Here is a 288358-nt window from a genome sequence, read left to right on the forward strand (position 1 = left end):
GGTGCAGTACTGGGCCACAACCTCCTATATGAATACAACAATCAAACCCCGGCGCTCAGTCCCCAGCAGCCGCGAAGCAACTGACCACGGCGGCGGTCAGATCTGTGACGCTGCAGAGGGTGCTAAGAATACCTGGCTCCGGACAGGCCGCCATTGGAATCTGAACCTCGCAACGTTTAACGTTAGAACGCTATCTAGCGAGGCGAGTCTAGCAGTGTTATTGGAGGAATTAGAGGGTAGTAAATGGGATATAATAGGGCTCAGTGAGGTTAGGAGGACAAAAGAAGCATATACAGTACTGGCATGTACTGTGTTACCGGGGCTTAGCAGAGAGACGAGAACTAGGAGTCGGATTCCTGATTGATAAGGAAATAGCTGGTAACATACAGGAATTCTTTAGCATTAACGAGAGGGTGGCAGGTCTTGTTGTGAAACTTAATAAGAGGTACAAATTGAAGGTGGTACAAGTCTATGCCCCTACATGCAGTCATGAGGACCAGGAAGTCGAAAGCTTTTATGAAGACGTGGAATCGGCGATGGGTAAAGTCAATACAAAATACACTATACTGATGGGCGACTTCAATGCCAGGGTAGGCAAGAAGCAGGCTGGAGACAAGTCAGTGGGGGAATATGGCATAGGCTCTAGGAATAGCAGAGGAGAATTATTAGTAGAGTTTGCAGAACAGAATAATATGCGGATAATGAACACCTTTTTCCGCAAGCGGGTTAGTCGAAAGTGGACGTGGAGGAGCCCGAATGGTGAGACTAGAAATGAAATCGACTTCATACTCTGCGCGAACCCTGGCATCATACAAGATGTAGACGTGCTCGGCAAGGTACGCTACAGTGACCATAGAATGGTAAGAACTCGAATTAGCCTAGACTTCAGGAGGGAACGGAAGAAACTGGTACATAAGAAGCCAATCAATGAGTTAGCGGTAAGAGGGAAACTAGAGGAATTCCGGATCAAGCTACAGAACAGGTACTCGGCTTTAACTCAGGAAAAGGACCTTAGTGTTGCAGCAATGAGCGACAATCTCATGGGCATCATTAAGGAGTGCGCAATAGAAGTCGGTGGTAACGCCGTTATACAGGAAACCAGTAAGCTATCGCAGGAGACGAAAGATCTGATCAAGAAACGCCAATGTATGAAAGCCTCTAACCCTACAGCTAGAATAGAACTGGCAGAACTTTCTAAGTTAATCAACAAGCGTAAGACAGCGGACATCAGAAACTATAATATGGATAGAATTAAACAGGCTCTCAGGAACGGAGGAAGCCTAAAAACAGTGAAGAAGAAACTAGGAATTGGCAAGAATCAGACGTGTGCGTTAAGAGACAAAGCCGGCAATATCGTTACTAATATGGATGAGATAGTTCAAGTGGCTGAGGAGTTCTATAGAGATTTATACAGTACCAGTGGTACCCACGACGATAGTGGAAGAGAGAATAGCCTAGAGGAATTCGAAATCGCACAGGTAACGCCAGAAGAACTAAAGAAAGCCTTAGGAGCTATGCAAAGGGGGAAGGCAGCTGGGGAGGATCAGGTAACAGCAGATTTGTTGAAGGATGGTGGTCAGATTGTTCTAGAGAAACTGGCCACCCTGTATACGCAATGCCTCATAACCTCGAGCGTACCGGAATCTTGGAAGAACGCTAACATAATCCTAATCCATAAGAAAGGGGACGCCAAAGACTTGAAAAATTATAGACCGATCAGCTTACTGTCCGTTGCCTACAATGTATTTACTAAGGTAATCGCAAATAGAATCAGGAACACCTTAGACTTCTGTCAACCAAAGGACCAGGCAGGATTCCGTAAAGGCTACTCAACGATAGACCATATTGACACTGTCAATCAAGTGATAGAGAAATGGGCAGAATATAACCAACCCTTATATATAGCTTTCATTGATTACGAGAAAGCGTTTGATTCAGTCGAAACCTCAGCAGTCATGGAGGCATTACGGAATCAGGGTGTAGATGAGCCATATGTAAAAATACTGGAAGATATCTATAGCGGCTCCACAGCCACCGTAGTCCTCCACAAAGAAAGTAACAAAATCCCTATAAAGAAAGGCGTCAGACAGGGAGATACGATATCTCCAATGCTATTCACAGCATGTTTACAGGAGGTATTCAGAGGCCTGGAGTGGGAAGAATTGGGGATAAAAGTTGATGGAGAATACCTTAGCAACTTGCGATTCGCTGATGATATTGCCTTGCTTAGTAACTCAGGAGACCAATTGCAATGCATGCTCACTGACCTGGAGAGGCAAAGCAGAAGGGTGGGTCTGAAAATTAATTTGCAGAAAACTAAAGTATTGTTTAACAGTCTCGGAAGAGAACAGCAGTTTACGATAGGTAGCGAAGCACGGGAAGTGTTAAGGGAATACATCTACTTAGGGCAGGTAGTGACCACGGATCCGGATCATGAGACTGAAATAACCAGAAGAATAAGAATGGGCTGGGGTGCGTTTGGCAGGCATTCTCAAATCATGAACAGCAGGTTGCCACTATCCCTCAAAAGGAAAGTGTATAACAGCTGTGTGTTACCAGTACTCACATATGGGGCAGAAACCTGGAGGCTTACGAAAAGGGTTCTGCTGAAATTGAGGACGACGCAACGAGCTATGGAAAGAAGAATGATGGGTGTAACGTTAAGGGATAAGAAAAGAGCAGATTGGGTGAGGCAACAAACGCGGGTAAACGACATCTTAGTTCAAATCAAGAAAAAGAAACGGGCATGGGCAGGACATGTAATGAGGAGGGAAGATAACCGATGGTCATTAAGGGTTACGGACTGGATTCCAAGGGAAGGGAAGCGTAGCAGGGGGCGGCAGAAAGTTAGGTGGGCGGATGAAATTAAGACGTTTGCAGGGACAACATGGCCACAATTAGTACATGACCGGGGTAGTTGGAGAAGTATGGGAGAGGCCTTTGCCCTGCAGTGGGCGTAACTAGGCTGATGATGATGATGATGATGACTGTCACCAAGTCTAGCAAGCGTCTCAGGAGCTGGCAACCTCGGCGCGTAGCAATATGGCGGCGCTCTTGCGCTTCCCAATTTCAATGCATGGGCCCTATGGGTAGCTTGTCCTCTAGAGTCAGTATATTAACTCTATGCCTAGAGGTTCCCACTTTTCCGGCCCAGCTTTTCCTCTAGAGTTGTTCTACTAACTCTAAGGTTCCGTCTGTCACAATGATTCATTTTCTGCAAGAACAGTACGTGAAAAGCTGTTTTAGCTTTATTATTACGCAAAAACATGTTTTGTTTAACTATGAGAACTTGTTATTGCGTGTACGACTATATGTTACGTAAAAAGTGTCAGCGGGCCGCTAAAGTTGGAGGACAGAAGACAAGGTTCGCGCTCGCTTTGAAACAGTCGTCTGTTCTTGCTTTTCTTCGCTTGGTCATGCATTGTAGGTGAGTAAAGATGTAATGTGCGTGAATGGAAACATTTCATGAAGATTTTACTTTGAGAACGCGTTATTTGTGTAGCCATATCCACGTTTTAGACGAAGCCTCTTACAACACCAGCCAACACGAGCCTCGCAGACACATATAGAACGTTTCATCGGGCGAGGAGGATAGGGCGTGCGGAGAGCCTTTCCTCCTCTCTGGCTTGGGCGATCCGGCGCGGCGCTGCTTGAAAGTATTGCTGTCGCGTGCTGCGGAACGATATTGAGATGTTTCAGATCTCGCTTTGTGAAATTTACGCCATGTTCGTTCATATAAGGTCGTTAGGGAAGACTTTCGTTGCATCGGTAACTACTGTAGGCAGAAATATGTCTTGGGGGCGCAAAAATGTGACGCGCATAATCAGTCGCGGCGCGTGTATGCGTTGTTTACTATTTTGCTAATATCGATTTTAATTAAACAAAGAAAACCGGCGTCTCTGTATTACCAGCATTAAATGGTAAATCAGCTCACTCTCTGATCGAATGGCGTAGGGAGTGAAACAAAACATAAGAGCGCATGCTCGTGCACGGCCAACCTAAGATAACCACGAAACATCTGAGCAGGAGGCGCTATCAAATATTTGTGATACACTGGCATCGTTCTCACGCATTTCAAGTCTAGTATGCTTGAAATTACCATATGTCTACGCCAGCCTTGCTGCATGAGGCCCATGGCGCTGCTCAACACAGCCGTCACTGCGGTTGGTGAGCCAGCACGATACATATAAGCTGTGTGCTTCGGCATTGCCTTTTTGGCCTGTATACAGCCATAATAGATGAGAGTGTTCGCATAAAAAGAATGCGATGGCTCTTTTTGAGCGCAACGTTTCCGTAATACGTGTGAGTGCGTCGTAGAGAACTGAACGAACACAAGCGAAAAAAAATTCGGTTATCATCCTCTTTCTCTAAATAGCAAGAGAAAACGGGGTAACGCCGCACAACGTTTATAAATATATAACCGCTGATGCCGTACTTGGACAATGCGCTAATAGAACAAATATATCTAATCCAGCACCTACTACTACTTGGAACGCTCGCGCAGTTCGTAAACGGTCGCTTTGCTGGACAAGCTTAATTCAGACTGTAAGGTATGCTGCTATTACTAGCCAAAACTATTTTATTCATGGGTGGAAACCTCATCCATCCAACCAAGTAGTCACGCAATGTAACCTGCAGCGAACAGCTTGAACGCTTGTCAAAGTATAACAGCACAGCTCATATCGTAGTAGAACGGCACCCACGCTGTTACGATCGTCGCGTATGTTTCATTGCTCCTAAACCGCAGCTTAGAAATAGAGGATAATATTGCAATAAGGTCACATTAGTGATTGGAACATTCGGAAATACACAATTGATCTCCGAGTCTGATTGTTGGCTCAAATATTCCCATGACGGCACGGTGCCACCTTAAGAAACTCCCATAGACGGTGGCGCCAGATTTCCCTTTAGGTGTTATAGTGAGAAACTCTATGGATACAACCACGACCTACTGGAACTCCAGACCTGCACAGATATCCGGCTTCTATGGGAGCAGCTTGCGCCCACTTTCGTTCAACCGACGGCCGTAGGTGGCGCTTTTATAACCTGTTCGTCTGCTACGCGGTGGGCGGCTGTGCGGCGTTGTAATTAGTACGGCAGCTGTTGTGTTGTGACGACATGCTTCTCTAGTTGATGATTTTTGCTAACACAGTGACAGTGATGTCACAAGGCTTTGATCGGTTACTTGGCTCCAAAAGTTGACTGCCCGAACCTAAAAAATGTCGGAGCATGTAGTCCGCTGTTCTCTAAAATAGCGTTAAATAGCCGCTCCTATTGCCTTTTTCAAGCAGATTATTATAAATCACATTGTGTATAGAGTTCGCAACGTACACAACAGTTTCATTGTACACATTGTAAAATTCGCTTCTGTGCTCTTTAGAAACTTGAAGCCACCGTAATGTTCGACGACAGAACGATTACCACTCATTTTAACTCTTAAAAGTTGTCCGTGAATGCGTCGCAAGTTCAAAATGTGAATTATGCACACAGCTTCACTGCGTACGTATCTTAAGCACCACCGTTATGCTGCCGCCGTACCACGCAGAAAAGCTAGCTTTACAGTTTGAAAAGAGTTCCGTGACACGGTTTTTAAGGCCTGCAGTGCAGCACGTTTTAAAGCACTGGGATCGCTTAATTTTTTGCAAGCTTTCCACTGAGCTAGACATCCAACGACATTAAAAACAAGATGTGCTCACCTTCCCTTGAAACAGAATCGATCAGCCTATTGCACATATCGGGCGGAGGACTTACTCGTGAATACTTTTACTATACTTTTACCAGATCATCTGCCTTTCACTACGGCACACAGCAGCAAATCCTAATGTCATCTACGACATTAGGCTGTCTGTAATCAACTAAAAAAGGCTAGATTATCCTATGAATTTTTTAAAACAATTTTTCCAGTCTCTTAAGGAGGCTAATAAAGGGAAATTTATGCTGTCGATCTAGCATTGCAGCGGCCACCTATGCTCGTTGTTTACATTTCTTGCACCGCTCCTCCTCTTCTAGTTTCACTATTAAAACGCAAAGCATTCGTAAATATGTCTTCTTTTGTATATTTGTGAATTTATTCATTTACCGCCAATAGAAGCGCTTTGTGCCTGCCGAAATGGCAAGACAAGCGCTGAACAGAACGCAGAAGCAGACGACAGCGAACATATTATAACTAGCGCCACTTTGCTCGTACGTTCTTTTCCTAGCGGCAAAAGGGGCGAACTAGACCAGGCGTGCTGGAGGAGGGAGATCTGTGCAGGTCTGGAGTTCAGTAGGTCGTGGATACAACACATTCTCAAGTTCAACAAATGGCCACAGAGGGCGAAAAAATCGATCGCGCGCTGCTGCTAACACAACCAACATAGTAGAATCACTTCGGGATGCTTACGTTAGTTTGAACATTTTCCGCTAGAGGCGCCGTAATTAGCGCAATTTTATTAGAATGTGAAGACGTCTATCCAGCGGTCGATTTAGGCACCACTGCAGGCCTCCTTGAAGCCCTTGGGTTCAGCGGGAGCAGTGGTAAAGCAAACAGGTCCGCAATAGACATCAGTAAGAGGCGATTGGAGGATTGGTGGAAGAAAAGTAGGGAAACGACAAAAGACGGAGACGTACAAAAGCACAGTTCGCAATAGGGTATCAGAAAATTTGGACGTGGTAGTTCATAGTGGTTTTTTTTTCATTGGTGAATCTAGGTAGGATATTAGGCAGCATAGTAGAAAGAGCTTGGTGGCGCAAGCCACCGCCCCGTTCCAAAGGGGACGCTCATAACATCCATCCATCCATCCATCCATCCATGTATCGTACAAACTTTCTCTTACAATTACCGAAGCATTATTATTACATAAAGAAGAGGGCGGAATTATCCTTGCTAATTAGATATTGTACTCTTTGTAAGTAAGTTTATTGTTTCTTCGTCATTATAAACGCAAACAGCGTTCAGCCACAGAACACCCATACAAACTTAGAGAAGGGAAACTGTACCTTCCACAGTGCTACGGAAATAAGCGTAGCGGTGGCGTCGTGAACTAAAGTATGCGACCACAGGTGGCGCTGTACAACAGGAAATGGGCATGGGCAGGACATGTAATGAGGAGGGAAGATAACCGATGGTCATTAAGGGTTACGGACTGGATCCCAAGGGAAGGGAAGCGTAGCAGGGGGCGGCAGAAAGTTAGGTGGGCGGATGAGATTAAGAAGTTTGCAGGGACGGCATGGCCACAATTAGTACATGACCGGGGTTGTTGGAGAAGCATGGGAGAGGCCTTTGCCCTGCAGTGGGCGTAACCAGGCTGATGATGATGATGATGATGATGACCTTCCACAGTGCTACGGAGATAAGCGTAGCGGTGGCGTCGTGAACTAAAGTATGCGACCACAGGTGGCGCTGTACAACAGGAAACGGAAACGGGGTTTTGCACAGTATGGCCGTTGGCTTTACCAGGTGTTCTGTGGCATTACTGGGTTTCTGGCTGCTGCGCCTCGATCGTGCACCCGCCAGTTTAGTTGCTGTGTGGCAGACGTAGCGCCTACAAATATATGTAGGCGCTACGTTTGCCACACAGCAACCAAACTGGCGGTAGCACGATCGAGGCGCAGCAGAATACATGTAGCGCTGAGTCATATCGAGTTGAGGCACACTCTGAACTGACTTTTAAGGGCATCCCGAGCGGGTTTTCGTTTATTACGCCGCCGTTACCCCGAGTTGTGCCGCCGCGCTCCAGCTGTTGCATTTCGTGTAGGGCTACTGACAGAATGCGGTTTCCAGGTGGCACGATGGCCTCGACTGGAATAAACGCACACGACACCAAAGATTCAGTAAGCCTGAAAATATTTTATTTGCATTTTACAAGTACAACAAAGAGCACATGTCTACGCATCCACACAAACGCGGTTACATAGTCAAGAACATAGTCAAGAAATGGCTCATTAATAAGGGTAGCACAAGCGCACAAGAAAGAAGACCTAAGCTACAAAACGTACGGTCGGCTGCTAAGTTACATAATAATTCCCCTGTCACCGTGTGTCACTTTTCTACAGCATCTTTACAGCACTACCAGGCCGGGTAGTTTGGCTGAAAGAACGCAACAGCTTACGGCCGTCAGCTGCCTCTTCCTTGCGGGTGTCATAATTATCCTAATCTCCGCATCAACGTCGTGCAAGTCCGCAAACAGGCATCTGTAGCTGAACCATATGTGCCAGCTTAATACATGTGTAGTAAGATTATGATAACCACTGCGTCTTATCAAACGTATTGGTTTTGCAAATGCGCATTACAGCTGACGGAACGACATACTGTAAGTGAAGCACAAGAGAACAAGGACAAAAGTAGGGTACAACACTTAAGAAGAAGCTTTAGCTCGGGCCCAACTCCGACGCGGCCTATTCAAATACATGTAAAACGCAAAAACGTTTTTATGAGATAACCCCTGGACCGATTTTGATGAAATTTGTTGCATTTGAAAGAGAAAGTTAAATTCTAGTGACTGTTGGAAGCGGAATTTCGATTTAGGGCTTCAATTTTCCTAAAACGATTTTCAAATATTTGACCGTTTGAAAAAAATAGAAGCACGAAGTTTACAAATTGATAGCTATGCATCAAGAACTGATATCGCGGTTCTGTAAACGGCATCCATTAGATCATTCAAAGCGGACAAATTCAATGTGTCATTTTACATCTTACATGAATTTGTTACGTTGGTTACAACGGTTTTACAAAAGTTGTATTTCCCTATGATTAAATTTTTTTATATTCATGTGTAACATATCAATTTTGTCCGCTATGGTTGTACTTTTAGATGCAATTCACAGAATTGTATTATAATCTTTAGTGGTTCAGTTACAGAGTTGTAAACTTGATAGTTTCGTTTTCTGAAAATTTTTGATTTTCGCCAATTTTTAATAAAAGATTGACGACCTAACTCAAAAATTCGAAACAAACAGTCACTAGATTTTAAGTTTTTCTTTTAAATGCAACAAACCTCGTCAAATTTGGTGCAGTGGTTGCCGAGAAAAACGAATTCTTCTTTTATTTGTATTTAGATAGGAGCACTCGAGCTAAAGCTTCCTCTTAAAGAAGAAATGAAGAATTAGTAGGCGTACAGCAAACAAGCAATGACGGAGAACACACAATGATGCATCGGGTGTTCTGCGACATCGGTTTGCGTACTTACGGTGTTATGGAGATCAACGGCATAAAAACGTACCTTCAAGCGTACTCCCTCAACCTCCGCCGCATTCGTTATGATAATCAACGCCCAAAACAATATGAGGCACTATTTTTTGCCAAGAGTAGACCTCTTTACAGCAAGTCTATGTAATGATTCGCAGACGAAACCAGCATGCTTTCGAAAATGTTTTACCGCCGTCCAGGAAACACATCGATACCAATAGGCTGTCGGCTGTCGGTGGTTAATCAAGTACAAAAACCTTGACGCTATGACTAAAAAGCAGCTTTAACAATCGAATTTAAAAAAAATCAACTGCCTATTTGTCTGAGGTAACAAAACATCCTTAGACACCTCGATTGTTTATGTCAATGGTTTGGGTAAAGTAAAAAATCCGGCATGTTCAGCGCCCCTAGCAGAGAAAGCACAAATTAAAGTATTCGACCAAATTACAGTAGCTAAACTTGCGCGCTTACGCTGAAACGCGCCTGGATTGACTTTTCGCCCTCTGTGGCCATTTGTTGAACTTGAGAGTGTACGGGGCCTGGTTCAGCATCATCGATCTTTCACGTGACCTCTGGCCTGGATTTAAAATTTTTACCGGTATTTTCGAGTGCATAGCGGCACGGATTCATTCGTTCGTGCACTGAGACTGGTTGCTTTTTTTGCTAAAGCTAGTTTATTGCGCTTCGATGTCTCGCGTTATTTAACCTGTGGTGAAGTGACGTGTTTGCAAGCGGACACGTAAGCCCAAAAGTTGGGTATCGGTCGTGAGCCATTCGGAACATGTCTGCATCGCAACGGGAGCTGGATTCTCGTGCGGCTGACAACGGCAATAACGGTGAGTCGTTTAACACCGCTGCTTGCATCGTTATATAATATCCGTCTCATTACCTTCCAGGCGGGCACAAGTTAACGAACTAAATCCTGCACAACATATGGCAGTCGGGATCCTCCGTTGCTGTTTCCTAAATAAACCGTTACTTGCGGGGCTGTCGTTATACACACACCATCGGGAAAGAAAGAGCGATATCGGAACGCGCGTCTCATTTTTCATCTTATTGTAGCCGTGGCCATAGGTGACTGGGTGGTAGCCTTAACAATATACTTATAAAACTTTTTTTCGAGTCCGCCGGCAACTACTTTCGTCCACAAAACCGAATAATCCTTTGGTAAAATGATGTGAAAGTACAGAATTTAATGTATTTAACAGTTGTAAGCGTGATAATTTACTCATATTTCGTGTTTGTTGGTTCCAAGTGTCCTTGCTGTTCAGTTTGGTTTGCCGTAGGGAATTTATTTTTGCAGTAGTGAAGCAGTGCATCACGTTCGTGCATAAAAATAATGCATCAGTTCTAATAGCTTCATGACTTTCATGAATTTGCTTGTGGAACCAGCAGTGTGATCTCTTCCAGTGTATAAATGAACACACAAATGTTCTCATTTGTGATCTTAATAATACTTAAGCTGTTTACATGCATTGTATAGTTAGGCAGACATAAATTTATGGACAATAGCAATATTTATTTAACGTGCTGCTTAAGCATCCTAGAACAGACAGGGTACATTTGCATGTGTTGTGTAGTCGTAAACGATTACAATATATATGTCACACCTTTTTGCATTTCATATTGCAAAATTGTGCTTTTTCAATTTCTGATTCAGTGAAAATTCTGTTTCAGACATGCAGTAATGAAGATAGCACCAGTATAAAGGAACACACTCCACACACTAAACAGAAGCTGCTGCCTGCTACAACAAGGCCATTGTGTGGGCATTGGCTGCTACTACAAGGTAAACATGTGGTTCAGAAATAAATATGTTTGATATATGCTGTATTGGCTAGCGAGTCTTGAGGCACATGACATTTGTTTGCAGCAGAAATGAATGTTTGTTCATGTTTATGGTTCAGTATAATTGGCTCGAACATAAAAGAAAACACACATGAGTTTGGCTAATCTGTGCTGTATCTCATGTGTCACCGTTCTGCCCCAACAGAGTCATTGCCAAGCATATCTTGGTCATCACAGGAGCTCCTATCCACACCAACAGAAAGGGACTGGAGCCGAATTTGCAAGGCTTTTACAGCACGAACAAAGAAGCGCATGCAGAAGAATTTGCATGAGATATCAAGTCTGCAGAGGACTGTGCCAAGACTGAAAAGAGCTTCAGCCACCGTTCCACCAGCATGGACAAATTGGCTGAGTCGTCCAGGTAACTCAAAAAGGACATTACAGAAATTCTTCGTCTTTAGATGCACCTGAAACTTCTGATCAAGCAGGGACGTCGCTGGCCAAAAGAGTTCCGTCAGTTTGCCCTTAATCAGCTTCCTGGCCATGTCAATTCCATTTGTGCCAAGTGTAATTTTTCTTCTAAAAATGCAACTTTTTCATTGCCCCTTCTCGTTAGAGATCATTCATCCTCATCCAAACCTAAAGGTCAACCGATTCTTCGCTGATACTTGATACCAGTCACTGTCTAGTAGCATAACATATCTGTAGCAGTGCCTTTTAGTGTATGTTGTCATGCACAATTCCTCTCCTGAAATAGCTGATGCAACATCGACATGTGTCTTGCATTAACCTACGCACCGTTTGCTATGCACCATTTTACTTGATGTTTTTGGCCTTCAATGCTTCCAGAGCAGAGTGGCTTCTCTCTTGAATGCAAGCTTTCTCATTTTCCATATTCCTAGTCTCGTTGATGATTGTTCTTCTTCCTCGATAGCCTGGGTCTTTGCGCAAGCTACACTGAATGATTCATTGTAGAATGTGGTTTTTCTGCCCCACTTGGTTGTGGTCGCCGTGTTACCTTTCTCGGATGTGGGGGCCTGTTCAGTTGCATTGGTAAGCAGTCTCTCAAGGTAAGCATTTGCTCCTGCGGTCCGCACAGCGACATAGACTCCCAGTATACACGCACCGTAACTGGTGCTCCCGTTCGTTCTTTTCTGCTGTAGCCATGGGCAAATTGTGCCTGCGGCCTTTCTCGGTCGCAATTAAGCATGAACGGAGACCAGCATACGTGCTTACATGGTCCGACGTGTTTGAAGTTGATAGCCACATGGGTGGAAAGGCCCGCAAGGATGGCTGCCGACGGTGATGCCCACGAAAGCGACTTGTTCATATCGAGACAAAGTGGGACACCAAATGTGAGCCACACATTAGCGGCCCTCGACAGAAAAGAAACATGCAGATTGGAAAGGAGTTACCGCTAAAATGCCGGATATTCCATTTCACTGTGTTGGTTGCGGCAGCAGATGCCTGTGTCACCTGATTGCTTCGCAATGGAAGGTCCTCATCTTCAACGGCAACTGTCGGTTCAAACAGGTGCGACGCTCTGTCCAATCTGTTAGTACTGCTGGTTGTCGCTCGTTACCAGACCACCATATGCGATGAAGGCAAGCATTATGCCTGCAAGTAGGCGGCTGAATGTATCCTAAGAGACCCGTGTATGTGAATGCTGACTGTTGCCATATGGTTCGTAGCCAATGTATAACATATTCTCTGAACCTCATGCATTGATTGATTGCTGTTTAATATCGCTGTTATCTTACTTGGTTACGGTCGCCGTGTTATATTTTTCGAATATGGCGGCCAGGTCAGTTGCATTGGGAAGCAGTCTCTCGAAGTAAGCATTTGCTCCTCCAGTCCACACAGCGACAGTGGCTCCCAATTTACACACACCGCGATTCGTGCTCCCCGTTCAGCCTTTCCTGCTGCAGCCATGGACAAATTGTGCCTGTGGCCTTTCCCGGCTGCAATTAAGCACGAATGGAGACCAGCACACGTGCTTACATGGTCCGACGTGTGTGAAGTTGGGTGGAAAGGCCCGCAAAAGTGGCTGATGAAGGGGATGCCCGCGAAAGCGACTTGTCCATATTGAGACAATGTGGGACACCAAGTGCGAGCCACACATTAGCGGCCCCCGAAACAAAAGTAACGTGCAGGTTGGAAAGGAGTCAACACTAAAATGCCGGGTGGTCCTTGTCGCTGTGTAGGCTGCAGCAGATGCCTGCGTCACCTGATTGCTTCGCAATGCAAGTTCATCTTCAATGGCGAATGTCGCTGCAAACAGGTGGGACACTCTGTCCAATCTGTTTCTGCTGCTGGTTGTCGCTCGTTACCAGACCACCACATGCGACGAAGGCAAGCATTATGCCTGTAAGTAGGCAGCTGAATGTATCTTAAGAGACCCGTGTATGTGAATGCTCACTGTTGCAAATGGTTTGTAGCCAATGTATAATGTATTGTCTGAACACTATGTGGTGAATGATTGCCGTTTATTTTTGCTGTTATCTCACTTGATTACGGTCGCCGTGTTATGCTTCTCTGATGTGGCGGCCTGATCAGTTGCTTCGGAAAGCAGTCTCTCGAAGCAAGCATTTGCTCCTTCAGTCTGCACAGCGACACAGACTCGTAATTTACACACCATGATTCGTGCCCCCCGTTCACCCCTTCCTGCTGCAGCCATGGTAAAATTGCGCATGTGGCCTTTCTCGGCTGCGATTAAGCACGAACGGAGACCGGCATACCTGCTTACATGGTCCGACATGTATGAAGTTGGGTGGAAAGGCCCGCAAAAGTGGCTGATGAAGGTGATGCCCGCGAAAGCGACTTGTCCATTTTGAGACAATGTGGAACACCAAGTGCGAGCCACACATTAGCGGCCCCCGAAAGAAAAGTAACGTGCAGGTTGGAAAGGAGTTAACGTTAAAATACCGGGTAGCTCATGTCGCTGTGTTGGCTGCGGCAGCAGATGCCTGGTTCACCCGATTGCTTCGCAATGCAAGTTGCTCATCTTTAACGGCGACTGCCGCTGCAAACAGGCGGGACACTCTGTCCAATCTGCTTGCGCCGCTGGTTGTCGCTCGTTACTAGATCGCCATGTGCCACGACGACGGCAAGCTGTTTACGAGCTCGCGTCAAAGATTCCAGCGTATCTCGACATACAAATTTTATTTCTGCTATTCTACGAGAATGTACACTGCTTGTCTTCTGCCAATAAAGTCGCACGTTCTGTTCACTCACTTGTGGCTTGTTTGTATGGGCGTCAGTAGCTCTTTGGTCTTCTGGCAATTAGAACGCACCGGCTACGCGGCAGCCGAGGCATCGAGGCATGCCGCAAAGCCGGCGGGGCGAGTACGGCGCGTATGAGCGGATATAAGCGTACACGACCGGCGAAAAGCGGCCATATTGGATCACGCTTTAAAAAAAAAAAAAGCGTATTTCCGCTGGATGGATGGATGATTGTGGCTCAACCCTTTGAATCGGGCGGCGGCGGCGCGCGCCACCTAGCCTTTAATGGTTCTATATGCATGCATACCTATGTATTCTCCTTTACTTTTGCGTTGATATTGTCCACCAATCAGATAGCCTCCGTTTAGTTATTTCTACCTGTTCAAAGTCTATTCTACTTTCACTGTCTTTAAAACCCAAGGCTTTGAATAGTTCCCCGTTAGATTCAACTGCAGGGTGAAGTTGTTTACAAGCGAGTATCAGGTGTTCCGCCGTTTCCTCCTCCTCTCTACACGCCTCGCACACCAAATCTATCTCCTGGTATCTGGCTCGGTACGTTTTAGTCCTCAGTACACCTGTCCTGGCTTCGAACAACAATGAGCTTCCCTTAGAGTTATCGTAAATATTTTCTTTGGCTATTTCTTGCTTAAACGTCCTGTATGTCTCCAATGCCGATTTGGTTTGCATCTCTGTACTCCACATACCCCTCTCTGCCTCCTTAACCTTTTTCTTGACAGATGATTCCTTACTTGTCCATAACATAACCGCTACTGCCCAAGTATTTGCTTGTCAATTTTCTAGTTCGCTTCCTCCACCTCGTGTCAACATTCCTCGTGTATAAGTAACTGAAAACCTTCATAGCCCACCGAATTTCCCCCATTTTTCTCAATCGCTCCTCAAATGCCGCTTTCTGTTTTAGCAGCGCCATCTGGCGTCCACCTAGGTAAGTTCCATGCGCTGCCGCTGCTTATTTTCGAACCACTGCGGAAGGTACAGTTTCCCTTCTCTAATGTTGTTCTTTATTCTATGGCATTATTCTATGGGCATACGCTGCTGCGGCCGCTTGTGTCATCCACCAATGCATTTCACCCACTCGACCGTATTCTAGAATAATCCTAGTGCACTCTAGTTGGGCTGTACAGGATCTGGAGATCTACTCTATTGAAACGCCTGTAGACCGTGGTGCCGACAGCATAGTGTGTGGACCGGCAGTGCTGCTCAACAAGGAAGGATTACTGAAGGTGAGTCGTGGTAAAATGGCGAATATAACCTGCCGGAACGAGCGAGCTTAAGTGGTGCTGCATCTGTGGGCGCTGGTGATGCTAAGCTCACCTTTTCTAGCATGATGCCACCAGTCAACCCGCGTCAGTCCAACCGCTGCCCCCTTTATCTGCTTTTAAGTGCATCCTTAATAATGTTTGTGGGTTTTTAAGCGTGCTGTGCGTGTTCGAGATGGTCACGCCGTCCACGTGAATGTCGATAGCAGCAACACGTGCTGTAGCCCGTGTAGTGCTCCCGCAAAAGAAAGGTTCGGTGCCCCCTCGATAAAGTCCCATTCGCAGTGCGATGCTTTCCCGCAGAGGTCGCCGTGCTGAAGCAGCGAGAACGTTGTGGGGAACGCCTTAGTGAGCGGCCTCGGGAATGGTGCGCACACGCAGCCGGCATTTCTGTCTAGTGCTGCCAGCACGTGCAAGCTAGGCCAGATATAAACGCCATTAGTGTCCGTAGCACTGTGCCGATATTCCAATGGAATGTATACAAGCTGAATTCGTTGTGACGCGCGCTTGCAGATTAACTTTATTGAGCATGTTTTCGGTACAGCCATTGTGGCATCCTTGCTTTGCACAGAAGCCATGTTATGTCAGTGTGTCTAGAATGCGCCTGAATAATAACCTGCCCTGCCAGTCACCGATTACTACCTCGAAGGTAACTTGCAGGAGATTGTCGAAGGTGGACGGCACATATTTATGTTAAAATTGACAGTAGTCAAGCGGTCGACGAACGTTCGTCTGGTCGGGTAACATGAAGAAATTGCGGTCACTGACCAAGTCAAGGTGAAAAACAGACTTGTCGGGACCCGTGAGGGTACCTTGATCTGATCAAGGAACCTGCACGGATCCTGATCAAGCAATCTCTAAGGGCCCGAGACGGCTGCGTGTTTTTCACCTTGACTTGGTCAGTGACTACAATTTCCTCTTCATAAAATTGACTAATTTGTGACACCCATCAGATTTCGTGTCTGTACTTTTGAAGGCCCTCAACTGCACTCATGACTTTGTAGGTGGCAGCAGAAATCAAGTTGGTTATCTCTTCCTGACAGGTGCAGCTGCTGAACAATGGCTGCACAAATATTCAACACTCTTGGCAAGCTTGGCATTGGCCTAGCAGTTGTGGGAGGCGTGGCCAACAGTGCTTTGTACAATGGTAAGGGTTTTTCCTGTCACACATGTTGCCAGCTTAGCAGGATGCATTGTGGGGCAAGTTGGTTCATTGTATTTGGAAAGATTGGATGCGCTTTGTAGATGATCACAAGAAAGACTACAAAGTGCATCCAATCTTTCCAAATATTGGCAGCTGTTTGGTTCTGGTTTAAGTGCATTTAGACTGTAGGCGTTTAATACCTCTGTCACATGAGCATGCGTAAACTCTTTACGTAAGTGGTCTTTTACCAAGTTGAAATACTTTTCATTGAAGAGGTGTTGCACGGCAGACACACGGCATCAGAAATCTCTTTTTAGTGTTTCCTTTGGACACGCTTTACGGAAAGTGTGGCACTAGTGTTTGAAACAAAATCGGCCAAAATAGACGGATGTATCTCTAAATATAAAGGGAAAACTTCTTTTATTACACAGTTTTCAAATAAACGTAATGACACCAGCTTAAGAGACGTTAATGTAGATTTATTGTAGTATTATAGAGAGCGTTCGACCTGGTTTCGAGACCCGTTCGACTTGCTTACCAGGGTGAAGAAAATGAGCATTACTGGATTTACTGTACCTTCTGCGAGACACAAAATTATTTCTTACGTTGAGCCTAGGCAACAGAAAAATACGCAATTGCTTAGTTTTTTAGTATATCATAATTGCTGGCACCCGCTGGTGTCGAGGCTACTCGTTTTCAACTGAAAAGAGATAGACGAACTTGACTTCCAGAAAAGACTGCTTCTGACAAGAAGAGTCAGTGAGTGAGTGAATAAACTTTATTGCAGGTCCGGCAAGGACGCGAACTCGTCGCGCACCCTCGTGCTATGCCATGTAAATTGTGTTATTTCACTGTGGATTTAGTGAACGCTGCAAGAATTGCCCTTGCATGGCGGTGTATAAACGGTTCAAGTCACTGACGGAGTGTAAGGTTGTCCTGATAAACAAGGTCAAGGAACGAGTCTGCTGTTTTTAAGGGTTTCGAAGGATTTCCAAGGATGCTTCCAGAGAGGGGGCGAGGGGGGGGGGGGGCGCCAGGGCCCGAGCCCTCTTTGAAGTTTTCCAGAGGGGGGGGGGCATCATAGCAAAGGGGGGGCAGAGCCTTGCGATGCCGAAGTCTATTCCCCCTCACCAAGTGTCACTACCAGAGTTCTGTTGCCCACATCATTTGAGGTTTCTTTTGAGTTGACCCCTTTTCACTTAGAATATTATTGTGGTTAAAAGCTTACTGCATCATTGTCAGTGGGTACGATCACAGTGTTTAACTCATACTTTCGCTTTATTTCTGCAAATCTTGACAATAAGAGGACAAGCGCATTAAAAGCACCAGCGGGGGCTACATCATCCATATTTTCTCACTTCATTGTTTCTTTTTTTTATTTCCACCGGTAACACTGCACAAATAAAATATATTTGCATATATACGCAGGACAGAGTTTATTATGTTTTCAAGAGAAGAGGTAGTCAACTAACAATTATTTCTGATGGTATGAACAGCCTATGTCTAGAGCATGAATATGTTGTTGTGCGTTCACCTTGCTTCAAATTGCTGTGCGTGCTTTTTTAATCCTGAAAAAGACCTGCAGACTTCAGTGACCCTTTCGGTAGAGTATTTTATCTACGGCATGCGAAATGCACTTGAGTGATGCGTGTCTCAGTATTGCTTCTCATTCCAGTAGGCAATGCTAACGACTCATAAAAAAAGCTCTTTTAATAACTTACAACATTTATTAGGGATCTTGCATGCAGAGGTCATAAATATATATGCAATTCACTCAGTAACCAAAATGAGGCCAAGCTGGATTCACCTGAAATCAGGTTCAGTCATGCGCAGCAGTGCTTATTTATTTATTTATTTATTTATTTAAAAATACCTTACAGGCCTCAAAGTGAGGCATTGAGTAAGGGGGCAGTACATAGAAAATACATAGAATACAAGACATCTATAAACCGTATCTGTTTGCAACCAACGACCGCAAGTGCAACGGAGATGAAAAAAGAATTATTTAGTTCACAATTCACTAGGGAAAAGATGAAAACGTAATATAATAAGGAATAAATCCCACAGATTGTTTTCAGCGAAGTCGTGTAATTAACATGAGTGTTAAACAGTAATAATGAAAAAAATAACAAAAGTTACGGACGCAACATTACAACGGAACGGTAAACATAGCGACATAACGGTAATAATGCGACAATAAGCTGTAAAAGATAGTGCAAGTATAGAAAGCATTGTGCGACAAACGTAAAACTTCACATTTCTTTAGTCATGCATTCAGTCAAGGCATCAAGGAATGAATCGTAGTTGGACTGGCATGCAATGCTGTCAGGGAGCGAATTCCATGTTCTGATAGCATGAGGAAGGGCAGAATAATGGAATGCTTTTGTAGAACCGTAAAGGCAGGCATAGCTGAAATGATTATGAAGCCTATGTGACGTGGAGTAGGGTCGTTTCAAGCATGTGGGTGTTCGAGTGGAGTGAAGGAATTTGTGGAACAGTGATAAAAGGGCAATGTCTCGACGAGGGTTCCAGGATTGAAATGAAAGCTTAAGTTTTATTTGTGTTACACTAGACTGGTAGCTGTAATCGTTTATGATGAAGCGGCTTGCTCTGTTCTGGATCCGTTCTAGTGTTTCAATGAGGTATTTCTGGTGAGGGGACCAAATGGGAGATGCATACTCGAGCTTGGGACGAACGAGAGTTAGGTAAGCTAGCTTGCGAATATTTGAAGGAACATTACTTAAGTTGCGTCGTAAGTACCCCAACGATTGGGAGGCATTAGCTGAAATGGACGTGATATGCTCTGTCCAGGAAAGATTCAATGTGAATAGAACTCCTAGATACTTATATTGTGTAGCTGTTGTAACAGTGTAATTGTTAACATGGTAGAGATAAGGTGAGGTTGCCGACTTGCGGCTAAACGACATTACTTTGCATTTTGTGGTATTTAAAGTCATTAGCCATTTATTGCACCAGCTAATGATTTGTTGAAGGTCTTGCTGAAGAACGAGATGATCATCTGAGTTTTTCATTGGGCGATAAATTATGCAGTCATCGGCGAATATTCTGATGGTGGAGGACAAATTTTGAGGTAGGTCGTTAATAAATATTAGAAAAAGCGAGGGACCGAGGACGCTACTCTGTGGTACGCCAGAAGAAACGTCTGTTATGGAGGAAGAGTAGTTATTTGCAATTGTAAACTGCTGACGATTAGACAGCAGATTTCGGAGCCATGACAAGGTAAGACAGTCCAATTGAAGTGCTGAGAGTTTTGATATTAGGCGACAATGTGCGACACGGTCGAATGCCTTCGAAAATCAAGGAAGAAACAATCAATTTGTAAGTTATAATTTAAGTTAGTGTGTAGGTCTGTTTTAAATTCAAATAACTGTGTCTCGCACGAGAGGCCCTTCCTAAAGTCATGCTGATCATGAAAAAGGAATTTGTTAGTCTCAAGATGTCTGTAAATCTGCGAAGCGATAATGTGTTCAAGCAACTTCCAGGGAATGCATGTCAATGAAATGGGGCGATAATTCTCTCAGGAGTTCCTGTTGCCATATTTAAATACAGGTATAACTTTCCCCATCCTCCGATCTTCGGGAAGGTGGCCAGTCGCAAGTGACTGTCTGAATATGTGAAAAAGAATTTTGCTTGATATTTCTACCGTATTCTTTAAAACCTTTGAGTTTCTACCATCTATGCCACATGAAGAAGACATCTTAAGGTTATTTATGAGAGAAGAGAGGCCCTCCAAAGTGACTTCAATAGGTTCCATGTATTGGTAGCCTAATTCTGAAACAAAAGGTGTATTTGAAGTGTTCTGTGTAAATACAGAGCTGAAGAATGAATTAAAGACCTCCGAACATTTGCTGTCTGGAATAGGAATATTGCTGCTGTTTTGTAATGACAATTCATCTGATTCGTTGTTAGGGTTTATTATTTTTCAGAACTTGGCAGGATTGTTCTTAAGCAGCTCAGGAAGATCATTAGAGAAATATTTATCTTTAGCTTCACCTAAAGCTGAGCAGTATGATTTAAGGTACGTTTTGTAATTCTGCCACGCTGCTGATGTGGGATCTCGCTTAGCGATATTATACAAGCGTTTTTTTTTCTTGTTCCTCATGCGCTGAAGCATTTTAGTAAACCAAGGGTGCAACTTATCGTTAGTTATATTAACGAGTGGAACATACTTGTCTACTAATGCGCACAGTGTATTTTTAAACATGAGCCAGTTTTCTTCAACGGATCTATCGTTAAATGATGGCCACATTGTGTTTTCGAAAAAAGTTTCAAATTTTGAGATTATTGTTTTATAATTGCCTTTATTGTAATCAAGAATTTGTTTTCTTGTTTTACCCGTAACCGGTGGCGTTGTTTATCATTATTTGGAGCAAATGGTGGTCGCTGAAACCATCCAAATATTCTATGTGAGCTATTGTTTCAGGTGCTGTACTAAGAATGAGATCTAGAACATTGGCACCACATGTGGGTTTTGCGACAGCTTGAAAGAGATTAAATTCTAAGGGCAAGTTGATGAATTCAGACGATATATGACAAAGAGATGATAAATTCGTCCAATCGATTAGTGGATAATTGAAATCCCCAAGATGATAAATTAAATCAGCCGGGAAGCGTTCAATGGCTTTGTTGATTGTGTCGCGGAGAGCATTGATGAAAGAATTGTTAGAATCTGGTGCACGGTAACAATGACCTGTTAGTATCCTAGAAGATGAGATCGTGAAGGCCACCCAAACAATCTCGAGATCAGAATTAGTGTTGACCAAAAATGACGTAATGGTTTTCTTTACACCAATCAAGACACCGCCTCCTCTTTTAATAGAGCGGTCACACCTATATATGTCGTACATGTTTGAAGATGAAAAGATTTCATCATTCGTTATTGCAGAATGCAGCCATGTCTGTGTGAAAGCGATAATGTCAGATTTACTGTCTTCCAAGAAGGAAGAGATGAGATCGCGCTTTAATAATATGCTTCGTATGATGGCATACGATAATGATAGTGAGGGTGAAGTTGGGGTTAGCTTTAGTACTTGGTGACTCTCTGCGCATGCTCCCAACCGTAGCTATCTGTTCAGCGGGACAACTGCACTTGCAGAACCATCGTAGATATAAGTTCTTGATTCAGTACGCAGCTTGTCCACTGAAAGCTTTATTCTGGGTTTTTGCAAATTCAATTAGCTTTTGTGTAGCACGTCGAGTTTCCGGTGAAAAATCTTCGCGAATGGAATATGACATTCCCTTCAGTTTGTGTGTTGAAGAGAGAATGCGATCTTTGTACTTAAAGATGGTCAGCTTGGCTATGATTGGTCTCCGTTTGTCCTCGCTCTATCTTCCCGACCGATTCACCCGCTCAAATTGTTGTTCACTTATTTTGATGCCAAGCTTATCCGCACTCGGACTCGCAGAAAAAAAAAAAGGCTGCGCTTTCGCCAGACAGGTGAAGCAGTATTAGTGATAGCGAAGTATAAAGCAATTACACAAAGAAAAATTCTTAGCGTATAAATCCGTGTGAGGGCCACACCCCGAACTTACAAGCCAGTATTAAAAAAAAAAGAAAATGAGAAGAATTGCGTTCGGTATGCCAATTCCGATCGTGGTCAACGAATTTTCATGCGTTGCTACTAGAGGGCGAGAGGAGGCAATCATGATGGCGTACGGCGGATTTCATACACGTAGTTGGAAAAATTAGGCCAAATGGCACGGTCCCATGCAAGACTCGTTACAATCGCGACAAAAAAGTGCTACCCTTAGACAAGTCTATATACATTAGTTATATCGGCCATATGAACTGTAGTAAACATTCACTTACTAATTAAAATAACAAGCAAAATTTAATGCAGTCTTTGTAAACCTGCAAATATCTCGCTGGATGACTACAAACGAGCACTCGCTGTCCCAATGCTGGCATTATAAAGAATGCCGGCAGCGGGGGCGAAGGGTTCGTACAACCGCAACTCTGCAAATGGCTTATTTTAAAATTTAAAAAAAAATGCTTAACTAAATTTTCTTTGTGTGCTTTCGTTGAAACATTATACCTACTCCAATGTCTGCTCCAAAATGCTCAAGGGCATTCCCATCACTGCAATTGGAATTTAACCTTCTGGGTAATTCATTATAGTAGCTGCATTGCAGTACTGTTTACCCAACATCTTTGTACTTGTACACTAGGGTGCAATATTTATGGAAAAGCTTCGCCCAAATGTACCTTGCCACAGCTAAACAAGATTGTTTATATACATACTGCCTGAAATACATTTGACAGGCATGTAATGGGAAAGTAGGGGGCTTTAATTGAAACGTAACCTTTCATATCTAGCACCAGTATGTTTTGATTCAGAAGCTGTCCATGTGTGTACAAAATTTGTGCTGTGTATTACCCTGTTATGCCACTTTTGCTCAATGCCTTTCCGTTATGAAATTAATGCAGACTGACGCAATGACTGTAGATAGCCTGCTTGTTCCAACTAGTCCACTTGACATCTGAAAATTAAACCCGTAACATGTTCAGCCAATTCAGTTTTACGCACGTGAATGAATTACATTTTCAGCAATGCTGTAAAGGTGAAATATATGGAACTGTCACAAAAAGCTTGTTAATTCAAAATTTCATCTTTCGGATTCAAAGCAGTCTTCCAATTGGTTGCAAGCATAGTGCTCCGGCTCAAAGTCAACTTTTAATGCAGTGAAAGCTAAGAGCAGCCAGTGTCCACCAGATGACGTTAAGCTTATGGAAGAATAGCGCAGATCCCCCATGTAGTGAAAGGGACCTCTTTCGCTTGTTTACCTCACTGCTCTGCACACAATCCAACCATGCACCGTGAGCAACGTAGCATTAAATACCTCAGACGGGACACCACAAAAAAATATTCACTTTAACAAACACGTTCATGGCACATTTCTTGAGCATTATTGGGCCTTTCAGAATGTTTGATGCATAGCAGCGCAAGCAGTAGCAGCAATGGCAAGTCGTCACAGGTAGGTGCTTGCTTGCTGCCACAAATGAGCACTGAAGCCTTTTCATAAATTGTATTGGTGCCCTCTCGAAGCTCCTTCCTCAATCCATAAAGCACATTCTGCCTTGCTATGCTCGGATAGGAATAAAGGTTAGCATAAAAATGCAGAGAGCCGGCAAGCGCATCAGGAGTGGCAAAACAGCTGCACTGACTTTGCCCATCTGAAAAGGTGCATGATGAAGCACCAGTTGGGAACGTAGAAGATGAATACGTCTGTTGAGCCTTTTCATACAGCTTCATTTTTCTGTCTGGTTTTTGATCTAGAATGCTTGCGGAAAAACAAAAGGTAACTTTTTCGTTTCTCTGTGTGACATTTCTGTTCAGTTGCTGCTTGGTCGAGGTGCCACGAGTCCAAATGCAGATGACAGAATATACAAACATCGTCCTGCCAGCTTCATGAGACACTCTTTAATTTTGTTTTAGATGATCGCATTGCAGTGAAGTGTCGTGACTACAGCAGCACAGCACCAACCCAGTACTCCCGTGTTGCAGCAAAGAAGTCTGTGAACTTGCTTCTTTCTTATGCTAACTGCAACTTATTAACGAAGCCCTTCATGAATGATTACACTGCTCATTCAGAAAAATATTACTCTGGACATTATAAACATGGTAGGCAATCAGCAGGCAAGGTTTGTAAGGGACTATATTGGTGGCTGGCACCAATGCCATTGTCACTTTTCTGCAAGTTATTTGGACGTCCAACATTACACAAACATTTAGTAGTGCTTAATATTACTAAAGTTACATCTCTTCATTAAAACCGAAGCATGGAACTAGCTCTATTTCATGTGAACACGCCTTGTAGATGCCCCTGCACTGAAAGTTGCTTGTGAGCCGTAGTATCGTTGTCTAGGGTCAACAACTGGTAAGTTATCCCAAATTTTTGTTGCATACATAACTATGCAAATCGCTCCTTATCTGCAGGCTAGCAATCCGGTCTCTCAAATGATAAACGTGCAGCTAAACCTCGATATAACAAAGTATGTAAAGTCAGCAACTTGCTTCGTTGTATCGAAATTTCGTTGTATTGAAGTTTGACCTTTTATGCAAACAAGTAAAATCGCCAATAGATTTTTCCTACATGGAAAGGGGTTGCAGAATTTTCCAAATTATCGCGCAATCCAAAAAAAGCACATTTGAATGAGAAAACAATTTATTTTGATGAATTTGGGAGTCGGCGACGAACGATATGTTTTCATGCCACGTCGACGATGTATTCACGTTGGCAGTGTGAATTAAGCGAAGCCAGCCACTCTTTCCCATGCACTCCGCCCCTGCGGCTGATAGCATTGCCCACATTGAGACGACACTACGCTATCCTGAAAAGCTCTGGCAGCGGGGAGTGAATGCCTCGTCTGCCTCTCGCTTCAACTGGTCGCGGAAATACTGGACGCAACTTCCAGTACTAAATGCGCTCTGCAAGACAGCTTACATGATGCCACGCCGTCTCGGCACGCCCACTCTTTGCACTCGTGGCAGGTTGCCTTTAAAGCAGGGTGCACGGGTGCGCTCAGCCACACTTAGAGCCGCCCCTCTTTCCCTTTGCTCGAGAAACCACCATCTTTCTTGTCTCACACGCTTTCTCTCCTACTTAGAGTGCATGAGGTGCGATAGGATCTTGTCGCTCTTGGACTTTATACGGAACATGATGCGACTCCACTTCAGAAGTCGCTCATGACACGCAATTTGAGAGGTGCGTTGGCAAGCAGCCGCTTGTAATTCAATCATTTGACCATCTGCGTCCATCGTCCGTGGAAGTTTCCATTTATTGTCTCTGCATTCCTTACGGTGGTAGTGAAATTTCGTTCTATGAAGTCGCATACAAACACACTGTTATATTAAAGAGACACTAAAGTTTACTATGAAGTCAAGTTAAAGTGATAAAGCAATGCTCAAGAACGTCTAAGGCGTCATTATAATCGCGGACAGAGCTTTAGTAACAGAGAAATTGAGGTAAATGCATTGCACAATTTGAGACCCCCCAGCGACATTCCGGTACTAGCCCGATGACGAAGGCACTCCTCATCATAATTTATGTCACTAGTACTCAACTACTCGTATTAAAAAGATCATTTCATTAGGTTATAAGACGGAAGAAAATGCTGCTTGTCTACTTCTGTTCGATTCTAAGAAAAAATAACCTTTTGACGTTACCCTTCAGTAGTATGAGTGGTCGAAAGGTTTTGTTTTCGCTCGACTCTGCATCGCGCGCGCTTTGGAGTTTCAGTTGTTTCGTTATCGCGTTGTGCTACGCTGGTTCTGCTGGCTCGCGAAACTTGCATTTGAAACAAGCAGCGAGAATGCCACGTCCATATGATGTCGTAAAATGCGCGAACAGTCCACGAAACTTGGCCAAGGGCATTGCAGCGGCGAATCCAATGTTACTGATCACTGTGTGCCAACGAGTGAACCTCTCCGTTCGAAGTTAAGTGCCGTACCCCTGCCACAGCGCTTTGGCAAAGAGCCGAAAAATCGCATAGTGTGCTCATTGCACTTTTGTCCAGAGGATTACGACTTCAACGCCGACTTACTGAAGTCGTGTGGAGTGCCTTTCAAAGCAATGCTTTCCCATAGCGCTGTTCCGTTGGTCTTGCCTGCATTTTTCGAAGCGCAAGAACAACTGCAGGTCGAAGACGGGGTGGTGAGTGCGGCATTTGGTTTTCACGAAGGAAAAGCTACAAATGTGCGAATATGTACAGCCATGATATGCAGTTGCCGTTGTAGTACTAACGACGCCGGCAGCGCGAGCCCTCAGCAGCAGGTCACGTTCATCAGTGCTTAAATCGCTGAAGTCGAGCCCAGCATAGAGAGCCAATGTGTTGTTGTCAGGGTCATCCATTTCAACGAGCGTCAAAGTTGGCTTCATAAAATAAACAACCAGCTTATCGTCGCACGCTTTCCCTTCTGTTAGCCACCATAGTTCCGCTTTCACGCTGATGTCGGCTCTGTCTTGACTCTGTTTCTAGCTGCGTGTTTGCGTTTTGTGCAGAAAAGCCGTAGCGCTGTCTGCAGGCACCATTTTACTCACCGACGGCGCAATGTCACTATGAGACCATGACGTCACTTCTCCTAGATAAGAGGGCGGGCAATTTGAACTGTGCTAGAGGTACGCAGATGCTTCAGAATGCATTTTCTCTTAAAATAAGTCTCTTTTTCGCATGAAACAAGCGTTTTGAGGTTTCTGGGATGGTATTTCAACCGTCCACGCCGACTTAATATGAACTTTTAGTGACCCTTTAAGGTTCTACATATATGGTGTTCTATGGACAAGAGGTTATGAAAAGTTAAATACTTCGTTATATCGAGGTCTAACTGTATTGTCACCATGATTTACAGTAAAGCCTTCTTATAACAAAGGGTGAACTGAAATTGTATATGTCCACTACTTCATTATATCTACGGAATGCTTGTATTGATGTTGTATCTAAGTTTATGCCAAAATTTTCTTGTTTTCTTTTTCCTTTTTTTCATTGTGTTTTGCACTATACTCCTTTTTATGTTGTACGCCTACCTGCTTGGTCTTTTACTGCGGTATATCTTAAATGTATATATTGTAAGCACAACATTTGCATCTCATCTTCCTCATATGTACAGGTGCATCTGTACATATCGTCGCATAATCCTACCGTTTGTTGCAATGTCAAGACCTGCCCTGTACAACTAAGACCGCCGTCTCTGCTCAGTCTTCTTCCGTTTGGACAATCAACAGCCATTAGTGTGAACCCAAAGTATTCGCTGGCTTACGCAGTGAAGACGTCGCATACTGGCTCGAGAACTGCGATATAGTTGGTGACTACAATAGGTAGGACAATTCTCATGATCTCTGCAATGTCCCTTTCTACCCCTTCGGGATCGCTAAAACTTAGTTCTTGAACAATGAGCCTGACTTCCATGACCAGACCACCTTCACGCTGAAGTTTCATGCTACTTTCAGCGTTGCTGCTATTTGAACTGAAATTGCAAAAAAGAAGCTCAACCAGCATGTTGAATTTTCAGGGGAGTCGTACACACCTTACATTGAAAATGTACTCGCCCTATGCAGGCGTGTAAACTCCGCTATGTCCGAAAGCAACCGCATCCGTTACATCATCAAGGGAATCGACACTATTGGCTTCAACGCCCGGTCTACACAGAACCCTACCACCATGCCAGATGTCATCACCATGTGCCAGTGCCTTGAGGAACTGCAGTCCCTTCGCATTTACACAGATGCGTATAATGGTCATCTCCCTTAGGCTATCGACCTGCGCACTTTGATCTGTACCATCATACGTGAGGAACCCTGCCTGCAATGCTCTTCCTTTGCTTCTGGCACCGTCACCTCCCCTCCTGCAAACGGGCTTGCATGCAATCAGAGCTCACATCTACTCACCGTGCCATGTGTTGTGATGCTACAGGCGCTCCTACAGTAACAACATATGCCAAGATCACTCCGATGTCTCCACTTACGACCATGCCTGGGGCCACACCATCTGCACACACACCCGTGGCTTCATGCTCAACTTTCCTACCCTGCATGGCATCCTACCCATCCTCTTTGTTATTACTGCGGATGCTGAGGGCTCATTTCCTGGTTCTGCCGACGGCACCAACAGGACAAGAGGCATGGCTATGCTCAAGAATGCTCCGATACCTATCTACCTATGACTTACCAGCGGATGACATACCCACCTTCGCACCGTTGACCGTCTCCACCATACACAGTCGATATGCCTCCCACCTACTGCTCATCTCTGTGCCGCTCACCTTCCCCACGCCGTTGCTCAATGTCCCCACTTCGGCCCACCTCACAGACCCCTGACCCCGGCTCGGAAAACTCCATGCTGCAGTTTTATGAGGGGAAACTGCATTTATTGGACTGCCTATAATACTTCCAGAGCGCCTGTCGAATCTATTATTAGTGTTTGTGGAAGGTGTTTGTGATGCTCTTATTGAGCCTGGTTCCTCCATATCTATCATTCATGCTGATTTCTGCTCTCGTCTACGAAAAGTGGCCATGCCGTACTGTAGCACTTCTTTGCATGGAGCAAACAATGCCAGAATTCACCCGATCGCGCAATGTACTGTACATGTTTCTATCGATGGCATCTGTGATCACAGAGTATTTGCGGTGCTATGCGAGTGTACTCGCAAACTTATTTTGGGTTGGGGTTTTAGTCGTCTACCTCAGTGTTTATCAATTGTTGCCAACGCCTCCTATCCCTGACCGACACCAGTCAGCAATGCCATTCTACAGATGTACATAGCCGTTTTGTAACAGCCACAGGTTATGTGCTTTGGACATCGAGAGAACAAATCATCGCCGTTCGTTCCACCGAGATAGTACATGGCGATGTGTTCATTCAACCTTTTGGTCACATTTCATTACGAGCACAGCCACTAGATAAAAAAGACAGGTGCGGCCTGCTGTTTCAGGCGGGCTGCAATGGGAGCGAATGTGACAGCCATAGTTGCATTCTTGGCAGCTTAGCTGGGCCGAACGGTGCTAGCTGCCGGGGATGGGACGTATCGGGTGAAGCCGTTCCAAGTGCCTTCCTGGTGCATTTTAACGCGATAGCGTTAAGGAGCTCGTGTCGCAGAAAAGTCGGCGTCGGTGTCGGGTGTCGGCGTCGGCGTCCGCGGCGTTGGCCGTGAGCGATAAATCATGGCAGGCACTTAATAAATAAAAAGCAACTTCCAAGATGGGCTGGGTGGGAATCGAACCAGGGTCTCCGGAGTGTGAGACGGAGACGCTACCACTCAGCCACGAGTTCGATGCTTGAAAGCGGTACAAAAGCGCGTCTAGTGAATGCGGTGTTGCCTTAGAAACGAGCCGTAGAAAGTTATACTGCGGTGTATATCGGTAATTATGAGCATGTAACTTACAGAAGTCGCATTTACACGAATAGCGAAGTACGTTTCCGCTACATTTCTTCTGCGCTTACCACACACGCAGAGCCATCTTGCGGCAAACAATAGACCCCCTCCTCTCAATGTACGGCGCTGCCCCGACAGGTGGCGCGCCGCGCGCACATTGGGGCTGTGCGCGGACCGGTGCCAGGCGCCTCGCGTCCCCGACTCCCTCTCCCCTGACGACGCTTCGCCGTGCTCCCACACGGGTTGCAGAATCAAGCGCGGTTCCTTTCTTTAGATTACTATCTATCTATCTCTCTGCCCGTGCCGATCACGACGTTTGGCTGGCGTAGATCGTTTCCCCCTCCGAGACACCGAGTTCTTTGCTTCGTTCCGTTTGTTCAGGCGCGCGTTTCGTTGCCGCGCCGAACGCTGCGTTGCTGGACGCTCACCGCGTGATAGGTGGGCGCAGAGTCCGATGCGGGGCGCCTCGTAAGTGATCACTGTCTGAGCGCATTGTCTTACACCCCTTGGCGGGTCGACGGCAACGCTGTCGCGTTCCACTCTTGAAGGCGAAGCTTAAGCGTCCTCCAATTTTTCTTTGCCTATCCTAGACAACAGTCCCCGGCTGGTGGCACTGTGGCGGATGACACTATTTTCGATGCATGTGGCAGGCCGCACATTTTCTTCATCCAGCAGCCGTGGTACAAGCCTGACAATGAGAAATCATTTTTAACCCTGGACGGGCTCTGTGCATTCAACGTGATAGCTTTTGGACTCTGCAACGTGCCTGCCACATTCAAGCACATGATAGACAGTGTCTTGGACGACCTGCCTGTGCTATCTTGACGATATATAGTTGTCTTTTCTTCAACATTCTCACACACATCTTGAGTGCCTTGATGAAGTTTTAACCTGTCTTGCCAAGGCTGGATTGCAACTGAGCACAAAAAAATTCCACTTCGCAAGCAAGACCATCAAGGTTCTGGTACACTTAGTAAAGAAGGGATTTGGCCGGACCCAGAGAAGATTGCTACAGTCCTCAACTTTCCCAGGCTGGAACATCGAAAAAAACTTGTGCAGTTTTATCGGCCTCACCTCCTACTTTCGCCAATTTATATGCAACTTCACAATGCTTGCATCTCCATTCCACCAACTTTTTGGAGCTGCCATACCCATCATTTGGACAGAGGACTGCGAAGCAGGTTTTCGGACCCTAAAGCGAGCCTTCATGTCCGAGCTGTTGCTATGTCATTTTGATGCGACTGCACCTGCCATAGTCCACACGGATGCTAGCATTCATGGTGTAAGCGCTGTTCTATTGCAGTGTGACCATACCTCACGTGAGTGAGTTAATATGCCAGTCAGTGCTTGTACACAGCAGAGAAAAATTATCATTACTGAGCAGGAATGCCTTGCTGTTGTTTGTAGGCAAAATTCTGCCCATATTTACATGGCTGATGCTTCAGTTATTAAACACCATCACTCGTGTTGGCTCTCCTCAGTGAAGAACTTATCTGGTTACTTTGGGCGCGATGGATGATTTGCTTGCAGAAGTGCGGCTTCAACATACTGTACAGGTCTGGAAAGAAGCACGAAGACTCCAACGCTCTCTCCTGTTGCCTGCTTCCGATCTTGCATCGTCCAGCTACACCTCCCCAAAATAGCTCGTCTCGCAAGCCATCTTCATCCCCTTTAGAAATGGCAACACTGGACTGGCCAGCCGCTGACTGCCATCACGTCCTCATTGCGCACCAACATGCAGACCCATACTATCGGGCTATTCTTGACTGCCTTAGCGGTTCCTCCTCTCCCCAAACGCCCATCTGCTTAAACAACTGACGAATTCAAGTTACACAACGGGGCCCTATGCTGCTACATTTATCACCCCGATTGTAACAAATGGGTCTGCACCACGATGGTGATCATGATATGTACAGATGGGGAAGATGACATACAAATATTGTGCTTACAATAAATATATATAAATATAAATATATAAATATAAAAATATAAATATAAGAATATATATAAATATAAAAGAATTAACTGTTACACCAGAGGGGTGTTGTGGGAAGTTAAGCTAGAGCCAATGCAAAAGCCCACAGTGCATTGTACAACGAAAGATAGTTCTCTGCCGCATCTTCATGCGTGGAGTTGTCTGTAATAGAGTTATCAATGCTAAGCCATCTTGTCCATCATTGGGAACACAAAAGCGCAGTGGATGTCATCAGGCTTTGAGCAGTGTACTGGCACATTCGCAAAATGCTGTTTTAAGTCGAGAGATCACCAAGAACATGACAGAGATTCCATTTCATTTCCCATTTGTCACATAGTGGTTGACCAGGGGAATAACAGCTTCCTCTGAGCCAATGACAAGAACAATGGAAAATGAAACGGGGATGTTTCAAATTATGGTCCCAGGACAAGAAAAAGCCCTAGGTGGTTAGAGCTCCACTGTTTGATTGTGGGGGAATATGTAGTACATTGTGCAGCAGCTTGTGTGCATGGAGCGCAGGCGAGTCACAGTAGGGGGCTGAACGGCGCCGTCACCATCTTGCCAGTCCGGCCAGTTTTGTGTATCAGCAGCTTATGTCGGTTTAGCAGTGTCTTGCACTGCCAGATTTTAGCAGCAAAACTGGTGAGTGAGCAGTCATTATGAACTAGAAAAAGAAAAACTTCCTTATATATAAATTTCTTTGTTATAATTGCTTTGTTAAAAAGAGGTATTATATGCATGGGTTTCTACGGGAACTTGGATAGCCTGTTTTGTCATAATCAGCTGTACATTGCTAGAATTTTAACCTTTAGTGTAGCTTGTCTTATGCTCAAGGATGTGTGGGAGAGCAGTTGTGATTGTAGCCATGATTTCTGTGCAGTGGATGGTGGCCACCGGGCAGTGATCTTCGATCGCTTCACAGGCGTCAAAAACTATGTGGTTGGTGAAGGCACACATTTCCTCATCCCCTGGGTCCAGCGGCCGATCATTTACGATGTGCGTTCACGGCCACGCAATGTACCTGTTGTAACTGGCAGCAAAGGTGAGACATATCTTCTAACGATTTATTCCATGACTGATGAGTAATAAATAAATCCAAGTACTCATTCGAAAGCAAGCGAGGGAGACCATGTTATTTGCCATGTGTGGCTTTGCGTAAATGCATACTCTGTGTGCAGTTGCATTACAAGTTGTCTCACCTGTGCCTGCAGGGGTCTCTGCATCAGTAGGCTTTTGGTGTGTTGCGATACCATGAACCCGAGCACCTGCAATCTTGCATCTAGCCATGCGCTGCTTAGCTGTGTCCGGGGAAAAGAGGACCCCGGGAATTAAGCCGATGCGTGGCCTCAGGACCTTCAAGGCCCCTTGCTAGAAGCCCATTTGGCCTTGGCTTCACGTAGACGGCACTGACCCAAATCCACTTGCCCTTCTCCCTGGCCTTTCTCCATCACTTTCCCTGATTCCTGTCTTCCCTTCTCACTTTCCAGGTGGCAAGTGTGTGGGGCAGTCAACCTTTTTTGTACATATTTGGTTATGGCAATTAGTACAGGATGGTGTTTCTGACAAGTCTTGTGCCGTCCCCATGTTAGGTTCCATGGTGGGTGGCTTGTGTTACTGCCGTAGCAAAAAATTTTATGGCTAGTTTATTTCTCGCCCTTCCTGTGACTGCGCCTCAGAAAAGGGGGTACACCAAAAAAGTATTCAAATTTTTTGGCCAGCAAACTAAAAACTTTCCTCACCACCACGTGATCCACTATGAAAAACCGGAAATGATTTTCTCATTGCAAGATATATGAAGCATAATATATAAATCTATAAAGCATCCAAGATGGCTAACGTGATCTTCTGGAACTCCACAATAAAATGCAACATGACAGGCTTCATAATCTAGTGTCTTTTGGGGATGTTCGTGTGACCGTGACACTGCATTGAACCATTCACACCATACATTGTGTTGTTTCAGAAGATGATTTAACGGAATTGACTGAGATTGAACTTTTTAAGGGTTGGAGTGACCAGAATGTAATCAGTGTGAAATGAATTAAGATGAGGTGTGACTGCAAAGAGATAGACAGAACACCTTATTCTCACCTTTGGCTCCAGTATGCTGCGCAAGACAATCGATGCAGGGTGTGTAAATATCTGGGTCCGGCCATATGTCCCAAGTCCTCTTGGGTATTTTCAATGCCAGCAATTCGGCCATAGTTGACAGAACTGCCGAGGATGACAAACATGTGCTAAATGTAGTGCCAGTGCACATTCATGCAAAACATGCAAGAACGCTCAGCACTGTGTGAACTGTGATGGCCAGCATGTCACTTACTTGCATCCTGCCCGTCATGAAAGGAATAAAAAGAAATCGTAATGATTAAAGTCAAGGAAAACATCTCGTTTAAGGAGGCATGAAGGCGAGTGTCATACCTGCTGAAGAACAGCTTTGCCAAAGTGGTGCGTCAAGGGGCTGCGCCACAATGACTTCCAGCAGCTGTTTGGCCCATGCGCAGTGAGCCGGCAGCAGTGCTGTTTGCCCCCTTGGCGACTGCAGCCAGTGCTGCACTGCCATCCCAAAAGGGGCCATCGATTTAAGGCTGGTCGTCTTGAGGCAAAGCCTTCAAGATAAATGCACTGCTCACAAGAGGAGGTGTGCAGCGCCCTGCAAGAGCCAGTGGGCATGACTCCCACTCAAACGGCGCCTAAGCAGCAGTGAGAATCTCTTGACCATTCATAAAAGGATAAGCCCCTCATCACAGAACCTGAAAAGAGCTCTGTGAGTGAACTAAAAAAGTGCACAACCAGACGAGGGCGGTGGAAGAAGACGCAAGACACACTTTCACAGTCTCCGTCTGGTTGTGCGCTTTTAAGTTTTTAGTTTTGTCTTACCAACATGTCCGGACAGCCACATTACTGCAAGTTAGCTTTCCTATATATAGACCTTCTCATCAGGCGAGGAGGAAAGGATGCACGACGAGCCTTTCCTCCTTTCTGGCTTGTGCAATCCAACATGGCGCTGCATGAAAGTATTGCTGTTGCTTGCTGTGGAACAATTTGGAGATGTTTTAGCTCATACTTTGTGAAATTTACACTTTCCGTTCATACAAGGTCGTCGGGGAACCAGTGTAGCCTTTCTGTGCATCGGTAACTACAGTATGCGGAAATATCTCTTGGGGGCGCAAACATGTGACGAACATCAGCCGCAGTGTGTGTATGTGTTGTGAACTATGTTGGGTGTATCGGTTTTAACTCAACGAAAAGAACCGGCATCTGTGTATTGCCAGGAAATCGAAAACCTGCTCACTATCTGATCGCATGGTGCAGGAACTAAAACGTAAAGAGCTCATGCTCGTGTACGGCCAACCTAAGGCAACCTCGAAACATCTAAGTGCCAGGCGCTATTGTACGTTCGTGATACACCGTCATCGTTCTCACATATTTCAAGTCTAGTAGACTTTAAGTCGCTATGATCTGTCTACGCTTACCTCTTGTATCAGGCCGATGGCACTGCTCAACACAGTGATCACTGCGGTTGGTGAACCAGCATGATATGTATATAAGCTACGTGCTTCGGCATTGCCTTTTTTTCCCTGTAAAGCCATATATCCGAGAGGGATGGCATAAAAAGAATGCAACGGCTATTTGTGAGGACAAAATTTCCATAATACAGCTGAGTGCGTCGAAAAGACCGGGATGAACAAAACTGAAAAAAAAATTGATTATCCTGTTGTACACAATGTAATCTACAGCGAACAGTGTGACTACTTCTACCATAGCCGAACGGTACCCACGCTGTTATGATCGTCGCATATCTTTGATGGCTCCTAAACCACAGCTTAGAACCAAAGGACAATACTGCTATAAAGTCACATTAGTGAATGGAATTTTCAGAAATACACAATTGACCTCAGAAAATGGTTGTAGGCTCAAAAACGTGCACACACATCGCACTGCATGTTCTGTCCGCCTCAACGCCAGCAGAAAGTCCGGCCGTGCTGACTTAAACTTCAGTATGTCTCGTAGAACCGTTTTTCACTTAGAAGACGCCACGTCACACTACAGTCGACGACTGAATTTTCGGACATGCCTGATATTTCGGACGTCTTCGCGGCACCGCCACGAGCCCCATAGAATCAATGTATGAGGACATCTGAAGTTTCGGACGCTCGAGCCCCCTGCCGTCCAATTTTCCTGACTTTTTGACGCAACGGAAAGTCCTTTGGCTCCTCGCGCAGCGCCCTTGCGCAGGAAATCGACTTGCAGCTGAAGCATATCACCGCTTTGAACCACAACTAGCCAAATCTAGCCATCATACACCGATTTGGTCTGGCCACGCTGGCTCTATTCATCGCTGCACTTCCACCTCCGGCGGAGTTTCCAGAGCAGCGCCATTTCATTTGTTTGCATAGGCCACGTTTGGCTAGCGTGGTGTGTAGTTGTGCTGTTGTGTCAAGTGTGCTCTGCGACGCTAGGCCTAGGTGCTTCGACGCTCGTCTGCGAACTCCACTGTTCGCAACTTGAGGATTTCACTTGCCTTCGATGGCCCCCACTCCGTCTTCGTTGTCCTCGCCGATGGCATCGAAGCGCGGAAAGCAGTACCGTCGGTTAACGATGGAGAAGAAAGCCGTCATTATTAAGCAAGTTGTGAGCAGCCCATCGCAGGCTGATGTGAGCAAGGAGTTCGGCATGGAGCAAGGAGTCAGGTTGTGGGGGATTCAGAAGACTCCGATGTTGAAAATGAGGAGCCAATGCCTGCGCCGCCTACAAGCGCCGAGTTGATGCGAGCACTGTTGCCTTTCATCGGTGTACAGTGCTGACATGACCCTTGCTCAGATCGAGGTGAATATGATTGCATGCAACCATAACGCCATCCAAACAGCAATCAACAAGTTCTTCAAGCCACTGCAGCAATAAAACCGGCAGTCCGCTGCATACAGAGTTTTTGAATGCGTTTTTTTATAGCCACTTCACTGACGCTTTGGCAGGGTTTCGGAAACCTGGTACTTCACCCTTTACCTCTAGATTCGAGAAAAAAAGAAGAAAAAGTGCGTTTTTTCCATGCATTCATTTTTTCGGAATGCCTGAATTTTCGGACGTTTTTACGTTCCCTAGAGGGTCCGAAAAATCGGTCGTTGACTGTACATAGAATGCGTGAGCGCGAAAACAAACACCAGAAACTAGCACCGACCGTAAGGCTGCCACACAAGATGGAGCGCTCGCCCAAGCCAGCATGCCGACTGCCCATAGATGCGTAGTAATGCGTAGACTACCCACTGCGTAGCAATATGGTGGCGCCCATGAAAAAAACTGTCTATAAGACACGTAGCACAAACCTCTTCTGCAATATGGACACAGAAATATTGCACACTAGGGGGCTTGTACACAATCTACACGTTAACTATCTTCATAAACTTGCCCAAAGGTGCTGTGTGTTCAGGAAACGCACCTAAAATCTATGCAGAGACTTTGTTAGACAATATACCACTTTTCGAATAGACTGCGACAATGCTCTTGCCTTATCAGGTGGTGTGGCCATAAAATAGTAGATAAAGGTGTTGCCCCCAGTGAATTCTTGAGGCAGTTGCTGTCCTAGCACTGCTGTTTGATAAGCTAGTCAGTCACTTCCATCTACATCCCTTCCAGCTATCAACTTCACAGAGCAGAATTTGAGCCTTAATGAACTTCCCGCACCCACCAGAGACGTAAATGCATGCAACACCCTGTGAGTAGACTCTTAATGTGAGGGACTGCCTAATAGTAAATTTTATTTTCTTCAGGTTCATGCCTCCTCAGTAAGAAAAAGCTAATGTTCTATAGTGTTGTGCATAAAACATTCTCGTTGATAGACATTAGCAAAGCATCAGGTACTATCAGCGTCGAATGAAAGTTGAACAGCGGAGCGCGTGGCCCAAGCATAAGTGAAGATATAGTGCACGCCGTCCAGTCATCACCATTGACAGGCGCGCACATCCGGCTTGGCCGCACTGCGCGATCCCCCTCTAGTGAGATAATTTCATTTCTTTTCTGGTTTTTACACTTGAAAGGGAGAAAATGAAAAAATAAAAATGAAGTAAAATATTGCAGTTTACGGCGAGTCTTGTCGCACAGATCGCCGAAAGAACAAGTGCTGTCGGCGCAAACAGCGGTGCGCGTGGTGCAGTTTGCACCGTCATCGAAAGGTAGATTCGCCCGCGCGGGACCGCGGGACCGTGCGATGACGGTGCAAACTGCACCACGCGCACCGCTGTTCGCACCGACATCACTTGTTGTTTCGGCGATCTGTGCGACAAGACTCGCCGTAAACTGTAATAGCTTCATTTTTATTAGATGAATTGTGACTCAAGATGCGACTGTATGGTGCGACCGTGGCTGATGCATGGTTCGTCTTCACGGCCGGCAGACGCACGCGCTTGGACCGCACTTTCGTCGTTCATCTCAGTGACGGCGGTGGCACAATCAGGGTACGTCGCGGAGCATTTACGGGACGTTGCAGGCCTGGAAGCATCGGAAAAGGCCGTTATTAGTTCGGTGTCATCACTACTGGAACTCAAGGCTGCAACAGCCTGCAAACTGCCCCGCAATGCGTCAACAGTCTCTCTTGCAAGCTCGCGCGCGGACACATCTCTGCTAGGACTACTTATCCTTCGGATGCTTGGTGGCTTGTGCTTGGGGCTGCCGAAGCGGTGCTTGGTCGCACATTTCGTCGTCCACGTCTGCCTAGTCATGCTCGAAACCACAAAATGAAATAGAAAACTCAAATCCGAATAAAGCGATGAAGCGGTGGCGTACCTCGAATATCCAACATGTAAACAAAGGGGCAGTAGCCAGCGCGCGAAGAAACGGGAGAAGCAAACGCTGCAGCAGCTCGCTTCCAGACCCAGCCAATGGGGCGGCTTATAGAACGCACGTGATGGAGCAAGCCCATCGGCGGCCGTGACAAGCAGCTTTGTGACCTTCAGACTTTTTTTTTTGCGCTTGCTCTTCTCTCTGTCAGGAAATGAAAGAGAGCCGTCAAAAGGCGAAGAGGCGCGCTTTTCAACGGTACCAACATGGCCGCGTCGCATACTGCCGTTCTGGAGCTAGGGACGCTCGAAAACCGCGACTTTTCCACCGATCTTCACGAAATTTTCGCTGTATTGCCTTATGTATATATTTATTTATGGTACTTAGCAGCCATTTTCAGTGGAAATACTAGGAAAACTTACAGAAAAGGGGTCAAAGATTCGAAATCTGCAACTTCCTAAAAACCCCGCAGGGGCGTCTGCGTCAGGAGGCGTTTGGTGTGTTGCAACACCACGTACCCGAGCACACGAGGGTTGGACCCTCCCGCGTGTAGCCAACACCCTCTAAAGAACTTAAGGTCTTCTGGCTGACCCTCTCCCCTTGAGCGACGTCACGCACAAGAGGCCAACATAGAAGTTCCGTGCAGCGTGCTACGAAGCTACGAGCGGCGCACCAGTTTTGAAAATGAAGCGCGGAAGATATACAATGGTTAACCCCGGCTATTCGGAGAAGACCGAGGGGAAGAAAGCGGCGACAACAATTCAATTAGTTCCAGGAGCCCCGCCGCTCCTTGAAAAGCTTCGGGGTTAAACAAGTCCCGGCATGCTCGGCCATGCTATTGCATGCTTCCGAACGCACATTTTTTTTTTTAGACGTGACCAGTGCATGTAGTCTCAACACTTGTGCTGTGCTTGCGATTGTGTGTACCGCGAGTCTTCATTGCCCCAGAATGTGGAGTGCCATGCCAAGATATGCCTAATAAGTGCTGCGTGCCCAATTGCCGGAGCAATTACATGTACAAATCAAGGCAGAAAAATAGTTTCCGCAAGATGAAGAAGCCCAGAGTGTCTGGATTAGGGCGCTACCACGTGCAGACTTCATTGTATTAGCGCACTCCAGGGTAAGATGTTCAGAACTTCTTTAAATAGTTACTTTTGAAAAATACGGAAACGTTAATTGCTCAATTACAGCAAGTGCATTTACAGAAAGTGATGATTCCTCACAGTTCGACGCCTATGCGGATAGACATAAATCTGAATTTGTGTTAAGGCACCTTTTGTGGTCTAGCACGAATATTTTATTAATGAACTACTGCTGCAAGATGAATGACAAAATATTGGATGCCAATGCTAATGTAAGGAAGAGAAAAGCTGAAATTCTGCGCAATAAGGCAGCTGTTTTCGTGTAAATAGCTGCACAAATGTTTTATATCCCATTTCTAAACTCATTTGAGTTGTTGTAAATTAGTGGACTGCGGTAATTAGTGCGTCGAAAGCGAAATTATTCGTTTGACCATAATCTAGATTGTAATAAATACATGTGTCCCCAATAAAATTGTTCATACGCAATTGTGAAGCTAATCGAGTGCATTACATTCGTCATTGCCGTGCCGTAAAAACCACAAGTACAAAATACGGAAGGAGAGGTTTTTATGGATTCAATTTACTTGAAGTAATAGGCATGAAGTATGGGGTATAATAAATAATAATAATAATAATTCACAAAAAACGTACATTACAAAGACGACAAAGCGCGATGCTATAAAAGCTTCTGGCATCAATACATGCACAAGCTTTACAAAGCTGTTTTGTATCTGTGCCTCTAAATAAATGCTTTGTAAGGTGCCTGCTGCTCATTCTGCAGTTTCGACTGAAGAAAACGTGTGGAGTGGTCAATAAAAGCATACGGCTGCTAGGTGAACCAAGCCGCGATCCCTTCACTGAACCCGTATCCCCGAGCGTGCCGATGGCCTCTTGCCCGTGACGTCACTCGCCGAGCACTCCGGCCTTGTAGTCTAGGAGGTGTTGGTGTAGCCGTGCGCGGCTTAGCCGTGTCTGGGGAAAGGGGGATCCTGGGGGTTGAGCTGATGCTGGCTGTTTAGACCTTTAAGGCCCCCCGGCGGAGGCAACACACCCCTTTGGCCTCTGCTTCACATAGACGGCACCCCCGGACTGACCCACCCGGGGGAAATCAGTAGTTGCCTTTTCCTGTCTCTCTCTCCCTCTAGCCTTCGTCTTTCTCTCACTTTTCATCTTTCCTATCTTCTCCTAGCTTCCATTTACTTCCAATTTTTCCTGGCAGCAAGGGTTAACCTTGTGTGAATAGCCAACCTAGCTACGTTATTTCATATTTGTTTATAGTGATAACGTACAGCTGGTGCTTCCAGGACCTGGCTTTAAGGTCCCTGTAGCGTCCCCTTGTAGGGCTCCATGGTGGGCGGCTGGCGTTATTGCCGAAAATTACATTTGTCTATGGCTAGTTCCTTCCCTCCCCTTCCTGATCGCCCTCAGAAAAGAAGGCGCACTGAAGATGTGTTCCAGTTCTTTGGCCGTCAAAGGCCGAACTTCCCACTATTTCATGTCATTGATTCGGAAAAATCAGATAAACAAGTACGAACAATCTCCCCTTTTCTAGTTTCCAAGTCTTTAACTGATGTCCTTGGTCCAGGCTACAAGGCATCAAGGATGGCAAGTGGTGATCTCCTCTTAGAGCTGCATGATAGAAAAACAATACGAAAAGTTGCCCACATTGGTCTCATTTGGGGATTGTCAAGTTACAGTAACACCGCACCGCACTATTAACACCACCCGCGGCGTTGTCTTGAACGATGATTTGCTCCAGCTGACAGAGGCTGAGCTCTTGGAGGGCTTCAGTGAGCAGAATGTTGTCAATGTCAAGAGAATTAAGATGAGGCGGGATGGCAAAGAAATTGAAACCAAGTACCTAATACTCACCTTTGGTTCAAGTGCTCTGCCCGAGTCCATCTAGGGCGGGTACATTAAGCTCCTTGTTAGGTCACACGTGCCAAATCCCCTCAGATGTTTCAAATGACAGCGTTTTGGCCACAGTTCGCAGAGCTGCCGCGGCCGCCAAACATGTGCGAAATGCAGTGCCCACGAACACACCACTGAAGCTTGTGCGAACGCTCTCCACTGTGTAAACTGTGATGGGGAGCACGCCGCGTACTCGCAGTCGTGCCCTTCCTGGAAAAAAGAAAAGAAAATTGTTACAATCAAAGTCAAGGAAAACATAACTTTCAAGGAGGCACGCAGGCGGGTATCATACCTGCCCAAGAAAACCTTTGCCGATGTGGCGCATCAGGGGGCAGCGTCACAACGGCCTCCGGCGGCTGTCCGACCCACAAGCAGTGAGTCGGCAGTACGCCATCTGCCCCTGCGGCAGTTGCAGCTAGCGCTGCTCCGTCAACCAAGGAGAAGGGACCATCGACCCCGAAGGTGGGCGCAGCCGAGGCTGCCTCAACCTCCCAGGTCCCTTCCAGCGCTGGCAACGGCCGGCGCAGCCAAATCCCCCAGGGAGCCCCATCGACCTCCGGGCTGGTGGGCGCAGGGGTCTTGCCCTCGAAGGCAGGACTCTCCCTGGTAACTTCTCGCTCGCAAGAGCACGTGTCCGACGCCTCACAAGAGGCAATGGACACTACACCCATCCTCATGGGGCGCCAAGCACCTAAGGAGCGGCGAGGCTCCCTCGAACGCTCCAAAAAGGGCAGAACTCCCGTTACAGGGCCTCGAAAGAGCTCTGTAGCCTAAGGCATCACCTCCGTTTCCATACACACAGCACTTATTTACTTTCAATATGGATATACAAATTATTCAATGGAACATTAGAGGTCTTCTTAGGAACCTTGATGACGTGCAAGAGCTTATCCAAAAACACAATCCAAAAGTGCTGTGTCTACAGGAAACACACTTAAAACCACAACACATAAACTTTCTCCGACCATATGTCAAGTTCCGCAAAGTTCGCGATGATGCTGTCATATCATCAGGCGGTGTTGCCATTTTTATTCATAAAAGTATTTCCTGTCAGCGTTTACAGCTACAAACGCCCCTTGAAGCATTGGCGGTTCGTGCTGTTCTCCTAAACAAACCTATCACCGTGTGCTCGCTCTACATACCCCCACATTACAAATTAGCTAAACATGAATTTCAGTCCTTCATAAATGCATTGCCAGAACCTTATATTGTTCTTGGCGATTTCAATGCACACAACTACCTGTGGGGCGACCCTCGTATAGATGCGCGAGGACGACTTGTTGAACAATTCCTTTTCTCTTCTGGTGCGTGCATTCTGAATAAGAAAGAACCCACATATTACTGTGTTGCCAACAAAACCTTTTCTTCAATAGTTCTCAGTATAGTTTCCCCGTCTATACTGGCCGAACTCGAACGGGAAGTTGCGAGCAATCCTTACGGGAGCGACCACTTCCCCATACTGATAAGAACACCTAAAGAAAACGAATATCTACCACAGGCTCCTAAGTGGAAGCTTGATACAGCTGACTGGGAGAAATTCCGAACTCTCAGTAGTATTTCATGGGATGACATGTCCTCGTTAGGAATTGATGCGGCTGTGGAATATATTACAGCCTTAATAATAGATGCCGCAACTAAATGTATATCACAAGTTAATGGATTGGCATGCAAACGGCGTGTCCCGTGGTGGAACGACGATTGTAGGATCGCTCGTAAGGGACAAAGCAAAGCGTGGGGGTTGCTACGCGCCTCCCCCACTGCGGAGAATCTTATCAATTTTAAAAAAGTAAAATCCCAAGGCAGGCGAACCCGCCGACAGGCCAGAAGAGAGAGTTGGCAGAAATTTTTATCCGGTATCAACTCCTATACAGATGAGGCCAAAGCCTGGAACAGGGTTAATAGGATTAGAGGGCGGCAAACATATTCACTCCCTCTGGTAAACACACAGGGTGATACACTGCAAGACCAGGCAGACTCACTTGGGGAGTATTTTAAGAACGTGTCAAGTTGAACAAATTATTCGCAATCCTTCCTAAAATATAAACAAATAGAAGAATGCAAGCCACTCATCAAAAAATGTCGACAGAATGAGCCTTACAACCGTCCTTTTAGTGTTGCCGAATTGAGAGCTGCCTTGAGCGCATGCAAGAGCTCCGCACCAGGATCTGATCGAATCATGTATGAAATGCTTAAAAACTTGCACAAGTTGCACAAAAACTTGATACGCAAGTTACACTACTCACACTTTTCAACACCATCTGGGATGCAGGGTCCCTTCCAACCGCATGGAAGGAAGCCATTGTGGTCCCTGTTTTGAAACAAGGCAAAGACCCTTCCTCAGTGGCAAGTTACCGCCCGATAGCCCTCACAAGTTGCATTTGTAAGGTGTTCGAAAAAATGATAAATCAGCGACTCATTCACTTCCTTGAACAGAGCAAAATGCTTGATCCTTATCAGTGCGGCTTCCGAGAAGGGCACTCCACAACCGATCATCTCGTACGTGTTGAAGGAAATATCCGGGATGCATTTATACATAAACAGTTCTTCCTATCGATATTTCTCAATATGGAAAAGGCGTACGATACAACGTGGCGTTGCGGTATCTTAAGCGACTTGTTAGAAATGGGCATCCATGGTAATATGCTTAACCTAATAGAAACCTATCTGTCCACTTGTACCTTCCGGGTAAAAGTCGGCAATGTACTTTCACGTCCTTTTACGCAAGAAACGGGTGTACCCGAAGGAGGCGTGCTCAGCTGCACGCTCTTTATCGTGAAGATGAACACGCTTCGTGCTTCATTACCACCAACCATCTTTTACTCTGTCTACGTGGACGACATTCAAATAGCTTTCAGATCTTGTAATCTCGCAGTATGCGAGAGACAGGTATAGCATGGCCTGAACAAAGTGTCAATGTGGGCAGACAAAAATGGATTTAAGATCAATCCTAACAAAAGTTCTTGTGTTCTTTTTACAAGAAAGAGAGGCCTGATCCCAGATCCTTGCTTAGAACTATGTGGACAACAGATACCTGTAAACAAAAAACACACATTTCTAGGTGTCATACTTGACTATAGACTCACTTTCGTCCCCCACATTAAACACCTTAAAGAAAAATGTCTGAAAACAATGACGCTAATAAAACTTCTATCCCAGACTACGTGGGGTAGTGACAGGAAGTGTCTAATGAATATCTATAAGAGCCTCATTCGATCACTAGACTATGGTGCCGTGATCTATCATTCTGCAGCCCCGAGCGCACTAAAGATGCTAGATCCGGTCCACCATCTAGGAATCCGACTGGCCACTGGCGCTTTCAGAACGAGTCCCATACAAAGTTTATAGGTAGAATCAAATGAGTGGTCACTTCATCTGCAGAGAACATACATCAGCCAAACATATTTTCTGAAAGTCCACTCTAATCCTCAACATCTGTGTTTTAATACGGTTAACGAGAATACATATGCTACACTCTTTCGTAATCGTCCCTCCGTAAGACAGCCTTTTTCGCTGCGTGTGAGGGAGCTTAGTCATGAAATGCATGTCCCACTCCTCGAGCTTCGCCTAACGCATCCAGCCAAGCTGCTACCTCCTGATACAATGCGGTATATCTTTCATGCAAGTTACAAAACAGGCTTCAGACATTGAAATCCAAATGCATTTCTGGGAACTCCAGCACAAACACTCCTGCACGGAGTTCTACACAGACGCATCGAAGTCACACGACGGGGTGTCCTATGCAGCCGTCAATCCATCCTTCTCGGAATCCGACGTACTGCATCCGGAAACTAGTATCTTTACGGCTGAGGCCTACGCAATATTGTCGACCGTGAAGCATATAAGGAAATCAAAACTCAAAAAATCAGTTATATATACGGACTCCCTAAGTGTTGTGAAGGCTTTGATATCATTCTGTAAGCACAAAAATCCTGTTATAATTGAACTCTATTCCGTCTTATGTAAAGCATAAGTATCTAACCAGCATGTGATTATATGCTGGGTGCCTGGCAATAGGGGCATCCAGGGTAACGTTCTAGTGGACCAGATGGACACATCAATTTAATTGCATGCAGTTAACCCTACTGCTTTGGTCCCTGTCAGAGACCTGAAGCCTTTCTTAAGAAGGAAACTGCGAAACCACTGGCAACGTACAGTCGAACCCGGCTATATCGAACTCGCAAAAAAACGCCTATCAGTTCGATATAGAGCATAATTCGATATAAGCCTGCTAAATAATTGGATGTCATAAAAGCACATACCATTTATAAAATCACTTTATTGATTAAACTAGCTTAATTTCGCACGAAATAGTCCTGCATTTTCTTCTGCTTGGGCAATTTCGCTGCCTGCGACGCACGCACTTTTCCACATTAAGGAGTCGGAGCAGCTGAGGCCGCAACTTTCCACATTCGCGCAGAAGCACCGGACTATTGCGAGCGCACCAATCATTTCGGAGGATGTGGGACAGTCGTTGCTTTCCTCATTGTGCCCACTTTCACTTGTGCTCGGTACGATGTTGGCAATGTAGTCTTCGTTTTCTGGCTCTCCCGTGGTCGCGACACATCATTTGCGCTCACAAACTCATCCACCGTTGATTCGTCAACAGCTTCCGGAAATTCTGACAGTTTGCTCCAAACTTCGGCAACACTGGCAACGGCTTCGTCGCATTCATCAAAATTTACGGTCATCACCGAGCACGCGGAAGTCGGCACGGCTGAAGCAATTTCAGATTAACCACTCGTACGCGGCCATGCGTACGGGTCGGGCGCCACGGGCACCGGGTCGCGAGTTTGGACGCTTTAGCCCTAATCTCCCCCTTATTCTTCCAGATCGTGCCGAGAGTGCTCCTCGGAATCTTGTGCTCTGCGGGGACATCCGACTTCTCACCGCGTTCGACACGATTTATGATTGCGAGCTTCACGACGAAAGGCAAATTCTGCCGCTTCATCACGGCAACACTGTGGGAGGCCTACAAGGCGCACACAAAAACAACGAGACAACTCGCACTTTCGCCATCTTGCACGACGAGGGCACAAGAGCATCTGATTGGCTGTCTGAGCAAGCGCTGTGGGCGGGCCAGGATCATTTTTTGCAGAGGGGGGGGGGGGGGGGTGCCGACGGCTGAGACAGTGCGGTCGGGCGCGGTCACGGTAGGGAGAGCGGTTGGATGGAGCCGCGCAGCCGGGTTTTCTTCGCCACCGCGAGGGAAAGCCAACTTTCGGGGGCACTTTCCGCCGCTTGACGTTCGATATATCGGGTGTCGCTGCTATTTTTGTTCGATGTAAGCGTAATTTTTGCGATATATACTCATTGTAACTATATCGTGTCCAGAAATTGTTCGATATATAGAATAATTCGATGTAAACGGGTTCGATATAGTCGGGTTCGACTGTATATGGGACGCAGAAATAAATAACAAACTGCACGCGATAAAGCCACAGTTAGGTTCTTGGCCCCCCGTAACAAAATCACGGCGAACAGATGTCCTATTCTGTCGCCTCAGAATAGGACACACATTTGGCTCACATAACTATTTACTCACTGAAAATGATCCTCCAACCTGCGGTAGATGCGGGGAGAGGCTGACCGTCCTTCACGTCCTCCTGGAGTGTCGGGAAGCCGAATAGGAAAGAAAGAAACATTTTCCCTTAGCATACCGGCAGCACATCCCCCTTCATCCTGTTATGTTACTCGGCCCAGAACCTTTATTTGACACCAACGCAGTCCTAAGTTTTATGAAAGATGTTGTCTTGCATGTTGTTAGCCCCACATGTTCGTAGCGGGTCCTCTCTTCAGAGGATGCCGCTGTGATAGCTTTTTCGTATAGCACATGCCTCTAGGCCCTTGTGTTTCAAGGGCTCAGGCGAGGCAGCAGTGCTCCAAGTAATTTTACCACCCTATATTTTTCTATTTTGCATCATTCCTCTACGATGGATTTTAATGTTCATAGTATTCGTCATTAGTCATCTCCATAATTTTATAGCACGTAGATTTTACGCACTTTACAGCGACAATTTGTAGGCCAGTTTACAGCCAAGTCACATCTCCATAATACATCGTCAACATCACCACTTGTCATGGCGTTCTTTGACCAAACCTGGCCCTTGCGCCATAAAACACCACACATCATCAACTTTCTAAAAAGTGATTTTTGGGTCGTTTTTCCAGAGTTGATCCCCGCGTCCCCCCTTAAACCATCTCACAACAACCGGCTCAGAAGAGTCGATCCTGGCAACACAATACCGCTCAGCGTGCAAACACCTAGAATCGGCTGTTAACCCACCAGGCTTCCTGTCAAAATTTCAATGCAAGCAGCTCACCTGGGAACCCCAAATTTGGCCCCAAAATTTTGCGCCGCCAAAGCGAGCGTTCACGTTCCCCCTGAGTTCGACTAAACCTGACCGTCGCACTGCACAAGAGTAAAGGTTTACATAGAACTAAACCAAAGGCTCTCAATCACCAATACCCATACATAACTTAAGCAGCCTAACTTCACGAACAGCCTGTTCTTACCCTATCGCAGTGGCGTACTTATCACACGTACTGGTGCCCCTGAACAGTCTGGTCAACCCCACAGGTACGTGGGGTTGATCACAATCACAATCGCGCTAGCTTTGTGGTCCCTATTCAGCATGCGTACTTGCATCGTACGCAAACGTTTCGTCACGCTTACGTTTCTTCCTTTAGTCCATACAGGATACGTACCTTAAACGAACAACTAAACTTGCATAACTTACGCACTCCGCAGAACCCTTAAACAAATGCGTCTTCTAATGACTAGTTCCACGCACGCATACTAGAGAAGTCAGAACGCGGCCGCCCTCAACACACACGAGCAACCCAGTCATAAACCTTCTGCTTCCTTCCGTCTGCACAGGACATGCGCTAATGGAACTAAGAACGCTTCTCCATGCAAATTATGCACTTATTTAAAACCTACGCGCTTAACCTTAGAAAATTCGAAAACACTAATATAAAAAGGAAGGTTAACTAATACACATGCACGTTACCATAGGCGTCTCACCAACAACCTTGACCTTCAGGTTACGCACAAAAAGAAATAAAGCCTATCTACTCATCAATTAACACCTCCCGAAACTAAATGTGCACATAAAACGCATCTTTCAAATCTCAGAGCTTCTCAAAAAAAACAAAACAAAGCTCATGCCTTACATACTGAAAAGAACTTTAATCTTAAATCGGATAATTTTCAAATGCTCAAAAATAAAACAAAACAACACATTTTACTTCTATGGAAGCTCTCTTGGCCTCCTGTTCCAAATGCTTTCGACTGACTCATACTTTTGAGCCGTACTCGAGGTGGTCTTGGTTCAAAAGCTATTCTGGCTATCCAGGAACAAGGAAAGGGCTTACAAACTATCAGTTCCTTCAAGATGTTACAGTCCCTGGCCAATTTGCGTCCTGGCGCCAGCATTTCATCACGAACTTGATTGACTGCGTCGCGACTCCTTATCACCTCGTCTCGTCTTGCCACCTTGTGCTCCTTCGCCCTACATGCTGCACTCAGGAAAGAACGACGAGGAACATAACTGCCCCATGCCCTTTGTCCGCATTCGCGCAGAACATTTTTCTCTGTCTCTTTTTGACCGGTTGCTCGAACATGTTTGATGCGCCAACGTTGTCAACGACGACCGCACCTTTCTTTTCGTCGTGTCCTGGCTTTTTGCGTCTGTCGCTGTCTTTGGCTGCGCTACATTATTCACCGTCTTTCGGTCTTTACCGCACTTCTTTCTACGGTGCTTTCTCTTTAAAGTCCCTTTCATGCCGCCTTCTCGCGCCTCGTGCTGGCCGGTACACATCTTGTCGGCCCGGATCGCTCTCCTACCCGCACAGTCCGAATGATTTTCATGTAAGTCTACTCTCCCTCTGCCTCGATTGGCAGACAGCTCAACCGATTCCAGAACAATACAGCATTCTTTACTCGAGCTGTGCAACTCGCACTCTTGCGAAGTGATCTCTACTGCATTGCCCAGCTCACGCTGTGCATCGGCACACAGCTCGTCGGTGTCTATCGCTGTCTCACTCGCACAGTCTGAATGATTCTTAACTAAATCATCCCTCTCTTGGCTACCTAGACGCGGAGAGCTGCACCGATCCCTGAACAATGCAGTTGTTTTGAGCTACGGAGCTCGCAATCCTGCGAACTCCCCTCAACTGCATCGTCCAGCTGGTACTTCCCTTCGGCACGCAGATCTGACTCGATATCGGTGCTCGCATCTGTCGAGTCAGTAGTACTTTCTACTTCGTTAACGACCTCATTAGCATTACATGTGACGCACACGCGCAGTGACTGCCAATTCATTCACAGCTGACCTAGCTATCTCTACAGTGCTCTGTTGGCACAGCACCTCGTCGCTCTCACTACGGCCTTTAACGGCCTCTGCTGCCACTAAGGCATCGTTAGCTGCTAGCACTTCGAGTTCACTTATAAACGTGCTGCTAATCTCGCAGGTGCTACTCCTCTGGGCTTTCGACCAAAATCTGCTATCTACTTCCTCCCACTTTCGCTGCGTCCAGCCTACAGATTTCTCAAGCCGCTGTTGACTTAGTTCAATTGACTGTTCAAGACCTTGGATCTCATTGTTCAATGCAGCAGCGTACTGCCTCGTTACTTCTCTTAGGCCTTCCTGTGAAATCCCTTTCGGTTTCTGCCTAGCCTCTTCCTGTTACTGCTTCATTTCTTCCTGTTCTTGCCTAATTGCTTCCTTTTCACGTTTTTTGCTTAGAATTCGTTTACCCATTTGTTCAATGAATTTCAAATCATTGTCACTTTAGAGAATGGTGTTACGAATTTCTGCTTCTGTCAAGTCCTCCTCTACGTCTACCTCGAGCTCTTCACACAACCACAACAGGTCAGCTCTCTTCAAACACAATAGGACCATGGTCGATACTTTAAGCTTTGGCTCTGCTGTCGCACAATACTTGCTGTGATCCCCACGCAAATCAGAATACAAGTAAAAGTTCCTAGCAAATGAAGTCTAAACACACAGAGAAATTGAAGCCTAGTAAATCTTACAGCCAAAACTGAACGCTTACCCACTGAAGCAGCACCTTATCACCAGTCCTTTTCCGCCATATTCAGTCATTTGCAAGAGGTGGTCAATCCCAAGTCTCCTCCTACTTGATCGGGATGCCGGTAGTCATCATGTCCCAAACTCCGTGAGCTGCCATTGCTGTCTACAAGTCGTAGGCCGATCTCACCGCTGCCAACCGGTTGTCTGATTGTAGGAAGAGGTTGTAGGGAGGACCTTGGCTCTTCGTCAGGAGCTAGGCGTACAGGGTTTATTTACATATTTTTACATTAAAGGGAGAGATACATTTCGACAGTCTAGCGTGACTACCAAATGGAGCACGCAAGACGAAGCATACAGCACACGAGCACAAAGCTCCAAGCACACTGCTTCTTGAGCATGAGCACACTCTAGCAGCTGACAAACTGCTGCTTAAAAAGCCTCTGTCCTCCCTAGCTATCTAGGGGAGGGAAAACTGCTGTCCAGTCGGACCATCCACAGTCGTTGGGGCGTAGTCAACCCGCCTTTGAGGGGAAGGGCTCACACACACACAAACGCACTTTGGATTCCCAGAACCCGAGTTGAGTGGGTCCTCGTAGCCAGGTGGTCACGCCTGACCCTAGCCGGCGCCTCTTAAGGTGGGATGGGGTCTTGAAACGGCAAAAAAATCGCAAAAAAGTCGATTTTCAGAAAAGTGCATTTTCACTACATTTATACATTCAAGAATCCCTCCGCGAAATCTAGAAGCTAAATTTAATTGGAAAATAAAAAATTTCGCTTAAAGGGGCCAGGGTGAACGCGAAATCAGCAAAATTTGGTTAAAAATGTTCAAACTTCACGCCGTCACCATTTGCGAACGTGGTGGCCGATGGCCACCATCTTGCACTTGTTTTGAAGCTGTTTTTTTTGTGCGCATTTTGCACCATTACAAAATGGCGTCGGTGAAGGGAAATCGATGCTATTGCGTCATTTCTGGAGGATGCGTCCGCGCCGCCGATTGGCCAAAGCGCGCACACCCCCCGCGCGCCTCGCTCCTATAAGTCCGGTGCTCTTTGGCGCGCTCGACCACTCTCGCGTTTTGCTACGTTTGTTTATCTCTGGTTTCATCGCGCCGCTGTCTACGTTTGTTCAGCGGCTTGCTTCGCAACGTTTGATAAGGTGCTCATTTCGCTGCCCGGATGGCTGGAAAAGATCATCGTCTCAAGGCTACTACGCGGCAAGCGGCTGTAAAATGCACGATGAAAGGCGGCTAGGCCTGTCATACTCGCAGAGTTGCCGGTTGCTGGTCTGCCTGGACATTCTACTGGATCGAGTTCTGAGCTGCAAACCGGCACGTCTAGTGTCAACACTTCGTCCGCCCACGCCACGCGTGTTGGCACAGATCGTGCAGGCACCGTTTCCTTCACGACTGAAGAAAGTAGCAAGCGCGCAGCGAGCGCCGGAAAACGTGCCGAGCGTCGCAATCTGCAATGGAACGAAAGTTCAAGCTACTGGGTGTCGACAAGAGAGGACGTCAATAACAGTGAAACTAAATTTGCAATCGTGGATTTATCCGTCGTACAAGAGTTCCTTGGACTCGTGCTATGTCCGGGTGCGGCTAGAAAGTGGCGATGCTTTCAAGGACCCCGCCAAGGAGTATGGGCTCTCAGCAATGTTCTGACAATGTTCTGTCGTCACAATGCTGCGAGAGCAAAGGGAGATGATGATGATGATGATGTATAGGGTTTTGTGGCGCAAGGGCCAGTCATGGCCAAAGAGCGCCAAGCAATGAGCAAAGGGAGAGCCTGAACCTAGGCACCACTACAACTTGCCAGAACATGTGGCAGAAGCAATGTTGCCTGTATATACATGGCTATCTGAAAAAACCCTGCTCCAGAGATACCAGCGAGGCAAGACATAATTCGAATGAGAGCCTTCACTCAGTGATTTGGAGTGTCTCAAAGGAACAGCATGCATCTCTCTTTGCCGTGCAAGCTGCTGTTGGGGAAGCTGTCCTACGCTTCAACACTGGGAATCTGCTTGCGTCCACTGCAATTCTACAGCAGCTACACAGGAATATTCCTGGCACTGCATCTCAGCGAGCAAAGGAGAAAGATGACCATCGAAGTGCTAACTCCAGCAAAAAGCGAGAAGCCTTTGAGCGCAAGGAAGCTGGCCAAAAAGCAGCATAAAGATAGGATGCATCCAGATTATGCCCCTGGTGAATTTCCTTGAGATTTTATTGGTATGTTCTCAATAAAGATGTTGCAGAATGTTTTTCCTTGATTTCTCAAACAACAATTCTGACAGACTTCCAATTTTGGAGGTAAAATAGCTTCTGTCCTATTTCAGCTATCAACTTAATTCTTTTTTTTTTTGCCAGAAAGAGAAATGTATGCAGTAAGCAATATGCACCTTTTCAAGCAGTACTCTTCTCAAAAAGTTTTTGAAATGGGTCACATGCTTGACATGTCAAGATGGCATTTTTTTCTCACAACTTTGATGAGCTCTAACTCTTGCTCAGATTAGCCTAGAACATTGATTAATACCTTATGGCACTCCTTGAACACTCTAGATAGTCTTTATACTCAAATTACTGTGTTAGGGTTTTCTGTTTAGATGCTAATTTTCCTCCAAACAAAGGACCTAGCTTATACAATGCTTTAAGAGTATATCAGAAACTGCTTATCCTATGGCAAAATTAATTATATTTTTAGAATCTGCATATTAAAATACACAAAGTGTGAAAGTTTCATTCAGATCTGTCCACAAATAAAAAGGTATTTCAAGTGTAGCCTCCCCCCTTAATTCCAGAGCTAACTTTCTAGGGTAGTCGCCACGAGTGTCAGCAGACTGTGACGAATCCTGGGGCCCAAGTAAAAACGTACTGCAAAGCACCCTTTTGTTAGAGAAGCTCTTCTTGCTGCAGAGACCATGAAGCCACGGCAAATCAGCCAACAATACACGGGCCACCAAACGTGGTCAGCCCTACTGCCGTCACCGATTCTCCGAAAGAGGCACATGGTGGATTAACACTGCCATGGTCTCCAATTCTCCGAAGGAAGTTCATGGTCGGTGAGCGCTGTCGTCTTCGCCGGTTCTCTGAAGGGCGCCACCACCGCGGGTCGATCAAAGCACCTGCAGCGGGCTGAGATAGCTTTGCAGAGCAGTACCCCTGCAGGCCAATCCTAACAGTGGTCTCCCCTTCACAACAGCCCCAGCGCAATAGGTGGCTTGGGGTGAAGCCCACTTCGTCTTCTGCTTTGCGTTTTCCTCCTCTCGATGAAAAATTTTTCGCAAAATATTTTTTCCTTGTTAATTATGCTTATTCTTAATGTGTGTTGCTAAATAGGAAATAATTTTTTCCGGTTATTTATGTGTACTGCCATTAAAAGGTTAAGACCAAGGTTGCAACATCTCTTACAAATTGAAGTCTCTATGGGTTTTGTGGGTTGGTGTCGAGTAGGACTCACATAAAAGGAAAAAAAAAAAACATAATTTTCATGCATGTTTAAGATATGTGTTGCGCTCTATGATCAATGAAATCTAGAAAGGTGTGCATTGTTCACTGATAGCATATTGTAACGACGTGGGATCGATGAGTATGCGTAGCAGCACCGCCAAGAAACGCACTTTATCAGTCGTCCAAGGGAACAACAACAACGTCTTCTTCGTTTCCCCTGCTTCACCTAAAAACCCGCGCTACTTCAGCGTCGTCCCCACTGGCGCATACCCGCTGAATTATGGTTCTGCCAAATATAGTTATGTCATTTGCTCCCCCTTTAGAAAAGATCATCGTCCCGATGATAGAGGCTTGGAAAGCAGCGGTAAAGAACTGCGCAGTCTTGGCAGTCCTCATAGTACGGCTTCAAACGCAGCACGTGAACGACCTCGGGTAAATGCCGTCGGCGCTTTGAACAGTGCGAGCTGTCTGGAACGACTTCGTAGTTGACGTCACTGATGCGTCGGAGAACTATGTAGGGCCCGAAGTATTTACGTAGGAGCTTTTCAGAGAGCCCACGCTGTCGAATGGGTGTCCAGACCCACACTTTGTCGCCGATGTTGTATGTTACGGCTTTGTGCCGAAGATTGTAGCGTCTGGCGTCAATGTCCTGCTGTTCGTGGATTCGCGGACGCGCAAGCTGCCTAGCTGCCTCTGCTCGGTGTGTTATCTCTTCAGCACCCGTCTCGTTGTCGTCAAATTCATGAGGGAGCATTGCGTCTAATGTTGTTGTAACCTCACGGCCGTATACGAGACTGAAGGGCGTCTTGCGAGTGGTCTCTTGACGAGCCGTATTGTACACGAAGGTGACATAAGGTAAAACCTTGTCCCAGTTCCTATGCTCTACATCTACGTACATGCTTATATCAGCCAATGTCCTATTGAGTCGTTCTGTCAGTCCGTTCGTTTGAGGGTGATACGCTGTTGTCTTCCGGTGGGCGGTACCACTTAGACGTAGAACGATATCTAAAAACTGGGCCATGAACGCAGTACCTCTGTCCGTGACGACTACTGCGGGAGCGCCATGCCTTAAAACGATGGATTCCAGAAAAAATCGTGCCGCTTCATCTGCTGTTGCCCGTTGCAGGGCACTTGTCTCGGCATATCTAGTGAGGTAATCCGTGGCAACGATTATCCACCTATTACCAGTAGTAGACGTTGGGAAGGGGCCCAGAAAGTCCATGCCTACTTGTGCAAATGGTGTGGCCGGTACGTCAACAGGGTGCAGTAAGCCGGCTGGTTTGACGGAGGGCGGTTTACGACGTTGGCAATCCAGACATGTCTGAACGTAACATTTAACGACCGCAGTAAGTCTCGGCCAGTAGTAATTCTGCCAAATCCGTGCCAATGTGCGAGTGTAGCCCAAGTGCCCAGCAGTCGGCTCGTTGTGGCAGGCGTGTAAGATTTCACGTCGAAGCGGTGATGGAACAACAAGGAAGTAGTTGCTGCCGCTAGGCGCGAAGTTCTTCTTGTAGAGGACGTTGCGACGCAAGCAGTATAATGACACCCCTCTTGCAAAGAGCCTCGGCACGCGGTTGGTTCGTCCTTTGAGGTAATCAATAAGCGGCAGCAATTCAATGTCATCCCATTGCTGGCGTGAAAGATCGGCAGTATCCACGAGTCCCAGAAAAACCGTGTCGTCATCGTCTTGTGCTGCCGGCTCAACAGGAGACCGAGAAAGGCAGTCGGCGTCTGCGTGCCGTTTTCCCGACTTGTATGTAACAACAAAGTCGAACTCTTGGAGTCGAAGACTCCAGCGTGCGAGCCGGCCGGAAGGATCTTTCAAATTAATGAGCCAGCAGAGGGAATGGTGGTCACTAACGACAGTGCAAGACCGACCATACAAATACGGACGAAATTTCAGAACTGCCCATACCATTGCGAGGCATTCTTTTTCAGTGGTGGAGTAGTTAGCTTCGGCGCGGGATAGTGTCCTACTGGCGTAAGCAATCACCTTTTCACTGTCGCCCTGCCATTGTACTAGCACCGCCCCTAGACCGACATTACTAGCGTCTGTATGCAATATCGTCGGGTCTTCCTCATCGAAGTGTGCTAATACGGGAGGCGATTGCATGCGTTGCCGGAGCTCGTGGAATGCCCGCTGCTGGTCTTCGCCCCAAGTAAAAGGCATATCTTCTCGGGTGAGCTGTGTTAACGGCCATGCGATACGCGAGAAATTCGCAATAAATCGCCGGTAATATGCACAGAGTCCCAGAAAACGTCGCACGGCTTTTTTGTCTGATGGAATCGGGAAATTAGCGACGGCAGCAATTTTATCCGGATCAGGTCGGACTCCTTGGCTACTGACGACGTGACCGAGGAACTGGAGCTCATGAAAACCAAAATGGCACTTCTCAGGCTTCAAAGTAAGACCGGCAGAGCGTATCGCTTCAAAAACAGTTTTCAGCCTTCGTAAGTGTTCGTCGAACGTTGCGGAAAAGACAATCACGTCATCCAAGTACACCAGGCATGTTTGCCATTTGAGTCCGGAGAGCACAGTGTCCATTAGACGCTGAAATGTTGCTGGCGCTGAACACAAACCGAAAGGAAGTACCTGAAATTCATAAAGTCCGTCAGGCGTCACAAAGGCTGTTTTCTCACGGTCTCTCTCATCCACTTCAATCTGCCAATAACCGCTTTTCAAGTCCATTGAGGAAAAGTAGCACGAGTTTCGCAACCTATCCAAGGAATCATCAATACGCGGCAGTGGATAAACTTCCTTCTTTGTGACCTGATTGAGCTTCCGATAGTCGACGCAGAAGCGCAGGCTACCGTCCTTCTTCTTCACTAAAACTACAGGTGATGCCCACAGACTATTATATGGTCGAATAACGCCATCTTCTAGCATCGTCGTCACTTGTTTTTGTATTGCTTCGCGTTCCTTTGGGGCCACACGATAAGGGTTTTGTCGGATGGGTCTGGCATCGACATCAGTAATGATGCGGTGTTTCGTAAGTGGCGTTTGACCAACTCTTGACGCAGAGGAGAAACGGCCCTGGTACTGCTTGATGAGCTCAAGCAGACGGTTCCGCTCAACGGCCGTTAACGTCGGATTAACGTCTACAATAGGTGAAGCTGTGTGGATTGTAGAGGCCGACTCCTGCACTAAGTGGCAGTCTTGTATTTCTGTCACTTCGTCGAAATAGGCGACAGCAGTGCCTCTAACGATGTGTCGGCGCTCCCTACTAAAATTTGTCAGCAAGAGTTTGGCGCTTCTGTCGATTACATTGATAAGTGCTCTGGCAATGGACACACCGCAATTCAGTGCTAGCCCACTGATGTGTTCAGCTACTCCAGTCCCACTTTGCAGGCTGTCACAGCGCACCTGTACGAGGGCGCAACTCCGCGGCAAAAGTATGACGTCGTCCGCGGCAATACGTAAGCGAGGTTGTTGTGGCTTCTCATGGGTGACATTATCCGAACTCGTGGCAAATGTGACGCTTCTGTCACGGATGTTAATCACGGCGCCGTACTCCCGTAGGAAATCCATGCCCAGTATAAGTTTTTTACAACACTCAGTAAGGATGACGAGGGTGACGACGAAGGTTGAACCGGCGATTAAAAGTCGGGCCGTGCATTTCCCGACAGGTGTCATCAACTGACCTCCGGCGGTTCTTATGTTGGGCCCGTGCCATGGTGTCTTCACCTTCCGCAGTTTGTCAGCGACCTGTAAGCTAAGGATTGAAAAATGGGAGCCAGTGTCAACCAGAGCGGCTATTTCGTGGCCGTCAATGCAAACGATGAGCAGGGTTCGCACAGCCCCTTGAAACCCTTAAATATCCTTGATATTGACAGTATAAGTTCAAGGGCCCTTGAAACTACTTGAATACCCGTGAGCTCCTTGTAATCCTTGAAAATCCCGTGGGATTTGTTCCGATAGAGAAAATTAACGACGTACCTCCGCAAGTCATGCTGATTTTAAAGGCCCTTTCGCTTACGAATGCCCATGAAAACAAGCTGTGTTGACTAAAGGGCAACATCAAGAAGTTTCGGTTTTAAATCCCGCATCCCCTACGTCGTCTGGCAACTAATATGCATAGGGAATCGAATCCAATCCAATGCGAGGCATATCGCGCGATCGGTTATAGTGCCTAGAATAAATTCTAGTGTACCGTCCACCGAGCGTCTGCAACGCGCGACGTTGGCACGGGCAGTTATGCCTGCCGCCGCGGGCCACCAGACGGCGATGCCTGTCGGCACCATGCTAAACCGTGGGGAGTTCGACTCGCGTTCGTTTGTGATGCGTTGATTGCAATGCATAGTTCAGTTCGCGCCTTGCTGCCGCTTTCGTCGCAGTCTTTTCTTCTTGTGAGTGGGTGTTTTGCGTCTATGTATGCGCTCGTCTGTCTAAAGAAACTTTAAACAGGTCGCGAAACTGCGATTTCCCTCACAAAGACGTGGAAAGAAACGGCTCCTCTCATTACCCAGCGCGTCCGCAGACCCCGAATGTATCGCGGATTGAGACAAGAACATAACAGAGGCAGATCGCCGGGCAAATGGGGAGGCTCGCGTCGTGTCTCGCCTGAAGTCCGCCCATGCCTCAGCATGGTCCGGCACAGTCTCGTAGTGCAGCGCACCAAGCGGCCGGCGGCGGCAGGCATCACTCTCGGTGCTACCGCGACAACCGCGCTCGGTGCACTAATGAGTACTCTTTTAGGCACTATAGTTGAACCGTCTCTCGGCCTCGTGCGCGCCATTTCAGTGAAGTTCGCGTTTGCGTTGTGTGTTTGGTTTGACAAGATGCCAGGCGGGAAGTGTAAGTTTCAGCCTGCGTGGCTGCAACATACGGACTATCGTCACTGGGTGAGACCGGAACCAAGCGATCCTTATCGAGCAAAGTGCGCAATATGTCAGAAGACGGTCGACATTGCAACGATGGGGGAATCTGCCTTGAAGAGCCACCAGAAAGGCGCGAAGCACCGATCCAAAACTGCAGCAGGTGAGGGCTGCTCATCCGTCGCAAGTTTCGTGCAAGCGGGAAATCTGACGTCCGCGGCTCCTTGTAAGCGTGAAACCACGGCAACTTCCTCTCGGGCTGCGACACTTGACGAAGACTGCAGAAAGCATGATTCCGTGATCGAAGCCGAGATTTTGTGGACGATGAAAGTTGTGTCGTCACACTACTCCTACAGCTCCAGTGGATCCATTTCCCAGCTATTCCAAAAGATGTTTCCGGATAGCGAGGTCGCGAGAAGCTTCACTTGCTCTGAGAAAAAATGCGCGTACGTCACGTGCCACGGTCTGCGCCCATTTTTCACTTCGCAGGTACAACAAATGATGGAGAAGTCTGACAAATTTGTTATGCTTTTTGACGAAACCTTGAATGAATACCTGCAAAGAAAACAACTTGATGTACACGTCAGATTGTGGAACAACTGTGAGGTGACAACCAGATACCTGACTTCGACATTCATGGGTCACAGCACAGCGGACGACCTTATGCAGAAGTTGACGGAAACACTCGCGTCCTTTCCCCTGAGCAGGATTGTGCAGCTCTCGATGGACGGCCCGAATGTCAACTGGAGTCTTTTCAACAAGTTGCAGCAGCACATGAAGAATGACTTTCAAGTTCAGTGCTTGGATATTGGCTCATGTGGCTTGCACACAGTGCATAATGCTTACAAAGCAGGAATGCATGCGACGAGCTGGCCAGTTGACACCTTTCTGTCGAGCTTATTCTCACTCTTCCATGATGCACCGGCCCGCCGTGAAGATTTTGTTGAAGAAACAAGGAGCAAGCTGTTTCCACTTCCTTTCGTACCCCACCGTTGGGTCGAGAATGTGCCAGTACTGGAGAGAGCCCTGGCTATGTGGGAGCATTTGAGGAACTACACCGAAGCAGTGAGCGACCACAGGCTACCCTTGCCGAAATGTAGAGCGTATGAGAACGTCAGTGATTTTCTAAAGGACCAGCTTGCACTTGCGAAACTGAACTTTTCCCTGAACGTTGCAATGGTTGTGCAGCCTTTCTTGACTATTTTTCAGGGTGATTCTCCGAAGACAATTTTTTTAGCGAAAGAGCTTGAAACTGTCTTGAGGAGCCTCCTTGCAAGGTTCATGAAGCGCTCGGTGTTGACAGAAGCCACGAGCATCACGAAACTGCTGCGAATTGATGTTCATGATACTGCCAATTACACGTCACTTGAGAAGGTGGAAGTTGGACGAGTGGCTGAGAAGATCTTAAAGAGTGGAAAAGCGAGTACCAAGTGTGTTTTTGAATTTAGGGGTGAGTGTCGGAAGTTCATTGTGAACATGATCCTGAAAATCATGGAGAGAAGTCCTATTAGGTACCCTCTGGTTCGAGGGTTGTCATGTTTCGACCCCAGAGAGATGTCAAAGACAGAAATGTGCCTTGGGAAGCTGAAAGTTGTTCTTAACTGTTTAATTGACAGCAAGCTTCTTTCTGAGCACAAGAGCGATATTGTGTGTGCACAGTACATTCAGTTCTGCCAAGAAAAACTGCATGAACTGCAAAACTATGAAAGAGACCAGGAACGCCTTGACGTTCTCTTCGTGCGTCTTTTGAAGCATGACCCGGCGTTCTCGATGTTATGGGAAGTACTGAAGGTCCTTCTCTTGCTTAGCCATGGGCAGGCGTCAGTAGAAAGAGGTTTCAGTGTAAACAAGCAGATCGCGGTCGAAAATATGGCAGAGCTCTCATATATCTCACAACGAGTCATCTGCGAGGCCGTGAAAACCCACGGTGGGCTGCTTAACGTTCCGCTGTCGAAAGAACTGAAGTCATCAGTGCGCCAAGCCAGGCATAGGTATGCGTTATACATGGACGAACAGAAGAAGCAAGCTGTAGCACAGCAGGTAACCTTGAAGAGAAAAGAACTCGAGCTAGAGCTCCAGAGCATGCAAGAGAAGAAGACAAAGCTCCAAAAAACTCTTAAGTGCTTGCAGGAGTCAGCGGATCGCTTTTCGGAAGACGCCGAAGCAAAAAATGACCTGACATGTCTTGTCAAGGCCAACAGTTTCCGTCGAACAGCCAAAGAAAAAGAAGCGGAGATAACAGCTCTTGAAAGAGAAATTAATGCGAAAATTGGGCTCCTTTCCTAAGTCATGTGAGGAAATAAAATTACGCTTACACTCCTTGAATTCTGCCTTTTTGCATCCTTGAAATCCTTGAAATGTCCTTGAATTTTCAGCCAAATATTGTGTACGAACCCTGGATGAGCTCGGCGCTGACGATGTCAGTTAAGTCTTTCGTACTTCTATTCGTCGTTGTGCTGGGCGTCTTTTTCGTCAATGTAGTCTTCACGTCGTCGTTCGTCGATAACGGGGGATGTGGAGCAGTTAGAGTATTGGCAACCTCACCCCCGGAGGTCGCTGCGGCTGGTTTCCCCGTCGAGGGCTAGGCGATCTGCCCCTAGTGACGTCGGCAAAGCTGCGACGAGTCTGCGAATTGTAGCGCGCCGGAGATGGAGAAGGAGAACGTGGTCGGGGCGTCGTCGTATTTGGTGGCTGACTGTTCACAGCAGCGTCGTTGTAAGCGCGTCGACCGTCGTACGGAGAATAAGCATAGTTGGCAGGAAAGCTTGGTTGTTGAGCGGCGCGATAGTTGTTCCATTTGCGGCAAACTCTATAGACGTGTCCAGCTTCACCACAATGGTAGCACACTGGTCGACGGTCGATGGTGCGCCACAAATCGGTTTTCCGACTCTGGTAGTTCGGCGGTAACTCTCCATGGAGCCAAGGGGTGGCGTGCGCATGTCGAAAATATGGCGTTGTTTGTGCTGGCATGATCGGCGGGGTCGGTAGAGTCGACGAGGGTGACGATGTCGGCTCTATTTGTGGCGTAGGTGGTGTTGTAGTTATGGGTGTCAACGGCGTTGAAGTTGCGTTGAGTGGACGGCGAACAGCTTCCGCATAAGTGAGGCGCCGCGGAACGTTGCCACAGTCTGGCGCTGAAAAAGCTTGCCGGACTTCCTCCCTGACTACATCAGCAACAAAAGATAACGCTGGCGTCGGTTCCGTAGGCGCAACCACAAAGCCGAGCTGCCGAAGCTCTTCTCGCACCACTTCTCGGGCAACTTCACGCAGAGACATGTCGTTACTCGCAGCCAGTACGGAAGTGTTCGCCGTCGAGTTGCCCATGTCATGCTGGCGGTATCGTGGATGCAGGGCCCGTTCAATGGCTGTAGCCTCTTTTGTGAACTGTGCCACTGTTGTCGGTGGATTTCTCACAAGGCCGGCAAACAGTTGCTCCTTCACTCCTCGCAGGAGATATCGCAGCTTTCTTTCCTCTGGCATGTCTGGATCTGCCCTACGGAAAAGACGGGCCATGTCTTCCGAGAACATAGCAACACTCTCATTGGGCTTTTGAACGCGGATTTCAAGGAGACGCTGCAGGGGACTGGACTCGGGCGCTAAGCCTAGCAGGCGACGACTGAAGCGGTGGACCGGTGTTTCGATGCGCGATGGTGATTCCGGGCTCGATCGTCGGCTCCGCGAAGGGGTGCCAAGCATGAAGAATACCCAGCACCTCCACCAGTGTAACGACGTGGGATCGACGAGTATGCGTAGCAGCACCGCCAAGAAACGCACTTTATCAGTCGTCCAAGGGAACAACAACAACGTCTTCTTCGTTTCCCCCGCTTCACCTAAAAACCCGCGCTACTTCAGCGTCGTCCCCACTGGCGCATACCCGCTGAATTATGGTTCTGCCAAATATAGTTGTGTCAATATGTATAGCTATAGAAGTTGTGGGTGGAGAAAAACCAGATGTACGCTGTTGTCTAGTGTCCACAAATTATATATTTAGCCGAGCCCGCTCAATCAAGTAGAGCCTGATTCTGCCGATTCCACTGCTTGCGCATCAGAGTGCTGAGCATGTCGTCGTATTTTGTGACTGGACCATTGTGGCACGTAGTAGTGCGCTACAGGACTTCACCTTTATTTCCTTAAAGACCCCTCAATGGGGGTATTACATAAGGGGTGGGGTTTAGAAATGTTTATTCTAATTAGTGGCCACATAAGTTCAATGAAGAATATTAGTATTAAGCTTATCAGCAAACTTCGATGAACAGGTAATTTTGGATATGGCATGGGGCAGGCCGTTCCAATCGGTTGATAATCGGCAAAAGAAGGATGCAGAGAAGGTTGTAGTATGGCTGCGTGGACGGGTTACGTGCAAGGAATGCCCTGTACGCAGGGAATGGCGAGGGGGTGGAGCCAACACATATAGTGCATGATGGAGCGAACTGTAATAAAACTTATGAAAGAGGATTAATGAACCAATGCGACGCTGTGATGATAGTGTGTTTAAGGCGGACTGTGCTTTTAGTAGCGATACGCTAGTGTTGTAAGAATACGTAGAATGAATTAATCTTGCCGCACGATTCTGAATTCTTTCAAGTGCATTGATAAGGTATGTTTGATGTGGTGACCAGATGGGGGATGCATACCGTATTTACTCGCATAATGATCACACTTTATTGTCAGAAAAATTGACGCAAATCCAGGGGTGCGATCATTACGCAGGTTAAGTTTCCCGTGAAAAGAAATATAAATTTTTTTCATCCCACGTTTGCTGCGGGATGCGGGTGTCCCGTGTTGGTGTGGGACACCAAAACAAAAATGGCGGCTGGCGGAGCAAGCCGAACGGGATTTTTTTTTCTTCTCGTGAGTACATTGCATGCATTAAAACAGTTTTTTTCCGTATCAGTAATGAATGATATTGTTAATATTGGCAAGTTTGTGGCAATAACGTAGCCATATCCACTTTGAAGGGACAGAAAGAGATGGGCGCGCTTAGCTGCCAGTGACAAAGAAACACACGGCTGGCATGCTGCGGAAACTGCAACATCTGTCTTCACTACTATCCTAATAAAGCACGTTTCCGCTAAGGGTGGGCGAATATCTTAGCTGTGTTACAAGCGTCTGCGTATGAATAGGGTACACTTCTAACATATCAGTGTAAATGTGGCTACTATCGTTGCAGCTCGCGATTTGTTGCATGCCCACGAGTGCAGACGAGAAGAATCGAAAGGCGCTCTTTATGTTGTTGTTGTTGAACAAAACCATTATGAAGCCTACAAATAATAAAGCCAATGCAAGTTTGGTTGCCGCTTTTTTTTTTTTTTCATGGAAGTGCGGAAAGTGATGAAAGGAATGAAATGGGGCATCTGCTTAAGAACGTAGGGTGCGTACAGACCGCTTGGTTTGTCTTGAAGAGTCGTTCACGTAGCATTCGACAGATGGTAAGCGTGGTCATTATTAGCTTGACTTGGCACACGACCTATCGCTGCGGCAAGTTCGGAGTGCGATCATTACGCGGGAAATAAAAAGATCGAATTTTGACGACAAAATTCAGGGGTGCTATAATTACGCGAGTGTGATTATTATGCGAGTAAGTATGGGGGGTATTCAAGTTTCGGACGTACGAGCATCTTGAATGCTAGTAGTTTGACGTGTTGCGGTGCATGATGCAGATGGCATTTTAGGAATCCCAATGTTTGGTTAGCGGAGGCAGTAATGCGTATTACATGACGTAACAGTTCTGCAGAAACCCGCAAGGTGGAGAGAAGGAATGAATAAAGGGAAAATCAGACATCCACCCGTTCGTACCAATTGCTACAAAGGAAACCCATACGGGTTCCTCGAAAGAAAAGCCTCATAGTTGAAGAAAAATTTGCCCTGGTCCGGGACTCGAACCCGGGACCGCCGCCTTTCCAGGGCAGCCGCTCTACCATCTGAGCTAACCAGGCTGCCGCGGAAAGACTGTGGTCCCGGGTTCGAGTCCCGGACCAGGAGGAATTTTTCTTCAACTATGAGGCTTTTCTTTCGAGGAACCCATATGGGTTTCCTTTGTAGCAATTGCTACGAACCGGTGGATGTCTGATTTTCCATTTATTCGTATTACATGAGCAGACCAGTCTAAGTCGTATGAAAGGGTGACGCCGAGGTATTTAAATGTCTCCACTTTTTCTAAGGTAGTATTAGTAATATTGTTACTTAGGAAGACACAGACGAAAAGCTATATACAAGTATATTTACAAGAAAATACGCCGCACTTGGCCAAGAGGCAACAGCCTGCACTAGCCTCTAATCATCGTCGTCTTCACACTGCTCGCCTCTTCATGATCACAAATACTGTTCCGTAGCAATATTATACGGTGACTATAAGGGCTGATGGCAGCGAGTGAAGCACATTACATTTATTGAGGTTAAGGTTCACTAAACAGTCGTTGCACCAGTCTTGCACTTTGTTAAGGTCATTTTGTAAAATACTGTGGTCAGAGTCAGTAATTATGCGTTAGATGACACAATCGTCAGCGAACATACGGATTTGAGAGGAAACATTAAGAGGGAGGTCATTAATATAAATAAGAAAAAGTAGGGGGCCTAGAACGCTACCTTGTGAAACGCCAGATGTTACAGGGAGGGGCGCGGAGGTGTGATTATTGACATGCACTGACTGTGATCAGTTAGTGAGAAATTCAATAACCCAGTTTAAGATGTCAGGGTGCAGGTTCAGCTGGGAGAGCTTGAGTATTAGGCATTAGTGAGGTAACTTATCAAATGCTTTAGCATAATCCAGAAAAATGGCATCGATTTGGGTGTTAGCATCGAGATTAACATGTAAGTCATGGACAAACATAGCAAGTTGCGTTTCACACGAGATACCCTTACGGAAACCATGTTGGGATGAGTGAAAGAAGTTGTTAGTGTCAAGGAAGTGCATAATTTGGGAGAAAATGATGTGCTCCATTATCTTCAGATATGCTGGTTAGGGAAATCGGTCTGTAGTTAAGAGGTGAGTTTTTATTACCTGATTTGTAGATTGGAATGACCTGCCCTTTCTTCCAGGCGATGGAGATGCTACAGGAGGATAAAGACTGTGAGAACGTTAATCTAAAGTATGCTGCACAGTTGAGTTCAGTATTTTTTAACAGTTTAGAGTTGGTGCCATCCGCCCCTGATGACGGTGAGAGTTCTAGCTTTTCGATTATTGCCGTTATGCCATGTTCAGTCAATTGGATGGGTGACCTAACAGATGGCACAGGTGAAGATGGCACAGGTGAACATCAGGTTCAGTGGTGAATACTGATAAAAACGTGTGGTTAAATACATCGGCACACTCTTGTTCGGGATTACTATATCGTTATGGTTGGCGATAGTGATAGCATCCGGTGCCTTGGGATTTAGAAATTGCCTGAATTTCTGGGGTTAGTGCTTAGTACACGAGGCAACGTGCCATGGAAAAAAGTGTTTTTCGCGGTGTATAGCTGAGAGATAAACTTTCTCTGCCTCGTAATATTTGTCCCAGGCCACAGCACAATTGGTTTGCTTTGCCAACCGAAAGAATAGTTTTTTCCTGTTTTCTAAAGTTAATTTTTTTTGTGTACCAAGGTTTATTGCTGTTAGTCCATACTGGAATAACTGGAATGTGGTTAGTTTCGGTGATTTTTTGTTGGAAGATCGACCAATTTGCTTGGAAGTGTGCAGTTGTGGAATTCAGCACTGTAAGTGGGGTAGAAGGACATCAGTTCATTGTTAATGGCTTCGTAGTTGCCTTTGTCGTATAAGCGTATTATTTTATTCCATGATTCTCGCTTTGGAAAGGTAAAGTTAAAGACAGTGTGGATTACTTTATGGTCGCTCATTGCCCGGAGATAAGATATCGAAGATAGGCTAGACGGATTGTTAGTCAATATCAGATCTAAAATGTTAGCCGAGTCATTCATTACGTGTGTTGGTTCTAAGACTAGCTGGGTTAAGTTCAAATTAAAGCAGACTTCGAGGAAATCATTTTCGGTTGTACTATGTGACGAAGGTGGATAACTATCCCAATCGACATTAGGGAAATTGAAGTCTCCAAAGAGCAAAATAAGGTAGTATAGTAAGGTAGTACCCCCCTTCTAACGAGGAAGCCGTGAGATGGACGAATGGTGAAGAGCAGATGGCAGTGGTGCAAAACATGCGGTGAGTAGGATTAGCCTGGTCGGGAGGGAATGTGACAGCAGGGGGGGGGGGGGGGGGGGGGTATTCTGTAAGAGTCCACCTAGTGGACTGTCCATTTCGGCCACTGCTGATTGGATGCAGCTGTACGAGCGAGGAGGAGACAAGCGGCCCTAGCCAATCAGGAATGGCTGAAATGGACAGCCCACTAGGTGGGACTCTTACAGAATACCTCCCCAGAAGTGGCTAAAGCATCAGTCCAAGTAGGCAGGTTTCAGACAATCAGTGGAGACCATATCTTCCTGGCCGTTGATGAGCAATAGGAAGTTTTTAGGTGCACCCTTCAGTACTTTGAACGGACCATCATACGGAGGCCATAAGGGAGGACGCGCAGCATCATGGCGCACAAAGATGTGCGTGCAGTTCTCAAGGCCAGGGTTGACGTATACACACCGGGAAGAATGTCGTTGTAGGGGGGGAGGGGGAACAACAGTACGCATAGCGCTGCGTAGTCGGAAACGTCAGCAGGTATGGCGGGTGAGTCGTCAAAGAATTCGCCAGGGACTCGTAGAGAGGTGCCAAACGTAAGCTCGGCGGCACTGGTGGAAGGGTCACTACAAAGAGTGGTGTGGATGCCAAGCATAATGAAAGGAAGGCGCTCAATCCATGATGAAGGAAAAGTCGAAGCCATAAGTGAAGTCTTCAGTTGGCAGTGAAAATGTTCAATGATCCCATTGGAATCTATCTCGGCTGAGTAGCCGAGATAGATTGGCGAACAGTGTTGAGTCGAATTGACAACCACGGTCAGTCATAATGGTGGAAGGGACACTGTAGCGGCTAATCCAGAGTGTGATGAGTGCTCGAGCTATTGACTCTGCCATTACGCCCAGGAGGGGCATCGCTTCAGGCCATGTGGTGAACCTGTCAGTGCAGGTTAACAGGTAGTGACGATTCCCGCGGGAGGAAAGGGGCCAACAATATCGACGTGCATATGTCTGAAGCAGGTGTCTGGAGACGGGAATGCGGCTAGAGGAGTCTCAGTGTGGCGATGCACTTTAGACTGTTGGCAGTTGAGGCACACCTGAGACCAGCGACAAACGTCTGCGTTGATGCTGGGCCCCGTATAATGAGAAGGGACGAGTCGTTGTGTTGCGCATATGCCAGGATGAGCCAAAGAATGGAGGACATCAAAGACGGTCTGACAGTATGGGCGAGGCACGTAAGGACGAGGACGTCCAGTCGACGTATCATAAACAATTGGCACGTCGCAGCAAGGAAGCAAGATATCTTCAAACACCAGTGAGGTACTGCTCATGCGAAGCAGCTGGAGCTCGGTGTTGACACTCTGGGCTGTAGCCATGGCCATGAAGTCGATGACTGGTCGGCAGGGCTCCATTGCATGGATGGCGGTGCAAGAAAGTGCGTCGGCAACGGCGTTGGATTTTCTGCGGACGTGACGAATGTTACTGGTGAATTTAGAAATGTAGGCGAGCTGTCTGATTTCGTGGGGGAGCGTAGGAGGTGCTGCTGGATGCTAGGGCTGAAGTCTGTGCTTTATGGTCTGTAAGGACATGGAAGGAGCGTCCCTCGAGAATATGTCGGAAGTACTTCACAGCCAAATAGATGGTGAGCAGCTCTCGGCCGAACGTGCGGCACCAATCATTGTTAACCAACATATCTCAGCTACTCAGCGTCAATCACATCGAGATTACCTACAACTTGTGGGTGAAGAAAAACCAGACAGATGCTGGTGTCTGGTGTCCACAAATGATATTTTTAGTCGAGCCCACTTAATCAAGCGGAAGCCTGATTCCGCCGATACCACTGCTTGCGCACCATCAGTGTGCTGGGCGTGCTGTCATCGTCTTTTGTGACCGTACCATTGTGGCACGTAGTAGTGCTCTACAAAGTGTTTGCTCAGCTTTCTGCTGTTGCCTTCATTGGTCAGACCATAATGTGCTTCTTCATTTGTCGGTAGTATACTGGTTTACATTGCAGTAAGCCATTTGGTAGTTTGGGCTTAGTTTAGCACCATTGTCAATTGCCACATAGCTCAAGAATAGCAAGAACAGAATGGAATTGGGCAACAATGCCTCTCTCAATGCAGACTTGCAGAATGTGAACATCACACTACGGATCCTGTTCCGTCCCGTGCAAGAGCAGCTGCCTCGCATGTACACAACCTTGGGTGTGGACTATGACGAGCGTGTGCTCCCCTCCATTACCAATGAGGTGCTCAAGGCAGTCGTGGTGAGTTTTTGCTTTCATCGCTGCATAACCTCATTCAGTGAATGCTGCCTAGTTTTCACAAGGATGTATATTGGGCTCGAATTATTGCACCAACGCCTCTGGTACACTATTGAAATTATGGCCCAACATGCCAAGTGATCATAAACAATCGTGGAATAGGGCCTTACTCATGAATATTGTATTGCTTACATGATAAATGCACCACCAACATTGCTCTTGAAAATTGGGATTTTTATTTTCCCTGTCATGATATTTGCACCCTTAGCTTTGGACCTGTGGCAATCCCACGATTCAATGGCTACCTTGTAGTTTATGGGGAGACTAGAATGTTTTACTATCACACATTTAGAACAAATGCACTTAAGGGGGGATGTGGCCTTCAAAAAAACTTCCTTATTTCTTCATGGATTTTGGTGAAAATTGGCACAAATGTTTACACTGTCTCCTTGATGCTTCCATACATGTTTTAGAGTGATATCATGAGAACATTTTATTCAGCAGACTGTTTCTCCTTTGAACTTTCTGGAGGGCCTGGGGAGTTTAAAAAACGCAATGGAAGGCTTGTGGAGTGTTGACTGCATGGCTAAATGTGTGCTGAAGGTCGTAACATTCTTGCTTTTCCTTTTTCACAACACAAAATTTTTGGATTGTTATTTTTTATGTTCGCATCAAGCACACTTTTGGGTGAACGAATAGCCACATCATAAATTTATAAAAAGTCAAGATAAATAAAGGTAATGTCATGACTTGCACTGTAGCCCAAGGAACATGGGAAAAAAGAAAGTCAAAATAGGTTAAACAATAACAAAGAAATCAGCTCTGGAGATTGAGCAGAAAGGCAAAACAACTGGTTTGAGAAAATGGCTCTAAAAGTTTCACTTTTTCTCCAGTTCTCTAAAAGGCACCAAATTTGTAGTCTTTGGTGTGTTTTGTGATGTGGGGCTTCTCGGTCATGTGGTCTCTGGTCAGGAGTGCCTTCCTTCCCTCTTTTTTTTATTGTATGGAATTCTTTACTGCTGCTCTACAAAGAGCATAGGTGGTGCCTGGGTTTCAAAACAAACGAGGTGCAGGATTCTGTGTGGGCACAAATATAGTGCCAGTGTTGTACTGCAGACTACCTCTCCAGTGCACTCAGTGAGGCATTGTTTCCTTTGGAAGAATCGACCATGTTACTGAATGAAGGCTCTCGTCAGCCTTCCGAGTCATCTTTCGTTGACAATGGCTGTGGAGTTCAGGATCAGAGAGCCACTGATAGATAGGCTGGGTGCTTTCCAGCTTGTACTTTTGTACGATGCCCCACGTCTGCAGCCAGGTGTGTGTGCCAGCCCAAGGGTACTGGTGAACAGAGCTCATGATGAGGTCAGGGTATCTACCAACCAGGAAAACCGGGAATTCTCAGGGATTTTGGATAGTCTGGAAAAACTCAGGGGAGAACTCAGAGAATTTGGGCTTCTATCAGAGAAAATTAGCTGTAACTTTATTGGAAGGGAACGAAACTTGCGGTAATGCTGGCTCGAGTAACAGCAGGGTGTCTACCGACTGGGAAAACCGGGAAATCTCGGGCAATTTGAATAGTCTGAAAATACTTGGGAAAAACTCTGGGAATTTATGCTTCTATCAGGGAAAATTAGCTGAAATTTTATTAAAGGGAACAAAAGTCGCAGTAATGCTGACTGGAGTAACAGAGAGGGATCGTAACACATAGTCTTTGATGCCGTGTCGTCTGATGGAGGAGTTGCCAGTGTACATACAGTCGACGACTGACTTTCCGACGCCCGATTATTCGCACGGCTTTGCGGCACCATCACGTGCCCCATACAGTCAATGTATAAGAATGTCTGAAATTTCGGAGGCAAGAACCCTTTGCCGTCCAATTTGCCATACTTTCTGTCGTGAACGCAGGTTCGAAACGGCATTAATCAAAGCCACCACCACCGCCGCCGTTTTGATTACCTCGCCGCTTCAAAACGGCACTCTCGCACGCAGATCCGCTGGCAGCCGTAGCCACCACCGCGACAAACGCTAGGCCTAGCTGCTTTGACGTTCGCTATTGAGTCTCTTGTAATTCGGCGCCATGTTTTCATTGAAAGAATTCGCCGCTGTCAGCATGGCACCGACTCTGCCTCTGTGGTCCTTGTGATTGGCTTCGAAGCTCGGAAAGCACGGCGCGTTGCATAATACCGGTTTCCGAGTGTCTGCTTTGCCTCAGTACGGAAATGTTACGTGGTGAAGCATAAGCAAAAGTGTTGCGGTGAGGCATAACACGCGTAGAAAGGGGCATTTGTCACGGGACACAGTACGTATGCCTTAATCATGCACGCGTGCACCCGCCATCTCCTATCACTGTACGAGCACCGATATGCCTAATAAGTGTGCTGGCAGCCCTTCAAAACTTTCTTTAGATGTGCCTTTGGTGATTTGAGCCTTCAAGGGCAGGAAAAAGCATGCATTCATTTTTTCGAACTGCCCGATTTTTCAACCTGTACGTAGCAGCCAAAGCGCACAGCAAAGAAAGCTATTTGAGAGTTCTGTGATGTGTCACAAAACGTGTGCAGAGAATACCCTAACATATACCTGGTACCAAGCAAAGCAACTGCTTCATCCCGTTGCAGCCATCGCGCCCCGAGTATTGTGCGACGCGTCTGAATTTCAGATTTAGCGAAAAAAGCCATCCAAGAGTTGTGCGATGTGTCACAAATGTGTGTAGTGATAGCCCCAGGAGATTCCCAATACGATGCAATATAAAGCAACCGCTTTGTCCGGTAGCAACCATCGCGTACTGCGAAAGAAAGTGCCCTGAGTGCGGTACGACGTGTCTCAGTTTTACAAAAGCCTGTAATGCAAGTTTTAGAAAAGCCTGTAATGCAAGCAATGTAATCCCTAGAAGGTTCCCACGTGAAGCAAGGCAAAGCAACTGCTTCATTCTATTGCAGCCATCGTGCGCTGCGAAAGAAAGCACCCAAAGTGTGCAACGCCTCTCAGTTTCAGACCTAGCGGAAGCTTCAATCTTTGCCTAGCATCCAGAAGCATGCAGCTGAAAAAAGTTGCAGTTTTGCCCAAAAAACGAAGCACCGATTGCGGTGCTTGCTGCGGTGGTGATCGCTTGCTAACTAAATTAACAAGGCTGGTGTCAGTGCGCACAGCTAGCATGAACACATCACACTTGATGACCGCGTACACTCGCTGCCGAAATGCTGGCATGAGGAAACGCAGCAGCCGCAGCGAGTGAAGTGACCTTCGTGCTGTCTATCGCTTCAACGCAAACTGAGTGCCGAGAGTACACAGCAGGGCCAAAACTAAGAGCTGCCGCTGCACCTAGACTCTTCCCCCCAACGTAGATCGCTCTCGAGAGATACGGTCGCAGCCAGAGTAGACCCCCCCGTGCGGCGGCTTTTGCGTGGGCGAGATTGAGCTGGCTCGTCAGCTCCCCTCACACGCTTTCGTTTGCACATAAAGCATAGGGCATGCGGTGACAATGTTATCACCTTATCACCCTTGGACTTTATATGTAATCACGATAACGGCAGAAATGTGCCTGGAGTGTCCATATAATTGCTATCACAATAAAAGCTATCTTAGAGTTGTGCGACATGTCACAAACGCGTGCAGCGAATACTCGAATATATACCTGACATGAAGCAAAGAAAAGCAGCCGCTTCATCCTGTCGCAGCCATCATGCCTCGAGTGTAGTGCGACGTGTCACAAACGCACGCAGTGAAAGCCCCGAGAGATTTCCTGTGCGAAGCAATATGTAAAGCAACTGCTTCGTCCCGTTGCGAAAGACAATGTTCCGGCGGTTTTCACACTCAATGCCAGGCAAAGCAATTGCTTTTGTCCAGGTGGAGCTATCGTGCTCAATAATGTTGTACAATGCATTTCAAAAGCTTCATACCATGCGTACCAGCCACAGCGCGTGCAGCAATGAAAGCGCTTTGTATTTCAGTGATGTTAAAGAATGCAGGTTGTTGCACATGGGTCGCAAGCCCCAAGGGTAGCGTTGGCCTGGCGGCCTGGGGCACAACTGGAAGCATCCGAAGGTCCTGGCAAAGCATGAGTCGACTGCTAACAGAACAACTTGTTTATTCTAGCATCGCAAAAGAGCGGCCGATCAGGTCGACCGAAGTGGAGAGACGGGAGAGCACGCTGCTCGACGGAAGAATTCGGAGCCTCTCTCTTGGCGTCCGGGGGCAGCTGCTTTTATACTCTCGCAGTTGAGGGCAAGAAGGAACGCCTCGATAGAGGCGCACGTGACGGCGCCGCTCGGGCACGTTGAGACGAGTAGGTGACGCATCCGCCGGGCCGGCGCCGGTCAGACCTCCTCGCTTCACAGTTGGGGGAGCTCCTCTCCCCGGCTGCCGCGCTTTGACAAGCGTGGGCACCAACATGCACACACACGCACACTTGAAGACACGTGGCATTGAAACATGCGTGGACGCGCTTAGCGGGGAGGCGTATCGGCGGCGCTGAACGCGCCAAAATGTCCGCCGCTTTGAACGAAGCCCCGGCGTCCGTTGCATCCGCGCCGGCTATACCGCGCGTTGTAGGCGAAACGTAACAACGTTAATAAAACAATATTTATTAAGGGGGAACCTGTGCCCAGAACTCGGTCACCACTGTCGGGAAAACTCGTGTCAGTCACGTTCCAAAACTGGCCTTGGACTGTCTTCTACTTTCTCCTCGCGTGATCCCTCATGCGTGGTGCATGCAAGCCGGGTCCAGCCAGCTACTCATGCCACGATGATCTCTGCCTGCTGTCACTGAACTACACCACAATACGGCGCGCACAGTGTCCAGTACAAAGGGCAATGGGCGCACTACCTCAATGTGGCCAAGTTCTCGTGGCATTATCCCCCTTCTTAATGCATCAGCCCGATGTGTGAGAGAAAGTAGGGGGTTCCTGCGTTTTTTTTTTTTTTTTTTATGACCTCACATGGTAAGGTTTCATACCAACAACATGTACAATTCCGTGGAGTTGCAGAATCTTAAGCTCTCGTGTCCAGTGGATTTCACTTCGTAAGTGACATCGCTTATATGATGGAGTATTTCTTAAGGGCCGAAGTATCGGCAGAGAAGCTTTTCGGACAGTCTACGGCATTGCACTAGGGTCCATATCCACACCTTGTCACGGGGCTGATAATGAACTTAACTACATCGCTGGTTATACCAGCTGGAGTTGTTGGTAGCATACAGTCGAAACCCGCAATAACGAAATCGCCGGGGAAAGCAAAACATTTCGCTTTTGCGGGAATTTCGTTAGCGGGAGAATGAGGCAGAAAAGACAGGGAAGGGAATTGGCTTGCAAAAAAAAAAAAAAAAACTATTTATTGCCAAAAGTCAGCTTACTTTGTCGAGCCTTGCCTTGCAGCAATTTTACTGCTCTCGACTCGCACTGCAAAAAGTCCATTGCCACGTCGTCATCATGCTCATCGAAAAATGAACGAATTACGTCGAAGGCATTCAACACATCCCGTGGGTTCGCAGTCCTCTCATGATTAGGTGTCTAGTGGTCATCGGCAACTTGGCAAACGCTACTTATGATGACCTCATCAGTAATCTCTTCATGCACGACAACACCTTCATACACACGAACGAACTCATCGATGCTGAGGCCATCCGGAACACCATCTGTCACAGCAGAAAGTTCATCCCATGCGTGGGCCAGCGATGGCGGCACTGCGCCGTCAGCACTGTCAACTAGTGCACCTTCAGGCGAATCTTCTTGCGATGTCACTAAATCAGCGCATGATGCTTGCCGAATGGCAATGAAGTTGGCATGTTTAAAACAATTAGCTGTCACGGCCGGCGACGTCGCAACCCATGCGGTGGCCACCATCTCAAGCGCCATGAACATGTCCACTACGGTGGGACGCTTCAATTGGAGGTTCAGCAGCAGACGCTGAATCAGCCTCTCCCTGTAGGTGCACTTGACGCTACGAATGACGCCTTGATCAAGCGGCTGCAGCACGGAAGTGGAGTTTGGTGGAAAAAAAACCAAGCGCACGTTTCCCAGTTCCATGTCATCGACATGATGGGCACTGCAATTGTCCAAGAAGAGGCAGACCGATCTGCCTGCCTTCCGCATGTCCGTATCGAAGGCCTCGAGCCAGCTGCCAAATATGGCCTGGGTCATCCATGCCTTCAGGTTCGTGGTATATTGTACGGGCGACGATTTCCCTTGAAGCAGCGGGGCTTCTTACTTCTGCCGATTACAAGCAGTGGCCGTTTATCTGTGCCGTCCATGTTAGTGCACAACAAAATTGTTACACGCCGATTGCTGTGTTTCCCACTGTGGCATTTCTGGCCTTTTAAGTCCAGGGTCTTCGTTGGCAGTTTCTCGTAGAATAAGGCTGTCTCATCTCAGTTATATATGTCCGAGGGCTTGTACTGGTCCAATACTTCTTTGTTGGTCAGCAGCCACGATGACGTCACAGGGTCGACGGCTGCTGCCTCCCCAGAAATGACTTTGGGCACTATGTCATAGCGGGCTTTGAAACGGCTCAACCAGCCAGGGCTAGCCTTAAAATTAGTGTGCCCGAGAATGCACGCGAAGTCCAGCGCTTCCTGCTGAAGAACTCTGCCAGACAGTGGCACTTTGTTGGCACGCTGTTCACAAAACCATGCAAACACTGCCTTGTCTACGTCTGGAAACGCCGCAGCATTCACTGTTTTGTTCTTCGCACTCACACCATTTCCGAGCGCGTCGAGATTGGTGTGAGTACTCCTTTTTCAGAATCTTAGATATCGAACTGCACGCAATTCCAAATCCTTTGGCGATATCCATTTTCTTCCTGCCCTTTTCAGCTTGGGCAATAATTGTAGCCTTATCCTGCGGGGTCATAAATTTCCTCTTTTTTGGCTGGAGGCGGCATCTTAGTAGGCTGTCAAAGCAAATGGCCCAATTGGCACACACACACACAATTGACGCACTCTACCCCCAACGACACTGAGCACACGACCATGTGTGGCGGTACACAAAGCCCACTCATAGAATAAAGAACCAAATTAGAGAAGGGAAACTACCTTTAGCGGTGGTTCGAAAATAAGCAGCGGCAGCGCATAGAACTTACTTAGGTGGACGCCAGATGACGTTGCTCAATCCAGAAGCGAAAGTACACTTTTTTTTTTTTTTTTAGGACAAAATCCAATATGGCCGTTTTTCGCCGGTCGCGTACACTGGTACGCGCCGTGCTTGTCCTGCTGGCTATGCGGCATGCCTCAATGCCTTCGCTGCCGCGTAGCTGGTGCATTCTAATTGCCAAGAGCCTCTACTGACGCCTATACAAACAAGCCACAAGTGAGTGAACAGAACATGCAACTTTATTGGCAGAAGACAAGCAGTGTACATTCTCGTGCAATAGCAGAAATAAAATTTGCATGTCGAGATACGCTGTAATCATTGACGCGAGCTCGTAAACGGCTCACCGTCGTCGTCACACGTGGTGGTCAGGTTAACGAGCGACAACCAGCAGCGGAAACAGATTGGACAGTGTGCCACCTGTTTGCAGCGACAGTCGCCGTTAAAAATGCCCAAATTGCATTGCGAAGCAATCGGGTCACACAGGCATCTGCTCCCGCAGCCTACACAGAGACATGGACTACCCACCATTTTAGCATTGACTGCTTTCTAACCTGCATGTTTTTTTTCTTTCGGAGGCCGCTAATGTGTGGCTCTCACTTGGTGTCCCACATTGTCTCAATATGGACAAGTAGTTTTCGTGGGCATCACCTTCATCAGCCACTTTTGCGGGCCTTTCCACCCAATTTCATGCACGTCTGACCATGTAAGCACATATTCCGGTCTCCGTTCGTGCTTAATCGCAGCCGAGAAAGGCCAGAGGCACAATTTCTCCATGGCTGCAGCAGGGAAGGGTGAACGGGGAGTACAAATCACGGTGTGTGTAAATTGGGAGTCTATGTCGCTGTGCAGACTGCAGGAGCAAATGCTTACTTTGAGAGACTGCTTCCCAGTGCAACCGACCAGGCCGCAATATTCGAAAAAGATAACACTGAAACCGTAACCAAGTGACATAACAGCAAAATTAAACAGCAATCAGTCACCACATGAGGTTCAGACAATACATTATACATTGGCTACGAACCATCTTACAGGCATAATTCTTGCCTTTGTCGCATGTGGTGGTCTGGTAACGTGCGACAACCAGCGGTACAAACAGATTGGACAGAGCCTCGCACCTATTTGAACCAACAGTTGCTGTTGAAGATCAGCAACTTCCATTGCGAAGCAGTCAGGTGACGCAGGCATCTGCTGCCGCAACCAACACAGCGACATGGACTACCTGGCATTTTAGCATTAACTCCTTTACAACCTGCACGTTTATTTTATTTCGAGGGCCGCTAATGTGTGGCTCACACTTGGTGTCCCACTTTGTCTCAATATGGACAAGTCGCTTTCGTGGGCTTCACCTTCCGCAGCCATTTTTGCGGGCCTTTCCACCCACACGGCTATCAACTTCATGCACTTCGAACCATGTAAGCACATATGCTGGTCTCCGTTTTGAGCAAATCATGGCCGAGGTAGGCCACAAGCACAATTTGCCCATGGCTGCAGCAGGCAAGAACGAACGGGGAGCACCAGTTACGGTGTGTGTATACTGGGAGTCTATGTCGCTTTGCGGACTGCAGGAGCAAATGCTTACCTCGAAAGACTGCTTACCAATGCAACTGACCAGGCACCCACATCCAAGAAACGTAATACAGTTACCGCAACCAAGTGGGGCAGCAAAACCAGGTTCTGCAATCAATCACTTCAGTGTAGCTTGCGCAAAGACCCAGGCTATCGAGGAAGAAGAGCAATCATCAACGAGACTAGGAATATGGAAAATGAGAAAGCTTGCATTCAAGAGAGAAGCCACTCTGCTCTGCAGGCATTGAAGGCTAAAAACCTCAAGAAAAGTAAAATGGTGCATAGGTTAATGCAAGACACATGCCGATGCTACATCAGCTATTTCAGGACAGGAATTGTGCATGACAACATACACTAGAAGATACTGCTACAGATATGTTAGGCTGCTAGACAGTGACTGGTATTAAGTATCAGTGAAGAATCGGTTGACCTTTATGTTTGGATGAGGATGAATGATCTCTAACAAAAATGGGAAATGAAAAAGCTTGCATTTATAGAAGAAAAATTACACTTGGCACAAACGGAATTGACATGGCTAGGAAGCTGATTAAGGGCAAGCTGACGGAATTCGATCTTTTGGCCAGCGTCGTCCATGCTTGGTCGGATGTTGCAGGTGCATCTGAATACGAAGAATTTCTAGAAAGTCCTTTTTGAGTTACCTGGATGGCTCAGCCAAATGTCTGTGCTGGTGGAATGGTGGCTGAAGCTCTTTTCAGTCTTAACACAGTCCTCTGCAGACTTGATATCTCATTCATATTCTTCTGCATGTGCTTCTTTGTTCGTGGTGTAAAAGCCTTGCAAATTCGGCTCCAGCCCCTTCCTCTTGGCGCAGATAGGAGCTCCTGTGATGACCAAGATGTGCTTGGCATAGACTCTGTTGGGGCAGAACGGTAACACATGAGATACAGCACAGATTAGCCAAAGTCATGTGTGTTTTCTTTTATGTTCGAACCAATTATACTGAACCATAAATATGAACAAACATTCATATCTGCTGCAAACAGCAAGCCAATACAGCATATATCAAACATATTTATTTCTGAACCATGTGTTGTTTACCTTGTAGTAGTAGCCAACATCCACACAACGACCTTGTTTAGCAGGCAGCAGCTTCTGTTTAATGCGTGGAGTGTGTTGCTTTATACTGGTGCCGTCCTCATAACTGCATGTCTGGAACAGAAATTTTGACTGAATCAGAAATTGAAAAAGCAAAATTTTGCAATATGAAATGCGAAAAGGTGTGAAATATTTATTGTAATGGTTTGCAACTACAAAACACATGCAAATGTACACTGTCTGTTCTAGGGTGCTTAAGCAGCATGTTAAATATTGCTATTGTCCATAAAATTTATGTCTGCCTAACTACAATGCATGTCAACAGCTTAAGTATTATTAAGATCACAAATGAGAACATTTGTGTGTTCATTTATACACTAGAAGAGATCACACTGCTGGTTCCAAAGCAAATACATGAAAGTCATGAAGCTATCAGAACTGATGCATTATTTTCCTGCACGAACGTGATGCACCGCTTCACTACTGCAAAAATAAATGCCCTACGGTAAACCAAACTGAACAGCAAGAACATTTGGAACCAACAAGTACGAAATATGGGTGAATTATCATGCTTGCAACTGTTTAATACATTAAATTCTGTACTTTCACTTCATTTTACCAAAGGATTATTTGGTTTTGTGGATGAAAGAAGTTACCGGCGGCGGACTCAAAAAAAAAGTTTAATATGTATATTGATAAGGCTACTCAGTCACCTACGACCACAGCTACAATAAGATGAAAAATGAGACGCGCGTTCCGATATCGCCCCTTCTTTCCTGGTTGTGTGTGTATAACGACAGCCTCGCAAGTAAAGGTTTATTTAGGAAATAGCAACTGAGATCCTGACTGCCCATATGTAATGCAGGATCTAGTTCGTTAACTTGTGCCCGCCTGGAAGGTAATGAGACGGATGTTATATAACAATTCAAGCAGCGGTGTTAAACGACTCACCTTTATTGCCGTTGCCAGCCGCAGCAAAATCCAGCTCCCGTTTCGATGCAGACAGGTTCCGAATGGCTCACGACCGAAACCCAACTTCTGGGCTTACATGTCCGCTTGAAAACACGTAACTTCACCCCAAGTTAAATAACGCGAGACATCGAAGCGCAAGAAACTAGTTTTATAAACAAAGAAGCAATGAGTCTGAGTGTACGAACGAATGAATCCGTGCCGCCATGCACTCGAAAATACCGGTAAAAATTTTAAATTCAGGCCAGAGGTCACGTGAAAGATCGATGATGCTGAACGCTGTTTGCGTTTATAATGACGAAGAAACAATAAACTTACTGACAAAGAGTACAATATCTAATTAGCAATGATAATTTTGCCCTGTTTTTTATGTAACAAAAATGCTTCGGTAATTGTAAGAGAAAGTTTGTAAGATAAAATTGCACTTATTACGACGCCTCTACCGGGAAATGTTGGAACTAATGTAAGCATCCCGAAGTGATGCTACTACGCTGGCTTTGTTAGCAATGGCGCGCGGTCGATTTTTTCGCCCTCTGTGGCCATTTGTTGAACTTGAGAGTGGGCTGCCCCTGGCCCACTGATAAAGCGTCATCTGGGTTATTGGAGCCTTCACGTGTAGTAGATGTCGATTTGGCTGCCATGCACGCAGGCGTTTCGTTCCGCATTTAGCACATGCTGTGATGGCACACAGGATTAAATAAAATGTGGTCACTGCGAGATCGCCTGTGGTTCTTGTCTTTTTTTTTATTTGTATCATTTAAATACTAATAATTGCATTTTTGGCCCGGACACTGCGCAGTCACCCGTTGCGACGGGCAAACGACTACCATCATCATCATCGCTGTCGCCTGTCACGAGGTGGTGCGAGGCTTTTTTTTATTGCGAACAGTTATGGCGGCGGCCACGTAAGTGTGCTGTGGCCATGGAGGAAGGAAACTCAGGAGAGGCCCTGACGTCACTCTTTGTGAAGCTAAAGTGAAGCCGGAAGTTGGCGTTGCTCATGGCGTTGCTCCGCCTATCGGGCCAGCTCTCCTCTCCTGTTTACATTTCTCCCGAAACCACGCCACGCTACGCGCAACCGTGCTGCTCGGACCCGGAATGCGTTTGAGCAGTTTTAGGACACAATTAGAGTTACATGAGTAGATTATTTGCGGACTGTCGTTTCAGAAAATATCGTTAATGAGGGATTGCTATAGAAAAAAGTTTCGTTGTCGTGAGATAGGAAATGCATTGACTCCTATCGCTGTTCGCCGGGGATCTGAAAATATTTCGTTGCGGCGAGAATTTCGTTCCCTGAGGATATCGTTGCCACGGGTTTCGGCTGCATTCGGTACCTTGCCATCTGTTGTGCTTCCTCAGCTCTTTGCAAGAAATTGTCTAGGTGAGATGGATTGTTCTTTTCTTCATCTAACGGCAACATAGCATCGAAAGCTGTGGTTACTGTTCAGCCAAATCCAAGTTCAAACGGGGCGATTGGTGTTGTTTCTTGAATGGCCATATTATACGAAAAGGTGATATATGGCAAAATTTAATCCCGCAGCCCATGTTGAACATCGACATACATTGAAAACATGCCAGCCAGTGTTCTGTTGAGGCGTTCAGCCAAATAGTTTGTCTGAGGGTGGTACGCCCTAGTTCTTCTATGATCAGTATGAGTCATTTGCATCAAGCATTGCATTAGGTCCGCAGTAAAAGCTGTTCCACAATCGGTAATAACAACTGTGCGCCATGCCTGCGCACGATATTGTTGACAAAGAATTTTGCAACTTTGACAGCCGTTGCACTGTACAGGGAATCAGTTTCTGCGTAACGGGTTACATAGTTCGGGGCTACAACTGTCCACTTTTTGCCTAAAAATGATCTTGGGAAGGGTCCAAGGAGGTCCATACTGACTTGACGGAATGGGGCTTTTGGTGGATCTATTGGCTGGAGAAGGCGTGCTGGTATTATAGATGGAGTCTTGCGCCTTTGACATTTGCGACAAGTTTCGACATGTAATACATGCAAACTACATGTACAACATGTAAGTTTCAACATGGCTGATGTACGGCTCACGCCCATGTGTCCAGGGGTCGGTTGATCATGACATGCATGCAAAATTCTTGCATAGCTGTGGATACTACGGGTAAAAAATTTTTCAGACAAAGAGGAGAGCCCTCTGGAGAAAATGCACGGAAGTTGAATGTCAAGTCCCTCCAGTCGCTGTATAAGTGGCAACAATTCCGGGTCATCTTGTTGTTGCAGCTGCAGTCGCTCTAGATGTTGGTAAAATGTCGCGGAAATGCGACCACATCATCCAAATACACTAAGCACGACTGCCATTTCAATCCTGTGAAGCACAGTGTCCATCATCCGCTGGAACGTCGCAAACATGGAACAGAGGCTGAATGAAAGCATTTTAAATTCATAGAGGCCATCTGGGGTTACGAATGCCGTCTTTTCACGGTGCCGCTCATCCACCTCTTATCTGCCAATACAATGCAGTCCACTTATAACGATATCGAGAAAGATGAAAAAAATGATCGTTATAACCGATGATCGCTATATCTGGACTGCAGTTATTAAAAAAAATTTAAATAAAAAGCATGAAACACGCCTTTGCAGCTCCGAACTCGAATTCACTACTTGCTCTAAAGAATAGATGATGTAGAAAGTAGGCTGTGAAAAACAAACTTTATTTCTAGCGCGGGTTAGGCGCGCTGAAATAGTCCGAAATCTGCACTTGCTTTTGCGGCAGCTTCAGCTTCACAACCGTGGTGTGCATGGATTCTAGCGGCTGCGCGAACACTGGCGGCAATCCTTTAGCATGCACAAAATCAATTAAGGAGTCGATCGACGACAGTGCACTTTGCGTGGACATCGAGGTCGGGGTCAAGGAGCCACTGTCAATCTCGTTGTCGCTGGTGCTGTCGGCACTGTCGCACAACTTTGCTGTCTGTCGAGACAGCAGATCTTCGGCGATCGCCTCGTCGGTGACCTCATCGCAGAATGAGGCAGCACTGTCTGCAGTCAAAAACTCCTCCTTCAACGCACCACCTGTGTCACCAGTAGGAACGAGCTCCCAGAGCTCGGTTATGTCAGCGGCTTCCACCGTGTTGGTCTCAGTGGGCTGGGGAAGTTCGTCCTTACGCACAAAGCACGCCTTTTTGAAGCAATTGGTGATGAACCACTGGTAAAGCGCCTCTTCAACATCGGCGTACAAAGGGTCTCTAACCCTTTTCCGCTGATCGGCATGGCTGCTGATAGCTCCTGCCTTCACAATCGCGGTGCTCCCGGTTTCCAAGATGGCTGATATCGTTAACTGGGCGAGCTCATACTTCTTCACAAGGGCGCTCGCCTTGAAGCCGCATCGAGAGTCCTGCAAAATATTCATCTTCGTGTCAAGCGACACAGCTTCGCGCTTTGTCGGCGCCATCTTCGAACTGGGTTGAACTGTTGGTTGCACGCTGCTTTGGTGGCGTCAGCCTGCTATCGCGAGCGAGAGAGACGCGGGACGGGCGCTACTCCGCCGCTTTGCTTGTCGCTTTTTTTTTTCTTTCTCTCTTATTCGGAGCGACTGAAGCCTACGCGCTTCAAGCAGCTAGCGCCATCTTGTGGCGCGCTGCGCCTACCCAGGTACTCTCCGGTGCACGGTTGGGGCGGGACGTGCTGCGCGGTAATGGCGGCAGATACGAACTTAAGGAGGTAAACATCGCCTCGTCTCGACATCGTTTGTTTCAGGGAACTAAGCAATGCAAATGTTATACGCTTATTTGGCACGGAAAACGCCGTCCAGACGGAAAAATTTTGATCATTATATCCGATACGCGGTGAATAACCTGTCATTATAAATGGTTTTTTCCCCATAGACCTAATGCATAAAATGACACTCTCATGTCGACCCGTCGTTATAACCGATATATCGTTATATGTGGTATCGTTATCAGTGGACTGCACTGTATCCACTTTTGAGGTCAAGGGAGGAGCAAAACTTTGCGCATCGAAGCTGATCATATGTATCATCGATATGCGGAAGGGGTTATCATCTCGTTTAGCTACGCTGTTCAATTTTGCGGTAGTCGACAAAGAATTAAAGTGTGTTATCTTTTTTTCTTGACAAGCACAATGGGAGAGGCCCATGGACTGTTGAATGGCTGAATAACATCATCTCAAATCATCTCCTCTACTTGCTTCTTGATAATCTCCCTTTCTTTTGGTGAAACTCGATATGGGTGCTGACATACCGGTCTTGTGGTATCCTCTGTTGCAATTCTGTGCATTGTAACAAACTTGCACCATACTTTCTTAGAAGTGGAGAAGCAGTAAGAAAAATCTTTTATCAGGGAATATCTGTTTCTTTTGGGCTTCTGGGGTTCTCAGGTTGACGATAATTGATCTGTCGACACTGCGGGTTCCTAGCAGAGCAGCGACGTTGTTAGACTGCATAATTCGGTTGCACACAGAACTCGTGGAAATAGGCAATAGCTGTTTCTGTTGTGATGTGTTAGAATTCATTTCCGAAATTCGTAAGTACGACATTTGCATGGCCATTGCTTAAGTGAACAAGACCCTGAGCCACGCTAATACCTTTCTTCAAAAAGAGCCCTATGTTTCCATCCGCTATACCTTCGTGGTCATAGAATGTTTCATTCTCCACAAGAACAGTTACACTGCAGCAAGGAAGCGCAGTTACATCATCGATGCGCAGTGCAGCAAGATGGCGCTTCTTCGATTCCTCCACTGGTATAGCTTTTTCTGTTGAGAATGACACACTGGAGCTATGTAGGTTAATTATGGTGCCGTTAGCTTGTAGAAAATGTATTCCTAGTACAAGTTCCCTTGAACAATCTGGTAGTACAATGAAGTCAGAAGCGTAAGTGAATCCTCTTAAGTCTTGCAGGGCATCTGCCAAGGGGCGTAATAAGATGACCGCCTGCCGTGCATATCTGCGGTCCAGTCCACTATGTCACAACTTTTTTCAATTTTGTCGTCATTTTATAGCTTATTACCGAATGATCAGCGCCAGTGTGGACTAAGGCATTCAGCTCGCATTTGTCTATTGTCAGCTGCAAATCTGACGTAATCTTTTCGTTATTGCACCTGTTTACTGGAATTATCTCTTCATCGCACTGGAACCGTGTTGGAGGATCTTCATAACTGTGGTTATCAGCGGCCTCACCTCCACAGGTCACTTGATTCAGTTTTCCTCGTGTGGGCTTGGTGAACGATGCCCAGGCAAGCTTGAAGATGCGTGTTGGCTGGGCAATTTGTAGCGCATGGGCGATGGCGACCGTGATTGATGTTCGCAAGGAGTAATGGAGCTTTGATGCATGGACAAGTATTGTTCAGTCTCTGCTGGTGTATCACCTTTTCGGGGCCATGGTGCACATAAGGGAAAACCCCTTAATCCAGCTTGTGGGATTGCACGCGCATCCCAATATCTCCAGAGTGGCCACGTGGTTATCACGTGACAATCACGTGCTTGCTTGCAGAGGGCAGCGGGGAGAAAGCACGTCTGCCGCACACACTGCTCTTCGCGCCTGGCCGCGACGCCGCAGCCCAAGGCACCCCGTTCCCTCTTTTCCCTTTCTTGGAGCCGGGTAGACTCCCTCTCTGCTGCTTGGGGGTAAGCTCTATTCCCCCAATGCATCTTTGTCTTTCGGTTGAGGAGCTTGCGACTGACCGCATCTCAATTCAGCCGCTGAGACTGCCGCAAGCTGTCCCCCTGCTGCGCTAGGCCTTCGTGAGCGACTGACCGCCCCCGGGCCCGAGCGCAGATCCACTCTTGGTGAGCTGAACTCTTATCAGCCTCTTTTGTGGTTCCAACATTGTGCGGTTTCTTTTGCCGCTGTGGATTTGTTTTGTATTTGTGTTCGCTGCTGTTGCTCTGTTGGTATTGTACTCTAAGGTGAACAAACACCTTAAGTCCGAGACTCACCTTGTCCCCCTGGCCTGAACCCGCCGTGGCTGCAACTCACTGCGAACCGCGGGTTATGGGTTACAGTTCTGACTGTTAGGGCTGCTGCGAAAGTGCTAGCGAGTGACTGCCGCTCTGCCGGCGCTGTGCGATCCAGAGAAGGGTCAGGTGCGCACGCGCGAGCTTGAGTAATACCCCTGTAAGCTTGACGGTATGGGCAGAGCCTAACAGGAGACCCGCTTCTTCGTAGTGAAAACACAGAGGCCTGTGCTTGTGGTCATGGCAGACGTCACTTTTCTGGGGCCTTTGCTCCACAAAACGAGGTGCACTGCATGCTGGAGGCGGATAGGCAGCCGTTGGTTCGAGCAGCAGGCTGCATGCTGTTAGCGGGTAGAGAACGGTCGTCTCAACTGCACTTCTGTGTACAGCGGGTTGCCGGAGCACGTCTGTGTACGTTGGGGTGTGCAGCATTGGCTGTGGCTCACGCTCTGGATCCCATATGACCTGCCTCGGTTCATCCCGGACAATGTCGATGATAGATAGTGCAGTTGGAGTCAGAGGTGCCTGCAACTTGCTGAGCACTTCCCTGATCCCTGACCGGATGAGCTCCCGCAGGGCTTCAAGGTTGTTTGGCATGCCTCTAGAGAAGACATTGGCAGGTGCGCAACTTGCCTCACGATTGTATTGCTGAGCCCACTGTACCACTGTCTTTTTGATGGTCATTGCTTTAGATCTGATCTTGGCGACCGTGCACGGTGGGTTATGGACGAGAACTGTGAAGAGCTCTTGCTTTACTCCACGCATGAGATGGCGCAGGTTCTTATCTTCACTCATGTTAGGATCAGCAGACTTGGACAGATGGGACATGTCCTCGATGTACATCGCCACGTTCTCATTTATGAGTTGGTTCCTTGCCTGAAGTGCAACTTCCACTTTTTCTATATGATCTATACTGGCGTATGTAGCGAGCAGTTGTCATCAAAATTCCTTCCAAGAGGACAAAGAGGGTTTGTGGTTTTCATACCATGTTTTTGCAAAGTCCTCCAAAGCGAAATGTACGTTGCGGAGCTTCTGTCTCTCATGCCATTGAAGCACGCCACCCTCTCGAACAGTTCCAACCAGTCTTCGACATCTTCGAGCGAGTCGTCATGGAATGTTGGCAGGCTTGCAAGGTTGGCTTACGACCAGTTGTACCGGGGTTACCTGGCTGGTCATAGTGGTGGATCCGTTGTCTGGGTTTCTCTTGGCGTGAAAAGGAGAGGGCTGAATTTAGGTGAGTCACCTCGAAGACGGCGGCTGGTCCACTGGTGTACAGGTGTCAGTTCTGCAGGATCGACTCGCTGGTGGTTGGGACTACGCTGACTTGCGTTCGTGGGGCTTCGACTTGTACCCCGCACCTCCACCAGAAATGCAGTGATGTTGAGGAGCACAGGTTAATAAAACAATATTTATTAACACTTTCCTGTCCGTGGGAAAATAAGCACTTTTCGGGTGGTCTAGTAAACATTTTTTTGCTGCTACACCAAATGTTTGATATTAAAATGTTTAGTATCAATTTGTAGAAGAGGGAATGCGCTTTTTAATGGTGTTGTTTGAAAACAAACACTTATTACCAATTAATTGAAAAAAATCACCTAATAAAAAATTTGTAACAAAAACGAGAAAACTCCGCGATAACGTCGATGCTGCTTTGCACCAAGACAACATAAAAAAAATTCAAAATATACATTTTGAAGGGACAGGCCGTATACAACATTCATGCAAATATAAAATTCCTATCTGTACAAGACATTTTTTTACAAAGGAAAATGTCATCCCTAGTGGCTATCGTGCCACCGCACAAAGCAGTTGCGTGATGTGGTGAAGCACAAGTTTGCGGCGCACGTCTCGCAGAAAACGTTCGTTTTTTGTTCCACTTTCCGTTCTTGATAGCACAATTTGCAGTTCCTGTATCTTTGTAGCTTCTGGGGCTTGTGCTGTTGATCCTTAGGGGCACATGTAGCGGGAACAGCAGGAGGAGCCTTGGGGTCTGGATGTTGTTGCTCATCAAGTCCTATGAGCTGCTCCACCAGCTCTAGCCTGAACGCGAACTGATCAAAACGCGAACCTCTTGACAATTCAGGCACTTCGGGATGCTGCCGACGGTGCTCATCAAATAGAATAAAGCTGTTGACAACAGCAATATCTATACTGTGGAAAAACAGCGTTTTCCACCAGCGCACGCACTTCATCAGAACATTGTATGTCCCAATCAGCTGGTCCGATTTATCGACGCCGAGCATGCCCACATTGTACTTTTCAATCAGCATTGGCTTTTTCACCGATATTTCTTCCCACTTATTGTTGACTTTCCTTCTGCGCTTGGCAATTACGAATTTGTTGGCTGTGTGGGCTGTCGACATCATGTGAACAACACGCTTGTCCTTCCATTGTAAATATAGAACGTCCTGGTCCCGTAGCCAGCGAACATCTCCTCTCTTAGCTTTTTTTTCCCATTGGGTGTCCTTGAGCTCGGCTGGAAAGCCCCGACGATCCTTGCGCGTTGTGCCACAAGCAAGCGTCTTGCGCTCCAACAAGTGTACAAACAAGGATGTCGACGTGTAAAAGTTGTCTAAATAAATGATGTAGCCTTGATCTAGGTATTCCTCTGCGAGTCGCGTCGCAACATCGAATGCCAGCCCACGTGCGCTTGGTGCTTCACGCTTTCCTGTGTATACACTGAACTGAACAGTGTAACCAGATTTGGAGTCCGCCAAAACCCACAATTTATACCCCCATTTTATAACTTTGTCCCGCATGTACTGTCTAATTCCGGATCTGCCTTTTGACTTTACCATCCTCTCGTCAACGGAGAGGCTCCGATCAGGTTGGAAGAATTGGGCAGATGAGGCGTTGATGTGCTTCAGCAGCGAAGCTACGCGATGCAGCTTGCCATGGGATGCGGCAGTTGTCTTCTCAGGGTCGGACACACTCAGGAATGCAAGCAACGCTTTGAATCGATTTCTTGGCATTACCGAAGGTGGAAGAAGACCAGAAAATAATTTCCGCGTGTTCCAGTAGCAGTGCAAGCGTGGCACTTGTACAATACCCATGTAAATGAGAAGTCCGAGAAACTTCTTCATCTCATCGGGAGTCACTTCTTTCCAAGAGCCGTCTCTCTCACTGTATGATTGCTTCTCCAAAATATGCATCCACGCATATTTATTTGTCATGTTGCATATTTCAGTGATTATTTCCGCCGTAAAGAACAGCGCGAAGAAGTCGACGGCTCTTGCAAAGCGCTGCACGGAACTACGGAGCGCAGTGCCGAGGTCAACTGCCGGCCGTCTTCTCGCGCAAAACTCCACTCTTTGTGCCGCCGCCGACAAGTGGTCGTGTCCAAACGACGTTGACACCCTGCAGATAAGAGTCTTTGCCTTTAGAACACGCCGCATGTCTTTAGATCTGATCGCGGCCGCGATAAAATGGCTCGGAGTGGAAAACGGAACTTACCGGCGGATACCTGTCGACGTTCCGGGGCTACTTGACGCACTTTCACCGTCCGTGCTGAAGTCGGATGAGTCAAAATCATCTCCCGAGTCTCCGCTGCTACCATCATCACAAAATTCTGATGCAGACTCATCGGAATCGGTCGAAACTCGCCGTTTCCGAGGGGCAGCTGCGCGAGACGTCGACGCCATATCCGAAACTACGCGTGCTCGTCAAGCGCGATTAAAAGGCGTTTTAAAAATCCCTCCCGCGGCCAAAAAAGGAAACACAGAAGCGAAACTTGAAAAATAGTTATCCTTTCATGCGCTGGATGGCGCTAGCTGTCCATAAGCGATCCGAACGGGAGAAAATCGACGTTGAAACCATCGACAACATACTGTCGATGGGCATAGGCGCGGACAGGAAAGTGTTAAGGGCGAACTTGTGCCGACAACTCAGTCATTACTGTCACGAAAACACCCGTCAGTCGCGTTCCAAAACTGACCTCGAACTTTCTTCTACTTTGTCCTCGTGTGATCCCTCATGTGCGTGGCGCATGCGAGCCGGGCCGAACCGGCTACTCAAGCCATGATGATCGCTGCCTGTTGTCACTGAACTACACCACGGTACGATGCGTACAGTGTCCAATACGAAGGGCGATGTGTGCGCTACCTGAATGTACCCAAGTTGTCGTGACAGTATCATAGCAGAACAGCGCCCGCAACTAGCAATCAATTCCAAAGCGTGCAGGTTATGCAGCAACCTGTGTTATGTTCCTGGTCTGGTAATTCTGTGCGCCTTGAAAATGGTGTTGTTGCGTTCGCTCAATCTTTCCGGCCATTTCTCGCAATGCGAAAGCCGCTTCCCCCCTCAGTCTTGATGCCTGTTGCTATATGTTGGCACAGCTGTGGGTTTGATGATGGAGCAGCTGACAAAGCCATCACTGCTAAACCAGAATCTGCAGTACTTCTTGGCAGCAGCCATCCTTCTAACTGGTTTTGTGTTTTTCTTGCTAAAAATTAGGTACATGTTTGATTTCTTCTTTGTTTTGGAGCTCTGTCATTTCTGCGTGAATTTTCTACTTTGAAACCATAAAAAGTGGGTGCGCGTACAATTCGGAGATGTGTTAAAATCATGCAAATACTACCAAATAAATCAGTGGTGTGTTTCTACATTTTTCCTGCCTCTTGTTTAATTGACCAATTTCATTGCTACTGCCAGGGTCGAATTAACTGAAGTCAACTTATCTGCGCAGACAGGGCATACTGAAGGACAAATGCTGCAGTTCATCGTAAAAGAGGGCTGACAAGCCATTGACCACGGCCCCAAGGGATACTAAACCACTGATGTATAAGTAACTAATCTGACCTTTACTAGAATATGCTCCTCCTTTCTGGAATCCGCACAAGCAATGCAACATTAATCAAATCGAGGCCATCCAAGAGAAAGTGATTCGCTTCATATGCTGCAGGTTCGAGAGAGATTTTCACCTTCCGCAGCGCTTCCATCCCTAGGCTTGCAACTGTTCTCAGATCACCTACGGATGCAATTGCTCAAGTTTCTTCATTGCATTATTAACTCCACTTGCCGGATTTTCTCAGGTAATTATCTAACTCCTGCTAAACCATGCAATACTGGAAGTTCGTCATTATCATCAGCCTGTTTTATGTCCACTGCAGGACGAAGGCCTCTCCCTGCGATCTCCAATCACCCCTGTCCTGTGCCAACCGATTCCAACTAGCGCCCGTCAATTTCCTAATTTCATCGCTCCACCTAGTCTTCAGCCGTCCTCGACTGTGTTTCCCTTCTCTTGCTACCTATTCTTTAACCCTAATGGTCCAACGGTTATCTAACCCGCGCATTACATGACCATCACCTGAACATCGTGCCTTATTTTCCACATACAGACACTTTTAAATACAGTTTCTTTCCCCGCATTATTGAATATTGGAATTCTTTGCCTGGTAATACTCGTTTTCTGCCTTTAAACTTATTTTTAGTGACCATTGAATAGGTAGTTATTTTCATTGAGTCTGTATTGTTCATATTGCCTTTGTTATTTGTCATTGTTCTGCATTTTATACCCACTCCTGCAATAGCCCAATAGGGCTGCAGTATGTACAAATAAATAAATAAGTAAGAAGTGCACCATAACCACTGAACAGTCTTGACAAGAAACCCACTGCGTACATGCAAGTGTACACATTGATGGCTTGCAGATGGCACCAAAAATGATCCGTACTATATGCTACTTCACAACATCTTGGCAGTGAAGAGGAGACCAGAGCAGTTGTCAGCCAACCATTAGTGCGATTATACTAAACCACTGTGTTCCTTGATACCCGTTAAATGCATAATGGAAGGCAGCACCAAAGTTATACTGAACTTGCCCAGCTTTCGGAGCAAGACTGCTCGCCTGCCAAACGGATAGCAGGTGACAAAACTGTAGCATAACTGCACGTCTATATGACTGTGTACATTAGGCTATTACAAGATGTAAAAGTGTCGCGATCTGCCCGGGTTCGTGAACAAGGGAGAGCTTGATGCCATTAGACGGATGCTCCGCAGCGTGGTGGTGATGAACGATGACTGACCGCCGAGCAGCTGTGCTCGCCGCTGTTTATTGTATGGGATCAATGTTGCCTAACTGAGCCTGGCGGGCCAACGTAGATTATACCCGAGGGGGCGTCACATGCTTCCTACACCCCCTTACCCCCAGTTTGTTTGTCGCAAACAAAAAAAAAACAAAAGTTCAATGTATGAGGCTCTGCCTCCGTCCTAGCCGGATCGACGGTGCCTGCTACCCAGGCGAGTGACGGTCTGGTGGCCTCCACCGTCGAGTACTTTGCCCAGGCATTGATGTTGACGGGCCGGGTGTGGCAACGCCGGGTGCTGCCTGAGCCAGCTTCACTCCATCCGGAGGGTCCGCAGTGGTCAGCCTTGTGAGTGGTGCCGGGCTCGACACCGGCCCAATGGGCGCCGCACCACTGGCAAAGCTTGCTGCCTCCGAGGTGGGCGGCGCTCCTCTGGAAGCGACTGGTGCTGCCGCTAGTCCTCCTGCAGGCTGGAACTCGGAAGTGGCACTCGAGGGTGCTGGCCAGGTCCTGAAACGAGGCCTAACGTGGTCGGCGTGTATGTGCCACGTGGCCCCGTCTGGCATGCGGACGAGCAGCGACGAGGCGCTGGCAGGAGACACCACCTGTCCGGTGGACCAGGGTGGGCCAGGACGGAAGTTCCTGGTGAAAACTGGAGCTCCCGACTCTGGCAAGGGCCCAGGACGGCATCCTCGGTCAGCAGCCAGCTTCTGTTTCAGCTGCTTCAGGAGCACTGTGGATCAGAGGTCCGGATGCAAGACGTCTAAGGGCGTCTTGGCCATCATACCCAGCAGGAGCTCGCAGGGGCCACGGCCAGTGACATAGTGGGGTGTGGTCCGGTACTGAGACACTGTCCGGGCAATCTGCGTCCGGAAATCCCCAGTCTGGCTCTTCTGGAGCTTGTCCTTGATGGTCTGCACCACCCGCTCAGCTGCACCATTTGAAGCAGGGTGGTAGGGCGGAACCATCATCCGGCAGATTCCGTTCTTCGTCAGCCAGGCCATGTACTCTGTGCTGGCAAAAGCAGAACCATTATCGGACACGGTGACGTCCGACAACCCCTGGGCGGCGAAGACCTGTCGTAGCGCTACAGTGGTCTCGCCTGCTGATGGAGTGGTGACAGGCAGAACCTTCACCCACTTTGAAAAGGCGTCCACTACCACCAGGAAGTAATGGCGCTTGAAGGGTCCCCCAAAATCCACATTTAGGCGGGACTAGGGTCTTTGTGGGAACGGCCAAGGGGGGATTTCCACATGACGTGAGGCCCTGTTATGCTCCTGGCAGATTTCGCAGCTCTGCACCATGTGAGCAATGTGCTGGTCCAAGCCAGGCCACCAAACATGGGACCGGGCCACCATCTTGGTCTTTTCCACGCCAGGATAGCCCACGTGCAGCAACTGCAGGACCCTGGACCAAAGACTTTGTGGGATCACCACCCTGGAACCCCACAGTAGGCAGCCCTGCTGCAAGCTCAGCTCAGCGGCCTTGTGGCTATAGGCCTGCTGAACCAATTCCTCCCCGCGGGACACCGCCTTGACCACCTGAGACAGGACTGGGTCCCTGCTGGTCGCTTGCGATACTGCAGATCTGGAGAGCACCTACGGGTACGCGTACTCCAGCATCAACACTTCTGCAGGTTCTGGAACAGTATCAGGCACATTTGGCGGGGGCAGGAGGCTCAGGGCATCAGCAGGTCCCAGGTCCTTTCCCGGACGGTAAACCACCTGGTAACTGTAAGCTGCCAGCCTCAAGGCCCAGCGTACCATTCGAGGTGATGCCTGCACAGGAACTGCCTTGTCAGGCCCCAGCAGCCCCAATAGTGGCTTGTGGTCAGTGACCGCCTCGAACTTCCGGCCCCACAGATACTGGTGGAAGCGTTCGACACCAAACATGAGGGCCAAGCCTTCCTTGTCCAGCTGGCTGTAGCATTGCTCTGCAGCATGAAGCCGACTAGAAGCAAACGACACAGGACGTTCCTGGCCCTCTTTGTCCCGGTGTGCCAGGACGGCTCCCATGCCATACGGCTATGCATCTATGGTCAGGACGACAAGCTTAGCGGGATCGAAGTGTACTAGCGCTGGAGCCTTGGTGATTAGCTCCTTGCTACGCTGGAAGGCCCGGTCCTGCTCCTTCTTCCAGACCCATTGCTGACCATCTCGAAGCAGAAGATGAAGCGGCTGTAGATGCTCCGACAGGTTTAGCAGGAAACTCCTGTAGAAGTTAATGAGGCCTAGGTAGCTCTGAAGCTCCTTGTTCTGACGTTTAGGCGCCTTGAGCACAGCATCAACTTTGCGGGCAGCCAGGGCTAGGCCGGCCTGGGAAATGACATGTCCCAAGTACTCATCACTGGGTCAAAAGCGCGGCAGTTTGGGCGAGTTGGTTGGAGTTTTTTGCTCTTTCTGAGCTGTGCCACAAGCCTAAAACAGTCAACACTGGGGGCCAGGAAAATGCACTTTTCCAGCTTGAGCCTAAGGCTGCCGTCCTGCAGCCATGCCAGGACATTGTGCAGGTTTGCAGTTGCACGTGGTCCCCGTTGTCGCTGCCACTAACTAGGATGTCATCCAAGTACACCGTCACATGCCTCATGCCCCTGAAGAGGTTGTCCATCTCCCTCGGAAATATGGCTGGGGCTGAGGCCATGCCAAATGGTAAGCGCGTGTACTGGAAGAGCCCCAAAGTTGTCTATATTGTGGCATACTTCCGGGAAGCATCCTGGAGCACCAGCTCCTGGTAAGCATCTCTGAGGTCGAGCTTGGTGAACTTCTGTCCACCGGACAACGCTGACCAGAGATCTTCAATCCAGGGCAACGGGTACTTCTCGACGGCAGCGACGGGGTTGATGGTAACCTTGAAATCCCCACAGATCCTGACACTGCCATCTCGCTTGAGGACTGGTACAATGGGAGCGGCCCATTCAGATGTCTTGATGGGCACCAGGATGCCCTCTCGCTGTAACCATTGCAGCTCCTGGGTGACCTCATCCTTCAGGGCAAATGGCAGAGGGCAAGGCTTAAATAAACGTGGCCGGGCTCCTTCGGGTACATAGATACCAGCCATCGTGCCGGCGAATGTGCCCACCACTGGCTGGAACAGGGACTTGAACTCGGTCAGGAGGCTGGGGATATCTTTCACCACATGCAGGCTGGCTTCCTGGTACTCTGGCAGACAAACGCCCAGTGCATGGATCCAGTTTTAGCCCAGCAGCGTCGGCGACGAACCCTTGGTTAAATAAAGGGGAAGGGTTGCCTCCCTGTCGCCAAAGCGAACGCTGACCTGTGCCTGACCCTAGACCTGGGAGAGCTGTCCGGAGTAGCTGCACAGCATCACGCCCGAAGCCTCGACAGACACACGGGAAAGTACGCTTGGAGAGTTTCCCAGCCATTACTGACACGCTGACCCCTGTGTCCATCTCCATGGAAATGGGGTTCCCGCAGATTTCGACGGTCAGCATGTACGGCAGCACAGACAACGGTACAAAGCTTGTCTGCCACATGTCGAAAATCAGCGGGTCCTTGGCCACGACGTGGAGCCTTGCCGCGAAAGAACTCGAGCCTGCTGCCGCACGACCCCGCCGCGTACCCTTGCGACGGCTAGCCTGGCCGCGGGCTTGTCTGGTGCCTGGGCTTGAACCAGGCTGCTGCTTGCTGTTTGTCCTCCCCCTTCGGCATACCCGTGCCAGGTGCCCAGTTTTCCCACACGTGAAGCATTGTGCTTGAGAAAACTGGTACTGTGAGGGGGAGTGGGCACCACCACAGCGACCGCAGGTACTGCCCTTTGTCGGCAACTTGTTGACCGCCGCTTCCGCTGACAGTGAGCCAGTCGCACGGGCAATCTTGCCGGCGTCCTTGGCGGCAGCTTCCATTGCCAGTGCTACCTTCACGGCGTCGTCCAGTGAGGGGTCAGGAAGCTCCAGGAGTTGCGTCTGCATGGCGGGGTTGATGCCACAGATGAAACGGTCCTGGAGCAGCGAGTCCAGCTTGTCCCCGAAAACGCAGGCACTGGCTAACCCTCGTAGCCCAGCAACGAACTGCCCGAAGGTCTCTCCTTCCCGGCGGCTCCGGTTGTTGAAGCGGAAACGCTCCATTAGTCTGGACGGTGCTGGGCTGAAGTGCGAGCGCAGTATGGTGAGCAGCTCACCCAGCGTCTTAACATGCGGCGTGGCTGGCTTGAGGAGGTCGAGCAGGAGACTGAAGACGTGGGTCCCGGAGCTGGCCAGGAAAATGTCCTGCTGTTTGGCCTCGGGTGTGTCGTTAGCCCGGAAGAACACGTGGACTAGGTCTCTCCTTCCCGGCGGCTCCGGTTGTTCAAGCGGAAACGCTCCATTAGTCTGGACAGTGCTGGGTTGAAATGCGAGCGCAGTATGGCGAGCAGCTCACCCAGCGTCTTAACATGTGGCGTGGCTGGCTTGAGGAGGTCGAGCAGGAGACTGAAGACGTGGGTCTCGGAGCTGGCCAGGAAAATGTCCTGCTGTTTGGCCTCGAGTGTGTCGTTAGCCCGGAAGTACACATGGACTTGTTCCTCGTAAATTGGCCAGGTGGACCCATCTCCCTCAAACGGCTCGAGCCTTCTATGAAGCAGCATGGCGGCAGCAATGGGGGGCGGTGTTGCGCCGCTCGCGGCGGTGTGGGACGATCCGTGGGTACTCGTCGCCAGTGTCAGAATCCGCCCGGGTTTATAAACAAAGGAGGGCTCGAGGCACCTCCGTTAAACGGAAGCTCCGCAGCGTGGTGGTGATGAACGATGACTGACCGCCGAGCAGCTGTGCTCGCCGGTGTTTATTGGTGCGGTGACCAATGTTGCCTAACTGAGCCTGGCAGGCCACCAAGCCTGGCGGGCCAATGAAGATTATGCCCGAGGGGGAGTCACATGCTTGCTACAAAAAAAAGTTTTCATAACAGACCAACTGCAAATTTTCCAACAAAGGCAATGGTGGCATTTGTCTGGGGAAAGCTGGGGTAGCGGGGCGTGTTCGTATGGCTGTCATCTGCTACAGTTCAGCTTGGTCATCGGTAGCATTGACACTTAGTCCCTGCATGCACTTGCAGGACAGTGCGACTTTCTCGCGAAGCACCGGAGAGACTGAATCATCTCTTGGGCCTCCCATAACGCTGCCTGCCCAGCGTGTCATCACTTCTACCGTCGCCATCGCTATCTGATGCAAGCACGTTCGCAATGATCGCTTCATCGGTTAGAATCACTTAGTTTCCAAATCTATAGCCGTGTGCTTTCTTTTCACCAGCAATGTTGTGCATTGCCAGTGATCAGCGGGCGGATCGGCTATCTTCCGTTTCGGTGGCGAGTCAAACGAGGCTGGGAAACCACGTGGCCAGGAATGATTTCGACGCAACCAACAAAGGCAAATGCAAGCGATTATGCTGTTTGCATAACTGCGCTGAATGAGGAGCCAGCGAGCAATCTGGGAGTAGCGCAGTTGGCGCGGTCCGTTCGTGTTTCAGAGGGTGGCGCGGCATAGAGCTATAGGCGCAACCATTCGTGTTTGGAAGGGTGGAGGGCAACGGGAAAGAGGCATATGGAGAAGGATGGAAAGCAAGTGCGCGGCGGCTGTGAGGGCCATCATTCAGCAGCTCGAATTCCTTATTTTCTTTTCAAGGATTTCGCATTTCTCTACCTTTCGGCCATCCAGCAGCCAGACTTCGTTATAACTAATTATTAAGATTAAGGAGTTACAGAATTGATTGTTAGTGTTGTATTTGTTAGTTAACAGTAATTCGCATTTCTTATGGTGATTTATATTTACTGTGTGGTATGAGTTTCTTTGTATTTTTGATGTGTGATAAAATCCTGTGTGCTGTGCCGCTGTGTTTCTTGTTAACAATGGCATCCCCGAGATCTGTGACAGAAGCAGTGGGGATTTTTCAATTTCCCGATAACAAATACGAAGCACCTGTCACATCCGTCCACGTTAGCGAAAAAAAAACAGTGAGGTGCAGCTTGCTGTCCTTACATGTGTTGCCTTTGAGTGCATGTGTCTTGCACGGCAACATCTGGAAGAACAGTCCTGTTTCGCCACCATTATATATGTCGTCAACATAGTTGTCGAGGATGCGGAGCAGCATTCCTCCACCCACTTCTGCTTCGCTTTCACGTGCCTCTCTTTGAAGAGCTGTACCCAGCTGCCACCTGACTGGAAGTCCACATTGTTGAAAAGTAGGGAAAACTGCTTCGCCTTCATGGTCAGAATTGGCCCAGTGATGGGCAAGTTCATGGCACGAGCATAGAGAAACTATTCATAGACAGCCTCTTCCACCTCGTTATAGGCACCTTGTCGAACACGTTTGCACCTGTTGTCTACCGATCAGCTTTCTTTGTTGAACTTCTCTGCCGAGCAGATGATTGTTGACACTGTCGGTTGCAACAGTCTGTACTTTTTCACCCAGTTGCACACTTTTTTTTACCATCTGTGTAGTCCTTCATAATGCTGCACTTTGTTTCCAAATTTATAGCAGTGCACTTTCTTTTCACTGGCATCGTCATGCATTGCTGTTTAATCAGAGGGTGGATCAGCCACCTTTCGTTACCGCGACAAGTCAAACGAGGCGGAGAAACCACGTGGCCAGGAAGGACTTCAACGCAACCAACAAAGATAAGCACGAGTGACTTAATCCGTTCGCAGAACTGCGCAGAATGAGAGGCAAGTGGGCCATCGAGCACTCTGGGAGCAGGGCTGTCAGCGCAGTTGGCATGATCCATTCGTGTTTCGGAGGGTGGCGCGGCTTAGAGCTATGCGTGCAGTCCATTTGTGAGCAGATTGGTGTAAAGGTGACAGGATAGAGGTGCTTGAGGCTAGCGAGGCGGAGAAGGCTGGAAGACAGGTTCAATTGTATAAGCGCGCGGTAGCCATTCGGGCGGCGGGTGATCGCTCAGCAGCTTGAATTTTTTTCTTTTCAAGAATTTCGCATTCCATTGCCTTTCAGCATGGACACCTAGCAGCCAGATTTATCATTATAACCAATAATGTGGCAGGGGGGCATTGTAGTAAGCAGGTTATTTCACCATAAACATACAAAAGTTGACAGTACAGCAGCTTCTCATTGTTATAACTTGTGGCGACGAGTGACCACATAGACCGGTAAAGTCTCAGGCACTCGCAGGAGAGGAAGAACCGACACTCGATCGCTTAGCGTAGCATTCTTCTTAATCTCTTTCGGAACGCTAGCCCGTGCCGGAGCGTGCCAGCCGCTCGTGCCTCGTGTAGACGCGAGCGTCTACGCCATCTCTCGTGCGACGCCGATGCTGCTGCCGCTACAGGGGGCTCCCCCCCTAGAGAGGAGGAAAGTTCGACGAACGATGAAAAGTCCACGTGACGCTGCGTGTCTTGGCATTGGTCTTGGGTGTCACGGGTGCAGGCGGCGGCGAAGGATGCAGCAGGGTGGCGTCGCTTATTGGTGGAGCTGATGGCGCAGGTGCTTCGATGTAAGCGAGTTTGAGATGTTCCAAGGCAATTGTGTCTGATCGGCCGTTGACATTCACAACAAACGTCGTCGGACGACGCTCTAGAACACAATATGGCCCGGAGTAGTGTGGTTGCTAGGGCTTCCGCATGGCACAGTTACGCACGAAAACGTGGGTAACAGAGGTGAGTGCGGGAGAAACGTACAGAGACCTTGCTTCTTGTGAACGTGTAGGCACGGGGCGTATCTGGCTGAAGAAAGCTTGCAGTTCGGCAACGTAGTCGGCAGCTGATGGCATAGGCGTTTTGGGGGTGGCGACAAAGAAATCGCACGGAAGGCGTAGGTGAGTGCCGTAAACTAGCTGAGCACAGGAGCAACCTATGTCGCTCTTGAGTGCGGCTCTGATGCCAAGTAAAACGAGAGGCAAATACTTCTCCGGCGATTCATGTGCCATAAGAGAGGCCTTGAGATGCCGGTGAAAACGTTCCAACTAGTCCATTGGACTGCGGGTGGTAAGCAGTTGTGCGAAAACGTGTCATTCCGAGTAGTTTGAGTAGCTCGTTGAAAAGTGCCGAGTCAAACTGCCGACCGCGATCTGTGATTATTGTGGATGGGCAGCCGAACCTTGCGATCCACGTAGACACGAAAGCTGCTGCAGCAGTGGGCACTGAGATGTCAGATATAGGTGTAGCTTCTGGCCACCGTGTATAACGGTCGATGCATGTCAGTATGTAGCAGTAACCTTTCGAAGGTGGGAGAGGGCCGACGAGGTCCAGGTGTACGGTGTCAAAACGAGCATCCGGTGGAAGAAAAGACTTGGCAGGCGGAATGGGGTGACACTGGATCTTCGAACGTTGACATGGCAAACAGCAGCGAACCCAATCGTGAACTTGCGCGTTTAGCTGAGGCCAAACGAAACGACTGGAAAGAAGCTTCTGTGTCGCGCGTATGCCATGGTGCGACAGGTTGTGCACGATTTCGAATAGACGTCTGCGAAGCGATGCCGGAATGTATGGTCTAGGTGTGTCGTTAGAAGTGTCGTAGACAACGGACGTACCATCTGGGGTCACAATGACATCTTCCAGTTTCAGGGACGTTGACGAATTCCGGAGTGTACGAAGTTCAGCGTCGTCACGCTGTTGACTGGCAAGTAAGTCGGCCTCGATGATGAAAGGTTCCAATGTCAACGTGGAAATGACATTGACACGACTCAGAACGTCGGCTGGAACGTTGTTGGTGCCCTTGATGTGGCGGAACGTTGTTGTAAATTCGGAGATGTAGGAAAGGTGTCGAAACTCGCGGGTCGAGTAACAGGACGCCGAGCGATTCGTTGCGTGCACAGGGGGCTTGTGGTCAGTGAAGACAGTGAATGCTTGGCCTTCGAGGAAATGGCGGAAATGCTTGATAGCCAGGTAAACAGCGAGTAATTCACGGCCGAACACGCTGTAGCGGGACTGCGCAGGCTTCAGTTTCTTGGAGAAAAAAGCGAGTGGATGCCACGCATTGTCGATGAATTGCTGCAGAACGGCACCAACGGCGGTGTTTGAAGCGTCGGTCATGATGGCAGTGGGTGCGTCTGGCTTTGGGTGTCTAAGCAGCGTGGCGTCGGTGAGGGCAGACTTGACTCTTGTGAAAGCGTCGGTGGCCTCTTCAGTCCACTGAAGCACTTGTTTGCGTTTGTTTACCAGGAGAGCGTCTAACGGAGCCATAAGTCGTGCGCACTCGGGAATGAATCGGCGGTAGAAATTGACGAATCCGAGAAATTGGCGAAGCTTGGTGAGTGTGGTCGGTCGGGGAAGGTTTTTGATGACGCGAATCTTGGGACGGCAGTGGTCGAAGGCCGTTAGCGTCGACAATATGACCGAGGAACTCGAGTTCGGGTTGACCAAATTCACTCTTGGCGGCGTTGATAATTCCTTTACTGGAAAAGCGTGAAAACAACAACCGCAAGTGGTGAAGATGTTCTTCTGCCGAAGAGCTTGCGACGAGAAGGTCGTCAATGTATGCAAAAAGGAAAGGCAAACCTCGGGTGACGGAATCGATGAAACGCTGAAAGGATTGGCCCGCGTTCCGTAAACCGAAAGGCATGCGGAGAAATTCGAAAAGACCGAAGGGTGTGGTGATAGCGGTCTTGGGAATCTCTTCTTCAGCGACCGGTAGTTGATGGTAGGCGTGAACGAGATCGATCTTAGAAAAGATCGTCGCACCGTGCAATGCTACCGTGAAGTCCTGAATGTTCGGTAGAGGGTAGCGGTCAGGAACTGTGACGTTGTTTAGTGCCCGGTAATCGCCGCATGGGCGCCAGTCTCCCGTCTTCTTAGCCACCATGTGAAGTGGTGATGCCCAGTTACTGCAGGAAGGGCGGATGATGCCAAGTTGCAGCATGTGTTCAAACTCCGTGCAAGCGATCTTGAGTTTCTCCGGGGACAAACGCCGGGGTCGGAAATAGACCGGTGGGCCGGAGGTGACGATGTGATGACACATGTCATGTTGCACCGATTGCGTCCAGTCTGGCAGGCGCGTCAAAGTGGGAAACTCGCGTAGGAGCGCGGCGAAAGGTTCGTCCAACATGGCAGAAATAGGCGCTATGGGCGATGTGCCTGATGATGGGACGCCGGGAACGGATAGCTGAGTCACGGAGTCGATTAGACGGCGTCGTTGGATGTCCACAAGGAGTCCGTAGTTATGCGAGAAGTCTGCTCCAATGACTGCATGACGGACGTCTGCAACCAGGAAAATCCAGCGGAATGCTCGTCGAAGGCCAAGGTTTAGCATGACGGAGCTTGACGAGAAAACTGGAATCCTGGTGCCGTTGACGGCTTGCAAAAACGAGACAGGTGTCGCTTTTCGGTCGGAGTGCTTTGCGGGAAGAATGCTGACATCAGCACTTGTGTCAACTAAGAATCGTCCCGTAACTCTGTCCGTCACGTAGAAAAGGCGACTTGTGTGTTGGGCCAGACCACTCGTCGTCGTTAGAGGTCGGCCGGCCTGTTTCCCTGCCAAGCGCAAGGACGCCGACAGTGACGAGCGTCGTTTCCAAAACGGCGGTGGTAGTACCAAACGCCAGGCGTTGTTGTTGAGGTTTCATTGCGGGTGCCCATGCGTCTTGATCTGCTGGAACTACAGCTGCGTGGGCGACGAGATGTGAGGCAATGTTCCGCTCCACAGATGATGCGTTCCAGGCGCTCACACATGGAGTCGAGCGGAGATTGCACTGCGGAAGAGCAGGGAAGAGTTTGCGGAGCGGTTGTATTGTCACCCGGAGACGGTGCCGTGGCTGCGATGGTTGGGGTGGCTACTTCCATGACTTTGTCGGCCAAAGCGGCAAGTCCGGTAAGGTCCATGGTAGAGGCTGTCGCCAGGACCATCTGCACGTTAACCGGGAGTCGTTGCAAAAACAATTCGCGCAACAGCGTGTCGTCGATGGATCTCGCTTTATTTCCAAGCAGCTGGCTCATTCGGCGAAGAAGTTGACTAGGGCGTCGGTCGCCAAGTTCTTCAGCGGACAGAAGCTGCTGGATGCGAGAACGCTGTGAAGCTACTGTGCGCTGTAGCAGTGCTGCCTTGAGATCGTCATAGGCGGCGGCAGACAATGGGGAGTTCAACAAATCTGCTACCTCGTCAATGGCGGCGGGCGAGAGCGCTGCGACAGCGTAATGGAACTTCGAGGCTTGAGAGCGGATACCAGCGACTTGAAATTAAGCTTCTGCCTGAAGAAACCACGCCGAAGGATGCTGGTCCCAGTACTGTGGGAGGCGGACAGCGATGGCGGAACAGGAGGGCTCACCGCGTTCCTCGGAAGCGTTCTGGCCTTGAGCTCTCGTAGCGTTGGTCTGGTCCATGGTCGTCTCTACCACAGGAGCGTATGGCAGTATCACGTCCGGAGTCACCAAACTGTGGCGACGAGCGACCACGTAGACCGGTAAAGTCTCGGGCTCTCGCAGGAGAGGAAGAACCAACACTCGATTGCTTAGCGTAGCATTCTTCTTAATCTCTTTCGGAACGCTAGCCCGTGCCGGAGCGTGCCAGCCGCTCGTGCCTCGTGTAGATGCGAGCGTCTACGTCATCTCTCGTGCGACGCCGATGCTGCTGCCGCTACAAACTAATATATTGTTAAAACTGGTATCGTTATAAGTGGATTCGACTGTATTTCTAAGCTGGCATTGCATAAATGGGCTGGCTACACCAAGCACACTCTGGTGACTGCCATGCTGGTAGCCTGTTGACATTTATTCCATGTGCCAGCATTCAATTTTATAACCTTCGGGCAGCTTTGGGTCGTCTTGGGATCAAAGCTCACGTAACTTCCTATCAGGACCGGAACTTGCCAGCTTTTGTCTGGCTGCGAGAACTCCGAAAATCGAAGAGGCCCACTATGAGTTGCTGTATCACGTTAGGGCTGTGTCAAAGCCGGCTTGCCACTTTCATGTGTGCATTATCAAGGAGAACAGCTCACATGCACAGTAATGGCATGCCCAAGGTCAATGTGATGCACGTTGTGCACTTGGCACCTTCTGGCTGGGGGTGCAGCATTTAATTTAGGTGGCACTTGGCAGCAGCACGGCAGTGGGCAACACAGGCCCTCGCATCCCACCCTGCTTATGGCTAATAATTATACTAATTTTTGAGGATATTGAGGGTGGTACATCCCCAATTGCACCATTTTGATACAAACCCAAATTCCTGTGCCATGCTGCACTAGAATGGCTTCAGCATATGTGCCCTGGCAGTGGCCTCAAACAGCGAGCAGATGTGTTCATCAAAAAAGAGTGCAGCTGTTCACATTCTGCGCGCGATGGCGCCTCCCACACAGTTTCTTGTCATTTTCGCGCTGATAACACTGGTCTTTTCGGTGCTTCTGGCAAGTGGCCGGTGCATGTGCGGCCACTCCCAACTGTCTTCGCTGCTGTCGGAACAGCCAGGGCAGCCATATTTAGAGTGTACTAGAGTACGGTTTAGTGGGCTGAGTGGCGCGGCGCTCTCTAGCTGAGGTGCAAAACATCAAAAAGTTGGCTGAGGGCGAGTGAAATAGATACTGGGGAGGCCCGCGCTGCAGCAGGTTCAGCGGATGGGCGTCTGTGTCCCCAGGGCCAGTATAACGTAAAACTATTCCAATCTGTTCTTATGGTCTTGGCTGAGCCCATTAGGCCCGAGCCATTTTGATCTATCAAGAAGGGCAGTGGCGTAGCCAGAAGTTTCGTTTAGAAGGGGGGGGTGGGGTACTCGTGACAGCTCGGCCTCCTCCTTATAGAGGGATCAGATATTGGCGGCGAGCTCCACCACTGGAAAAGCTGGCGCCACCGGTGGCGTGATGTGGCATGAGGGATCACGGGGACACAGCGGCCGCGTCGGCTGCTTCGGAAGCACCGAAGCGAGCTGAAAACGAAAGTTTTAAAGTCCCACCTGCGCCGCGGTTCTGATTAAGGGGTGAGGCTTTACCGCCTTGGGTGTCAGCTTGACATCTGAAACTACTATAATAGGTAGTGGCTGCCTTTGGAGGCATGCAGCGTGGTAGGCTACTGCTCGGTGCCGCAGTGCCGGACGTACGCAACGGAGCCCGGTGTCAGCCTTATTCACACATAGCCGCAGGGTAAGGATCTGCATGAAGCTTTGCTGGCGAAACATAGAACCGGCAGACAGCCATCGGCTACAACTCGGGTATGCAGCAAGCACACACGTGAGGAAGATTTCTGCTATGGCGTCGGACTGCTATGTTTGGTGAGTAGCGGAAAACGCGCACTGAGACGCTCGTCCGGGCTCGCTGTTTGGCTATATAATGCCTGGACGGTTTGGTCTGTGAACTTGTTGATGCTAGATACTGGCAAGTTCACTGGAATGCAAAGAGAGCGTTAAGAAGCACATTAAAAAAAGGCATGGTATATGGTTATGTTTGTGTTATGAATGAACACACTGGATTACGAAAGAGAAGCAGCGGTAGATTGCCCGCTGAGAATACCGAAAAACATACAGTGCGACGCAACTTAATATTGGAACGTCCAAGAACTTAGAGAAAAAAAAAGATTAAATCGTCGCGACGGCGCATAACAGTCACCGTAGGCGTTGAAGTCTCTATAAAGAAATTATTTTTTAACAGATCTGATAGCGTCCACGCAACAAAGGTTGCTTGTGTACTGTCAAATGCTCATATTATGTGGCCTAAAGCTCACGGCACGGTGCAACAACACGCTCGCAGCGACAGCGAAACATTGTGCGCGGACATGCATGCAGACGCGCACTCGGTCACCGCGAACCCATGCGATCGCTGCATTGAGTCTTCATTCTGTTATGCTCCATTTGATTATACAGGCAGCCCATTATAAGAACATATTTCACATATTTTACTGTCAACGCTTGCCTACCTTTCATGCAAGAAGCCAATTCGGGAGACTTCATCGCGGCGACCGCGCGTAGTGGCGTTCGCTGCACGTATTCGGTAAAGATATAACGCCTGTAAACGATTCTGTGCTTTGTTTGCCCAAGATTATTATATCGACAGTCAAAAACTTCCCTTATTTTGAGAGTACTTACATGAATGTCCAGGAGGGCTGCCGCGTGGTGTTTTTATTGAGTGCCTTAAGCGAAACCTATAAGGAACGCGCCGCGTGATCCCCCATACTATGCAAGGCACATGCTTCCGACAGATGGCGACTCCGTAACTCCTCGCCCCCATTATGAATAACTGCACTACCATTGCCAAAGACGCTGCAAATGAAATCTTGAACCCTACAGTACGAAACCAGCAAAGCAGTGCGTGCCAATGATATGAAAATTGTACCCACCGTGGTTGCTTAGTGGTTATGGTGTTGTGCTGCTAAGCATGAGGTAGCGGGATCTAATCCTGGCTACGGCGGCCGCATTTCGATGGGGGTGAAATATGAACACACCCGTGTACTTAGTTTTAGGTACAGTGCAGTCCACTTATAACGATACCACATATAACGATATATCAGTTATAACGATGGGTCGACATGAGAGTGTCATTTTATGCATTAGGTCTATGGGAAAAAAAACATTTATAACATTAGGTTATTCACTGCATATCGGATATAACGATAAAAATTTTGCCGTCTGGACGGCGTTTTCCATGCCAAATAATCGTAACATTTGCGTTGCTTAGTTCCCTGAAACGAACGATGACGAGGCTATGTTTACCTCCGTAAGTTCGTATCTGCTGCCATTACCGCGCAGCACGTCCCGCCCCGCCCGCGCACCGGAGAGTACCTGAGTAGGCGCAGTGCGTCACAAGATGGCGCTAGCTGCTTCAAGCACGTTGGCCTCAGTCGTTCCCAAAGAGAGAGAAAGAAGAAAAAAGCGACAAGCAAAGCGGCGTGGTAGCGCCCGTCCCGCGTCTCTCTCTCTCGCGATAGCAGGCTGACGCCATAGAAGCAGCGTGCAACCAACAGTTCAACCCAGTTCGAAGATGGCGCCGACAAAGCGCGAAGCTGTGTCGCTTGACACGAAGATGGATATTTTGCAGGACTCTCGATGCCGCTTCAAGGTGAGCGCCCTTGTGAAGAAGTATGAGCTCGCCCAGTTAACGATATCAGCCATCTTGAAAACCGGGAGCACCGCGATTGTGAAGGCAGGAGCTATCAGCGGCCATGCCGATCAGCGGAAAAGGGTTAGAGACCCTTTGTATGCCGATGTTGAAGAGGCGCTTTACCAGTGGTTCATCACCAATTGCTTCAAAAAGGCGTGCTTTGTGCGTAAGGACGAACTTCCCCAGCCCACTGAGACCAACACGGTGGAAGCCGCTGACATAACCGAGCTCTGGGAGCTCATTCCTACTGGTGACACAGGTGGTGCGTTGAAGGAGGAGTTTTTGACTGCAGACAGTGCTGCCTTGTTCTGCGATGAGGTCACCGACGAGGCGATCGCCAAAGATGTGCTGTCTCGACAGACGGCATAGTTGTGCGACGGTGGCGACGGCAGCAGCGACAGTGACAACGAAATTGACAGTGGCTCCTTGACCCCGACCTAGATGTACACGCAGAGTGCACTGTCGTCGATAGACTCCTTAATTGATTTTATGCATGCTAAAGGATTGCCGCCAGTGTTCGCGCAGCAGCTGGAATCCATGCACACCGCGGTTGTGAAGCTGAAGCTGCCACAAAAGCAAGTGCAGATTTCGGACTATTTCAGCGCGCCTAACCCTTGACACGGCCTATTTTCTACATCATCTATTCTTTAGAGCAAGTAGCAAATTCAAAGCTGCAAAAATATGTTCCGCGTTTTTAAAATTTTTTAATAACTGCAGTCCAGATATAGCGATCATCGGTTATAACGATCATATTTATTGTCTTTTTTGATAACGTTATAAGTGGACTGCACTGTACACGTTAAAGAACCCCAGGTGGTCCAAATTTCCAGAGACCCCTACTACAGTGTGCCTTATCAAAGCGGTTTTGGCACGTTAAAAGAAAAAAAAATTAAGAACGTAAAGGCCATGAAATGAACAAGTTAAGGACGCATATTTTAATGAAATGTTATTCAAGAACCTTGTTTACATTTTTATACATATACAACGGCCAGGGAAAGATCTCAATGACGCTGTCTTTTGTTCTAATGTATTGTGCAGAAGCAGCTCTCACCGGTTATGTATTGTGAGTAATCGCACTGAAATTATAGTCACAACAGAGAGGCCATATAGAAAGTAGTTCTGTAAAATAGAGCTAGTCAAATGAAAGTGAGCCAATGCGAATATACGACAAACGACGGGCTTTATTTAAGAGCAGTGTCCATTAGCATTTAGACATTTGTCCCAATAACTAACGAGTTGCCCGATTCCAGTCTCGTAACTGCTTTAAAAAATTCGGTAACTGACTCTTTCATGTCATCGTCCGACACGAACCTGGTTCTCTTGAGCTGGTTATTTAATTGTCCCAAAATGTGGAAGTCGCGAGGCGACAGGTCTGGGCCGCATGGCAGATGTTGCAGCATTTCCCTCTTGAAGTTTGCCAGTTTAGTGTTAACTGCATCAGCGACGTGGGTACGGGCATTGTTGTGGAGCACGATGACTCCATTCGTCTATTTTCGTTGTTTATTCTTGATTGCTGCATGCAGCCAATCCAGTGTTTCACAATATCGTAAACGATTGATAGTTTTTCCAGGTTTAGCAAATTCTATCTGTAGTGGCCCCTGATGATCGAAAAAAAAAAAAGTCAACTACACCTTTCCGGCAGGAATGATGGCCTTTGCTTTCTTCGAGGGTGGTGAATTCGAATGTTTCCACTGTAAGCTTTGCCGTCGTGTTTCAGGCTTGTAGTGGGGCACCATGATTCGTCCCCAGTCACAATTGCAGACAAGAAGTCGTCACCCTCATAGTGATACCGGATCAGATGAGTCTAGGCAGCACCGAACTTCTCCCGACTTTTGGCGGCGATTTCTATAATCTTGGCATCCATTGCGCACACAAGAGCAGATAACCGAGATGTGCATGAATTATGGTGTGAACCGAACTTCACACGCTTTGCTAGTTCATCGATGCTTATCCTCCGTTCTTGTCTAATCAGCTCATCAACCTTTGCAATAGTGTTGGGGGTGATTGTACAGTGACTTTGGCCCAGTGTTGGATTGTCTTTGCAACTTTCATGTCCTTCTTTGAACCGTTTGCTCCAACGCTTCACAGTGGCCAATGAAATGCAATGTTCAACGTACACGGCAGCCATACAGCAACTAATTTCTTTTTGGGAAGCTGTCGAAAACCTCACAACACCATGCTGTTCAACTTTTGGAGTGTCCATTATATCATGCAACCATGTTCAACTCTGTGTATGAGAGCATTAAAGAACATTTATCCTCACACCTGCATGTTACTTTTGTAAATGAGAGATGCCTCTGCTACGCGCATGCCTCGCAGATAATGAACCGAACCATTATTGCATGGAGTGGGTTGGCTCACTTTCATTTGACTCGCCCTCGTACATTAGAAATGCGAAGATACAATGGAATATACAAATACAAAGATACAGCTTGATAAAGGGCAAAAAAAAGTGTCACTGGAAACAAAGTTCACTGCATATATACACAAAACCTCGCAACAAAATATGTAAATATATGTATAAGTCTCCAATAAATCTAAGTATCTAAGAAAAAGTCACTGTATATAATGCGTCAAACAAGGCAAATAAACATGTTGCATAATCCAAGATTCACAGATCACAGAATCCCAAGGCCTGCCTCCCCCCCCCTCCATCAACTCCCCCTAATGTATCGCGCGCGACAGAAGGTGGCATGCTTCCTCCCTACTTTTCGCCCTTGCGCACACAAGACTGAGCCATCATCGTCAGCTCGCCCATGCCACCCCCCACCCCCAACGGTTTCACTCGCACATACAGCATGCTGTGCGCGGTCACGATTTTATCGGCATTGGACTTTATACAGAACATGAGGGTGATGACAGCAATGCGCCTGCATGGAGTGTCCATATAATTGCTACCGGAATAATATAATAAGAGTATCAGGTAACTGAAGCGTTTTGTGGCCCATTACTTTCCACAAAAGAAGTAACAAAATCGAACTTTCCCCATGCGACGCGACAATGTCTTCTTATTTTATTTTGTGGGGCGGGGGCACCGAAATGAAAAAAAATAACTCTTAAGGAAAACATGTTTGCCACAATGAAATGCCTACTTTGCACACCTAATGTGGCTACCAAAAGAATAGCGAAGAAAATGTGAGACGCTTGGTCCACAGATAACTATACGCATACTGCTTGGTATCCTACACCAGCAAGACGAGACTTTCCAGGGAGATTGCGCTCAAACACGTTGAAATCCATCAAGTTCCCACTGTGATGGCAGTGAGCGACCATCGTTTCTTTTTCTCGTCTGCTAGCCAGAAAACGTCCAAAACTCTGCCTGGCAAAAATCCTCTCGGCCAGAGAAAAACGAATGCCCACCCAAGTGCACCGCGCAGTGGTCGGGGCAACAAGACAAAAACGCAAGCTGGCTCTGGCAGCCCACGAGTAGCGAGAACAAGAAAATTGAAGAGGCTCAATGTGTCCTCACGAATAAAAGCCAAAGTAGGAAAATAAATAGTCACCCTTGCTGACTATAGTGTCTGACATAGATGCTTTGGCGCAGGTGAAAAAAGGTTGATATTCTTTTCTGTGACATCCCCGCAGGGGCGTCTGCATTAGCAGGCGTTTGGTGTGTTGCGACACCACATACCCGAGCACACAAGGGTTGGACCCTCCCGCGTGTAGCCGTGCGCGGCTTAGCCGTGTCTGGGGAAAAGGGGATCCTGGGGGTTGAGCCGATGCTGGGTGTTTGGACCTTTAAGGCCCCCCGGCAGAGACAACACACCTCTTCGGCCTCGGCTTCACATAGACGGCACCTCCAGACTGACCCACCTGGAGGACATCAGCAGTCGCCTTTTCCCGTCTCTCCCTCCTCGAATCTTCGTCTTTATCTCCCACCTTTTGACCTTTCCTGTCTCCTTCTCTCTTCTTTTTACTTCCTTTCTCCTGGCGGCAAGGGTTAACCCTGTGTGGCTATCCAACCTTGGGTACACCATATTTGGTTATAGTGACGGCGTACGACTGGCGTCGTGCAGACTTCTATGCAAGCTCTGCCGCGTCCCCTCGTTGGGCTCCGTGGTGGGCAGTCGGCGCTGTTGCCGAATCTATACATTTTTTCATGGAAACTTCTTTCTCCTCCCTTGCTGATCGCCCTCAGAAACGAGGGCGCACCGAAGATGTCTTCACGTTTTTTGGACGCGAAACCCAGAATTTTCCCCGCTTCCACATTATTCATTCCGAAAAGCCAAACAAAGCAGTGCGAAACATTTCGCCATTCCTTGTTTCAAGTCCCTGACTGATGTGTTTGGTCCAGGATACAAGGTGTCGAGGATGGTAAGCGGCGACCTCCTCTTGGAGCACCGCGATGTAAAACAATATGAGAAACTACCGCAACTAGTGTCATTTGGAGAGACCCCCATAACAGTAACCCCGCACCGTACAATGAACACCACCTGTGGAGTTGTGTCAGATGATGATTTGCTTGAGCTGACTGAAGCGGAACTCCTGGAGGGCTTCAGCGAACAAAATGTAATCAATGTCAGAAGAATTGAGATGAGGCGGTATGGTAAAGAGATTCAGACGAAGCACCTAATAATTACTTTTGGATCAAGTATCTTGCCCGAATCAATCGAGGCCGGATACATCAAGCTCCGTGTTAGGCCGTACGTGCCAAACCCACTCCGATGTTTCAAATGCCAGCGCTTCGGTCACAGCTCGCAGAGCTGCCGAGGCTGCCAAACTTGTGCAAAATGCAGTGCTCAAGAACACACCTCTGAAGCTTGTGAGAACGCTCTCCACTGTGTAAACTGTGACGGGGAGCACGCCTCATACTCGAGGTCGTGCCCCTCCTGGAAGAAAGAAAAAGAAATTGTAACGATCAAAGTAAAAGAGAATATCTCATTCAAGGAGGCACGCAGGCGGGTATCGTACCTGCCCAAGAAAACCTTTGCCGATGTGGTGCGTCAGGGGGCAGCGTCACAAAGGCCTCCAGCGGCTGTCCGACCCACAGGCAGTGAGTCGGCAGTTACGCCATCTGCCCCCGCGGCGGTTGCAGGTAGCGCTGCTCCGTCAACCCACCAGGCAGGGCCACCCACAACGAAGGTGGGCACAGTTGAGGCTGCCCCAACCTCCCCGACCCCTTCCAGCGCTGGCAACAGCCGGCGCAGCCAAATCCCCCAGGGAGCCCCCATCGACCTCCGGGCTGGTGGGTGCAGGGGTCTTGCCCCCCAAGGCAGGACCCTCGCTGGTAAATTCTCGCTCGCAAGAGCACGTGTCCGGCGCCTCACAAGAGGCAATGGACACTACACCTATCCCCAAGGCGCACCAAGCGTCTAAGGAGCAGCGAGGCTCACCCGAACGCTCCAGAAAGGGCAGAACCCCCGTTACAGGGCCTCGAAAGAGCTCTGTAACCTAAGGCATCACCTCCGTTTCCATACACACAGCACTTATTGACTTTCAATATGGATACACAAATTATTCAATGGAACGTTAGAGGTCTTCTTAGGAACCTTGATGACGTGCAAGAGCTTATCCAAAAACACAATCCAAAAGTGCTGTGTCTACAGGAAACACACTTAAAACCACAACACACAAGCTTTCTCCGACCTTATGTCAAGTTCCGCAAAGATCGCGATGATGCTGTCGTATCATCAAGCGGTGTTGCCATTTTTATTCATAAAAGTATTTCCTGTCAGCATTTACAGCTACAAACGCCCCTTGAAGCAGTGGTGGTTCGAGCTGTTCTTCTAAATAAACTCGTCACCATTTCCTCGCTTTACGTACCCCCACACTACAAATTAACGAAACATGAATTCCAATCCTTTATAGATCAATTGCCAGAACCTTATGTTGTTCTTGGCGATTTCAATGCGCACAGCTCCCTGTGGGGCGACTCTCGTACAGACGCGCGAGGTCGTCTTGTTGAACAGTTCCTTTTTTCTTCAGGTGCGTGCTTGCTGAATAAGAAGGAACCCACGTAATACTCCCTAGCAAACAGAACCTTTTCTTCAATAGATCTTAGCAAAGTTTCCCCGTCCATTCTGCCCGAACTCGAATGGGAAGTTACGACCAATCCTTATGGGAGCGACCACTTCCCTATATTGATAAGAACATCTAAAGAAAACGAATATCCTCCACAAGCTCCTAGGTGGAAGATAGACACAGCCGACTGGGAGAAATTTCGAACTCTCACTAACATCTCATGGGCCAACATGTCTTCTTTAGAAATTAGTGCTGCTGTGGAGTATCTTACATCTTTCATAATAGATACCGCATCAAAATGCATATTCGAAGTGAGTGGTCTGGCATGCAAACGACGTGTACCGTGGTGGAACAGCGAATGTAGCATCGCCCGTAGGAATCAGAACAAGGCGTGGGGGTTGCTACGCGCTTCTCCCACTGCAGAGAATCTTATGAACCTTAAAAAAGTAAAGTCCCAAGGCAGGCGAATCCGGCGACAGGCCAAAAGAGAAAGTTGGCACAAGTTTTTTCGAGTATTAACTCGTTCAGAGATGAGGCCAAAGCCTGGGACAGGGTTAATAAGATTAGAGGGCGGCAAACATATTCACTCCCTCTGGTAAACACACAGGGCGATACACTGCAAGACCAGGCAGACTCACTTGGGGAGTATTTTGAGAGCGTGTCAAGTTCAACAAATTATTCACAATCCTTCCTCAAATACAAACAAATAGAAGAATGTAAGCCTTTAATCAGAAAATGTCGTCAGAATCAACCATACAACCGTCCTTTTAGTATTGCGGAGTTTAGAGCTGCCTTGAGCGCATGTAGGAGCTCTGCACCTGGATCTGACAGAATAATGTATGAAATGATCAAAAACCTACACAATGACACGCAAGTTACACTACTCGCACTTTTTAACACTATTTGGGCTGTGGGATACCTTCCAACCGCATGGAAACAAGCCATTGTGGTCCCTGTTTTGAAACAAGGCAAAGACCCTTCCTCAGTGGCAAGTTACCGCCCGATAGCCCTTACAAGTTGCCTTTGTAAGGTATTCGAAAAAATGATTCATCGCAGACTCGTACATTACCTTGAACTGAACAACATGCTTGATCCCTATCAGTGTGGTTTCAGAGAAGGGCGCTCCACAACTGACCATCTTTTACGCATCGAAGGAAACATCCGTGACGCGTTTGTACACAAGCAGTTTTTCCTATCCATATTCCTCGATATGGAGAAAGCATACGACACAACGTGGCGCTACGGAATCTTAAGAGACTTAGCAGGAATGGGCATTCATGGTAATATGCTAAACCTCATAGAAAGCTATTTGTCCAATCGCACATTCCGTTTAAAAGTCGGCAATGTACTGTCACGTCCTTCTACACAAGAAACTGGTGTACCCCAGGGAGGCGTGCTTAGCTGCATGCTCTTTATAGTGAAGATGAACACGCTTCGTGCTTCATTATCACCGGCCATTTTTTACTCTCTCTATGTGGACGACATTCAAATAGCTTTTAAATCCTGTAACCTTGCAGTGTGCGAGAGACAGGTACAGCATGGTTTGAACAAAGTATCAAAATGGGCAGAGAAAAACGGATTTAAAATCAATCCTCACAAAAGTTCTTGTGTTCTTTTTAAAAAAAGAGAGGCCTGGTCCCGGATCCTTGCTTAGAACTGTGTGGACAACAAATTCCTATCAACAAAGAGCACAAATTCCTAGGTATTATACTTGACGATAGACTCACTTTCATTCCACACATCAAATATCTCAAAGAAAAATGGCTAAAAACAATGAACTTAATGAAACTTCTATCCAAGACTATGTGGGGTAGTGACAGAAAGTGTCTAATGAATCTCTACAAGAGCCTAATACGGTCACGATTGGATTATGGGGCCGTAGTGTACAACTCTGCCGCCCCGAGCGCGCTAAGGATGCTGGATCCTGTCCATCATCTAGGTACCCGCCTAGCCACTGGTGCTTTCAGAACAAGCCCGATTGAAAGCCTATATGCCGAATCGAATGAGTGGCCGCTCCACTTACAGAGATCATACTTATTTCCTTAAAGTGCATTCCATTCCTGAACACCCATGTTTTAATACCATTACCGATATGACGTATGCTACACTTTTCCGCAACCGTCCGTCTATAAGACAGCCTTTCTCGCTGCGTGTGAAGGAGCTTAGCGATGAAATGCATGTCCCACCCCTGGAGCACCGCTTAATGCGCCCAACCAAGCTATTACCTCCTTGGGACTGGCAGGTCACAGAATGTGACATATCCTTTCTAAAAGTTTCAAAGCATGCTCCAGAGGTAGAAATTCGAATGCATTTCCTAGAACTTCAGTACAAACACTCATGCACAGAGTTCTACACAGACGCTTCCAGGTCACATACCGGAGTATCCTATGCAGCTGTCGGGCCTTCTTTTTCGGAATCCGATGTACTACATCCAGAAACAAGTATCTACGGCAGAGGCCTACGCTATATGGTCGGCTGTAAAGCATATAAAGAAAGCAAAACTCCAAAAAGCCGTTATATATACAGACTCCCTAAGTGTGGTGAAGGCCTTAATGTCACCCTACAAACATAAAAATCCTGTACTTACTGAGGTCTATTCCGACATGTGCAAAGCTTATCTATCTAACCAGCAAATCATCATATGCTGGGTACCTGGCCACAGGGGAATCGAGGGTAACGTTTTGGCGGACCAGATGGCTACGTCAATTGCTCTCCCTGCTGTTAATAACACTGCTTTGGTGCCTCTCACAGACCTGAAACCTTACATACGAAAGAAACTGCGAGGCCACTGGCACCGCATGTGGGACGCAGAGATAAATAATAAACTGCACGTTATAAAGCCACAGTTGGGTTTTTGGCCCTCCCCAACAAAATCTCAGCGAACAGATGTCCTATTCTGTCGCCTCAGAATAGGGCACACATTTGGCACCCATAATTATCTGCTTACTGGAAGTGAACCTCCAATCTGTGGTAGATGCGGTGAGAGGCTTACCGTCCTCCACGTGCTCCTGGAGTGTCGGGAAGCCGAAACGGAGAGAAAGAAACATTTTCCGCTTGCTTACAAACATCACATCCCTCTACACCCGGCTATGTTTCTTGGTAAGGAACCGCTTTTTGACACCAAGACAGTCCTCAGCTTCTTAAATGATGTCGTACTACACGCAGGGTGTCTACCAACCGGGAAAACCGGGAATTCTCAGGGATTTTGAGTAGTCTGGAAAAAGTCAGGGAAAACTCAGGGAATTTGGGCCTTTATCAGGGAAAATTAGCGGCAATTTTATTGAAAGGGTCGAAAGTCGCGGTAATGCTGGCTCGAGTAACAGACAGGAATCGTAATGAATTGTCTTTGACGCCCTGTCGTCGGCTGGATGAGTTGCCAGTGTGCAGTCAACGACCGACTTTCCGGATTCCCGATAATTTGGACGGCTTCGCGGCATCTCCACGTACCCCATAGAGTCAACGTATCAGAACGTGTGAAATTTCGGACGCAGGAACTGTTCGCCGTCCGATTTTCCGGACGTTTTGCCGTGACCGCAGGTCCGAAACGGCAATAATTGAAGTCACCATCGCTGCCGTTTTGATTACTTCGCCACCTCGAACCGGCACTCTCGCACGCAGATCCGCTGGCAGCCGTTGCCACCACTGCGGCAACGCTAGGCCTAGCTGCTTCGGCGTTCGCTATGAAGCTTCTTGCCGTTGGGTGCCGAGTTTTTTATTGAAAGAATTAGCTGCTGTCAGCAATGGCACGGGTTCCGCGTTTGTGGTCCTCGCGATTGTCTGAGAAACTTAGTTAGAAAAAACGGTGCGTTGCATAATGCCAGTTCCCGAAGGTCAGCTTCGCCTCTGTACAGAAATGTTACATGGTGAAGCATACGCAAAAGTATTGCAGTGAAGCATAACAAGCGTGGGAAGGGGCTATTGCCACGGAACACAGTATGTATTCCTTAATTATACACCCGTGCACCCGGTATTTCCTGTCACAGCACGAGCGCCAATATGCCTAATATGTGTACCGACAGGCCTTCAGAGCGTTTTCGAACGTGCCTGTGGCGGTTTGAGCCCCTAAGGGCAGTAAATGACACGCATTTATTTTTTTTCCAACTGGCCGATTTTTTTAACGTTTTCGCGACCCCTAGGGAGTTCTAAAAGTCAGTCGTGGACTGTGCAACTGACCAAGATGCTTCAAATGGTCCTTGGTGCGAACGAGTGGCAGAAGGAGGACAAGAACAGAAATGATGTACGCATTGAGGAATAAACGGGAAAGGAAGCTTGCTGCCGCCGTTTTAAAGGAACTTGAGCTCAAAAAACGAAGTTTTGGCTGATGCCGAGATGCAGGTGTCCCTCATCCAAACCAAAATAAAATCTTTAAAGCAGTGAAACCCAACACTGAGATGTTGTGTACGGGCTGAGAGTATGTCAGGACAGTTGAGGTTGACTTACGAGCGGTTGAGAGAGAATCACAATTGTGACAGAGTTCAGGCCTCATACCACTGAGCTTGCTATCAGTTCATAGAAATAGCTCGTATTCGAATATATTTGCTTTATGTGCAGCTCCTTTTTATTCGTATTTGTGAATGTCCGACTTCATTTGCAATTTTTTTCGAAGACACTTTATTTTCTGTGCATTTTACTAACCCCTGCCTTCTATTCTCTTTTTGAATAACATAAACACTACTCCTTAGTATTGAAACTGGATTAAGTCGCTTTTTTATTTTTTTCATGTGCTTACTAGAGAGTGACAGCATCAGGCGATATGGTTTCAGCCCGTCTTGACATAAAACATAGTTCTGCATCACTCAGGGAAATGTGCAAAAGCACTCGGGGAAAACCTGGAAAACTCAGGGAATTTGGAAATGTCAACTTGGTAGACACCCTGTACACGTTATATGCCCAATAAACTCGTAGAGCATCCTCGCTCAAGAGGATGCCGCTGCGATAACAGTTTTACATAGCACATGCCTCCAGGCCCTTGTTTTTCAAGGGCTCTAAGGAGGCAGTAGTGCTCTAGCCAATCTTATAACCTTATATATTTTTACGCATCGTATCATTCTATTAAATGCATCGTAATGTTCATAGTACACGCCATAAGTCATCGCCATAATCTTATTATACAGATTTTGCGCACTTTAGCGCGACCATTTTTAAGGCCCCTCTACAGCCACATCACACCAACTTCATTGAACTCATGATTTCACTGCGAACTCATTAACACGGACATGGCGGGCGCTCTTTGGCCATATTTGGCCCTTGCGCCATAAAACATCAAACATTCATTCATTTTCTGTGACATGACGGCACAAATGAACCAGCACAGCGCTTCGTCTCATTGGACCTCGCTGCGTGCTTTGTCAACTTGTCTGATAGCTTTTGATTTGGCTTGTCTCTTTTTATGGTGCGATGTACGACTGTAGAAAAGTCAATGCACTTTGGTGTCAAATGCTTATAAGAACATTAAACCCACAAAGTTCTGGAATTGAAAATCTAAAGCATGGAAATGTCAATGCACCTTTCACATCAAAAGTTTATAAGAACTTTATGCCCATAAAGATTTGGAATTGAAATCCATGCACTCCATAGATTCCGCGGCCTCCACAATGTGCCACAACGTGCTCGCTCACGATGAAAATACTCTTGAAACTTTGCGCTCAGATGAAGCTCCTTGCGTAATCTGACTCCCAGTGTATGGGCGGCGGCGCGAAATACAGCCCGAGCTCACAATGTTCGTGCCGAAATGTCTGTTCAAGTGCAAAAAAAGCATTCTAAACAAAATCCAGAATGATTTCCGGCACCAGTGGTTGTTTGGGTCAGTGGTGCATGACAGCATGAAAATATTTCGGGGAGGCCCCATAAGATTTGAAAGAAAAACAGATTGGAATAGTTTTACGTTACGCCAGAGTCGATTGTGGCTCTTGCATTGTGCTTGCGTTGTCTTCTCTTGTTGCTTTGGGCTCGCCACCTGTGCCTGGGCAGCGAAGATAAGCTAACGTAAGTATTTTCTTCAATTCAAGGATACAAATTAGTGCTTGGGGGTGATGTTATATTTTCGTACATTATATTTTTGTGAGTTTTTGTGCTCATTCTGTTCACTGGAACTGAAATGAACAGTTCCACTGTTATGAGCTACGAAAGTAAAAGGGCAAGGGACGGTAAGCAGTTTCTGCCAATACCACCTCCAGATGGCATCGGCCATCACCGCTTGTTTATGCCAGACTGGTTCGCCATACCTTTGCGAGGACACTGGCAGTGATGGAAGCGCTACGCCAAACTTGTGGACTTGTCGACCTTCTGCTAGGGAACATCAAAATGGAGACATTGGACAAAGGCTCAAAGCCTACCATAGTCCACAAACGATTTCCATGCTAAAGGCAAGACTCCTTGAAATACTTGAGAAACTTGAATTTGGAAAAAGAGACTGAAGGGCCCTTAGAACTCCTTGAATATAAGTGTAGTCCTTGAATTGTTGTTTTGCTACTTAGTTCGCACTGCTGGCATCGGGGCTCCATTATCAAGTGCTAGGCTCTAGAAATGCCTGGTCGAAAGCAAGTTTCAGCCATTTGGCTTCAATATTATTACGTAGGAAGATGCAGACGAAAAGCTATATACAAGTATATTTACAAGAAAATACGCTGCACTTGGCCAAAAGGCAACAGCCCGCGTTAGCCTCTAATCGTCGTCGTCATCATCTTCACTCTGCTCGCCTCTTCGTGATCGCAAATACTGTTCCGTAGCGCTACCCCCGGCTGCAAAAGCGCCATCCCGGAGCGACTAAAGGCCACGCTCGGAAGCAGTGTAGTAGGCCTTGAGCCTACTGACATGCATGACATCGCTAGATGCCAGAGGAGAGGACGAGGTTGAACCCACAGGAGCAATTTCGTACGTCACAGGCGTCACCTGGCGCAGCACGCGATAGGGCCTTGTGTATTGCGAAAGGAGCTTTTCTGAAAGTCCGACGTGATGATAGGACGGCACAGGAGCACGAGCGCACCAGGCGAAAACTGTACGTCACGGTGGCTGGTGTTGTACTGACGCTGGTGAGTGGTTTGTGAGTCCGTCAGTCGAGCACGGGCAAGCTGGCGTGCATGGTCGGCGAGGGCGATGGCGTCGTGCGCATACTCGCTTGTTGAGATCGCAGCAGGAGGAAGTGCCGTGTCAAGGGGCAAGGTCGGTTCGCGACCGTAGAGTAGATAAAATGGAGAAAATCTGGCGGTGTCGTGCCGGGAAGAATTATACGCAAACGTGACGTAAGGAAGGGCAATGTCCCAGTCGTGGTGGTTCTTGGAAACGTATTTGGACAGCATATCGGTAAGAGTACGGTTTAACCGCTCTGTCAGGCCATTGGTTTGAGGATGGTATGAGGTAGTCGGCTTGCGTTGATTGGAGCAGGAACACACAATGTCGGCTATAACTTTCGAGAGGAAGTTACGACCTGGGTCAGTAAGCAACTGTCGTGGGGTGCCATGAAGCAAGATAATGTCACACAAAAGAAAGTCCGCGACGTCAGTGGTGCAACAGGTAGGGAGAGCCCGCGGGATAGCGTGTCGGGTGGCGTAATCAGTTGCAACAGCTACCCATTTGTTCCCAGAGGATGACGTAGGGAAGGGACCGAGGAGGTCTAATCCAACATGAAAGAACGGTTCCACAGGGACGGTGATTGGCTGGAGATGACAGGCAGGTGGCACCTGAGGTGTTTTCCGACGCTGGCAGGGATTACAGGCAGCAACATAGCGTCGGACGGAGCGAGCGAGACAAGGCCAATAGAAGCAGCGGTGGACGCGGTCGTACGTGCAAGTTACCCCAAGATGTCCTGCAGTGGGTGCGTCATGCATCTCAAAGAGCACAGTCTGTCCTAGATGTTTCGGCATGACAAGATCAGGTCCGTTAGGGAGGAAGTTCCTTCGGCACAGAATGCCGCCCTGGAGGACATATCGGCGAACAGATGCGTCGGTAGGTGTAGAGCGCACACACTCGATGAATGCTCGTAGCGATAGGTCTTGGTACTGCTCATCGGCGGTGTTGGCGAAGGCAGACACAGAGGAAATACCGTTGGCGGTACCACTGTCGGCATCATCAGGCTCGTCTACTGGGTAGCGAGACAGGCAGTCAGCGTCCTTGTGTAGTCGGCCAGATTTATAGCTGACAATATATGAATAGTCTTGGAGGCGTAAGGCCCTGCGACCAAGTCTTCCTGTAGGATTTTTCAGTGAGCATAACCAGCAAAGTGTGTGATGGTCTGTGACAACGGAAAAGGGTCGGCCATATAAGTATGGGCGGAATTTCCTAACCGCCCAAACTAGTGCCAGACACTCGCGCTCAGTGATGGAATAGTTGTACTCTGTGGGTGAGAAGAGCCTGCTGGTGTAAGCGATAACATGGTCGTTGCCGCGCTGGCATTGTGCTAGTACTACGCCAATTCCGTGACCGCTGGCATCAGTACGGACTTTGCATGGCGCAGAAGGGTCGAAATGGGCCAGAACGGGCGGTCTATTGAGAAGGTCGATTAGATGCGAGAATGCAGAGGCCTCGTTATCACCCCACTGGTAAGGGGCGTCTTTTTACAAAAGCTCTGTTAGTGGTCGTGCTATGACGGCGAAATTTTTCCCAAAACGGGGGAGGTACGAACAAAGGCCAATGAAGCTGCGCACATCCTTGACACACTTCAGAACAGGGAAGTGCGTAACAGCATGGATCTTGCCTGGGTTCGGTTGCACTCCGTTCGCATCAACGAGATGTCCAAGGACGGTAATCTGGCGACGGCCGAATAGGCACTTTGATGCGTTAAGTTGCAGACCGGCTCGACAAAAAACGTCCAGGACTGCTGAGAGGCGCTCGAGGTGCGTAGCGAACATTGGGGAGAATACTATAACGTCATCCAGTAGCACAGGCATGTGGACCATTTGAAACCGTGAAGAAGGGAGTCCATCATGCGTTCAAAAGTGGCAGGAGCGTTACATAGACCGAAGGGCATCACTTTCAATTGATTAAAACCGTCGGGTGTTACAAAAGCAGTCTTCTCGCGTTTGAAATCGTCCACAGCAATCTGCCAGTAGCCGGAGCGAAGGTCAATAGCGAAGAAATAGCGAGCACCGTGGAGGCAGTCAAGGGCGTCGTCAATCCGAGGTAGGGGATACACGTCCTTTTTGGTAACCCTGTTAAAGTGCCGATAATCCACTCAAAAGCGCCATGAGCCATCCTTCTTTTTTACCAGTGCAACAGGTGACGCCCATGGACTACATGACAGTTCAATAATGTTCTTGGCAAGCATTTTGCGAACTTCTGCGTGAATAACTTGATGCTCAGCCGGTGACACTCTATACGGGCGGCGATGAATAGGAGTGTCATTGCCGGTATTAATGCGATGTTTAACAGCTGTAGTTTGGGCCAAAGGACAAAAGTAAAAAATATTGTAGTAGGAAAACAGAATGCGGTAGAGCCCACGAGCGTGCTCGGATGACAAGTCGGGCGCAATCATTTTCTGTAAGTTGACGATGGTACAAGTTGCCAGTTGCGATGGTAGAGGAGGATCGGATGAATTGTCGTCTCCTGCAATAGATGCTACTAGTGATCCTTGAATGAGCAAAGCTGGGCCAGAGACATCCCGCGTGGCAGCACTTGTCGTCAAACCAAAATTGACCACTGGCAGGCAGACGCAATTTGCCGTAATAGATAAAACTGTATGAGGTACTGTGATCCCGTGTGTAAGCAGGATGTCTTGCATAGGAGCCGCGATGTAGTGACCGTCGGGGATTTGTGGGGATGACACCAAGTCAATGCAAGTCAGTGCTGAAGGTGGCAAGCGAACGAAGTCGACGGAACTGAGGCGACTGGGGTGTGGTTCAGCGGGGTCCAGAACAGGCAGGTTAAGGCAGAGAGTACTGGCAGAACAATCGGTGAGAGCAGAATGTGCGGAGAGGAAGTCTAAGCCGAGGATGATGTCGTGGGGACAGAGGACGATAACTGTGTATAGCACGACAGTGGAGCGATGGGCGAAGGAGGCGCGAGCGGTACACATACCAATTACGGCGGCTGTTCCGCCATCGGCGACACGGACAACAGGCGTCATGGTGGGCGTGATTATTTTCTTGAGCCGGTTACGAAGGTCAGCGCTCATTACCTACAAATGTGCCCCAGTGTCAATAAGAGCAGACACAGAAACACCGTCGACTTGCACGTCAAGAAGGTTCAAATGAGTGGGCAACGTCAGAAGATTTGGCGGCGTAGGGAGAAATGGGGGGGGGGGCAGCGTCACCTTGAGGCGCTGCATCATATAGTTTTCCGGCTGGGAGCGGCGTCCGAAGGGAGTCGGCGAATAGGAGCGACGGGGCTGGGGAGAGTGAGATTGTCGTAGTTGGGGTGAAGGCGAACGAGAATAGGGGCGGTTCGGTGCAGGAGAATCGGTGACCAGTGGCGTAGCCAGAAATTTCGTTTGAGGGAAGTGGGGGGGGGGGGGGGGGGGGGGGGCTCGTGTTGCAGCTCGGCCTCCTGCTTAAGAGGAAGCTTTAGCTCGGGTGCTCCTATCTAAATACATGTAGAAGGAGAATTCGTTGTTCTCGGCAACCACTGCACCAAATTTGACTAGGTTTGTTGCATTTAAAAGAAAAACTTAAATGCTGGCGACTGTTGGTTTTGAATTTTTCATTTAGGCTGTTAATTCTTCATTAAAATTGGCCAAAATCGCAAATTTTCAGAAAACGATACTATCATGTTTAAAACTCTGTCACTCAACAATGAAAGACTGATTTCATAATTCTGTAAATTGCATCTAATAGTACATCTACAGTGGAAAAAGCTACTATGTTACACATGAATCTAAATATAATTTAGTATTATGGAAATACAGCTTTGAAGAACCCTTGTACACAACGTAATCAATTCACGTAATATACGAATTGACAAACCAAATTTGTCCGCTTTGACTGTTATAATAGATGCCGTTGACAGAACCGCGATATTTGCTCTTAATGTAGAGCTGTTAGTTTGTAAATGTCGGGCTCCTATTTCTTTTGAACTTTCAAATTTTTCAAGATATCCTAAACAAAGTTCAGGCCCTAAATCGAAATTCTGCTTCCAACAGACACTACAAGTTAACTTTGGCTCTCAAATGCAACAAATTTCATTAAGAGTGATCCAGGGGTTATCCCAGAAAAGCATTTCTGCGTTTTACATGTATTTCAGTAGGCCGCGTCGGAGTTGGGCCCGAGCTAAAGCTTCCTCTTACACAATTTGTCTAGGGATCAAATACATGAATAATAACTGCATTGCCATTACCAAAGATGCTGCAAACAAATTCTTGAACGCTGCGCACTGTCATAACAAGTAAAATATCTATTTTTTCATAAAAGGAGATACTTGTATGTGCCAAAAATTGTGCCCAATATAACTGATATCAATGCTTCCATATATTTTGTCAATATATAAGTAAAGAAAATATCACACGAGCTCTAGAACTATAGCAGTTCGAAACCAGCAAAGCTGTGTATGCCACTGATATGAAAAATATCAAGGCCATGAAAGGAACAAGTTGAGGATAAATATGTTACTGAAAGTTTGTCATTCAAGAACCTTGTTGACATTCTTTTACATATGCGACGGCCAGTGAAAAATCTCAATGGCGCTGTCATTTGTTCCGAAGTATTACGCAGGAGCAGCTGTCACCGGTCGTATATTGTGAGTAATTGCACCGAAATTATAGTCGCAACAGTGAGCATGTATAAAAAGCACGAGTTCTGGAAAAATTTACAAGGGCGAGTCAAATGAAAGTGAGCCAATGCGAATACATGACAAACGGGGGTACTTTATTTAAAAGTAGTCTCCATGATCATTTAGACATTTGTCCCATTGACTAAGAAGTCGAGTGATTCCCGTCTCATTAAAGGGCCCCTGAAACGGTTCGGACAAATTTTGTAGACGCGTAGGGTTCAGCTTAGGTAGAACATTCGCACCACAATTTAAGTGAAGCGTTACGTATTAACGGAGCTACAAGCGATTATAAGTTACCCTCCTCCCTAGCCATGCTTTTCCTCCTCAACTCGTTCGCCGAGCGAGCGGGGCTAAGCTCCGCCTTCACTGGTCCAGCGTCACGATGCGACGTCACATCGTCCACTTCCGGTTGTTTTAGAGCCCGCCCCCGCCCGCGCGAGACCTCTCCGCTAGCCGCTTGGCCGTCGACCCCAAGCGAGAGCTATCGAAGCAGCGTGCGTTGCGAGCAATCTGTCGTAGCGCCGAACATGTCTGGTATTCCGTTAACCACACACTAGTGGTAACCACAAGCAAGCTGGTCATTTCGGCAAATGACTGGAGGCATAAACTCAAGCTGATGAAGGAACTTTAGCGTAGACGTACGTGAGCGGCCTTATCGGTCTGCACGGTCCATACACTTGTTGGCGCAGCGCTTAACCAGCCAAACACAGCGCTAATATTGCTCTAACCAAGTGTAAAACATTTTAAACATTTATAAAAACAACGTGTTGATGATTACACTCCTGCGAAAAATACACACCAGCAACAAAGAAGAATACACTTCTTGCTGCTACTGTGTATGGTTGAGCTCTGTGCCACCAGGTGGCTGCACCGTGCAGACCATTCACATTTGACCAGCAACAAAGAATACACTTCTTGCTGCTACTGTGTATGGTTGAGCTCTGTGCCACCAGGTGGCTGCACCGTGCAGACCATTCACATTTGCCCTTCTGCTCATCTCGTGGGTCATCCCGTTACGGCACAGTCAAGCGGCAAAACCATGGCCAAACTCTGTCCCCTTGCGCTTGCGTTTGCCCTAATACCGGACTCGCGAAACGCTATTGCGTTAGTAATCTTCCGGTGTAAAGTGACGGCCACAAACGCGCAAATCCTGGCGCCGATCGGATAGCGGCAGTCCGATGCCCAGCAGCCAGTTCGCTCGTACGCTGCCTTGCAGAGGGACACGATGTCGCAGCTTAACACATTGCCACTCGCTACGTTTGCAGTCCACAAGGCAACAAAGTCGAATCATAGTGCTCGCGAAAAGACTGAGACCGATTCTGACCGCGGAGCTATCGACAAAATGGAGTACGTTGTAACACAAGCAGACGACACTTGCTGTGTGCCGGAAGTGCTCAAGTGTACTGAAAAATTATTCTTGTGCATTCTCTTTATGTTACTTTCTTTTCATAAAAACAAATGAGCTAACATTCCAACTATTATGAAGATCATTTGTTTACCATAAAGTTGGAAAAATTATCGATCACGCGCCCTTGTCAGCCAATCGGATAGCTCGCCCCACTGACGTTGTATGGGTGATTTCGGTCATATGGGTAGGGGCGGCTTAAAATTCCGCCGAGCACTGTGTTGCGATCGGCAGCGATGTGCATTTTTAAAACCTTATAATAAATTACACGCTTTACGTGGGGCACTTAGATGTGTCAATTAATGATCAGAAGGACCTACTCTAACGACTCAGTACGTTTGTAGAAAATCGTCAAAAGCGTTTCAGGGTCCCTTTAAACTCCTTGGTTTCCTGCTTCAAAAAGTTTGCAACTGACTCTTTCACGTCATCGTCTGACACTAATCTGGTTCCCTTGAGCTGTTTTTTCCGTTGCCCTAAAATTTGGATGTCGCAAGGCGACAGGTCTTAGCTGTATAGCGGATGTTGCAGCGTTTCCCACTTGGACATTGCAAGTTTTGTATTAACCACATCAGCGACGTGGGGACGGGCATTGTCGTGGAACAAGATGACCCATGGGTCAATCTTCCACGTAGTTTGTTCTTGATTGCGACACGCAGCCTATGTGGCGTGTCACAGTATCGGAAACAATTGATAGTCTCTCCAAGATTTAGCAAATTCTATCAGTAATGGCCCCTGATGATAGCAAAAAAAAAAAGTCTCAACCATCTTTCCGGCGGAAATGACGGCCTTTCCTTTCTTTGGGGGTAGTCAATTGGAATGTTTCCACTGTAAGCTTTGCCGTCGTGTTTCAGGCTCGTAGTAGTGGCACCACGGTTCGCCCCCGATCACAATTGCAGACAAGAAGTCGTCACCCTCATTGTGATACCAGATCAGATGAGTTAAGGCAGCGCTAAACTTCTCAGTCTTCTGGCGGTGGTTCAAAATCTTCAGCATATCCATTGCGCACACAAGAGCGGATAACCAAGATGCTCATGAATTATGCCGTAAAACGAAACACGACTGATGTTCACACGCTCTGCCAGTTCACCTATGCTTATCCTCCGTTCTTGTCTCATCAGCTCATAAACCTTTTCAATTTTGTTAGAGGATATTGCACGATGAATTTGGGCCCGGGCTTGGATCGTCTTTGCAACTTTCACGTCCTTCTTTGAGCCGTTTGCTCGAACGCTTCACATTGGCCAATGAAATGCAATGTTCAACGTACACAGTAGCTATATGGCGACTAACTTATTTTTGGGAACAACCTTCAGCTGTTAAAAACCTCACGGCACCATGTTGCTGAACTTCTGGAGCGTCCATAACGTCGCACAACCACGTTCAACCCAGTGTATGAAAGCATCGAAAAACACTTATCCTCACACCTGCTTGTTACTTTTGTAAATGAGAGATGCCTCGGGGCTACGCGCATGCCTCGCAGATAATGAACCGAACCATTATTGCGTGGGGTGGGTTGGCTCACATTCAATTGAAACGCCCTCGTACATTAGAAATGCGAAGATACAGTGAATTATACAAACACGAAGATACAGCTTCAAAAAGGGCAAAAAAGTGTCACTGGAAACAAAGTTCATGGCCACGTATACACAATACCTTGGAACAAGATGTTTAAATATACGTATAATTCTCCAATAAATCTGCGTATCTAATAAAAGTCACTGTATATAATACATCAAACAAGGCAAACAAACATGTTGCGCAATCACAGATTCTAGATCCCGCCCCCATTCCGTTCACTGCCCCCGATGTATCGCGCGTGACAGAAGGCGGCGCGCTTGCTCCCCGCTTTTCTCCTTTGTGCACAAAATACTGAGCCACCATTGTCGGCTCACCCATTCCAGCCTCCCCCCCCCCCCCTCCTCCCTACGCTTTCATTCGCACATACAGCATGCGGCGCGCGGTCTTGATGTTATCATCCCTGGACTTTATACGAAACATGAGGGCTACAGCGACGGTAGGAGTGGGCCTGGAGTGTCCGTAAAATTGCCATCGCAATAATATAAGAGTATCCGGCAACTGATGCGTCCCGTGGCCCATTACTTCCCGCAAAAGAAGTAACAAAATCGAACTTTCACCATGCGTCAATTCGCTACGCTGCAACAATGTCTGTTTGTTTTTTTGTATGGCCGGGGCACCGAAATAAAAAAAACGCAATGGAAAGTATGTTGGCCACAATCGAATGCCTACTTTGGGCACCTGATGTGGCTCCCAACGGAATATGGGAGAAAATGTGAGATGCTTGGTCCAACAAGAACCATATGGATATTATTCGGTATCCTATACTGGCGAGACAAGGGTTTCCGGAGAGATTGCGCTTAAGCGAACGCGGTGCAATCCGTCGAGTCCCCGCAGTGATGGCGGTGAGTGACCATTGTTTCTTTTTCTCGTCTGCTAGCCAGAAAGCGTCCAAAACTCTGCCAGGCGAAAATCCACTCTGCCAGAGAAAGCCGAACTCACACCGAAGTGCGCCGCGCGGTGGTCTGGGCAACAAGAGAAAAACGCATGTGCTCTGGCTGGCTCTGGTAGCCCGCGGGTAGGGTAGCGCGAACAAAAAAATCCAAGTGGCTCAATTTGTCCCCGTGAATAAAAGTCAAAGTAGAAAAAATAAATAAGAACATAGTTACCTTGGCTGGCTTTAGTGTCTTGACATAGATGCTTTGGTGTAGGTGAAAAAAAAATCTTGATATTTTTTTATGTGACATGACGGCACAACTGAACGACCACAACGCTTCGTCTCATCAGACCTCGCTGCGTGCTTTGTCAACTTGTCTGATAGTGTGTTAATTTGGCTTGTCTCGTTGCATCTTCCGATGTAAGACTTTAGAAAAGTCAATGCACTTTTGGCGTCAAATATTTATAGGAACATTAAAGCCACAAAGTTCCGCAATTGAAAATCTAAGGCCCAAATTTGGAACTTTCAATGCACCTTTCACAAGAAAGGTTTGAGAACTTTATACCCATAAAGTTTTGGAATGGACATTCATGCGCTCCGTAGATACCGCGGCCTCCGCGAGACGCTGCGGCGAGCCCGTTCGCCATCAAAACGCCCGTGAAACTTAGAAGTTGAAGTTGAAGTTGAAGTTTATTTTGACCACTAACAGTACAGTGTGTTTTACACAGAACAGTTGTGGCGTGGAAAGTGGGAAAAAAGCTGCGCTGATGCAGCTTGACTAGCCCCACCTCCCATCCGTACAAAGCAGCAGAACGACAGCACAGCAAACTTGATACAGTCTTAACGTATGATAGAAAAATAAAAATAAGTATAAACGTGTACAATAATTCTCAAGTATACATAAATATATGCGCCCTTGGGTGCCTACAAGTACATCAATCATTCACGCACAAAAAAACAAAAACCAACGACATGTAAATTATTGCAAGGTAACATAACATTAAGACATACTGTGAACAGAAAGGAGGGCTTTAGTTAGACAGAATTTTTCTAGGCTTGTAGCAGATTATGTAAACATGTTGAATAGCTCCCTGCCTGAAAGGACACGCAAGTGATCTTCTGTAAGCTTGAATGTATTGAGTACGTGTGGAATGGTGAATTTTAACATTTGGAGACCGTAGTTCGTTCGTGTTCGGGGAATGTGCCAGTGTTCAGAATTTCTGATGGGACGCAATGAAATGTTCGGCTGTAATTGCGCTAAACATCTTAGGTTTAGGCTATTTCTACGAATTTCTGATCTTAACGACAACAACAATTGATGTTCATAAGCAACACTGAATTTTAAAACCTTAAATTTCATAAATAAATGTGATGTATGATCTCTATAGCCTAAATTGGCAACAGCCCGCAAAGCACACTTCTGAAGTGTATATATCTTTTTCTTTAATGTTTGAGTTCCAGATGCCCATACCAACTGGCAGTAGCGTAGGTGGGAACTAAAAAGCGCATTAAAAATATGAAGTTTCTGGGGAACCGGCAGAAACGACTGACACCTCCTTAGAATACCTAAGGCTTTTCTTAGTTTAATACATAATTTTTCAACGTGAGAATCCCACAGCATGTGTTGATGAAAGATAATACCTAATGTTTTGACAGTCTCTGAAAGTTCAAGTTCAAAATTATTTAGTAGCAGTTTATGTGAGTACTTGCAAGCCGTTCCTTTCGCGCGGAAAAGAACGGCCTTGGTTTTAGAGATGTTGATTTGTAATGAATTACGACAAGACCATTCGGATAATTTATGTAAAGTTTCATTAGTTGCTCGAACCAACTCATCTAGGTTTGCTCCTGTAAAAAATAAGCTCGTGTCATCTGCATAGATAATGTATGTTATTGATCGATCTATGTTTACAATATCATTAATATAAAGGTTAAATAAGAGAGGGCCTAATATACTTCCCTGCGGTACACCACGTTTGATTTTTTTGGGCATAGATATTTCCCTATTTATTGACACACACTGGTACCGGTCGCTAAGATAGCTCCTTATTAAGTCGAGTGTAACGCCTCTGATGCCATAATAGGGCAATTTTTCTAACAATGTTTGGTGATCAATCGTATCAAACGCTTTTGTAAAATCTACGAATACGCCTAGTGTGAGCTTTCTTGCTTCAATGTTGCCTAGTATGACCTCTTTCTGATGTAGAAGTGCTGTCTCTGTCGATACACCTGACCTGAAACCGTATTGTGCCGCTGTAATCACAGAATGCATGTCTAAAAATTTTGAAAGTCTAGTGAAAATAATTTTTTCCAGAGCCTTTGAAAATACTGGCAATACCGATATTGGTCTGTAATTACTCATTTCGTTTTTGTCGCCACTTTTGTAAAGTACCGCGACCTTGGCTTTTTTCATACGCTGAGGGAACAGACCTGTGTTTAAAACAAGATTATATATATGGGTCAAACAAGGTACTAATAAATCGAGGACAAAAATAACTGGTTCCATTTTTATGCCATCAATGTCTTCGCTTTTACTTTTCTTAAGTTTCATAAAAACATTAGTTACCTCAGATTGTTCTGTGGGGCAAATGAATATTGAGGGTGTTATTGGCGTGGGTAAATAACTTAACGCATTCCCATCGTGAGTACTGTCCGATAAAGAACTAAAGTGGTCGTTAAATTTATTGGCCAACGCTTTTCCCTTAAATACATGTTTGTCAATTTTAAGTTCGTGGACGCGGGGTGCTTGTTTACGTGAAAATATAATTGTATTCAGTGTTTTCCACATTTGTTTGGTGTCTATGATGCCGTCGAAGATAGTAAAGTAATAATTACGTTTGGCTTGCCTTAATATTTTGGCAAGACTGTTTCTGTAAGTTTTAAACATGTTTAGTGCATCTAAATCGCGATTTTTTAGGAACACCTGGTACAGCTTGTTTTTTGTACGTATCATTTTTAAGTGACTTATTGTTATCCAAGGTTTACGTGCGCGTTTTGGCTTCCTTATTTCTTTGTAAGGGAAGCATCGTTTATAGAAAGAGGAAAAAATTTCAATGAAACGCTCATATGCGGCATCAGCCGAAGAGCACGCAAGAACCTCGTTCCAATCAGTCATGACGAGTTCATCTCGGAACTGAGACAGTGCAACCGTGCTGATGTCCTGATATATTATTTTCGCAGTGATGTCTTCTGCCGAATGAGATGTGTCAGTGACTAAGTAAATGGGCAAATGGTCACTAAGGGTCACATTAATGGTACCAGAAAATAGGGCATCAAGTGATAGGTTGGTAATGAAAAGGTCTATAAGTGTTGCGCTGTTTGCAGTAATACGTGTAGGGGCGGTTATTGTATTCGACAAGAAATGAGAATCAAGGATTGCAGACAATTCACTTTGCTTGGTGGATTTAACCAACATATCGATGTTTAAGTCACCTCCTAAAATTAGTGTATTGATTTGCATTAACATACGAAAAAACAGCATCTATATACTTGAAAAACTCGCTCAAATTACCATCAGGCGGTCTGTACACCACAGCAAACAGAAATTTGTCGCATTTTAAACAAATAATTTCAATATCAGCTGTGGACCATGACAGATCATCGAGGTAGTCGCAGGTAATACACAAGTTTACAAACATGCAAACACCGCCACCCCTTTTTGATTTCCTATTCAAATAAACAGCCCTGTATCCGTCCAAATGTATAGTGTCATGGTCATTATACCATGTCTCAGTTAGCATTATAACTGAGAAAGAAAACCCAAATTCGTGTAAAAACATACAAAAGTCGTCATATTTTCGACGTGCTGACTGCATATTCAAATGCATAAAAGTTAGGCGATTTACATATTTTCACAATATCGGACATCAGAGTGGTCGGACTGATACAGGATACACTCATTGATGGTTTGTATGGGTCAGCATATAAGTACATACAGTTTGATTTACACGCAATATTATGTATACATGACACTGCAATAAAGACCTGTATTTGTAAGTAACATACTGCGAAGTTGGGAACAGACAAGTGAAGGATATGGCTTTTACAACTAGTTTCATCAGTAGTGACAGACAATGAAACCATGATCTATCCTGACGTATGTCACGGTACAAGTAGACACACAAAGCATCCAGACAAAAGAAAACGGGCCAACTAAAGAATAGTAGTTCAAAAGTTAGAACATAGAACATAAAGAAATTTAAAAAGTAGACAGCAACTTCTGCGAAGAGATCAAATGTATGACAGGCAACGCATGCGCAAATCGCCTTTACTCCCGTTATACGATCGGAAAATGAACAGCTATGTGTCCCCTTGACACATTTGACCGGCCTGATAAGATGTGGCGTAGCACCACCCCTAACAGTTATCTCAGTGCGCAAAACAGTGGTCTGATCTTGCAGTCTTCATAATGGGTTGCGCATTTTATCAACGTCCTCACTGCACGAAATTCTTATTTTTGGTGCGTTGTCCATCCGTCGGGCGAAAATCTTGCCATTTTGTACCCAAACGTATTTCCAACCGGCCTCGCGCTTACATGCAGTAGCCTGGCCTAGCAGACGTTTTAGCTCTGGGCACAAATGTTCGTTAACAAAGAATGGTGCCTGCGAGTCCAAACCTAGGTCAGAACACTTCAGCCGAGCAGCACGCGCTTTCTCGAGAAAGCAATCCCGTTTGTGCCTCCGCACAAACTGGACTACTACATTCTTTTTTCTTGGATCGTTGGCAGTCGGGACTCTGTGCACAGACTCGATATCAGCCGCAACAAGCGCAACACCTATTTTTTCTCCAATTTTGATTACTGTTTCAGCGAGGTGTTCGCTGTCGTTGTACGGGATGCCTTTGAGCTCTACATTTGCATTGCGGGAGTATTGCTCAAGGTGTAGCATTCTGCTCTCGTGATTTTTCACCTGTTGAACAAGATCAGCGCACTGTGCCTCTAGTTTAGCATTCGTCGCCTTAAGTTCCTTGTTGGCAGCCTTCATTTCTTCACAATCAGCATTTATGGAAACCAAAGCGGCCTTAATTTCCCTGAGTTCTTTTCGAATATCCCGCTCGATTGTGTCCCTGAAGTCTTTGAATTCAGCCCGGATTTCACGCCTCAGTTCATCGAAAAGGGCTCTGATCTCTTTCGCCATGCTTCAACAACAGAAATAGGCAGTAACACACTTGTGGCAGCAACAGCAGCAGCAAAAATAGCAAAAAATCTAGAAAAAAAATCCAGAAAACACGCAGGAATTGGGCACAAACCTGCGTGAAGAGGTGTGCAGCGTTTGAGTCCCGTGAACTTCGCTGCCGCTACCGCTGCCAAGTGAAGAACGGAGACGTTGTTCGGTCAATTTGTAGACTCAGGTTGCGGGGTTGGACCAATGCGAGGCGATGATCCAGGCAGCGTCACAATCGTACGAGGGCTGACGTATGGTGGCCTTGCTCGATGCAGTTGAAGATTGCTTGACCGATATCAGGGCATCGGATCCGCCACACCAAGCCGGACACGAAAGATTTCAGTAGCCCTGCGTGAAGAGGTGTGCAGCGTTTGAGTCCCGTGAACTTCGCTGCCGCTACCGCTGCCAAGTGAAGAACGGAGACGTTGTTCGGTCAATTTGTAGACTCAGGTTGCGGGGTTGGACCAATGCGAGGCGATGATCCAGGCAGCGTCACAATCGTACGAGGGCTGACGTATGGTGGCCTTGCTCGATGCAGTTGAAGATTGCTTGACCGATATCAGGGCATCGTATCCGCCACACCAAGCTGGACACGAAAGATTTCAGTAGCCCTGCGTGAAGAGGTGTGCAGCGTTTGAGTCCCGTGAACTTCGCTGCCGCTACCGCTGCCAAGTCACTTGGTGCTCGGATGGGGCTGCTTGGCGTTATGCGACTCCCGGTGCACGGGCGTTGACGCGAAATCCAGCCCGAGCTTGCAATGTTCGCGGTGGAATGTGTTTTCGAGCGTGAAAAATTCAGAATGAGTTCCGGCACCGGGGGTTGCTGTGGTCGACAGTGCATGGACAGCACGAAAAAATTTCAGGGGGGGGGGGGGGGGCTGAAGCCCTATAAGCCCCTCCCCCCCGGCTACGCCCCTGTCAGCGACGGCATTATCGCAGCGTGCGGCATAGGGACGAGAAGGGCCACCTGGAGGGCGAGAGTAGGAAGTATAAGTAGACCGGGTCGGGGAACTCCAGCGACTGGGACAGTGCCAAGAAATGGGCCCGATTCGATGGCATTGAAAACAAGTGGGCTTGTCGTCAGCAGTGCGCCATTTAGCTGGCTTGCGGAAACATGGTGGGCAAGAAGATGCGGGACGGGGCGGAATCGAAGAAGCCGGGTGGGTATCGGGGCGATGGGCCGAGCAGATGGTGTGAAGACCCATGTTTTCGAACTGTTGGAGGACAACTGCCTGGATCTGGGAAACCGTGACTGCAGATGCATTGGTGGGGCTGGAGTCGAAGGCAGCCAGATAGTAGGCCTCGATCTCACGCCAGACGATCCTGGTAACATCTCCAGTGTTGTTGGGACGAGGAGTGTTGGCACAGGAAGATGTCGCTGGGGTGTTGGGCAGACGGGCAAGCTGCTGGTCAATACGTCAGCTTTTAGCGAGTTCCAGGCGGCGGCACTCTTTTATAACCGCATCCACCGTCACCACGTTCTTACAAACAAGCAAGTTGAAGGCGTCATCAGCAATGCCTTTGAGGATGTGGGAAACCTTGTCTGACTCGGTCATGTGTGCGTCAGCTTTGTGGCACAGAGCCAAGACGTCCTGAATGTACGTGACATAGGGCTCTGTTGACGTTTGCACACGGCCGGAAAGCGCCTTCTGTGCGACAAGTCGGTGACCGTAGGGGTTGCCGAACAAGTCTCGACGCTTTTGCTTAAGTGAATACCAACTGGTGAGCTCATCTTCGTGCGTCCGAAACCAAACTCGAGGTGGGCCACCTAGCTAAAAGGCTACGTTGGCGAGCATGATAGTAGGGTCCCACCGATTATTGCGGCTGACGTGTTGGTACAGGCTGATCCAGTGATTGACGTCTTCCCCATCTTTACCCGAGAATACGCCAGGATCACGGGGAGCGGGGAGAGTGATGTAGGTCGTCAAAGTGGCAGCAGGTGTTGGAGTCGAGCTGTCGTTGCCGGGAGCCATGAAGGAGGGCTCGACATACCGTCCACTGCGAAGCTCCGCGACGAGGTACAGGGAACGTCCACCTCCACCAGATATGTTACGTAGGAAGACGCAGATGAAAACCTATATACAAGTATATTTACAAGAAAATACGCCGCACTTGGCCAAGAGGCAACAACCCGCGCTAGCCTCTAATCGTTGTCGTCATCTTCACTCTGCTCGCCTCTTCGTGATCGCAAATACTGTTCCGTAGTAATATGACGAGTATCTTTGGCTGAAGTCAGACGCTACTAACCATAAGGCCATCAGGTGATTGACTTCGTTAGAATGGGAAAGTAGACTTCAGAAAGCGACCTCAAGTGCTTGAAGCGTGCGTCCAACTCGGCAGCTGCCTAGCTGCAGTGAATTGCAGCCAAGGAGGAGATTTCACTATTTTTCAGTGTATGTGTATGAATAAAATTTATTTCCCCCTCTTGGAATTTTGGCCTCGTGCATCCTTGAAATCCTTTAGCTATCCTTAGAAGCCAACAAACACTGACACCATGGACTACATAGGGTAAATTACTTGTGCTTAATAAATGAAAACAGAAATGATAAATTCATGGAAATGAAAGTGGATGAAAAAAAACTTGCCACTGGTCTTCAGATGGCATGCGTGGGTTTATTGACCGGTTGCCTTCACCCAAAAAGATAACATTCTCATGACGCCTGCGGCAGAAAGGATGTTCCACGTCCGCCGCCAAGGTCTGTGAGTGGTGGCGCTGGCTAACACTCCCAGGGTTCTACAAGAAAACATAAATACCCAAGAAAGTGGACGGGGAAACGGCGCGCCCTGGTAGCTCAATTGGTAGAACATTGCACGCGAAATGCGAAGGTTGTGGGTTCGGTTCACACCTGCGGCAAGGTGTTTTTTCATCCACTTTAATTTCCATTAATTTATCGTTTCTTTATTTCATTTATTAAGAGGAAGCTTTAGCTCGGGCCCAACTCCGACGCGGCCTATTCAAATACATGTAAAACGCAAAAACGTTTTTATGAAATAACCCCTGGACCGATTTTAATGAAATTTGTTGCATTTGAAAGAGAAAGTTGAATTCTAGTGACTGTTAGAAGCGGAATTTCTATTTAGGGCTTGAATTTTCTTAAAACGATTTTCAAATATTTGACCGTTTGAAAAAAATAGAAGCACAATTTTTTAAAATTTATAGCTCTGTATCAAAAACAGATATCGCGGTTCTGTGAACGGCATCCATTAGATCATTGAAAGCGGACAAATTCGATATGTCATTTTACATCTTATGTGAATTTGTTACGTTGTTTACAAGGGTTCTGCAGAAGCTGTATTTCCATGTTACTAAATTTTTTGAGATTCATGTGTAATATATCAATTTTGTCCGCTTTGGATGTACTATTAGATGCATTTCACAGAATTGTATTATCGTTTTTCCTTTAGGCATTACGGAGTTGTAAACTTGGCAGTTTTGTTTTTTGGAAATTTCGGATTTTCGCCAGTTTTTAATAAAAGATTGACGCCCTAACTGAAAAATTCGAAACCAACAGTCACTAGACTTTAAGTTTTTCTTTTAAATGCAACAAACCTCGTCAAAATTGGTGCAGTGGTTGCCGAGAAAAATGAATTCTCTTTTTACATGTATTTAGATAGGAGCACCCGAGCTAAAGCTTCCTCTTAAGCACAAGTAATTTCCCCTATGTTGTCCTTGGTGTCAGTGTCTGTTGGCTTCTTATGATATGACTAATAAAAATCGGACCCTTCGGTTAACTCCCTTTCTTCTCGTTTAACTATCCTTGAATTTTAAGTCAAATGTTAGGAACCCTGCTCACAGCATACAGCTGCCTCACAACTACACCCTAACAAAGATAGTGGATGCAGCCAGTGTTGATAATGTACTATTGGGCATAATATTTTGGTCATACATTGTGTGAAGCCATCAAGGGTGACAATGTGGGCTTCTTATTGTTGTCATTGAATTGGGATCAAGTGTAACACAAGATCAGGGCACCAAATAAATGACACACAGTGCTTACCTTGAACACAGAAGACTTTATTCATACTCTAGCCATGTGCACTATAAGCAATGTTTTAATACACAGTGAAGGTGCCAAATACAGAAATAAGTCCTAACATCTGCAGAAACCACAAACAACCATGAGCCGTCATGATAAATTTCGTGACAAATCATGAAATTTGTGTGAAATGTATTGCACCATTGAAATTCTTATGAAATGTGTAATTTTAAATTTCCTCCACCTTGCTGGCTTTTGTAGATTGGATTTGTATAATGCATGCCCCTGCGCATTCAATTGATGAATTCAAACACCTCCTGATTACCTGCAGAAGCTTTTCTTCTGCTGAGTTTCCTTTATGTGCTACTCTTGGGTCCATGAACTTTCTACTACTACTACTACTACTGTGTGCTACTGTCCATGAAATGGACAGCAGCACACGATTATTAGGCAATTAACTGAAGTCTCTTTCCTTCAGGCCCAGTTTGATGCCAGTGAAATGATCACCCAGCGAGAGGTGGTCTCCCAGAAGGTGTGTGATGAGCTGACAGAGCGGGCCTCTCAGTTTGGAGTCATCCTGGACGACATCTCAATTGTGAGTGCTACAGGCAGTTCCAATTGTACTACAGGGCAGTCCACTTATAATGATACCAAGAATGAAAAATCTTGTTGTTATAATCGCTATATCTGAACTGCTGCAAAAAAAAAAGATAAATAAAAGAGCTACTGAACATACCTTTGTAGTCCTGAAACCAAATTTGCCACATAATAGACGTAGAAAGTAGGCTGTGAAAAATAAAACATTTATTTACACCTCTAAGCAGCTTGTCAAACGGTGAGCGTACTGAAATAATCAGAAATGTGCCCTTGCTTTCGTAGGAACTTAGGTTCTTAACCACAGTGTGCATTGTGTCAAGGTGCTGCACGAACACAGGTGGCAATAATTTAACATGCGCGAAATCAGAGTGACTGGATTGACGACAGTGTACTTTGCATGAACATTGGGCTCGGTGTCAAGACAGGCAATTGTCAATCTTGGTGTCACTGCTGTGGCTGTCATCACCTCCATTGCACAACTCGACTGTCTGTCGTCGTGACCACAATCGCCCCGTCGGAGATCTCTTAGCAGAACGAGGCACCACTATGTGCACTCAGAACTCCTGAACCACCACTTGTTTCATCGTCCACAGCGGCATGCTCCCCGAGCTCGGTAATGTCAGTGGCTTTCACCGTGTTGGTTTCACCCATGGAGGATTTTGCTGTGGCGCACAAAGCCTGCTTTTTTTATTGATCAACATGGCCACTGGTTCCAGCCTTCTTCATCGATGCGCTCCAAGTTTTTAGAAACATTGATATAACCGACGACGCAACATAGTACTTAGTCTTGCATAATTTGCATCTTTTTCTCAAGCCACACAGCCTTGCGCATTCTTGGCACCATCTTCTACTAACAGGGCTGTGTGCTGTTACCACTATGGAACCATACTACTGCTTCTTCGAGCTGCTTCCCTGCTACTGTGGCGCATTTCCGTGCTCGCTGAGAGAGGGAGAGATTGTAGAAATGCCGGGCGCTGCTTCACTTTTCTTTCTTTTGCCCCTTTTTTTCCCTCTTTGGGTTTGTGGAGCACGACTATGGGCGATGCAGACGCCCACGATGCAGCTGGCGTCATCTTGTGGCACGCTGTGCCGACTCGTGATGCTCTCCGTGGCTTTGTGAATCTGTGTCAAACAAGATGCACTGCACGGTAGTGCAGGTACAGGTACAAACTCGTGCAGGCATTGTTCGTTTAAGGGGAACTAAGCAACGCAAATGTCACGATTATTCTGCTAAAAAACGCCATCCAGAAGGCAAAATTTTTATTGTTATATCCGATATGCTGTGAATAACGTATTAGTATATATGGGTATTTTTCTAGTAGCCCTAATGCAAAAGTTGATACTCTTAACCCTTTGAGGGTCGAATTATTTTGAAAAAAACTTTCCCAGGTGGTCAAATTACTTTATTGCGGATCTTGAATGTACAAAGTGTATAAAGTCGGGAATAAATAGTAAAAAAAAAAAATTAGGAACAGTATTTTGGTGTCGGCATCACCCAGAACTGCAAAATGTTCAGTAGTATTTCAGAGTGTGGTACTCCTTGAAACACAGGTCTACGCACAGCGCCTTATCGCAGTCTGCACACCTAAAATGCATGTCTGTTCTCCTCTTGGATCGACGAGTTGTATTCGTGCACACATGACATCTTCCCTGCGTGCGGCTGCCTTGGGCAGAGGTCTGAGGCACCCTCTCGCGTAAGCGCGTTGCCGCAGGGAGCGAGAATACTTCGTGAGGGGTGGTGATAAATAAGCTAAGAGCAGCGCCAATCAAGATAGAAATCAACTTCCACAGCCCTGCAAGAGAGTGCCAACAAAGAGAAAAATGACGTTTCGCGCGCCTCCGTTGCGATCACGCGGCGAAACTGAAACCGCAAAAGGGGTGTTGCCACAGTCTGCGTGACGCGCTGAAGCTAGAAATCAGTTCTCTTTATCTCCCCAAGAAGGTAGCACAAATTTCAAACGCTTCTTGTAAGTCTTAAGAGATGGCAGCACCTCCCAGTGAGCCCGCATCATCATTATGGCGCGAAATTTCAAACGAAGGGTCGAAACCGTACCCGTACAGCAAAGACCTTGCGGGACAGAAAACCACCGCCGTACATGTACGACAAAAACTCTCAAAGGGTTAAGTTGACTCATTGTTGTAAGCGATACAGGGTATTTCAGCGAACACTTTTAAAATTTTTTAAAGGTTGCCTGTAGAAGATAGCTCAATTCTAGTTTATGAGCCGGTCTACTTGAAGAGGCGGACACTATCGCACAAAAAATTAAAATGCGAAATCGACTAACAAGAATTCACTAATTAACTTTTTAGCTACTTATCTTATGACCCATATTGCAATTTACGAATTATAACAGTGTACTTCACAAGGCGGATTCACTTCAAACGAATTCGCAGGACGACACCAGTTTCGAGATATAAATTCCCTAACTTTGTGGAGAGAGGCATTTGCATTCCAGTTGTGTGCTTCAGTGCATGAAACGACGTTTTGTTGACAAATAAACTGGAATGCCAATGCACATCTCCGCAAAGTTTAGGAATTTATATCTCGAAACTGGTGTCTTCTTGAAAATTCGTTTCAAGTGGATCCGCCTTGCGAACTCCATGGCTAGAATTGGTAAATTACAATATGGGCCATAATGTTATTAGTTAAAAACTTAATTAGTGAATTTTTATTAATTAGTCGATTTTGGATCTAAATTTTTTGTGCAAGTATTGTCCGCCGCTTCAGTAGACCAGCTCATGAACTAGAAATGTGATATCTACCACAGGCAACTTTTAAAGATTTTTGAAAGTGTTCGCTGAAACACCCTGTATATTGTTATATGTGGCATCATTATAAGTGGACTGCACTGTACTTCTTTTGAATGTAGAAGAGCAATGTGTTGTCTTTTTGTTGAGAACCTACCCTTAAGGCCCAACCATTGGCATGCGTTGGCACACGCCGATGCATCAAATCTGTCAAGAAGTATCTGTTGCGAACAGGCTGACGCGTCCTAACATGCAGAGATTTGGTAGACTGCCGATGCTAAAATATTGAGCACCAATTGCGGCCTTCGGCTGCTATGCCTGTGATGGCCGCTGATGTGAAGACGCCAACACCAACGGTCGTCCAGTTCTTTGGACGCACAATGTGCGCGAGACTTCCTAAAAGACAGTGTTGTCATACTAGGCCGACAACGACAGGACCGACGACCATGGGTTGTGGCAGTATGATGTGAATCCGTGCCGAGTTTGAACGACAACAAATCCAACCTGCCCACTCGGTTCCGCCGGCCCCAGTGCGATAGTCTGCTAAAAAACCTAACTTAATCACAATTTCTCTGACACCTGAGCTTGGTGTATGTATATTTTGTTGTCCTCGGAACGAATGGAAACATGCTTCCGAACTCCTAAGTCTAAGTCATCAGTACTCACCGACCGCCAATTTTATGAACGAGGCCAGCTGAGAAACTCTGTTGAAGGAAATGAGTTTTTCAGTTAAGTTTGCATTGCAGCGATTTAAAATATAGCACTCCTGACTTCGTGTCGTGTGGTGAATGAACTGTGTGGAACTTCAGGTGGTAAACCACAGCTTGTTTTGTGTGGGAATTATGTGGTCTTTGGCGAATCAAGTTTGATGGGCGAGTTTTGCGCTGTTTCCAGCAGCAAAGATAACTTTTGAAAGCGAAAGATCCTAGTAGCCGAACAATGGGAAGTACATCGTCAGCCATGCTGTTCATTTCAGCTGACAGTGCACTCTTCGATTCGGCATGTGGAATTCAGTTCAGTACAAGTTCACAGTATTCCTTAACTCTTCTTTTAAGTGCAGGCGTCTTATGAGCTATTTGGGGTTAAATGGCTCGTGCAGCACTCAAGAACGCTGATGCACTGAAGGAAACATGACACAGTGCTGTCGTGTTTATGTTTCAGTCTATGTGTCCTTGTACTTGAGCGGTGCAAAAAGAAAGGATCTGTTTGCAATATGTGCACTGTGTGCAATGCATAGGAGGATCTGCATCATGCAAGACCTATGCATGCAGCCACGTGTACCAGGATTGCTGCTTGAGAAGTTGCACGTACTGAGTCAATGAAACTGTAATTGGCCTTTGACCTCTTTTTGTTTATTGGAAGAGCAGATAGTGCGAGTGCGTTGCAAGGTGTCATCAGTGCTTTGTTCAGTCCATGCTTAAACTGCCAAAATCTCTTCAGCTTCCACGAAGATCTTTCTCCCTGTGATACTAGTATAAACTATAGTCAGGAAAAAGATTTAACTCAAAACCAAGTTCCTCATGCATCTACACAGAGTGTGTTTAATTAACAAGTTAACACTTCTACTGCAACATCATGCTTATACGAAGCATATGCGCTTGAAATAAATGCATTCTGTAAAGATGAATGACTGAGCCCGCAATAACAAATCTATTAGCACTGAGAAAAGTGCTGCCATGCTATCAGCCGCAGCAAAGCTGCTCAAAATATTTCTGGACCTTCGTGTGCTTTCTCTTCTAAAGAGCGCACAAGATGTATGTCTTCTTGATGAAAATGGTGATGTTGTCTTAAAACACTGCTAATGCCTTTGCAGAACATTTATCTCCTGTAAATAGTGTAAAAGATGCTTCAAGTAACCTTCCTTCTCAGTCTGGCTTTGTGTATATGCTATCAGTCAATGATGACCTTGTTTTTAAGTGTATGAAGCGGCTCAGACCTTCCCTTTCTTGTGGTGCTGGTGGTATTTCTCCTGCATCGCTTAATACTTATGGAAGTGTACTGTCCCTGTTCTCAGAACATCTTCAATAGCGGCCTGAAGTGGCATACTTGCCTCTGCTACCTCGATGACGTTGTCGTCTTTTCTCCTGATTTTCCGACCCATCTTCGGCGTTTACATCATGTTTTGACCTGTCTCCGGAATGCTGGTCTCCAGCTTAACTCAAAGAAGTGCCAATTTGCAGCTCGAAAACTGACTATATTAGGCTATGTTGTCTCCAAAGAAGGCATTCTTCCTGATCCTGCTAAACTTCGCGCCGTATCCAAATTTCCAAAGTCCACTAACTTGAAAGCACTACGCAGCTTCATTGGCCTATGCTCTTATTTTCGATGTTTCGTTCGCAATTTCGCTACTGTGATCGCACCACTAAACCAACTTTTCCAAGGCGACAATGAACTTTCTGCTTCGTCGGAAGCCTCTGATGATGCCTTTACGACTCTTCGTCACCTACTCACGTCTCCACCAATCTTGCGCCATTTTGATCCAAGCGCACCTACAGAACTTCACACTGACGCCAGTGGTGTCGGCCTTGGTGCCGTGCTTGCACAACGCAAAAACACTAATGCCGAATACGTAGTCGCCTATGCCAGTCGTGCCCTCACGAAACCTGAGGCCAATTACTCAGTAACAGAAAAAGAGTGCCTGGCTATCGTATGGGCTCTTCAAAAATTTCGTCCATATCTCTACGGTCGACGCTTTGACGTGGTGACGGATCATCACGCTCTTTGCTGGTTGTCCAACCTAGAAGACCCGTCCGGCCACCTTGCTCGGTAGGCCCTTCGAATCCAGGAATACGATATCCGCGTCGTCTATCGCTCTGGACGCAAACACGCTGACGCCTATGCCCTCTCGCGCTTCCCAGTTACTTCAGACAGCAGCACTACTACCGACAGACATGACATCTCACCACTTGACATCCTGGACATGGCATCGGAGCAACGAAAAGACCCATGGATCATCATGATGTTCGACTTTTTGTCAAATCCTCCGGCAACTTTGGCACCTCGAACGTTACACCGACAGGCGCAGCATTTCGCAATCTGGGACGGACTTTTATACCGCCGCAACTACCACAATGATGGCCGCAAATGGCTCTTAGTAGTGCCTCGCCACCTACGACAAGAGTTCTGCTCTGCTTTTCATTCTGACCCGCAGTGTGGTCACGGCGGAGTGTCAAAAACTTACACACGGCTTCGCCTACAATATTATTGGCAAGGGATGTACACCTTCGTCCACAAATACGTACGCTCCTGCATTGCCTGCCAGCGACGCAAATGTGTCCCGCATCTCTCCACCGCACCTCTCCAACCACTTCCCTGCGGAGCTCAGCCATTTGACCTTGTCGGCATTGATATATACGGGCCTCTTCCATCTACTGGCGCTGGCAACCGATGGATTGTTGTCGCTGTAGATCATTTGACACGGTATGCTGAAACCGCCGCCTTGCCTGCCGCATCAGCAAAAGACATCGCCTCGTTCATTCTAAACAACTTCGTTCTCCGCCATGGCGCACCTCGTGAACTGTTGAGCGATCAGGGCCGCGTATTCCTCTCGAATGTCCTGCAGTCACTCCTATCTGAATGCTAAATTATTCACCGCACTACTACTGCTTATCATCATCATCAGCCTGGTTACGCCCACTGCAGGGCAAAGGCCTCTCCCATACTTCTCCAACAACCCCGGTCATGTACTAATTGTGGCCATGCCATGCCTGCAAACTTCCTAATCTCATCCGCCCACCTAACTTTCTGCCGCCCCCTGCTACGCTTCCCTTCCCTTGGGATCCAGTCCGTAACCCTTAATGACCATCGGTTATCTTCCCTCCTCATTACATGTCCTGCCCATGCCCATTTCTTTTTCTTGATTTCAACTAAAATGTCATTAACTCGCGTTTGTTCCCTCACCCAATCTGCTCTTTTCTTATCCCTTAACGTTACACCTATCATTCTTCTTTCCATAGCTCGTTGCGTCGTCCTCAATTTGAGTAGAACCCGTTTCGTAAGCCTCCAGGTTTCTGTCCCGTAGGTGAGTACTGGTAAGACACAGCTATTATATACTTTTCTCTTGAGGGATAATGGCAACCTGCTGTTCATGATCTGAGAATGCCTGCCAAACGCACCCCAGCCCATTCTTATTCTTCTGATTATTTCCGTCTCATGATCCGGATCCGCCGTCACTACCTGCCCTAAGTAGGTGTGTTCCTTTACGACTTCCAGTGCCTCGCTGCCTGCTTATCATCTACAGACAAATGGCTTAACAGAACGATTCAACAGAACTCTTGGTGACATGCTATCAATGTATGTTGCATCTGACCACTCCAACTGGGACCTTGTACTTCCGTTCATCACTTACGCATATAACACTGCCTCACAAGGATTCTCACCATTCTTTCTGCTATACGGCCGCCATCCCTCCAGCACCATTGATACGATTCTCCCGTACCGGCCAGACCCTGCTGAATGCTCACCTGTTTCTACGGTTGCTCAGCACACTGAGAAATGCCGACAACTGGCCCTTTCATTGACGTCTGCTCAACAGTGCCGCCAAAAATAACGCCATGACCTCAATCCTCCCCCGTCGACTCACTCGTGTGGCTTTGGGTCCCGCCTGTTGCTGTTCCTGGCCTTTCGTCCAAGCTCCTCCCGAAGTACCACGGGCCCTACTGCGTGGTTGCACAAACATCACCAGTGAACTACGTGGTCGAACCCGTATCGCCATCTTCCAATCTGCGTCGTCGGGGGCGAGAGCTGTGCACATTGACCGGCTGAAGCAGTACTACGATCTGCCAACTTCTTCCTAGGTCGCCAGGATGGCTACTCTTCAATTCCGGGGGTGATTGTGACGAAGAAGATCGGCAGGCCGAAAAGCCCTGTTGCCATCGCGTGGCTCCTACCCAGTTCGTTCGCTGGCTGCGCCCTGCCTGCTGTTGCCGCATTGGTCGCTGCTTCTCTACGAACCATATAAACCCCCTTTACAATTGCATGATTTCCAGTCACCTGTTCTGTTTCTGAAATTGTATTTTGCCGTGTGCCTTTCACTACTAGAGTATGCCTCTGTAGATTGGGATGCCATGTGCAAATGTAATTCTGACCTCATTGAACGCGTCCAGAATAGATATCTTCAAGCAACACTTTTACCATTCTGGCGACCGTAGTTCAGCCTTCTCAAATATACCTCAACTTGCACCTCTAGACTCAAGACTTAATTAATCAGACCTTTTGTTCCTGTATAAGGTGGTCCATGGCATTATACATTCCCCAAAGCTGCTTGATCACACACAATTTTTCCTGCTGCAACAGTATACCAGGCAAGATTGCGCATTCTCTGCTTGGCCTTGTTGCATTAAGGGGGAGGAGGGGATCAGAATTAACTTTTTTGTTTCTTGACAGAAAGGGCTGAAATTTGGCACACACACACTGCACATTGCAATAAAGAGACAAATATAAAATTTCATTAGGATATCTTAATTAGTTTTTGTTTTATAAGAATTTGTAAGTTCCTTGCTTGTGGAAAGCCTGGCACAGTAACGAAACATGATAGGGAGCTGGGAATACTTTGCATGTTTGCCCAGATGTCTAATCTACATCAAGACAGTGTTCGATTTTTTTTTTTTTTTTTTTTTGTGCGCTAATAATTTTTTGCTCAACATAACATGCACGACTGTGCTTCACTGCATGGAGCCATGTAGTAATTGTGAAATAATTAATAATGGAAAGATAACGAAACATTTCAAGACTGTCTTTGAGTACAGCACAGCTTGTGGATCACAGTAAAACAAACTGGACCAAAATCGGTCCAGCCATTGTTGTGCTACGCTTTCTACGAGCGAGGTGATCGACAAAAAAATGCAATTGAGAAAACTGGCTGCAAAGTTTTAAAAGCACTGCAAATTTATTAAAAAGCACCAGGGCTGTAATATTTTGAATCATTGCTGTGAGGCATCTTCTTACACCTTTGCCTCTTTGTTTGGTGGGCTTTGGATGCCTTCTTCAGGCGTTCTTTATCCTTTTCTTGCGCCGTTGGAGTAGTGCATGACCACCATTTTCACTGCCAGGCCGAGCCTGGTATCGCAGTGTACACCCACAGAACGCTGTTGGCATCTTGGGCACAGAGTTTTAGCGATCAAAGAGTTCATCGCGGAAACAGACATATAATGAACTCACAGTCACAAGGGGCCGAAATTTGTTCTTGGCATGGCTGCTTCCGCTCAGTCGCAGACACTGCGCGAAGGGAGTCGCGAACGCTGCATGCCTGCGCTTCTGCAGTCACCGCTGACACAAAACGCGGCTCGAGGCGCGCCTGAATCGTGCGACGGTTCGTTTGGTGAGCCTTGAGTCACCATACAGTATGTAGCTCGTCGACGGTTGGGGCTCACTCGCAGGCTGCGTGTCCCTGTCGCACGATGCATCGGAAACGCACACCGTCTCTGCCGGCGATGGAGACCTTCGACCCGCGTCGCTTCCAACAACGCGATCTCGGTTGCTGACTAGCGCGGCCGTACGCACAGGTGCGAGAGCCTCCGTTGGCACGTCTTCCGGTGGCTTGGTTATCAGTGCTGATGTCACAGGGCGATTGTCGGCTTCGCTGCTGGAATCGCACGGTGCAAGATAACGCGGCACGTTATCCGCGTGTTCAGTCGGGTTCTCCGCTTCTCCCGCTGGCCGCCGTCTTTTTCTCGCCGTAGGAGGCTTGCGCTTCCGTTTTCCGAAGGCATGCTTCATTTAAAAGTTCTTTTCGAACGAGCGACGATCCATTACTGACCTGGGAGCTTCCAGACGCCGGCGTGGTTTTCAAAGCAGACAGCTGCGCTTCGTCCGTCCACGTCCTGTCCTTCCTTAGTATCGTGTTTGTAAAACTGAGCGCAATATAACCATGAGCGGTCCGCTGTGGTTGCCAGCTTGCCCGCTGCTGCAGCAGCAACCAATGGCGAGACGCCTTTCAGTACGGCAACCAATCGGAGGCCCGCTATCATCGCAGGGCCCGTGTGACCGCCTTTAGCAGACCTGCGCTTCTTTTGTGTTTGTGTGTTTGTTACAAGATGGCGACGACCGAAGAACTCAGAAACGGAATGGCGAAACTTCGAGCTTTCGAACGATACCAAGATGGCGGCGCTCGGTGGCGGGAAAGACGAGCTAGGGCTCCGCAAACTGCGGTGATTTTACGCGATTTAAAGCTGTTTTCTCGCCCTACGCACTGATAAATTAATTTTTTTCGGGCACTTTTTGTGCGGTTTCAGTCAAACCATTTTGATACAATGTAGATTAGGCATTGCAGATACCGAAACGCGTCGTTGTCAAAAATCGCTCTTTTTTGCGATTTTCGCGATCTGATCCCCGCGTACCCCTTAAAGACTGTCCTATAGTATATGACCTGACTCCAAAAAAGCATGGAATAAGTATTGTGCCTGTATTGACATATCTTATAGTTCATTTCCTATGCTTTCTATATATGTAGATAATAACGTGTTGCGATTAACTCCCTTTTACGGTTCCGCACTTTCTTTTTCCCAATTTGTTTCTCTACCTCGCATTGTTTTGTCTACCACATTTGTGTTCTGTGTAAATTTTTTCTCGCATATTGCTTTTTAAGTGCACCAGTACAAAGGCTCTCTAGCTGTTTGTTCCTGGGCACTATAATAAACATTTGATTTATTTATTAATTAATTTATTATTATTGTAGTATGAAGTCGTGCTTTTTGAGTATGTACTAGTATAGTATTTCAGTGCAGTACCTTTGTGCAATATCGTTATAGTGTGACAATTTAAAAAAAAAACACAAATTAAGAAAATGCAATAAGAGGCTATGTGCCTGATCATATGCATTGTGCTGTGAATTTCTTCTGAGGTTTAATAATGGTTGTCTACTGTGTCCTGTGTTGTGCAATATAATAATATGGCACAGCAATTATTTCATGCCTCACAAAACAAATTAAATGGCTTTCGCAATCAAAACGTCGTAGTAGGCAGAAAACAAACTGGTAGTTTTTATTTTTTGTGTGGTAACTTGAAGTGTACAAATTGTGAAAATTCCCCGTTTATATATCTAATAAACGAGATTTATTGAGGTTAGTAACGACAGCCGCTTCTAGGATGCGTCGAGTACAGTCCCCTAGCTTGAGCTTCTGCTGTGTGCTTGATGCTGCAGATGCTGCTGACTCTGCGCTCACATTCGTTATCTTCCTTACAATGGCCCCGCGGAAATAAATGAGCCATCCTGGTGACTTAGTTTTCTAGAAGGATGGTAGAATGGTGATATTGCTTGAGACTGAGCATGAGCAACTTCGCGGTTACGATGTCGCATGTTGGACGGCAGCATTAGTGGCTCAACCAAGTAATTAACAGGTGATCTTCTCTCAAGAATACGCTATGGCCAGTCGTACTTCGGAAGGATTTTTGAAGCGAGCCCAGGCGTGCGGTGTGGCACTAACAACCAGACATAGGCGCCCGGCAGAAAAGTGGGAGTCGAGTTCTGAGCATCGTGAACGGCTTTTTGACGGTTCTGGTCGTCCGAGGTGAATCCGCGGGCCAGCTGGCGACATTCTTCGGCGTGTCTGGCAGTTTCCGAGATCGGCAGGCATTCGGATGGGTCTAGCCAGTAGGGCAAAATGGTGTCACTTGTGTGCAAAGGATGACAGCCGTAAAGAAGGCGCTGAAGCGTACAGGACGCTGGAACTTTCGACATATCTGAGAGAAGGTCGAGCAGAGATGCAGTCCAGGGATCATTACGCTCTGCAGTAGCGATAGCGTCAAAGACCAGAGAGCACAATGTGCACTCACAGGAGGAGTCGTGACTGGCCTTCGGGGGAAGCGGTGATCAGGATAGAACATCAGCGTTGGAGTGCTTTCGCACGGTAAACCACGCGGATGTCATATTCTTGAATTCGTAATGCCCAACGGGCAAGGCGGCCCGATGGGTCTTTGAGCATTGATAGCCAACATAGTGCGTGGTGGTCGGTCACTACGTCAAACGATCAGCCATATAAATATGGGCGAAACTTGCCAAATGCCCACACAATGGCCCAACACTCCTTTTCTGTAACGCTCAAATTGGTCTCTGCCTTGGTTAACGTGCGACTCGCATATGCGACGACGTATTCTGTGTGGCCAGGTCGACGCTGTGCCAACACAGCGCCAAGGCCTACACCGCTTGCATCGGTATGCATTTTGGTTGGCGCTTGAGGCTGAAAATGGCAAAGAATGGGTGGCATCATGAGAACACGGTGCAAGGTTGTGAAGGCGTTGTCACACTCTGTAGACCATGCTGAAAGATCTCTAGTGCCACCAAGGAGCTGCGTGGGAGGCAATATAATTGACACAAAGTTTCAAACAAATCGCCGGAAGTAAGAGCAGAGGCCGATAAAACTGCATAGCTCTTTCATAGTGGTAGGTTTTGGGAACGCAGTAACAGCACATAGCTTCTCGGGATCCAGGCGAATGCCCTCCTTTGACACGACATGGCCTAAAATTGTGAGCTGACGAACAGCAAATCTACACTTCTTCAGGTTAAGTTGCGACCTGGCGTTGGTCAAGCAAGTGAGTACATACTGGAGGCAGAGCAGGTGCATTGCAAAATCAGGGGCGAATGCCACAATGTCGTCAAGATAGCGAAGACAGATTTTCTATTTGAGGCCACACAGAACATTATCCATCATTCTTTCCAACATAGCAGGTGTGTTGCAAAGTCCGAAAGGCATGATGGTGAATTCATGCAAGCCGTCTGGTGTAACAAAGGCAGTTTTCGGGTGATCGGCCTCTGCTATCGAAACCTGTCAGTAGCCTGACCACAAATTCAGCGAAGAAAAGAACTCTGCTCCCTGCAAACAGTCCAGAGCATCATCAATGCGTCGTAATGGGTAGACATTCTTCAGCGTGATATTGTTAAACCGTCGAAAATCAACACAGAAGCAGATGGAACCGTCTTTCTATGTGATGAGGACCGCGGGAGAGGTCCATGGGCTCTGTGAAGGTTGAATGACGCCTCGACGGAGTATTTCATCGACCTGGTCTGCAATGACGTGACGTTCCGTAGCAGGCACGCGATATGGTCTTTGTCGCATCGGTGAGTGAGAGCCAGTGTCGATGTAATGCTAGACCATCGATGCACGGCCAAGCGATGCACGGCCAAGAGAGGTTTGTGCAATGTTGAAAGAATGGTGGAAGTGCTGAAGGATTGTGAGAGATCTCTGCGAATGCGTCAGATCTTCGGCGATGAATAGGCTGAACACACCAGTCCGTGTTGAGTCGGGTACGGAGAGGGCACTCAGTTCATGGATGGCAGTAGAAGGCACTTCGTCGAGGATGGAGACAATTTGTGTTGAATCGACCGACTCGACGTAACCAAGGCATTCGTGGCAGAGCAGTGATAACGGTGATGAAAGATTATTGTAAATGGGAATCCTGCTGACACCGGCGGCATGGTCAAGAGCTGCAAAGTGCAAAGGAAGCGCTTTTCGGTTAACAAAGTGATGAGAGGGCATGAAGAAAACCGTTCCTTTCGATATGGTACTACAGAAGACGGAAGAAATAAAACGAAGGACACCGACCAACAGAAGTGCTAATAAATGAATAAATCTAAAAGACGTTTCGGCTTTGCTACGGAAGCCTTGTTCACAATGGGATGACGGAAGGTTCATGGAAGCTTATGTATGCTACAGAACGTGACGTAAGCAGCGCGTGTATGACGGGGGGAGGGTTCCCTCATTTCGATTGAGCGTGTGACGTGTTTTTTGTATCTCCAGTGATTCCAGATACAGCCGCAATTTTAGGTTTCTTTCTTGGCCGATAATTCTTGAGCGATCCCAGTCGATCTTGTGGCCCGTTGCATCCGTGTGCTCGCAAGGGCATTCGACACTGTACGTTTCTTTTCAACATCTTTCTGATGCTGCCTCAGTCTGTGTTTGAAGTTGCCCGATTCACCGAAGTATGCGTAGTCGCAATCTGCGCAGGGTATCTTATAGACCACGCCGGGAAACGATTCTCTCGGAAGCCTGTCCTTGCCGCCGACAAGCGCTTGCCTCAGCTTACACATGGGCACATGCGCCACCTCAACGTCATAACTGCGTAGAACGCGAGACAAGGTTTCGCTGATCCCTGAAACGTAAGGTATGGCAGCATGCTTTCTTTGTCGGGGATTGGCCGGACGAGCTGGATTGGACAGACTGCGTTACACAGCACTCAAAAAGGATGTGGGATAGCCGCTTGCCGAGAGATCACCTCGCACGTGGTCCAAGTCAGTGGAACAACTTTCTGCTGTGGCGCAAATGCAGTTCGTACGGTTGAGCAGTGAGGCAGCAACCAACCTTTTGTGAGCGTCTGGATGAACGGATTGAAAGTTCAGGTAGCAGCCAGTGTGTCCTTATGGTATACGCTGAACGAGAGCCGTCCATCGCGTCTGGTGACAAGTACATCTAAAAAAGGTAGTCTGCTGTTGACCTCTGTCTCAACTGTGAATTGGATGGCCTTTTCCCGACTGTTTTAGGTGCGCAGTGAACGAATCCAAAGCGCTGCGCCGAATCAGACAGAAACAGTCGTCCACATAGCGCAGAAAAACTTTTGGTCTAGGACTGAAGGACGCGGGAGCACGCCTTTCCAAACATTCCATCGTAAGATTGGCAGCAGTAGCAGAGACAGATGCACCCATTGCCGTACCGTGGACTTGCCTGTAGAAGACCTTGTCGAAACAGAAGTATGTGTTTCCAAGGCAAAAACAGAGGAGCCTCTTGAGGTCGGGAACGTCAATGGGCGACCTGTCTGGCAAGGTCCTGTCAGATTCCAGAGCAGAAGTGCATGCTTCCACAGCCAAGTCAGTCGGAATTGAGGCAAACAGCGACACCACGTCGAACGAAACCAGCACCTCGTCGTCGTCTACAGACATGTCACTTTTTCAATAAAGTCACAGGAGTTTCTCACGTGCGTGGAGCTCTTCCCGATGAGTGGAGCCAGAAGCTGGTGCAGGTATGCGGACAATTTGTAGAGAGGGGAGCGAGTGTAGTCGACGATTGGACGTAGGGGGACGTTAGGCTTATGAACCTTTGGCAGGCCATAAAGTGCAGGTGCAGCACCGTTATGACAGAGAAGCTTGAAATACAGACTTGTGCTCGGGAGCTACGAAGCGGAACACGTCAGCCAGGAGAGTCTGGAAGTCCCTCTGAACCTTCAAGGTCGGGTCCCGAGTGAGCCGGACGTAAGTGTCCTGGTCATTAAGCAGAGCCAACATCTTGTTTTTGTAGACAGCCGAGTCAATTGGCACTGTTGCATTCCCCTTGTCGGGGGGAAGGATCACGATTGCAGTGTTCGCCTGAAGTCGCTTGACAGCTTTTCGTTCCTCAGCGGAAAGAGGGGAAACAAACTTCCTCCGGTGCAGACCAGAAAGGACACCAATGGTGCGGATGCGAGCCTCGTCACGGCGGGACGGGTCAACTTGGTTAACCACGCACTCCACCGCACACACAACCTTTCGGACGTCAGGTGCAGGAGCAACATTGAAATTCAGACCTAGCTCCAGGACCGAGGCCTCGGCTGGGCCGACGCTGTGCAAAGAAAGGTTGTATACCATAGTTCGTCGGTTGTACGGCCGGTATGGTCTGGTAGATTCCGAAAGTCTGTCAAGCTTGCCACTGTGCACCAACCCCGCATGACGGGCACATATGTAGGCTTCAAAGTTGGCGTGTAGCTGGATGCTTGCAAAATGATCTGGACAGTGGTCCTCCAGGCGGCGACATGCAAAAAATGCCTCGTTTTCAAGTTTCCTAATACTGTCACGACAGTCCTGTATCCTTGCTTGAAGCAACAGCCTCTCAGTCTTTGCAACGACGCTGTAGCCAAACTTGGAAGGTACTGGCCTGTTAAGGTGCAATGAGCACGGGATGAGGCCCCGTGCTTTGCAGGCAAGGTTGAACTCCAGGTGTCCATGAAACACAGCTATGCGGGTTGTGAGGGAAACATATCGGCGAATTCCGGTGATTACAGATTGGCCATACGCCCGGCGAAGGTAAATGAAATCAAGGGTTCGACGGAAGCCCATCTGGTCGGGATGAAGCATTGAAGAAATAAAACGGTGAATCGGTGAATCGGGCAACTTCAAACAGACTGAGGCGGCATCAGAAAGATATCGAAAAGAAACGTACAGTGTCGAATGCCCTTGCCGAGCACACGGATGCAACGGGCCACAAGATCAACTGGGATCGCTCGAGAATTATCGGCCAAGAAAGAAACCTAAAATCACGGCTGTATCTGGAATCACTGGAGATACAAAAAACACGTCACACGCTCAATCGAAATGAGGGAACCCTCCCCCCGTCACACACGCTCTGCTTACGTCACATTCTGTAGCATACATAAGCTTCCATGAACCTTCCGTCATCCCATTGTGAACAAGGCTTCCATAGCAAAGCCGAAACGTCTTTTAGATTTATTCATTTATTAGCACTTCTGTTGGTCGGTGTCCTTCATTTTATTTCTGCAATGCTTCATCTCGACCAGACGGGCTTCTGTCGAACCCTCGATTTCAACTACAAAAGACTGGTACGAATGCTGAAGAGCATGGGGGAATACAGGTGTCTTTTTTTTCACAACAATTTTAGCGGCAGGATGAGCATCGGCCGAGGTCAGGTCACCAGGTTGGAAAAGTTCAATCTCAGCCCGAGCGCAATTGATGATGGCATTGTGGCATGAGAGAAAATCCCATCCTAGAATAAGGGCGTGGGAGTATGATGAAAGAACTATGAACTCAATCGTGTATAAAACGTCCTGTATGGTCACACGGGCAGTACAAGCAGCGGTAGGGCGAATGGGTTGAGCACTCGCCGTTCGAAGGGACAATCCAGACAGACGTGTCACTTTACGAAGCGAGCGGCAAAACCTCGCATCCATAACTGAAATAGCGGCACTGATATCGACAAGAGCGACTTTAGCAAGATCTTCGATAAACACATCAATGACATTGGCAGGTAAAGGAGGAGGACTTCAGCATGTCGACACTTGCGCAGTTCTTGCCTCAGGAACCGCGTCGTCTAGTTTCCCTCTTAGTTAGAGACGGGTCGTCATGCATAGGGAAAAGCGATCGGCGACGTGGGGAGGGTGACCGGAGGCGTTCGAAGCGAGGATGGCGATCAGTCTGGGAGCGAGCTGGTGATGGGTCTGTAAGGCGCATTAGGATCAGGTGGCACATAAGGCGCTCGCCAATCGTGATCAGACGCCTGCGATCGGCGGCAGAACCTTGCGACATGACCGGGATACTTACATGCGAAGCAGATAGGGTGATTGTCCGGCGCACGCCACGGGTTAGCGACGGCAGTATTGGTCCAGGGGACGGGAAGGGGAGGGTGGTGCACAGGCTGCTGGATTTGAATAAGTGCTTCAGTAGTACACTTCCAAAGGGCAACGAGCTATACCTATTAAAACCCTCCAATTCTCAAGTTTGTAGTATCTGACGGTATGTCATTTCATTAATGTCGAGAAAGACTGACTTGACATGTTGAAACCAGTGACGATACAACATGGCCCTGTTATGAACGGCCTGCAAGGGTACCAACCTACAAAATTTTCCCAGCCAGCCGCAGCTGCGAGTGTGGCGAGCTTCCCAGAAGCGACCATGGAAGCCTTCCCCACCTGCCGCAGCGACTCGTGTTGTAGGGACGAACGGTAGGGACGACATCAACACCCCCTCGGCGCCGCTATGACTAAACGCGGTCGACGGACCAAGTGTTGTTCGTGGATTCGCCGTGGCCGCCACAGCTTGTTAGAAGCGGTGGAACTCCTGGGAGAAGATGGCTGGTGGCCGTCTCACGGGGCTTAGAAGTCCCGTGACGAACGCGGCGGCCATTGTCTGCGCATTTAACACTGGGATGAAGAGACGCCTGCTCGGGGCAAAACCCATGTCTGCGAGAACCCACTCACCTCATCGTGGTCAGTGAAACCTGTGCGGAAGTCTGTGTAAACCCTCCCCCTCAAAGGCGGGTCGGCTACGATGACTTTGAACGCTCCGAATTGGTAGCAGGTTGAATGGCCGTTTTCCCTCACCTAGGGATTTAGGGAGGACATAGTGTAGTTACAGAGCCGTTGGCAGCTCCTCAGGGGTGCATTCATCTTTCAGTCATGTTAGACTGATTAACTGTAACGTTCTCATGTAAATACTGTAAATAAATCCCATATTCCTCGTTCTCAATTAGAACAAGTCTCTCCCTTCAACAACGTTCTCAGCGTGGATAAGTTGGACGACGGCATGGGCCAGCTACCATCTATTTCATGCCCGACTCCAACCATCACAACTGGCTGACAGCGGTGAGACGGACTTCGCAATGTGGTGCTGTGTCTGCGGTGAGCGCTTGGTTCTTGCTTTGACTCTCTAGGCTTCATTTTGTGGTTGTTCTGTTTAGAACAGTAGTGAAGCTAGATTGTTGATTGTTAGCTAGGTTGTGTTTCCCTATGTACGTTTAGCGAACAGGACCAAGGCAGTAAAGCAGAAATCATGGAGTTAAGGACACTGCTGAGAGACAAATTGTTGATTGTTGATGAGGAACTGGGCCTAGAGGTATGCAAGAAAATGCTAAAATTTGAATTATTGCAGCTAATTTCCGAACAGGCCAGTGAGGAAGACATTGAAATGGGGTTGGAACTTATGAAAAGAGAGAAACAGGACAGAGAGAGAGAACGGGAGAGAGAGAGGGGATCGCGAGTTAAGAAAAATGCAACTTGAAAGCAAACATTTGGAGTTGTCTCAATTAAGTGAAGGGGCTCTGGGACAATCAAGTGAGGCAGAATCATACTGCATGGACAGGCTGTTAAAGCCATTTGAGGTTGGGAACGACAGTCTTGTTCCTAGGAAATTCTGAAAGGACTTGCGAGAAGAACTTCGGTCCGACTACATGGCCACAGCGGTTGTTGTCTGTGTTGCTGTGTGAGGCTGCGGAAGTAATCGCCAGACTCAATGTGCAGGATGCATATGATTACGCAAAAGTTAAGGCTAGTCTTGTGAAGAGATACCGCCTTTCAGCCAAAGCTTTTCGGCAAAGGTTTAGAGGCACAGGGAAGAAGAATAGTGAGGGGCATCTGGAGTTTGCGTATGACTTAAAGGCCAACCTAGTTGAGTGGTTGAAAAGCGCTGAAGCATACGGGAGCAGAGACATGATTCTTAAATGCATGTGTCTAGAGCAGTTTTACAGAAGCATCCCACAATCTGTGAAGCTGCAGGTGCAAGACAGAGGAAATGTAAACACTGTGGAAAGGGTGGCTGAATTAGCAGAAGAGTACGCAACGCGTAGAAAGCTGAACGCTGAATACAGAAATTGGGATGGTCGAAATGGACCGCGGAAACCATTTCCGTTCAAAAAGGGTTCACAGGCTAGATGACCAGAACCTGTAGACGTGGAGGAAGGACCCTCAGAAAAGAGCGAGGAGAAACTTAACGGGGAAACCGTACAAAAAGAACAGAAAAGAAAATTCGAATCTTTTAGACTGATCCGCTGCTATAAGTGCCACAAACTGGGACATATCGCTGTGAACTGCAGAAAGCCTAGCATAGTTTTCTCCTACGTGGAATGAAAAAGACGAGAATATGGAACTTTTAAGCTCATATCTTCACAACCTGCAAGTTAATGGCAAACCATGCAGGGTGCTGCGAGACAGTGCTGCCACAATAGACATTGTCCATCCGTCTTACGTGATGGTAGATGACTTCACTGGAGAAGTAGCATAGATTAAACAGGTTGTAGAAGAACATAGCGTGTGTCTGCCCATGACCAAAGTCAAAATCAGTGGACCATTCGGGGAGCTAGTGACTGATGCTGCAGTTTCCAAATATTTGTCGTTGCAGTAACCTTACATTTTTTTCGAATCGGTTGGATCAGTCACTGCATGACAAAGGGCTTAAACTGGGAAAGGGCGTATTACAGGCATTGACGCAAGGCCAAGCTCATAAAATCGCTTTGCTTTCGGCTGAAAATGCAAAGGCTGCTCCAGCGGAAGTAGCCAGAGAGGTAACTTCAGTAACCGAATCCGAGCTAGGCGTGACGGACGAAAAAACGGTTGAGGAAAGCCTGCAAGCTGGTAAGGACATTACTATCACAGGCCTCAAAGAACTTTGATGAGCTCTTACGTGTGGACAGAGGGTCACTGGCAGCCGAGCAAAAGATTGACAGCTAAATTGCATCACACATCTAAAGAAGGCATTGCTAGGTGCAATGTGACAATACGAGAGAGAGGAGGATTGTTGTATCAGCACTAGAGGGACCGAAAGCGCAGGATTCTAGATCAGTTAGTCGTACCTACTAAGTACAGGGAGGACCTTTTGAGTCTGTCATGGAAATGGGTGGTCTGGTCACCTAGGCATAAACAAATCAAAGGAAAGATTGCTTATGGAATACTACTGGTGTGGCTATTTCAAACATGTAGAAAACTTGTAAAAATCATGTGATGCCTGACAGCGCTCGGGTAAACCAGGAGAAACATGGAGAGTTCCACTAAAGGCAGTGCCCTTAATAACAGAACCTTTCAGACGACTTGTGATAGACACGGTAGGGCCTCTACCAAAGACAGTCGGGTTACAGGTACTTGTTTACCATGCTGTGTCCGGCTACAGCGTTTCCCGAAGCAATCCCTCTGAAAGAGCTCAGCTCCACCGAAGTAGTAGGCGTGGTTCCGACAGCATTCGCACGAGTTGGGTTTCCAGCTGAAGTTCAGGCGGATCACCAGCGCACTGACTTCAACATTCTTGCAAAAGTGCAGGGTAAAGTTGATACAGTTTTGTCTATCACCTTCAGTCAAATAGTGTAGAGAGGTGGCATTCAGTGCCTAAGCGAGTTCTGTGGGCGCTCTGTTATGAGCACAAGGTGGACTGGGAGAATTGTCTTCCGGCGACTTTGTTTGCATTGCGAACGGTTCCTGTTGAGGCTACAGGGCTCTCGCCGGCAGAACTAGTGTATGGGAGGACACTCCGTTCTCCACTAAGAATGTTGAGAGATGTGGGAGGAAAGAGAGAGTCTAACAGGGGTAGAATACGTGCTAAATCTACTGGAACGGCTAAGTGCAACCCAAGAACTAGTCGAAAAGAACATGGTAGTAGCTCAAAAGAACGCCAAATTTTATTACGACAAGAATGCGAGGCTTCATACGTTTAACGCCGGAGACCAGGTAATGATCCTAAAACCTTCAAGAAAGAACAAGTTAGAAGTTCACTGTGACGGGCCTGTTAAAGTGTTGCACAAACTTTCAGCTACTAACTATGCTCTGAATATGCCCAGTCACAGGAAGAAGGTGAGGATGTACCACTGCAATTCGATGAAGCCATATGTAGAGCGGAGTCGTTAACTGTACCATCAAAGAGCAGGATGACACTAGTACCGAGTTTAATGAGTGTAAGGCGACCTCCAACTCTGAAATCAGCCTAGAAGCAGTAAAACATTCGGTAAGCTCGCGCACTCTTAGACCCGAGCAGCTAGATGAGCTAAAAGTGACGTTAGGGGAATATCTCGACAGATTCAGCGATCGGCCAGGTAGAACCAAACTAATAACGCATGAAGTAGAGCTGACATCAACTGAACCCGTAAGATCAAAGCCTTACATGGTGTCTCCACAACAGAGAGAAATTATGGAGGCAGGGATACAGCGCATGCTAGAGTTGGGAAGTTATTGAGCCTGCTGAGTGTGACTACACGTCACCACTAATACTTGTAGAAACCCCTAATAAAGACCCTCGTCTATGTGTTGATTACGGCAAGTTAACTGCCATCACTAGGGATGAGCTGTACCCGATACCCAACATTGAGGAACGAATTGAAAGAGTTAGCGCTGCCAAATACATTTCAACTATAGATCTCGTGCAGGGATACTGGCAAGTTCCCCTTTCAGAAAGTGCCAGCCGCTATGCCACATTTATCTCACCTCTAGGCACTTTTCGCCCTCTCGCCCTCAGCTTCGGGCTGAAGAACGCGCCATTTAGCTTCTCTAAGTTAATAAATATTATCCTAAAAGACTTGCAGGAGTTCGCCTTGCCATATCCTGATGACGTAGGAATTGTTTCAGACAGCTGGGAACAGCATGTATCGCACCTCAAACAAGTGTTCTCATGGTTGAGGGAAGCCGGCTTAACGATGAAGGCGGAAAAGTGTAGGTTTGGCTTTTCGCAGGTTACTTATCTGGGCCATGTTGTCGGTCAGGGCTCGAGACGGCCGGCCGAGCTGAAAATAGCATAGCTGCAATTGGAGCATTTTCACAGCCACGCACGAAAACACGAAAACAGACATTCATTCATTTTTGGGACTTGTGGAGTACTATCAGCGGTACATTCCGAATTACTCGGAAATGGCAAGTCCTTCAACAGACGCCCTCCGAAAGGGAGCAACGAATAGCGTGCACTGGGGTAAGGACAAAGAGAACGCCTTCCAAAATTTGAAAACGCTATTGGTTTCTCATCCTGTGCTTTGCGCGCCAGACTCGGAAAGGAATTCATAGTTCAGTGTGACGCAAGCAACAGGGGTATGGGTGTGATACTTAGTCAGCTCGGCGACGATAACGAGGAACATCCTATCCTCTATGCCAGCTGTAAACTAACTGTAAGAGAGGAAGCCTACAGCTCTTCAAAGAAGGAATGTGCTTGTTTGGTTTGGGCAGCCCAGAAGTTGTCGTGTTACTTATACGGAGCGAGATTCATCTTCGAGACCGACCACTGCCCGCTGATATGGCTCAATCAAATATCACACAAAAAATGGCCGCTTGCTCCGATGGAGCCTCACTCTCCGAGAGTACAACTTCTCCATTCGATATAAGAAGGGAAAGTTGCATAGCAATGCATATGGTTTGAGCAGGCTAATTTGAATTCTGCGTTTAGGGATACCGCCTAAATTTTGAAATTGTTATTGTTAATTTTGTTAAGCCAAGCAGATCGCCTCTCATTTAGCAGGATTCCCTCCATGATTGCCCAATTTCTCAGCACTAAATTCCTTCCAAATTGTAGTAGTAAAATGCAGCATTTTTAGTTTCTGCACTTCTGTTTTCTTTGAAGCCTAGCGGGTCCAAATTGAGATCCAGGATACATCATCGTGGCGCAGAGCTGTGTTTTCGGGTTCCTTTTGCAGTTGCCTGTCCTTGTTGGATGTTTTGGGGTGATGCAAGCTGATGCAAGTTCAGCTACAGTGCATGGTGGTTGGTGCTCTTCATCGGAACCTTCGCCGCTGCTCGAGTCTGCGTCCTCGTCACCCATGATGTCAGCCACAATCTCTGCATCAGCGCGATCCGCTACAGCTTGCACGCCGTCGTCAGCACTGACGAAATCGCATGCTGTAATGCCGCCTGGGATGGCGCCTGGGAATGCCGAGAGCTCGCGAAATTCACTGTCCAGGCATCCAGCATCATCGTCTTCACTGTCAAGACATCCGTCGTCTGGAGCTACAGGCTTTGTGGAAGCAGTTCACAATTGTGCTTTTCTTCACGTCGTTCCAAGCACCAGCCGTCCAGCATTGAGCCGTCAACAGGTATGTTCTTGGCATGTGTCTCCAAAAACCAGGCGTACCAATGCCTTCTCGACCTTGTCAAAGGTTGGGACGCGCACATGACATGCTCCTGGGCGACTGGACTGCACTGCCTTCTGCTTAACATCGGCTTTCTTCTTGAGGATCGTACTCAGGGTGTTGCGAGGAATTCCGAACGCTGCGGCGACCAACGACTTTTTCTCGCCAGCCTCCACCCGTCGAATGATCTCCGCCTTCGTTGAAAAATCCAAATGCTTGCGTTTTTTTTTTTTCAGCCATGGCTCCGGAACACGTGCCAAAAGCGGAAAGAAAAACGCACTGCACCACACGAGTCTCAAGCCTTCGTGTTGGCCTCCTGAATAAAAGGAACAAAGCGAATCGAAAGATGCACCGCTCCACGTCTCCGCACTACTACAAGCCCAAGCTGCACTGTCCTTGTTCGTCTCGCTGCGCCAGCGGTGTCAGCCAACCAAAACAGGAAACGGGCGCCTGCGGTCAGCGTGGTTTCTCCCTCTCACTTCCCTTTCACACCCAATTGCACTCAAAGTGCTCCTCGTCACGTGCCTTTTACCCACACGCCCCTTTCTCAGAGTGCAGGGCGATGCGCGTGAGATAGCGGGCACACCACGAGAGCTTCGTGAGGAGAAGCGCACTTGCGGGGGGTGGGATGCAATGGGAGAAGCGCACTTGCATGGGTGGGGTATGGTGGGAGAAGTGCACTTGCCGGGACGCAGCTCAGCACGGAGTTTGATACATCAATATGCCGGTGCACGGGAGTTCTATATACGCGAACAATAGCGCTATACACCAGAACACCGTGAATTCAAAGCGCACCGCCATATTGATGAGCGCTGGTCGCGCCATCTATCCCAAGCGCCGCGAAGTAGCAGGTCTGGGCTGCCACGTCGGGAGATGCGACCCGGCGCAAAAGAGAAACTTGGGCTTTTTAGCTGGGCAGAAGGCATGTTTCGCGTTTTGTCTAAACTGTCATTTTTGCTGTCTCGATCTAATCAAACTTCAAGACCTCATGCAAGTCCGCAATGGCCACATTGAGTGCTGTGCAGACTGCAGAAGCGAATACATCGGGCAAGTACGTTATGACGTTTGTACAAACCGTGCGCTATATGCTAGAACACGTGTGAGCTGTAATATCTCCGCATTTTTGGCACGTAACCTGTGAAGCAATATAGAGCACTGTGTTGGTGCCTTATATTATTAAAGCACGCAGAACATTGTCCTCTGCACTTTCAGTTTGGTCTTGTTTGTCATGGTCACTACTGGGTTGGCCGCGTTTGGCAACCAACTGGCGAGGTCGTTTGACTGGGCTTATAGCCTGCCTGATTAGCAGACGCCTGCTCTTCACCACCTGCACATTGAAAACAAAATATATGTTATAGTAAGAAAGGCTGTAGTTCTTTCCCATGCCATCACTGTTGCGAAGATATAAGGTCCTCTCAAAATGAAATAGAAAATACACCAGGCCAATTGTTTCATGCAATTTATCGTACAACATTCAGAACACAAGCCTACAGCACTCGAACAAGCAGCATATGATGCTAAACCTGCACTCATTGGAAAATGAGGAACTACAGTAGTTATAATGTGGAACTACGTGGTGCAGTCAAAGCCCGTATAACAGGGTGAGCATGACAGGTGCAGGTGTTGTACAAATGTTGCACAAACCATGACAGGGCACATAAAATTACCATCCCTACTTAAGGCTGCATCATCAGGGACCCCTTTGGTACAAAACAACAACCGCACCTGCATTCCAAGAAATTAGCCCCACCAACTGCAGCTACCTGGCATCAGACCTGTTTCGCTTGTGCAAGGCCATATCGGATTGTTGGCGCTCCCTTAGAACAGAAAACACACAAAAAAACAGGCGAGAACGAGCAAAATTTTGTTGCAAAATACAACAATTAACCACCTTATTTTCCTCGCTATAAGAACGAAAAAATCTTGCGCTTTGCCCCGCATAACAGCCCGCACGCAGTTTAGAGCTCAGGAAGCTCAAATGAACTCGTTACGAATGACACCTGCAACACCAGCTCATAAAGACAGGCGCGCTGCAAGAACACCTTCGGCGACGAGCAGTTGTCGTTTACGTTTTTGTGGACGCATGCTGCGTGACGAGCAGACTTCGGTTTACTTTGATAGCAATAGCGCTCACCAGCAGGGCAACATTCTATTGCCTACAACTTGTCGTTCACGCTTAATGGTCATGCCGTGCACCAGCTGCAAGTATCGCTAACCGCAAACTCAACTGTTCCGCTTAACTGTCGGGAGCTCTGCATGACTGAAAACACGAAAAGGCTTGCCTTTTTGTTATAGCCAAGGCGAAGCACCGGCACGAAATTCGTCTCTGTAAGCTTGTTGTTCAGAAAGTGTTCGGAGCAAACCTACATGTTACACATATTACGTTCGTAGGGCGCAAAGTTGAACGTGGCACCTAAATATACACAGATCGAATACTCACTCGTGCATTTTCACTGGGTTGGTAGTTCTTCCTATTCACTGCAGCTATCCACCGGTGGCGCAGCTTGGCATTCTTCGTTGCGGATAGAAATCGGTGCAGGATGAAAACACCGCACCGGCACGATTCCCTACGTGTGTTCTGCTCTTCGCAAACAGCGCTAAGCAACCTGCTCCTTTTGCGCTGGTTGTTTTGGCATCCAAACACGACGCAATGATGCCCAGATGACTTCTTGTACTTTGGATCCGCGTGAACGGGCACATTTACGCACTTTGGAGTTCTAGAGCTGACGCTTGCCATGTGTAGCGGTCGCCGGCGAACACACTTTGGGAGCCCAATACAAAATGGCGCCGGTCGACCGGGTAACCCGGGTGCGAGAGTATGCGTTCGGTTAGTCTGGGTGCGAGGCTATCGTGTTCTGGTCTATACTTTTGCATGGGATTCCCAAGGGGATTTTTCAACTGTTCAATATAGGCGATATAGGCAATAATTCGATATATCCGGGTTTTATATATCCGGGATCGACTGTAGGTCAATTACCCCAACCGTAGTTTGTTCTAGGAGATTTAAATGCACGCAGCAACCTATGGGGTGACTCTCAATGTGGTGACTCTGCAATGTGTGAGGTCCACTGATTGAACAGTTTCTCTTTTCTTCTGGTGCATATCTTTTGAATAGCAAGGCAGCTACATATTATAATATTGCACATAAAACATATTCCTCTATAGACCTCAGTATTGTATCTCTGACCCTTTCACCTGATCTTAAATGGAACGTTATTAGGAATCCATACGGGAGCGATCATTTCCCGATAGTTCTGTGTACACCAAAGATGAACGAATGTTCTCCACAGTTTCCTCCGTGGAAAGCTGATTCAGCTGACTGGGAACAGTTCCAAAATATTACTCATATCGTGGGCTGACATTTCTGCTCTAAGCCTGGATGCTGCAGTTGAATACTTCACCTTTTTTCTGATTGATGCCGCGACCAAATGTATCCCAGAAACAAACGGATCATCTAACAAGCGCCGTGCTCGGTGGTGGAATGAGGAGTGTCGTAACGCACCTAAGAAGCAGAACAAAGCATGGGGGTTTCTCCACGATTCTCCGACAGCAGAAAACCTGGTTAATTTCAAACATGTCAAATTTCAGGGAAGGAGAACGCACCGACAAGCTGGAAGAGAGAGTTGGCAAAAATATATATCAGGAGTTAACTTTTACACAGATGAGACGAAGGTCTGGAATAGAGTGAACAGAATAATAGGTTGACAGCCTTACTCGCTACCCTTAAAGGGAAGCTGAAGAGTCTGTCGGATTCAATAAGACGCTCATATATGGATGCGGGAACCTTATAAACCATGCAGGTAAATATTTGTTGGGGATGTTTCACTTAGGAGCGACGCAATCGTCAGTTAAAATTGCGCTGTAGCTCCGCCCCCCGTCAAGCGCCGCATGCTGCTGCTGTCGCTGACGATGCGAGCGGAGACCGGAAACCGCAACGTAGTGACGTCAGCACTGGTGTTCCGTTCCTTCGCAGTCTCTGCGACTGTGCCTGACCGGGCTTATTTCTGCTTGCGTGCCATCCTAATCTGCTTCGCTCAACTCTACATTCCTTTGTTTGTGTGTATATAGGAGTGGTAATTGACGCGCGCAGCATCAATTAACTTGTAGGCCGATCATGCCGGCGTTCTGTGCAGCCTACGCTTGCATGAACACCAGCGGCCGCGACGATGTTCCGATGTTTCATTAGTTCCTGCAAGACAAGAAGCTTTCAGCTAAGTGGGAGGCTGCTGTGAAGCGAAACAACTTCAAGCGCTCAAGAACAACAGTGTTGTGCTCTAACCACTTCCGTGACGATTACTACCGGAGTTTATCAATAGTGGGCGCTTTGGGTTCTCCTTCGTGTTAGCACACTGAACGGAAGGTGCATGTTTGTCTCCCACGCTTGACGCAGTTTTCATCGCCAAGCGCCGCAAATTTTCTATTCGCACGTGTGTTGTGAAACAGCCTGCATGCAGCTACCATAACGAAGTGCAAGCGTAAAGTTTGCATCTGTTGGAAAGCCTGCTCACACCAGGACGCTGCGCTCCCCCTTCTTTCGCAGGCATAGAGAAACCGACCATCTCACGTAGCCGACGGAATTCGCCGGTTGCGAGTAGCGTGTGGATGGCGCGCTGATGAAGGTTCTATACTACACGTGCTACAACAGCCGGTAAACTTTTCCCGCGTTTAAACCGTCTGTGTAGATTGCCGACTGCTTTGGGGCAGCGCACAAATGCCGAAGATCACATCACCGCTTACATTCTACGAGGAGGCATGCAGGAACATAACACTACAGTTGTTTGTCCGGAAACGTACTCACTGGAACGCTGAATGCAGCTTAGCACAAAACATACTCGCCAAAGAACATTTCTAACACAAGGAGATGCTAACACTTCGCCTTCGTTCGCGTGGAAAGCAGTGCTCGCACCAGCATTTTTTGCTTCTTGGAGAGGCCGGCTCTTCGCAATCGGCTCGTACATGTAGGGAGTAAAGTATAAACCCCTTACAAGTGATCTTGCACGCGACAGCGACAGGGCGGCAAGGGAGGCGATGGCTGTCGTGTTCACTCGTCACCTGCAAGCTGAACTCCACGCGAGTGACGGCTTTGAGCAACGACTTCCCGGTATGAGGGCAGCAATATACACGCCGAAACTAGCGTGACGCATGCTTTAGCAATTTAAGTTGATGTATTTTACTGAAAAAGGAGCATAAAATATTACTGAAGGTCTTGCACTAGGTTCTTGTTCTTGCACGTATAAAATTCAATAGTTTGCTCGTTCCGTGCGACAAACAGTAGTAATTGAGTTATGTACCCCCAGTTCCGGCTTCGCACTGTTGGCTAGTCGCTCATAGCACTTCCGGGCGACGAGTTCTAGATTTCTAGAAATGAGCGATCGAGCGACAACACCGAGTGATCTGTTCAAGCGACGGCCCGTTTTGTCGCTCTAAGCCATCGCCCATCACCGTCTTGCGCAAAATCGCTCTCGTGTAGTTTGGACTTAACTCCGAACTCCTCAGAGAAACGCAATCTCTAGAAATTTTCCATGACCGTCTCAGCAAAACAGCACCAAACTACCTTGCACCGTGCTTCGTGTGTAGCGGCAGCAGTCAGTCTGGACGAGCACCATTGTTGACGTCGCGAGGCGCCCGACCAATCACAGGCGGAAACGAGGCGCGCGAGCTGGGCGTGTCCACTGCTGCACTTTTCGTCGAAATAAGATATGTTTGCGCTTTCTTTCATTCAATTTCGATGCGATATTCGAATTCAGAGGGTTGAAAACCATGACTTACTGCTCTTCACTCATTTTTTCTAGAAAAGCTTTCAGCTTCCCTTTAAAAAATACTCAGGGAGATAGTATGGAAGACCAGGCGAATTTTCTAGGCGCACATTTTGAACACACATTCAGTTCGTCGCACTACTCTGACACATTCCAAAGACATAAAGCACTAATAGAACGGCAGCCATTAGAATGAAAAAGTGCAAAAGGTGAGGTATACAATGCACCATTTTGCTCAGCAGAGCTTCAAGCAGCACTAAACGGCTGCAACAAATCTGCCCCTGGTTCTGACCGCAGACTATATGAAATGTTAATGCACTTGCCATCTGAAACACAAAAAATCCTTCTTTTTCTTTACAATGGTATATGGTCTTCCGGCCAGATTCCCTCTGTCTGGAAAGAGGCCATTATAATTCCCATTCTGAAACATGGTAAGGACCCTTCGTTGGCAAACAGTTATAGGCCTATAGCGTTGACAAGCTGCCTATGCAAACTCTTTGAAAAGATTGTGAACAAACACTTGCTTCACTATCTTGAAACCAACAAAATATTAGATCCATATCAATGCAGTTTCAGGGAAGGTAGATCGATGACAGACCAGCTTGTTCACATGGAAATGTACATCCGGTAAGCCTTTATTCACAAACAGCTTGTATCTGTATTCCTTGGTACGGAAAAGGCGTACGATGCTACGTGGCACTTTGGGGCCATTTGGGATCTTTCTGGAAGGGGTATACGTGGCAATTGCTGACCATTATTCATTATTGAGAGCTACCTGTCTGACAGAACGTTTCGTGTTAGAGTTGGCAATATGCAGTCTTAGATCATTCATACAGGAGACATGTGTACCGCAGCATGGAGTGCTGAGCTGTACGCTCTTTATTGTGAAAATGAACTCCTTACATACCATCGTACCTTGCACACTTTTACTCGGTCTATATGGACGATGTACAGACAGCTTTTAGGTTGTGCAATCTGAGCATCTGCGAGAGACAGCTACAGCTTGTCCTAAACAAACTCCCAAAGTGGTCAGAAGAAAATGGTTTTAAATTTAACCCTCAAAAAAGCACATGTGTCCTCTTCTCAAACATACATACACCAGAACCCGCTGTTGACCTTTATGGAGAACAACTATCGGTCAGCCTTGAACACAAATTTTTAGGTATTATCTTGGACACAAGACTTAATTTTATTCCCCACTTGAAATATCTTGAAGCGAAGTGCCTGAAGACTATGAACCTGCTTAAGCTACTTTCTTGAACTGGGGCAGTGACAGGAGGCGTTTGCTTAGCCTGTATAAGAGCCTTGTACGATCACGCTTCGACTACGAAGCCGTGGCATACCAATCTGCATCAGATAGTGCTCTCAAAATTCTTGACCCAGTCCACAATCTAGGTATACAGCTGGCAACAGGCGCATTTAGGACAAGCCTTGTGGAAAGTCTGTATGTCCAGGCGAACGAGTGGTCCTTACACCTACGCAGAACATATATAAGCTTCTCCTACTTTTTAAAATGTAAATTGAATAAAGAACATCTATGTTACTCAACTGTACTTGCCTTGTCTTCTGCAAGACTTCACCATAACCGCCCATGTGTTCAAGCTCCTCTGTTTGTGCGCTTGGAATAGCTGGCTAATGAAACCGGTATTCAACATAGAGAAACAGTCCTAATGACTCCCACTAACCTTGCACCAACCACCATGGGAATGGCAGACTATCCAGTGTAATATGTCATTTGTTGCAATAACAAAACATGCGCCTAAAATGCACATACATTCACATTTTCTTGACCTGCAGGCAAAGTACTCCTGCGCGGAGTTTTATACAGACGCTTCAAAGTCTACTTATGGCGTAGCTTATGCAGCTCTCTGACAGTCATTTTCAACGTCCGGTGCATTAAATCCAAACACCAGCATTTTCACAGCGGAGGCATATGTGATCACCTCTGCTGTGAAACATATAAAACAAACAGGTATAATAAAGACTGTCATATTCACAGATTCATCAGTCGTTGTTAGTAGCATATCAAGTCTATGAAAACACAAAAACTCTATCCTTAATGAAGTCTACAACCTTCTATGCTCAGCATACATGTCGAACCAAATAATTGTTCTTTGTTGGGTGCCTGGCCATAGAGACCTAGAGGGCAACGTAGCTGCTAATGAAAGGACTACATCTGTAGCTTTTTGTGATGCAAACATTAATGTACTTGTACCGTACACAGACCTTAAGCCATTTTTACGATATAAACTACGGAAATATTGGCAGAGGCAATGGGACACTCAGATATAAACTGCACCTAGTCGAATCAAAAATGGGGGAACTGGATCTCTGAGAAAACAAGACACCAGGAAGTACTGCTCTGTAGATTAAGAATTGGGCACACCTACAGCACTCGCTCGTATATTCCAACTGGAACTAACCCTCCAACATGCACAAGGTGTGGCATTAGACTTAGTCCTTCATGTTCTCATTCAGTGCCCATTATTAGAAGAGGAGAGAAAAAAAAGTACTCACCTTACTTATACCGTCATAATGTATTACACCCAGTCTTCTTTTTTAAGCAATGACCCTCTATTTAATTTCAAATCAGTACTCAAGTTCTTAGAAGAAACGAATACCATAGAAATCATTTGGCCAGGCTATTTGTAGCACAGCCTCTGCTTGTAGGCTGTAACTGCAATGCAGTCACTTACAGAGCACATGCCTCGCATCCCTTGTGCTGAAAGGCTCTGCAGAGGCACTAGTGCTGCGATAAATTAACACGTTTTAGTATCTAATCTTTCACAGCATACTTTTATAACCATAGGACTAACTTTTCATTGACATTTTAATAGATACATATTTTACACCATTTACAGCGAATATTTTAGGCCAATATACAGCCACTCGATTTCGACCATATTCAGCTGTTCTCATCACCAAGTGTCATGGCGCTCTTTGGCCATTTCTGACCCTTGCGCCAAAAAACAATATCCATCAATCAGACATGTCTTGTGTACCTTGATGATGTCAATGAGAAGGGGGTTAACTGAGGGGCCCAATTTTTATTAATCATCATAAGAAACCAACAAACAAATACACCAAGGACAACATAAAGGAAATTACTTGTACTTACTAATTGAATTTAAAAAATTATAAATTAAAGGCAATCGCACGCATAATGCAAAGATGCAGGCTCGTTCCCCACCTGCAGCAAGTTGTTTTTTCATCCACTTTATTGCTATTAATTCATCATTTCTTTAATTCAATGAGTAAGTACAAGTAATTTCCCCTATGTTGTCCTTGGTGTATTTGTTAGTTGGCTTCTTGTGATATGATGATGTGGTCGTATTTTCTGAAATGTTCGAGCAGCATCTTCACCGCCTGCAGTGTGTGTTAAAGCCATCTGATTGGCAGTCCTCATACTTAAGCCGGAAGAGTACCACTTCGGTTGTGAAGAGCTCAAGTTCCTCGGGCATATAGTAAGCGCCAAAGGTGTCTGACTCGATCCAGACAAGCTTGCCACTCTGGTCGCATTTCCAGCTCCTGTCGATAAGAAGGCCGTCTGGCGCTTCCTGGGTTTGTGTGCCTACTATCACCAGTTTATTAAGGCCTTTTTTAAGATATCGGAGCCTCTGACTCGCCTTACAAGGGACGACCATTTGTCTGGCATAATGAGCAACAAGCAGCTTTTGCTGAATTACGACAGCGCCTACAGTCAGCACCCATTCTTGCATATTTTGATGATGATGCTGTACAGAGGTGCATACCTATGCCAGTAGCATTGGCCTTGGCGCAGTGCTCGTCCAGCATCAAGATGGGGTGAAAAGAGTTATAGCCTATGCCAGCCGCTCAATGTCCCGTGCCGAGGTGACTTATTCAACTACGGAGAAAGAGTGCCTCGCATTCGTATGGGCGATCATCAAGTTTCACCCCTACCTCTGTGGTCGTCCCTTCAAAGTAGTGATGGACCACCATGCCCTCTGTTGGTTGGCAAGCATGCGCGACCCTTCAGGACAATTGGCACAGTGGAGCTTGCGGCTGCAGGAATTTGACATCACCGTCGTTTATAAGCCTGGCCGAGTCTGGTCGTAAGCACAAAGATGCTGATACTTTCCCGCACACCCATTAATCCTGTCAGTCAGGAAACAGAGGATGACGACGGCTTCCTGGGCGCCATTAGTTAGGCGGACTTGATTGGATGGCAGCATGATGATGCTGAAATTCGACCGATCATCGTTCATTTAGGGGCCACGGCACAACCATACCATGCCATCTGTCCCACTCATTCTGTCTATGAGACAACTTACTGTATAAAAAGAATGCCCGTTCGAACATCCGTGCTTACCTGCTGATGGTTCCAAGAGACATGCGAGACAACATCCTCGTCGCTTGCCATGACAAACCCACATCTGGCCATTTAGACGTCTCGCGAACACTCGCTAGAGTAAGTGAGATGTACTATTGGACCAGGCTTTCGGCAAATGTCAAACAGTACGTTAAAGGCTGTCAAGAATGCCAGCACCGAAAGACACTGTCTGTTAAGCCGGCTGGCTTCCTTCAGCCAATTGAAACACGTCACACACCTTTCCACCAAGTCAGCATGGCCATTCTTGGACAGTTTCCTCTTTCGGCTGATTATTTAACATGCTATGCTGAGACGCAGGCTATCTCACGAGCCATGGCTTCAGAGGTAGCGCAATTTTTCATGCGCCACATCGTACTGTGTCACTGTCCTCTCTCCACTGTCATAACAGACAGAGGGACAGCATTCACAGCCCAGCTTATGGATGAAGTTTTTTAATTAAGCAACACCAGGCAACGAGCGACGACCGCATATCATCCACAGACCAGCGGACTTACCGAGCGACTGAATAAAACGATTGCAGACATGATCTGACGTACTAGTTCTGCGGAAACCCGCAAGGTGGAGAGAAGTAATGAATAAAGAGAAAATCAGGCATCCACCCGTTCGTAGCAATTGCTACAAAGGAAACCCATACGGGTTCCTTCAAAGACAAGCCTCATTGTTGAAGAAAAATTCGTCCTGGTCCGGGACTCGAACCCGGGACCACCACCTTTCCGGGGCAACCGCTTTACCATCTGAGCTAACCAGGCGGCTAGTAGATGTGAGCCTTGAGGGTTTCCTTTGTAGCAATTGCTACGAACGGGTGGATGCCTGATTTTCTCTTTATTCAGACATGATCTCCGTGTACATCGATGTCCAATACAAAACAGGGGATTGGATCTTGCTTTACATGACCTTCGCGTATAACAACGCCGTGCAAGAGACAGCAATTCACACCAGTTCGCCTTCTCTTCATTTGACCATGTGCGCACACAGATGGTCAAATGCGGCTTAGAGATTGGGCTCAAGTGGCTGAGGGATTGGGCTCAAGTAAGGCCCTAGGCCTGCTTGGCCTTCTCCGCCCAGTCCACCAGTTCAAGCTGTCGGTCGACGTCCCCAGAACTGAGCCAGGCTGTCCAGCCAGTCTCGCTCCTGATGGAGGGATGAGAAAATGGGAGCGAGGTGCATTCCCACATTATGTGTGTGAGTGTTCCTGTTTCTGAACAGAGCCTACATTTGTCGCTTTCCTTGCCCCCTGTGATTTTGTTAATGTACTTTGGGTGTGGGTATGTGTTTGTTTGAAGTTGCCAAAACGCGACCGCTTGCATTTGATCGAGTTACTTGGCCGGTGGTGGGAGCGCGCGATGCCTCAAGCAATACCTATGGGCTATTTCATGATAAGTCTCGCAGGGTTCCTCGTGTCTCTCCTCCTCATTCACGTCATCCGCATCCACGGACGAGGCTTGGCACGCGAGATCTCGAGCCAAACTGTGAGCCGACGCGTTGCTGGGCACAGCCGCGTGAGCGGGGGTCTACACGAGGGTTTTCAAGCCGATAAGATCTTATCGCGCACTTTGTGCTTTAGGTGCAAGTGAAAGTGTGGACGGGTGAGACAAAGATGGTGGCTTCACGAGTGCTGCCTTCCCGCGCGAGCAAGGGGGAAAAAGGGGAGAAGAGCGAGCTCGTGGTAACGCAATCAAGAGTGCTTGAGATGGGTGGGGAAGGGGTAGCGCACATTGCGATTTCTCGCTCGCGTCTCGGCCGTGGCTGTGCATGGCTGTAAGCGCACTTGAGCGCATACGCAGCCATGCACCCTGCTTTAGAGGTAATCTGCCGCATGTGCCAAGAGTGGGTGTGCCGAGATGGCGTGGCATCATGTAAGCTGTCTTACGGCGCATTTAAAATTATGGAGTTTTACGTGCCAAAACCACTCTGATTATGAGGCACGCTGTAGTGGGCAACACCGGAAATTTGGACCAGCTGGGGGTTCTTTAACATGCACCTAAACCTAAGTACACGGGTGTTCTCACATTTCGCCCCCATCGAAATGCGGCCACCATGGCCAAGATTTGATCCCGCGACATCTTGCTTAACAGCATGGCGGGTTCCTGCACATTTCGTATTAGAGGTTGCGCAATCTCGAGTTTATGTGACTCATTAGAGCGAGAGGCAGACAAAGCATTCACTCCCCGCTGCTGGGGCTTTTCATGATAGCATCGTCCCAGTGTGGGCAACGCAGGGGCCATGTGCACAGGAAAGCGGGGCTGGCTTCGGTTAATTCATACCTCCTATGTGAAGATGTTGATGCGGCACCAAACTTTATCATTCGTTGCTGACTTCAAAATTAATCAAAATGAATTGTTTTCTTATTCCAATTTGCTTTTTTCGATTGCCCGATAATTCAGGAAATTTTCCAACCCCTTCCCGTGTAAGGAAAATCGATCGGCGACTTTACTTATTTGCGTAAAAGGTCGAATTTAAATACAACAAAATTTTGATGTAGCAAAGCAAATCACTGATTTTACCTACTTCATTATATCTTTGTTTAACTGTACGTGATGTATGGACAAATGTAAGTGCACTGCTTTGATTATGAATGTGTTATGCAGTTCATTTTCTAACTGTGTACCTTAATTTCATGGCTATCGGCAGCTGCAAGTTAAAGTGGGGAAAGAAGCTGTTTTGCAAGTAATTGTCTGATTTGCAGACGCACCTGACCTTTGGCAAGGAGTTCACACAGGCTGTCGAGATGAAGCAGGTGGCCCAGCAGGAGGCTGAGCGAGCTCGCTTCCTGGTTGAGAAGGCCGAGCAGCACAAGAAGGCGGCTGTCATCACAGCAGAGGGTGACTCGCAGGCTGCAGCTCTGCTTGCCAAGGCTTTTGGCGAGGCCGGTGATGCGCTGGTGGAACTTCGTCGGCTTGAAGCAGCCGAAGACATATCATATCAGCTCTCACGCTCGCGTAATGTAGTCTATCTTCCTGCGGGACAGAGCACACTGCTGAGCCTGCCACAATAGTGCTACAAATTAAGCAAAGCTAGATTAAGAGGGTGTAGTGGAATCCAGCGGCCTACAGAGAAAACCTGTGGTAGGGTGCCAAAAATGGGGAGCATGAAGATTGACAGCGCAATCACATCAATATCATGTAGATTACTTGTGCTGTGCTTTATACAAATGATGCCTTGTGGCTAATTAAAGGGGTATAAATACTTTTCTGTGCTTCATTTATATGCTGCTGAAAATATAAATCCATATTTCCCTACACTACATTTTGTGGGCTCAGCACACATTCAAGTTGAGAAATGTGGGTTGAGCAAAGCTAAGCTGGTATTCAGAAATAAGCTCTAATGCTAGAACTTTCTGAATGTCAGACATATGATTAGCGAAGGCCAATGGAAACCAGCACTTATGAACAAAAAGCTTTCTGAAATCGATCCTTCATTTGTACTTTCTATGCTCTCGATAACATAATCATCCTGAGCAAGACGCTGGTGATTTTTGTAGCAAAACCACTGCATTGTACAATAAAACTTTTTTTAAGCTAGTTCGTTCATTTTGTAAATATTGGCAGGGCAGTGCACAGGACACGTAGGACAGGAGGGCGCAGTGCATAGCATAATGTGGCATCAACCAATGTGGAACACCATCTTTGTGTTTTGCCTCGAGGAAAGCTTTCCATTAACGGGGCACTGTTAGCCCAAGGTCCCTATATAAGTTTCAAGGTGGTGCAAATTCCTCCTTTTCTAGCCTTCCTCCCAGTGCCCCCAATAGTTCCAAATCTCTCAACATGCGTGCAAAAACAAGTAGCTTGTCATTACTGTTACACTACATTTATTATAAACACTCATTTTGAAAATGTGCCATGCAGTAAATTTTTATTCATATGATGTTGGCGTAAACTATGCTACGTGAAAAAAAACTGGAACCTTTTGAGAATGCTGGTGATTAGTGTGGGCACATGGAAATGCCACATGACTGCACTAAGTCACTCATGTAGGGGTGAGGAGGACGAGGTTGGCACTACCTTGAAACTTTAGTGTCTAGGGGCCCAATGTTAGGCCTGTGAGTGTTCACTCGACAGCCATTGCCGCATGATCTCGTCCACTGTCGCGATGGGAATGTACGTGCACAATTCAAGTTTGCCGACCTTTTTTGCGCTGTCAGGTAAAAATTTCAGTCTCGGGCATGTGCACCCCTCGAGGGGAGTCGAGAGAAAAGTCCGGCTGGAGTACATGGTCCATACACCGGCGCGCCACTTGCACCATATCGGGCACCTCGCATATGCGCTCATGCATGATGTGTTTGGCTGTTCACATACTTGAGTACCGTATTTACTCGCTTAATGATAGCACTTTTCTGTTAAAAAAATTGACGCAAGTTCAGGGGTGCGATCATTGCGCAGTTTAAATTTCCCCACAAAACCAACATTGTCTTTTTTCATCCCGTATTTGCTGTGGAATGACAAGCAGGTGGCTGCCGCTGTCATTGCGGGACACCAAAACAAAAATGGCGGCCGGCGGAGCCAGCCGAACGCGCCGAACGTGATTATTTTTCATCTTGGGAGTACATTACGCGTATTGAAACAGTTTCTCCCGTATCATTAATGAATAGTATTGTTTATATCTGCAAGCTTGCGACAATAACGTAGCCATGTCCACTTTGATGGGACAGAAACAGAGATGGGCGCGCTTAGCTGCCAGTGACAGAAACGCATGGCAGGCATGCTGTGGAAACTGCGGCATTTGTCTTCACTGCTATCTTAATGTGGCACATTTCTGCTAAGAGTGGGCAAATATCTTAGCTGCGTTACAAGTGTCAGCATATGAATACACTTCTAATGATATCAGTGTAAACGTGGCCACTTTCGTTGCCGCTCGCGATTTGTTGCGTGCCCACAAGTGCAGATGGGAAGAATCGAAAGGCGCTCTTTATGTTGTTGTTGACCAAAACCATTATGAAGCTTACAAATAATAAAGCCGAGGCAAGTTTGGTTGTAGCTTCTTTTTTTTTTTCATGGAAGTGTGGAAAGTGATGAAAGGAATGAAATAGGGCATCTTAAGAATGTTGGGTGCGTGCAGACCGCTGGGTATGTCTTTAAGAGTCGTTCGCGTAGCATTCGACAGATGGTAAGCGCGATCATCATTAGCTAGACTTGGCACACGACATATCGTTGCGACAAGTTCAGGGTGCGATCATTACACGGAAAAAAATCAAATTTTGACAAAATTCAGGGTGCGATCATTACGTGAGTGCGATCATTATGTGAGTAAATACGGTAGTCTATAGATGGGGCTCTGCCCGAATTGTTTAGTTCTCCAAATTTATGCCCAGCAAATTTTTCAGTTGGCTAAAGGATTATGGTATTGTTGCCATTGACATGCCTGTGGCTTTTTATTAATTCATGTTTTTGCCTAATTTCTGCGAATTTTGATAAGGTGCATTAGCTGGGCTAGCTTTGGCTGGCTCATCTGTATTTTTATTGCAGTAGGATTTATACAGAGACGAAGTTTATGTCCAAAGGCAATAAGCACTTCACACGCTGACTGCTGCTGGTGCGAGGGCAAGTATGCAAAGGTGTGCTTTGGGGAAAATTTTTTTCCATATTTCCTCAGGCCACAAAGCTGAAGAAAATAAGTCCAAACTTGCCCAATAAAATGTGTTACATTGATGTAAACCCTGCGAAAATTAGGTTGGTTTCATTGTGTGAGCCATACATTAATGCATCATATTAATTTGTCCACTTTATGTTAAATTTTGTTTGTTGTTGTTCTGCTGCATTTCCAGTGTTCGTTTACTGTTATAGGCAACCTTTACATGTGTCAGCGACCCGCCGTGGTTGCTCAGTGGCTATGGTGTTGGGCTGCTGAGCACGAGGTCGCGGGATCGAATCCCGGCCTCGGCGGCCGCATTTCGATGGGGGCGAAATGCGAAAACACCCGTGTACTTAGATTTAGGTGCACGTTAAAGAACCCCAGGTGGTTGAAATTTCCGGAGTCCTCCACTACGGCGTGCCTCATAATCAGAAAGTGGTTTTGGCACGTTAAACCCCATAATTTAATTTTTAACATGTGTCAGCTACAGCGAGACAAAAGATGAAACCTTTTTGGGGAGCAGGTATTTTGCAGGGCATTCCACATTCCTTATGCATGCTCTGCCTAGACAGTTGTCGCCAAGCAATGGAAGATTCCATTCCCTTTCTGAGTCTGTACACACTTGTGCTTTAACCAGCTTCCCTTCCTCTCCAGCTTTGTGTGCTCCCTAGCGAGCAGCAACTCAGTTACTTGCTGTTACATTTTACTCAAAAAAGGCTCTGGCTTTTGGTATAAAGGAGCCGAGTAACTGTACAAGTACTACGTTGTGTCATGTACTAAGGAGAAGACAATCCGTTTGCTGTCATTCTGAATCTGCCTCTAAATCAGCCCGCCCTTCTGTTGTGATACAGTGGTGGAACAGCTTCGCCAAACTGCGCCGAGAGCGAACCTTTGTGCCAGTATGCACCAAAGCGGCATTCCAGCGGAAATTGCGCCGAGCCTGCGCCAAAGCATGCATAAGAATGAAACCTCCCTTCAGTTGACGCTTCACAGTTAGCAAAAGAGAAATCAAAACCAACAGTACGCTATCATCATCATAGAAGGAAGCAGAGGCACGTCGGAGTCATCCGGATTATCATACGCACATTTTATTGCGATCGCAATTATGTAAATACTCCAGGTGCATTTTTGCTGTCATCGTTGCCGTGATGTATAAAGTTGAAGGGCGATAACACCGTAGCGGCGCGCTATATGCTATCTGTGCAAGTGTGAGCCGACGATCACTGCTCAATTTAACGTGCAAAGGAGGAAAGAGGAGAGGAGACACGCCATCTGCTGTCACGCGCAAGGAACTGGAGAGAAGGGAAGTAGAGGGGGGCTCTGTACTTTGGCAGCAACTGCGTATGGTGCTGGCTTTATCAGCGAACTGCTTTGAGGGCACAGTCAAGGTGAGCTGACGGCTTGTGGCTTTGCATGTGTTGTGTTCTCGCCGCTCAGTTTGCATTAAAGCGATAGACAGCACGAAGTTCACTTTGCGCATTGCTGCTGCCGCGCTTCCTCACGCCATTGTTTTGACAGCAAATGTCCGTGGTTCTTGAGTGTGATGTTTACCTGTACGCGTTGACACCATGCTTGTTAATTCAGTTAGTATGTGAATGTTTACAAGTTTATACGGGCAATAGAACTACTATCCTTACTTATTATGGCTGTCTACTAATTTGGTGTCTGCATCGATGCTTAACCTTTCGGGCGAAACTGTGACTTTTTTCTCTGATGGAAGTACAATTAGAGTACCTCATGCTTTGCAGTGAGGCGCTCGATGACAAAAAATACTGTGGCAGCACTGCAATCTAAGTATATTGGTCTGCATTAGAGTACTAGACAATGGTGCTCTCCCGCTGAGGCGCTGCATGTGAAAAAATTTTGCAAGGGCGCTGCGAGCGAACTGGAGTGGGGTGGAGACGCGCTTCGCGGCATAGTCAACATAATTTCGCTGCAGGCCCTGAGACTGCGCGTATACGCTCTTATTATGGTGCTTTATTTCAACTGCAAAGTTATATTGGCACCCTTTTGCTACGTATACATATATGAGGCATGGGTTATACAATATGTCTTCAATTTTGCTGTCAAGTGCATCGTCTGCTAGGGCACGCATGCGTTCGTGGCGCGGATGCTGGCAGACGCCCAGTTTTTCTCGCAGAATGTCTGTGCAGTAAAACTTTTCATGGATTTACTTGCTTTTTTGCTTTGGTGCACCTGTCACTTTTGTCGACCAGTACCAATTTAGTTTTAATCAGGTGAACTGCTATTTTTAACATTGTTTTTTAAAAGTAACTTGTAATTTTTGTCACAGAAGCTGCCTATCTGTAACATGAGCTAAGTAAGAAAATTTTATTGATATCACGTCATTCTACGTGCGCTTCTTGCTCGTGGCATGTTGATCGGGGACAATGATCAAAGAAAACTATATTGCAGTGAAATAAACCAGGTTTATTAACTGCATAGCACGAAGAGATACAGATTAATGCACTTCTTGGTAAATCTAAGGGTACATAGACATATATATATTCACAACATACATCCAAGAAAAAATTATCAAATATTCTATATGCATTGATTGCAAAAGTGACAACTCCTGACTGGAATAAGCATGTTTCTTTTAAAAGCTGCACCAGTCCCAGGTGAACAAATCGACTTTCTGAGAAAAGGAATCAAGGCAATTATCGGACGTTAATATGAACAACAGTGTCAGATAAAATATATTGCCTGTGTACTGCGAGTGAATCAGGGAGACTGGGAAGTCTTTACTAATGTACTCTCCATGGCTTGTCTGGCAACCTCTTCAATGCACCAGCTAGCGAAATAAAGTGGAAACAGTCTGATTGAACGGTACTTGCTATTCAGATCGCAATTGACTTCAGAATTCACTATTAAAAATTATTGAATAGCTGCTTCCATTCAAATGTAACATAACAGCACTTTTGAAATCTCGAAGGTGAGGGGCCGATGAAAGTGAGGACTCTTATTCCAGATGATTGTGCTGTTGGAGAGTTGTGGTTGTTGTGCAGAGTTCCCGAGATAATTAACGCATGGGTGCTAATCAGTTCTGCTGAACAAGTTCCTAGTTGTCATTCCATATAAACGCCCCATTTTGGGGCAGCCTGTAAATCTGCTAACTTAATTCACGCAAGGAAAACATTTTTTTGACAGTCTCACCATGTCTGCAACTCATTAAAACTGGTTCGCCAATGTGGTATTACACTTACCTTCAACGAATACAGCAGATCTTCAAATATGTTTACGTGTATGTGAGGCACGCCTTTCCCTTAATTGCTTCATTATTGTTTTATGATAGTGCACCGGATAACTGAAAGCAGCCATTTATATTGCAGAAGTGGCTTAGTTGAACGGTCGTACAGTTGGAAACAGTATTGCATTTAGGTATGAAATTTAAGCTAAGCATAACATGTTTTTCTTTAAAATCAGACTTGAGAATAATTTCTTTCATTTATACCCCTAGAAAAAAGCCGCAGGACGCAGCTACCTTCTTATTTTTTTTAATTAAAGAAATTTTGACTTTTTACGTTTGGCGATATAATTATGAGGCACCCTGTAGTTCTCGCCACCTGGAATTCTTTAATGTGAACCTAAACAGAAGTACACGAGTGTTTTCCGATCGAATGCCGCGACCCGCTTTGAACCCGAGCTTGAGTTTACCAGTACGCCGCCATATCCACTGTGTAGCCACTAATTAGGCTGTCACGCCGCTTTTTTTTTTCTAAGCATAGACTAGACAAAAAAATTTCACACAGCTTACAATCAAAATCCACAACTGTTTTCAGCGACCAAGGTCTGACTGCAATAAAAGAACCCGTACCAATTAGTCCGCATGCTGTTACGCGAGGTAGATGGAAACATGAATAGACTGTTGCACTGCAGTTTTTTTTTTTTCTTCTATAACAATATTTCTCGTAAATCTGAGTACAGGGCACCGGTTGGGGCAAATGTGTTTTATGTTAGAAGTGGCAAGCAGGAAGTTTACATATGTTTTTCCGTCTGAACTCCGCGAAACCTACTGATGGCAAACTATAAGCGCAAAAATACACACGAGAGATACATGCTGCTTGAAGAACAAGAAAAATAACTGTTGTCCAAAGGGAACTGTAAAATAACATACACTGCGGCCACAATGCATGTGCAATCACTGAGCATCGTTAAAGAAAATGAACTAAAGAAGAGAAAGAAAGGCGTCTATTTCTAAAGCATGAATACATGTCATATGCAATTACAAACACCGTTTGAGCAGTCTGAATGCATATACCAGCGTGCGAAATAGTCCAAATGACTCTTTTGAGAAGTATCACCAGCAGTTTCCGACGGTGCAACCTTGCTGCGGCCCAATCCACTTTGATCTTGGCGCCACCACAGTATTAACGCGATAGCCTTAAGGAGCCCGTGTTGCAGATATTCTGGTGTCTGCGTAGAACGTTGTTTCGGCAAAAGGATTTTCGAACCACACATACCCAGGCCCTGCATCTGACGCAAGGAATATACTGAACTAATTGAATTTCTCAAGCTAAAATACATGAAAAAATCATAAACTACGACTTACACACAACCTACAGATAGAATAGCTCTCGGATTGTAGTTTGACTGTGCGAGAAAACATAATTTTGTTTTGCGAAAACTAAAAAAAAAAAAACCTTTTCCAGCGTTTCCCCAATTCATAGACCGGCCACGGCGTCCGCCATTTGCGCACGCCGGGACGTGGGTGGGTGTCTTGGGGCCCACGGAGCGGTGCGCCCTGTTCTTTGCAATACCTCCAGCTGGCACTCGCCTCCGCTGCGTAGCAGCCGATGCAAGAAGACGCTTTTTTACCAAAAAGCCTGCCTTCATGCGTAGTGTTCGCAGCCAGTGTTTCCCGGTAAACATTTCGGTTACACACGCTCCAGTTGCCGGGAAACGTGAGAAGCAGTCGGGGATCTTCTAATGCTACTGCGTTCCACTCTTAAAAGCGAAGCTTAAGCGTCCTCCAAATTTTTTTCCATCCTGGAATGCCTCACTGTGAAGCACGTGCCGCCTCAGCTGTTCGTCCCACTCAACGGTATTCTAGTTCACTATAGTCCGCATGAAGGTCACGCCGTTGAAAACTGCTGGTGATTCTGCTCGGTGGGGTCGTTCGTACTGCTTCGCGCTCTGTTATTTGCGATCAAACCACTCAAATGGTGTTCCTAATTGCATGTGACTTGTAGTTATGCCTTAAGAATAAATGCTTTTTTTTTTTTTATACAGCACGGTGATTGCGCATGCATTGTGGCTGCAGCGTCGTCTTCAACTGTGTTATTGTAGTTGCCTTGTTAAACAGATATTTTGCTTGCTCTTTAAGCAGCACATGTATCTTGTATGTATTCTCGCCCATAAAGTTTTCCATCAGTAGGTTTCGCAAAACGCAGACAAAGAAAAAAGTGCGCTTGCTGCTTGCCACTTTAACAAATAAAACATTGCCCCATCCAGCCGCCCTGTTCCCCTGTTCTCAGATTTACGTCAAGTATATACTTAAAGAAAAAAAAAATCCAGCGCAGCATTCCGTTCATGTTTGTGTCTTCCTAGCGTAACAGAATGCATAGCATTTGGCATAGGGTCTTTTATTAGGTTGGACTTAAGGCACTGAAAACAGGCTTATTTAATTATTCGATATGCTAATCTTTGGCCTGTAAGCAGTGACCTTTTTTTTTTCAGTCCATTCTTTTTAAAAAAGAAGCCCATGCGGTAGCTTATTTAGTTGCTATAACATTGGGCTTCAGAACTCGAGCTCATGGGTTCAATCCCAGCCGCGGAATTCGATGGGAGCGAAATGGAAAAAAACTCCCATACTTATATTTAGGTGCATCTTAAAGAACTCTAGGTAGTCAAAACTGTAACGCCGAGAGTGCCTCATAATCATATATTGTTGTGTTGCCACGTAGAACGCAAGAATTCATTTATTTAAAAGAAAGTTAGCTGTGTACTTTGGCTCTTTTCTAGGGGTATAAATGAAATTGAATTCTCGAGTCTGATTTCCCAGAAAAACAGGTTATGCCTATCTTATATTTCAAACCTGAGTGTAATGCCATTCCGAACTGTACTTCCGCTCAACTGAGCAGCTTTTATATACTGGGTGTTCAAAGTTTAAGCTTTATGGTTTTCTTAAAATTAGGCACTTGGAGGCATGTGACGACCACCTGTGCAAATAAATTGTGGCCAGGGGGACACAAAGTGCGATAATTATAGCTGTCAGCAGCCCAATTAACTAAAATTGAATAATTAACCTTTTGTTGACTGCAGTAAGTGGGTATGTTTGTATTGAAAAGTTAGAAGCAGTCGTGTTTCTACACAGTATCAGTTGGAAGAATTCTTCTAGCATGTCTATGCTCCAATATATCAGACTCCAAATTTTAATTGTCGTTCGCATGATTATGCATGCAAGAGAGTTAGGATCGGAACATAGCTCCTCCCTGATGGGATATAATAATATAATAATAATATTTGGGGTTTTACGTGCCAAAACCACTTTCTGATTATGAGGCACGCCGTAGTGGAGGACTCCGGAAATTTTGACCACCTGGGGTTCTTTAACGTGCACCTAAATCTAAGCACACGGGTGTTTTCGCATTTCGCCCCCATCGAAATGCGGCCGCCGTGGCCGGAATTCGATCCCGCGACCTCGTGCTCAGCAGCCCAACACCATAGCCACTGAGCAACCACGGCGGGTATCTCCCTGATGGGACACAGGTGTTGAGTGCGGCGTTTGGTCTGACAACATAGCAGAGGCACAGGCAAAGATGATGACTGTGCCCCTTCGCCTCATTCACGGGAGCCCCGGACAACACCACCTAGACTTGACAAGCCCTGTTCACGTCCCCCTTTCGACATGCCCAATGTCACGCTAGTTGTCCTATTCTCCGGGGACCAGGTGTCGTGCCCATGCATTCCTTCCACTGAACGACGGGGCAAGTCAGGACAGGTTTCCCACGTGTCTCTTCCTTCTTCTTCGGATGAGGTTCGGTCAGTCTGGTGCTGCATCACACTGTGCTGACAGTCTTTGCCTTTGCCTGATCATCTTAATTTATAGTGTTTGCTTTTGTGCAAGTGTGATTATTTGTGTCTGCCAGTGCAGAAAATTGAAATGTCAGTTACGTGAACGTTGCGTGACACGAGGATTTGGCGTTGAGAAAAAAATATATAAACCCCTCACTTGGTGCAACATGGGAAGGTGCTGTGTGCCCGGCTGCCGTGGCACTTATGACAGTGGTCCCAAAGTGCGCATTTTAGCGTTCCCCAGGGATGAAATCCGGAGGAAGGACTGGATAAGAGCCATTCCAAGAAAGGATTTCACACCCAGCATACACTCCAAGGTGAGGAACTAGAATTTGTGCTTTTATGGGCTGTATCGCATGACTCGCGTTCTCACTTAGTAACTGTTGAAGCGATCGTCTATGGTTCAGGGTTGGTAGTTTTATTGCGTTTCAGGCAGAGCAGTGTGGTAAAATTAAGCAGAAGTATTCAGGACCGCGTACAACTGCACATATAACACGTTTTATGGAATTGTGTGTGCATATACCGAATATAATTCACTCGTCTTATGCTTGGCGCTGATTTTCCCAAGTGGTATGGTAGACTAACTGGACGCTTGGCGCAGTATCAACATGGACAGTGGCTGCATGACAACGGTAACCGATTCTGCTTTGAGACTAACTTGCTACACTCTTGAGTTGTCACTGTACTGCTTAGAAGAGCTCAAGTTCAAGTATTTTCTCCTGGGCAAATTTCGAACAGATACTTTTGGAAGATCCTTTCGGTCACTACCATCAGCTTGTATTAGCGCTTTAGCTTGTCAGTACAGTATCGTGTTACTGTGTGGCAGCTTCTCAAATCTGAAAAGAAAATTCGGCTACAAAAGCTCCTGATGCATCCACAGGCAGACAGTGACACAGAAGAAATTCCACAGCACAACTTCTCTGTGATCATATCCAACGAAGATATTTCCAGCCCAAAGCATGATATAGAAGTCGTTGCCTACATCACTGGATACTATGCCCACTTGGCTCTCAAAAAACTGTCCTGCGCATTTTACAGCAGCACACTCATTCTCGAAAACAGGAATATAGAAGTTTAATCCGAAATAATGATTGCCAACCTGTCAAGAGGAGCATTAAAGTTTCCGCAGCCATGTACTGTGCACATGGTGCTAGTTACCATGCTTGTTGTAGAAAAACTCGCCACAGGAGAAAATTCCAAGTAGTTCTTCGCATCCAATAACAAACTCGGCATTGCAAACTCTGTTGCCGCATCCTTCCATGAGATATTGATTTAGAAACTTGCGAGAATGGTCACACATCAGAGACTCATGTGCGGCATGTAGTGCACGCTGCAACGAAGATCGCTTTAATAACTTATGTAGATTGCAAAATGATGTGATTCAAAGCACTGCACAAAAGAAGGCTGCAGTCAGAAAGATGTAAACACTAAGCAAGCAATGAAATCGGATCGGTTTTAGTCCTGTCTCCCAATAAAACCATTTGTACAACTGCATTTCGGACTCCGTTCCATATCATGTCTTAAAGTCTAAAAGCAGCCTCAGATATTCGCGCTGCATGCCTTGAAGCTGCAGAAAACTATTTTGTACTTATCGTACTCAAGTGTGCTGATACGGGTCATCCAATAATTTCCTAATGCAGGGCCTGCAAAAAAAAAAAACGCACAACAGTTTTTTTATGGACAAGTGCCGATTACACGAACGGCGAACTAAAGGAGCGGCCGGGCTGCTGGCGGGCAACTAGCATGACATCACGCACTCCGTGGAGGGGCCTTGTCAAATAGTCCAGGTGGTGTTGCGCCGGAGCCCCCCCGTAGTCGGCGCCTATGGCAACAGTAGCGTATTCTGTCAGTCGTAGGGGGATTTGTTTGGAAATGGGGTGTTTTCTAGGATGACTTTAACGGCAAGGCATTTCCTCGTGCCGATGCATTGTTCATTAATGTTGTTGAGCATACCGCGCACTTCAGGAGATTCACGGGAATGAAAACAGTTCTTGAATAAAACTGTTTTTACGTTGAATGTGAAAGTAAGAAAACTGAACGTCGCTAAGCACTTTATTAGCCGTCAATTATTGCGACAGCTGTATAGCAATACTGGCAAAGCATTACGCCGCGCTGATGTTTACGAAAACGTTTCTATGAATTGAAGTGTTGAAGCACATTTCGTATCCATGTAAAAGTAAGAAAAATGAACGTCGTCGTGCAATATTTCATAGATGTATATAGACCTGTGTGAAAGTTGCACAGCAACACTGATCGACTACATTGTGACAAACTTCTGGCGCGTCGCTGGTTTTAGGCATGAGCGCAGTGGGGTGCAGCTTAATACAGAAGAGGAGGAGCTAGAAACTATCAAGTAGATCAAGTGAAGGGACGTACAAATATAGGAGAGGATAGGAGAAGAGCTCTCACAGATGCCAAGGTTTGAGGGTCCCCAACTGGAAGAAGCCCAATGGTTCTCTGACCACCGACCACCTGATCACCATTGTTCTTCATCGGGCGCCCATTCCTGTGTCGACGTCAACCTAGCCTTCGAAGGATCCATGCCTTGCGACTCTGCGAACCGTTTCACTGGAGAGGCCCCTTCCTGGTGTCTTGGTGTACCGTCTCGGAAAGCGGCTGGATATGAGGCGGTGATTGATTTAGGCAAACCAGACTGATGTCTGTTTCTTTTCCCAGCCAGGCAAGCACTGCCCGGCCGGCTTCTCTTAGACCTCATGCTTGTCTGATTGAACTTCTCTTGCGCAACGCACTGACCAACTTTCCTGTGGCCCTGGTACCATCTAATTGGGAGTCGATTCAAATGAAAAACCCCAAATTAATTCAGGAAGAACTTCGGAAGGTGATACCCCACTGCAGTACCAACTGCTCACCAAGTACGGCAGTTTGGTCATGGGGGCGTTCCCTGATGTTCGCCAGACCAGGCTTGTGTCGCTGACCTTCTCAAATGTACAGTGTTTGCTTCACATCCGGTGAACTCCTTCATTCCTGCTCACTTAGTCTGTGTTAAAGGACCAGTTCGTGGGATCGACTCGAGCCTTTCCCCTTCAGAAATTAAACATGTTTTCGGTCACCGGAGTCGTGTCTGTATTTTGTTGCTCTCGCTTATTTGAGAACAAGAAGATACCCGCAGAATCAATCATTGTTACCTTCGCTGGAACAACTCGTCCGACAGAGATCAAGGCGTGGCCACTCGTTTACTGGGTTGAATCGCTATCTCCTCGCCCCCTTCAGTGTATTAGATGTTGGTGCTACGGATGTAGCATTAAGGGATGCTAATCAGTTCCTCGGTGTCGTAAATGTGGAGAAAATCACGAAATAAAAGATTGTTCATCACAGGAAGAACAGTGTTGTCTCAGCAGTGGTTCTCACTCAGCTGACCATACTAACCGCTCTGGGAGAACACAGGAATTACAAATTTTAGAAATATTGAACAAAAGATGCTCAAGACGGGAAGCCCGTTCTATCATTGCAGAGAGATCTTGCCCCATTTCAAGAACGCGTGTACATTTGTGAGCAAACACGACCTTAAGCACTATATTACTTGAGTAACATAAGTCGTGGCGAGGAACACGTACAATACCTCCGCCAAGATGCCTGTCAAGTAAAGGTGCATGTGCGATGTGATCACGCTGCTGAAAAAGGCAAACACGGCGACGCTGCTGCACAGCGCCGGTTTGCAAACTGCGTTGCTGAGGCATTACGCCACCTGAATATTCCGATCGTCGGCACCACCGCATTCTTCAGAAATACGGGTCTCACCCTACCATAGTTCACCGCGACCAAACGCTGACGTGCCACACCACTACTACTGCATGACTTTTCGCCAAACAAACACAGAACCCACAGCGGAGACATCACACAGCTGGCGGTCGGAATGGGCCAGAGAGTCGATGCGCCACGGCGTCACTTGGCGCAACCATCGTGCCTTCTCAAAAGTCCCTAAAGCTGTTCTTAGGCACCTAGGATCAGGTCACGTGAGGGATTTTTGTACATTTAGACACACGCCTGGAGTGCAGGGTGCACCGCAGCACCTCTGGAAATCAAAGGCATCGTGAATACGTGCAGAATTGAATAGACCTGAAATCAGTTCCACCTCGTTAGGAATGACTTCGATGCACGAGACAGGTACTTTTTTTTTTCCTCACTACATTTAAGTATTGTTAAAGTTGGCCGAAAATGTATCGTATATGTAGCCACGTTCATGGCCGCATGCGTACAGGTGACTCCGAAACCACAATGTTAGAACCATTAAGGTATTTTATATGCCGTGTCACCTGCTGCGATCAGCAAAGCCCCTAATGCGCGGAAAATTTCAAGCATGTTTTTAAGCATTTGAGATATACAAAATTGACTTTGACTGACTCGAAGTGAGCGCATCGTGCACAATATTATTTTTAACGGGAGTCGAAGTCGGTTTTATAGTTTTTGCGTAGCCGAATTCACGACCGCCTGAGTATGTGTGGTATAAAAATCATTCCATGTCATTCTATATCAAGTTACCCATCGCGATCAGGAAAACACATCTGTCGCGGATAAATCAAAAAGGTTTTTAGGCACGTAGAGCCCTCTTGGCTTTACTTGTCTGCACTAAGGTATCCTCGCCGCCTGTGGGATTATCTGGCTGAGCTATGTAGAATGTTCGGTTGCCATAGTCGGGAAGTTCGAATCGCGCTAGAAGATTTTTTTTTTCTTTCACAATGGTGAGCTTGAGACTCACCTCCTCCATTGCACAACTTCTGCAGGCTGGGAGTGACGCCCGTCACTGGCAAAAGATGCCGACGGTGAGTGGGGCTATACTAATCCACGTACAACCAAATTAGGAAGGCCCACAAAGCTTCAACATGACATTCCCTCACCAGAACAGGAATTGGCCTCCCTGGTGCAGTATTTGGCCACCCCCTCCCACATGACTCAATTACCTAATGGCCCTTAGTCCCCAGCAGCTGCGGAGCACCTGACCAAGGCAGCGGTCAAACCTGTAATGCAGCAGAGGGTGCTAAGAATCTCTGGGTCCGGACAGGCCGCCAATGGAAACTGACCCTTGCAACGTTTTAACACCCGAACCCTCTCGAGTTAGGGTAGCTTAGCAGGACTCTTTGAGAAACTATCACGCGTTGTTTGGGTTATCATCAGCCTCTCAGAAGCGCCCTTAGGAACAATCTGCACCAGATTCGTCGTCGGCCAACAGCCGCTCCCAACGTTCCTGTCTAACGACTGACCACCCAGTTGTGTCGACACCGGGCTCGGTTTGCTATAAAGCAACCATTAAAGCTCTGGCCCCCACAAGCCTCGCGGAGATTCCGAACAGGTTTATTCAGGCGAACCTAGACACTTGTCTTGGCACCACTGGCTTCTTTGGCTTCACGGCCAGGAAGAAGTCCAAGACCATCGCTGTGTGGCTTCCAATATTGGCTGCTGTCGAGCGTTTGCAAACACTTCAGCGTCTCTCTATCACAAGCGAAGTCAATGTGCCGGTCCAGGTGTACCTGGTAGAGGGCTCGGACTTACAGCGCTGTGTCATTTACGACGTTGGCGAGGACCAGTCTGCTCTCCAGCGTGAGCTCTATTGTCCAACTCACCATGTCATTCAAGCGCGTTACATGGAAAAGGAGCGCTCTTGCATCGTCACCTTGCGGGGCCCAGCAACTCCCCCAGCCCGCCTGTGCTACTATAGCTGCATTCTACGACCTCGGCCATATAAACTCAGTGTCGTCTATTGTTACAACTGTTTCCGACCTGGCCACATGCGCTGATCCTGTCCGTTTACAGCGCCAGGTGAAGCTGTACTAGCTGGCACAGTGTCTTACCGATGTGGACTCTGCAAGACCGGAGGGTGGCCACGTTTCCATGGAGGCAAAAACGCAAAAGGCGCCCGTGTGCTGTGCGATGTCAGTGCACGTTAAAGATTCCCAGGTGGTTGGAATTATTCCGGAGACCTCCACTACGGCACCTCTTTCTTCCTTTCTTCTTTCACTCTCTCCTTTATCCCTTCCCTTACGCCGCGGTTCAGATGTCCGCCGAGATGTGAGACAGATACTGCGCCATTTACTTTCCCCGAAAAAAATGTTTTTCCAAATTCTTGAGGCCTGTCTACTGTGCGATGTGAGTGCACATTAAACACCAGGTGGTCGAAATTTCTGGAGCCCTACACTACGGCGTCCCTCGTAGCCTGCCCTGAGTCGCTTTGGGACGTTAAAGGGCCCCTGAAACGGATCAGGCAAATTTTGTAGACGCGTAGGGTGCAACTTAAGCACAACATTCGCACCACAATTTAAGTAAAGCGTTACGTATTGATGGAGCAACAAGCGATTAGAAGTTGCCCTCCTCCCTAGCCGTGCTTTTCCTCCTCAACTCGTTCGCCGAGCGATCGGGGCTAAGCTCCACCTTCACTGGTTCTGCGTCACGATGCGACGTCACATCGTCCACTTCCGGTTGTTTTGGAGCCCGACCCCGCCCGCGCGAAACCTCTCCGCTAGCCGCTTGGCCGTCGACCTCAAGCGAGAGCTATCGAAGCAGCGTGCCTTGCGAGCATTCTGTCGTAGCGCCGAACGTGTCTGGTATTCCGATAACCACAGGCAAGCTGGTCATTTCGGCAAATGGCTGGAGGTATGAACGCCAAGTTTCATCCTAGACGCCAGCGCTCGTTTCTCCCCTGGCGGAACGAGTTCACCTCCAACGGGTGTAGGTTTCCGTCGCCGCTTCCCTTCATCGCGCCCGCGTCCAGTTCGCGCTGCGCGCGAAACGTCTCTTGTTTGCGACGGCGCCCCTTCGGATGACCGGAAATTATTATTGTGTTGTTAACTGTCACGACAGCAATGTAAACGTGAAAGGGTTGATGCCACCAGTGAAATTCTGCCGATTCACAAAAAAAATTACAAAAAAAGCAGACGACAGACATGGATTATTGCGGTGCGCCGAGCGAAGTAAACTGCCAAACGAAGCGAGCTCGTTCATTGATCACTTCTGAGTGTATGACGGTTTTTATATGTAACCCACATGAATTTAAGAATTACTCGGTACATAATCCTTTTATTCATATAAAAACTCAGTTCGACGAGCGCTTGACCTTTCTTCTTTCTCGTGTTTCGTTTGTGTGTGCGCTGCCCACGAATGAAAACCACTTTTGTTGTATGCGCTAGCAGTGGCCGAAGTTCACGCGTGCCGAGGAATTGAATATGTGCACGATACATTGAACATGACCGGAGTTCATTCCCGCTTCACCACTGCACCGATCGATCGAGGTACTGGACGATACAGGCCCGCGTCTTGGTCGCGCCGGCATTGCTGAAGCAGGAATGATTGCTGATACTTTCAACTTCCGCCTCTTGAGCACTGTTAAAAAATTGCCAAGCTGTCTACATTGCTGCCTCTATTCCATATTGTAGGGGACGTACAGGGTCGTCCTTTATGAAAGGGAACACGCGAGCGCGTGGCCTGTGCTCTGCAGAGGCTGCTTAGAGCGCCAGCAACAGGCAGCAAGGGGAAGCACGTCTGCTGATAGCGCCATCTCTTGGCGACCAGAATAAGCAGGCACGACTCGTAGACAAGCGGCTGTGACTGCCTTCCACACCAGGTGGATGCACAACAAGCAGGTCCTGCAACCAGACGCTGCTAGCAAACTGCACTTGGTCAACACCACCTAGACTTGGTACGGTAGCACATTGGAAGCTTGCAAGGACCAACGTATGCCTGCTAGCTAATAGGCAGTCCCAGCGTATTTCAATGCGTAAGCATTCTTTGGCTAGTACCGAAGCAAGATCTGTCCGCCAAGCGAAAAGTATGCCTTGTATCTGCACAAAAAGGCGCAATGTGCGAACTTTCGACATTTAATTATTATAATAATGTAGATGTAGATTATTCGTAGCTTTATAAGCGATGAGGAACAATTGAAAAAAAAATGATTAGAGAGAATAACCCTAGAGATACATAGGGTCCACAGAAAATGCATGGAGAAGCCAACTTAGGTAGAGGTAGGCCAACTTGAAATTTGGCGGTAAGCCAACATAAATTTGGGAGTGGGCCAATTTAAATTTTGGGATGAGCCAACTTAAGATTTGAGGATGTGCCAACTTGACATTTGGAGAAATTTGGAGGTGGGCCAACTTGAAACTTGGGTGTAGGCTAATATAAATTTGGCTGTGGGACAACCTATATTTTGGGGTGGGCCAGCCTAAAATTTGGTGGTGGACCAACTTGAATTTTTTGGGGTGGGCCACCTTAAATTTGGCAGTGGGCCAAGTTGAAATTTGGGGGTGGGCCAACTTATATTTGGGGGTATGCTTATGCACGCTTTGACAACTCCAGTAGAGTTCCTGCGTACTTTTCTTTTGCAGTACGGAGCCCTGGCTGCCCACTCCCCCCCCCCCCCATAGCATGAATAAACCTCACCAGATTTGTAGCGGTTTAGGACAGAAATGCACTAAAATAAAACTTCAGCTTAGGTAAATAAACATATTTTATTTATTATTCAGGCTTAGTTATTTCTATAATGATGGCATTTGGCTAATTAATTCATTAACCTTAGCTAAAGTTATGGCGAAGGTGTTTATATCTGTAATTATTAATATTACTTATGTAGGTCTAACTATTCTCAAGAAACCCTTAATTCTTGATAAGGCTCTGTTGATTTAGCCTTAGTAACTTTTTATTAGTCTAATAATTTTGCACAAGTTGATTTTAATTAGCCTCAATATTCCTAATTACCCTCCAATAATCGCCGTTACATTTAACTATTTATATTGTAACTAGTCTTATACGTCTTTATTAACTTTACTTACACTTATACCTTTCAGTACTCACTATATATAGTCAAAATCATGTCTCATTAGTCATAGGTATTCATAAGGCATTCTCATATACACCTTCGTAGGACATCATGTATACCTATGCATGCAGTGCATCGTGTCACGCGTTACAGACAGAGAAATGCACGGACAAAGTTCCAGGGGAAGAAGCCCTAGAATGCTTACGCATTAATATAGGTACGTCAGGAGTACCTAATAACTACCGGGCTTATGTTGCCGCTTCAACATTTCCAGTGAGCTTGCGTATCCAACGCGGTTTGCTAGCAGCATACGTTGCGCTGCAGGCCCCGCTCTTTGCGCAATAGTCATGCGAGGAGGAGGGGGGGGAGGCTCCAGCTGATTCTAGCAGGCGCTTGCCTATCGGCCATGCCTGGTTATTCTAGCCGCCAACAGATGACGCCACAAGCAGACGTGCTTCCCTTTGCTGCCTGTTGGTGGCGCTGTAAGCAGCCTCCGCAGAGCACGGGCCACGCGCTCGCGTGTTCCCTTTCATAAAGGACGACCCTGTACTAGTTAAAGTTGTGTGCGCATGTCGTACTTGTGCTATGCAGCGATATATTTTGTTTATTTCCGCACAGTGTCGATGGAAGTCCGTTGTCTCCATCAGTGACAGCACGGATTTGTAGCAAACATATTGTGAGAATCTGCAAAAATAACTAGCTCGTATGTGCCGTATGTATGTGCCGCATCGTATGTGCTGACGATTTTTCCGGCGGTACATACGATGTCGTTTCCAATTACCTGCTCAGCGTCACTTACATGGTTAAGCAGACGCAGCCCTTTCGCCGCAGTGCAGCCATTAAAATAATCAAGCGTACCAATCTTCTTAAAGGCAAATACAAGCGTGTACAGTCTGTTTCACAATTAGGGGAAAACTCGGAACGTATTGCATCGCGATGCGGCAAGCAATGGAGTCGTGCGGCGACAGCAGCTCGAGCAGGCGCAGACGCTAGAGGGGCGGAGTCGTGATCTGCGTCGTCTGCTACGGCGGCGCGTGCTGGCCGCATTGTCGGGAAGCGTGCTGCTGTCGGGGGCAGTGTACCGATTTCATCGGTACTGCGGGAACTGAGCTGATATTCTTTACTGAACGTTGTGCGGCGCCAAACTCTGAGCCTTCATTAGCGATAATGGAGTTCCACAAACTTGACAGCATGCTTCGTTTGTTCTTTCGAAAGGGTGGGGTACTGAGCGCGTGCACGTATATTTCTTCACTGTGTGTGCTACCGTAATAAGCAGCGACAAGACGCACCAAGATGTGCGCGCAACGTGCTCACTCTTTGACTCGAAAGGAAAACAAAGCACTCAACAATGACAACTATGGGGGTCGAACACGATGAAACAAACGGATACGATTAAAGGAATGTTTTAGGTTAAGACAATGAGCTGGAAGTGATTTTTCTCGACAATCATTCACTACACCAGACAGACCCTGCCCGCCGGCGGGGAATTGGACTCGTCACGCTCCGAACTTCAGTTAGTATCTCGTCATGTCCCCAGCGGCAGCGATGACAGCGCTCATCCTGGAAGGCAGTGAAGTGTAGAATGACTTGATCAGGGATGTGTTCATTCGCAGCACGTCCATCATAGAGTTTCTCACTACATTACCTAGAGGGAAATCTGGCGCTGCTGCGCTGTGGTATGCATGGGAATGCCGGTATATTGTGGCTTCGGATTGGCATCGTTCTCAGTAGAGACAGGACACCTTGAAGACGCGCTTGGCAAATACCGTTCCGTCTGTCATAATGATTCATTTTCAACTAGAACAGCACGTGAAAAGCTGTTTTAGCTTTATTATTACACGAAAACATGTTTTGTTTAACTATGAGAACTTGTTAATGCGTGTACGACTACATGTTACGTAAAAAGTATCAGCGGGCCGCTAAAGTTGGAGGACAGACGACAAGGTTCGCGCTCGCTTTGAAACAGTTGGTCGTCTGTTCTTGCTTTTCTTCGCTTGGTCATGCATCGTGGGTGAGTAAAGATGTAATATGCGTGAATGGAAACATTTTCTGAAGATTTTACTTTGAGAACGCGTTATTTGCGTAGCCATATCCACGTTTTAGACGAAGCCTCTTACAACACCAGCCAACGCGAGCCTCGCAGACACATATACCGTCATTCCCATGACGGCACGGTGCCCCCTTAAGAAACTCCCATAGACGGTGGCGCCAGATTACCCTCTAGGTGTTATAGTGAGAAACTCTATGACGTCCATAGAGTAACATAGTATACGGCAAGAGCGGACACTCCCATAGGCGCCTGCGGCCGACTTTGGCTCTCAGCGCACCTAGCGGAATCGGCGAAACGCACCAGCCTGCAAGATGGTCGCGCACGCGGCCCAATCTCGGAGGCTCGAATTTCAGTTTCGTTTCTTGTATTTTTTTTTTTGTTTTTGTTACCCATACCTTTGCTTAAATTGCGTGATTTCATGCAGGCGCTTGTGCCGCTGTTTATATGTTGTGACGACGAGCGCGCAAAGGTATTTCACTCATGTTAGTTTCACTTAAATTCATATTTGCTGTTTCAAGCTGTAACTTAGCGCAACAATCATGCCAACTATTGAGGAAGTAGAACTTGATCGCTTATGATATTGTACGTCTAGTAACACGCCAAAAGGTGTATTGAAAATAAATGTGCCTGTTCCTTAAATATAAATGAACTTGCTGCACAGTCAAGAACATGAAAATAGCAGACAACAATTTATTGCAGCAAGGTTGTAAGAGGAAGATACATGAAAACGGGAAGAAACAGCGAAATGCAAGTAATACGGGTGTCACACGGCGCACTTTTAAACGCGATCAAGCCCAATCCGATTTGAATTTCTCAGTCACGATTGGTTCTTTTGCGCAAGCTGCGCGATAGAGCCAATATAAGTCAAGAATTTCGATCCGGATCGGACTTGTTCGCGATCGCAAGTAGTCGTGTGACACCGGTATAATGGAGAATAGTTGAAAATCAATGGCGTGATGTCAATAACTTTGTACAAGCAAAACAGATAGTAGACGTGTTGCAACTATCCAGATAATGAAACAGAAAACTGTAAATACACGACAGCAATTAATTTGCTTAAAATGGGATTGTTGTAGAAGGAAAAAAAATATGACGTGTTTCTTGTACTTCTGCGAAGGAAGGTGACTTAGGGCAGCAAATTTATGTGAATGGTAGCGTGCCGAAATAAAATGGCTGCAAAAATAATTGAGCACGCACCAACATCTTCATCTCGAATGTGTAAGCCAGTGTGTCCGTCATTAAAGAGCTGCAATTAAGCACTTTGTGTTGGGGGTCTTCACCTGCTGTCTTCGAAGCCTTGCAATCGTCTTCTGATAATTAGAATTTTGCCCTTGAGTATGCGTGATGTCCTTTGGCTGTGCAGTGTATTTTTAGGAAATGGTGGAGATTCCTGCAATACGTAGAATGACAAACAGAAGGTAAGCAATACTGGAGGCTTCAAAGCTATTGAATGTAGACGCTACGTTCCTTCGTATAAGCAATATTGGAGCCTGCAAAGCTTTATAATGGGGATGCTGCGTTCGTTCATGCAATGCGTATTTTTTATTTTTGTTTGTTTGTTAAGAAAGCACTGTTACAAAGGCTAAGAAACAAGGAACTTTCTACGGTAACGACTCCATACACAATTAAAACTTGAGAACACGCATTTTCAGCCCAATGCAGAACAGCTAACAACGCTCGAGCGCACATAGCCTGCTACAGAGGTTGGGAGAGAGCGCATTATTGCCATACTGCAAATATTGCACGTGTACCGCTTAGAAATAACTACATTTTATTTTCATAAGTAGAGCACCATACTTTTTCTGCAGTCGCCGCGCGTATCATAAAGCTCTCTGCCCCGAATGGCATGTGTTCATAGGCCACATTTCTTAACGAACCATATTATTTTACTTTATAACTTCGTCATTGTATCGAACGTGCCTCGCAGCTCGGACGCTGCCGCATCGCTGTTATCGCTAGCATTACCGCTCATTGCTGCGCATAAAAAAAGAACACGAAATGAAAGTCAGCGTAGCAAATGGGCAGCAGCTGTTCATGGCTGCAAGGCCGCCGTCACTCGTTCATGTGGCTAACAGTGACATAACGAAATGTGAAGAGCATAGAGTTTCTAATAATACCCTAGAGGGAAATGTGGCGCTAGTGTCTACGGGGGCTCTCATGGGCATTGCCTCAACCTACATGGGAATGATGGGAAGTACAGGCTTCGGATTGACTTCAATCTTTAGACTAGTGAAGTTTGCTTGCGACGCATTAAACGAAGCTATACTCAAATATTATCGCGTAAAAACTAATTTTATTTCTGCAGTAGGTCATGAAGAAGAAACGAGAGAGTGCGTCAATATCTGCTTCTCCTGCTTCTCTACATGATTAAGGTCGAGAACTTGCTTCAATCTTGAAGATGTCTGTACCAATCGACGGCTAAAGTTGCAAGGATTTCGCCGATACCAAGTTTTCAACGGTGGGTGGACATTTTCCCAATCGCTCGAGGACTTTTCTGTGCGACCTCTGCCCGGCAGAGGCTCGGCGGGCTCAGCGCGGTTCCGCACGCTCAAGCCACGATGTCTATAGCTATGCAAATCACCGTTGAGGGTGAGGATATCTCTCCCGACGAAGTAAATGAAAGCGCTGGATGGACCACGGCATTACACAAGCGAAAACCCATCATCCAGGACCCGCTCGGGCAGGGCGGCCGAGTCACCGACATGCAACGTGGCGGGAATAAAAGCCAGGCTACGGCGAGTGTCAAGACACGGCTAATGACTGCTTCGAGATTGCCTCGCCTGCCGAAAGAACATGTTCGAATCATAATCCGTCCACGTGGAGGACTGGACATCAAGAAGATGGGCCACTTCAGAGTTGCCCAAGCCCTCACTACCGCTGCTAGACTTACGGAAGCGGATACGGCGGAGGATATTATATGTCCGAACATGGTTCAAAACATATTGGTGGCAAGCACGCCATCAAAACGCAACGCCATGGCCTACGCCGATGTGAAAGCTATACTCATTGGACAAGCAAGCTACGAAGTTAGTACATATATCGCAGCCCCCGAAAACTCATGCAAGGGAGTTATTCGTGACATTGATCCCACCATCGATCGAGAGGAGCTCAAACGCCTCATTATTCAACCCAAGAATCCAAGCGCCCTCGAGGTGAGACGAATCAAGAACACAAGCACGGTAGTCATCCTGTTTGATGGACTCAAAGTCCCGGACTACGTAAAATGCGGTCCCAGTTTGATCAAATGCTCACTCTATCGCAGACAAACTGACGTTTGCTATGCATGTGGAAAGCTTGGCCATAGAGCTGACGTTTGCCCAGCCCCTGAAAATGCCATCTGCCGCGGCTGTGGTGCGAGCAACCCGGACGATAAGCACGAATGTACACCGAAGTGCACCCTCTGCGGAGGCCCTCATCCCACGGCTGACAGAACCTGCAAGCAAAGGTTCCAAATTCCGTTTGTAGTTAGACAACGGAGAAGAGAACGGCGCAACCGCGACCAATCCAAACAACCAACTGGGTCGCCAATGCCTCTATAGCCGGCCCTCAGCAGCTCGCACAGATCCAGGAGCCGATCCCGAGACCCTGGGGGCGAGGATAGCGGCCACCAGGACCGTGCCCCTTCTAGGGGTCGCTCGACGGAACGCTCGTCTTCCAGAGGCCGCAAGGCCCCCGGGACCCGCTCCCGCTCCAGAGGCCACTCTCGTTCCAGGGGGCCTGCAGTTCAGATCCAGGAGCCTGCTCATCGTGGTACCACATGGGCTGACCGGGTCAAGGAATCACCGAAAAAGGTAACGGGGGGTCAATCGCCAGAGCACGACAGGATTGCACAATTAGAAAGAGAAAACGCTTCCTTAAAATACGCAATGGAGCAGCTCAAAGCAGAAATTGCAGAACTAAAAAAAGCCAGCAAGCGAGAGGCAGTTCAACCCAGTCAGGCCCCTGCAGTAGAAACGCCCATGGAGATCCCCGTAGCGGAACCGACTGCCAATGGTCTACCCAAAAAGAGGGCGCTGGTAGTTCATGCCTCAGACAAGACCGCCAGTGTTCGAAAATTGGAAAAAAAACGATAGATAAAATTGATGAATCCCTAAAAAAAGTTCAAATTGTTATTGACAAACTTGCGGAGGCGGTCAGAGCACTAGGAATCAGATGCGATAATCTGGAACGCCACGTTTCTACAATGGCTTCAGTTACACCTTTGGAAAAAGTGAATAACACCGACACTGAAAGGTCGGCATCGGCTGCGCTCCGCAGCATTTTATAATACAAGCTATCTACTACGTCCCACCATGGCGGCACATCACAGGGTAATTAACATCTGACAGTGGAACTGTAGGGGATTCCATCGTAAAAGGAACGTCCTCCAACAGTTCATTCGGACCCACTCGGAAAAGCCACATGTAATCTTATTACAAGAAACGCTCACGGATAAGATCACCCTACCAGGCTATAAATCGCATACCCAATATGTTGATGGGAAGAGGGGAATCAGCACATTAATCAGGAACAAATGTGCGTTCATAGCCCACGATCTGACTCTTGAATCCAATAAGGTTGAACACTCGCTTGTTGAAATCATCCCCAGCGGACCATTCAAGACAAGTATATTTATACTTAACATATACAGTACACCCAAAGACCTCAGGCAAAGATTCGCGGCAATTATCAACAGGGCTACAAGCAAGGCCAAGACATTTCCACTCCTGGTGGCCGGAGACTTCAACGCTCCGCATCAAGCATGGGGGTACCAACAAGCTAACCGCAAGGGCGTTGACCTATGGCAAACTACAGTCAATAATAACCTCACGCTTATAACAGATCCGGCTTTTCCGACCAGGATCGGCAACTCCTGCTCTAGGGATACCACACCCGATCTCTTTTTCATACGGAATGTGGAATCGGCATCTTGGTTCAACCTCCAAGTTGACCTTGGCAGTGATCACAACATCCTGGCCACCTCCGTCAACGTGAGAAGCGGGGACCTCAAAGAGTTCATTATTACAGATTGGGATTACTTTCGCAAGATTCGGGAACAGCGAGCACAAACGCATGACTCAGCACTTAGCCTGGAGCAGTGGGCTGAACAGTTAAAGGAGGATATCAGTGCGGCGACAAAGAAAATCCAGACTGAACTGGAGGTGGACAGGATGGATAGCCGCCTCGCTCATCTTCTAGAAGCTAAATCGTCACTGTTGAAACGATGGAAAGGGCAGAAACTCAACCGAAGGCTCCGAAAAAAGATCGCGGAGCTCAACAAAACTATAGAAGATCACTGCCAAACCTTGAGCAGACAACAGTGGGATGAGGTCTGCAATTCCGTAGATGGCCAGATGAGAGTTGGAGCTAAATGGAACCTACTCAAGCATCTGCTCGATGATACCAATACCAAGTCAAACCAAAGACAAGTGATAGCGAAGGTTCTGCACCAGGCATCGCAATCGGAGACATTGCAGACCGTACTCGACAGACTAGCTCACAAGTATCTGCCACTGGGCAACTCGAGTGACGAAGACTATCCCCCCTACAAAGGCTCATCTTGCCCCGAGCTAGATAACCCCTTCAAGGCATGCGAAGTAAGGGAAGCTCTCCAGAATCTAAATGGCAGGTCTGCCCCTGGTCCTGATGGCATCCCCAACCGTGCCCTCAGAAACCTGGACGACTGCTCTATAGAATGGTTGACAGAGGAGATTAATGGAATATGGGACCGAAGGGTTGTCCCGGAGTCCTGGAAAATGGCCTCCGTCATCCTCATTCCAAAGCCTGGAAGGCCCCCGAGTCTCTCAAACCTCAGACCCATTTCCCTCACGTTCTGCGTGGGGAAAGTAGCGGAACATGTCATACACAATCGAATTTCTAAGCACATCTAGAAACAAGGACTGTTTCCGTACAACATGATCGGCTTCCGTCCGGCCCTGTCAACGCAAGACGTCATGAAACTCATCAAATGTCAAATCATTGACAACACCACAAGAGATATAAGACGCATCCTAGGCTTAGACCTGGAGAAAGCCTTTGACAATGTATCCCATGCTCACATTCTGAACTCCATCTCAGAGCTCAATTTGGGAGACGCCTTCCACAGATAAATAAGCTCGTTCCTGCGGGATCGCAAGGCCACGCTCAAAATCGGTGACCTCAAGTCCGACAATTTCAGTTTGGGCCCCAGAGGCACACCACAAGGAGCGGTAGTCTAACCACTGCTTTTTAACATCGCCATGAAGAAATTATCGGAAAGGCTCTTCAACATAGAAGGGATCAATCATACGCTCTACGCTGATGACATCACAATCTGGTGCACCGGAGGAAGCGAAGGAACTGTTGAATTAGGCTTACAGGAGGCTGTAGATCAAACAGAGATGTACCTGGAAAATACGGGGCTTAGATGCTCCCCGAGCAAGTCTGCGCTCCTCCTCTACAGGCCAGTCAGGAGAGGTCCCAAACCTAGATGCTGGAAACCGTTGTCTGAAATAAACGTCAAACTCCACACTAAAAGCGGCTGTACCATCCCCAGAGTAGACACCATTCGGGTCCTTGGCATGTTCATCGAATCCAATGGCAGTAATAATACTACGCTCAACAAGCTCACAGCCAAGACTGAGAACATGATGAGACTCATCAACAGAGTCTCGAATAGGCGTGGAGGCTTAAAGGAAGACAATCTCCTCCGGTTGTTCCACGCCTTCCTCATGAGTCATATAGTTTATGTGGCAGCCATGCACAACTGGTATAACTCCGAGAAGAAACGATTAAACACGCTCATCAGAAAAAGTATTAAAAAAGTACTAGGCATTCCGTTACGGGCGAGCACGGACCTCCTTATGCAACTAGGAGTGCACAACACATTGGACGAGTTAATCGAGGCCCAGGAGTCAGCCCAACTGGCCCGTCTATCCTCTACCCCGGCTGGAAAGAAGATCCTGGCAGTTCTTGGGATCAACCCTATCCTCATGAAAGAGCGGAAATATGAAATTTCAGAAAATCAAAGGAACAACATACGAGTTGCACCGTTTCCCCGTAATGTTCATCCTCAACACAACGTAGGCAGACGCAGGGCTAGAGCCCTCGCCCTCCTCAAGCGTACCAAAGACGATCCCTACTCGGCATGTTTTGTCGACGCAGCCCAATATGGACAGTCGTCTAACTTCGCCATTGCCCTCGTTGATCACAACGGACAGATAGTGAATGCGGCTTCCCTGAAGTGCTCAACACCAACCAGAGCAGAGCAGGTCGCAGTTGCTATAGCACTCCTAGACAACAGCAGATCACAAATCTTCACTGATTCGAGGTCGGCGGTCAGGGCTTTCGCTTCAGGATCCATCGCCGAGGAGGCTCACAAGATTCTCAAGAACAAGATAATCTCTCCGCACACCATCACGTGGTTTCCGGCTCACCTCGACCCCCAGCTTGACTCGTTTCCCAATCTTAATGACATTGCCCACTCCCAAGCGCGCGCACTAACCCACCGCGCGGGAGCAAGATTGAGCTCAGACTCCGGTGTTCTCGAGTTTCGGGACACTCTCACTACTTTCAGCGAAATTACTACGCACTATCACCTGGGTAGGAGGACTTATCCTCCCCCTCACTGCAAACTGGCTAGACCTCTGGCGTCCACTTTACGCATGCTTCAGACGCAGTGCTATCCAAACCTGGCCCTTTTCCACACAATCACTCCAGAGGCTTTCAGCTCTACTTGCCCCGACTGTGGGGCTGTTAGCAATTTGGCACACATGCTCTGGCGATGCCCCTCGTTACAGGGATCCAATCGCATCACAGAACAAGAATGGAGCTCTGCCATCCGGAGCTCAGAGTATGCACGTCACACTTGGGCGGTCCAGAGAGCCCACGATGCGGCGGTTAGGCTCGGCCTACCCGTCCCCACGTGGGAGCGGCCCGCAGATCTGCCCTAGGGCAAAGCTTCTCAGGACCTTGTTATTAAAGTTCTTTGTCTGTCTGTTTGTCAGTATGTCATATAATGTACAACACGCTACATAAACTGTATGACTGTGAGATGGAAGCACGGTTTGCTATGGTTTATCACCAGGACACACCAGGGTATGCATTCTTGTGCGATTCTGTTCCCGACTAACGCCAGAGAATAATTATTTATTTATTTTTGCAACAGCTATAACAACCGTGCATTTACTTATATAAAAATACTCAAGTATTTATGGAAATAAAAATGTTGTATTGTGAGAAAGTTTTGCGCCCTTGAGCGGAATGCTGCAAGTGTCGTCTGCTACGACACCTGCTCGTTGCAAACGCGAGACATTTCTCGCAGACGACAGGCACTTGTGAACTCTCTCGCTCTTTCGAAAGGCTGCGTCAGCTGTCACGATTGCTGAACGGCTTCAAGTACTTTTAAGCACATCTGCAGCAGTGCTAGCTAGGACGCTAGTGGCCTCCTACGAGTATATGCTTCATCATACTTTATGTTGACGTACCGCTTCCGAAGTGTTATGGCGTGGCTTTGAAATTACCCATTTTGCGACTCTAGACTACAGCCAGGAAGCAGCAGCCTGTCCTACCACAAGTAAGTTTGTGTTTTCAAAGTCCTAAAACACGCATTTCAATGAGCACATAAACGAGCAATGCATGATGAAGCCCTCAATAAAATTTTATTGTCAAGCCACTAGAAGTACAACTGTATATGCCTTGTATCAGTAGTGCCTTCTTGTCCCTATTATGAAGTTTCATAAAGCACGTAACGCTACAGCGCCAACCTAACACACTTAACAAACCAAAGTCCAAACGCTCAAAACATGTTCTTTCAACGTTTACGATGCCGTCGCTTTCTCGTCAGGACTTCGACACCATACCGCGACACAAACATCGTCTCAGTCGCTGGCCCAGCGCGCTATCGCCACTTCGAGCAACATAACAAAGGCAGAGAGGGCTTTGCGTTGCACTGTCCCACTGCAGGTTATAGCAATTGAGCTTGAAGCGAAACCAAAACTGAAAAAGAAATACTTGCAGACTGGTTCGCCAGTCAATAGAACGCCAATCCGAAGCCTGCACTTCCCATCATTCCCATCCATAGAGTTTCTCACCACATTACCTAGAGGGAAATCTGGCGCTGCTGCGCTGTGGTATGCATGGGAATGCCGGTATGTTGTGGATTCGGATTGGCATCGTTCTCGTAGACATAGGACACCTTGAAGACGCGCTTGGCAAGTACCGTTCCTTCTGTCACAATGATTCATTTTCTACTAGAACAGCACGCGAAAAGCTGTTTTAGCTTTATTATTACGCGAAAACATGTTTTGTTTAACTATGAGAACTTGTTATTGTGTGTACGACTACATGTTACGTAAAAACTATCAGCAGGCCGCTGAAGTTGGAGGACAGGCGACAAGGTTCGCGCTCGCTTTGAAACAGTTGGTCGTCTGTTCTTGCTTTTCTTCGCTTGGTCATGCATCGTGGGTGAGTAAAGATGTAATATGCGTGAATGGAAACATTTTACGAAGATTTTACTTTGAGAACGCGTTATTTGCGTAGCCATATCCACGTTTTAGACGAAGCCTCTTGCAACACCAGCCAACACGAGCCTCGCAGACACATATACCGTCATTCCCATGACGGCACGGTGCCCCCTTAAGAAACTCCCATAGACGGTGGCGCCAGATTACCCTCTAGGTGTTATAGTGAGAAACTCTATGTTCCCATCATAGAGTTTCCTAGGAAACTCTATGATTCCCATGATGGTTGAACGATCGCAGCGCCAGATTTCCCTCTAGGTATACTAATATGAAACTCTATGGTGAAGAGAATAAGTCGTTAACAACGCGCAAAAGAACTTGCTGTGGCTTTACCATGAAACGGCGACGAAGCAGACGCTGGCAGAAGAACCCAACAACGATGATCAGGTGCATTTTATAGAAAGAGCCCAGCGGAGCCGTCTGACAAGGCTTCGCACATGTTGGGTCGTGCCCAGTGGTCATGCCGCTTGTCAAGCTGCTAGCCGCAGCCACAGCCACATTTTTCTTGATAGGCTCTGCCACCTAGCGGAATTGGCGAAGCTGCATAGCTCGGCCGCGAAATGGTTCGAGTGTCCGCTCTTGTCGTATACTATGTTACTCTATGGCACGTCTCAGTCGCTGACGATGGTGGATCGAAGCCTAGCCGCGGGCGACTGAGAGGGAATGGTGCGGCAGCGATACTTTCAACGAGCCCTAGACATTTTAAATGATGTTGGCGCCCGGGGATTGAGGCGACCACTCCAAGAGAGTGGCTGCGCGCTCTTCCAGCAATTCTTGCACAACACGAGCAGTGTGGATCGGCCACCTATCGCGTTAGAATATATAGTCGCCTTCCAGAAACGGGCCGTCAAGAATGTGTGGAATCAGTACGTCGTCTATGACTGCCCTGCAGCGATGAACCTACCTTCGAGGCGTATCAGTGGGCGTCGCACAACGCTTAGTAAAGAATACCGGCTCATTTCACGCAGTAACGATGAGAACGGCGCCCTGCAACTGACAGTAGACGGTTTCCCCAATGCGGCCAGCGCGCGCCGCCGTAGCAGACGACGCCGTTCAAGATCCCGCCCCTCGAGCACCTGCGCGCCGCCTCACTCAAGCGCTCGCCGCATCGCGATGCAATGCGCTCCGAGTTTCCCTAAACGTGAAACAGACTGTACACCGCCCTTCGAAGGAAATGTCCACGCGCGTGCACGTAGGCACACACCCAACGCCTCCTATAACTATATGCCTGGAACGTCGCTCTCTTTTCCATAGGGAGCTCTCTGCCGAGTGTTGCGACCATGCGCCGCAGGACGGCGCGCGCCACCGTACCGGTCCCCATGACAACCACAGCCGCCGCCGCCGAAAGCTCACGACGCGCCAGCCGCTTGGCTGCCGACGTCGCTCCTGGTAACCGCGCCACCGGCGTGTTTACAAGGGCTGGCCGCAAGAGGCGCTCGCCACCGTACCAAAAGGAGGAGAGTACAGGCGAGGGAAGGGCAGCGCGTTTGCGGCTCACGTTCCAGGCATAGTATATTATAGGAGGCGTTGACACACCGCGTGCGCGGCACGAAACGTGCCCAAACACGCGCAGTGCAGGAGGCAATAAAAGCGGTGCGAACGAGAGATGGGAGAGGGGTAACACCCGCTAATAGAATTTTGCTTCGCATGCGGCGCTCTCAACGCCCGCGCAGCAGCGCCGCTCTCGGTGCCGTTCTTGTCCATAAACTCAAGCTGGGGCCGAATCTTATAACGGTTCGGTTGGGGAACCGTTCCTTTGGCTTCACCTCATTGGCCAAAATTTTGATTACGTCACAGGTCGTCAGAGGCAGTCGACTGGCTGCACAGGCGAGCGAATGTAAATGCGCGAACCGGCGAAGGGGTAGTCCGCTTTGGGCATAGAGTTTCTCACTACATTACCTAGAGGGAAATCTGGCGCTGCTGCGCTGTGGTATGCATGGGAATGCCGGTATATTGTGGATTCGGATTGGCATCGTTCTCGTAGAGACAGGACACCTTGAAGACGCGCTTGGCAAATACCGTTCCGTCTGTCACAATGATTCACTTTCTACTAAAACAGCACGTGAAAAGCTGTTTTAGCTTTATTATTACGCGAAAACATGTTTTGTTTAACTATGAGAACTTGTTATTGTATGTACGACTACATGTTACGTAAAAAGTATCAGCGTGCCGCTAAAGTTGGAGGACAGACGGCAAGGTTCGCGCTCGCTTTGAAACAGTTGGCCGTCTGTTCTTGCTTTTCTTCGCTTGGTCATGCATTGTGGGTGAGTAAAGATGTAATATGTGTGAATGGAAGCATTTTATGAAGATTTTACTTTGAGAGCGCGTTATTTGCGTAGCCATAGCCACGTTTTAGACGAAGCCTCCTACAACACCAGCCAACACGCGCCTCGCAGACACATATACCGTCATTCCCATGACGGCACGGTGCCCCCTTAAGAAACTCCCATAGACGGTGGCGCCAGGTTACCCTCAAGGTGTTATAGTGAGAAACTCTATGGCTTTGGGTTCCTTTGCTGTGGCTTGGCTGTGGGCTTGCGACCCTGGCCGCGCGCGCCGGTCGCGTGACCCCGGAGACACGCGGGCGTAGCGCGCGCTTGCGTTGGTTGCTTCGGAGGCTATTACTTGCCTTCGTCGTCTGCTTGGCGTTGCAGCGTTGCTCTTTCAGTATCAACCACGGCTGGAAGTGCGATACGCGTTCGAAGAAATGAAGGATAATGAATTGCACCGCCCCTGCCGGCTTTCTAAGTAGACCTTTTGCAGGCTACGCTATCCAATGGAGGAGACTCGGGTGCAAGCGTACCAGTGGTCATTCCACGCAGAGGAAAGAATATTGCGCGCTGCGGTTCATCGCCACCGGCCTGCAGCTCCCAGAGGTCGGTCGGACGTGAAGCATTTATCGGAATGACCTAGATCTCAGCTGCCGACGCTGTCCACAAAGTTGCTCCCGCACTTACTGTGTTGGCCGGTAGAAGAGCTGAGTCAGCTTTCCCATGACCTCCGCTTCAAAGCCAGTGCCAAGGGCATATTTGCAAGGTGAAATCGGATACCCCGTGCTATCGCCAGCGTGAATAGCTCGCAGATCGCCGTTCAGCAATCAGAAGGGTTCAAACTAGGCTGGTGTAACGCTTCCTTCGTTCGGCTGATCAAACCATACAGTCAGGATGGGAAGATATATTGTGGAGATATCTTATTTGGCTGCCCTTCTTTTTCTAGTTCGGGAGTGCAACACTTTGTTCCTCCATTTCACGGCACAGCGCGCACCGTCAGCACCACACTCTTCGATTTTGCTTCGCGCAGGCAATGCAGGGCCCGTGTATCGTAATGTTCCATTACGAGTTCCATTGCTTTTATCACGCGACGCGCCGTGGGGCACAGATCGCAGGGATAGCGGCAGTGCGGCGGCGAGCGAGTCATGTCCGAGCCGATGACGAAGGGCGAAAAATGAAGGAAAATTCATATAGTCGGCAAGTAAATGTGTCCCTAAGAACCAGTTCACGGTTTTGTCGCGCTCGCTTCTTAAAGGAGCACGGACACAAAAATTTGAAGTCGAGATAACTTGTGAGATCGATTTAGTTGGTCACACACACATCGTCTATAAAATATCAGCGGCGAATATTGCTTAGAACATATTTAAAATCAATTTTAAAGTACGTGCGCCCAGCCAACCGCAAAACAGAGCACCTCGCGACATTGACATCAACCGGGATTGTAAATAGCCAAGAAAACGCTACGTCATGTGGCTACGTCACGAATTTTCGCTGGCTGCCATGCGGCTTACATGTGCTCTTCTCCTCTGTTGTTGCTTGTTCTAGCTGTTGTACTCGTAGTGGGACGCGCTCCGTGTCAGTTTTTGTCGTGTCCAACGGGATATTTCCCACACTATCAGCTTGACTGCGCTGCCACAACGTTCAACGCCGATTTGTTGTGTCTTACCATCGATCGTGGCCGATGCGAGGGTTTTGTTGAGGTTCGTCCTCGCCATCGCCGGCCGCAATATCTGAGTCGCTAAGTGATTGGCCACGTCTAAAGCGCGAGACACATAGCGCGATTTTCCGTGCGATCTGTAGTACGGCGCGTCGTGTGCGACTTGCCGCATGCGGCGATTCTGGACACATGGTACAATTGAGCGAGCGGCGGCCCAGAACCGGCGCCCCTGCGTGGAAGTTCGAAATCCTGCCTAACTTCGAACAGAAAGTGAAAGCAACCGTATTTGCACAGCTATCTTGTTTGAAACAAACGATGACAATATAAACACGTCTATGCGAGCACTGTAGACGTGTTTCCGCAAGGCCGCGTTAGCAGTATCGGATCCGTTGACAGCCGCCGATGTCGGAGCCGGCAGGCATAGCTCGCTGGGCCATCGAATCCGACACCGGTTGCGCTTGTGACACGATCGCTTGCAGCTCGTATAACGAAGCGCCTATGTTAGTCGGCAAAACGTGTACACTATTATGTCACGCTTAAATTGCAGCACATTTGATTTCTTTGGCGCCAACAGAAGCGAACGAGCATGCCAAGCGAGCTTGCAATCGCTGGGAGACGATGTAGGCCTAGCTCACCGGCCGTCTATCCGGGGCCGAGGGTACTTGCGATGCGTCCACAGCTCGTAATAAAGCGCCTAAATTCGTCAGCGCAATCAATGCCTGAACATTTATGTTTCTCTTAAGTGAAAATACGGTTACTTTTCCCGGATCCGTTAGTAGCGATGAGTAAACAGGCCAGTCAGGCGAGCCGCTTCGTATACAGACGATTGCTGGCGCGTCTGCGCTTACCGCGTCCGAGTAGAAATCACGCCAATGATTTACTATTTCGCACAACGTTTTTTAACTCGCAATCTTTCGAGGTCACTTTATTCTAGGAGTTATTTCGTGTCAGAAACAAATTGTAGCCCATTTATGCGCCGTCGTCAGCGGCGAAAGAGGCCCGCGTTTCGACCAGAAAAAAAAAACAGACATGATCGGAGCGGCGAGGCGCCCGCTCGCCGGCCCCGCCCCGCCGGGTCTATCACGTCACCATGACGTTCACGCTACCGGCACTGTCATTGGCTGCGGTCGTTAAACCGATGCGGCAGTCGCATGACAACACGTCATGGCTTTTTGCGAACACGTGACCACTTTGTTTACACTCCCGTTTGCCCCATCTCGTTGCTCTCTGGAACCGAAACTTCGACTGGTCGCTACAAAAAAGACTGCAAATAATTACCTGTCGCGCTCTGAAGTAAATGAGGTTTCGTGCCGTTATTACTGGGTCATAAACTACTTATTAAAGCAGAAAAAACCACGTGGATTTTTTTTGTGTCAATACTCCTTTAAAAGTACTGGCAGTGCGTTCCTGCTGCGTGCATCGTGCAAGCTCCTGGTAGCAGACGACATAGCGTTGCAAGCGTAATGTATTTAAGCAGGAGACACGGTACGATTCGGCGTCCGATCCGACGTGCGGCGCCGCATGCTCCGGTATGCGGCATACGACGATTCGGGGCACACGGTGCGTGCATCCGAAAGATTGAGCGGCGCGTAAGCTCCGCCCAGATCCAGCCCCCCAGCTCGACTTCATAGCCACGTCGAGAAACGCAATATAAACAACTCTGCACAACACTGCTTCGCTTTACACGAACAGTGTCAATAAAATCATGCCCCTGCAAGTGACAGAACACTTCACGACGGCGCGTTGTCCACTGACGACTCCGCTAACAGCCATCGATAGGGCTGGTAGGCCTAGCTAGGCAGACGGCGCTTACGATCCAACCCGAGCTCGTCGAAGAGCGCTTATGTTTGCCAAAACATTTAACACTGTACACTTAGGTCGCCCGTAATTAAATACAATTGGTTTACTCGACACAGTCGTTGCGAAGGGCAAACGTGCAAGCGAAGCGAGCAGCGTCGCTCAGACGGTCGGTGTGGGATGGCTGCCCGCGAAATGCTCTCGCGTCGCGGCTCCCGATCTCGCCAGTAGCTTAGTGCTAGTGTACTAGGCGCTGCTTTGCATAACAGGCACACGTTCGAGATAATTTCACTGAACTGGTAACTATTTCTTGTCGGAAACAAACTGCAGCAGGCAAGGAAAAAAGAAACACTGCGAAAAACCGGCCAGCCTGCGCCGCCTCCGTGGAGGGAACGTCGGAGAACGTCACATGCCAGCCGCGCTGTCATTTGCTGTGGCCAGACGACGGTGCGGTTGCCGGTCGCGTCGAACGATGAAAATCTGCCCGGTTTGCCGCACGCCGGACGTCCGATCCGGCGCTTCGGCACGGCAAAACACCTCGATTCCGGCTCGTCGGACGCCGGATCGGACACCGAATCGAACCGTGTGTCTCCCGCTTTACGCTTGCTATACCGCCTGTCGGCTCAGAGTGAAAAAGAATGGCATTAATAAATTACTTCTGCATTGCGTAAACGCCAGGCACCACACGTTTGTACTCAGAAGTTGGCATATAATATTTAATTTATATTTTACATTTATTTAGCAAGCAGAAACGTTCTGCAATTTCTCGATTAGCGCGTCATATAATGACGTACACTTCAGAGGTGGCACCCTCTCATCTATTGGTCGCATCCTCCCCTTCTTCCACCACCGGCTTGGGAGTGGCACATTTAGTGACGTAAGCGGCGAAGCGAACGGTTCGTATTCCGAACCGTTATAAGATACGGCCCCTGGGGTGCTATTCTCGACACGCATGGCGGCTGCACGGCCGCCATTATCCGCCATGTTTACTCTCTGATTGGCTGTGGAGAGCTCACGTGCCTTAAAATTTGTGCCGGGAAACGGAAGTTTTGCGAAATGTCATTTTGAGTTTTCATCAAGATGACGAAACGTGACGTGGAGCTGCAAATTTTGTGGACTAATACATTTTTTTGGTCCTTGGCAAATATATTGTGATGTTAGCGCTTCAAAAAGAATGTGAGCGGTAGCGTGCAGAAGCCAGTGCAATACATCTGCAATTGCGCGAATATGTGGTGGCGATCCAAGATGTGCGCCATGCCAGCTTGCTGATTGGCTGAAGGAATATCTCATGAGGAGCGCCACAGGAAGGGCTGTTTTGTAAACGTCATTTTGACGATGCGTGACGTTGCGCAGGGCCGCCATTGCTGAGATTTTCCGCCATAAATGAGCCGCGCGAATTATGGGTGCTATTCTGGACATTCCGCCATTTTCTTCGGTGCGTGACGTAGGCGCGACGCAAACAAAATGGCGCTGGTGGCCCAGTTTTGCTTACGTAACGTGACGCTAACTTGACGTTTCGCCTAAGAAACTGAAATGAAGGCACTGAATGTAGCGTTATCAGTAAAGAAAAACAGTTTTCCTCCGCAGTAAAAATAAAGCAGCTATGTCAAAGCTTATGATTATTCGGTCGAAAACGCTTCTCGCTTCCGTCGTCTGCTACGTACAAGACGTCGTCTGCTTCAATAGCTAGGATGCGTGTCCCCGGAAAATGGAATGAGTCATCGCATGTTGGCGCCAACTCGCTGCCAACTCGCTTGTTTTCTTGCTTGAGACAACATAAGCGACCTACCAGTGGTGATGCGCGCACATTCTAGGCCGCGCTATCGCTATCTTGTGAAACGCAAGTGACTCAGCCCGACTCGGCTGGCTGAGAAACGGCCGAATATCACCGATAGCGTTGCGCGCGCCAGAGATATCCACTAGCGCGACGCAAGCGCCGGCGCTGCCATCTCTTGTTCATTTCGCTGGTTCTCGCACCGCGGGAGGAAACTTCAAGGCGCCGCCTTGCGTACATTTCTTTTTATAAATTAGAAAGAGCCCGTTGTCATAACTTTTGATTGTGCAAAATGGCATTAATCTTGATTACAATACAAATGCAGCAGTGAACAGTGGACAACTCTGCCGAAAGCTTGCTATGTTCAACCAATATTATTTCGTATAAACGCGTTCTTTTAAAAAATGATGGCCCCAAACACAAATGCCAACACCACCCGAGAGTGATGTAAATACTATGAGCACGCGTTATGAACAAAAGATTTTCGTGGTGCCAAACGACGGAGAAAATGTGGCGATACGCATTCCTCTCGGCTGCCATTACATATGGCTGCCCATTAGCATAATTCGCGCGGCTCGTCGCAGCAAAAATTATGGCGGAAAATCTCAACAATGGCGGCCCAGCGCAACGTCACGCATCGTCAAAATGACGTTTACGAAACAGCACTTCATGTGACGCTCCTCATGAGATATTCCTTCAGCCAATCAGCAAACTGGCATGGCGCATATCTTGGATCGCCACCACATATTCGCGCAATTGCAGATGCATTGCACTGGCTTCTGCACGCTACCGCTCACATTCTTTTTGGAGCGCTAACATCACAATATATTTGCCAAGGACCAAAAAAATGTATTAGTCCATAAAATTTGCATCTCCACGTCACGTTTCGTCATCTTGATGAAAACGCAAAATGACATTTCGCAAAACTTCCGTTTCCCGGCACAAATTTTAAGGCACGTGAGCTCTCCACAACCAATCAGAGAGTAAACATGGCGGATAATGGCGGCCGTGCAGCCGCCAAGCGTGTCGAGAATGGGCAGCCATATGCAATGGCAGCCGAGAGGAATGCGTATCGCCACATTTTCCCCGTCGTTTGGCACCACGAAAATCTTTTTTTCATAACGCGTGCTCATAGTATTGGCATCGCTCTCGGGTGGTGTTGGCATTTGTGTTTGGGGCCATCATTTTTTAAAAGAACGCGTTTATACGAAATAATATTGGTTGAACATAGCAAACTTTCGGCAATGTTGTCCACTTTTTACTGCTGCATTTGTATTGTAATCAAGATTAATGCCTTTTTGCACAATCAAAAGTTATGACAACGGGCTCTTTCTAATTTATAAAAAGAAATGTACGCAAGGCGGCGCCTTGAAGTTTCTTCCCGCGGTGCGAGAACCAGCGAAATGAACAAGAGATGGCAGCGCCGGCGCTTGCGTCGCGCTAGTGGATATCTCTGGCGCGCGCAACGCTATCGGTGATATTCGGCCGTTTCTCAGCTAGCCGAGTCGGGCTGAGTCACTTGCGTTTCACAAGATAGCGATAACGTGGCCTAGAATGTGCGCGCATCACCACTGGTAGGTCGCTTATGTTCTCTCAAGCAAGAAAACAAGCGAGTTGGCGCCAACATGCGATGACTCATTCCATTTTCCGGGGACACGCATCTTTAGCTATTGAAGCAGACGACGAAAGCGAGAAGCGTTTTCGACCGAATAATCATATGCTTTGAGATAGCTGCTTTATTTTTACTGCGGAGGAAAACTGTTTTTCTTTACTGATAACGCTACATTCAGTGCCTTCATTTCAGTTTCTTAGGCGAAACGTCAAGTTAGCGTCACGTTACGTAAGCAAAACTGGGCCACCAGCGCCATTTTGTTTGCGTCGCGCCTACGTCTCGCACCGAAGAAAATGGCGGAATGTCCAGAATAGCGCCCCTGATGAAGGAACTTAAGCGTCATAGAGTTACTATACTGACTCTAGAGGACAAGCTACCCATAGGGCCCATGCATTGAGATCGGGAACCGCAAGAGCGCCGCCATGTTGCTACGCGCCGAGGTTGCCAGCTCCTGAGACGCTTGCTAGACTTGGTGACAGTAGTCAGTTTTAATCCGGCAACCCTAGCAGCGTAGCAGCATGGCGTCTCGCTTGTGGTGTCGTGATGTGTGCGTGCAGCCGTGTGTTTGGGCTTTATAAGTTGGTTCTTTATTCTATGTTGCGGGACTGTGTGGGTGTGGTCCATGTTGGCCGTACAGGTGGCAGTTATGCAACCGAGGGATCATCCTGTTGAAGTTTCCGGCGGTATGCGGTTTTCAGCGGTCACGCCTGTTGCAGAAGTGTCACTCGACGAGGTTACGAGCTTGAAGCTGTGGTCAGATTCCTCGTTGGCGTTCCGTAATTCTCTTCGCACGGACGCGGTATGTTGCAAAAGCCGCTTTCGCGATCTATCGTCGCGACGATAGATCGGGTTTTTTTATTATTATAAGTACTGATCCAGCTGTAGGGCACATGTAACCGACAAACGGAAGTCTCAGGAGAGCACCCGAGATTATAATAAAGCAGGCGGCGCAGGAACTCCAGGGCACCCAAGGGACAGTGGGGGTATCAAAGCTCGAAGTAGAACGGTACATAGGTTGGGGCCGCCGAGGCAAATGTGTGCCAGGGAGTGTTCGCACGGACAGCTCCCCTGGCACGCGCAGCAGTGCCTCGCAAGGTCGAGATACATTAAAGGCACCTGCGCCCATGATCTTTCTTTTGCCTCGGTGCAGTGCGCACGATTAACGAGAATAATATGGAGAGCATCCGGTGCAGTCGCGAATGCGTCATGGCAAATGTAGCTCGCGTCGCCTGGCGTGTGTAGTAACATCAGAGTTGGTTGTATGAACTTTATGCATGATACGCTTTGTTACGGTACCTTAACGGAATGGGTCTAGAGGACGGTGTTGGTACATTTTTTCGTACCGCCCTAATCCTATACCCCCCACTACAAACACACACACACATACCCCCCCCTTTTTTTATGTATACATACAATTCCTTGCCATGACGGATCATAGCCTCCTTTACTTTTGAACAATAGAGGAGGCTATGGACGGATTGAACAGTTCAAGTTGTCAACTTGTCAATAACTGTCATAGGAATTGCTGTAATAAACACAATTCCACGATCGGATTGTTTACTCTCATTTTTTGTTGTAACACTGAGGACTACATAGAACTTTATTTTGTATATGTGAGAGAAGCATGTGGATATCACGAGCTTAAGCCAATGTGCGATACACAGACAAAGCAGCTGCTACAACATGAACTGCATTGAGGGCCACACAACACATACGTAATTAAAGGTGCAAAATATAGGAGGAAGCTTCAAAATACGTTCTGTAGCACTGCAAAGTATAACATATATTGTATGTGTACAATAAATGTTCAAAAAAACAATGCATCAATGTCCTATTTGCCTTCAAGTTTATTATCAAGTTCAAGTTTACTGAAGTTTATTATGAGCATATGTACAACAGGAATCTACTGACACACCCGCAGTCAAGGTGGCTGTTCGAGGTGTGCTGGCTGCCTCGGTGTAAGAAAAAGAAATTGGGTGAATGTCGACACCAGTGCCACTGCTTCTTGCCTCTGACCTGCACGTGCCTCCACGGCATCTTTGTGCACAAGTGTGCTGGCGTGGCGAGGCGTAGGAGTCATCCGAGAGAAAGAGTATCGTTTACATGGAAAAGTGGCTGTTCACATTGCCTGTCGCTTTCCCTCAAATGTTTCCTTGGCGACTGGGGTGACACACCCGCAGTCGAAGTGGCTGTTCGAGGTGTGCTGGCCGCCTAAAAGAAAAAAATTAGATGAATGTCGATACCAGTGCTATTGCTTCTTGCCTCTTACCTGCATTTGCCTCCACGGCCTATTGGCTTGCGGAGTAAGTATGAGGGAGCTGCAGTGGCTAGGCGTAGTCATTGTCTAAGCAAAAAGAAAAGGCCATTCAAATGGGGAATTATGGAAATAAATGCAGTTGTTATGTCTGCTTCTTGCACTCTTCTTGCCTAAAAGTTTTCAAACATAGTGTCCAGTACACACCAGCACTCTGACTGCTTCTGCTTTTTACCTGCAGGTGTTGCTGCGAGATCCTTAGTATGGCTGCGTGCAGCATTGTAGCACTTGGTGGAGGCATTTGAAGTGGTAGCCAAAAATATAAAGAATCCTCCTTGTCTGCATGAATGCTTTCAATTTCTAAATGCAGTGGTAACTATCACTATTAGTTCAAGGCCACCCACATCTATGCGGCAAGTGCCATAGCTCGAAACTGAATTTTTTCTTTAGTGTTTCACAAGGCGTCTGATATGTCCACATTAGATGTGATGTGTTTGTTTTTATTAATCCCAGTGTGGAGGGAGCATCATTAAATTGTTTTTTATTTTTGCGTGTCTTGTTTTTTTGTTTATTTCTGAATTTATCAACCAGCAGTCTCATGATGCTAAAGTGACTTATGTAATGGCAATCAGCTTTTGTTTTGCAGAAAAACAACGCATTTCCTGACCCATTGTTTGACATCCTCTCACTCGTATAATTTTGCAGAGTACTCTACCTATATTGACTTGCTTGACCTCCACTAAAGAGTCTTGCATTTTCAAATACGACTCTTTCCTTAAAATCATTTGACACTTCTCGTAATTTCTGTACCTTGGGCTTCTGATACTCTGCATTCACCATTTTTGTTTGTTTCTGACTAGAAATGTCTTCTTTAATTTAGAGCTTAAACTTTACCTTTGGAACACACGGAAGGGCTTGCCATTGCATATATGCATAAAAGGGAAATATGTTTCATTAAACATTTGCAAAATCCAACTGAAGATTGATGAATGCAGCTTGAAGTGTGATATGACTGAATGAGCCATAAAAGTAACTCATTTCACTTGGTAAATTAAAACACATATTAGTGTGATGTACAAGATACGTTACACTAACGTGGTGGGTTCTCTTGCTTATACAGCAAAATAATCGGTGCGCGAGAAAAAACATTATCTTTGCATACCCCTTGTACACACTGATTTAAGGAAAATCAGCTGGAGCTGTCCACATGATCACTTATTTTACTTGCGAGTATACTCAACAAAAGTGTGTCCCAGCTGCTTAGTGGTATTTGAGATTATGTCAGTATTGCATATGGTGCCTGTTGTCTCAAATAATTAATTTTGAAAATGCTCGCAGGGATCTGATGTGCATATCTGCAGTTTATGGATACATGTAAAAGACTCAGCATCAAGTGCAAGTGAACGGTCCCACAAACCGGGAGTCGACCATGCAAATAGATTCGCTGCACAAATTTGTGACCAGAAAAATATTCCACATGAAATGGCATGCAAGGAAGTGTTGAAAATATTGCACAGTTAATAAAACGCCTACGCTATTAAGATGTGGGTTGATGCACTCGCTATGCAAAACGGAGGTGAGGCGTGCAGACAGGACACAAGAGTAGAGTATTTACAAGCAAACAACACGAGCGCTGCCCACTTCTCTACTCTTGTGTCCTGTCTGCACGCCTCACCTCTGTTTTGCATAATGAATCCTTACCAACTAGCTCAGCTTTCTGTCGTTCTAAGTCTCGATGCACTCGATTTCGTCCGCATTAGGCACTCGCCTCTTGATTACTTCGTGGCACAGAAATACTCGGCATCAGGCTGTTTTTCTGCTGTGGCCTTTGTAGAAGCATGATTGTTCAAAGTGCAACAATTAAACAGATTCTTTGAGTTGCTTGCGGCTTCGCCAGTAAAATTCCGGTGCGCCGGTCCGCCTGTCCAGCAATTTCCTACTGAAGGGAAACCTGCAAATAAAAACACCGCTCCGCATGTGGAAAAATGCTCTACTGTGACGCTTCTCAAACGATTGTGATGCACCACAAGAGCTGCCTACTCGCGTGATATTCTCAACAAGGAGATACATTCGTTTACTTACATGTGAAGTTATATGCCAGAGCACTTCGGGGCTTCGGTGGCACATAAGGCACGAGTTTGCCATTGCGTCCGATGTCGACGCGCGATCGCATGTCAAACCTAAACTGTACGAAACTACTGCGCATCCAAAAAACAGATTCGAAACCGAAATTCGCGTCATTCTTTATTGCATGAATGCGTACATCGTGATTTACATAAGTCACGGACTTAGCGATCGCTTTCTGTAAACCGAATATTAACGTACCACCTTCATAAAGCCATCAGGTATGCGTTTTTAGATGACAAAGCATAAGGTGACCTGTACTTGCTTTCAGCTCTTTCAATAGTAATTGCGCTGGCCACATTGACCAGTAGCAACAGGGCGGCGCCCTAGAGGTTCCCACTTTTCCGGCCCAGCTTTTCCTCTAGAGTTGTTCTACTAACTCTATGTTAAGCGTAGACCGATGTGAGCGGCCTGATCGGTTTGCACGGTCCAGCCACTTGTTTGCGCAGCGCTTAACCAGCCACACAAAGCGCTAATATTGCTCTAACCAAGTGTAAAACATTTTAAACATGTATAAAAACAACGTGTTGATGATTTTACTCCTGCGAAAAATACACACCAGCAGCAAAGAAGAATACACTTCGTTACTGCTGCTGTATATGGTTGAGCTCTGTGCTACCAGGTGGCTGCACCGTGCAGACCATTCACATTTGCGCTTCTGCTCATCCCGTTAGGGCACAGTCAAGCGGCCACACCCTGTCCCCTCCCAAGCAACAAAAAGACCGTGGCAAAAAGTCGGCCCGACGTCTCCGGCCGACTGCAAAACGGTTGGCCCGACCTCGGCAACCAAGGGCGGCCCAGCTTTGGGGATTGACATTGGCCTAACGTCGGCCGATCGTCGGCAATCGATGTAGGCCCGACCACTGTGGCCGACTTGGCCGACGGCGTCCCATACGAGGGCCTACCAAGGCTTTAGGTACGTAGTCAGTCGGCCAGCCGTAGGGCCATTCTATTTGGCCAACGCAGCCGAGCGCATGCCACACGCGGGCCAGCCATGGCCCTGACGACAATAATGGTCGGCATTGCACCGGCCCGGTGCTGAAAGCCGACGTTGCTTTTGACGCCCCGAATAATCGTAGCTTTTGCATCATGCATTTACGACAGCATGCGCATCATGCATCATGCTTGTGTGGTGGCCGGCATAGAAGTACCACACGAAAGCGAACGCTTTTTTGTACTTTTCATGCCACATAAATGCCAGGCAAAAGATTCTGATACAGGTCTTTATTTCTTGTAATTGTCTTAAATTGGATATGTACACCGACACATTCACAAGTTTCAAACACTAGTTCATATTTGGTGGGCTTGAAGCAGGGTCACGGCGCCTTCTTTCATTCCGGCCTCCATCTCTGTCAGCTGCTCCAACCAACCAGCGTTTTGCGACTCCAGCCACTGATGCTAGTGAAGCGTCAGGGAACGTGCTCCTCACAAATGCTGCAAAAAAGCGGCACATATAAGAAAGCTGCCCCCGCTTTATAGTTCAGTTGGTGAGTCGCATTCCATTTGAAGAAGTGAAACAATCAAAAAGATCATAAGTCAGATATTCACGAAACATTAAAGAAACGACAACAAAGCAATATTAGTGACGTGCAAATCAGTATCGAAGCTGTCAGGAAGAGTGGCTGGACGACACAAATCGTGTAAGTACCGGATAGTTGGTAATTTATATGTCGTTAGCAATAGGGGGAACTGAACACGGAACCATAGCAAAACACGCATACACAGTGGCTACTGTGTCTATAGGTAGCGCGGCTATTTACACCACGATAGGTCTTGTTGCTTCCCGTGAGCACTGTAAACAGCCGAGTTGAAACGCTGAGACAAAGAACGCGCCGGAGCCCGGAGCGCGCCAAGCGGCACAAGGAGGTGAATAGGTAAATGTGGAGAGGCAAGAGGGGAAGCTTATGGCATGATACATATACTTGCTGGCATGATGGCAACGATGATAGGTCTATGTTTTGCAGAAAACAGTTAGCATACATGGGTTAAAGCAGAAACAGCATATACAGCATATATTATATGGTGAAGCAAAACAAACTCCTCAAAAGCAGTGGCAAAATATGGACGCTGCAAGTAGAACTCACTTATTACGGCATTATTTTATTAAAGAAAATGCTAATACTGGACGCAGCAAGATGCAATAAGCAGCAGCTTGTTTGAATGAAGAAAAAAAAACTAAGCATGCAGTTGGTACCGATGTTCGCAACGTGCATTAGAAAGCTGATTGTTATGCCACATTTCTTACTTATATTCGTGATGGCCATGAGCTTCACGAAGGCGTGCTTCCTCCCCTGCGACCCTTTCCAGCTGAACTGCAGTGCAGCTTCATTTGTAAGTATGCCCTGCAGAATAGTGCTCACGGCACGACCGGTGTCCGTTCCTCCGTATCTGGAAAAAAAGTTCACCTGCACGAACCAGCGCACGTAGAGTTAAACCAGACATCCAAATACGTGGTTATCGTGGTCTGTAGAAAATAATGGCCAGGATAAGAAACGCTCTCGTTTTTAATGTTTTAACCACATAAAACAAATATATCTAGAAACAACGTTCTATGACAGAATGGCATATGGCTGCGGTATTGTATGAATGACAAAATGAAAATCAACCAAATATTAAACATGAATACATAGTTTCTCTAAAAAGAAAACACAGCATGTCATTCACCATCTGTTCCATGCGGGAATCTGAAGCTAAATATTCCTCTAAGATACGCTTTAGAGCCGCCCAAGGAAACATGAGGACAGGAAGGATAGGTTTACCGACTTCGGTCGGAATATCAGTGAAAAAAAAAAAACCATCCAGGCAGCGCGATAAATGAATACAACACATAGTTGCACAAACAAAATAGCACGCAGACTGCCACGAGACAAATGTATAGGTATACATAACGTCGAGACCGCGGTGACAAAGTATTACACGTAAACTACGAAAATGCAACAAAAGAAAAATTGAGGAAGAACTTACATATGGGCTATCCGCAGGGTTTCACATACGTGTCTTCTTGTCTGATGTTCCTAGATCTACTCTAGTCCACATGCGGTGAAGCGCGCCACACACAATCCATTCTTACCTGCAATGCACCAGACGTATATCATACAGGTATTTACAGTTATGTTTTTTCATCTGTGGGAAGGAACGAAAGCAACTTCTAATTAATTATGACTTTTCCGCAATAATAACCAGACAAGCGTCTTACCCGATTTCTTCCCGAATGGTGATAACAGTTCCGAGCGTAGCAGGTCATTCGCACACTGTGCTTCAATTTAAGCAGTGTCGTTCCAGTGTTTCCTAGAGAAAAATTGACGAGAATACAAGACGAAAAAATAATATTAGAAATATATACATGAAAGTACGTCTCACATTTCCCTGTCCCAACTCTCGAACGCTTGATCCGTTCTCATGTAAAGCCTCTTTTTTTTTCTTCCTGTCAGAAAAAATAAGCCCGAAAAACAAGGAGTTTATCATACGTTGCAAAACCATTTACACAATACAAAGCGACCTTTGTTCACTTGAAAAAGACAGTCATGCATTACACAACGTGAAATTAAAATGCCACTTACGAGTACGCATATCTTGAACGGCGAGATACGGCGGCTCCACTGCATGGAAAGGGCTTGCGCTGTTCTTGTCCATGTCACTTTTGTGTAGTTTGCGTTTATATGCGCAGTCCATGATAGCAGAAATGCACGAACTAGTCTACCAAGAGACGCGGAACGGGCTGGCATCCAGAGCTATTTGGCGGCAACTCACGCAACTGCTTGCGCCCCCGCGCCATTTGGCGGGAACTCGCCTGCGCCCCTGTGAGCAGGCGGCGTTGGCCTGACGAAGAAAAAATAGACAGCAAGGAAAGCCCCGTTTCGCTTTCTCGCCCCGTCCTCGCTGGTGGGAGCTGATGCTGACAGAGAGAATCGCCCGTCCCTGCTTTCCAAGAACCTCTTCATTCCTTCTGGGAGAGGGAGAGGCGACAGCCCAAGACGACCTCGGTTCCCCACACTTCCCCTTTTTTTTTCTTTTTTCAGGCGCTTCCTGTGAGCGCGTTGCCGTTTCCTTTTGGTGTGTGTGCTGTGCACGTGCGTGCGTGCGTGCGTGTAATGAAAATCTGCGTTCTATATTTTGCAGGGATTGGTAACTCTATACAAATATGTATATACCTTATGTGAACAATAATTTTGACCTCTTCAACGCGTCGAACAGTACTTTGGGTGCTATGTACGTTAGCATGTAGGTTCTGTTTTCTTGTTTGGGAGTATTGTACAAATATCGTATAATCTTGATTGGTTTCCTTTTGTACTTGCTCAGTATTGTATACCTGTTATTACCGGGTGCAATTGTCTTGTTTTAAAAGTGTCGCTGTAAAGGCTCTGCCAAGCGAAAGGGGGCTGCGGCTTTGTCAATCTGTATCTGACAGCTTTTTCTGCGCCTCTGCTGTCTGTACCTTTACAAGGCAGAAATAAATAATTTGAATTTTAATAAGTATTTATCGTCAAAGCATCACGTCTATATGTGCACGAAGTTCGATAGGTGCATGCATGCATACACAGTCAATACGCTTTCCAGAGAGCTTTGCACGAAAATGGTAGATATGCTTCACAGGAGACGGCGCTTGAAAAAACACTCATGATATACCATGAATTTATTAATTCTTCACATATGCTTCACAGGAGACGGCGCTTGAAAAAACACTCATGATATACCATGAATTTATTAATTCTTAACTGCTTGATTGTTGAACGTCATTAGTTAATTGAGCGAAAATTGGAAGAATTTGATCTAACTCTAGTTCTTCCCAATCAAATCCACGTCGACAGCAGAAATGCTCTATTTTATGATTTACATTGATTGGCATGCAGCCTTAATTATTCTTAGACGAATCGACAATAGCTAGAAAAATTGCAGATTTTGACATCTCTTCACAATTCGCCTTCGTATAATCGCTTCTTTCACCCTTCCCAGAGAAAACATCTAACTGAAATGTTTCCTAGAACTGTACAGTCCACGAGTCGCCTGCGCTTAGTTCGTTTGAAGATTTTTTCTGTGCTGCGACAGGGCCGTTTACAATTAACGCGCCGTTCGCGAACAATTTTGCTTGACTCTTTCTGCAGTTCAGATGACTATTACGAGAACTGTCTAATGCAATATCCACTTGATTAAATTTTGTTCCCCGTTAAATAGTTATTTTCTCGATAGTTTAACTACAAAAGAAGAAAGCAATAATGAACGACACAATAGTGTTGCAAACATATCCGTTTTTGAAGTATTGAAATCTTGTGCTTTTTGGTAAAGCAAATGTAATACTTACGCGATGTCTTCTTCTTGCGACTTGCACACTGGTCTCCACGTACTCTTGCTCTCATAATAGTGGTCGTTGCATGCGCACCCGCATATATGGCGAAAATAAATTTGATTCTGATTTCATTATTCACTCTAATTACTAGAGTTCTATCAGTCCAGAACAAAACACAGAATCATCCTTTAGCCGGAAGGTGATCTAACTGCCAGATGAACTGTCACTAACGTCTGTATGTGATGGTTGCTGTTTTTCCCCGTGTGATGAACCGCCGTCATCGCTTTTGTATAGCTGGTATATATTCCGTCATTATATATATTCGTCCTTCAACATTTGTTACGCAAAAGCAACAACAACAAAAAACTGCTGCCTCTCACTTCTTCAAAGCACTGCGCAACCTGTCGGAACGCACTGGCGCGTGTGAACGCATGGCCTGAAGGTTCAATTTCAAAGTGTTATTCAATTGCTGCCTGAACCACTCGTGAAGACCTTTCGTGCCCCGTTACTTTATTATGCTAGCTTTTCTTGTGACCGATGACAAGACATCAAATTTGGCGGCCTCTGCAAGACTAAGCTGCACCAACACAGCTTCTTAAATATACGAATTGGCTCAGCGGCTGTCGGACAGTGTGCATGGTCCCTTGTGGCACGTCACTAAAAAACCAATTAAACGCTTAGCGTATATGCACAAAATGACGCGACCACTAATATAACATGAGAGGGGACTTTCGGTCTCACAAAAAAACGATATATATATATATATATATATATATATATATATATATATATATATATATATATATATATATATATATATATATATATTACACGAAGTGCGCATGCGCACAAGCATGATGCATGCGCATCATGCATCATGCTTCGGGTATCACGCTGTTCCACCAGCTTTTTTGACTTCCTTTTTGTTTTCCAACAAACGTGTTGCTTCTCCTTCCTAATTTCTCTCGTCATTACATTTAGAAGCTCACTGTATTCCCACTTTTTGCTTGGCCATTTGCCGTGTTCTTTCTCGACTCCCGCGGCTATATTTGTTATTTGTTGAGCGTTCAAATTTGGACTGGCCTTTCTTCGCTCCGTGCTCTCCTTCACAATTACATATCCCATTTTCAAAATGGTGCGTTTATGGCCAGTCCTTGTGTTACTACAGTCATACTCGCCAATGGCTCAACTTATCTCAACTGATCTGAACTTATCATAAATATCTTCCGTCATCAGACAGTAACCAATAGTCGATTGCCTATTTCCAACTTCCCATCTGATCTGACCATCAGATTTACGGCCGGTAATTACGATAACGAGGTTACGTTGCTCACAAAGGTCCAGCAATAACTTCCTGTTGTTGTCGGTATAAACGTCTAGATCCTGTATGTGGGCATTCATGTCACCTAACAGGGTAATTTCGGCATTATTTCCGAAAACGCCTAATATCAGCACTTAGGCATTCCGCTAAGCCTTGGTTCTTCTCTCTGCAATGTTTTCTCGTTCATAAATACGTTAAGCCCAGCCAAGTTTTATTTCCACTCATTGTGCCTGAAAACCAAAGATGCCCTTGACACTTTGAATATGCTTTTTCCCATTTGAACATTCCGGCCCCCCTCCCTTTCCTTTCGATTTAGTTCTGTTGCAACCTTCCCAAACATAATTCTCAATGACTGGTGCATCTTTTAAGTCTCTAAGGTGCGTTTTTTATAATCGCATACACCCCGATTTGTTCTCTATTTAACTGTTCCTCAATTTAAAAGCGCTTTTCCTTTCTTCTGGCGCCCTGCATGTTTATGCAGCCTATTGCATGGCGAGCTCGCTTTTTTTTTGCCCGCCTTTCTCTGTGGTACTAATCTGAGGTACCGCCACCTACCGGCCGTGGCCACTCAGACAGACCTCAAATGGCAGCTAGAAAAGGGCTTTGTCTTTCAGTTTCCGCGTAACAGAATTATGTTTTCCCACAACGATTTGCAATCCGAAGTTATCATGTCTGAAGCTTGTGCTTAAGTTGTATTTTACGCATTTTCTGACAATTTACCCTCAAAGATTCATTTAGTTCCATAAGGCTCTTGCGCTTGGCGGGGGCCATGTATGCTGCACTTCCGTATACATGCGTGCCCGCGTTACGTACGTCGCTTGTGGTGTAGTGGTGGTTGGTTTCTGAGTAACGTCGTCTAACGTCGACAATCGTTTCGTTGTACATCCACTTTCACAGGGTGCAATGGAGGAGGGCTTTCTTTTTTTTTTTTTTTGCTAAGAACACTGCAGGGAACCTGCTGAGAAATATGCGCACAAAGCCACAAACGTGCGAAACCCGCGCACAGCGTAGGCAGAATGTAGCTGTGATACCTTACGTTCACACACTATCCCACAATTTGGAAAAGGTGGCTCAGCGTTAGAGTGTTCGCTGCTCCCCATAAGCTGTAAAAGCTTTATAGAATGACCGACCCGGAAGCAAGCCAGTAACGTGACTGCGGCATAAAGCACAGGCCGCCTTTTATTGAATACGCATAAGGGGTAGTCTATGAAATTCTTTTAAGGTGCGGAATAGTGTACATTGGCCATACTGGGAGATGTGTTAATGATAAGTTAAGGAAGCACGCAAACAATGTAAAAAAATCCGCGTGAAGGAAAAGATTTCGAAGGTTTTCTGGCAAGTCATTGTCCGACTTGCAGGGACTGTTCGCCCGACCTTGTAAACACTTTCGTTATTAAGAAGAGTAAAACTCGTGTTATACGGGAAATCGCAGAATCTGAACCGATTTCTAGAAGTGAACTTGAACTTTATTTCCATCATCGATGGAGGAGAGAAAAAAAAGCTGTGTAAGCATGGGGATGTGTCAACATGGCATCCATCACGCTGTCAGACAAATAGTTGGCATATTTACGAATGCGCAGATGATTACACCGGACTCGGACAGCATGTATATATTCGTGATTCATTCACAATAAATGTTTTTGGAAGTTCAGCACCCATCCTTGTCCTCTCGTCTCCGTCCGTGTCTTCTTGCGCTACCGCCTTTTCAAATTCTTAGGATATATCACGCACTTTCCACTGTGTGTTTTGCGGGGCAAGGAGTAGTATACGCGCGCCGGCGCGTTTCGGCGGCAGGGAGCCCGCTCCTCTCCCCAGCCCCGCTGTAACATGATCGCCGCCTGCACGGCATGAATGGTCCCCGCCTGCTCTCGCGCGACGTGTTGGTGGGGGGAGTGAGGGGGCTGTGTTCGTCTTTACATTCGGGGTCGCGGAAACCAGGCGGTTCGCTTGCCGCCGAACTCACAACTTTCTTTACCAGTGATCCAAGAAGAAGCTGAAAAAGAAAGAAAAAAAAGGCCAGAACAAGTTTCGTCCCCTCAGGCTCCGGAGAAAAGCATTCCGTCCGCAAGCAGCAGCGCGAGTTCGAAAAGAAAGGAGACTTCACAGTCTCGAGCAGCGCCGCGCCGTCCGTCACGAATCACCCGAAGAAGATGGCACATGCTCAGTCTGAAGGATTAGACTGAATTGCGCGCAGCCAGTGGCACATAGCGAATGATAAATCATGAATCTGAACATAAAGCACTATTACATTAAGAGGTCGGTGTGCTGTAGATATACATATGAGCCGAAATCATAAGTGTTAGATTTTTTATGAAGGAACGTATTTTTTGTTGCACCGAAGAGAAACGCGCTTACTGTGAGGATACAGTTGTCTGTTATGTATGAGTGCCTAACAGAGCGCTTGCCAGCCCAACTGGAAAACCGGCAAGCGGCGTGCCGAGTGTCAAATCGGCAGCCCGCACCATGAGGGAAAACCTTGCATTGCTATTTGAAAATCGCCCACGCGGAAACTATGCGAGAAAACCTGGGCGAGCGCGAAGTGCTGCTGCAGAAGCGTGCAACAGAGAAAGTCTTGCTGGGACGCACTCGTAAAAAGGGATCCTCGAGCCTTTGGCAAACCATTTCTTGAAAGAAGAAACAAAAATTTAGAGAATGGGTAGTGGGACTCGGTGCCGTAGCAGATGAATTGCGCCGTCGTAGCAGCCAAATCATTTCTACTAAAAGGAAGAAAAGATTGGCTGAGAAGATTTCGAGATTGTGTTGCTGTAGGTGCAACACCGAAGTTATACTATTGATGCATTTACGTTTCACAGTCCCGTAGCAAAGCAGAAACAGAAAACCCCTGGCGCTCCCCAGTCATCTGCAAAATGAAGACATCAGCACTTTTATTAGGGGAAGTTAATTCTTAGTATGTCGCATAACGTTTGCTTGGGCTATTTGGCTCATGGGAAACATCATGGCGTGAAAGACGAGGACACAGGACTCATTCTGTTTCTAGTCCTCTTTTTTTCTTGCGCCACTGTTTTTTTTGATTCCAGCGGTTTCCACATAATATGCATTTTCCTAACCGTAGTTCTATTCTTGGTTCAATACAATTCGCGTTCGCCTTTTGGCAAATGCTCAGCGTGCGTTCAGTGTTATCACCTCGTCGCGCATGTTCTTCCGAAATTTTAAATTGTGAATTCATATCGGACCAATTCATTTTGAGTAAACAATATATCTGCGCCAGCTGTAGTAAGTAGATGTTTAACTAGTTTTCTGACACTTTCTTTACGTCAAATATCCAAAAGAGGAGGATACGAATAGTCTTGCCGTGATAAATGAAACAGAAAAAATTCACTGTGGAGCAAGGCCTGCATTAGTTTTTTCTGTTTGGGAATGAAAGCATCACCGCTCGGTACTGCCTGCTGAGCGGAATTCAAGGACTCCTAGCTTCACAGTCTGTAATAATTCGCATAAGTTAACTTCAGGCTGAGCATACGTATGTTCTGGTGCACTTGTCGTTCACACGAGTGAAAGCGCTATTAGTTGATGCAAAAAGGAGCTTGAGGGAGGCAAAGAAAGATGCCAAGCATCGTAAAACGAGTCTCTTTTTAGTGGTGGCTGAATGCAGTGGGTGGGGAAGGCGCCTCTGTGTTGAAGCTCTTGGCGCGGAGGCGGAGAGTCCGCGTGGAAGAGGGGGGTGACGTTTGTGGAGAGGAGACGCTTGTGAGTGGGAGTAGGAGGAAAACTAGCAGTGCAGCGAACGTGGCAGCGCGCCGAGGGCAGCGCTAACAGAGCGATGCGATGTCTGGTCGCACTAACCGCTTCAGCGCTCCGCCCCAGAGATTCGTCGGCGCTCTATGATGGCATCTCGGAGGCCATGTTTAGGGCGGTAGGTACAAGTTTAATTTAGTGACGTTTGCTTTGTTAAACCCCAAATATTTCTAGAAGTTTAGTGTTTAAATTACAGTAAAAAAGAATTAGCGAAAATTCATAATATATACCACATCCCACGTGAAATTCCGCATGTTTACAGAATTAATCCTTGCAAGCATCCCGAGAATTTCCCTTAAAGAAGCATGGCAGGTTAATTCACATATTTACGCGTTCGACGAGTTTCATATTGCTTCAGAAAACGGTCCCACACACATATATCGCTGTTTCTGAACGCATTGCGCTATAATGCAGCTGTGTATATGTAATAGTCACGAAAAGTATAAATTCTGTAAGCATAACAATGTATTACCTTCACCTATAATAAATTTCCCTAGTGAGAATTTTATAAGTATAGACCGACAGACAGGAATTGATATAAAAATTAAATTATGCTACTCATCGGCCTCGGGCGTTGGTCCGACGCGTTGCCATCGTACCGAGCCGGCGACCAACTGGCGGGTCGGGAGTCAGTCTGACAGAGAGGTTGGCAAGACGCCCTCTGCCGACTGCCCGCCGGTAAAGGCGGCGGCCGTTGTCATACCGACCTCTCGCCAACCTTCGCTGGCCAATATAGTCGTTTGACGATCATTTCCCGACGATCGGCCAAGCAGCGGCAGTTGGCCAAGGTTGCTTGGGCTTGCGCTTGCGTTTGCCCTAATACCGGACTTGCGAAACGCTATTGCGTTAGTAATGTACCAGTGTTATGTGACGGACATAAGCGCGCAAATCCTGGCGCCGATCGGATAGCGGCAGACCGATGCGCTGCAGCCAGCCCGCTCGTCTGCTGCCTTGCAGAGAGACACGATGTCGCAGCTTGACATATTGCCACTCGCTACGTTTGCAGTCCACAACGCAACAAAGTCGAATCATAGTGCTCGCGAAAAGACTGAGACCGACTCTGACCGCGGAGCTCTCGTCAAAATGGAGTACGTTGTAACACAAGCAGACGACACCTGCTGTGTGCCGGAAGTGCTTCAGTGTACTGAAAAATTGTTCTTGCGCATTCTCTTTATGTTACTTTCTTTTTATAAAAACAAATAGACTAACATTCCAACTATTACGTACATCATTTGTTTACCATAAAGTTGGAAAAATTATTGATCACGCGCCCTGTTCAGCCAGTCGGATAGCTTGCCCCACTTACGTCATATGGATGATTTCAGTCATATGGGTAGGGGCGGGTTAAAAATTCCGCCGAGCAGTGTGCTGCGATCGGCAGCGATGTGCATTTTTAAAACATAATAAATTACACGCTTTACGCGGAGCACAGATGTGTCAATGATCAGAAGGACCTACTCTAACGACTCAGTACGTTTGTAGAAAATCGTCAGAATCGTTTCAGGGTCCCTTTAAATCCCCATAAACCACTTCATCATGCTTAGCCAGCAAAATGGTGCACATAGCTGTTTTTACCGTGATGGCCATAGGAGCGGCAGCCGCGCGGCGATTACGGCCCTACGCCGTGTCTCGGTCGTTTTCTTTTTATGCCGACTCAATCCCCCCTCCTCTTCTTTTCTCTGGCTAGCGTACTTTCTTTTTCTTGTGCTTGCGCGCGATACTAGCGACCATGTCGTCATGCGCCAGTCCTATTACAACGCAACCGATGTCTGGCCTCATTTTATTGGTGTGCTAATGATACACGCTTAGAAAATGCACAGAAGCGGATGACAAGGGCGACATTTTCACGACTTCACTAATGAGAACAAATGAAGACCAGGACGTAAAATGTGCGTTCAACTATTGTATTTAAAGACACGGAAGGCTTCATCTTAGAAGAGTGTTGTTGCACCAGCGCACGATGCACGACCGGTAAGTGTCGTGAGACATCGTTCGAACAGCGCAGGCAAAGAACGGCGCCATCCTTTACCAATTAAGGCTTCTTTATTTCTCCCTTCAGTGGCATCGGGTGTCACACTATAAAACGCGTACAAAACCAAAGATACTGCCGCGCACACCGTACACAGCGGGCGAGTACGAGTAGCGCGAGTCTGCATACGCCGACCACCACTTCAGGACAAAAAAAAAAATGCAGCGCCAGCGACAGTGCACCCTGGGAGATATCCGAAGACGCGGCTCACTGAGCGAAAGAGAACCGGCTCTCCAAAAGAACCGCCGCTCACTTTTACTGAGCCACGGCTCACTCGCTCTTTTGAAAGAGCGGCTCAAAAGACAGCTCAAGGCGAGGAGGTGGTCACTGCGCTGTGGGGAGGGGAGAGAAAGGAGGGGAAGTTAGGGTGCCTGCGGATCGAGGCACCCTAACGTCGCGGGGGAGAGGGCGTTAGAGTGAGCGAAGGAGCCAGGTCAGACAAATAAGGCGGTAGCATCATCATCAGCCTGGTTACGCCCACTGCAGGGCAAAGGCCTCTCCCACACTTCTCCAACAGCCCCGGTCATGTACTAATTGTGGCCATGTCGTCCCTGCAAACTTCTTAATCTCATCCGCCCACCTAACTTTCCGCCGCCCCCTGCTATGCTTCCCTTCCCTTGGAGTCTAATCCGTAACCCTTAATGACCATCGGTTATCTTCCCTCCTCATCAGATGTCCTGCCCATGCCCCCATTTCTTTTTCTTGATTTCAACTAAGATGTCATTAACTCGCGTTTGTTCCCTCACCCCAATCTGCTCTTTTCTTATCCCTTAACGTTACACCTATCATTCTTCTTTCCATAGTTCGTTGCGTCGTCCTCAATTTAAGTAGAACCCTTTTCGTAAGCCTCCAGGTTTCTGCCCCGTAGGTGAGGACTGGCAAGGGAGAGAAAAGAAATATAGAGACGCGCTTGAAGGAGCCGGTCCAGACGGGTGAGCCGGTAGCGTGCGGAAGGAAAAGAAAAAAAAAGTGATGGTCCCTGCGCCTTACTTGGGGAGAGAGGGAGTGGATAGGGAAGAACCCCGGCTCGCTCCTGAGCGACCCAATCACAGTTACAGATTTAAGTGAGCCGTTCTGAGCCGATCACTGAAGTCAGCCGTTTTGCCCATCTCCACCCCGAACCGGCGCCGTGCAGGTGGTCTCTCCGTTGATATGACGACCTCCTCGCCTTGCGCTCGCTCCGTGGCGCCTTCACTGGGATATATATATAGCGGTGCGCTACGCGTTGGTTGACCAGTCTCGCCATGGAAGTTACCGACGAAGAGTCTATATCTGAATCTAGTTGCTCTACTGCTTCGGAACAGTTAAATTCTAAGGCGAATGCTAGAAAGAATGAGAGAAAGAGGATGCAACGTGCCCAGGAAACTTTGCTTTCGCAATTCAACCAGGTTTAACCAGCGCTAAACCACAGCCAATTTTTGTTCTTAGTATGCGCGAAAAAAAGAATACGACAAAATTACTGCTTTGCCATGAATTGAGGTTCCTTGCTTCCGTCAAATGATGCCGTCTGTCCGATGTTTACGCGCGCAGACCTATCTTTAGTTTGTCTCGTAGATCACCGACCTGGCAGAGTGTTCGAAGAATGAGAGGATGAGCACACCTCGGCGAAACAACTGCTGTTGTGTAGTGGGATGCAAAACCGTATACAGTAGATTGAAAGGTCAGGCCAGGCTCTCGCTCTTCGGAGTCCCTAAAGATGAAGAAAGGCGACGCGTGCGGGAGCTCAATCTTCACCGCACCGATCGGCCCTTTGGGAGTCACCGACTTCATTTGTGAGCTGCCTTTTGGTGCAAAGTACATACTGAAGCATTATGTGCGTATCGTCGAAGGCCAGGAAGTATCTACACAGCGTGGAAAGCCTGCGCTTCGGTCTGATGCGGTATATCCACAATCTTTTGCCGTATTTTCTGGAGTATCTCTACGAGCAGCCCACGCAAAAGAGAACGGCCTCGTATACAACAGATGAAGGCTGGTCATCAAAGGGAACACTCCCGCTCAGTTGAACCGTCATTCAGATTGGAGGCATGTGACAATGGAAACGTGCGCGAGCTCGAAGGCATAGACAACCGATAACATGCTTCCTAATCCAAGCAAATACAGTGTGTTTTACGTTATTCATCCAGGGGATCTGGAAAACCAACTACGCTTCAGGCGTATGACGCATAAAAATAGGGAAGAAACGGCTATTCCGTAAATATTTTCAAAGCACACAAATAACCTACAAAAAAAGAAAATATGCTGCACACAACGAATAATGTGGCCCACATTCTCCCTAAATGTCAAATTGCTGCCTTATTAGGTCATCGGGTAAATTTTGTTAGCATTCAATATATCGCCTTGAGAAAGGAAGAAAAATGTTTACCAATTTTTATTTAACCCCTAATTATGCTAAACAGTTCATTTGTTACTGTACCTCATCCCATTACTGCACATGATCCCCATTTCTTCGGAATATGAGCTCTGAATTTCGTTATCTCTTGACACAGTGAAACACCCACATAAGGTTTAAAAATGAAAGCAGACTGCAAACGCGATCCATCTGACTGCGTGGCTCCGGCTAATCGAGGCACAGTCATCCTCGAACACAACTGCAACGCTGCGCTCGACCGCGGCCGTGCTTCTGTTCGGTACGCTCTGACGCTGCCGACCGGCGCCTCCACCGCGCGCGGGGTCGCGCATTTACATTCGCTCGCCTGTGCAGCCGGTCGACTGCAGCGCCGCCCCCGCGGCGCCAACGGGAACTATATATCTAGGTAACTTTTCGCCCTAGGGGAGCGTAGGTCCCTAGGTGTCGTGTAAAAAACGCACCTAGCTCCTGAAACGCCCTAGTCCCCATGCGCTCGCTCGCGCGGGGCCCATAGAAATATACCATAGCGCAGATAGTATGTGGTAGTATCAGCATGTATCAGTGGTAGTATTGTTTGTGCCAACTCGCCGGAGTAGCAGAGTAGGCGGTTCATTGTGCGTGCACGCAAGCAGCACGACCACGAACGAAGCGATATAAGGTGGAACGGCGCGTTTTACGGCAATTGAAGTTGTGTGTGTGTGACGCGCTTGGTGTGTGCAAAGAGCAATTTAGTTGCGCGTGCGACGAATGTGTATGCGCAAATAGCACGACCACGAACGAAGATGGAACATCGCGTTTTGGCGTGCGCAAACAGCAATCGAGTTGCGTGTGTGACGCGTTCGTTCGCGCAAACAGCACGACCACGAACGAAGCGATGCAACGTGGAACAGCGCGTTTTGCGCAATCTAGTTGTGTGTGTGTGTGTGCGTGGCGCGTTTGTAGTGTGCAAAGACCACGACGACGATCGTCTTCTAACTGCGCCAGAGCAAACCGATTGTTGGATTCTACATAGGTATTGAACGGGCGTTAAACCTAGAGAAACACGGGATTGCGACGCGACTAGCCGCGATGTATAGCACTGTACATGTACGTACGTAAGTTTACAGGACAGACTTAATTCGGAGTGAAGGGACACGCCAGGAGTGATTTGTATGTGGAGGTTAACTCATACGTGCATTAATTAGCGGCGGTATAGGAAAAAAAAGAGGGGGGGCGGGAGCGGAGGGAGGCGGGATTGCTGAGACAGGTGCTCGAAAGCATTTCCACGCATGTTTTGTCGGTGTACTCGATGAACTAAATGCCGCTTTAAAGAAATTGTGACGAAATGTTGGCATGTGCGTAGTGGCACAGTTTAAAATGTGTCGGAGAGTAAATCCGAAAAGAACCGAAGCATACCATGTGTAAAAAATGTGTGAAAACTACAGCTGCAAGCTTATGTTATGCAGCATTGACCGATGTCGAGATATTGTTCTCATGAACGTAGCATCCATCGCCTTTGCACGCATCTGGCTTCGGCGCACTATCATCAAGGCATTGATCAAGGTTAATAAAGCTGTACCCGCAAAGAGTGCGTCGCCCTGGTTTCGGTTTCGGTTCTCAACAGTTTGTAAATTGTGCTTTTTGTTGCCGATTCTCTAGACAAGGGATGAAAACAAAAACTGGCAATTAAAATAAGCAATACGTAGAATATTTTAAACGAAAAACTGTTTCAACATTTCTTTATGTAACTCTAATTCTAAGGCTCTAAGCGCCACCTATTTCCGGTAGTCAAAATGTGCCATGGCGGCTTCCTGTCAATTGGATGTGAGCGTAGCATGGGAGCTTCAATGGTACATCTCAGCTTTTTTGGTTATCCCCAGCTGTTCCTTATATTTCCTCGTAATAACTCTTTCTTGTACCCAATAGAATACCGAATATGAATCGTATAGAAGCTCAGAGGCTGCACCTGTCATTCACATAGACAGGTAAGGTAGCTGTTCGCGACCACTTTCAACTCATCTGGGACGTACATAATTTTTTTGTTATTTATGCATGCTTAGGCATCATTTTTCACGTCGCCTGAAGTTCTCGCTAAAAGTACGCTTTAAATGCACTGCACGCCTTAAATTGACACCCATTTGTAACGTGTTTGAGCCGTTATTTATAGCCCATATTTTGCGGACTACGATTTTAACCTCATGCGCACTACCGCCCGTTTGTTCTGTTGCGCTCGCGATATCAATGTTTTTAGATCCAGAAGGCTGCTTCCGCATGAAAAAAGAGACTCGCCGTGTTAGGGCCGATTTACGCTCAAACCGCCCATCGCCGCACGCCGCACCGCATGCATGCGGTTCGTGAAAAACGGGCGGTCGTCGCGATCGGTCACAAAATTGCATTTACGCTGAAACCGCATGATGCGGCGCGGTTCGCATGCGCCCTCTGGTTGTCCAAATAGGTAACCAGCAACTGGCAACATGCATCAGCGAGTTGGCAGCCTCGAGTGCTGGCGATCAGCAATATTTCGCACCGTGCCATGATTTTGTTATTACGTTTGTGTATTATTAGTTATTTTTTTATTAGTTAGCTCGAGCGGTTCGAATGCGCCTGCATCCGCACTTCGGTTTGGGGACGCGACGTCTGTTGAAAGCTGGCAAACATTCTGCAGTGCGCAGAGCAACACTGTTCGAAGTCGGCAACTATCGCCAACAGCAGACGACACTCTCATATTTTTGTCGATCTATAGGTTGAAGCTTCCGCGTCATGGTGAAAACGCGACTCTTGCACTGTGATATTCTGTGCTGCATGTGTGGCATTGACGTGGTGACCCGCCTTTGGAACACTGTGCAGTCGGCTTACCTGTGCCGCTTTTTTGTTATTTGTTTATGGCTACCGCATAATGTTGCGACAACATACGTCACTATGTGCTCGGTTGTGTACGGCGTGCTGGCGAACTTTCTGTAGCTGTGCTAGCGAAAGCTTGTGTTGTGGACAAGCGACGCACCATCGCTCCTCGGCTGGACGAAGCACCAGCGCGGAGAAACGGGAAGCGACCCCATCCCGAGTCGAGTTTCGAGAATCCTCCGTCGCCCTCAGCGTCTCGGCTACCGGACAGGGACCGAGAGTTTGCCCCCTTGAACACATGCAGCTCTCGCCTGCGTCTTTTGTAGAAAATAAACGCAGTCTGTTTTCTGCCACCAACCGATGCGCACTCCTTTCACGGATGGGGCCAGACCCCGTACGTAACACTGGCGATGAGGCAGGACTTGCGAAGCGGATCTGTAAGTTTTCGAAGTTAAGGCCATGGCTACAGGACGAATGCACGGCGCTGTCGAGCCTTTCTCGGGCTAGTCATGGGAATCGTGGATCCAGCGCCTGGAGTTGTACTTCATGGCGAGCGACGTCAGCGAAGAAGCGGGCACTTCTCCTCACGCTTTGTGGAGCCGACACTTTCGAACACCGTGTGCGCGCGCTGATAGCGCCGAAGATCCCGGCAGAAGTCAACTTAAATGATTTAGTGACACTTCTTAGGCGGCACTTCGACAACAGGACATCCGAGCTTTAGAGCCGGTACGTGTTTCAAGGACCCGACCAACGGCCAGACGAGTCGATCAGCGCAGCTACGCTGCGGCCCTCGGAACCTTGACAGCCGACTGCAACTTCGGAGCGCTGCCTTCGGCTACAGTATCGACGACGTCACCTGACACCCAAACGACCGCTTCAGCGGCGAACCCAACTATGCCGTCCCAAGATGTGATGCTGCGGGACAGGTTCGTCCGCGGCGTCTGGGACGAACATCTTCCGCAGAGACAGTTCGCAGAAAAAGCCTGACATTTCAATGCGCTGTGGACTTAGTCTTGTCAGTGGAAAGTGCGTCAAGGCATCGGCGAGATATCAAAGGAGTGGCAAACTCGGGGGAAATCAACAGGACGTCGCAAATCAAGCCAGGAGGCAAGCATACGTCAGCGCGACATTGCTATCGGTGCGACGGCTTGCACGACCCTGAAACATGCAAATTCAAGACAGCCGAGTGCCGTTTCTGCTCCAAGGAAGGTCACGCCGAGCATGCCTGCATCTCCGACAACTAGCACCTACGGGCGCACAGTGTCAAACCACCACCTGTCAGCAAATCCTGCTGCAAGCTGTACACGGATAGTGTACGTACACACTGCCCCAAGTTGCTCGTGGACTTGATAGTGGAAGGAAAGCCAGTCCAGTTTGAGGTGGACACAGGTACGGCATGCTCCCTGATAAGCGAGGACACGGACTACAGAAGGTGGAAGAAAAACACTCTGTGGCTTTCATGCGAGCCGCTCGATTTGTGCACATGGTCAGGTAAACAATTACACGTCCTGGGCTCTGCACAAGTTCATGTGATGTTGAGATCAAAGGACTATCTGCTGCCATTGTTGGTTATGAAGGGCGCCGGGTGCAACCTCCTAGGAAGAGATTGGTTTTTGACACTTCAAATTCAGGTGAAGGGGATCAACCACGTTGGAGAGCCAGCACTAGAAATTACAGAGGTCGTGGGATGACACCCAGATGTCTTCAAGGAAGACATTGGAAACTATACAGGTCCTTTAGTTCACCTGGAAGTCGAAGACGGTGCGACAGCAATGTTCTGCAAGGCTCGTCCAATTTCAGTGGCGCTGCAGGCACTTATGGAACATAAGCTTGACCATCTACAGCGCCAAGGCATCCTAAAACCAACGCAGCATTCCAAATGGGCAACCCCATTGGTACTTGTTCAGAAGACCGACGGTACACTCAACGTCTGTGGTGACTACAGGAGTACTGTTAATACTGTTACTGTTAATGCAGCAGCGAAGAAGGCATCTTACCCGCTACCACCTACAGATGAAGTGTTTGCAAACCTACATGGTGGAACCCTCTTCTCAATGTTGGATTTTTATCAAGCATATCAACAACTGAAAGTTGATGAAGAAACAGCAGCACTGCTCACAGTGAACACCACAAAACGACTATTCAGGGTGGAATGCCTCCCGTTCTGAATTTCCGCTGCACGAGCTATCTTCCAGTGCCTGAGGGAGACAAAGATACCTGGAATTCCAGGGGTGAGTGTTCACCTTGACGACATCATTGTCAACGGGAATAGTGCAAATGAGCACGCACAGCGTCTTAATTGGGTTCTGTTGAGACTAACTGAGAAAAGCTTACGCCTCAAGAAAGAAAAGTGCAGGTTCGGAATTACGTCAGTTTAGTTTCTGGGACATCGAATTGATGGCAGTGGTGTTTGCAACACCGACAAAAAGGTTGAGGCCATACTTCAAGCACCCAAACCATCTGACAAGACATCCCTAAGGGCTTTTCGTGGCCTTATTTCATTTGACGACTGCATTTTGGAGAACAGAGCAATGGTCGTGGTGGAACTGTATAGGCTCCTAGAGAAAAACACGCCCTGGAAGTGGAAGAGCAAGCATCAAGCCAATTTCGATCGAGGCACTTAAGGAGATGATTCGTGCATCTACAGTGCTTGCTCACTACGACGGGACGAAGCCCCTTCTTTTGTCTGTAGACGCATCGCCGTACGGCGTTGATGCCGTCCTCGCCTGGGAAAATGCTATTTGCCGAGAGGCGCCCACTGCATTCAGTTCATGAACACTGGGAAGTGCCGAAAAGAGCTACTTCCAGCTCAACAAAGAAACTGCAGCAGTAATCTACAGCATCAGTCATTTTCATAAGTACATAGCTGGCCGGCATGTGACCATAACAGATCGCCAGGCATTGATTGGAATCGTGAGTGAAACAAAGCAAGTACCCCGGGTCTTTTCATCAAGAATTACGTGATGGTGCCTTAAACTAGCAACATACAATTAGAAGTTGCTGTACAGGCCTGGCCTACTGCACCAAAATGCGGACACTCTAAGCTGACTTCCACTACCGGCAGAAGTTGAACCTTATCCCCCAAGAGACGTGCTCATGTTGGCTACCATGCTCAGCTTCGAGCTTTCACCATGTCAACTAGCACGAATGATTCGAGAGGACTCAGTTCTGTCCCAAGTGCTGGAGGCTGTTTCAAACGGTGAAGTTCATAAACTGCCAAAAGAACAGTTTTCATCGTGCCGGAAACTGGAGACAGCTTTCAGCGCAGGAAGGGTGCCTTGTTAGAGGCTCCCGGATGGTAACTCCAAAACAAAGGCGAGAAACTACCTTCTTAAACTCGCACCTGCAAACCACCATATAATTGTGGTCATGAAGGCATGTGCACGAAGGTACTTTTGTTGGGCAGGCATTGATGCAGATATCGAACGGCTCACTAGAAACTGTGCAACTTGCCAACACCAAAGGGCGCCCGCCAGGGCACCAGTGCCCTTATGGGAACGCACCAGAACGCCTTGGGACACAGTTCACGCAGACTTCATTGGTCCCATAGAAGGCAGAATGCTGGCTTATTGTTGTGGACACATACAGCAAATTGTTCGAAGTGTGCTCCATGCATAATACACAGTCTGCCACATTGATTGAGGAACTCCAGAACCTTTTCGCAGCTCTTGGGCTCCCCAAAAAGCTTGTGACTGATAACGGGCCTTCCTTCGTTTCAGTAGAAGTTGAGAGCTTCCTAAAGAAGAATGGGGTAACCCATGTAACAAGCACACCGTACCATTCTACAACAAATGGCCAAGCAGAAAGGATGGCTTTTGAAACAAAACGAGCATTAGCGAAAAACAAGGACGGAACATTCGCGTGTTGGCTGGCCCACTTTTTCTAGAGCAACACACCACTTGCACATCAACGGGTGAAATGCCAGCTGCACTTGGGTTTGGGTGTGAGCTGGATACAGCTCTCACGTGCATTCAGCCCCAAGCAAAAGCGAACATAATCCATACCAACTGCAACAGGGACACAAAGTCAAGAGTACTCGCTGTCGGACAAGCAGTTTTCTTTCGAAACTTCAGAGGGAATCCGATCTGGACAGGGGGAACGGTTTTGGAAAAGCTAGGCCACAGATCGTGGCTCATTAAAGGCCCCAACAGGTTAGTGCGATGACAATGTGACCACATCAAGCCCGTTGTTTTGAGACACCCCACAGAAGATTCGGCGACACAGGATAAGGGCTGTACGCTAACTGCGAGCAGTGTCCCGCTCCCATTTATGCTTGGGATAAGAGCAGATAACTCCACGTCGTCAGAGGCCACTCTCTCAGGAATGCTGAAGCCTTCGCAATCATCGGTGACCAAACCAGAAATTGGCACTGCCCCTGAGACCGTGCCAAACACAACTGCAGTGTCATGCCCGCTGCGGGAACGACACCCTCCGGATCACTACGGTGACTCCATCTGAGAAGGGAGGAAAATGTTGTGTACAAGCGATGCACCACCACTCCTCGGCTGGACAAGGCACCAGTGCAGACGAAACAGGAAGCGACCCTGCCCCGAGTCGAGTTCCAAGAATTCTCCATCACCCCCAGCGTCTCGGCCACTAGACAGGGACCGAGAGTTTGCCCCCTCGAACACATGCGGCTCTCATCTGCATCTCTTGTAGAAAATAAACTCGATCTGTTTTCTGCCACCAACCAGTGCGCATTCCTTTCACGGATGGGGCCAGACCCTGTACGTAACAGCTTGGAAGAACGCGCATACACGAACACACAGGTGTATCTAAGCCAATGAGCAAGGGATCTGTCACAGCAACAGCGTAGCCTGCTGAAGCGCCACAGCATTATCTATTAACATACTCCTATACAGATGGTTCTATTATCATGGAATACAGCTGTGTTGATTGACAAGTCACTTCGTCACTGAGCACGCATGTGAATCATCAACAGTGGCTTGTTGATTTAGTTGCACTTTGCTGCTGAGGTCTCTTTAGTAGTTGTCAAGTTAATAGTGAGCCTACAATTTCTTACATGATGTAATATGGCATCGCACTTCTGAACAATGATGTAACACCGAATGAACGTACAGGAGCACACCAGAGCTAGCATTTGTTCATTCTATGTTACGTCATTATTTCAAAGTGCACTGCCATGTTAAGTCATGACTAAACAACTAGCCATCAGTACGTCTTGAGCAATTGATTACAATTATGACATACATAAAAGTGATATGTACATATCACAGTTGCTTCTTCAGGCAGAGATGCTTGTCAGATATGTTTTCAAGAGAAGAATGTTTGCATGAAAACAAATATTAATTCATATTGCTGAAAAGACACCCCATATAGGCATGAATTCACCTAATGTTTCCATTTCTTGTTGGTGCTAAAAATGTCCCTGCCAATAGAAGTGTTATGTCATTCATGCCTTAAGAGATGTCGGAGGTTTACAGGGCACACAAGGCAGCAATGCCCATGCATAAAGGCCTGGGTCACCAATCTGCTGTCCCTTCACTATTTATCCATACCTCTATCAGCATTTAAACAATGTACAGCCTGTGGTCAAAGTGAATGCAGGCATGCTTGCTCTCTCAGCAATGGCGACAATCAAGGATGATTGCCTTGAGACCGTTTGCTGCTGTCAACATCATTTATGCATGCATTCTCTTTTTATTCTTTTCCCTAGACAAAAAAGAAGCGTGCACAGCTATAGGAAAGTAATGTTATTTGATAGCGTTGGGCATGGCCCTAATCTCATTCATGTAGTGACAACCTAACTAGCTAATGCACAGCCACATTAAAAATAAAGAGAAGTGCATAGGCTAACAAACAGGTGCACAGTACGTGTACTTCATCTCAAAGCAAAGCAAGATTATCAAGCAACTATTGAGATCTAGATTAAGGGGATGCAAGCACTGAGGCCCCCTAGTACTTCGAGCCTCAACGATTGCGTCCCCCTGATCTAAAACTCTCTAATAAGCTTTGCAATGAGTGCAGTGATCTTGCATGCGAAATGGTTGACATAGTAAGTCGTTTTATTTTTGCCTTTCTGAATCAGTAACAGCTTCAACAGGTACACGACAATGAAATGAAATGCTGGCTCATATGGTGCACCAGACACAAGTAGGGGAGAACATTTGCCATGCCTGCTGTAACACCAACTCCAACATGCAGTAGCTTGTAGGCAATGAATGCAGGTTCATTGTGTCAGGGCAACTTGCACCTACCCCTAATGAAAGAACAGAATGTCTGCATCGTAGACATTAGTTAATTAGCAGCATGTGTGGGGCAGCACAAGAAAGTAAGGGAATGTTTGTTGCCATTTTTTGTTTTCATAACCAACACACAGTTTCTTGGGTGGAGCTCTATGATGAATTCATATTATGTTCTGTGTAAATCTGTAATGTGGGCATGTTCTATTATCCAATCACTTTATAAGTAGTCAAATGAATGCAGGTAGCCCCATAAACACTGTGAAACGGAACGCAGAAATTTCCAGTTAAGAAGCCATAGTGACTCACACTCTGTGCTGAACATAAAATAGAAAAAATGCGTAGTGGCAAATTGGGTCCACATTCTCATCCGCCATACAAATCCATATATTACAAGTAATCTTTCACTCATTCTCGTATTTCTTACAGCTGCACAAACCTTACTGCAGCATCCTCTGTGGAGTAAAATAATCTTGCCAGTCACAGCTAGTTGTTCACTCTATTAACATATATTAGCCCCCAGGCTCTCCTGCATTCCTTCATGCATGCTACAATAGCATGGCTGTGCTCAATCACCTCTTTCCATTCCACTGAAATGAAGATGGCATATATTTGTTACCAAAATATGCTCTAAAGCATAACTGTTTATCATTCTTTAAGCCTCTGAGAAGTAAGGATGGATGTTCAGCCTTGCTGTTGTGGCATTTCATAGGTTCTAACCCATCGTCATATTTCTAAACAAGCACTGATGAAATTATATAATCAAGCCATACCATTAGTACAACTGAGGTATTGCTTTCCCAGGGAGTCTCGCTGCCACCTCCCCAATTTCGTAAATAATTGGACATGTTGACAACCTCGACATGTTGAAGTTACCTTCACAGCCTGTGTTTTAACACAACAAATAAACCAGATTAACCAAACAGCCCTTACATCATTCTCTTAATCACTTGATATACTAACTAGCACATGGCATTATAGTCATATTATATTCTGTTTGTATGTTTGGTGAATTGCACAAATCATTTTTGTTGCCCTTAAAGCCTAGCTGATGCTGTCTTTCTTTATAACAATGAAGCAACAACCTTACTTGGTGCATTGCTGTGAGAACTATAACTAGCTTCACAGTAGCACTGCACATGTACCCTCAGACCACATCGTAGACATGCCTCTGTACATACTAGAGGCTAGCCACAATCAGCATAATTTTGATATCTAGATGAACAGGGTGCGAATTCATGTGTATCAAATAACTGTCTGTTCCATTGAGAGGCTGTGTGTATGCGATATAGTTATCAGTTCACTATACTTATGGCAGAAGAACAGAATACACAGAACAACAAAATCAAGTTCTCTCTGAAAAGCTGCTTTTTGCCACTATTATATGCAGCAAAGTAAGACTTCAGAAAGCACAAATATGGCTTAGAACGACAGAAAGCTGAGCTAGTTGGTAAGGATTTATTGTGCAAAACAGAGGTGAGGTGTGCAGACAGGAAGCAAGAGTAGAGAAGTCCACTTCTCTACTCTTGTGTCCCGTCTGCACGCCTCACCTCTTTTTTACATCACAAATATGGCTTGGGTGCATCTTCGTGCATCGTGAGGTGGGCGAATTAATTTTTTTCAAACAGAAATTGAACAAAAATAGTAAGTGTCAAATATTGAATAGTGACACGATGACGTGAGTACTTTAGTAGCAATATTTATTTCCGTATATTTAGGTACTACATCTTAACCAACTAGTGCTAAATACAGCTAACTATTGGGGACAAAGGATAAGTTTTAAATGCAAGGCTACTAATGTTATATATAGAAAAAATACTTGAATAGTGTATCAACAACTTTAGAGCCTCGTTGCAGAGAAGCTTTCCAAGAAATAATGGCTGCTGTATGAAGAGCTTCCAAAAATGCAAAAGAAATTGTTTCCAAAAAAACATGGAAGTTGTAGAAAAAACAAACATAATGAAGGGCCAATGTTTTGCGGACACATGTAAAAGCACTTGTTACAAGGAAAACAGCACAGGCTTGTCACATAAAAGATAAATCTGCTAGATCGAGATGGGTGGTTGGCTTTAGGCAAAAAAAAAAAGCCTATGGGAAAGTTTTGTGCCAGTACGGCTAAAAGATACATTCGTTACCGTGCTTGCCTTTGGAAGGCTGTATACACTTGTTCACATGCAAGTACTTGTCACATATTCGTTGTTAAAAAACTTCCAATTTATATATTGACACAAAAGCCTGCTCTGATCACGGAAAAAGAATAGAATTGTCATATAGTATACATAACATTTAGAACATTAGGGTACTATTTTTCACATTACACAAATACTCGTGAAAGACAAAACTGCAAGAAACAGCATAACACTGGCATAATCCGTAACTGATTATGTCAGCGAGTTTCCCATTTCATGTGGCAAAGTTGCATAGGGCAGATGGGATGTGACATCTGTGATTCGGAGATGCGTTATTGTATCTGAGTACAAGTTTTATACAATTGATCATTCTGGGAGTAAAGAAATAACAGGCATTGATTACCAGTATGTCATCATGTCACTTCTATCTGAAAAGTGACTATCATTTCAAGTCAAAGTTGCATTGAGCACCATGTTTATGTGCCCGTATATGTGTATCCCATGAACCGTTGCTTTAAGTTATGGCCTGTGTCATGCCATTCCTGTATGTAAATGTGGTTTTGCACTATACAACTATAAAATTTTTGATCAGCATCCTAGTACATTTCCTTGAATTTGCACCACAGGCTTTCTGTCGCAACACCCTCTTCGCACCCATGATAAATGCTGCAGTCAGTAAAATAGAGCTTTAGATTATTTCCTAAACTGCTTTCATTCCAGCAAGTAGACGCCGAGCAGACGCTCCGCCGCAAGTGAACATTTATGAGGGCGTTCATACTTGCTGTTTATTAAGGTGGCTGCAAGGTAAATGGAGGGAAAGTGTACAGGTGAAGCGAAGCTCTGCTGTCGCATGCACGTAAACAAAGCTTCTGGTTATGGCATCAAAACATTTTTTTCATCAATCCTCCAACAATGGAGCATGTACTGACAGGATGGAAAGCAGACGGTGCGGTGAAATGAAGACACCTTGAGGGGCATTCAGCCTTCCTATTAACTAAGGAGCCCTGCAGCTTCCCCAGTGCGGCAAGGAACTACTGAGATGGAGTGCAGCTCACAGAACACATTGTTAGCGTGAAAGGTTGGTGTCGTGTTCCAGGGCTTCCGTGAACGAAGAGGCAGACTGAACTTGAAACATGTTTTATTGCATGGCAGCAACTTAACGCGGCAGAATGACTGCCAAGGAATATAAGGACAAAAAGTACACCGCAGCTTGGCGGCCAATGATTACATACACATAGTGAGCGAGGTTGATGTGATCGCAATATGGCCCGCATGACAGAAAGGGAAATGCTATCACACATGTACACGTGTACAGATATGCGACAGTTGGGCAGTGACAGAGAGGGTGTTTTGCTGTGTCGCCACATGTGCAAAAAATTGCATAAGGAGCATTTGCATAGCTTACATTACAGCACATGACACCTAGCACAAAATTAATAATTGCAATACGTGGAGCAGTGCTATAACTTCTAAGCTGTTCCCTAGCCTCCCCTCTTCATAAAGCGTAAAATGTTCAGAGACAGCTCTGGATACAAACATGTACAAAGCAAGGAATCTGCTTTCATACAATACCTATATTGATAGGCATAAGAGCATAAACGATCAGTGATGCTTCTGCAATGTTTATTACTGCAGAGCACATGCAATTGACAGAAAAAAATCACAGACGATTACGATACTCCCTAATACGAAATTTGAGTGCAGCTCTACATGTGTTGTCATTTCGTTGGCAAGGACAATCGGTCTCGTGTTGCATGTTGCAAACGGAGCGAAGTATGGCGCCACTGCCTTGCCAATCTGGAGATCGCGTGAGCCAGTGCATGGGTGACGCATGGGCTTGGTTCACAGAAGCCACCACCAACAAACCTCCCAGACATTGCGTGCTACTCTGGCACCATCTCATAGCTACCGTCACTGCATTTCGCTTTTATTTGCACACTTTTGCCATACACTCCTCTCCTTTCTGCCTCATGGTTATGCTGCACCTTCCTATCCACTTTCCTCCTCATGCCTCTTCTCACTCGCCGATTTTTTAATCTCCCGCTGCATGCTGCCTTCACTCTCATCTTTTGCTGAACTCGTTCACTCAGTTTAACCGAGCGAACAAGTGGTCCTCACAGCATGACAAAAGCTAAAGGAAATGTGCTCAAAAGTAAATGGAATGACCAGCGAAAGGAATACCCTGAATGCATGCACTATAAACCACGTTAAAGGATTGACTGAATGCACGATAGACATGGTCTAGAAGATATCTTTGACACGTGGGGCTGATTACATGGGCTAAACAGGCAGGTACGTAAACCATTGACTGCGCGACCACCTATACAACTGCAGTCTGATACAAGCATTCAGAGACCTTGCCATACACTGCGCTTCATGCCGTATCTTCCACAGGATGGGGATCTTGCTCAAATGTAGTAACCAAAGAAAAAGAAGTCATGGAAGCCTACAACATCAAGATGACCCCATGTGCCATCTATATCAGTCAGCAAAGAGATTAGCATAATGACTGACAATAGATGGCATGGTTAGACTGGGAAGAACATCCTTGAACATGCGAGTAGGCTATATGAAGGTCTCATTTTCCGAAAAATAAAACAGTTGTTAGTTTGCACTTGGGTGTCGTGCATTGTTTTTCTCTCTTAAGTCCTGTCCCTTCGTCACTTTGTGCAACAGTGTTATCTCGAACCAACTAGCCCACTGGGAATTTTATTTAAAATTATATGTAATATGCTCTGAGTGCACATTTATGTCAGTCTTGTTTGCAATGCACATGTGAAAGACAGCACAAAAAAGATGCAATATTAGAGGTGAGCAAATAAGGATTTTTGGGACCGAATTGTATAGTGCCAGAAGCAAGTTGAATCGAACACTTTTCTAAAAATGAATAGCCATTATCGTAATTAACATAAACTGATGCTTATATCCCTGTATTTTTGAAGTTTGCAAATTTCTGTAATAGTATAGTACCTTACTAAGTATTGTATTTGAAAAACACAAACTGAGCATACGAGCAAACAAGTACTTTATTCGCATGCACAGGGCTCTTCAGAGGATGCAAATGATCACTGTAGAGCCTGCAAAGTGTGGCTGCCTGGGTAACCTAGCCTGCTCCTCTACGCAAGTTCTCATGTTTTATGGCTATAGCACGCCTGTCATGGTGAAAATTTACCGTACTTTTCTGCAATTTAGTGTTTATGTGGGTGCAGTTGGCATTTTGAAATACCCGAAACGTATAAAAAAAATATTCACATTTACAAAAGGTGACCACCGAATCGAATAGGGCACTATTCGATGCATAATTACAATGTTGCAAATATTCACACATCCTTATGCAATACAACAGCTTAATGGTTTCGACACTTACATACACACTACATGCTCGAGCAGCCAACATAATATCATATATTGACAAAAGGGTGTTTAACTGGGCTACTTGGTTATTCTTCGAGGGTTGTAGCAGCAGAATTTAGGGAACACGGGCATAGAAGGAATGACTAGACGAGTACGCAGCTGCACTGTCAACCGATTTCTTGATTGAAATTCCCACTATTTATTTCATCGCCATATCTCTTCTCTTATACATCTGAGGCTGTCTCAAAAAGGTGACTTCCTTTCTTGTCAAGGCCACTGACGGCGTGCTTACACATTACGCTCCTGTTTTACTTATCTCAAATGCCTCAAGGATCTCCTGAGTTAGCCTATCGTCGTTCCTTTTCAGGACTTGTACTTCATGAAATTACGAGTTACGACAAGAAAAGTTTGCCAAAGTCTGGTGCCTACTGTCAGTGGCTTGTGTTCGTGTAGTGTCTCTGCGTTTCTCGTTGGAAGGGGTGAAGCGATGGAGCAAGACCATTCTCAGGAGAAATGAGAAAAGCGTGCGCGCATGAAACAAACTTACGAGCGTCTCAACAGAAAATATTTGCAAAAGAAGCTTCCAACGCAAAGAATTCTCGCCATCAACTTAGCGTGAACGATCATTGTCAGCAGTGAGATAGCCGAGCGTCTAACGGTGGTGTTCGAGCATTGTGTAGCACCGTCGATTGATTGCTTTCCACCAGTGCTCACCACACGCGCAAGCTGTAGAATGTGTGCTGTGGCACAGTCACGCATAAGTTGTGTTGCCAGCGCTCGATATGGTTTCCCGCAACATAGCTTCACGCTGCTTTTCGATTCTCGTGATATGTTGCAATTAAAAATTCCCAAGACAGTGTTAAGAGAGCGGTAAAAAAAAACATACAAGAAGGTAGGTAAAGCAGCTTGTGAACCCACTCCTATAATACCTCTACCTGCGTCTGTTTGTAAATGTGCGTTTTCTTGCGTTTGTCGATTTTTTTTTAATTTCCCACATTTCTTTCTATTCGAGTTTTTCTTAGTTTTCGCATTTGTGTGTGAACACGTGCCTGCTACCATGCGTGTTTGTGCTTACTCTTATTTCTGTCCTTTTATTTTATATTAGCATTTGTTTTTGCTAGTTTTCTTTTAGCAAAGTCTTAACACATTTTCATTAATCAATCTCATTCAAAGCACTAACTCCTGTACACTGCAGGGCTGGCCTCTTCCATCTTATTAAAACCTGTCTCGCTGGTCTACCTCGTCTTTTCAATCTGCCTACTCGCTGTGTTTTCTGCCCTTGCTTCTTGTGTTGTTGCTGCAATGTGATTAACCAACTTGCTCAAAACAAATTTTGGTCGCCTATGAAAACACAAAGGTTTAGAGATACATTTTCTTAAAAGCGTCATGTGGGTTGCACAGTACTTTGCCTCTTACCTCTGTTCATGCTTATGCATCAGTGCATGTGGCAGCTCGCCAAAAGCGCACATGAAAGGCTAGATATTGCAAAACAACACCTTGCTATGCTGTTGCATTTTTCATGCATTCAGTCTTAGTAAACAGACGGTTTCACTGCCCATCACATATGATGGTAAAAATATTCAACATGAATAACATTGTGCAGTGGGGTGTCATTTCCTGTCTGATGCTTTCGTCGTTGCAAAGACATTTTTCAGTGAATGGAGCCCGGCGGAGCAGTGCACTGAGAGCTTTTGCAACTTTCACCATTTATTACTTCACGAATGTCATTGTCTGAACCTGGCCATCGATCGCTATGCCGATGGCTTGTGAATTAAATAATTGCCTCAATAAAACACATTCAACTTCACTCAGCATTTTTTAGTACAAACAATGTTAGCAGAGCTATTTAGGGTGAATAATTGTGCTTACATTGGTGTTACTTGCGCGGTCAGATAAACAAACATAACAAAGGCTGCGGCATGACTGTGATTTGATGTGCAAATTGCAAATGGTGCCTTTCAAGCGTGCCCTCGACTACTGCTATTAATAGCTACCCGACTGAGTATTTTGGGCCTAACTAAGCTAATGATGTTTGATAATTGTTCTCTTATTCGCATTACTTGCCTGGGCCAGGTAGCCAAAATAAACAATGCCACCACATTAATGTGTGTTTGCATGCAAGCTGCCAACAGTAGCTGTCCTTTTTGCGTTGATTGCTGCCATTTCACTGACAGTGGCGACAGCTTGACTGTACTTTGACGTGCAGACTGCTAATGGTGCCTTTCAAGCGTGCCCTCGACTACTGCTATGAATAGTTACCCAAATGAGTATTTTGGTCCTCACTAAGCTAATGATGTTTGATAATTGTTCTCTTGTCCATATTACTTGCCTGAGCCATATAACCAAAATAAAGAATGCGACCACATAAATGTGCTTTTGCATGCAAACTGCTAAAGTGACGGTCAATTTCGCGTTGACTGCTGCTGTTTCACCTACAATGTCTACGACAAGGTTGCGCTTTGAAGTGCAGATGCTAAAGGTGCCTTTCAAGCATGCCCTGACGACTGTTATCTCATCACAGAGCCCGTCATGCTCGTAGGTGGCTGCCCAATAGAATATTTTGGGCCTTCTGACATTGGCATTAGTCATCTCAATGGGCTGGAAATAACAGTAGGGGCAGCACAACTGCACGCAAAGCACAATGTGCTTTGGCGTGCACATTGGTGTGGCTGTCACTTTCACGTTGACTACTGCTTTTTCGTGTGAAGCTGGATAGTGGCTGCCCGAATGAGCATTTTGGGCCCCGCATAGTTATTCAGGGTTAACAAATGTATTTGCATTCAGATTTTCCAGCATTTCAGCACGTTTCCATGCCAATACTTATATTGAGCACGATCTGTGCAGGACGTTGCTTTTTCAGAATTGGGCTTCCATTAAAAGGAATATGTCACCAAATGAACTGCTTATTTATTTGAGAGGTCACGGCAGAATACTTGGCTGCTGCGAACCCACCGGCAATATTTTGGTAGCCCTAATAAGGGCTGTTCTTTCATTAAAAAGAAGCCGTTATGCTTCATCGAGTGGCTCAATGCCGGACAGCTCGCAGTCGGAGTCTCTTTCTTCACTGTCATTTTCACCCAGTTGGATGATGATGGGTTGCATGTGGTCACTTCCAGACATATCAAGCCTGAACTTTGCCTCCAGGTCCATCACATGGTGAAGTTTTTTCCTCCAGTCTTCCGCCGTTACGTGCTTGATTTTTTCCCTGAAGACGTCTCTGACCGTGGACAGCTTGATGCCTCTGTTGTCCTCAGCTATGCCATTTTTTACCTTTGCCCACACGAGCTCGATAGGATTAAATTCTCAGTGGTACGGTGGGAGCCCGAGTACGATGCAACCGGCCCTTTCAGCTGCATTGTCTACGATGTAGCTCAGACAGCGTGGCTTTACAGATGCTACCAACTCAAGCAGCTGCTTTTTAACCACCCTTTCGCTGTAGGTGATGTTTTTGCTTTTGAGTCACTCCTGTATTTTTTCGTTCTTCCAAGCTGTTGACGGCAATTTCTCTTCTCGCCGGGAATGGTAAGGTGCATTGCCCAAAATAATGACGCTACCAGCAGGCAACTTCTGCAGAACGTCATTAAACCATCCCTCGAAGTGATTGCCGTCCATTTCTTCGTGGTAGTCGCTTGTTTTTTGGCCTCAGAATATAACTAAGCAGCCATCAACGAAGCCATCCTCGCTGCCAATATGCGTCACAATCAGGCGCTGGCCTTTTCCAGAAGGTTGTTTCAGACCCGTTGACAGGCCATTTGCTCGAGCGTATAGGTGTCCGCGCTTCTGCACCACGATGTCTGTCCACACGATCGACCCAGTGTGTGCCGCCGTCACCCACATCTCGTCCAGGAAAAAGATCTTTCGGCCTTCTCCGTAGCGCTCCACGTCACGAAGGTAGCGATTCTGCCATTCAGCGATGTCATCCTGATCGGTCAGCAGCGAATTGTGGCTCCTCTTCTCGTGCTTGAATCAGATCTCAACAAGCAGGCAACGCACAGTACACCGCTTCAGTGATGGGAGATCCATTGTTGCATGTGTCTAGGTATGTGTGGCTGGCAGGAGGTCTGGACCCCACTTCACGCAGAGTCAGAGACGAGGAGAGCTTTCTCGGTGAAGAATTCTTTATATAATGTTTACATGTTGTCGTCGTTATCAGGAGAGAGACCAACAGAGTAGCTGCAAGCTGCTTAAGTAACACCCCTCAGTCCACAGATTCGCCAGACAGTCCCTAAGGACAAAACAAGGTCGAGAGAGAGAGAGGGTCTGGGCAGCCTGCGTGGTCCTAACGCCGCTCTCGGTGGCCGGCACTTCCTCAAACGGTGCTGCGGCGTCGGGCCGATCTGGCGGTCGGTCAGAATGGTGCGCCGGGGAAGTTTTATGGCCCGCATAGGACAAAGGGAACCAACTGTAAGGCACAGGGTCGACACACAGGCCTCCTTTGGAAACCGTCCCAAACACAGTGGGAGTCGTTCGTGGTGCGGGCACTGCTGGACAAAGGAGGGGGGGTTGCATTGCTGCCAGCACGGGGAGGGGCCGAATAGCAGTCCGTGATCCGGTGGCCGCTTCCGTCGTGGACGCCGTGCAGCCACGGGGAAACCCGAGCCGTGCACGTAGTCGTGTGCCCGAAGCAGGGACCATGCGGGGATGAATGCTGCCCCCACAGTCGACACACCATAGCACTGGCCTTCCGTCAGACAAATTCCAGGGCACAAACATAACACCATATACGCTTCGAGAACTCGTTAGTGATCTTCTCGACCGTCGATATCTCGTTGCGGCGAAATAAATCGTGCACAAGACCTCGGTGTTCACAATGTGTCATACTTCGTGCTGTGTCTTTTTTTCTCCGCATTTCGTGGGCACTTTCGCGAGGGCGTCGATAGTTTGCCACCCGAAATATGCAAAGCTTTGACCTCCCTCCTCACCTTGAACACTGTGCTTTTGCTGACACCGAGCATCTTGAGTTTGTAATGGTTGCGATAAATGCATTGTTTTATATAAGTACTTGTTCAATAGCAACTGATTCATTTGAAGCTCGGAACAGGAGTAGTAAATGTGCCGTGTACATGCAAACAAGCACAAAAGCCAGAGCTGCTCTTTCTACTTTTGTCACTTGCATGAAGCTAAAGAGCAGACGACGGGCAGCGTTGTGGAAGGCAAGGGGTTATTTTTCGGTCGCGATCCAGCATGTGCTGTAGCACATGAGAGCTCTACTAAACCAGTTATTAAAATACGAAACTCTTTATTTATACCTAGAATTGCGCGTTTTAGAAGCACGATTTTTTTAGTGGAATTATTTTAGTCACGGAGGCAATCGGACATCGCACTTTGGTCATCTGGGCGAGGCCTCCCCTTTTTTCTAAAGTTGTATCCGACTATAGTTGTTCCTTCTGTGCCCGCATTCTTTATGTTTTTCTGCTACAATCCTCGAACCAGTTGTGTTGTCATCTTCATGCTTTGTTAAAACATGCATATAGCTTTTTATAAAAAAATGCAAATTGTCAAGAATCAAAATGAAGTATCTATTTTTCACACATTATATGCTTATCATGCTGTGCCACTGGTGTTGGCACTAACAGTGTGTACTCAGACACAAGAAACAACCAGCTGAATTTCTTGCACATGCAAGGCGCTCAAATCTCTCAGTATAAAAATGTATACTTTGCTTAATCTAGAAATACGCCTCAGGATTTCTGCTGTTTACACCAATGTCCCCATGACAAAAATGAAGAGTGCCCGAAATTTGCGTTCATGAGAACAGTGCACACGCGCGTCCACATTTCACGATAGCGCGCATGTACTCATGTAACTTTTAAGCTGTTCCTTACATTGCCCTCAGCGACTATAAACACCTTCATAGCACAGAAATAACTTCTGAAAAACCCACAAGATACGTGAACGAGGCAGAAAGGGTCGGAACCAAACTCGCCCGCAACGCTTATGCACTGTTCACTTCAGAACATATGCATATTGCATGAAACGAACACTTATACGCCTAGCACCACTGCGACACATTGCACGCGCATATCACAGTACACTTACGCTTCGTAAAAGTAAGAACCCTAGCGCTCGAACATACTGTACGTGTTCGCGGTCACCAATGCGCATCGCAGCCGGCAAAACAGCTCACACGAAGCAAGACACAAACAGCACATTACGAATGCCTGCAATGAGACGACAATGAAGCTCATCGCTACACATCGTGCCATCACTTCTGAAACACAAGCCAGCACTGCACAAACTTGCAATCTTCGTATCGATGAAGCGCGCACACACAACACCCACGAACACTATATGCTGATGTGGGCGATCGCAAATCTTTTCTTTTTGGCGCGTACCGAACTAGTGTCATGCTTAGAATGCAGGTTTGTGCGATGGCCTTCACGTTTGTAATGCACATGCAAAAAAACGGCCTAAAACACACGAAATCGGCGGCTTCATTCCTTCCGATCCTCGCGTAAACACAACACACATCCGTCTGTTTCCTTTGGCGATCGCACGTACTGAAGACTGTCAGAAAGAGTACAGCTGCTTGTTGCGTTAGACAAATAGCTTTGCAGGTGCTGAATAGCTCTTGCAATCATCACAATAAACCACACAAAAAACAAACTGCCGCTGCAGCCTAGGGGTCTAGGCCTTGCGCCCCGCTTCGCTTCGAACCAGCGCCATGTTTGTGCGGACACCGCACGGAGGCAAAAGTTCACGACCGCCTCTCGTGACGTCACGTCGGCCATCACTGGCGGACCGCTGGCTTGCGGTGCGGCGTGCGGCCATGGGCGGTTTGAGCGTAAATCGGCCCTTAGGCTACGTTCACACTTGGGAAACCGCAAGCGGACGGAAAAGCCAAAGCGGCCGGATAATCTCTTTCGCGCATGCACAAAACGTTCACATTTGCTTCGCCACTGCAGCGGAAACGACTTCCGCTTTCGCCCACATCTATCTAGTTTGCGTACGTTTGTCCGTGTGGTGGCACTGTTCATTACACTATTTCAAGACATACGTTCATTCATTGACCCATCAGTTACTAAAAGCTACCATTTCGCGCAACTGCGCGTGTCGTTTTTAACTTTCGTCTACCATGGAAGATAAACAAGACGTAGTTTCGATAGCTTTAGCTAGTTGCTTTTCCTTAAGATAGACAACGAGCAACGGAAAACATAAAATTTTACGACCGGATGTTTACATGCGATTGCAGCTTCCGGTAAAGCGGAACGTCTTTCCGCTTCGCCTGGGCGAAAAAATCGGTGCGAGACCGATTTTTTCGCCGCCTGGTTTTCCGCCAGTTTCTCCCCCTAGGCGGGCGGATTTTGTCAAATTTCTTCCGCTTCCGCCTGCTCCGTGACCAAGTGTGAACGCAGCCTTAGATTGTACACATGGAAAGCGAACGCTGTGACACATTCTTTAAATTGGCCGACTTTGCAAGCGGTGGCATCATTGCCGTCGTCGAAGTGTATATACAGGCACACTATAATAGAGACATACGTATTTACAGTGCCAAATGAACAATTTGGTGTTTCGTCCCTTGACGCTCTCCTGCTCGGCCTGACAGGCAGGTGTCACGCAGTGCGTTGCACTGAAAGCGCATGAGCATACCGCGAAATCTACGCGAGCGTTTTTATAGACAAATGCTCGAAGATTTCTATCACCAGCTGCCACTTGAAAGTGCATTTAGCTAGCAGGCCAGCAGTGTGGTGTCTGCGCTTTCAAGCATACACTTGATCATACGAAGATAATGAGACAAAGTGTAAACATGAATGACAGATTCACTATTTCTCGACACTCGTAAATCCTCAAACCTGCCAATTGTTCGTTAGTGCGTGAAAAAGTGGAATTTTGTGATGTTTAAAAGCAGACATTGGTTCATCCAAACGTGGCTTTGCCTAGGCCGTCGCATTGTATGAATGAATTATCAAATGCATGGGCATTGGAGCAATGAGGTGATGTAGCTGAAAAATGCACCTTTGTTCTCTTTTCACTTTGCCTCATGGTATTCTGTCTCAAGTTTAGCCATTGTCAAAGCAGCAATTTCGACTGGCACAGCAACACTCATCTGAATGGCATCTGTCAATGTCGTAAGTTGTCATTGCTCCTTTCAGCACATATGTTACATGGTCTTTGACATCTTCAGTACGACCTAAATGTGTTTCACAGCTGTGATTGCCGCAGTGCATATAGAAGCAACGAAGTGATCCCAAATACTTTTGCAGAATAACTGAAATGTGGGCAAGTTCATTCGGATTCATGATTATGGCAGATTTGAACCCAACACTGTGTAACACTACTACACAGACTGGCGTTTCGGGTAGTTGAGACAAGAGTCTTATTAAAACCTCGTTGAGATTTGACAAACTGTTAGCTAGGTGGGATAAAGTAATTGTGATTCAGAATGGTAGCCTCAACATTGAGCACAAGGCGAGAGGTGAGTTTTTTATTGTGATCATTTTCTACAAGCATGCACATTAGCGTTACAGTAGTACAAGCATCTTTGTAGCACATCCTTCCCTGTATAAAAAGGGTCATGTTGCTTACTGCTTAGCTGGTGTTATGCATTGTCCACTTCTATGGTGTTGATGCCCAGGATCTCTACAAAACGGAACCTCTTCGGTACAGTCGTGTGGCTGCTTGTGTTCGTCTCCCCTAGCCAGAGGCATGAAGGGGGGTTCACGGTCACTGACCAAGTCTGATGTATAACCCGACGTTTTGGAACTACACACGGGTTCCTTGTTCACTGAGTAGGACAGGAAATCGTCGTCACTTATGCAGCCAGCATGTGACGTAATGAACATGTGTAAATGGCAGGCATAGTCCCTGGTGTCCGGTTCATCGTAGCTGGCGTCAATTGAACGATTAGCAATTCTAGCAGCCGCCAGGATGACATGTTCTTTTCTTTGACAACAACAGTGGCATTGTCCCAGTCAATCTTGTGACTATGTTCCTGCGCATGCTCGGCAAATAATAGTCGTGTGACTAATATTTCTTAGATCACGTTTTTTCTTTTTGTCGTTTCCATGCCTGACCAGCTGAACTTTCATCGAACCCTTGATTATGCAGCCAGAGTCAGTGGCACTCGTTGTGTCCTGTTTGAGATGAATGGTCTTTTTGTCCGTGTCTATCCACTATCACCTGGGCTTATCTCCTGGCTGCTGAAGTGTGCCTGCATTTTCCAGGTCAACTACTCGGACATTAATGTCTGGATACAAATTGGGTAGATCTTGTATGCCATGCCCAACATCAGAGTAAGTTTTCTGTTTCTGCTTGCACTTTTGCTCATGCACTTTCATTTTCCTCGGGTCCGGGAGTTGTGGAAAGAAGCTGTTTGCAGTAGCTGGAAGTGTAGTCCTAAGCCTTTGGCTCGTAAGCATTTGCACTAGCGAGGAGCTATTTTTCAGAAGGCTCAGTCTATAATCGTGTGTCTTGTAGGCATCACCTGACGTCTCAAGGGAGTTCTCGGATAAGTTTATGGTGGCTTCTGTGAGATCATTGCGCTGTTGGTAGCGTGGACTGCACGCCATTTGTTGGAATTCTTATGAATTCTGCAAACAGCGAGCTGCGCCCTTTTGGAAGCTACAGTTTGTTGCGGTTCACGACCACTACACTATTGCACGCCTTGTGAAAACAAAGAGGCATTGAGTCGCAACCACAGGTCCTGTCAAACTAGCCAGTACTAGCTCAGGATACCCTTACTAGTATTTTGTGACGATGAGCCACCACACCCCTCCAATAGAAAATATGTCCATAGTGAACTTCTGTAACAGCTTTTCTCGGAATCCCAATTGCAGGAGTGTCACCCTTCTCTTAGCCCTGTGGTGCTAGCATGTACGACATGACTTGAAGACATTTGCTGTTTGTATGTATTTATGATGCAGCACTTTGTCATCTTGATAGGCATTTTTTTTATTTCAAAGTGGCCTTCAAGTGAGAAGTGCTGGGTGGGTAAGCTCCTGTAGCTTCTTGGGCGCGATGGTTTTATTGCCAAAATATCAACATGTCTTGGACTACATTGTCCTTGTAAAGCCAGAATTCTTTCAGAGTTTGCAACACCTTGTCCAGCTCTTTCGAGTGAAAATGCAAAGTTGGCAGCAGCATTAATCTAGCACTTGTTCTTTCTTCAATTGTTGTAAAGAAGGTGGGGAGAGGCAGCATGCATAGCCTTCAATCTTGGTAGGCCCTTGTGGTGCCTGTTATTCTCCTTCACATGAGAACTTCACAGTGTATCAGCTGCGGGAAAGTCTTTGCCTAAGATGTACATTATGCCTCATAATGCATCAATCATGTGCTCATTTTATAGATTGGGAAACAGATTGTTGCCCCATTTATAGAATTTATCTCGAGCTTGCAAGAAAGAAAGCACTTCTTTCTATATCTGGGCATAGCCAGGCATTCTGTCTCTGCAAAATATCTTGAGGCGTATCTAGTAACATGTTGCCCATCGTCTTGCTTTTGGCTGAGCACTGCAACTAGACCACAGCACAAAGCATCAGCTGTGATTAGCAGCTGGTCTCTCATTTTGAGGAGCACCAGCCAAGCACTGGATCTGAAGAAAGTATTTCTTTCCATTTTGAGAATTCTGGAACCTGTGTGGGTTCCAGACAAACCATGCTTTGAAAACAGCATGCTGGACAATGGGTGTAGTGTTTGCATGTTAGGAGCGAATAAACCTAGATAGGTGGTCATGCCCATTAGCAGCAGTATTTCTGGAGGATGGTCTTGGCATGTCTGTGACAGCTTTGAGCTTGTTTTCGTTCATGTGCCCCAAGTAGGATGTTATTGTGATGCCAAACTTACATTTCTCTTTGTGGATGGCAGCTCTTGCACAGTGGGTGCCCTCAAATGTACTGCAGAGTTCGTTGTGTTCATGTTTAGTTGAGCACCAACTGATAACCTCTACCATATGACAAGCAACACATATAAGTTCTGGATGAATATCATTCATATACCATTGTGTTTGATCTGGGGCACACCAGATACCAAATCGCATGAGCAGTTAAAGCGAAACCAACGGAACGGTGCTGTAAAGGTGGTCAAAAACTTTCTGTAACTTTGAGGGATTTGCCAACACCCTGAATTTGGGCATCAATTTATCATACACCAAGCTGTGACTTGTAGTATCAGAAGGGTATGGTCTACTGCAGGAATTGGCTCATAGGGCTTGCTTGTTCAGTTTTTGTGTAATCCATAAAAGTGTGGAGTGCTCCTGATGGCTTCGTCACCATAAGCATGCACCAAGGAGTTGGCTCTGTCATAGCTGTCGTAAAACCAGTCTTAAACCTGGAGAAGTTTGGCTTTCGTCTTCTATAAAAGCAGCCATACAAAACAGTGAAATATTAGTGCACAGGACACAGGCTCCAGTTTCAACATTGTCATGCAAGCTGCGCAAAGTATTTGAGGATGCGGCTTTGAATCTCCACAACCATTAACATTCTCAATCTGTCTAAGCACTCGACTTCAGCTTCACAATCACCTCTGTGACCTATTTAGCAAATTTATTTGGAAATAGCAGCATTCTGCCTGATGCACGAGATGGAACTTTATGTTGTGCTAGTCGCCTTACACACTGACCACAGTAACTTGGAGATCACCACCTTCTCGAAATGTCACGAACCACATTGTTTTCAGGGTGAGACAAGCAATCGTGTCTAATTATCATCTGTGACAAAAAATAACTGATGCCTGTGGCAAGGTGCCATTCAAGTGGTTGAGTTCCTCCAGGAGGTAGGGGGTGATACGAGTGAGAACCCTCAAAAGCCAATTATGGCCTTAGCCAAGCAGCCCCAGGTGACATAGTAAAGCTTTTTGGGCACAATGTCATTAGGCACCACCCTATATAATTTATTTGCTTCCACAACATCTGCATGGCTCGCGAGTGTCCGGTGGTAAATTTCTGAAGCCACATCAACCTCGATGTAGTATCCCTAGTTCCAAATACTTCAATCTGCATGCCACTATGTGTAGACAGGCCAGCAGTTGGGCGAACAACGAGTTTATTGCGGTTGGGCAAGTTCATATATACAGAAGCCAACGTGACGTAACAGATCACGGGATTACTGGTGCGCCGTGACGACTGCAGATTCAGCCGTGCTACATCTCCCCTTTACTGGGAGACAAATTAATTATGCCTTTCAGGTTGCGGGTATCGACAGGGCTTGTGGCGAGTCCTCGTGCTTCTGCGTAGCTCTTGGGAAGAGTGGTCTTCTCTTGAACCCTCTACGGGAGCCGTTGCTGGACTATCTTCACGATGGGTCGGAAAGCCCCGCAGGTGTTCTCTTGTGCGCCTGATTTCTCGACCATCATCCGTTCTCAGGATCGCTGAACGGGGCGTGTTGGCTGGCCTCAAAAGAATAGCAGGCGACCAGGTTCGCTGGAGGGTGTCGTATGTAGTGACTGGCTGGCCTGGAGAGAGGGGTGGTAGGTGCCTGGTTCCGCGGTTATAATATACCTTCTGGCGTTGACGGATCTCCTGGAGCCGGCTGTGAACGGCTTTGCTTGATACTGCCTCTGGTACTAGGTGGCTGGTGGGCACAGGCAGCAAGGTCCTCGTTTGCCGTCCCATGAGTCTCTGCACTGGTGACTTTAGAATATCATCTCTGGGGGTGTTGCGCCATTCGAGCAACGCCATATGAAAGTCAACTCGGTTACGTGAACATTTCTTTAGAAGCTTCTTGGCCTCTTGTACTGCTCTTTCCGTCATACCATTAGAGCGGGGATGATACGGACTTGACGTAACATGGGCAACGCCTAGCTTCAGCAGGAAATCTTTGAAAAACGCGCTGGTGAACGGTGGTCCGTTATCACTGCAGAGCTTAAGCGGTAAGCCATGTGTGGAGAACAGCTCTGCGCACCATCCCGGATCTCAAAAAAGAAAGAATAGAAGTCCACAATTACAGCAAATTCGCGGCCCTCATGGAAGAACAGGTCCATGCCAACGAATTCCCAGGGCAGCTTTGGGATGTCGTGGCAGTAAAGAGGCATTTTCGTGTTTCGCGGCTGGTATTTCTGGCAGACAGCGCAATTTTGGCAAAACTGCTCTATGTCATGCGACATATTTGGCCAGTACATAACGTCTCTTGCCCGTGCCTTCATTTTTTCCGCTCCCGGGTGCGCAGCGTGAAGCAGCAGCAAAATTTCTCGCTTTTTTGAAGATGGTATGACTACCTTGTTGCTGCGAAATACAAGGCCGTCTTGCGCATGCAGCTCTTCTTTGTAGGACCAGTACGGACGCACATTTTCGGGTACCTCGCTTCTTTCTGGCCAGCTTGTTTCGGCGTAACCTCGAAGCTTGACGAGAGCAGGATCTTCATTGGTGGCCGCAAGAAGATCCCTCAGGCGCTGTTGCGAAGCTGAAATGTAATCAAGCACATTTACTTGAAATTGCTCAGTTTCTTCTCGCAAGAGTTTCTTGCTAGGGAATCTAGATAAGGCGTCAGCCAAAAACAGTTCTTTCCCTGGCTTGTAGGTCAGCTTTATAGGATATCGCTGCAAAGTCAAACGCATGCGCTGCAGGCAAAGTGGACACTGATATAGTGGTTTGCTAAATATAGGCACCAAGGGGCGGTGATCAGTTTCGACTGTTACGCTTTCCTGGCCGAAGATGTAATCATGAAACTTGATGCAGCCATGCACTATCGCCAATGTTTCTTTCTCAATTTGTGCGTAGCGTTGCTGCGCCTCTGTTAGTGACCGTGACGAGAAAGCGACGGGGCGGCCATCTTGAATAAGCACTGCACCAACTCCCATTTGGCTCGCGTCGACGGAAAGGGTGACCGGCTTAGTTGCATCGAAAAAGGAAAGGATTGGTGCGTTAACTAAGCTCTCACGCAACATTTCATAGCTTCGTTGCTGAGCCTCGGTCCAAACCCAGGCAATGTCCTTGCGCAGCAATGTTCTCAGTGGTGCAGTCACGACGGACATGTTGGGAATGAAACGTTGCACATAATTCATCATGCCTAGAAAGACTTGGAGTTCCTTACTGTTCTTTGGCTCTTTCATTTCCAGTATGTCGTTCACTCGACCAGGGTCTAGGCGGAGGCCTTCTGTGCTAAGGATGTGCCCTAGGTAGCGGACTTCGGGCTGCAAAAAGGTGCATTTCTTGAGGTTTAGCTTGAGGTTGTTTTCGAGACAGCGTGCCAACAAAAGCGACAGGTGGTGGTCATGCTCGTCCTTCGTGCGGCCCCAAAGTAGTATGTCATCCATTACCACGGCTACGCACGGTAAGCCTTCCAGCAAGCGATGCATAGCTGCTTGGAATATTTCTGGAGCTGACGCAATGCCGAAGGGCATTCGAAGAAACCGATATCGCCCATACGGCGTGCTCATCGCACATAGTTTAGAGCTTGATTCAGAGAGTTTAATTTGCCAAAATCCTGATGCTGCGTCGAGTGTTGAGAAGTACTTAGCACCGGACAGTTGCGAGGCTGCGTCTTCTAGGGTTGGCATTGGGTAATGTTCGCGCAGCAGCACTTTATTAAGCGCCGTAGGGTCCAAGCAAATTCTAACCTTGTCCTTCTTAACAACTGTAACCATATGGCTAGACCACTCCGTAGGCTCGGTTACCTTTGTTATGACGCCTTGTGCTTCCATACGCTGTAGCTCAGCCGTGACTTTGTCCTGAAGAGCAACAGGAACTCTTCTTGCTGGAACGACGACGCCCACAGAGTGTGGCTTGAGCTTCATGCCGTACTCGAAATCTTTTAGCTGCCCGAGTCCCTCGAAGACGTCTGCAAAAGGCTGCGCTGGAGGGTACAGTTCATGCTGTATGTGTTGCATACGGTATATGAAGCCGAGACTTTCAGCTGCTGCGCCACTCAAAGTGGCAGGGACGTCTTGTTCGACAATAAAAAACGTTTGTTCCTTGGTTCTGTCATTTGCTGAAAGTATCAATTGGACTTTCGCATGCGCGGCTGTTGTGTGGCCAAAAAATGCTGTGAGCTTGACATTGCAGGCTTGTTGAGGCTTTTTTGGCAGCTTTGCAACGTCGCTTCTTGAAATGACACAACAATTGGCGCCTGTGTCTAGCTTGCACATGATGGGATGGCCCTCGATGTCGACCGTTGCGCTCCAGTGATCGGTGGTTATCGCACCGATAGTCAACGTTTGCAAAAAAAATTCGTCGTCTTCGGTTCGTAACCCTCGCATTTGTTGGTTGGCACTGCGCGGAAAGTTGGACGACTTGCATGCTCGAGCGAAATGGTTCAGCCTTCCGCACTTACGGCATGTTTTTCCTTTTGCAGGGCACGTGTTACTGCGGTGCATTTTACCCCCGCATTTGTAGCAAATGTTTTTTCTTGTTGCTACCGCGTTTACTATGGTGCCTTCGATGGCGCCCGTAGCTTCACTTATCTCACGAAAGTGCTCTTTGCCTTGTTCTTGCGCGCGGCAAATATCGACCGTCTTTTGGTACGTCGGGTTTTCCGCGATCAGTCTTTGCTGTAGGCTCTTATCCTGAGTGCCCAAAATAATTCTGCTACGCAACATGCGGTCTTCAAGTTCCCCAAATTCACAGTTCTTCGCTAACACACGCAGTTCTGTTAGCCATTCGTTAAACGCCTCGCCTTCTTTTTGGTTCCTTGAACCAAAACGAAATTCTTGGAATGTTAAGTTCGTTGCAGGCTTGTAATGCTCCTCAAATTTCTTAATCAGAACTTCAACGTCATTCCTGTCTTCCGCTTCCTCGAACTTGAAGGTACTGTACGACTTCCTAGCCTCTTCGCCTATGGTAACTAGCAACGTGGCTGCTTGAACGTCTTTTGGCTGCTTGTTCAATTGCGTAGCAGTGGAAAACAGCAGAAACTCACTTTTCCAAGTTTTCCAGGCAATCCAACGGTCGTGCGATGCATCCATAGACTTCGGGGGCGGTAGTAGAGCGGACGCCATCGACATATCGGCTGGGTTCCGCTGCCACCATGTAGACAGGCCAGCAGTTGGGCGAACAACGAGTTTATTGCGGTTGGGCAAGTTCATATATACAGAAGCCAACGTGACGTAACAGATCACGGGATTACTGGTGCGCCGTGACGACTGCAGATTCAGCCGTGCTACACTATGTATGGTGGGGGTTACTGGGAAGGAGAATAACGAACAGCTACACATAGATAAAAACTCCCTAAAGGCTGTTATTGTGGAAGGACTGCCCAACATCAACACACGCTATATGATACAAGAATGTTGCTGCTATCAAAGATGAATTCAGTCAGTAATTGAGGATGAAGATAGTTTTACTCAATAGCCTTATAAAAAATGGTAAAAGAAAGCTAATAAATTTATAACATGTTTTGAATCTTGTCTGAAAAAAAAATCATTAGCATGTCTTCAAATATCTCGCGCAGCCGGTAATCCTGTTCTACTTTTTCATGACCTTCAGGTACGCTAGAGAAGTCTTTCTCATCATTGGGCTAAAAAATGTAGTTGAGCAAAAGGAGTAGACCTAGGTGGCTGACAGGATGGCTCTTCTTTAAGTGCTGTGCGTAGAAGAAAAAAACATGCAAACATCTTCAACACTGTAATGGGCACTAACTGTTAGGGATGAAACATGAAAAACCCTAAGGAAAACATTTAGGTTTGGTGGATATGTAGAAAATACACAGAGACTAAAGACAGTGAAGGACAACGAAAAATGTTTGTGTAAGCTTCTTCACCAATGCGTTTGTTGCCTGTAGACAACACCAGGCAGAACTCGGAAAGCGACCTTCACCCCAAGTCGACGTCAATTCTGCGTGCAATTTGTGCATATTGACACAAAGGTGTGGGGCTCCTGCACTGCAGAACAGCGCGCGCAAAGGTCGGCGTCACGAAAGATAATAAAGTGCGTAAGCTGCACGCTCTTGTTCTGCCCCACCATTAAAGAGAAGCATACATTTTGCAAGACTCTGTCTCCAATCTACGTTACATTTTTCGGCGGAGGTGTGGGGTACGTGCTACCACTCTCAGATCGAACGCCGTCTACAAGCCCAGTACGAAGTCCGGTCAAGCTGACTCCCGTGCAGGTACGGAAAGCTGTCGACTTCAAGGACTGCCACCTGAGCACGAGCCTCTACGCAATCAAGTCAGAAGGATGAATACATTGGTTCCACCTTCTTCATCGACCGCCCCGACCGAGGTCGTCCTCAACCAGCCACGAATCCCCACGTCCTTCCATGGGGACACCTTTGAGGATGTAGAGGACTGGCTCGATCACTTTGAGCGTGTCGCAGAATTCAACGTCTGGACTACAGAGCGCAAACTACGCAACACCTACTTTGCCCTCGAGGACTATGCACGGACCTGGTTTGAGAACCGTGAGGCAGGGCCCTATCGACATGGGACGAATTCCGACGGCAGCTAATCAGCACATACGCCAGCTTCGATCGCAAGGAGCGAGCTGAATCTGCAATGCAGGCGAGAGTACAGAGGCCGAACGAAAGCGTCGCAATGTTTCTCAAAGGTATGTGCCGACTTTTCCGACACGCAGATCCGTCCATGCCAGAAGAAAAGAAGCTAAGGAATTTGATACGCAGTGTCGAGCAAGAGTTATTCGGTGCCCTAATACGCAGCCCACCAAATATTGTTGCAGAGTTTCTCGCGGAAGCCGTATCGATGGAAAAGGCACTGCAGCAGCGAACAAGGCAGAACCGCGACGTGTCGACCCTATCGCGTGATTCTCTCCCTATATCCCTGGACAATATTAATCCCTTGTGGGAGCTCCTTAGGCTTATCGTTCGAGAGGAGCTTCAAAAGCTTCAGGTGGCTCCAGCATCGGTACAGCGACCTGCTCTGTCTGAGGTCGTCCGGGAGGAAATCAGGCAGGCAGTCCAAGTCCCAGAGCGAAGCGAGACACCACAGCACAAGGTACGGCAGCCACAACCTCGCATGTCGTATACAGAAGCTGCACGAAGTTCGTTGTCCCCGATTTTTCGCGATGTGAGCGACGTCCTGGACCTTGGTGTGCGCGCCATTGAACAAGACACTCGCCTCATTGCACGCCATTCATGGCTGAAACACACCCACCCCACAAGAGCGACATATGGCGCTCCGCAGACCGGAGGCCCTTGTGTTTTCATTGCGGTGAAGCCGATTACCTCTACAGGGCGTGTCCCTACCAATGAGCTGGGCTCCGTGAATTTTCACTGAATGCGCCGTGCCCGTGCAATGGTGAATGCGCCCTGGAGATTGACGCATACCTCGTTTGCTTTGCCCCACGATTCCGTGAACCCCGGTCACCGTCACCCGCCCGAAACAGGTCTTCCAGCCCCCTATTCAAGCTGAGAGCAACGAGATGTCGCTCACTCAGCCCAGCCTCCCGGGAAAACCGAGTCCAACGACCTGCGGAGGAAGAGGTCGCTGATGTTGCGAACGCTGAAGATCCTCCACTGCAAGGACCGTGATATGACGTAATTGAGACGCAAAGAAAGCAGTGTAGTTCCGTACCAGTTACCACAGATGACCACGAGGTCATGGCGTTAATCGAAACGGGTGCGGACACGTCTGTTATGAGCCAGAATCTCGCGCGTATACTGAACAAAGTTTCGACGCAATGGACCGAAACTCAGATTCGTACTGCAGGAGGTCATCTCATAACTCCAATGGGCCGGTGCACGGCACGAGTCAACATTCGGGGCTTCACATACATCGGCGACTTCGTCAATCTTCCTGAATGTTCAAAGGACCTTATACTCGGCATGGATTTCCTTCAGGCGAACGGTCCATCATCGACCTGCAAGAGTCTAGAGTCAGCTTCACTACTACGGAAGCCATAGCGAACAGTAATGACAACGACCGTGACATCGCGCTTCGCGTAACTGACGATCACATCATGTTGCGACCCAAGAGCAGCATGCTTACCCTTGTCCAATGCGACATGGAGGACGCCGCCGAAGGAATTGCTGAGGCAAACATGCCCCTGCTTCTTGAGCGCCACATTTGTATAGCCAGAGGGCTTCTTCAAGTGCAAAACAAATGTTCAGTCGTTTTGCTATCAAACTTTAGCAACGATTATCGGCATGTACCGCGAGGAACAACATGGCCGAACTGAGCTCATTTCTTCACGAAATCACTAACGTTACTGACATTGCCACATTGGAAACCGCATCGTCTCAGCAGTCTGGGTTCCCCAGCCTAAAAGAACGGATTCACGTTAACGCCGCTCTGCCAGACCATCAGAAAGACCGTCTACTGAGTCTCGCGAATGAATTTGTGGACTGTTTTTCAACGTCATCCAAAGTGCGGCGCAAGTGTATCACAAAACACCGCATTATTACGGACGAGTCTGCATGTCCTGTCCGTCAGCATCCTTACAGAGATGCTCCAAGACGACGTGATCCAGCCATCCACCAGCCCGTGGGCCTCCCCTGCAGTGTTATAAAGAAAGACAACACACTATGCTTGTGTGAAGATTACAGAAAGTTGAACCGTGTCACCAAGCGTGATGTTTATTCATTGCCACGCATCGACGACGCATCGGATCGTCTACAACATGCCAAGTTTCTTTCTTTGTTGGATTTTAAATCAGGATATTGGCTAATCGAAGTTGATGAACAGGATCGTGAAAAAACAGCATTTGTGACACCTGATAGGCTGTATGAGTTCAAAATTCTCCCCTTCGGTCTCTGTTCCGCACCTGCCACCTTTCAGCGGACGATGGATACCGTGCTTGCTGAACTCAAAAGGCAAACCTGCGTCGTATACTTAAACAATGTCGTTGTGTTCTCGAGCACGTTTGACGAACATCTCGCATGACTCGAGGGTGTCCTGCGATCCATACTGCCAGCCTCACCATCAAGCCTGAAAGACGCTACTTCGGGTTCCAAGAGCTCAAATTTTTTGGCCATGTCGTTGGTCCTCAAGGCGTCCGACCAGACCCCGACAAGTTAGCTGCCATCGCTGAGTTTTCACCACTCACAGACAAGAAGGCTGTCCAACGCTTCCTTAGTTTGTGCGCATATTATGGGCGCTTCGTCAAGGGCTTCTCGAGAATTGCTGAGCCTCTAACAGGGCTTACATGCGATGATGCGCCTTTCATTTGGGCGGACGAGCAGCAGCAATCGTTCAATGAAATGCGCAAGCGTTTGCAAGAGGCCCCGATACTTGCTCATTTCAACGAAGACGCTGACACTGAAATCCATACTGATGCCAGCAATGATAGTCTCGGTGCTTGTGCAGTGGCAAGCTGGTGCGGAACGACCCGTTGCTTATGCAAGCCGCAGTCTCACCAAGTCTGAGAAAAACTACTCAACCACTGAAAAAGAATGCTTAACGGTTGTGTGGGCAATTGGTAAATTCCGACCCTACTTGTACGGTAGACCCTTTAACGCTGTGAGCGATCAACCACGCCCTGTGCTGGCTTGCCAACCTCAAGGATCCTTCAGGCAAACTAGCCCATTGGAGCCCTCACTTACAAGAGTATGATATCACAGTTGTCTACCGATCTGGCAGGAAGCACAGTGACGCCGACTGTTTGTCACGTGCACCACTCCCTATGACTTCATTGGACCCTGACCATGACTTGCCATTTGTCGCCGTTATCGACGCCATAAAGATGGTTTAGCACCAGCACGCTGACGCTGAGCTGCTGCCGTGGATCAAACACCTCCAAGGAGTTGAAGGTGTTTTACCCTGCTTGCTCATGTGCGGCTTATCATCATACTACTTGCACAACAACGTCCTTTACAGGAAAAACTGCGGAAGCGGCCCCAATACGTACCTCCTTGTCGTGCCGTCAGCGCTACGCCACAACATTTTGTGAGCCTGCCATCATGAGCCATGCGCGGGACACCTGGGATTCGCCAAGACTTTAGGCAAGGATACGACAGAAATATTACTGGCCCCGGCCATATTCTTCTGTGCAACGGTACATGAAGACCTGCCATGATTGTCAGTGCCGCAAGAAAGCACCAGTTAAACCGACTGGCTTTCTCCATCCTGTGGACCTTCCTCAAGCACCGTTCCAACAAATAGGAATGGATCTACTTGGGCCATTCCCAGTGACCTCTTCGCGCAACAGATGGATAGTCGTCGCTACCGACTACTTAACCCGGTACGCCGAAACCGAAGCTATTTCGCAAGTAAATTTATATGAAGTGGCCAAGTTCTTTGTACGCCGCATCGTCCTACGACATGGTGCACCGTCTGTTCTCATCACTGACCGCGTTACAGCATTTACAGCGGAACTTATGCAGGATGTTCTCCAGCTGACGCATAGCTCTCACCGCAAGAACACTGCATATCACCCTCAAACCAATGGATTAATGGAACGTCTGAACAGAACACTGGCTGATATGCTCTCCACGTATGTCGACGTAGAGCACAAGACGTGGGACGTGATCTTACCCTATGTGACTTTCGGGTATAACGCTGCTGTACAGGAGACTACATAGCTTACGCTGTTCGAACTTGTGTAGGCGCCACGTCAGGTCAACACTTGACGCCATGCTACCTATGGCTGATAATAGCCTGACCAGCGAACAAGTAGAAGAGTTCGTACAAAGAGCCGAAGAGGCACGCCAGCTTGCTCGGCATCGTATCCGGAGCCAACAGCATACCGCCACCCTTCGATACAACCAGGGTCGTTGCAACATCCATTACAATACTGGCGGCTGCGTGTGGGTCTGGACGCCCGTCCGCCACCATGGACTCTCAGAAAAGTTGATCCGCTAGTATTTTGGTCCCTAAAAGGTTACACGCCGCCTCAGTGACGTGACCTACGAAGTGGTCCCCTGCAGTTCTGAGCCCAGTTCACTACGTCGTCGTCCTCCCGCTGAAGTTGTTCGTGTAGTGCGCATGAAACCCTACTATACGCATACCTGAATGCTGACATGCACCTGAAGAGCTCCATTTCTTATGTAGCTGAAAGAGCTTTTTGAACCGAGACGGTCGCTCTTCTCATGGGAGGCAATTGACACAAAGATGTGGGGCTCCCGCACCGCAGGACGGCGCACGCAAAGGTCGGTGCCACTAAAGACGATGAAGTGCGTAAGCTGCACGCTCTTGTTCTGGCCCGCCATTAAAGAGAAGCGTATATCTTGCAAGACTCTTGTCTCCAATCTACGTTACAATGTAATCATTGTGGGGTGTAAAATTAAGCTTTATATTGCATGTTTTACACATTACTCATCTGATGCCTTAGCAGCGAAGATTTTTCCTCTGCCTTTCTTGTAAAAAAATTTTGGGAAGTGCCCACGTGCATCTACTTTTATTTATTTTTTTTTTTTGTGCATGGCACATGTGCTGTTGGCCTGGAACTGATTCACAATGGTATTAACAGCCATAGCGTTCAGGGCCCCGTGTCGCTGAAAATCCAGCAGTGGTGTTGGCGACCTTTTCCATATGAGAAAATTTATCCCGAACCATGCATCCTGATTCGTGCAGGCCCTCCACGTGGCATATAGGCGTTACTGAACTAATTAAAATTCTCAAAGTATAATGTGTCAAAATTTCATAAAGTATGGCTTGCACACAACATTGAGACATGATAGCGTTGGATTGTAATTTGAATATGCGAGAAAACATCATTCTGTTGCGCGGAAACTCAAACACAAACCCCTTTTCCAGCTGCCATTTCAGGTATGTCTTAGGAGTGGCATGCCCCAGAAAGCTCGCCTTCGCGCATAGCGTTTGCCACCAGCATTTCAAGGGAAACATTACAGAAGCATAAGCTGCAGTTGCCCGGAAGCGTGAGAAGCAGCCAGGGATCTTTTAATGCTATCGTGTTCCACTCTTAAAGGCGCAGCTTAAGTGTCCTCCAACATTTTTTTTTTTTTCGCTGTTTGGGGACTGCCTTCTTGAAGGTGTTGCTTCGTTTCCTTTCTGCTGTAGGGTGAATGCAATATCTGCTTTGAACAACAGCAAAGCGACGTTTTGATTGCACTTGATGCTGGCCGCACTAGCGCGGCATCTCTCCTATCCAACAGTTCACTATGATGTTATCACTGAAATAGAATACACAGGACACCTTCGTGTACCACTTCATCTACCTCGAAGTAATATGCCATAGCTCTATGATCATATCCTTAACATCCACTACTTTCTTTGATTCATTTCAGATAGCTGGAATGTACAGACTAAAAAAGCTCGGAAGCGCTCGCACTCTTTGGAGAATTTTGTATGAGCATTTTCAGGCTGTTCTGGTGACAATAAAAAATACTGGCTCTCCTGTAATCGAGAATAGATGTAAGCATGAAATGGCTGCCGACAAAGCAGATTGATTGTAGATGTTACTAGCCACAATCTTAAAATGGGTGTAGCGCACATTCACAATGGCACACCCCACCCCCCCCGCATCACGCAACTGTACACTGGTCCATATGGAAGCAAGTTCCCTGTCAAAGACAGAACCCCATTGCAAGTCTCGTCTCGGTCCACCATATGCGCCGTGGACCTCGCGGACTGCTGGCATTGAAAAGAGCACAAGCAACTGTGTCTCAGTGCCAAAAAATGACAAGTGTACAGTGCCTTGTATCTGCCTCTGAACGTTGCTATTAGAAGTGACAAATAAAACTTCAGCATACTAGAAGTTGCAGCTTGAGTGATATTGTGAGCAAATATTTAGAACTCAAAAGCAATATTTTTTTAACATGTTTGGGAAGTAACTAGCATATGTATTGCAGTCTTGACTGTTTGCCCGTATGAGCTGGTTTGAGTGCCAGGATAATGGCTCTGGCTTTTGGTTCACTGAAGGTGGCTGACAACAGGAGCTAAAAGCATTTCATGATGCTTAAAATGTCTGCAGCAGCGGCACTGTTCGGTTAGTCAAGGACCTCATTTCATGGCCCTCATTCTGACACCTTCGAACACTGTTTCTGCCTTTGTAACGCTTCCTAGAATTTGTCCTTCAAATTCTTATGTGAAAGAACCATGCATCAATTTTGGCATATTTCTCAAACTGTACGAGCAGAATTGCTGCTGATTTCATAAATACAACCTGTAAATCAATACAGCAGAATTGTTAGTTGAAATATGTAATCCAAATCAAGGAGCCATTCTCAAGACGATGTTCCCGCTGGCACTAATGCGTGTCATTCCTGGCGTTGGTGAAATCTTTATTCTACATTATAAAGCATGAAACGTTCGCACATGCTCTTATTTCCTTGTTTTTTGGGCTTTGCTGTTTCAAGGAGCTTTGCCCTTTGAGTGGCAGCAGCCTGATTGACATAACTTCTGACTCACGTATTTAACATTTTTGCACGGATTGGTCAAGGAGTAGCCAGATTTTGAGAAGTACATCTTTAGCAGAGTCTATAGGTGCTGGCTTTTGGTGTGGAGAGACAAGCAGCTTCATAGCTTCCCTCCTGTCTCTTGTCATTGTGTCAGCAAACTGAAATGAAAACTCTCGAAACAGTATATTTGTTAATGAGGAACCTTTGCAAGGCACATTGTGAAGCACATGCCGATGAATTGCTTCAACCTTTTACATTAAACAAATTATGCCATGTGCTGTCAAGAGGCAAATAAAGCTGTTTGCTTTAAAAATTAACAATAATCTCCACAGTTTGTGAAGTGATTGAGATAGTGTTACCCAGTACCTTCAACAAAGATGTTATGGGAAACAGTGCAAGGAACTAGCATACTTACACTAATTGCATGTATTTGGCGGAGTTGTGTGGGAGACAAGATAGCGAACCAATTTTCCTTTAATGCATGTGAGCTTTGTCATCTTCATGGTGTAATGTAATCTTTTCAGGTAGCAGATAAAGAATGTGTGGCAACATGAAATGGCCTTTGATGACACAGGCGAGTAGTGGATGCCACACTTCAGTTCTAATTAAAGTTACATCAGCACAGAGCATGTATGCTACGACCAAGTTGGGTCCATACTTTGGATTACCGTGTACAGTGTCACTCTCTTCTGCATTGCAGAAGATGGAAGCCAGTGTTTCTTTGCTGTTGCTATTTCAATTTAGTATATTTTCATGTTTTCATGCTCTGCAATATACAGCCAGAGGTTGCACGGTCTTGAAATGAAGACTACTTTTTGTGTTTTCGAGATAAAATTTTAGCTATAATAAACGGAATTTCCAAAAAACAAATTTTATGTTTGGCCTGCCTTCTTTTGGGTGATCAGACATGGGAGCTATTGAGGCATCATGGCTCATACGTGCTGCCTTTATGCTTGAGAGGTGTGTGCACAATGCTCCTTACATGTTAAAAAAAAAAAAAAATGGAGACCATCCATAATTGGTCTTGGGTTGCTTTCTTAGCCACAAGTGCTATCTGAAAATATAGCTGCTTTTTGTTACTCTTTCTGGCGGTGCGTTTTAGATACATAAAAATTATGATGGACGTGCATGTTCAGTGTGATTGCAGGAACGAAAAACTTTACTGAAAGATCCTTTGCAAGAGATGCAAGTGCTTGCCCATTTCATGAAAAAAAAAGGCTTTGTTTTCATTGTATACAGTAATCTAATGGTCAGGCAGACTTGATCACAAAAGCAAAGAGAGAAATTCAAAGCCTGCTGACCACATCGTAACTGTCTAGTGCATAGACAACACTTGCACGTTGGCCAACAGCATGGGAAAGGAGAAAGAGATTGCCATGAAGCACATGTGGTGAAAAGGAGAATGAAGCAAAAATTGGTAGCATTCAGAAAAAGCTAGATATTCTTGATGAGAAAACTGAAACATTGGACAAATAAATAATAGCAAACTTTATCAAGTCTTACCGCCGTATTCAGCAATACATATTGAAGCTCATGCTTGACTTGATATAAATGACGCATGGTGTGAACGCGCCCAAGATGCTCATTGCATTTCTTTTGGTGTGTTCATGGCAGGCGTCATTTAAATCGAGTCAAGCATGGGCTTCAAGTTAAGATGCATTTATGAATACGGGGGTTCGTGTTGCGGCATGGTGAGGCTCTCTGGAATGAAGACTTCATGAACTAGAGAATAGATGTGCCCGTGAGAACCTACTTTTACGTGTTATCGCAGACATCTGAATCACAGGAGCAGTCTGAAGCATGTGATAGGTTTGTGAAGACTTTCCGAGAAACGTGCATGGGTTTTCTCTGCAACAGTTTGCTACAATCGGGGGTATGACTCATTTTACATTTCCTGATCACCTTGCATATTTCCGCACAATGCTTTCGTCATTACTGTTCAGTGGTTCAGTGGCACTGAAAAGGCAATACAGGCATGAATGTCAAAAGAGGCACTTGTAGGCAGGGTAAATGCAAGATTACCTTGTTTACATGTCCATAGTTTGTGCTTACAAAGAAGGCAGAAGAAGGATGCCAGGAAAAAAAGCATTTCGTCTGAGGTTCCTCTCATTATGAAGCTGTTTACAATGATGAGAGCTAAAGACAAAAAGTGTGGTCCTAATGAATGGACACATTCTCCCAGTTGCAATTCATAGTTTAAGATATTGAGGGACTTCAATCGCACTTCAAAAAGAAGTCCATGATCAATAAACAGTGCAGGAAGCCAGTATAACAGTTTTCATTGACAGTGAATTGGCCCTAGGATATGATCCAGTTTGCATCTTCAATAAAATGGCTATTGATTGGCTACTATTGATCTGTACAATAAGTGCAGCACGCAGTACCATTTATGCCTTGGGCCTCACTTATGCCATGTCAAAATTGTGGAAATACAACAGATTCATAAAACCAGCTCTCTTTATCACCTTATCTTAGGGAGGTACTTGTCAATGTTACAGTGCAGAGCACGAACATTTCCTTAGGAGAAACCTTCCAGTTATTTATGAATTATATGGGAGAGGTTCATTACCTCTTGAAAACTGTTCTGCATAACACTCTTGCTTCTTCACACATCTATCATGATCCGTCAAATACGGGATAAGTTGGGTGCTGCAGATAAATGGTTCCTGCAGAGCCTAAAGCTACAGCATCAATAGGTAGCTAAATTTTCATTCTTCAAGTTTGGTCCAGTTCTCTGAAACATAGACATAGAACTGAAACTGTTCAATCTGAGTACCAATATTAAATGTGTTATTTTGGGGCTTCAATGATTTGCTGAAGTTGATGGAAAGTGAAGGACTGTATAAAAAACATGGCTGTAAGGTCAGCTATCATCTTCTGCGCATAAACTTTCAGATACTGCACTAAATATAATCTAAAACACATGAAAAGTTTTTATACAGTAAAGTACAGCCACACTGGATCACGCTAGCATCATTATCATATGTCACTGGTGTGGCACTTCAACACAATGTGGGAACTACCATGGCTCGTACAATGCTCCGAAGGATGCATTGCAATAGCGCAACTATGCTCAATGGCATTTGAACTGTTTCTTGCAATTTAAAACTTCTAGCCATGCACTTATTCATTTATGACTTGGATGGTCGTGAAGCCTAAGTGCTTTTCTACCTAGCAATACTGCAAGCTTGTCTGCTGACACTAGCTGCACAAAAGAGCAACAGTAGCTTGTGCTCCAGCAGAACTTGAGGGCGGATTACAAGTTCTTGCCACACTATAGATGAGAAATATGAACATACTCCCAAGCTTCAATATCTTAGCCGGTGTAAAGCTGCAATACAGGTACTGCACTCCCTTAATTGCACTGCTTACAGCTGTCGAACTATACCTCTGGTGCTATGCACATTTTGCGGATGGCAAGAAGTTCCACTAGACAAGGTATAAACCACACAGGCATTTAAAACATTGAGTTAAGGGTGTTTAAGACTGACTAAACACAATTTGCCACTTGGCTTGGATCTCGATTCCTTTCCCCTCTAGTGTCGTTGACTGAAGAGCCACAACAGGAGTAGAGTAGCAATGCTTTGTTGTCTTGCCAGTTTACTAATAGCAAGAAACTACGCTCTAGCACTGTAGCATAATCAAAGAACAAAAGGTTAAGTGCAAGCTTGATCAACCAGCTCTCCAGTAGTCTGGGCCCCACGTCAGAGGGTATCGTCGTATGGTGTCGGGACTACAAAAGTGCATGAAGACTACTGGAGGCTGCAGTTTCAGTAGAAGGTAGGGGATAACCCCTAATTAAGGGTAAGCCTTTGCTTTTGACAATGATCGGCCAAATTTAATCACGATTTCCCACTTCTCCGCCGGTGCAGAAATGCCATCGTCCTTTTAAGATTGACCACATTACAAAAACGTACGTACGTACGTACAGTCCTATACACTGCGGCTGGTCGCGTCGCACTCCCGTGTTTCTCTAGTTTTAACGCCCGCGCAGTACGTATGTAGTACTCAACAATCGGTTTGCTCTGGCGCAGTTTTAGAAGACGATCGTCGTCGTGCTCTTTGCGCATCACAAACGCGTCACACACACGCACGCACACACACAACTCGATTGTGCAACACGCGCTGTTCCACCTTGCATCGCTTCGTTCGTGGTCGTGCTGTTTGCGCGAACAAACGCGTCACACACGCAACTCGACTGCTCTGCGCACACCAAACGCCAAAACGCGATATTCCACCTTCGTTCGTGGTCGTGCTATTTTGAGCATACACATTCGTCACACACGCAACTTAATTGCTCTTTGCACACACCAAGCGCGTCACAAACACACCACCCACCCACACACACACACACAGCTTCGATTGCCGCAAAATCCGCTGTTCCACCTTGGTATCGCTTCGTTCGTGGTCTCGCTGCTTGCGTGCACGCGCAATGAAACTCCCACCCTGTTGCTCCGGCGAGTTGGCACAAACCCTGCGCTAGCGCATATTTCTATGGGCCCCGTGGCGCGCGCATGGGGACTAGGGCGTTTCAGGAGCTAGGCGCGTTTTTTACACAACAACTAGGGACCTAGACTCCCCTAGGGCGAAAAGTTACCTAGATATATAGTTCCCTTTGGTGCCGCGGGGGCGGCGCTGCAGTCGACCGGCTGCACAGGCGAGCGAATGTAAATGCGCCGGGCGTAAGCTGCTGACACGCACGTGGTAGTAGCGAAATGCCATACTAAAACGCTGCTGCCACGCACGGAAGTGACGTCAGAGTTATGATGACGTTTAAACAAGTATGACGTGTTCCGGTTTATAGTTTTGCGCGCGCTGCTGGAGCTGCTTCAGCTTTTCAGCTTAGCTAAGACACAATTTTACGATTTCTTACTGTATTGTGTGCTAGAATGTTGTTCTAGTTGCGCTGGGAGAATCGGATGGTGTTCGAACTTGCGTTCACGAGCGACACTTGGACGCAACGCTCGAGCAGCTCGTTTCCTTATGCCTTGCAGCGCGTTTATGGTTGGTAGTGTGGTCTTATGTAGCTCCTGTTACGTTTTTCGGTGCTCTTGTTTGTTGAATTTGCTGTTGTGAATGGGGCACATGTTGGCTTTCAGTATGGCAGAACTTTTTTCTCTTATGGTAAAAACGTTTAAACGCGTTCTAAACTCTTGTCGCTGCAGCCAGAGTGCGGGAAGCCTCGAGCTCGCTTCTTCCCGGCGCCGCCCCGGCTTCGAGGGCCGCCGGGGACCTTCTCCATCGGCGTTGCCGCCGCTGGGACACGACTCTCAAAAGTTCAGAGTTGGCAGACCGCAGCTCTGGGCCATCCGGCAAGCCGAAGGTGCCGCTCGAGTTCAAGGACTTCGAGCCGCCACCTGACAAAAACTGCCGGACCATTCTCTATTAAAGTTTCTTCTTCATCCTTCGTAGGATTGCTGTTGCATATATTGCCCGAGTAAGTGCTGTTGCAATTTTTTGCGGCAATGTCGCATTTACCTCTACTGTTTCTTGTCTTGCATCTTCATGCTGTTTCCCTGTTTACCTCGGATTTTGGTGGCTAGCGAATCGCGACTTGCTTGTGCACCTGCTCGTTACAGTTCAAAAGGCACATGTTGAGCAACCTGAATGTAAACTATGAAGACAAATATTGCAAAAGGTGGCCCAGCCACTCATAGCTCTACTTTGGTTCAATTTTGTTGTAAAGTTTGGCTGTCTTGAAGACCGAGAAATTTTCTTAAATTTCTTCCAGCTAGTTTGCTAAGCTGCTATTTAGTATTGCTTCTTATGATGGCGCTGTGCGAGGTACCAAGTTTGCGCAAATGTTCCTCGCAACTTGTTTGTAGACACGACGTAGCTTCATTGCAGGAACCTGCATTTTGTTATACATGTGAAATGCATGCTAATATGACCAGTGTGGGCTTGCAGGTCCATGCATGCCGCTCTCAAGCAAATGCCGTTTCCATTGTATGAATCTTCCTTGACCTTGCTGCACTTCACAGGGCTTGTTTGGTTAATCCTTTTGTCTGTGCAATAGAATGCTCATAGGTCTTGAGCTTTACCCTGATCCTTTTGTCCAACAAAAAAAAAAAACTCTTTAGGCATTGCGTTAGGGAACATATCTGGGTGATAATGTGACAATCTTTGCCTCTATAACCTTTCTTTTCTCCCATCTTCAGTGAAGTTGTCAACCACCTGTCCCTTCGTTCGAACAGAGTGCCATGCATTGACAGAAATTCTCATCACAACAAGAAAATCTCTGAAGGAAATTTTTGAAACTGACTAGGACTTCGTCTTGGGCAAGTTGGTGAAATCTGCGACGCATTTTTTTTTTTTGTGCGCAAAAAGATATTTATAGAAGAAGGACACATGAAAGTGCGAACTACCAACTGACTTAATGATTCAAAGGATGGAAGATAGGGTACAAATTTTGTGCACATGCAAGAGGCGAATGTTGTGACAGTGCTAGTTTGTCTAGTAATGCTACAAATCGGCATTAAACAAGTGCACTTCTGGGGAATTAAGGCAATTGAAGTGCTACTGACATGTGCACCATCTCTCTGATAAAATATTCCTTCGCGAGTTCATGTGCTGTTTTGTTGCTGCTTCTGCCCAGGATCACAATGTTGGAAAGCACGGCTCACATGAGCAGGCCTTGCAATGTGCGCTGCACCATCCGGTTTATTTAAATTGTTTGAATGCTCCCTCAAATAGTCATTTAGGCATTGGGCCGTTTGGTCTACATAGAACTTGCCACAGCCGAGAGGTATCTCATAGACCAACCCACAGCACAATGCAAAATGGTTGGCATGATTTTTCATACACCCTTGTCTCGTGGTATGAGAGCCACTAGCAAAATTATTTGCTTTCACGTCGATAAATGTTGTACACTGTTGCACACATTTTTGGCGTGACAGAATGGGTCTTTTTTTTTTTTGCATGAGTGCGAACATTCATAGCGATGGAAACACAAAAATTGTTTCAAGTGAGGCACTAGATCACCCAGAGCAACAATCTAAAGAAAACATGTATTTTATGTTAATCTTGATTTATTAAACAATTTTCTCGCCCTAATGTGGCAAAGAGGACATCTTAACCTCTACACGGACAGGCAGAAGAATGACAATTCCATGAGAAATGTCAACATATGAGCATGGAAAGCGCAGTTGCCAGTGATGTGAGGACTGACGACTTAACAAGTACCACAACGCGGAATGGAAAGCGTATGCGTCAGCTCCCGCCTTTTAAAAGGTTGATGCTCTTATTGAACACGCCAATGCCATGCTGTGCCCCGACCAGCTTCAAAGCCGCAAACTGCACTGTTTTGCAGTACGCTGCGACTGCAGCCCACTTGTTGCCTGATGTAGATTCCGGATTCCGGAAATGGGCTGAGAAGGTCTAAGCCGACACGATGGAAGGTCTTGGTAGGGATGTCGAGCGGCTGCAGGTAACCGGTGGGGAGCTGGGAAGGCTTCTTACGTCGTTGGCAAAGTTCACAAGTGGGGACACAACATCGTACGGAACGGGCAAGGCCCGTCCAAAAAATACGGCGACGTACACGGTCATAGGTTCGAGATACGGCAAGGTGTGCTGCCGTTGGTGCGTCGTGAAGCTCTTCTAGAACAGTGGAGCGGAGGTGTTTAGGTATTACAAGTACAAACTCAGAGCCGTCCAGATGAAGGTTACGGAGGACGAAGAGGCGTAGAGCAGCATCGGCTGGAGAATGTTCAAAATGGTCTATGAGTGCTCTGATGTAGCCGTCATGATGTTGCTCGTCGGCGAAATGAAGCAGCTGTGATACAGAGAATACACAAGAAGCACTGGCAATATTGGAGGAGTCAAAGTTGTCAACAGGTAACGCGACAAGCAGTCAGCGTCTTGGTGCAGGCGGCCAGACTTGTACACCATGGAATATGAAAATTCTTGTAGCCTCAAAGCCCATCGACCAAGCTGGCCTGTAGGGTCTTTTCGTGATGAAAGCTAGCAGAGAGCATGATGGTCAGTGACTACGGAAAAAGGGCGACTGTAAAGGTAAGGACAGATATTCGCAACTGCCCAGACGACAGCAAGGCATTCTCATTCCGTAATGGAATAGTTGTGCTCCGATTGTGCTAGGAGGTGGCTCGCATAAGTAATAACGCGATCCTGTCCACGCTGACGCTGGGCTAAGACGGTACCTACGCCATGACCGCTGGCATCTGTACGCAATTCTGTAGGGGCATCAGGGTCGAAGTGGGCGAGAATGGGTGGTGAGGTTAGAAGAGTGACAAGACGAGAGAAGGCGGCGGCTTCTGAAGTACCCCGCACCTCCACCAGAATGTTACGTGTGAAAAGACAGACGAAAGGGGCTATTTACAGGTTATTTACACTGGAGCCAGGCAGCCAGGCCGACCCTCGCTCGCACTAAGAGCTGCGACGTCATCTTCGTTCTCGTGGCGGCCCGTCTTTTGAGCATTGCTCGATGATATTGTAATAATATTACTGCGAATAGAGCTTTTGTAATTGAGAAACTGAAGTAAATGCAGGACACAATTAGACACTCCCTTAGACATTCAAGTACTAGCCAGATGATGAAGGCACTCCTCATTAAAATTCTGTCACTGGAACTCATCTACTAGTAATAAAAATATCGCTGCATTGCATTATAACATGAAAGAAAATGCTTCTTGTCTAGTTCTATATGATTTTTAGAAAAAAGAACCTATTGAGGTTACCCTTGAAAGCATCGCCCACGCTTTTGTGTTTAAGTAGTTATTATGTAGTGCTGAGCTGGCTTTTCTGGCTCGTGAAACTTGCACAAACTTCAAGTCGCAGAGAATTTTATGTTCATGTGATGTCGTGGTATGTCTGAACAGTCCATGCCACTTGACCAAGAGCAGCTGCAGTGGTGAATCCAATGTTCTGTCTTGGGTCGGTTGCTCCATGGCCGCACGTACGCATTTTTCGTAGAAAACTGTAGCACCATCTGTAGGGCGCTGTTTTACTCACCGATGAAAGCAAAGGGCAGTCGTGGCGTATGCAACGTCGCCACTCCCTGCTCAGGAGCAGGTGATTTGAATTCCTCTCTAGGTATGCGGACCCTTCAGACGCAATTTCCTCGTAAACTAAGTCTTGTTGGCACGAAACAAGCACTGTGAGGTTTATGGAATGCTACTTTAATAGGCCGCATTTATTTATTTATTTCATACATACTGCTAGCCTCCATTTCGAGGCTGTTGCAGGACATGGGAAAATACATTGCATCAAAATATGAATGGCAAACTTATACACTTGTTAATATTGTAGTTTACGAGAAGATGTAGTTGAGCAATACAATAAGAGGGTGTGACCTTCCTGAGTCAGCCCTTAAAGGTTAATGAACAAAAATGCAGAAGCATAAGGCAAACAACAAAAAAAGTACACCAAACCAATTGCAAACATATTGCAGTGTCTGTAGGCGATACTTATAAGTTCAGATGCGTACTCAGACCTATTTTTCCAGCATAGGAAGGAAATCGTCAGGTGAACAAATTATATCACTAGGCAATGAATTCTAATCACTGATTGTCTGAGGAAAGAAAAAAATACCTGAATGTGTCTGTGTGGAACCTGTATTCAATTAAATGTTTAAGGTGTTTAGTTCTAGTGTTTCGCTGTTCAGAGAAAGACACATATGCACCACTGTGTAATTTGTAGCCCCCATTAAGGAGGTGGAACAGAAACTTGAGGCGTAAGAATTTAGCACGCTTGCAAATAGTACTATAGTCCACTACTACTTAGTAGTCTGCTTTGTATTTTCCTTTAATGTCCCATGAAATGACCATATTAGGGAGCACTCAAACAATTCAAATAAATTTCAAGGTGTGCATCTTGGCATGCTTTGCAAGGCCTGCTAACGTGAACTGTGCTTTTCGTGTGTTATGATCTTGGGCAGTGCATGAGTTCATGGAAGCATACGGTGTTAGGACGATCCTGCATGTGTTAGTAAATGTAAATTATTTTAATTGCATGTAACCTTAGAAGCAGGCTAGTAGCCAATAAACTCTTGTTTGCTAACCCAAGGCATCGAGGCGGTCAAAGTCAGGGTCGTTGACCATTTGCCTGCTCCTAACCCCAATTATTGGCAAATCAGTTCTGTAGAAACCCGCAAGATCAAGGAGGGTACACGAAAAGGAAAATTCTTGAGACCCATATGGGTTTTTAAAAAAAGGCGGTGACTGGTGACACGCGTAGTAGAGGCGAAATGCCATACCAAAACGCTACTGCCATGCACGGAAGTGATGTCACATTTTTGACCACGTGATTGTGACGTTTAAACAAGTATGGCGTGTTCCAGTTAACAATTTTGCTACAGTTTGCGCGCGCTGCTTCCACTTTTGATCTTAGTTAAAACATAAATTTATGGTTCCTTACTGTATTGTGTAGCAAAATATGCTAGTTAGTTGTGCTGGGACAACCGAAATGTGCCTGAGCTTGCCATCATGAGCGACACTTGGGCCCATGCCTAAAGCAACTCATTTCCTTATACCTTGCAGTGCCTGTTATGGTTCATAACGTGGTTTTGTGCAGCTTACTGTTCAGTTTTTCAGTGCTGTTGCTCTTGTTTGCTGAATTTGTTGTAAATGGAGCTCGTGAGTGTCTTCAGCTTGGCGGCACTTTCTTCTCTTATGACAGAAAGGTTTAAAATATTTCTAAACGTTTGTTGCTGTCGCTTACTTGAGTACGTTGATCGTGAAGACTTTTCCTTTTTTTTTTCCATCTTTCGTGGGGCTTTGCATAATGTGCGAGTAAGTGAGCTGTCGCAAATTTTTATGGCACTCAATGCAGCGTTTACCTCTACTCTTCGTCTACTGTACGGTTTCCCTAATCACGGATTTCTCGGCTCGATTGTGAATCACGACTTGCTTGAGAACCTGCTAGATAGCCCAAAGAAGGCTACAGCATCTACATTCTGCGCCTGCTCGCAACACTTCAAAATGCACATGTTGAGAAACCCTAATCTAAACTATGAAAACCAGTATATAGGAACGTGTTCTACTCAGGCTCAATCTTGCTCTCAAATTAAGTTTGTCTTGAAGCCAGAATGCGGTGCAGCTTGTTTCCTAAACTGATATGTATACTAGCATTGTTGTTTCTTACGCTGTTATCTGAGGCACCATGCTTGCACGAACATTCTTCGCAACTTGTATGGAAATACGACGTACATTCATTGCAGGAATCAAGCTTTGTGTCCTGTCCTTCTCTTGGATTTTATTTTCGCGCTATTCTTGAGCTCGAATCAGGAATTTGTCATTGTAGAACCTGCACTACGTAGATGTGAAATGTAAAGACACTATACTGGTAGGTGGGTGTACGCAAATGTGTAAGTTTCTAGGCTCATGCCAATCAAGAAAATGCCAATTTTTCATCCCGTGAGTCTTTCTTCACCTTGTGGAATTTCGCAAGCCTTGTTTCAGTCATCCCTTGGTATCCGTTGCAGCAGCTCAGTGTCTATAGTGCCCTGCTGAGCACAAGCTCAGTGGTTTGATTCCCGGCTCTAACAGCCACAGTTTGATGGGGGTGAAACGTAAAAACACTTGCATTTGAGCTTTGGGCGCACTTTAAGGAATCTCCGGTGGTCAAAATAAACTAGAACTTACGATGTAAACCACAGTGAAGTTACATGTCAAAACCTCACAGTTAAAGTAATCTCTTGATCTGTATAACAAAATTCTGATAAGTTTTATCCCTTAGCATGATCCTCTTGTCTAATAAAAACTTTTTAAGGCATTGTGTAAAAATATGTTTTGGATGACTACTGAGTATTTTTTCTCAAATCTTTTTCAGCACCAAACCGAAGAAGTTGTCGATCACTTTGGACTTTTCTCAAACAGGGTGTTGTCCGGTGATTGAATTTCTCTTCACACAAGGACAGATTGTGAAGGAGATTTTGTAAACTATCAGCAGCAGTAGAGAACGAGGCACAAAGAATAAAGGAAATTGATGGACCCAATTTTCTGTTATTTACTATGTTGTGAAGGAAGCAGACAGTGAAGCTGGACAATATGTAGGGGAAATCATAATGTAGAAATAATAAGTAAAGAGGAAGTGAAAGTTGATAGAAAGACAACTTGCTGAAGGTGGGAGCCGAACCCCCATACTGTGCATTAAGCATGCCGTGCATTGCCAATTAAGCTACTGATGTGGTCGTCCTCCCATTTACTTGGCTATCTGTGTATGTGTAAGGGGTAGTCCTGGGAGGGTTGGCCAGCACTGCTTCTCTCGGCCATGTCAGGGGATGTGGAACATCTCTAACTGATGATGTCAAATTGTATGACTTCAGGATTAGGCAACTGGACAACAAGCCCTTAAATGCTCCCTCATGGCATCAAGGCAGCCAAAGAAAATACCTTTGACCAGTTGCTTGCTGCAAAGCTGATTTACTATGTGACTCCTGTTCTTAAAAAGGGACGTTCCACATGTGCTGTTGTTGGCTACGAGTGGTCCTGGCTAGCACTACTAGTGCTCTTTTTGTATGTGTACACAAATACCTAAGAAAGTGAACAAGGGAGGGCCCTCATGACAGCTTAACTGGTATAGCACAGTACGTATAATGTGGTTCAGCTCCCACCTTTTCATCCACTTTCATTTCCTTTATTTCTACATTTCAATGAAACACAATTTCCCCTGTGCTTTCTCTGGCTTTGTAGTCTGTTTTTTCATATAGTAAAAAGAAGGCTGCCTGAAGTTCATACAGGCCGCTTCAGTATTTTTGTACAATCCCATAAGAAAAGGCATTTGTTCCCCTCGGCTAAAGAAATACAGAATCCAGGTTTGTGCAATTTATCTGATATGTCCACATTTTGGGACAAAGTCTTCATGGACTATCTGGAAGCAGTGGCGAAGCCAGTGGGTAACAAACTGGGCACAAGCCCTCACTCCCCCCCCCCCCGTGCACACACACACACACACATACAAAATTTCTATCTATATGGGATCTGCCCAGCCCCCTTTCCGTCCGCAGTAATGTTGGTGCAGCCCGTCCACCTGCTCTCCCTATAAAAAAAATTTTGGCTATGCCACTGTGTTGAAATATGTGCCACAGTAGTCATCAATGTTTTAAGAAATTGAGGAAGAAGCTAAACAAGTGAAATGTCGAAGAAAGTTCTCAGGTGTGTTGCTCATGCATGGCAACATGCCAGACTGCATGGCGAAATTTGGTTTGCGATGCACTCTGGCATGTTTGAAACATGCGTGCCAACTGCACGCTAGCCTAGCCTGATCACTACTGCTGTGCACAATTAAAGTCATGCTTTTGACATCAATTAAACAGTAATCTGATTTAGAGAAAAGCATGCTTCTGCATACTTTTGCCCTTTCACTTGCTGGCTCTGCTGGTTGTTGCCAAGCTGGATGATCGTGTAGCTGGTGAATCTGCATTCCTGACCCCTTCAACTTGAGCACAAGCCTCAGGTATCTCCTTTTCTTTTGCACAACCTATACCTTGCAGCAGTTGTTGCAGTTCATAGTGTACGTCTGTGCAACTTGCACTCTACATTCCAGTTTTGTACTTTATGTTTTGTTTGGTTTGCTGTTGGTTAGCCCTCATTAGTCCTACCACACATCTACTGTTCTGAACCATGTTCACGATATTTAACTATATAAGGAACTTCCTTGTTACTTGATTTGTCTTTTACATATGAGAATTGGATCAGAACTACCCTACTTTGTTCATACATGGTCAATCACACTCGTGTCTTGTTGGTTAGCAGCTCCACAGTGAAGCATGTCCAATAGTGTACCTTATGTGATTTGGATGTGTGGACAAAAGCACAGGTGCACACCTCGCATTTAGCCAGATATTTTATCAGGTGCTGTATTTTCCAACCACTTATTTAATTTACTAGTTTTACCTTTCATCTAAGTGCGGATGCTACTGAACTGCTATCACTGGGGCTGGCAATATTATATATAATATATGCTACCTTTGCAACTTGGTCCCTGTTAAAGCTTGAAGAAAAATAATCCTATAATACAAGCAGTCACATAATGTACCCCTGGAAAAAGATGGTTCATTTGCAAAACCTACTCGACATAATTTATTAATAAAAAGAAATTGGGTGAGACAGATGGTATGCCCTTCCTGAAATTATAAAAGGCAAAGTAGACTGGTCTCATTTTTTTCTACACCACCACAGCTGTGGTGCATGCTGGTAATTGCACTACAGCTGAGTTGCGAACAGAGAGCATATAAAATGTGTAATCCACCGAGTCTTTTTGATCATAGGCAACAGTTTTTTTCGTTGAAGCATTGTGACATTATAGTAAAGGAATAAACTGTTGCGTCCCTGTATGCTGCAATGAAATGCAAAGGAACAAAATTCTCTAAGTCTTTATTTCTTTCAAAAAGACAACAGCTTGCCACAGGAACACATGTTTAAGGACTATAGCAAATTAGCCTGACAGAAAAGCAAGTAAAATTTTTTTGTTGGTTTGATTTCATGAAAAACTGCTGTGGCTGCTAGTGCAGCTTGTAAAACTTAGGCAAATGGAACGTGGCAATCGTGCATTTTCACCACAATGGACACGACGATGCTGTGAAAGGCACAAAGATGTGAACAAATGAAAGGATCAGTCATGTGCAGTGAAGTCTTAGAAGTAAGAGAGGCTTTGAAGACATGCAGCAATACCAGATAAATATAACGGACAAATGAGCATTCAGTATGAAGTGCTGCTCACACGGCCAGGCTTGGCCATTGTAAACAAGAACAAACATGCATTGCTCGGTCTGTATACCTGCGCTCATCTGCTATACAATAGTCCTAGCCACATCCCTGACCATTAAAAATCTGCCCATTCATTTAGATGGTTAGATAACATTGCTTTCTTGAACTCCTGGCATTGTTGATAGACAGCACTTTAACTGCAGGGCTACAGTTGCGTATTAGTGAATGCGTCTTGTGACATAAGCAGATTGTAACCACTCGGGCTCAACAAAGAATTAACCTCACGCTCATATATTCAAGAAAAAAAAACAGTTCACCGAAGCATTTCTATACTTTCTGCAGGAAAAGAAAAATGCAATAGAAAGCATAACCAACGCTTCACAACCTTGCATTCAACTGGTCACTTTTAAGCATTATTGCTCATCTTTAAGGTCCTTTAATGAATCAAGAAAACGTGCCAACAAGCACCTTGTAACAAAAATTGTGCAACCCAACTTTGTTGCTTCGTACAACTATTAGAGTGCTTGAAAACAGCAAGTCAAATAAGCCATAAAGCTTACCATTTAAGAAAATCCTTTGCTGGGCTAGTTGGTTCATTATCAGTCTAATAGCGGAAAGTGCAAACTTCAAACGGGACAGAAAGAGAGTCCTGTGTCTGTCTCTCTATCCATCTCGTTTGAAGTTTCTGCTTTCCTTATTCCATTCAAAGCTTACTGCTTCCAAGTTCCTCATAGTGTATGTGATATTAACCATTGCAAAAGCATTTTCTTCAAGCAAATAAACATCATTAAGTAAATTTCAATGCATGTCCTTATATTTAAACATGCATGCAGATTATATCCTTGGTCGAGTCACTGCTGAAATGTAAACACATGACCACCACCATTTATATGCAAGGTGTCGTAATTTGGGATTGTCAAGCTTGGATATTAATGCAAAACGTCATTGGAGAGCAACTTTTTTTTTCTTCCTTTATATACTTCCTTGAGTATTTTCTGCCGCAAACAGAAAAGAATCTGCTTCACATAGCTGGTGCATGTTAACAGATGCAAGCTTTGAAACACATGCCATTCACATTGAGATAATGAACTTTCACGTCTACAGCCCCTCAACTTGGCCAGAAGTGTAGTCGCTGAATATGCACTCTGACCACCACCACTGCTTCCACAAAACTCATGTTGGTGAATAAGCAAACTCTATAACTATTACGCAGTGCCTTCCCACCGTGTTCCAAATTCTCCTAAGAACTACAAGTAACATGGCAGGAAAAAAGCATGCATCTGCGTGCTAGGCATGGTGAGATTGGTCTATTAGGTGCTAAATTGCAGCAAATCCATTGCCTTTGTTGCAATACACTATAAGCAAAGCTTTCCTGAATCATTACATTTACATACTATGCAAAGAGATACATGATCTCTGCACTTGTTTTTTATTTCTATACCATCTGCTTTAAATGCAAATGAAAGGTCTCATATGGCGTTATGGTATGCAACGACGACTTGCAGCTGAATGCATCATTTTGCAACTGGTGACAAAAGCATTGTGAGCAGTGGTATATGTACGTAGAAGTATGGCTTTTAGAAAATTTAGCAACGTTGAGTCGGGTATTGCTAAAAAAAAGTTTGTGAAACTGTTTTGAAGGTGTTAAGACACAGCAGTGCATGTCACAAAGATGCATGCATGTCTATGGCATTTGCACTGCCTTGCAGCATTGTTAGACATCATATACTACAAGCATAGCCTCCCATACACTTTTGTCAGGATTATATTGGTTATGCTGGGCACCTCGTAAATTTTTCACAGTCATGCTAAGAAATTTACTACTGCACCCAAGACCCAAACAGAGTTTCCTTTGTCTGTATCTGACCATAACCTTCGAAGTCTTGTAGTGAAAGGACACCAGGATGGCAGATGCTTAGAGGAAGTTTATTCAACGGAGTTCCTGAAGGAGGCAAAATTGTCAGCCTTAACACTGCTCAAAGAAATCACTGATGTAAAAAGTTTTGCATTGCTGTTCCATGTTTCCTATTATTTGTATGTGGTACCTGAAGGTAAAATATTAATAAAGCTCTTGAAGGGAACGGTGCTAAAAACAGGACAATGAGAGGAGATCCAACACTGTGCTGACTAGAACCAATATTTATTGCATGTTGATATCAATATATACTGGATGTACAATTTGGTGCAGAAAAAAACAGATGATGACGTACAATATGATTGTTAAGAGAACGAAATCACAGGCTGAATAGATGCATGATTTTACAGCTGTGTAGCGATAGTGGAGGCATGCCGACACAATTTTCAGAATATTTATGGATGGCAATAATGTCTTCAAAAGTTTTCCATAAGCTTTGTTCAGGGTGCCTGCCTAAAACTATGCACTGAGAAAGCGTGACTTTATGCTACTGCAATAAGGCATACATGTATGCTTCTACTTCTTTGCAATGCCTCCATGACCACTATTGTCTCTTGAACCAAATATGTACTTTTCAAAGGTCATACAGAGAGGTTGGCTACGGTCTCAAATGTCTTATTGGATGAGATCCATCATGGAATATTGTGGTCAAGTGTATCCCTTATTCTATTTGATAGTGAATATCTTGTACAATACTGAGACTAAAGAAATGGGTCTGTAGTTCTTCCAATTCTTAAACACCTCCATTCTTGTAATTATGCTCGCATTCTTTAAAGTCTGGTATGCTTAGCGTTGTTAGGCATTGTGAATAAAGAACTGCAAGATTCCAGTGCAATATCTCCTCCATGTTTTATCAAATCAACTGTTATTTCATCTTCTCCTGCCACATTTTCCTTGGACTTATCTTGCGAAGCCCTTCAAACCTGATCAATAGTTACACATTGAACGTCCATTTCCTGTTCGCTACTACATCCAAT

At 46.9% G+C, this 288358-nt stretch overlaps 4 protein-coding genes, 2 long non-coding RNA genes and 1 other non-coding gene across 12 annotated transcripts; 4 read left to right on the forward strand and 3 right to left on the reverse strand.

The window, feature by feature from the left end:
* Nucleotides 1-9678: 9678 nt before the first annotated feature.
* LOC142566402 (uncharacterized) lies at nucleotides 9679-14187 on the forward strand. Its single transcript, XR_012825052.1, has 3 exons — nucleotides 9679-10002; nucleotides 10844-10955; nucleotides 11160-14187. It is a non-coding gene; the product is annotated as an uncharacterized LOC142566402 (long non-coding RNA).
* A 1008-nt stretch (nucleotides 14188-15195) lies between these two features.
* Nucleotides 15196-174596, forward strand: Phb1 (prohibitin 1). Of its 2 annotated transcripts, XM_075676569.1 has the most exons (6): nucleotides 15200-15417; nucleotides 16497-16600; nucleotides 32343-32504; nucleotides 68756-68898; nucleotides 137604-137720; nucleotides 173762-174596. In XM_075676569.1, exons 2-6 carry the CDS (start codon nucleotides 16513-16515, stop codon nucleotides 174068-174070), a joined length of 819 nt encoding a protein of 272 aa, XP_075532684.1. In that variant the 5' UTR covers nucleotides 15200-15417; nucleotides 16497-16512; the 3' UTR covers nucleotides 174071-174596. The 2 variants fall into 2 exon arrangements, with proteins under 2 accessions (XP_075532685.1, XP_075532684.1); XM_075676570.1 differs by lacking the exon at nucleotides 137604-137720 and having other exon boundaries at nucleotides 15196-15417.
* Nucleotides 56885-62418, forward strand: LOC142565943 (uncharacterized). The gene has a single exon (XM_075676568.1). It carries the CDS (start codon nucleotides 58189-58191, stop codon nucleotides 60802-60804), a length of 2616 nt encoding a protein of 871 aa, XP_075532683.1. The 5' UTR covers nucleotides 56885-58188; the 3' UTR covers nucleotides 60805-62418.
* On the reverse strand, nucleotides 64380-64454 carry TRNAS-GGA (transfer RNA serine (anticodon GGA)). Its single transcript has one exon. It is a non-coding gene; the product is annotated as a tRNA-Ser (tRNA).
* Nucleotides 174597-214892: 40296 nt separating the features above from the next.
* LOC142566315 (uncharacterized) lies at nucleotides 214893-216661 on the reverse strand. Its single transcript, XR_012825021.1, has 2 exons — nucleotides 215333-216661; nucleotides 214893-215274 (listed from the first exon to the last, which is right to left on the reverse strand). It is a non-coding gene; the product is annotated as an uncharacterized LOC142566315 (long non-coding RNA).
* Nucleotides 216662-218655: 1994 nt separating this feature from the next.
* On the reverse strand, nucleotides 218656-221134 carry LOC142565801 (uncharacterized). Of its 2 annotated transcripts, XR_012824884.1 has the most exons (4): nucleotides 220638-221134; nucleotides 220406-220564; nucleotides 219687-219846; nucleotides 218656-218875 (listed from the first exon to the last, which is right to left on the reverse strand). XR_012824884.1 is itself a non-coding variant. In XM_075676339.1 (3 exons), the coding sequence occupies exons 1-3, from the start codon at nucleotides 220175-220177 to the stop codon at nucleotides 218727-218729; spliced, it is 381 nt and encodes a 126-aa protein (XP_075532454.1). In that variant the 5' UTR covers nucleotides 220178-220224; the 3' UTR covers nucleotides 218677-218726. The 2 variants fall into 2 exon arrangements, 1 of the variants encoding a protein (XP_075532454.1); XM_075676339.1 differs by lacking the exons at nucleotides 220406-220564; nucleotides 220638-221134 and adding an exon at nucleotides 220106-220224 and having other exon boundaries at nucleotides 218677-218875.
* A 54443-nt stretch (nucleotides 221135-275577) lies between these two features.
* On the forward strand, nucleotides 275578-282748 carry LOC142565914 (uncharacterized). 4 transcript variants are annotated; one of them, XM_075676514.1, is made up of 4 exons: nucleotides 275578-275807; nucleotides 275969-276240; nucleotides 276962-277085; nucleotides 282588-282748. In XM_075676514.1, exons 1-3 carry the CDS (start codon nucleotides 275787-275789, stop codon nucleotides 277056-277058), a joined length of 390 nt encoding a protein of 129 aa, XP_075532629.1. In that variant the 5' UTR covers nucleotides 275578-275786; the 3' UTR covers nucleotides 277059-277085; nucleotides 282588-282748. The 4 variants fall into 4 exon arrangements, 3 of the variants coding, with proteins under 3 accessions (XP_075532629.1, XP_075532628.1, XP_075532630.1); XM_075676513.1 differs by having other exon boundaries at nucleotides 276962-277081; XR_012824914.1 differs by having other exon boundaries at nucleotides 275580-275807; nucleotides 276998-277081.
* Nucleotides 282749-288358: the final 5610 nt, after the last annotated feature.

This window comes from Dermacentor variabilis, unplaced genomic scaffold (genome assembly GCF_050947875.1).
Source record: "Dermacentor variabilis isolate Ectoservices unplaced genomic scaffold, ASM5094787v1 scaffold_12, whole genome shotgun sequence".
NCBI classification, from domain to species: Eukaryota; Metazoa; Arthropoda; class Arachnida; order Ixodida; family Ixodidae; genus Dermacentor; species Dermacentor variabilis.

Bases quoted from the DNA above. Each gene is read 5' to 3' on its own strand.
- Phb1 (XM_075676569.1), top strand. From the start codon at position 16,513: ATGGCTGCACAAATATTCAACACTCTTGGCAAGCTTGGCATTGGCCTA. The intron at 32,505-68,755 runs GTGAGACATATC...CTCTCAATGCAG, and splicing joins TGTTGTAACTGGCAGCAAAG to ACTTGCAGAATGTGAACATC. The intron at 68,899-137,603 runs GTGAGTTTTTGC...TCTTTCCTTCAG, and splicing joins AGGTGCTCAAGGCAGTCGTG to GCCCAGTTTGATGCCAGTGA.
- LOC142565943 (XM_075676568.1), top strand. From the start codon at position 58,189: ATGTATCGCGGATTGAGACAAGAACATAACAGAGGCAGATCGCCGGGC.
- LOC142565801 (XM_075676339.1), bottom strand. From the start codon at position 220,177: ATGTTTCCTTGGGCGGCTCTAAAGCGTATCTTAGAGGAATATTTAGCT. The intron at 219,847-220,105 runs GTGAATGACATG...TGGTTCGTGCAG, and splicing joins ATTCCCGCATGGAACAGATG to GTGAACTTTTTTTCCAGATA. The intron at 218,876-219,686 runs GTAAGAAATGTG...GCTTTTTTGCAG, and splicing joins CATGGCCATCACGAATATAA to CATTTGTGAGGAGCACGTTC.
- LOC142565914 (XM_075676514.1), top strand. From the start codon at position 275,787: ATGCCTTGCAGCGCGTTTATG. The intron at 275,808-275,968 runs GTTGGTAGTGTG...TTGTCGCTGCAG, and splicing joins TGCCTTGCAGCGCGTTTATG to CCAGAGTGCGGGAAGCCTCG. The intron at 276,241-276,961 runs GTAAGTGCTGTT...TCCCATCTTCAG, and splicing joins CTGTTGCATATATTGCCCGA to TGAAGTTGTCAACCACCTGT.